Here is a 215,855-nt window from a genome sequence, read left to right on the forward strand (position 1 = left end):
CAAAATGCTATTAAAAATGATGGTGTGTTTTATAAGAGCTTCAAGTGCCTCTCATAATATTTGCAGATAATCTCAGTTTGCCAATTTGTCAAGTCATTATTCTCCATCTGTGATACCCAGTGATAACCAAATAGATTTTTAATTCATTTTTATCAACACTAGTGAGCTCATCACTAACATGTTGAAAAAGCAAAACACAAGCCTTAAAAGCACTGTGAAGACAATACATTGTTATTCTGGCATGCACTCAAACTGCACAACTGCCAATTAAAATATTAATGTATTCACTTCAGAAAGACAGAGGGGTGATCTGCCTTTGTACACTTGCATCCACACATAATTTTTGCTATTTTCTCCATAGGATTAGTGATCCTGGGCATGTTTTGTCTGGCATGAGACAATTTTGCGTATTGAGGTACACAAATTAAAAGTCAGTGGTTACAACTGGGCATTCACTCATACCAAATAAACTACCTCAAGCCACTATGAGCATGTGGCCTTAGATCCCCAAATGGCAGGCACTTTGCTGTCCCTGGAGAGCACAGTAAAAACACAATGAAAGTTTGAACCTTTATTTTGTGGCCTGGATGCTGACAGACATGCACACACATCCTTGCCCCGCAGACTAGGCAGGAGCCACTTCATCAATGCATCAGAAGTTCCTTTAAGAGGCAGGTGGAGAAAGATAGATGGGAATGAAGAACATCTCTGTGCTGTGCCTTGAAACTTTTGAATACAGTATTGGTTTGGATGACAGAGATGTTAAGTAGCACTTCTCACACTGCAGCACACAAAAGAAGAGACCCAGGCCTTCCACTGGCACATGTTTGATGAGCTTGTGTGCTCATAGCATCTTCTTCTCGAACTGCAGTATTACAGCTGGACACTAGAGAGCTCCTTTTACCAAAAACAGCTCAGCAATGCGAGAGGAGCTCCCTGAGAGGCGCCTTCCAAGTATTCACCCTCTTTTTAGGGGACTTTTACTCTTTCCTCCTTTTTTTTTTTTTGTGTTAAAAATTAATATTCTCCAGGGAAAGCTGTCTTTGTCAGAGCGATGGCTGCAGCTGTAACTCCACATCTCGTACCCTCAACAAGGCAGAGACTTTGCAATTGTAACTTGGGAACTAATTACACAATTTCTGAGATAGCCAAAAATAAATCAAATGCTGCTGGCTTGGAAATGATAATTAAGTTTACCTTGGAATAACAAACACATTCAATATGTGATTTATTATGACTACTACTGTATTAATGATAGTAATAGTCTATGTCATGCACCTATGCAGAGTACATGTTTTCGTTTAAATTGCCAGATTACAGTCACAGATGCAGGGTGAATTCTAACTAGCTCTCTGCAGTCACTCTGCTGATAACCTTAAGCCTTACAACACACAAGCTACTGCTAAATGCTACTCTATTAGCAAGCAGTAGAACAGGATGAGGACTGGGTCTACTTTATTTCATTAGCTGTATTTGACCTGTCCCCCACAGTTGCCTTCGTCCTATCAATCTTTTATTCAAAACCAAAACAAAATATCCTACACTGTCACTCTAAGGGCATATGCATTATTGCTTTGTAGACTCTGACATAAGCATGGGCTGCTGCAAGATGCTACAAAAAAGTGACAGTCCTGTCCTATTCCCCATTAGAGATTTGGCTCTAGGGTTGATTTTCTCTTAATCTTGTCCCGAGGTCAGCAGCTGGAGAGCACAAGATTTCAGTGGGATAGCTCAGGATTTTGCCTCCCAAGCAAGTCCTATCTCCTATCTCAAAATGCTGGAATGCAAATCTATAAAAAACTTCAGAAAGGTTGGGGAAAGCTTTGTTCCAGCCTCTCCTGTGCACTGTAGTGGTGCCTGGCCAGGACAGAGAAGTAGCTGGCACTGCTGGAAGATGTACCAACACCAGGTACTGAAGCTCTTACCAGAGGCACCAGCACACTGATGCCCAGTTTCATCGCTCTTGCCTCCCTTCCAGTGCAAGCCAGAATGCAAGAGCCAGTGAAATCTGGAGTGGGGAGCCTTTGTGCTGCATGCGGGTCTTCTCCCAGTCCTTGTGTGCGCTCAGGCAGAAAATGGCTTTGCAATCAGGAGATGTGGTATTTTCTCCTGCATTCCTTTCTAGCTTTGGGCACATCTCATAGCCTTCCTATATCTCTGTTGCTTCAATAACACAACTAAGGTTTGCTTTCTTCCACCATTTCTCTGCCTTATTGCCCTGCCTGGTTTGGGACACACTGAGCAGGTGTGGGGGCTTGCAGTTCCATGGGTGGTTTCAGCAAGGGCCAGGATCATACCAAGGGTGCAGGTGCCTCTCAAGTCCTGTTGCAAAGTTGGTGTCTGTGCTGCTGGTGGCACAGCCGGGAGACCAGGCTGGCACAGGTGGCAGGGTGGTCCACAAAGTTGGAGGCTTGCTGTTCAGTTGCTTAGTTACACTTTCAGCTAGATGGACCAATTCATTATGGATTAAAATGTTCCAGACCTGATTAGATTACTTGCAGGCAGCCTGACAAGGCAGAAATATTTATTGTTGCCTTTGCCTGGACGTACAAAAGGATATTCTGCAGGAATGAGTCATCTGATCAGGTTTACGTAGAAAGCCAAGGAAGCAATATTGAGTTCTGAGGAAGCCTCTCTTCCAGGACAATTTGACTGCATTAATGACAATGAACTGAATTGTGTCATGAACATCTTGTCTCTTAGTTTCCAAAACCAGCATGCGGCAATGGTAGCTGAAAGACAAACTCGAGTGTTTGTTTCTTTGTCCTTTTCAACCCACCATCCTCTGAAAATGTATAGATAGCTGGAAAGAGAGAGGATTTTCCGTGTAGGGCAGCTCCAAAGAAGGTCAGTGTGGGAGGTGAGAGGTTGCCTTTTGATCCATCTGAAATTCTCTCTTATGAACTGCACTGTATGAACTCAGACTGTGTCGTCCCACAGCCCATACACTGGCTCCCATACATGCAGAGCAAGTCCCCAGCATGGCACTCGTCAATTATCTTCCTAAATGACCTTGAGCTACCTGGAGGATTCTCTCCTACTTTTGTTAACAGAGGGCTCATAATGACAGAAAAATTTAACAAAATCCAACAGTAACTTGCTGAACTGGAGCTAACAAAGTGAAAGGGTGTGGTGAAGTCAGAGCTAGCAGCTCCTTGCAAAACCCCATTTCTCAGAAAATTGTGTTTTATTGTTTCCTGCCCTGGAAGCTCACATTACACCCCAGCTAAACCTACTAGGGCCCTGTCATTCATCAGTCAGTTTTATGACATGACAGGAGTCTGCAAAATAAGAAGTCAGTTAAACAAATTAAAAAATTCAATGGAATCCTCTGTCTGCATCTTGTGAAATAAAAAAGGAAATGCCTTGGGATATCTTTTTCTCATAGGGAGGATCATATGGGCCCCCAAAAGGCAACAACAGCAAGGTGGCCACTGGAGAGAAAGAAAATCTTGCAAAATTTTATGAAGGAAATGAAAATATGGTTCCTGTCAAGTCATCCCTCATAAGTCCGTCTTTTCTCACCAACATCGCAGACCATGTGATATTCAGAAAAAACCAAAACACTGACTGTGACTGTGAACTGCTTTTCCCCTCTAGTTTTATTTCCCTTCAGCTATCCAGAGAGCAAATCTTTTGGGAAGTATCCAAGACCTCAACGTCTAAGGAAACCTTTCTAGAATCTAAATATAATAGCTCTGCCAATTTAGCTGACACATGTGGTTATTTCAGTGACAAAGCACTCTGGGACCTTCTAATCCCCCTCTCCAAAAAAAAAAAAAAAAAAAGGCAAAATAAAAGCAAAAAAAAAAGCCCCAGTATGGCTTTAGTTATCTCCCAAAAATTCTTTGGTATGTGATCTATGGAAAAATGGCTCATTTAAAATAATTTTTATAAACCATTATTGAATGAATGGTGATCCATAGGCTACTTCTCATCAAGATGTCACCCACTGTCAGGTCTGACTAATAAGAGTTTATAGACCAGTGGTGCGTGTAAGCGGCCTCGGTGACACGAATACAAACTCAGCAGCTTAGCTTACTGCAGCTTAGCATGGATTAATTCCCCATGGCAGATGCCAGCCTAGTGCCAAAAAAGACTAACTCCATCTTTATGATTTTTCTTTTCTTCACAATTGTCAATCTGTGTAAGTACAGAGATAACTAGAAACAGGCCCAAATTACAAAGTGTGGATCTCTGCAGCACTTCTTTGAAGTTGGGCTGTGCCTGAGTTTTCCTTCAGGCTCCTCTCCAGTCCTTCCTCTTGTAAAACTATTCTGAGTTTGGCCTGTTTTTACCCTCTTTATCAATAGGTCTATTTAAGCAGCAATGATATAAATGACTCTCAGGTTATTAATATTTTTCTCTCTGTCTTTTCCCAAGGAAGGATTAAGAGTATACAGAAGTGTACTATGGTTTGGTAGAGTGGTTTTCTTGCTATTGTTATCCTTTTTGTTCATACTGGCGAGTGTTAGCCTTTTTGCACTGAGAAGATGATACTGATGAGGGTCACAAAAATCCTTAGGTCTTGTAGAGAATCACTCATTATTCTTGAAGCAGCTTCCAGGGAAGCTCTGTCTCAGTGTACATGACCTCTAATCTACAAAAAAAAAAAAAGAGGTTGCCTTGTGCCTGAGGAACAGAGCTCTGGCATGAACTTGGTAATAGTTAAAATATGCTGGGCCATGGAGCATCTCTGCAAGCCTGCAGGAAAAGCTAAGAAGGACCTAGGATATGGCAGTGAGGTCAGATGAACCTCGAGCCAGGACCCTGAATTTGATGTGATATCCCAAGGATGAAAGAAAGGCACAGGTGTCATATGCTGGGGGTGCTTTACTATAGATGACAGAAAACCCTACAGAGAGGTGTTGCCAAGCAGGCTTAGTAATAGTCAATATGCTAGATTTGCTCTCAAACTGACACTTTTTGTTTTATTTCTGGGCCTTCCGGGCTCCAAATACGATCTGGGAAGCTTCCAGACTCCTATTGAGGGATGCTAGGAGGGTTTCAGCTGAACTGCAGATGACTTTGGGCTTTGGGCTGAAGCCATGGGAAATTCTGTAAGTGCTAAACCAGGCAAAGCTCAGTAACTTTTTAGTGTTTAAACATTTAAATAATGTTTAACAATAGAAATTCAAAGGTTACAAGTTCCTATTGACTGAGAAGAAAGCTGGAGTGGAATTAGGCAGGAGAAATAAGGTGAAACACATGAAGGGAGTGAGTGGGCATAAGAAAGTATGGGAGACTCATCTCTCTGGAGAGACTCTGAAAGGAGTGAGTTCTGTGGTCATTGTTAGTAGTAGGAGCTGAAAACCCTAAGTGTGCATTCATCTAGGGGAAAACAGGGGAAAATCACATGTATTCTCCCCAGAGTATTTCAGGTGAGCCAAAATTTCATGTTCACTTGGATAAAAGGTGTGTAAGTGTTGTTGGAGCATGTGGCTCATAATTCTTCACATTTGCAGGTTTGTAGCCCCAGAACTCTGCAGTAACAATGTATCAAAGCTCAATGTGCTAAAAGAGAAGAGATGGTGAGTTTAGCCAAAACAAGGCAGGATTTGCATATGCTCTCACAGGCTCATATGTTCTTCATCCTGTTCCATTCCTGGATTAGTATTTATTTTTCTCTTTTTATCTGGATGTTTGATGGCTCTAAGCCTATTCTTTTCTTCTTCTCATCACTTCTTTAGGGCTTTGGTTTATAGTCTTCCCTCTGTTTCACTCTGTCTTCAGTTTAGGGAGGTCCTGATTATCTGCACATAGATATGCTGGCATCTTGACGCCCTATGTGCCATCTGCACATACCATTCTCACAGCACTTCTTCTACTGGTCCTTCTGGTGCTTTCACATCGAGATAATCACTTTCATTCAAAATGGACTTGATATTTTTATTAAAAATTCCTTGAGTATTGTAAGATATTTTACCTGTCTGCAGCAGACTCACAGGAGTGCAGAGGAATGCTGAAGAGCCTGATTTATCTTGCCACGAGTTTGAGGGTCACTTAGATGCATGGTCTGTGGAAACAACAGAGAGGGAGAAGAGAACATAGAGAAGCTACTCCAGTCATTCCCAGCTGTCTTCTTCTCCATGCTGCTTCTTCCTGATGCTGCCCTTCTCAACCAGGCTTTCAAATTGTTTCCTCAAAGAAGCTGTAGAAGGTTTTATTGCTTTGATTTTTGCCTGATCTATTAGCTGTCTATGAACTTCTCAACTGCCTTGGGAAAAGAGCAGAAAGAGAACCAGTCAAAACTGACTGGTGTGATGGTTTTCCAGCTACCATAGCTGGCTTAGGGGGTTGTAATTGTGCTTGAGAACTCACCAGAGCTCCTTCATGTAAGAGGACTAGAGAGAACAAGCAGAGCCCAGAGTGACTGATGCATTGTTTTATCTGGAGTGTTTGTTCAACATAAACACTAGAAAGTTAAGCATTGTAAAATAAAACGGTAGCTGTTTGCAAAAATAAAAGCCAAAGAAGTCACCTGAAAAAAAAAGTCATATTCCTTTCCCAGGAGCTTTTATGGAAACTTTCACCCTCCTCAAATTACAGTGACTCCATGTGGCTTATTCTACAATACAGATTTTTAATATTTTTACTAAAATTTATCCCAGCTGTTGCTAATCATAGAGATATGAATAATATTATTATAGAGAGTCTTGATGCAGATTTATTAATTTGTAATTTTTCCATCTTAAACCCAAATATTAAAAATAGATGAAAAGAAAGAGAGGTAATTGTAACCACTGGCTTCCACTTCACCATAATGAAATTGAGCTTCCTTGGTTATCAGAGAATAAATGTAGAGATTTCCTGATTTTATCCAAGAGTCTGATTTTATCAGACTGTTTGCAGTGACTGCAATTCAGTCGAGTCTGGGGATGCCAGAAGAACTAATGTATAAATCAGTTACTTTTAGGAGAGAACTGCTGCTGCATTTCAGCTCAGATTACAGAAAACAAACCCAACTGAATCTGAATAGGGAACAAACTTGAGGTCTTTAATCTCTGGTTTTATTTTGACATATGAACTTCCAAGAGACAATTGCATTGGGAAATGTACAGCCAAGTCTGAAGACTGAGCATGGGGTCAAATTAAATGATTCAGTATAGCCCAAGCTGAAAATATCTCCTTTATCTCACCAAAATCAGATTCATCTTCTGAATCCAATGCCTCCCTATAGGAGCAATATGAATCTCAACTACTAAATATTGATCAGAGTTTCTTACCCTGCATTTGACTCCAGTGCCCTCAGCAGCTCAGCATCCACTGTACATGGCAACTTACACATGCCCTCGCACAGCCTCATAGGAAGCATATGGTGTCCGAGTTACTAATATCTATTTCTTGGGAAAGTTATTCTTTTCAAACAACTTCTCTCTAGCAAGATCCCTGCTTTAACCAGCCTCAGATCCATTCTAATCTGCTTGTACTCAGAAATACTGTTCCAGGTAGAGGGAAAATGTCATCCAGGGCTATGCACTGTAAGTGAAAAAAATATTGGATCATTTAAGAATCCTCCATTTGCTTATCTAGAAATGGGCCTATCTTGAGTTTTCCCTTTTTAATTTTTGTGGTTCTGAGCCATTAACTGATTTCCATGAAATGCATAAAAATTAATCTTAAACTGTCTTGTACTTAATCAGCAATAAATAGATGAATGTTGCAAGTGATAACTATTATGACTCAAGCCCTATAGCCTGCTCTTTTCTCTTGTTCTGCTGCAATAAAAAAGATCTGTCAGGGAAGGGCAAGATTGAGGACTTTCTTTGGCTTTGGGAAATTTCTTTTGCAATGCTTCCAGCAGAGGAAAAGTGCAGATCTTTTCTTAGTAAGGAAAGAAAAATGCTTTTACTCCTCCACTCACCATTTCATCACAGGGTTCTGAACACCCAAATCATCCACACAAAAATGGAAAATTCTAAGTTCCTCAGACAATGAATTAATCTGCTGTAGTGAGCAACATCAGACACCTATGCCACAGTCTGTCTCTTCTCAGTAGGTGAAGAATCCAATTATTCTCATTACTGGGGTTTGTCCCACCTTTGTATTGTTCCCTGCCCCTTGAACTGTGACTACCAAACACAAGTCACTCTGTACCATTTGCTGGATGCCTCTCCCCTGTCAAATCATGGATGTTCCCTCTACTGTGGGGATTCAAAGACTCTGTACAATCCTGCCTGTAGAGTAGGGCTTCACCCGGGTTTCTTCAAAGGCAGAAAATGCATTTGTTTCATGAGCTGAAAAAGAGATTCCCTCTAATCCAGTAAAAACTATGGCAAGCTTTTTCTCAGCTTGAAATCTCTCATTTTGTGCAAGCATATGAAGCAGGTGACAAATGGATCTGGAAATGGGTCACAGAGGATTCTGTGTTACTTGCCATCTGTATCAGGGATGTGAAATGAGCATCTGTGAGGATCCACCAAGCAGTGCTTACCATGTGATACCTTCTTGTTGATATCACTTTGTAAATACTGAGGAGTTTGAATTGTCAGGGCGATATTTCGTGCACCGTGTGACTGCCATGGTGAGAAGGCTTATGAGGGGCTTGTGGGCTGAACTTCAAATACTACATCTATATTGAAAAGGAGAGGTCATCCTAAGGATATTGGATTTCTTTGTCTCCTAAGGATCACAGGACCAAGGTACTAAGAAGTTTTTCTCTCCTGCTTATATTACTTCTGGCTCTTGGCCACAGTTGCAAGTGAAAGAAAAGCCACAGGACCATTTGTTGGACTTTAGGCATAATTCACCAAAGAAAAACTTTCTGTCACCTGCATAGACCTGGAAGCAACTTGGTGACAAGGAAAAGGATCATAATTGTGGTTTTTCCAGCTTAGCCCAATCATTCGTTGTTGCAGTGCTCCCAGTGACTCTAAAGTTCAAATCCTACTTGACTAAACAGAATTATGCCTGTACTGAACCTCTTGCAGGGGCTTTGAACCACATGGGTTGCTCTCTGTCTCTCCAAAGCTCTTCTAGCACAGATGGCACATTGGATTAGAGATGCCAAACTTGGTTCCAGGTTTGTAACACTCCTTCATTTAAGATGACAATTTCCTTTAATAGCTAGCAGAAAAACCTGGTGGCTGGCTCATTCCTTTATTTATTTATTTATTTACTTATTCATTTAGCTTTTAACCATATGACCATAATCTATATCAACTGAAGATTATATGCATGGCAGATACAGAGTTTCATCTTGGGGCTACTGAAATGAATTGCAGAACCATTCAGTAACTGACTACAAGCAGAAATCAATTGGACCAGTTAACAAATTACTTAGTTTAAACGTAAAATTATTTGTTCAGACAGCAAGAAACTATTTACATGCACTACTTTTGAAATTTACCTCTAGCTATGACCATATGGTAATTTAACTTTTAAATTGTATTTACTGCATTCTTATACTTTAATCAGTCAATGCAAAGCTAAACTCTTCAGAACTCCCGCATTTAAGTTCGAAACCGAAAGCATTTGCTATTTCTCTCTGCCTTTGGGCAGTTGCCATCTTCAGATAATAACAGATCAATCAGTGCTCAACCCTTTGAAGTGTATCTGTTCAAATGTGTCTCCTGCCTTGCATATGCTGCCGTATGTTTTACTCCAAGTGGAGCCTAAACTTTCGTGCTTCAGAAGTAACGAGCTCTGCTCAATTAGCAGATCCAGGTTTTTTTGAGCATTGCACATAATTAGTTTCAAGGTCTCTAGTTTTAACAGCCATTTGTTAATCTTTTTTATATAGCTGGCACAAAACTTGTGATTCAAATACAACAAGGCAGTCAAATAGCTGGAGTGCTTCAACTACACACTATTCTAGAACTCAGATAGGCTTTTCTGAGAAGCAATTTGGCTTCATATTTCAGAAGCGATGACACGGCTACTTTAGGTAGAGAAAAAAATCAAGGCTTGCAGAAGGAAGAAATACTTCTTATTAGACCACATATTCTTGGAAGAGGCAAAGCAGCTTTGGAGCAAATCATCCCATTGCTGTATTCTCTTTGTTCTATCTTTCCTCTCCCCCTGTGAATGTATATGCCTGCATATATACATACAGACTTGACATCCAATGTACAGCCGTGTTCAGTATATGTTCTTCTGCTCTCTGAATTCTTTTTGCTGTCGGTTTGTTTATAAGTAGTAGGGACTTCTAGCAGCACGACAACTTGAATTCAATCTGTGATGGTGACTGCTGCAGGATGACTTAAAGTTTCCCTCTGGAGGAAGTAGAAGATGGTGTGTTTGTACTTCAGCAGGTCTTGGTGTGAAGAACGCGAGTTCTTCTTCCTCAGTGGGTGGCTGGAATATTGCTTTGTCTCTTTCAGATGTTTGCTTGACAGAAGAAAGGAAAGATCTTGTCTGTCTTGGAGAAGCAAGAATAGATTTTCTTCTCATATGAGAAACTTGGCAAATCAGTGTACAAAATGTACAAGGTGGATGCAAAATGTAAAATGTATGCACAAGTACACTTTACATATATAATTTCAATAAGCATATAAGAAAACAGCTTAAAAAATAGAGGTTTTCTCCCTTGCAAATTCTAGGTTTCTGTGGCAGATGAAAGCTAATGGCTAGCATTGGTGTCCTACTAAGCAGAGGGAGGGGAAGGTGTCCTGAATGGGTAAGGACTGCCATCTTTATCTTTTTGGTGTTCTCAAGCATAGTGGGTTCTAAAATCAAACAGGAAATTGTAGATCTGTATAAGAAGCAATGTTATTTATTATTTATTATAGTACAGCATGTCTGCTGTACTATGTGATGTTAGATGGCTGTGTAGGATACTGTCATAAAATATTGACAGGAAATTCCAAGATGAGAAAATTATTTTTTATAATCTCTTAATTCTTTACCATTTTAGGACTCTGCCATTTTTGTGAGCTTTATGTGAACAACTGGTGGAACAAAATGCGTGGACAGCAGGACTTGTGGCACAGCAGGAACATGTACCACAACCCTGGATAACAAATGGAGTGACCTGTCCCCTGCACTGATGTCAGGTTGCATAATGGCATCCCCAGGCCCTTCTTTGTGGCAGGAGCAGGCTATGGGTGGGCAGTCCCCAACCTGTGATGAAGGAGAAGGACAGAAGGCTGAAAGACATCGGTGAGAAAGGCTGTGTGGACCCTAATCCATGGGAGGGAGTGTTCTAGAGGTGTGGGGGTCTTGTTGGGAGGGACAGCTTGCTGAGGCCCAGCTGGGCTGCTGTGTGTATTGGGTTTGTTGAGGTCACACCAGCAGTGCTGACCCCTCTTCAGGCTGCTTGGCTCACTCACATATGCAGTACATCTGCCCCAGAGAACACTTGGACCCTCAGCTGCCCAATTCTGAACTACGGAGGGTTACAGATTTGGTTTGGTGGAGTGAATTAGAACTCCAGATATTACCTTCACTCTACTGTAAGGCAATTTCAACATTTAAATCCTACACATTGGCTTTGCTTTCATCAATATTACAGTCCTTTCTTTCCCTCGCCCCCACTTCCCAGTAACTGTCACCATTTTAATTTATGCCAACAAGAAGTCCAATTCCACCTTTAGGCATATGTGAAATAATGACTTCATTTCCAGAGCTGCTGGGCACTTGGCTTTGGTACTTCAATGCCTCAGGATACCAGGCTGTTTCTCTTCCCATGCCCATGCACAGACATTAAAGCCTAGCTTTACATGTCCAAATTTTGGTGAAAATCAAGACTAACATACCACCATGAGTGGTCTCCTATGTTAGTGAAAGCTCTGGGTAGCTGACTGCCTTAATGTTCAGCAACTTAAAGAGAAAGTTTGAACTGATGACTCCACTTCTGGTGGAGTTTCCTCCCGTCCCGGATATAAACACACTGTCCTAGTTGGAGTTAACTGTTATTTTTAGCTATGACAAAAGTGTATCTGAAAAGCCTGTTCTGTTGCACTTGGAAAATACCAGATCACTCGAAGTGCCAAATAAGCTGGGAGGAAAATCATTCCTGGAGCAGGCTTGCCTCAGACAGCCTGCATGAACTCCTCATGGCTTCCGCTCCCCTCTTTTTCCCACAGGCAGGCAGGCTCGCTCACACGCACACACGGAGAGCAGCCTGGAACTGCACAGGCTGGTGCTGAACCAGGCTCAGTGTATCTTTTCTTGAGAACAAATTCAAACTATGTCCAGTATGTTAATTCACCTAATTGAACTCAAGTTGCTTTGCCAAGTGGTGTTACTGCTTTGTTTTCTTTAAATGGTTAAAACCTCATTAACAGAGTCTTTGTTTTTCTGTTTTTTGAAAAATCCATGACTATATACCTTTTATACGTGGCTGAATAGGTGATCTGACCATGGCCTTTTCTTATAGTGAAAGTTATTGGGAGTTGTCACTAACACAAGACAGGTGATGTATGGGAGGGTATGAACATACTGCAGCTCTTGAATGATTTTGAAAGAGGGACAGGCAATGGACCAGAACAGAGAAAACAAGTTCCATGGCACCAAACTGCCTTCCCCTGCGGCAGGACACAGTGTGGGACTGTTTGACAGAGCTGATGCTGCAGCGGGGAGGGTGTGGGCCGGCACTGATGCTGTGGAGCAGCGTGAGTGTCGTGCAGCAGCATCGCTCCCGGATCAGCATGCACGCTGTGGATACTGTGGAACAGCGTGGGTGCCGTGCAGCTGGCCGGGATGTTCCCGTTCTCCAGGTGAGTGTGGCCCACAGGGAAGCTGCGACCGGCCGTGGAAGGAGATGCCCGCGGCGGGTCGGAGGAGGCTCTGGCACCAGGCGGCAGGGCAGCGTCTCCTGGGAGAGGGCGGGAGGGGCGACCCCCGCAGCGGGCTCCGCTCCGCGCCCCGCAGCGTTCCCCGCCCGCGGGCAGCGCGGCCTCCCGTGCTGCTGCTGTGCGGTGCCCGGAGAGCGGGGGGCACAGCGGGCAAAGCCCACCCCGCCGACGGGCTGGGGAGGTGGCGGCGGTGTGATAGCGCGGCAAGGAGCATGCGTGCGGGAGGGGGGCACGGGGGGAGGAGGAGGAGGAAGAGGAGGAGGAGGGATGGCGCTGGGAGGCGGCCGCTGTTTATTTGCAGCCGGGCGGGCTGCGCCTCGGCAGAGCGCGAGTGGCCGGCGGCGGTCCCGCTGCCCGCCCCGCACCATGCGGGTGCCGCTGCCTCTCCGCGCCGCGGCGGCGGCGGAGCCGGGGCAGCCCGCGCGGCGCCCCGCGCCATGGTGACGGGCTCGGTGCGGGGCTCCCGCAGCCGGGACCAAGCCGCGCTGGCCCCGGCCCCGGCCCCATTCCCATCCCCGCCGGCGGGCGGGCGGCGCGGCGGGGCAGCGGCGGCGGCGGTGCTCGCGGGGCTGTGCGCCCTCTGCTACGGCAACTCCCTGCGGGGCGAGTTCGTGCACGACGACGTCTGGGCCATCGTGAACAACCCCGACGTGCGGGCGGCCGCCCCCGTGTCCGCCGTCTTTGCCAACGACTTCTGGGGCAAGCGAATGGCCGAGAACACCAGCCACAAGTCCTACCGGCCCCTCTGCATCCTCACCTTCAAGTGAGTGCCCGGCGCGGCTCCCCCTCCGCCCGGACCCTCTCCCGACCCCAGGAGGGTGTCGGGGGCAGCCCCGCGGCACCGGTCCCGGGCCGTCGGGTTCGTGATTCAGCATTTCTGCCCGGAGCTGTGCGGGACGGGGGCGGGCGAGGGCTCAGCCGCCGGGGCGGTCCCGCGGCTCGGCCCGGTGGAAGTTTGCGGGAGATGAGGAGCGATGAGACGCCGCTGTGGGCAGCCCGCCGCTTTCCTGGCAAGTGCCCCTCTTTCCCGGCGGTTTGGGAACAGGTGGCGCGTCTTCCCCGGGCTGCTGGGGGAATAAAAGAAAAAAACCCTGGAGTTTTAGAAAGCGCTTTTGGCCGAGAAAGGTGTTCACATGAATTCCCCTTGAGTTCCTCCTCTGCTTTATCTCTAGTACTTTTTCTCCACAATTGAGTGATCGTGCCAGAAACTTCCCGGGTTTTGTTTTGAAGCAGACCTGTAGTCATCCCTGCCTTTCTTGCCGCTAAGCGAGAGGTTCAGCCTCGCGGGTACCGCGCCGTTCTGTGCATCCTTCCTGGCAGCACAAGCCTCTCGTGTGAGTCTCGGAGTTCCCCGGCAGCATCGCTGCTTCAGATGTTCCCTGTGTATCGGGCAGAGTTGTTGAGGAGGAGTTTCGGTTCTGTAGGAATAAAGAGAAGTTGAGCAGCGACAAAGTGACAGTTCCCGTCGCTAACCGTAGAAAGAAAACCCTTGCCTGCCTCTCCGAGAAGAATTTGTTGCCGATCAGCTCAGTTGCAATCCATACACTTTTTCATTCCTTCCATTAGCTTTCTCTTTGTAATTTCTTATGACGAAACATTAATGATGGTGAATACTTAGTATGTTTTAGTGTTTAAAAATGATACATGTGTTTGCAAGGAGCTGTGCATAGTTGGCTGATATTTAGCACTCCGGTCCTGGTTGCAGGTGATCACGAGATGTTCATTACAAACTGTGGCAGGCATAAGGGTTAAACTGTATGGACAATGGCAAGTATGCCAGGAGGATGTGTTACCAGATCCTGGCTGAGCCTGCTAATTAGTAAATAATTAAAACACCTGATAAAGCAATAGAATTTAATGAACTATGTGGAAATTGCATGTTTCTGTGAAGCAAGAGCGGTTTTCGGGAATGAGGCATTTCTTTGGAATTCCCACGGAGTACTTGCTGCCCTTCTATTGTAAAGGTGGGCTTGGAGCCAAGAGGATGGGCTTGGAGCCTGCCTGGGGAAGCAGGGCTGGATAGGCAAAAGGTGGCACATCCTCTATAAAGCCGAACTGAACAGCACAGACCCTTGTAGACTGGGTTGTTTAGAACAGGTTTTGTGCCTTCTTGAAGGGGGTCTCGGCATGTCTCTATAAGGAAAGATGGTGTGAGTAGCCAAGGGCAGAGCTGTCTGTGCACACAGAGTGCCTTCTCCCTCGTATGTCCAGCCAAAGTGTAGTAGCTGGAGACCTGTGTAATTGATCCATGTCCATCAGTGCATACGGGGGTAATGTGAGCTGTGAGTGAACCTGTGTGTGTTACCACTGACCACACTGCGTGCACTGTTAGTGCTGCACTTGCCTTCCTAGATCAGGTTGCAGGATTGAGGTTATGTTGTGCTAATTAACCAAAGAACTTTCAACTTTAATAACAGAATGCTTTAGTTCCCATTTGTGTGTATTTGATCTGGTTTTGCCTTTGCTATTTAAAGGTGTGTGCATGTCTCAAAAAAGAATTAAGTGCTGTCTCTGTCTAGTCCATTTTGGAAGGGAAGTGAGACTAATTTTGTGAGCAAGATTTCATCCTCAATGCTTATAATAACCATACAGCAAAGACATTGGGTCAAAGGCAGAGTCATTTGTTCACCATTTGGCATTGCATTTGGAATAGGGAAGGAATCGTTTATCTTCCCTGGCTGCAGAGGAAGATTATTTCCATCGCGTCCCAATTATCTTTTCAGCCTTCCAGTTTCCACATTCTTCCCATTTCATTTCTACCAGTAGGGTGTCAGAGGAAGATGTTAAGAACTGGGTGGAGTGGATCCTCCAAACCCAGCGCTTCCAAAGATGCCTCAGGGAGCTTTTGCCAGGCAGCACTGAGGCTGTGGTTGAGCTGTGCTCTGCCTGCCTGAGCCATCCACCCCTGCCTTGCTCAGCAGGAGGTTGCTGTCTGCTCTCTGTCCTCCTGCAGAACGAAAAAGGATTTTTACCTCGATGCTTGTAAAATGCTCAACAGAAATTGACTTCTAACCGAATGGAAACAAATGTTGCAAATACTTTTGTTAGAATTTAGTGCATCTGCTTAGGATACTTGAGAAAACTGTGTGATATGATCCTGTGCTTTGCAGGATCTTGCTGAGGAAGGGAAGAGGGGACCAAAGTATTCTGATACCATTATTTTTTATTTACTTGTTTTATTTAATTTATTTTATTGTACTAATTTAGTCAAATCCAAGAAATTTTAATAGCAGCATGAATCTTCATACCTGCCTAGTGGCTGTGTTCGCTTGCATGAAACTTTAATCTGTAAAGGTTTGTTTTGCATCTTGCTATACTAAGATTAAAGAACCTGGGAGATCTCCAAACCACATACACAGAACAGATGTGAAGGGTAGGCCGAAATTTATATCTACATGTCCATCAATCTACAGAAAACTTTGTCTCAGTCTCCTTACTGCCTTTTGTGGCTGTGAAAATAAGAGGAAGGACTCATGATGCCCTGTGGACTTTTCATTAGGCTGAACATATCCTATGTATAAGCTATGTATTCCTGAAATGATCTCAATTAAAAAAATTTATCACCCATCTATCACAAAAATCTGAAGCAGACATTGCTGAAATTGTGTAACAGTAGTTCAGCATCCCTGATGAATTGGAAATCATAAGTGACAGTCCTCATTCCAGTAGATGAAGATTCTGGAACCAAACAGTGAAAAGAGCTCAAGTATTTGACATTATTCACACCAGATCTGACAGGATGAATGATCAGAGGAAAGTAAGAGTGGCTTCTGTTAGTGGAACCATTAGGCCAAACTTAAAATATTCATAGAACTGCTGCATTGTTCCATGTGGGATAACATCAGAAGGGGAAAAAAGGCCTACACATGGATTATTGAATTAAATAATGCTTGCTTTGTGTCTTTGAACTTCTCTTACCTTTTCTCATGACTTGTATAAAGTGAAGGAGTGTTAGAACTAGTTGGTTCAGAAGCATTCCTATTACACATGGGTAACTTAGGTGACAGGTCTAGCACAACTCCTCATCTGCACAGCAGGTGAGATGGTAGGCAATGGTTTTGCTCAGTCCTTAGCAAAAACTTACTTCATGCTCTCCTCTCCAGTTGCTGTCATTCAGAGGTGTTGACCTGCAGATATTTTCTTCTCCAAGAAGCGATTCAATGTACTTCTTTCTAAAGAAAGTGACTTTTTTGGACTGAGGTTATACTATTTCTTGGTGTCTTCCTTATAAAATGTTAAGATGAAGGGCAGGAAAAAAAAGGAGGAAAAAAAAGAACTGCCAGTTCTGTAATTCACTCAGGATTTTATATTTAAACTGGTTGCTTTCTGTCTTACACCTTGTCTCCACTAACAGAAGTTCACTGAATCATTTATTCCCTCAGTAGCACTTAAGTTACTCCTTGGTTCCAGTGGTTTTGCAAAAATGTTTCTCAGCTGTTGAAGCAGAAGGTGCAATCCTTAGTGCTGTCTCACTCCCTCTTTCTTTTTTTGTCTGCCAAATCCCCATTTAGATAGATTTTTCAACCCAGAAACAAACAGGTGATGAAGATTTGGTGTAGTCAGCAGCACAGCAGACTTGGCCAGAAGGTGTGCAGTGGTAGCGAATGGTGAGAGTGAAGCCTTTTGAAGCCCCCTGGATGCCAGGATTTAAACACTTTTAGTCAGATATAACCTTTCTGGTTTGCAGGTGGTTAAGAAGTGAAGGCATTGCCTGCTCAGCCATGGTGCCAAGGCAGATGCTGCTGAGGGAGGTGCCTCAAGTTACAGTTCACCAGGGACAGAAGGAAATTGCAGTGACAGGTCTAGGACATGTAGCCATGATAAAGACTTGGGAGGATGGCACTGGGCAGAGAAGCACAGCACGTATCTGGTCTTCCTTAGAATGAGGTGGAAGTGACTGTTCACTGGGAATGTGCTTGGCTCTGTGAGAAGGGTGTAACTGTCCACTTTGGCTGCTGCTGGGTGGCTCTGGTGGCCAAGGAGGAGAGGAGCTGGTGGAGATAAGCTGCAAATGGGAATGCAGCTCTCCCACCAGAAAAGATGGAGACACACAGTTTGTGCACTGAGCCATCCTACTAGTACTCTAGCTGGAAAAAAAAATGGGGAAAAAGTTAAATTAAAAAGTCTGGTCTGTGTTCAGGTGCTGGCTGCAGAATGGATAACTCTCCAGGTCTGCCCATCAAAGCTGCTAGCAAGTGATGCCTTGGATATGTACCTTACTGGGAAGCAAATGGGACCTTTCAGCAGCAGTTCAGTATTCTGGGTGGGCACTGAGAGCCTCATGTAAGACTACCAGTGCCTTCAGATCAAAGTCTTAAGTGACTGTGAGCTTTGATTAGATGTAAATACATAGCCAAAGAGAGACCTGATTCAATAATTCACTGCCAGCCTTCTGATCCATCTAGTTGTTTACAGCTGATCCTTCTGTTTTCTCAGCTGTATCAGTGGCATGAGTTTCAAGGACAGGGAGCTTTAGAAAGCCAGAACAACCCGGGGAAGGAAAAAAGACCTTAGATTTTCTTTGTTCTTGATTTAATGCTGTATTACAGTTTGACATTGCAGGGTAATATAGTAGAGCTATAATGTGTCAGGTTAAATACACAGTGCACAAGTATTTTCTTCACTCTGTACATCACAATGTTCAAGATTGTGTCAGTATTTCTCTTGTACAGATTAGTCTACTATTTCTACCCAAGCTGTGGCAGTCGCTCTCCACACTGATGCTGTGATACCTGCCATGAAGTTGATGTAGTGCTGGTGCAGCCACATCGGGTGAGGTGGAATTTGTGGAGAAGCAGATGCTTTTTTAAGACTGGTTGTGTTATAGTTGGAATATGCAAATAAATCTCTAAGCACATAAGCTTTTCTTTTGACCCAGAGCAGAATGCCTTGCTGCCATTTTAGGTTTCTCCCAAAGTTTGGGTCTTCAAAACTTGTTGTTTTGGTGGTTTTTTTTTGTTTGGGGTTTTTTTTTCCAGGTGCACAGAAATCTCCCCCACAAGTCTATTTTTCATAGCATGTGTCTGATTCTTTTGGTTGTAGGTTTGAGCTGTGTTTCTGGAGGGTTGCTTGCACTCCCTGGAAGGAGGACAGGACTGCTGGGAGGGTCAGGGGAAGTTCCCTGCCCAGGGATGTGAGATGCAGACCTGGCTGAGGGTCTGTGCTGTCATGCTGCTTGCAGCCAAGCCCAGAGGTGAGGATCTGCCCAGTAGGAGAGGTGTATACAAAACAGGTAGGAGTTCTGCCTAGTCACATGTCCTAGTTCAGCAAGCTGGGACCAGTTTATCACTGTGTAGGTGTGACCAAAGCTGTGTATTCTACACACTCTATATCATTTCCCATGACCTGTTAACAATGGACCATCTGCAGCAGCTGCCCAGGGCACATCCAACCCCTCAGGGTGTGAGCTGGGTGTTAAAGACACCTGTGAGATAAGAGTTGTGATATCTCCCCTCCAGGGAGTCATTAGCACTTCCACACCCAGCCTGAAGGGGCGTGTCTGAAGGGGCCAGCAAGGATTCCAAATACCTCACGACTCACAGAGTCAGATCACCCATTGTGGAACTCCCTCCCTGGGGGAGGTACTGGGTGTTCCCACCGGAACCTCAGAGTATATAATCTTGGGGTTTGAAGACCTCAGGAACCACTTGTTGGATCCAGAGAAGGACCAGAACCTTGAGGAGACCACCACTCTCGACCAGACTGCGACCACTATCGGTACCAACAGGTTTTTTCACCTCCTTTACTTGTGGGTCTCAGCACAGGGGCTAGCAAACCCTGTTGTGTTTGTGCCCCAGTGTGGCTGGGTTACACTTCTGGGTTCTGTGGTTTAAAACCATTTTCTCTTTGTGCTATTGCATTTATTGTAATATTTTTATTAAATTGTAACTCTAATTTATAATCTCTCTTGTGGTGGGTTAGTTTTGTCCTGCCAGTTTACCTTTAAACCAGCACATCATATTTTCTCAGTCCTCCATAAAATTTGCCTGTCTCTTGAATTAAAAGCCTTTTATGAGGGAAAGAGTTCACTAATTCTCCTGAATGACTTGGCTGAGGTGAATCCAGCCATGGTTATTTTTGCTGCTTGCTTCAGGGGTATTTTGTCTCTATTTAACACCTGCCAATTCCTGGGGATTTTCTTTCATTGGGCATTCTATTCCTCTTGCACCAATGTCACCCTTAATTTTCTTCGGTCATCTTTTAGCTAAAAGGCTCAACTTTCGACCAGCCTTCTTACCCACAGGAGCATCCTTGTCAATAGTCTTTAGAGTCTATGAAAATAAAGTGCTCTGGCTGCTGCTGGTTAGCTAAAGGCATTTCTCTGTATTTACTCCCTGTTTTCTGACTGCTTTCCTGGCCTTTCTCATTTATTGTCTCACAGATTTAAAGAAAGAAAGGAAAAAGTGAAAAGATTGTTCTCTTTTCACTCACTATACTTGTTTTTGTTTTATTTTTCTTTCCTTCTGTGTAAATTAAAATGACATTTCCTTCATGGTCAGCAGCTTATTTCAAACTTATTTCCAATTTGGTGGAAAACTATTATACCTTGTTTGAAATACCATCTTTAGGCCTAATACCTTTATACTATATTTGTGTTAGTGTTGTTTTCTTTATGAGGGACTGTCCTAGCTTGGTTCTTGATGAGGTCTCATCTCTGCACTTGGAAGAGGATTGTCTGGTTGATGGCTGCTGAAGAGTTTCACGAGATGGTAGTTTCCATCAGTGTATTGCTCTTGCTGAGATGCTATTCAAGAACAGTTTTGAAGACAAACTGCCTTTTGTTCAATATCTAGGTAAAATGACACCTGGTCTGTCAGTTTGTAACTTGCCATCATCTGCATTTTTTTTTTTTAAGTTTTCCAGGTTTGTGGAGGCAAGTCTAAAGTCGTGTGAATGATGCTGTCATTGTTCTTAACACAGGAATGACCATCATACCACACTAGGGTTTCACTAGAAATTTCTGCCCTGACATGTTTGCTGCTTTCAAGGTGCTGCTTCTTCCCAGTCTAATTGTGATTTCTGTTTTCTTTTCCTAACCCTGCTGGAAAGCAATAACCTGCTTTGAATGCCAAAACTTAACTAGTGCTCTTGTAAGTGATGGCTGTTGTGCTCTAAGGGAATTGCTGTACCCTGGGAATTGCTATGGCCTCTGTCTTCTCACCCATTGCCATTACAGCAAATCAAGTAACAAACCATTTCAGCCTGACTGTCCATTTAGTTCTGAGGCATTGTACTATGCTATGGAAAGATTATCAGCACAAATCAGCACAAAGTGCTGTTGCACTGTGGTGGAAACTCTGCCCTGCTTGTGCTGGCTGTTGCACTAACACTTCTGCAAAGGGGCTTATTTTCTGTTTACTGCGACGTGTTTTTCATTAATCTTTAAGCTATTTCCACGCAGAGCTTTAACCATTATTGCCACTGATGCAGCTGCACCTCTTTTGGAGTGCAAATGCTCATACTCCTGGCACACAGTACATGCATCTGTGGAGTCTATAAGGAGGTTCCACCATCCATTGAAGTTGGGTATTACTTTGCATAAAGTTTGCCATATATAACACTCAATTTCAACAGGAAAAGAAGATCACAGGAAACTTAATTCATTCGTATGTTAGATTAGTTTATATAAATCTGCATGTGAGCCTTCTTTTATAAAAACTGTAGGGGTTTTATGAGATGTGGGATGCTCTGAGACTTTCCATTAAGTGTTACTTGCTAAAACAAATTACCATTATTATCCTGTGCATTTCTATTTCATAACATGTTGTGTTTCTCTGTTAGTCTTTTGAAAATAATAAAACAGATTAAACTAAACAAGAGCTGCCCAGGGATAATAACAAATTCTATAAAAAGAGAAACTTGCCAATTATAGTTTACAATATTATTAAATCATAAGAGGCCTTAAAAAGGGTTGAATAAGTCTTTGTGCCTACAAGTGGAAGAAAAGCACTCTATTAGAGCCTGGGGGTGCTGGTGATTATATACCATAACTGGATATTTAAGGGATTTGTCTGTGAACCTGTACTCTTGTGGCATAGACCCCTCTGGTTCTTGGTCTGTGAGGATGAAGTCACTGAATCCCACTCTATTTCCAGGCCCTCTCTACAGGGAATTGCTTACCCAGATGCATCCCTGTCTAATGACTTATCTAGAGGAGATGTAAATTCCTGTGGCTTGAGAGTATCATCATGCTTGGTCCCTGCTCTACAAATGCCATTTTTTGAGACATCTGTGCCAGGTGGAGGGAGGACCAGTGGTTAACTGTGGGTGCTGAGAGATGTGAACTTTTACGAGTCAGAATGATTTACATTCTGCTGGAGAGCTGTTTCACAGGCTCTACTCAGTGAACCTTCAACACTGGTGCCTGTGAAAGTCTCTTTCTGAGAGTGGAGCTGCATAATTCCTTTTCCTAGAGTGGATGATGAAGGAATGGAAAAGCTACTATAGGTGGCAAAGCAAACTATACTGCTGTTCCTGGGAAACATTCATCAGCCTTAATAAAATCAAGGGATTTCTATTTTAAACATATATTTCTTGTTCTGGTGTACCTCCTGCTTGGGCATGTGCTTTGGGCAATACTCTGCCTTGGGTGTGACATGCTGAACCACAAGTGCTATACAAAGCCTGGGCACAAAGATACGTACTGGGACAAGAGTCTTGGTTTGAACACATGTTTCAGTACAGCCTTCTCTCCCTAGTGGGCATGTGATGAGTGCTGAGATTTCTGTAATCAGTTTTTATTTTGGTTGTAGCTTGGGTGGTGCTGGTCAGCTCTTTTAGAAGTTACCTGTCAGTATCACCTAGTATTGAGAGACTGCCCTTTGGTGTATGTGGTCTTCTCCCTTTCCTCGGGTCTTTTGAGGGCCTTTGTATTTGAACTACCATTTCCCATTTCTCAGAAGGCTTAGTGCAGTCTTTGACTCCAGGGGCATTTCCAGCAGAGGTGCTGAAGCAATGGAAATCTCTTCTTAAAGTATTTAGTGGGTGGCTCCCTTGAGGAAAGACCTCCATGTCCGAGATGGTGGTTTCTCCTCTTTCAGATTTCTCTGTTCCTAGGAGCCATCCTCACTTGTTGTGTTAAGCCCCAAATCTTTAGAATGCTATTTGCAAACACATCTCTGGTTTGACAAGCAGGCAGTTAAAAAGCCTGGCCAGCCCAAAGCATCTGCTCTGCTGGCTATGTGCTCCACCAAGGCCCTAACACGTACATTACAGGCTGTGCTTTAGCTCACACAGATGTTACCATCTTCATGCAGAAGTGGCCAAGGTCTTCCAGCCCACATGATCCAATTTTTCCCATTTGTTGGCCAGTTTAAATATGGAAATACAAGGACAACACCACCCTCACCCCCATCCAGCGGAGTATGGTTGTTGCTTGCCAGAACTTCTGTTCATGAACGTTATGTTGGAGAAAGACCACTTCTTCCTTAATTTTGAGATTCATATCTCTGTTTTACTTCCTTTGTTTGCTGATCTGTATACTGTGTATAACTGCTACGTGCTGCTGCCAGTAAACAAACACAAGGGTATTAAAGTTTAAAAAGGAAGAAGTAATTTTTTATTTACCCATTTTCTCCTGCTCCCTTGCCCAGAAGTTGCTCCATAGTTCCTCTGCAGTGGAGCAAATTTGGCTTTTCATAGTAGGCTGCCTTTTTGTCCCCATGCGTGTGTGAGCATGCTGGAGAGTTCTTGTGACTTGGATTAGAGCTGTTTGGAGACCCAGATTTGCTCACCCATTTGATGTACCATAAATTCAGCCACTGCTAACGTTTCATCATCATTCTGCTGGGATTGTTTCAGGACAAAAGAATGTTTCCTTCGTTGCCATGTGGCCTAATTTCTTATGACAAAGAGCTTCAGCAGCAAAAAACCACTAGTGTGAATATAGCACCTGCACGCACTCATGCTTAGTGTTCATGGACCTTTGATGGTATTTAAAACATACACTGAGGTAAGCTTGCTGTCTAATTTTGCTGTTTAATGGAAGGCTTATCTGAATAACATGGCATTGTTATGTTTGTGTTTTGTTCTGCCTTTTTTTTTATTTATACAAAGACTACACAGGGGAACAGCTAAGCTGCTAGGCTGATGCTTTTACAGAGCTGTTTTCAATAATTTACATCAAGTAACTCAGCTTACAAGGCTCATTGGCTTAATGGTCACCCTAAGAAGGGGAGTGAGGAACAGACTTTGCTTTTGGGATAGGGGACCTGATGGGGGCAGAAAGATTCCTTCCCGATCAGGTTCTGCCTGTCCTGCCAGTAGGAACTGTTTTGCAAGATGGGAAGTGATCAGATGTGATCCATGAAGACTAAGACTAGATTTTTCAAGAGTATTGTAAGATGTTATGGGTTTAGCGATTGTTTCTCACAACTTGACCAAATAAATAAATGAGAGTCTCTCACATCTTGGTGCATGGTTCATATCACCTGGTACCCTGAGCACTTGTCCTCACTGTCCTCACCTGCCTGCATCTGCTTACTGCAGAAATCAGGTTGCTGGAGCACACTTTGGCATTTGAGAGGGCTTGATGGTTGCAACTGTGCTCCAGCTAATTTACAGCCAGAAGTGATTCATTTGTATAAAGAGCGTGTTCTGTAGGTGATCCCTGCCACTGTGCACATCTGCAGGTGTCTCTGAGCAGATCTTTGGCTCCTTTGGGACAGGGATGCACTGTGGTGCCCCTGGTTCCCCTCTGTGCACTGAAAGCAAGGTTCAGGCCTGGGGGTTCCTGCTGCTGCAGCATATTTGCAGCTGAAACTCTGGCTGGATGGATGTTACTGCCATTTGTTGTGGTTTGTCATTCAGTGCTGGTAGAAATGAAGGAAAGTGATGGATGTTGCTGCCCTGAAGTGGCTTGCAGGAGAAATGGGATATAAAAAGAAAAAGCCCCGACTCGTCATGTATTCTTGAATCACACAGACAGATGTCTTGTCAAAATGTAACTGCATCAACCCATACTTCAAAGGGAAAGGTCAAGTCATTCTAAAATCTCACTTTTTCCCAAACTTTGAGTTTCAGCTGTTGCCTCCACAAACACTCCTGTGGGAGCACAGCAGGAATGCACAAGTAAAACTCCTGGTTTCAGAAAAATTTGATTGGTCCGGAAAATGCAACTCAGGACAGCTAACGCTGTTCCTTATGGATAAGGAACATAGAGAGTTATGTACAAAAAACATACGTTGTCTGGCCCTCACAGACCTCTCCACACTTCCTCTGTCTCACAAAAAATCTAGGGTGTTTACATAGTAGCAACAGCTTAGTGGCTTTGCTGTTGCATCGTGTGTGTCATGGGAGACCTGGAGTCTCTGAGTAACAACAGGGAGGATTATTGACCCTATAGAATGTTTACAGCTGCATGTAAAATATTTAGATTGAGTCATCTTTTCACTGGGTATCTTGTATTTTTTTTAATATGCCCTTTAACATTAAAGAGCATTTTCCCAAATTTCTTGTTCATATATGGAGTTTTCCCTGGGTAGAGACACCATGTGTACATGTGTATATATGTGTGAGTATGTACATATTTGTCCAAATGTACAGATGCTGTTAATACTAGAGAGAATTATCTTCAGCCGCATGTAAGGCAAAGCTTGTCAGCAGCTGTTAAGCAAGCTGGCTGTGAAAAACACTGACCAGAAAAATGTGTTAATACATGCTGTCAAACAAATGTCATAACAGCTTGTTACATTTTATTCCGACACAAATAACGAACCCTAATTGTCTCTTTGAGTCTGGGGTGATATTAGCTATCTTATCTTTACCATCAATGGCCTTATAAAAATGAGGGGAACTATTAGACAAGCTTCTTTATGTAGTCCTGATGTCAGTAAAGTGTTTAAATAAATGCTTAACCTCCAGTATGTGAAAGTATTCTGGAAGTCAAATGGGAATAAATGCCCCTGTAATACCAAGCAGATGCTCCAGTGCCTTACGAAGTCCTTGTCCTGGCTGTTTCCAAGCAAAAACATCTAATCCATAGTAGAAAATAACTACCTGTATTGCAAAGCTGCCACGTGTCCGACAGGACTGCAGAAGGAGCCAGTGGGGAAATAGGACCAGTGCCATAGTCCTGATATTGGCTGGGGTTATTTGCTGCTAGGGAAGCACAGGCCTTGTCTCACTGCTGTAAACTGTACTGGGAGAGCACAAGCCTCTCCCATCTCCGTGTCAAGAAGGTTGCCAAATGCAATGACATATTGTAATAATTGGGGAAGTGATTTTTCTTTAATCAGATAAACCAGACGTTTAGAGTGATTTGCAGTAATTACATGAATAGCACTTCCATTAGGAGACTGCAGATTGGGCAAAAGACATAATTTAGAGTATTTGAAAAATATCCTGCTATTGCAAGACCTTTCCATTGTAGTAATGGTTCTGTTTTGTTTCCTTCCAGGTTAAACATATTGCTGGCTGGTATGAACCCCTTCTATTTCCATGCAGTGAATGTAATTTTACACTGTCTAGTGACTCTTGTGCTGATGTACACTTGTGACAAAGCTGTGTTCAAGGACTGTCGACTTGCTTTTGTCACGGCGCTGTTCTTTGCTGTGCATCCCATTCACACCGAGGCTGTAAGTATGTGGCACAAAAGCTAAAAATAAATTCATTCTTTAAAATTTTAATTTTTTTAAGGAAAACTCTGAGTCATGCAGATATGGTACTTGTGATTTTTTGCTGTGGAGGAGCAAAAGTGAGAATGTACTATATTTAAAATAATTTGCAGGAGGCATTAAGAAAAACTTGTATTCATACTTGGCAGTCTTTCTGTTCTGGCATTGAATTCTAAGTGATGGTCCTAATCAGCAGTGCTGGGAATAAATGGACAGTCATGACTCTTCTGAAACCAAAGACTTCAGTGAGGCCATGCTCTCCTGCTGGGATATTGTTGCATGTCTTCAATCCTCTTCTATAGTCATCAATTTAAGGGAGAAAAAGTGAAGGGAGCATTAGTGTGTATTCTGGAGGAGCTAACTCAGATAGAGGTGATATGACCCATGGATTAACTTACATTGATTTCAATTAAAAGCCAGGAGTATCATCTTCAGAAAAAAAACTTGTTAGCTTAATGAACATCAGGATAACTTTACAGAAACAACTCATACTGGGCATTTTTCTCCTCTTATAAGGAAATATTTAAAGGTATAGTCATTCTAAAACTGCAGTCTGTTAGCATGAGGAGACACTTCTGTAGCTAAAATGAGTCTTGCTGTCTTTAGGAAGGAAAGGCAATGTCCAACTGTGGACACTTCAAAAAAGAAATGCGCTCGTTAGCTGAGGTGCCACTGACATCACATGCTCTCATTACAGGCCTTTGTAAATGAGGGAAACTGCACTGAGAACTTTTGAGGAAAGATTACCTTAATAACAAAAAGCCACAAGCTTTACAGTTACTCCCTGTGCTGTGTTGTGTGAACTAATCAGCTAGGCTGCTTTTGATAATACAGCTTTATATTATAAGAGAGATTTCAGAAGAGGCAGCCTTTGAATTTATTTTTGTCTGGGTCAGAACTTTAAAAGGTTAAAGTAAATGCCAGAACACTGAATATAGCTTAATTATGTAATCTCAAAAGGGGTGAAATTTCAAAGGGCCTTTTATTTGCATTATGGGTGATTTTTAGATCTTTATGAAATAGGATATTTAAATAATTGTTTAAAAGTGTTTATTCATTCTTCTTCAGCATTCTCTTTTCTAGAAAAAATTTAGTTAATTAATCTGTAGAAGAAGCTTCCATAAACTCAGATTGTTCGTAAAGAGAATTAATTACATACCATTGTATCCCTTTTTGGTGATAAAGTTCCTTCAAATATTTTGAATTTATTTATTTCTATATAACAAGTCTTTTACAAAGAGTTGCTGTTTCAGTATTCTTTTTCTTTAACAAATTTCAGTTCTGGGAGTTGGATGCATTTCTCATCTCAGCCTTATTATACAAAATTAAAACAGATTCCTGAAACTGGCATTCTCTATGCAACCTTATTAATATTTTAATAAGAAAGTAAGGAATTACTTAACTCTTGGCTTACTCATTTGTTTTACCAAGTGAGAAATGCAGCAGCCAAAACTGAGCATATCCTACACCATCTAAGTAACATTTTGCTGTAGTGAGGGAGGATAACACTGAAAGATGAAAAGCCTAAAATAGCAGTTAGCATGGATTGTTGAAGCAGTCACTGAGTGTGCATGCTTTTTTACATATGTGTTTTCACACCTGTGTGTGTCTTTTCTTTCAGGTAACAGGTATAGTAGGCAGAGCAGATGTCCTGGCCTGTCTACTCTTTCTGTTGGCTTTTCTCTCCTATAATAGGTATGTGATAATATCCTGAGGTTCTCTAGTCTGGGGAGGGGACCAAAGGGAAACCCATATGTTTTTGGTTGTTGTTGGCAGAGGTGCTTCCTCCAGCACTGCTGCATGGAAGTGTCCTGGTCCCTGCTTTCAGCCACAGTGATGCTTGTGGGAACAAACATAAAGCCAGAAGTCAACATTTATGGTTCCCTTTTCCATTGACGTTACAGCTGATCATGCATCAGAGGAGGGGTTGTAGAGATAAAAATTTTAACAAAATGTTTTCAGCAGAAGACAAATTATCTGTATGTAGAGTGAAGAACAGACAGACATCTGCCTGCCTTTGAAATACATGCTATGGCAGTAGGACTGAAATATCTGGTCTGGGAGAGTTCAGGATTGTGTCTAGACCATTAGTCACCCTTTTCAGATGAAAACTTGGCACTGTTTGCTGGTTTGTGTTCTAAAACTATGACTGAACAAGTATAGATACAGAAATAGCTTTCTTGGATGGGGTTTCGGTGCCTTTTGCATTATTGGCATTTAGAAATAACATTGTTTGCATTTAGAAATAGCATTGTGTCATCACAGCCATGGGGAAAAGCTGCCTGTATCCCTACATCCCTCTTGGTTTGTTACAAACCAACAATGCTGTTTTCATCAGAAGTTTTCAGTGGTGTAGAACTGGTAGTGACCCTGCAGAATCTGCCTGTTGATGTCTGTTCTTTCTTACCTTCTTCCCTCTGACATGGACTTGCTGCCCGCTCTGTTAATGATTAGGACACATTTTTGATTCAGGGGAGCGTGGGTGGGATGGAGGAATTTTTGCTTGCATAGTGCTTTTTGTCACATGAGGAGAATTAAGCATGTGTGTTCTAGATGACAGAAAGCAGGTGTTTTTCTGCTCTCTCTGTATTTACTCTGTGCTCCTCTGTGCTCCTCTAACTGTTTCAAGTCCACTTTATTTTTCTGCTTGCTTTTTTTTCCCCCTCTTGTGCACCAAGAATTCGAGCAGCTCTCAATATTTGTGTTTTCCCTTCCTGTCCTGTGTCTAAAACTTTTCTGATTTATCAGCAGTGTAGATTGTTCATGTCTTAACATGTTCTTGTTAACATCTCAAGCAATTAAGGAAGTGTCTCAGTATTTGTGTGAATGTAGTCAACATGAAAGTAACAGAGAAGTTATTTTATGTTAATTCTGTTTTTTCAGGAGTGTGGATCAGCTTTATGTTGGGGAACATTTCCCTCCCACTGCCTCCCCATTCTTTTTGCTGCTTAGTTTATTCCTTGGGACGTGTGCAATGCTGGTGAAAGAAACTGGAGTCACTGTGTTTGGTGTGTGCTTGGTTTATGACTTCTTTTCCCTCTCATACAACGGATTCAAACCGTAAGTAACTTGTTGTGCTTGCTGTGCTTTTCAAGCATTTGCACCTGTGTGTCCAAAATAAATATTATTATATAAAGTACTGGGGAAGATGGACTTGCCCTGCTGAATTAGATGACACACATTTGATGAATTTGGAAGCACCAAGGTTTCATTCTATGGGTTTTTTTCCGAGGGGAAGGATGTTTTTTTCTTTTTTCATTTGTTGCTCTCTTGCTGCCTGAATAACTTCTGCTGGATAGATAGACCAGATGTTAAGAACTGATCTATAAAATGCTCAATTCACTCTGGCAAGACTAACATTTTTGTTTCTCTGTGGAAGTTTTGAATGAAACATCATCATCTTTAGATTTCTCTGGCTTAACTCCTTCTATTAGCAATGCCTGTGTGATTATTCAATCACAATGTCATGGGTTTAGAAATATTGCATGATGATTAGTAGTAAAATCAGATTCGATTTTTTTTCTGTCCTTGCAGAACAGAAAAAGGGGGAAATATCCATCCATTTCTGCAATGGCTGGAATAATTAGCAGCCCTCAGCAATTACTGGAAAAAAATTAAATACTTTGAAATTTGTTCCCCTCACCCACTTAGTGTCACAAATAACTGCTATTCTCTCTCTCCATCAAAAGCCAGAAATGCTTTGATTTATAGAAGCTGTTTTTTTATCTTTTTCTCCCCAAACGTCTCTGGAGCAGGTCTATCAAGGAGTGAGTGTAAGACCTTACTGCTACTGAGAATGGGAGGTCTTTTTCCTGCTATCATTTCTTTGTTCCCACTGGTGCTGCCCCACCAGCTCTGGAACCTGTCACACCCCTGCGTGAGCTTGTGTATCTAGTTCATAAAAAACCTAGGACACTATAAAAAAGGGTAGTGAATTCATGTTTCTGCAGCAGTGAATTGAATCAGCTCCTAGAGGTGTTTGGGGAGTGCTGGAGTTGATACCGTGACAGAGCAGCAAATGTAGGGAGGAGAAGAGGGACCCTCCTCTTTCAGGACCATCTGGCTTCCTTCCCATTTCAGCCCTTGCTGTAGGTCCTAATGAGGGATAGACAAAGTTTAGGCTCCCCTGCCCTTCCTCCAGCCCCTGATTGCTACTGCTGATTGCTCCAGCAGTAGCACTCAGAGGGCAGGTATGATGGATCAGCAAAGGATTTCTTCTCTTTTGACTGGATAAGTAATTCACAGTGGTGGGCATGTAGCCAGGGAGATTTCTGGGGGCTGACAGCCGGCACACTTGTCAACACTTGCATTTACAGTCTGACAGGCTTGTTCCAGGAGCTGCCTGCTTAAAGGGAACACAACTGTTAATTAATTGGTGGAAAATCTATGCCTTACCCCTTCCCTCAGTCTTCCCCTTTCCATAGGTTCGCTTTTCAGTGCCCTCTTCAAGTTATTTCTGTGCTTTAGTGGCATCCAATTGGCCAGATGTGGCACTTACTTAGCTTGTAGGAATGAAGTTCTGTAGTCCAGATGTGCTGCCTCTCTGTATCTGCTCTGGTTGCATGTATTGTGCACTGATCTGTCTGTGGTGCTCAGGACTTTATTTCTGCATTTGACTATAAGGGACAGCAGAAAACAAACAGCCTCCTATGTGCTGCTGAAACTCATCTCCTGCTCCTTCCTACAACCTGTCCAGATTTGTTTTCTGTTTAAAAGAGGTGAATCATCAACTTTTCTGAAGCAAAACATTAGGAATGGCACTATATTCTTCCTCACAGTGCTTCCCATCTTACCGGAGGTCTAGAGAACAGCTTGATACAGGAGTGCTTGTCTTCTGTTGCTGTTAAGTCTCTTTCTCTAGATCTGTTTAGGAACTAATAAATCCTGTCCTCCCAGCATGAAAAGACTTTGTATTTTGGATTAAATAAAATGTTGCCTGTTGTAGTTAGATATCTTGTGCTGATTTCATAATGTTCAACCTTTTGATAAGTAAAAGTGGAGAAAGAAAAATCCTTAAATCCTTTTCCTTCCCCTTCCCCTTCTTTTTTCCTTTTTCTCTGCATGTGTAATCAGGAGAAATGGAGGGATCCACCAGAGACCTGCCTGGCAGCCCATGGCTTCTCCCTCTGCCTCGCTGCAGGTGCCCCCGGCCAGCAGGGAGAACGGGAAGCATCGCTTTGCTCACCGAGGCGCATGGAGCTCCTGCCACCCGTCAGCATCTGAGGAGCATCCAAGTGGTGGCCTTTCTGTGCCCAGCAAAGCCATGTGGGCCATTCGGAGGTACTGCTGGCTGCCTGCAGCTGATTCTACCTTAAAATGTCAAGTCACTCACATTGTTTTAGACATTTTTATTCTGAAATATGTTGTAATTTTTGTTATGCTCCTGGAGAGAGAAGAGAGGAGAAGGTGAAAGGAAGGTTAAGGGAAGAAAGAGGAGAATATCTGAGGATTGTCTCTGTCCTAATATGGTACTAGCAGGCAATGTTTTTCTTCCCAGCTTCTCCATGGAGAAAGCAGGAACTGTCATGTTGTTTTGAATGTGGAGAGGGAGGAGTATGCACATGTGTACAATAATGACTGAAGTCAGATGAGCACTGTGGGATATTGCTGTCTGTCTGTCTGTCTATCTATCTATCTTTGTGGGTATAATTTCTGCACATGTATACACATACATGTAGGTGTGTGTGTGCACATATTTTTATATATATATATGAAATGAGAGGTGATGCCTACTTCTGTGTTATGACCTGGAATGTGTGTGTAACAGTGAGATCCAGGCTCAGGCAGTAACAATGATTTTCATCAGTCATGTCCAGCAGTTCTTGGCACCTTCACTGGGGAGGAAGGACTCCAGGGTCATGTTCTGGTACAGGACTAGTGCTTGATTCCCTGATTCCTGTGGAACAAAACTTAGTAAGAGCGTTTCAGGGGATGTGACTCAGCAGCCACCCCATGGATCTGTGCCAGCGTGTGTGGGGTTTTTTGACCTTTGTACAATCTCTCTGGTAGCACTTGCTCAGCTTGCCCTTTGTTGCTGACTTTTGGTTCCAACTACAAAACACTCATAGTGTGATATAATTTGGAGATCTGTAATAATGTGTTGCCCTGCACTGCCTATTCTTTGGAGAAAGTGGTTTTTTCCTTATACAGATCAGGAATTACCTGCTTCAGTTCTCCCCACCTAGAACTCCTAAAGGGAAAGGGAGTGCTTTATTCCCATGTAGCATTCCTCAGTAATCATTTCAGTAGAAGCTGTTTGTTGGTGGGTTTGGTTTTGTTTTAAGTAATCTTGTTGCTGCATCAGTACTAATGGCTTATAGGGTGTTACCTGAGATCCGTAACTTCTCACATCAGGGTCTGTTTCCTCTATCCATATTTCAGATGTTTAACCCACTTAAAAGCTTCTGTCCTGCAGGTGTTTTCCCTGATTGGTGTGACATGGGGATGGTTGGGTTTTTTGATTTTGTTTTTAACAAGGAAGGGAGTGGGTTTGCTTGAGTTGCCTCTCCCTGTGGGAATCTGTGACACAATAATGGTAAGGATGTCAAGACTTTTCAGAGTGGGTAAGTGGTAGCTGCTCTGGCACAGAGACTCCTCTGGATTGTTGGAACAGCTTTTAAGTTGTTTGAGTTTATTTCTTCTGCTGTACCCACAAATGAGTAGCAAAATTTGAAAGTGTGAGTGACCCTGATGCTTTCTAATGTGCCAGACCAGAGTGGGTTGTCCAAAAGTCTCATCTTGCCTCTGAAGTTTAGGATCTGGTGGGGAGGAGTAACCTGAGCACAATAGTGATGCAGCTGCTGTTCCTGGCCTTTGCTTTCTCTATGTTTCTCTTGATTATTTTTTTCTCTTTGATACTTGTATTTGTGTCTGTTTTCCCTGGTGGATACTGTGATAGTATTTTTTAGGTTGGAAAAAACCTCTAGAACTATTGAGTCCAACCATTACCCCAGCATTGCCAAGGCAGCCACTAAACCATGTCCCCAAGTGCCACATCTACACGTCTTTTAAATACCTGCAGTGATGGTGACTCCACTGCTTCCCTGTGCAGCCTGTTGTTGACAACCCTTTCAGTGAAGTATTTTTTCCTAATATGCAATTTAAAACTTCCCTGGCACAACTTTGAGGCCATTTCTTCTTGTCCTATCACTTGTTACTTGGGAGAATAGACTGACACCCACAATGGAGGGAGATATCAATATAAAAAGCGTCTCTTGTCTTGCTTCATCTTGTTCCTTGTCTCTTTTAATCCTGTTTCTTCCTTTCTTTCTACTGTTTTATTTCTTTTCTCCTTCGCTTTGTACTTTTTCTAAATTCTCTCCCTCTGCTTTTGGGAACATCCTTTTCTTACACCAAGGGGAAAGCCTCTGGTTTCCAGCCTCTTCAGGAGAGGCTGCAGGAGTTGTGTTGGAGAGACTGTGCACATGGGGTGGCTTCAGAGAGCACTCATCCAGGGTGCCAGTTGGCATTTGCTTTTCGGCAGCTGCCTCTTCAAGTGTTGTGAAGGATTTCTGCACATGACAAATCAAGCTTGGCATGTACATAGCTGCTTTCTTTTTAAAAAGGGACTCTCATGGTGTAAGCTGCTCAGCTTCTTTTCTCAAGTGACTGACTGTGTACAACACACTTGCAACAACTTGTGTGATGCTTCATTGTGGAATGCCCAAAGTAGAGCTGGCTTGGTCCCAAGCTGAGGGAATCCTCCTGCCACACGTGTGTGAGTGGTGCCTGAGAGCCCTGTGAGAAAGCCTGGGATGGGTTAATGGATGCTGCTTTGGAAGAAACGTCCCTAAAACACTTGGCAACTGTGTTAGCTGCTTTTCCCTTTGCTCTGAATTCCTGCTTATTTTGAAGACAGAGTAATGCTGGATAACTTGTATGGAATGACAGCCTCATAGAGCCTAGGCAATCTGACTGGTGCCAGCTTGTCTAATGTCAGTGTTTGCTGGTCACTATAAAATAAATGTGCTGCTACAGCATTTGTAATTTCAAGTGATCTCTCAATTCTCACCACATGCACTGTGCTTTTAGTCATATGGAACCGCAAGATTAAGTGTATTGCTGCTCACTGACTCTCAAAATGATGTCCATGTCTTGTAGAGTCTGTGGGCCACTAATTGAGCATGTGACTGTGGTCTTCTTTCTGACTTCTTTGTTGTCTCCTCATAGGACAGATTAAAATGTTTTCTGTACACAGTCTGTCTTTAGTGCTGTTGGCATATTATATGATATGAAGTAGGAAGCACCCTTGCTATAAATGAAAAAATAATGAAATCACTGTCAAGTCTATAAGATTAATTACACAATTTCCCCTTATAATTCACATTCATCTGACTTGTGTAGGTCTTTTTCCATGGCAAAAGGGAGGGGGAAAAAGTTTTAAATGTTTCAAAAGCTTCAAAGCTGGAGAGCAGATTTGGCACAGTGAAGTAGCTTCAGGTACCTTATTTAGTGCACCAGATTACTAATTGTAAGGCCTTAATTAGAATAAAATGCACTGATTAATCTATATTTTTAAGTACTTACAAAGTGATCAACTAGGTTTCTATTTATTACGTATCTTTTTACTAGAGCTAACTGAAAAATGCAGAAAGATGCAATGGAGGAGTTAAGGGAATCAGTCTAATTAGCAGTAACTGGAGCTGGTTATGTAAATTCTTGGTGCAGAGAGATTTTTGTCCTTTATTGTCACTTACTCTTATCTTCAGCTATCCAGTGAATGTGTGAGTTGCAGTCCTGGTTCCCTTCAGGAGTAAGGAATGAGTTAGTCTGGATGAAATTGTACATTTTATCGCCACAATTTATTGCAATTTTGGGGAATGCTGGCATGTGCTACTGAAAAAAGGTAACTAGAATCTCTTTTGGGCTTGATCCATTTCCCTGAATGTGCCCTCCCATATCACATAAATGATGAAGGGCAGATGAGAATTTTCATGTCTGGCTTGTACTTCTGTTTGGGATAAGGCATCAGTGCTTTCACTGTGATGGTGCAGTATAAATATATGGGCTCCATTAAAAAGCAGTATCAGTGCCAACACCTCATCACTCACCACAGCAATACTCTTGTCAGATCAATCACATTTAATAAGGATTAAATATATATACACAAAAAACAAGCTGTCACAGTCCCTTGTGCGAGTTGTGTCCATTGTCACTATCATGTTCTCTTTTTCATGAGTTGTTGAACCCACTGAAAACTGAGATCTGTTTGCTGACCTTTTTAATTTTTTTAGTTAGTTGTAGTCATGCTGTGTCATATGTGCCTCACACTCAGCATTGCTAAATGATGTCCAACCTGTGAACACCCTCACAGCACCTAATCATTCTGATGGTTTTGAGCTTGTAAATCAGCATGTGGTGGGCCCACAGTCTAAGCTTCTTGAAAAATAAGATTCCACAGGAGCTTGAATACTTTTGAAGCCAAAATCTGTTTCTCTTTGGTGTCCTAGAAGCTCGTTTTTATTGGATCTGCTGTTGGTGACTTAGCTGGAAAGACTTTCCTTATAATGGACAATGGACTGTTGTTTAATGTTTTCGATGTATATGAACTATTACATTAGTTTTTTGAGGGTTATTTTTATGTCTTTACTACTTTTTTACTTTTACTTCAGTATTTTTTGCTACAGAACAAGCAAGTGTACTTGGAGATGTTCTCAACACTTTGCATCTCTCTGTGTGCGTGCAAAAGAGAGGGAGCTCACTGCTCACTAGCTCTGTGGGATGCAGGCACAAAACCCCATTGATCCAAAATTCAATGAAGTCCTTAAGGCTATGGCAGGGATAAATATTATCTGATGACTAAACCGGCAGCGCTGTTGTTTCCTTTTACAGTAGCAAGGGAAAGAACATGGAAATGCTGTGCAGAACGTGGTGCATCCCAGGGATGGCTGTGCTGGCCCTAAGATTGATAGACTATGAGGAAAAATATGTTGAGGTCATAATGTACCTTCCCTGAGTCCCTGCACAGCATGAACGGTTAGTGCTTGAGCTGAAACAGATGCTGTTCTTTAGATGAAGGAAGAGTAAAGAGAGAGTTGGGGGAAAGCACTGGCACACAACATAGCAGTTCCCTGGGGTTGACTTGGCTTTTCCCCACTGGGTGCTTCTGTTTCCAAGTCTTCTGTAGCAATGATTTCTTAATTTTATTTTTTGTAAACTATTTTTTTAAACTAATTTCTGCTTTAACATGAAGTTGCTGTTCAAAAAGCAGAAGTCTCAGCTGCATGTCTAGTGCTTTCCCTTGCAACCCAGTGCAATGTTATGTCCTAGACTTGTAAACAACTTGGGCAGAATGGTGTGACCAGTTTCTCAGATGTGGAATTTAATGTGTGCAAATTTTAACTTTTCTTGAATTGGTTAAAAGGTGTTGTATAGGAAGGTGTGACTCAGGATATGAAACTGTCTGGGTTATAGAAGTGCCAGGAAGATGTTTTCTGTTAAATGTGGTACAGCTTTCTTAAACTTTGGTAAGTTGCTCATAGTTGCACTTCCACACTCTGGAGTCAATGGTGGATGTGTTCAAATGCAAAGCACAGCAGTAAAAAGCATTGTGTGCCTCTGAGAAAACAGTAAGGTAACTGTTAGTTATGTTCTATGTTTGCTCCTGACCAAAATAATACAAAAGAAAAACCTGCATACTTTCTATTGGTCCAAAAGGTCCTTGCCATGCAACAGCAAAATAGCAAGGAAGTGATAAAGGTCTTTTCAAACACCACAGCAATAGTTGGTGGAGAAATTCCATGCCAGTGTGGGATTCAGCTTGTGATGGAAAAGGCCTGGGACCCTAGCAGTCAAAATTATTTTCTTCTCTAGGAAAGCAAAATGAGTGATCTGAAGTTATCAAGGGCTTTTACCTTCCTCTCTTCCTGCTGGTCTCCTGAGGGATGTGAGGTTTTGAAAATAAAGGATCAAGCTTCTAGTCTGTGATGCTCTGAGTAAAAATTGGTGTGGTATTGCCTCTGTGTGAAAGGAGAGAAAAGGAAGCACTGAAATGTCACTGGCTGTAGGCTGATTTCTTTTTTTCAACTGATATTAAAAACTGATCTGAGAATAGGGCAACACAAGTGGGTCTGAGCAATAGCTTTATCTACTGCTGTGCTGTGTCTGTTTAAGAAATGTTGAATGGATCTTCTTGAATTCTATGATTTCTCCTGCAATCCGTGATGATATTTATTGTCATGCACAGATGAAATTTGAGGCCACCAGAAGGCTGTGAAACATATGAGAGGTGGGTTCCCCTGTGCCTGCAGCCTTGGATTCAGCCAAGGATTTACAGGCTCTGGCCTGCAACTGTCATCCAGAGAACTTTGTGTAATCTTGGGAAAATAATTCCACCACTCTGTTCCCATGGGATATGCTGGAAGATGAGGTGCAGTAATACGTGTTCCTTTTCCGCTTCCATTTGTGTGATGCAGTTAAGACTGCCCTGCCCCTACCACCTGGAAAAAAAAGAAACAAAGCCAAGGACTATCTCTTATGCATGCTTGTGGCATTATGTGTCTTAATCTTTGACATCTGCAAGTGCTGTTTCAGTAAAAATAACTGAACTCATTGCTGGCTGGCTGAAGTTTACTTCAAAACAGCACTGCTTTGGTATGGTGATGACTAACATCATGTTGCATGCACACACCAAAAGACATGTTTAGACCCCATTATGCTGCAGAATTATGCACTCACCAGGTAAGAAGGACCTGATTTAACTTTGGCCTTGTTGTGTGTTTATATTGTGACAGTCATTAATTACACTATCAGATAGCAAGTTTTTGCTGCATCCTCCCTGCTTGATTCACTGCCCAGAATGGATGGTGCTCACTTAGTGAGTAACCATTCAGTATTTTGTTTCTTCCTTGTCCAAAGCATGGCCCCATGCCCTATTTACTTCGTGTTATTCAGTTTCTGCTCTGAGACAGATTTACAACTTCTAGATAATTTCTCTGTGTAGAGACTACCAAGTGGTGCTATTTCCTTGCAGTTTGTTGCGTCAGTCTGTAATCTTTCTAAGTGCTTTTGGCATAGTTTCTGTATGTGTAACTTCCTTACTATTCAGAACAAGTAAAGTGAATAGCCAGAAATTTTGTAGTGGGGAGCCACATGAGTGTTAACAGTTGGATTGAAACCTTTGGATCCACCCATCAACATCTGCCACTTGAGCAAGCAGACTAGCTGGTGGCAGCAGCAGATTGTGCTCTGTACCAGTATTAAGAGATGAGGTACTTTTTCCTTTAGATAGTTCCTTACAGATGAGGCACAATGACATGATGTTCCCTTGCAGACTTGGAGAGGAATAAACCCTGGCATGTGCAGCTGCTTCTGGCAGTCCCTTCCTCTCTCCCCAGTTTGTTGTCCTGTCTCATCTACTTCAGCCTGCCCTCACCTCTTCCCTTGCTTGCTTCTCCTTACTCATTTAGTCGCTTCCAATCTTTGGTCCTCAGGCTTTGCCTTTTGGATTCTGCTGCTTTCCTCAAAAGCTACTGTGATAAAGTCTAACTCCCAAGGTCCCTCCCATACTCCTGGCCCCTAAGTTCTTGCCCAGCCAATTCAAGGGCCCCGACCTGTGTCGCTGTACTGCCTATTGCATCCTCTATGAGCCCCCCACTGTTCCCATCTCTCCAGTTCAGTCTTCTGCCTTGGGAGCAAGATTCCTCTGGGCTTTTCCAGCTATCAGAACTTGCTGTCTTCAATGGCTGAGAGGGGCTCCAGGTCCCGGGAGTTAGCCTGTTACCTGGAGGGGATGTGCTCCCTGGTTGTCCCCCCACCATGTGGTCCCCAGGGAGCCCGAAAAGAGCCACACAGAGACCACAGGAGAGGAATGAGAGAGTTTATTGATCATGGGTAGGGATATATAAAGGTTTTGGGGGACTCAAACTACTACGAATAAGGAGCCAGTGGGGATTTGGACTATTACCAATAGGAATTCAGAGGTAACAACCAATAGAAAAGAGAAAATAGGGGCCAATAAGGAAACTTATTGAAGCTTCTTCCCCCAGGACACTACATGCATTCCTGAGTGGTGAGATAACGGTCATCTCGGGGGATTTTGGGAACGGGACAGTGACTAAGCAAAAGAGAACAAAAGAATCCATTTTGTAACATGCATTTATACAACAGTAATGGCTTCTGTTTTTAAGGCATTTGAGCTAGCTGCTTCATCTTCCTCACAAACCCATTTCTGACAAGACTTCTTCCATTCACGATACTGCAGATCCATTGCTACAGCTGTCTGTGCTTGTCTCCTCCTTCCACCCTGCATGGGTTTCTGCTCCTTGGGCTGCCTAGTTTCTTTTTGACCTCATTTCTCTAGATTTGGGGGTTTGCCTTTCCTCCACCCTATAGCTAACTCATGAGTTTTCCCTGTGCTTGCTACTTGGGTTTGAGAAGGATGGAGCTTGGAGAGCCAGGCAGAAAACCAGGAGCCTGCTCTGCTCTGGTGCTTTGGTTGGCATGGAGCCACAGTTGCTGTCACTCTTGACTTCTTTGTGGATGGAAAAGCAGGCACTTGTACATGCACTTGTTTGCGTAAAAGAGGCTCGGTTTTAAATTTGACACCCTTTGTTGGATCTGTGTTTCGGCCACTGTTCTGGATAGTGGGTTTTTTTGTCTTGCAGTACAGAAAAACACTTCTCTCTCTCTTTTCACATCCTTCCGAGAAGGAAGTGGAAAGTAAATAACATCCCCTGGACAGTGACAGTACCAAGAGGCCCTATTTATTTCAGTAAGCAGCAAATAAACTGAAGTAGTTTGGCTTCATGGAGATTGAATGTCTGAAAAAAGGCACAAGACTGAGTCTGATGTTACTTTTCTTAGCTGTTGATGTCTTAACATGCTTTAACTCTCCTTGTTGTGCTTTGCTGTTGTTGTTGTTTGCTTTTTTTTTAGTCTTTAAAGATCCTTTAGACTTTCATTTAGTTCATGAAAATTCCTTTCTGTGAATTCGTAAGTGAAAACTGTGCTTGGGACAAAGAACCATGCTGTGCAAAACAGAACTGTGAGAAAAAGTTAAGAACTGTTTTTTTTTTCTTTTTCTTTTTTCCCCCATCTTCTGAAAGATGCTGATGGCTTATTCATTCATGTGCAGGGGAAAGGGGTCTTTTTCTCTCATTAACGGGAGTTGTGTTTAAGCCCTGAAGTTGCAGTCACTTCATTGTATGTCGGCCTCTTCTGTTCCCTGTGTTGCTAATTGGAAATCCCCAATTTGTAGGTGCAGTCTGTGTGTTCCAGAGCTGACTCACAGGAGTCTCTGTTCATTCCCTTTACTTCACAGGACTGCCTTTCTATTCACAGTTCATGGCAGTCTCATTAAACCAGCGTTTGAAATAGCAGTGTGCCTGTGTTCATTGGCTTTCTCTGAAAGCCCTGTAAACCAGTGTCAAGGAATTAACAGTGGCTGAGAAACAAGAAAAAACACTAATGGCTTGCCAGGTCATTTTCCTTGCAGTAAATCTAGGTTAGTTTGACACAGAATTTCAGTCATCCAGCAAATAAAAAACCCCTCAACAACCACAACACCTGAAGATAGATGATACCCAGATTATTGCAGGTATTTCCCTGGATAGCTAATCTAATTGAACCATTTCTCTCTTGCACTTTGACTTCCAGGCACATTTTTGGACATCTAGTGGAAACTTCGAGTCTGTTCTCAGGAGATTCAGCTGTAACTACCTACCTCATTAATGACTGCTGCTTTCCAAACTGATCCATGTCTCTTCTCTGAACCTGGCAATCACAGCATGTATTAAATGAAGGACAGCAGGCTCTCAGGACTGAGTTACATGGATTTAAGTGTTCACAGGCTGATAAAAGCAGACATTTGCTTAAAACCATGAGGACACCAACCTTATCAGATGAGACATTAGTTGGATGGTTTCAGTTGTGTGATGAGTGGTACTTTGATTTTTTTAATGTGAAGTAGCTGTTGAGATTTAATATTTGGTTTAAAAAGACAAAATCTGCTAGGATGTCTGATGCTTCTCCCGTCCTCCTTGCATGCTTTCCAAGATGAACAGATTCTTCCCTGACTAGAAACTTAATCTTCAACTTAATCTAAAGAAGAGTAGTAAATCCTCTTTCACATTTCTAATGCAGTTATCCCAATATTCTTTTCCAACTAGTGCATTAGAAACCTTAATCCTCTACTTGGCTTGGAAATGCTGGAACACACGTTTCTCTTCTCACTGCACACCTTTGAAGTGCAGATTTTTTGTTTCTATTCTTTTAAGCTGTTTCCAGAAGGTGAATATCCAGGAAACTGCAGTGCTGAAGGGACTCTTGTAAATGCATTCCACGTTCCCAAACATCCGTGCTGAAATTCAGACACTGTCCAAAGTAAGCCATGAAAGACAAGGTTTGTGCTTGGGCTGTTGGAATGCTGCTGTTGAGTGTTTACTTTCCAGGTCTGATGGGTCTCACAGCACGTGGTGATACCCTGCTTTGCCTTTTGGATTCTCATTACCTGCCACAACTGGTCATGGAGTGGCTTAAATGATAATCTTCCATTGAAGTATGTTGTGGTTGTTATTTTCATTTCTTTTTAACTTCCTTTCTAAAAGTTACGCTTGGTTGTCTTAAGCAAGTATCATTCTTTTGCTGTGTGGATAATGCTGTTGATCCCTCCGTTTAAAGCTTTGGTTGGCAGCATGTTTGCTGTAGGTCCTCTGTTCAGGCTGGGGGCTGAAAGTCTGTTCAAATCTCTCCTTTTGTGACCTGTGAAATGCCTTGGTTTTGCAAATCAGCTCTAGAGTAAGGAAATATTAAATGTAAAATCAGTACTTTGAAACTAACTATGCTGGCACTTTGGTTGTAGTAGTACAAAAAGTATGGAAAAAAATACAGTTTCATTCAATCTGTGGAAGATGCCAGCAAACCTTCTGGGTGTTCATTTTAGCAGACGAAAATAAGCAGGAAAAACTTGAGAAGAAAGTTTTCCATGGATGCAAGGACTTAATTGATAATTCAAAATAAAATTCAGGGAAAGAGTAATTGTCAGTTAGGGATGGGAGAAAGAGGGAATATTACCTTTATTTCTCTGCCATAAAGTGCAGTTTTATCTCATCATACAAAACCATTACACACACTGTTCTTACAAGACTGTGCTAGGAATTTCTGTAGAAGACAGAGCTGCTGTAAAATGATGGCCTTGGGTTCTCTTGGAATATTTTAACATGAGTTAATTTAATTGCATTTGCTGTAATCTCTGCCTAATCTCATGACAGCAGCTTGTATCACTGCTGCTGTGTCTGTGAGTTATCTGTAAATGTTTGAAGCAGAGATGTTTCTTTCGTGTTCTGGTAGAAGCTCTTCATTTGCTGTTGTTGTTGTTCTCCCTCTTCCCCCTCATCCTCCCCACTGTTCATTATATCACGCGTTTATTTCAGCAGATGAATTGCTTAGACTACAAATGTTTTTGGTACAAGCATCAGGAATTCTCATTTTAGAAAGCTGTCACCTGGTCTGTAATCTAAATGGCTGCTAATGCTGATCTTTCTAATCAGTCTGTTGCAATCAGCATTCCTTTGCTGCTCTTGACTGACATACTGTGGATTCACTATCATGACCCTGCTTATGATCCTGAATGGTATCTTCATCACGGAATTACTCAGTATGGAAAACCAAATTCCTTCATTCATTGCCCATATAAGCTTTTGAAAATAATGGATAGCTTCCCACCCAGAAGGCATTTGTTCATGCATTTAGTCTAGTGCTGTGCATTAATATAAATAGAGGGAATTTTGCATGGTGTTTCTTCAGGGGAAAAAAACTCAAAGTCCTTTTACTTAAAATTAGGATTTGTCTATTGAACTCTTATTAATGTATTTAACATAACAGAACATTGTGGGAACACCGTATCAAACCCGGAGTCCATCTAGCTCTAGTATCAGCTTTTTGGCTGTGGTCATTACTAGATGCTCACAGAGAAGAAAAGAATGGGAACAGGGCCAGTACAGGGCTATCTCTCCTCGCTGTGCCTGCTGAACGTGTGCCAGTCAGTGATTTAGTCTATGGATCTCAGTGCTCTATCTGGAGCACTGTGTTTAAGACTCTCCATGAACCTGTCCTCTGTGGAGTTGCCTAATTTCCCTTTTAGAACTCTTCCCTCCTCTAACTTTGAGGGCATCTTGTTGCAATGAGTTCTGTGATTTTAATTACATACCGTATGAAGGAATCTTTTTGTTTGCTTGAAAACTGATAATTTCATTGGATGCCCTTTGACTTTGTAAGATAAGAAGTAGAAAGTAATTTTTCTAGTTCACTTCCCCAAGCCCTTCACAATTTTATAGTATTTCTATGTGTACTCCCTTTCCAGGGTGGAGAGCCTGTTCCTTTGACTGTGTCCTCACGCAAACACCATTCCAAGTGTCTGATGAGCCTTATTACCCTTCCCTGTGCCTCTTCGATCTCTGTTGGATCATTTGGGGATTGGACAGAGGAAGGGGAGGTGTCAAAATAACATGCAGTACTTTAGATGCTGGAACGTGGATTTTTATTCAGTGTATTATTGCTTATTGTTTCTGTTCTATATGTGCTATTCCAAAGTTGCATTTTTTCAGTGCTGATTTATGGCATCACAAATTTTTTTCTTTATTGTTTATTCTTTTGCTCTAACTGCAGTATGTTTAGGTAATAAGTACAGTAAAAATTTCAGTGGAAAATCTGAATATGTTTTATTACTCTGTTTTGAATTCTGTGTACTGGCTTTGGCTGAGGAGCATCCTGCAATTGCCTGGCCTGTTTCCCACTACAGGGAAATGGCTGGAACAAGATGCTGAACTAAGCTAAGAGGGGCCTGGATGATTCTGGGGGCCAGAGGTGACACCATTGAAGTCTGTAGCTGCTCTATCTGGGCCTCAGTTATCTAGATACTGGTGTACAATATATCCTCCCCTTCTTAGCTGCTCTTTGGAGATCAGCAGTATCTCAAAGTAACCTTGGGCAGAGGACCTTTGGCTTGGGCAAAGCTTGTGGGCTTCCTCAGACCCCCACTCATGAGACTGAGTCCTCTTCATTGCTCTTCCTTGGCATCCTCAGTTTTCTTTTCTCCCTTGTGGTGTTACCGTGCAGAGGGGCTGCAGCTGCTGTCTTAGCTGCCTGGGACCCAGGGTGTGCATGTCACAGAATCACAGAGTGGGTAAAGCTGGAAGGGACCTCAGGGTCATCTGGTCCAACCTCCCTGCTCAGGAAGGGTCCCCTGAAGCACATTGCTCAGGGTTGTGTCCAGAAAGCTTTTGAATACCTCCAGTGAAGAAGACTCCTGGGCAGCTTGTACCAGTGGTTGATCCACCTGCACAGTAAAGATGTTCTTCCTTGTATTCAGGTGAAACTTTCTGTGCATCAGTTCCTGCCTGTTGCCTCTTGTCCTATTACTCAACACCACCAAGCAAAGCCTGGCTCTGTCCTATTGACACCCTCCCTTCAGATACTGGCAGACATTGATGAGGTTCCATCTCAGTTGTCTCTTCTTGACGCGAGCAGGCCCAGCTCAGTCGTTCCCTGTAAGAGAGGTGCTCCAGTCCCCTCATCATCTTTGTTGCCCCCCCACTGGACCCAATCCAGGAGCTCCATGTCTCTCTTGTACTGGACTCAGAGCTGGACACACCACTCCAGATGTGGTCTCACCAGGGCAAAGCAGAGGGGCAGGATCATCTCGTGTCTATGCTGTGTCAGTCAGGAAGAAGTGTTACCTCCATAAACCAAGGGGCAGAGAGTGAGCATTTGCCCAAATTCACAAACATAAAATCTGATGTAAAGCAGAGACTTAATCCAGGATTTCCCAAATCTTAAGCAGATCTGTCTCAACAAAAGTCAGTAAATTGACAATTTTTTTCTTAAAATTTGCTAGAAGGACAGAACCTCCCTATCCTCCTTCGCTTTCCTACAAGCTGAAGTCTTCAGCATTTTGGGGTTTTTTTGAGTACAAAGGTCTAGACAGTGCAAGCCATGATAGCTACTGTCCAAGGGCTTTCATGTCACTATGTGTTGCATTATTTACTTTGATCCGATTTGGCCTCTTGACTCCATCAAAAGCACTTTTCAATGTGAATTAATTAAGAGAACTGTATTTTCTTCTTTCAGTTGCCTTTAAAAGAGAAATGCTCCCAGATGGCATGAGGGAAAGAGGGAGGTAGTTTTTTTTCTAGGTATAAGCCATGCTTTTGTCATGGACCAAAGGCTTTCTCTGCCCTTCCTTACACTTTGGGAGTCTGCAGTTTTATGAATTGAAGGTGCTTTTTCCCCCAGGAGTTTGGAAATGCCAGAACCAAATGAGACCCTCTCAGTGGCATCCCAGCCCAAATGAGCAGCTTTCTCTTAGCAAAGATGACTTTAATATTGCAGCAGAACACTCAGTTAATTATGAGGTGTGAATAAGGAATATGTTTCACAGTGCCTTGGCAATTTTCTGAGTTCACTGATCCATAAACAAGATTATTCCCTAATAGTCCTTCATCTCTGCCATTATTACACAAGGATGTTCAACTTTAAATTAAATTAAAAATTATCATCAGTAAAGTTTGTTGAGCCATGGCTAATCTTCTGAGAACATTTTCAGGATTAACTATTTTAAATTTGCTTGGATATTTGGGGAAGAGAGACTGTTGTTCTTGCTGTGCCATTTTTGTAAAGACCACACTGTAGCAACCCTTGGCTGGGAAATGCGAATTAGACCCATTTTTATTTCATTGTTTGCAAAGTCCTTGACACTTCAGGCAGGTGATGCTTTGGGGGGAAGCTGCTTCCTCAAGGTACGTGGTAGTTTTTTTACAGTTCTTTCAGCTGCTGCTAACCCAGGAGAAAGAGACTAAATTTGATTTCCGACTGCCAGCTGTCCACCCTGGTTCTGTTGCTGGTTCTCAGCCAGTGTGTATGGGATGGAAGTGACATAGGCTATTGGCACAGAACTGTCATATGTTTGTGATCTCTTGGGGTTGTGCAGAGCTACAATTCCTTGAAGACATTGTTACCATTACTTGAGTGTCCTTGTAGATTTTTAAGGTCAAGAGGGACCATTTATGGTCATCTAATCTGAGCTGGAGCATGGTACAAGAGACAGAACTTTGTCTAAGAATTACTGCATGAAGCCTGCAGTTCTCTGTGAGCTGTGTCAGACATCTGTCAGCAGCCCTGACTTTAAAGGCTTGACGTGATGGGGTATGTGAAACATCCTAAGGTGGTTGGTTGCAGCGGTATGATGTGCCTATTTCTGCTCTGATCTGTCTAACTTCAGCTTCCAAGCACTGCATCTCATTAATGTCTTTTTCCCGTAGATTAAACAGGGCTCTGCTTGCTGAAAGTGTTGCGATCTCTGATTGTTGTTTTATCCTTCTTCCAGACTAAAAGGCTGGGCTTCCTCAGGCTACATCTGCTGAGCAGTTGCTGTTGTGATGCAGTTTATGTATTTGGATCTGAACAAGTCTCAGATTAGATAGTTGGGTCCTGCTAATAATATGTCTGGCATGGAGATCACAGTGGGTGAAGCAAGCTTTCTAAGCATTTGCCAGTCTTTTCAGCTTTTTTGAATTTTTCCCTTTGGATGTCATGCTAAACTGTTTCAAAACAGTAAAATACAGTCAAGTTTGCAGTGCAAAATTGACATATTTTGAAAATCAGTGCGTTGGTGAGTAAAACCAAGTAGATCAGAGTAAAATGAATGTATCTTTGATAGTAAATCCCCATGGAGCAGGAACAAAATCTTCCCATGTGCTTGTGTTTGTAGCACAACAGAGTTTCAATCTTAATTGGAAAATTAGTCATATGAGGAGGTGCACTTGATGCTGCATCTGCACACACAGATGACATTTGGATGGTGTGCTGCTCCTGATCTTACGAGCATTGCCACGCATCAACGAACGCAAGTGCTCAGAGTCTGGAGTTGACATTTTGTCTGGAAGGGCTGTGAGTGAACACGTGGTCTTTGAAATGCTGCACTGAGCCCCCGTTCACAGTGGTAAAGTTGGAGAAAAGGGAATGGAGAAAATTTGGAATGATCATCATTTTTGACTCAAGATTTTCCCTCACAATATTGTTCCTAGCAGATTTTATATTGAATTTAGTTTTAAAAACAAGAAAATATATAGATTGATATCTTTATTTCACACTCAATATGTTTTATAATCGGGAAGGATAATTTCAGAGGGGGAAAATGCCTTCTGCTCAATTGCTGGCAGCCTTACCTAGAGTGTGTAGGAAGCTGTCAGGAAAGCAGGGTTGTCAGGTGTTGACCTACTCTGATGATGCTTCATTTGTGAGATTTAGTTAAAGCACAAAATAATATGATTAATTTGGCTTCAGGTTCAGTGTTTTAAGAATGCATAAGAGAACATCAGCATTGTGCCTTTCTATCAGCTGAGACTGTGACCTAGCTGGCAGACTACTCCGTGGGTACCGTTATCTTTTACATAACAAGTTTCATATTCTCATATTTGATTTTTTAAAGCATCTGTCATTACCTCTCCAGAAATCCCTTGCAAATTAGAGGTGCATCTTGCATAACTGAAGAGCAATTATTGTTCCATTACCAAGTAATGAAGTGCACACTTGTATAGAAAGAATGATGACTCCAAATTTGATAAAGTTCAGTAAGATTCACAAGATAATTTCCAGAAATGTTTTCTACCTTCAAAGCTTATGTTTTAATAGGTGGCAGATTTTATGTCCAATATGTTCTTAAAAAAGGCTATTAGAAAACACATGAGAGTGTGAAAAATTGAGCTATTTCCATTTCAAAGTCAAGGCAGATGTTTTGACAAAAGATGTCTCCTTGCCATGGCACAGGGGGTTACTAATGTTGATTTAGTGTGGTGGTTTGGTGTGTTATTTGCTCCCTGGTAGTTCTGCCGGGACATGAAGGCGGCTTGGAGGCTTCAGAGAAGGCAGGAGTCCTGGGGATTCAGTATGGTGTGGTCAAGTGACATTTGAAGATGACTTTAGTTTTCATAGAATCATTAAGTTGCAAAGGACATGCAAGATCATGGAGTCCAAATGTTAAACCAGCACCACTCTGTTCACCACTAAACTATATCCCCAAGTGCTACAGCTGCACATCTTTCAAACACTTCCAGGGTTGATGATTCTACCACTTCCCTGGGCAGCCTGTTCCAATGCCTGACCACACTTTCAGTGAAGAAAGTTTTCCTAATACCTAATCTAAACCTCCACTGTTGAAACTTTAGGCCATTTCCTCTTGTCTTGTTATTTGTTACCTGGGAAAAGACATCAATCACCAGCTCACCACAGCCTTTCAGTCCTGCAGGGGGTTGTTGTGACCCAAGTGCCAAAACCCACACTTTGCCTTGTTGACCCTCATACTATTGGCCTTGGTCCATCAATCCAGCCTGTCCAGATCACTCTGCAGAGCCTTCCTGCCCTCCAGCAGATCAACGCTCCCACCCACCCTGGTGGTGTTTGTGAACTGACTGAGGGAGCACTCGATCCCCTTGTTCAGATCATCATTAAAAGGTACGAAATAGGACTGGCCCGAGCCCTGGGGGACACCTCTGGTGACTGACCGCTAGCTGGATGGACCTCCATTCCCCATCACTCTCTGGACCCAGCCATCCAGCCAGTTTTTAACCCAGCAAACAGTGCACCTGTCCAAGCCATGAGCAGCCAGTTTCTGCAGAGGAATGCTCTAGGGAGACAGTATCGAAGGATTTACTAAAGCCTTTTCAACTGGATAAGATTGCAGGGCTCTTGAGCGAGTCCAGATGGTGCTCCCAGGGCCTGCTTTTGAGATGTGGGATTCCCAGTGCACGCACTTGCAGTGGTAATGCTCTCTGCCAATTAGGAATTGTCTTCTTTTGGGCTCCCCAAACATTGAGGTACTTAAGCAGGAAATTATTTTGAATGTTTAGTCCTCATGTTTAATGCCTTTTTGAGTAGAGCTTAGTGTGGTGATCATGATCTGCTAATCCCTCTAGCAGAGTCCTCCAGTAAGTGGGACACATAATCACAGTGATTACTGGGTCATTGCTGCCGAACAGCTGGTGTCCATCGCTGTGGTTCTGTTCGTGTTCAGCACACATGAGGCTTCCACATCTGTATCTTCATGGTAAGACTCGGGGCCCTGCAAGCTTAGTGGATGGGGTGGCTAACAGTGCAGATCTCACCAGCTTGCCCAGCCAGCATGTGGGATTCTTCTCGCCTTCTTAAACGAGGCTGGGTGATTTTTAGATCATTGATTTTAAGGGCCTTTTCCAGTCTGTTAATGCTTATTTTCTTAGATTGCTTCTCTGATGGGAGTTGCTGTGGCTTTAGCAAGGAGAGAGATATACTCTGATTCAGTAAAAGAAAAATACCCCAAACATAAAGAAACCAACACAATCCAGGAGATATTCTGCAAATGGTCACTTCTGTCAAGGGAACATCAGATGATAAGGGACTGCCTGGCTTATCAGACACAGAACCTCTGTTATCGTGCACAGCCAGTTATCTAATCCATTTCATAGACTAGCTCAGTGCTGCCTGTGTCCAGTTGGATTGTCTCCAAGGCTCCCCTTGGAAGGCTACTCTACAGTCTGATAGGTTTGCCTGGGAAGCTTTCTTTTCCTTGCCTAAATGCCTCAATGGCCAATTTTTGCCCACTTAACCCTTGTGTTTGTGTGGCTCTTTTGTTTTCGTTTCTTTTCTTGCCTGTGTGTTAAAATAAAGAGACTGTCAAGTGAGGTATAAAACTGGGGTTAGAGTCTGAGAATCCAGCAGCAACTCTTTATTTCCTAAGTGTTTCTGGGGAGGGGGGGGGGGGGGGACAGAGTATTGCCATGTGTTGTTACTAAGTAATATACTAACCGTCTTAGTGGAGTTGTCTAGGTAGGCTTTGTGTAGTGACAATGGCTGAGACACTCCAGAGAAGCTGCCTTTGCTTTTGCCAAGGAGAAGCGCATATTTGGAGTACTTGTTTTTATTTTTATTTATTTTCTTTGGTCAAGTGCCATGAGAATATCAACAGTTTCAGAAACTTAAGCTTTTCATTCTGACTTGCAACCATTTAGAGAGAGCGCAGAACAAAAAACATCAGCAACTGCAAATGTGAGGGATAAAAAAATACCATCAGTGTCCCCACCAGATATGTTTAAGGTCATTTTATAGGAGGGTAAGGCAGTAGAGAGACTCCTGCTTTATCTTGGCAACTGGCAAACAGCAAAAATGATGCTGAACTGTTTTAGATAGTGGGTTGTGCTTATGCTCTGTCGTACACTACTGCAAAACATGTCTAAGTGAAGTGAGAACTGAAATGTAAAACGGGACCAAAAAATTAAATATCAAGACGTTCCCAACATGTTATTGAAGAAACTTGTTGCTTCTTGCTTTCTTCTGGACTCCCAGAGGCAGTAGTTCTCATTCTGTCAGGCCTTTTGGCGATCCCAACTCCCTTTTCCTGAATGTGCTGAGTAAGCTTCCTTTGCCTTGCCAATGGGGTGCTTATTGCCCGTTATGTCAGAATCTGAATGATTGTGAAAATGATTTAGCCTGAAAGCAGAGATAGTATGAATCATAGTTTAAGAAAAGGATACTTGTCTTTCCTTTCCTGGTAGCATCCTGGGACATCTTCCCAGAGAGACATCTGGCTTTTTTGCTAACTTTGCCATGGATTTCTATCCACAAAGTCCCATAAAACAATTGTCTTTTACCAGGCAAGAGTGATTTGCTCCTTTTTGGCTGTACAGTCTAAAGGGGATGCTGAATCTCCATGAGCAGGGTGTGCATCTCTATAATGTGTCCCCCTTGGAAGATGTGTAGACATGGTTATCCCCACACCTGGCACAACTCCAGGGCTGATTGACTCTTCTTCAGCCATGAGGTGAAGTTGGGGACTTCCCTTGGCTGCATCTGGCCTCTATGGACACATGAGACAATATAGTAGCTGCTGTTTGATGGGTTGTAATTGAAGTTGCTGCTGTGTGAGGGAAGTCCTCTGTGGGCTGGTTTATTCTGACCCATCAGCTTCAGGCAGTTGGCTCTCCAGCTCTTCACTAAGCAACACCCATCACTCCGCAATGGTACCAACTCCTTTTTAGCTAAAGGGAAAAAAGCTGCAGAGGAAATAACTTGGAGCTGCACACAGTCGTGGTCTGAAGTGTTTCTGGTTCAGAGACAAAATAAACTTTCCTTATGAGCTTGGATATGTAGTGCTCGGCTCCCTCACCATTTTCTGACGGCAGTGTGATATGAAGGCATTTGACACCTTCCAGTATTGGCATCAGGAAGAGACTCATTCTTCTTAACACCTCCTAGCAGTTGGGTAACTCATTTCCTGAGAGGAGAGGAAGGAATGTTGTCCTCCCCTCTCCCCGGCAGGCTTTGGGAGGTGAATTCCTTTGTTTTGGAAACAAATTTGATATGATAACACTCTTTTCTGTAACAAAAATATACTGTGTGTTACAGTCTCTAGATCTGATGTGAAGACTGAACATTTCTGGTGCAAAGAGGTACCCTTGGTGTCAGGCAGTAGACGACTTTGCGCATGGATGCCACACTATCTGCTCAGAGTAAGAGCCATGATATCAGTTATCTCCTGGGGTCCAAAGATCTGAAAATGTGAGTGTAGTGGGTTTCAGATTTCTTCTATAGTCTTATGGGTTTCTGGTTCAGTAAAATCTATTATATGGAGCTATTTGTGTTAACAAACTAAGCCAAACAGCGCTGCTCCTGACTTACACCTGTTTACTCCTCCCTCCTGCCCACGTGCTGTCCTTGCTCAAGTGGATGGGACCTTTGCTTAGGATGTGTGACAGCCTTTTGGATAGAGACCTACTGCATGTGATGAATCGTAATGTTCTTTCTCCTGCTGCCTTTGGGAAAGCATTGTCATTCTGCTACTGAACTCTCAGTTTTCACGTTGTCCTTTCTGTTTGCAGGGGTACTAACCAGTCCCCAGTCCCCAAGAAGCTGCTTTGGTTGTTATTCTAAGGAAAATAACAATTATAAAAGTGGCAAACTCGGTCTAATGTGAACGAGCTGCCTTTTTTTTCCTTTCTTGCCCTGCCATATTGGTAGGAACATAATCAATGGCTTTCCTAACCTTAGTTCATTTCGATGGAATGGTGTTTATGTATTATAAAGTTATGAGTGTGTACAATTAAGTAGAAATTAAATTGTCCCTTTAGTTCTACTTTTCTTTTGTCTACAAATTTGTTAAGCAAATGGATGTATATTTATAGATTAGGTACCATTTTCCCAGAGACAGTAAGAAATTAATACATATAGACCATGTTGCAAATGGCATTTAAATAGCTATTGCCTGCATTTCCTCACACTTGAGTGGGAAATCATGCTGCAGAGAGAAATAATGACTGTGTGATAAATCTCAAAAGAGGTATAAGTGAGGCGTCCTTATAATGAGACGATAATTAGCAGCTGCTTTTTTTCGGATGGTGCGGATTTGTGTGGCAATTGTGTAGGTGTGGTGGGAAAGCAGAGGAGGGCCAGAATTAAAAAAACTGACTCTTGAATCTCCATTTTCAATCTCAACCAACTTAATATTATATAATAGGAGCATAGTAATGTACAAGCATTGCCAAGATGCTGGGTTTTACTTTTCCTCCCCCACCTCCCTGCTCTCCCAGCATCCCCTCTGCTGTTCTCTGCAGCATGCTTTCTCTGACATGCTTGGGATGTTGTCAGATCTCTTTGTCCTTTTTTCTGGTGGTGTTTTCCTTGCTGTGAAATAAAAGATCGTGCCTTACCTCCCTTCTTCTTGCTGAGTCAGTTTTAATTAATGTTTTTACAAAGCATGTTAAGATTCTTGGATAGCAGAGTGGTTTTGGCAGTGGTTCAGTCTCCTGGAGAAAAGCGTATACCTTTGAGTCTCAGAAAAAAAAATCTAACAGGTTTATAGTGTTAGAAATAGGTAAGAAACTCCAAAATTGGTGGTGTAAAAAAGTTGCTCTTATTTAAATCTTGTAATCTGAGGCTTTAGTCTCATAGCACTATGGGGTGGGGGTTTCTTAGTAGATGGTGTGGGGTGTCTTTCCTCCTGGAGCTGGGAGTCATCCCTGTTGAAATCTTAGGAACAATGTTCATTTTGCACTTCTCTATCTTATCACTTGTCATGATAGAAATTAAAAGGAAACTTTGAAATGTGTCAGCTGTTGTCATAACAAAGATGGAGCACATCCTTTTCTTAAGCAGTTAAAGGAATGGAAACCACAAAACCTTCTGGATTGCTCTCAGTCCATAGTGGGGTAAAGATCCTGAACCTGTCCTATATAAAGTATGCCAGGTCAGTCTGTCTGTACCAGCCCTCTTTCTCAGTCTTCAGTATTAATGCTTTGAAGCAGTCCCATTTCAGGTTGTTACTGCAGTGCTGAGATGTAAATCGGCAGTGGGATAAAACTGGTGAATTTGTCATGCATTTCTCAGTGTCGATCCAAATGTAAGAATAGTGTTTGCAGTGTGTTACAGGGGGGCTGTGGTGTCCCAGAGGCTCTTCCTGCAATGCCCCAGCAGCATGGAGCTGCTGTATAGGTGTGCATGCAGCAGGTACTGCAGGGCTGGAATACAGTCTGACAAGCTCCCTCTAACTGCACAGATAGAAAAGTATTGAAGAAACAATGATTTTCTGGTTTTTTTTCATGTTGTTTTTGAAGTTTTTTTGTTAAAGCTATCATTCTGATAAGGGTGTTGGTTTGGGGATTTTTTTGGCATGGTTGGCTAAGTGACTGCTTGCAAAATACACTTTGCAGAAACCAGTGCTGGGAATCTTAGGAGTCATATCTGCAGTTCCTGTAAAATGGTTAGCTTCATTTTTGGGAATAGTTCTACATTTTCTACATGCTTGCTCCTAAAATGGCCATGAAGCAGCTTGAGGACATCTGGAAGGCTGGATAACTGGTACCTCTGCAAAGTGCAGGGAAGCTATTTGGAATAGAAAGCTGTTTGTTTCTACATGTTTATTTGCTGGTGAAGATGTCTTGTACCAAGCACACACTCATTAGCTCCCATTTTTGAGAGCACAAGGAATTTTATGTCCTCTGTCCTCGCATTTAATTTCCAGTGGTGGTGAATTTGCCATTTTTTCTGTGCTGGGCAGTGCTGTGGATTGTTTGATTTAATTTACTCTGCTGTTCTGGAGGTGAAGTCCTTGAAACTTCTGATGGGAAGTGTGACCATGGGCTATATGTTCCTGCAGAGATTTGGATAAGTACTGTAGTAGGCTCTGGGGTGGACAGTTTGCTTACACACAGAGAGATGGAGGGGATAGTTACCAAAATATGTCTCTGAGGAGAAGCACAGCAGCATGGCCAATGGCATCCTGTATCAGGAACAGTGTGGCCAACAGATTCAGGGAAGTGATTCTTCCCCTGTACTCGGTTCTGGTGAGGCCCTCGAGTATAGTGTCCAGTTTTGGGCCCCTCAGTTAAGGAAGGATTGTTGAGGTGCTGGAGCGAGTCCAGAGAAGAGCAACAAAGCTAGTGAAGGGACTGGAGCACAAGTCTTATGAAGAGAGGCTGAGTGAGCTGGGGTTATTTAGCCTGGAAAAGAGGAGGCTCAGGGGAGATCTTAAAACTCTCTATAAATACCTGAAAGAAGGTGGTTATCGGTGGGGGTTGGTCTTTTCTCCAAGGCAACTGTCAGCAAGACAAGAGGGCATGGTCTTAAGCTCTGCCAGGGGAGGTTTAGGTTGGATATTAGGAAGAAATTCTTTACAGAGAGGGTAATCAGGCATTGGAATGGGCTGCCCAGGGAAGTGGTGGATTCTCCATCCCTGAACGTTTTTAAGATGAGACTGGATGTGGCACTTTGTGCCATGGTCTTGTAACCACAGTGGTGGTGGATCAAGGGTTGGACGTAATGATCTCAGACATATTTTTCAACCTGGCTAATTCAATGATTCTATGGCTCATGCTTGACTTGGCAGTGATTGAGGGATGCATGATCTAGTGGGATTCAGAAGCTGTGGGGCAGTCAGTTGCTCCCCTCTCAGAGCTGAGGTGTGTGATCCCAAAGAACTTGTCTCAGTTCAGCATCTTGGAAACTGTTTAATTCCTGGGTTTTGGCTGAAGTAGATAACGAGATCACATTGATATAGACAACCTGCAGGTCATAAAGCAACTATTACTACTTTGTTTGTCCAGGGTGGCCTCTGCCAAAGTGCTGTAAGACTGGTTGGCACTTGGGACTCTGGGATAAGCTCTCCTCTGGTCTTCTCATTATTGATTTTAAGCATGTGTTCCCATGTCAACTTTATTTGTAGTAATTTTATTTTTTCCCTGTCAAGAGGCAGCCTTGTCTGCGCTGGTATTATGAGATGACAGAAGCTTTTCTTTTTATGAACCTGGCTCTTTGACTGACCCACAGAGTAGCAAAGGGAAAGCCACCCCTGTGCCTTTTGAGCTCAGGAACATATTTTTCCATCAAAGCTGTCATCAGTTGCTGAAAACTCAAAGGCAGGGTTGCCAAGAAGGTGAAAGTATCCTGCCCTCTTGAGCACAAGAAATACCAGACCCTAAAGGTGTTTTTCTTCCATTAGTAGCTCTAATTATTTTTGTCAGAGCCTGCGCTGTTTTTGGACAGCGTGGGGTTTGAGGGAACAGAGTCCACAGGAGATGAGCTCTCTCTGTAGCTGATGGAGAGAAAGAGGGTCCACAGAGGGTGCCTCAGAGGGAAGGATGGCTCTGCATCCCCCTCTCCTTCCCATTCACTGTTGTTTGAAAAGGGTGCATGGGTTGCTCAAGTCTCTTAACACAGGTTACCCTTTCTGAACACCCCTCTGCTCCCACTGTTCTTGTAGGGCTTTCTATAACAGCTTTCACTAAGATTTTAGCGTGTGGTTTGGGATGCTTTGTTTAGTGAGAGTAGGTTGATCTGTTAAATGCCCAATGCACTGTTGTGTGAGGCAAAGCAAAGAGGGCAGGAGAGGAAGCAACCCCTCCTGGGTGGGGTGTGATGATCCTGAGCAGTGATGTGTTCACACAACAAGCATTGTAAATCCTGAGCAGTGGGTTGGTTAGCACCAGAAATGCTGGTAGGACACTGATGAATAGCACCCACTGGGATTGTCCCATTCTTCATCAAGTGCTGGCTCTCTACCAAAAGTTGTTCTAAAAATAATAATAAAGAAGGGGAAAGAAGTTGTGATTCCTGCTGTGAAGTCAGCAAGGGCCAGCTGTTGACAGAAGTGAAAGTGCGATGGAGTCTGTAGACTTCCTTTACCTTAACTTGGTGGATGCTGATACTATTTTTATCAGATCTGGCCTTGCAGAGTCAGGAAGATAGATCAGTAAGAGAGAAAGAGAAACTGAAATAAATGAGGTATCTGGCATGTTCGATATTTAAAGTGAGCATGTGTGTGATTGGGGGATGGTTGGCTGAGCCAAGGAGTGCCATATACGTTGCTCTGTTCCCAGAGCACGGGTGAAGGGCACAGAGAGCCTCCTTGCAGGAGTGGTCCTGTGATGTGTGCTGGGCATGGCCACTGCTGTCCAGGCAGATGAACAGGCAGTGGGGACAGCCTTGGGTTTGCAGTGCTCCAGCTGGCAAAATCAGTGTGCAGCCTGTGCCAGCAAGTAACCAAAGCAGAGTGTGACCTGCTGACCTTGGAGGAAGAAGGGAACAAGAAAGAGCTGCTGTTGACTCCCAGTAGGGTGAAAATTAGTTTATTAGGTTTGTCCTAATGAAAAAAAAACACAACCAAAACAAAAAACACCTGGACATCCTAAAAGGCTTTGCTTAAGTGAAACTCTTTTTTATTAACCATAACTATCTGTGGAAAAAAACCAACAAAATGCAAAAGGAAAAGGAAAAAAGCACTTCTCTTGTTTTGTTTCTCTTCTCATGTTTTGTTTCTATTTTGGCCATTGTCTAAATAAGAAAAGTAGAAAAAGAGCTACATTCAATAACAGTCACACTTTTCCCAGGGGTGGAATAGAAAGAGGAGGCTATTAAGATGCTGCTCCTTGTCTCCACCAGCCTGGATTGCTGAGGGCTGGTCAATGCAACTCCACCTATTTTTCTTGTGGAGCTTACAAAAGTGCAGTGTGAGTCTGGCAAAGGTATTTGCAAATCTGGCTTGAAATGACAAAGAAGTTTCAACTCAAACAAACACTCCTTTCCTCTCCAAGCATCTTAGAAATTTTACTGCTTCCCTGTGAAACTATCAGTGTGGCACACATAATAGCTACGACTGTGAAGTAAAACAGGAAAACCAAAAGAAGGAGGCAAAGATTCAGCCCCAGTTCTCTTTGGAAAGTGGTATTTCATTCAGCAGCAAAAGCCACCTTTTGAGCTGGAGCAGAGCAGGGTCAGTTCAGCACTTTCCTGGGGAACCCTGAATTTACACCTGAACACTTGTCCGCTGTGGAGCTCAAGGTGGTCAGGGAAGCTCAGGAGTTCCCCTCTGATCCCTCTCTTGATTTTGTGTATTTGTGTAAGGTACTCCTTAATCCATATTTGTCTATGGATTCAGTAACCTCTGTTCCCACTCTGTATTTCTCCTTCCGTTTCCATCTCCACATTAAATGCTTGGAATAAATGAGGAACTCCGCTTAATGTGGTACCTACAGCACTCATGACTGACCTTCATAAGTTTTCCTTTTCTTCCCCCTTCAATATGTTCATAAGGAAGCCAAATCATTTAAACCAGCTGGAAGATCCCATAACTGCTACAGTTCTATAATATTCTATAATCATTTCCCTCCCAGCTTATAAACTGGCTCTCTCCAGTTTATTGCCAGGCCCTTTCATTGCAGATTGAAAATATACAGGTCTCTGAGGGCTGGCTGCTTCTCAAGTCTGTGAGAGATCGATCAGATCAATTTGCCTCTGTGTGTTTCGATGTTTGTGTCCTAATTCTGGAGACAGCTGCTCTGGTGTGCTGTCAGGTGGCTGTTTGCAAAGGGAGGGATGCCTGGATCTACTTAGGACACTTAAACAAACTCATTGGGGTTAAAAAACCCAATTGACAAAAAAGGGAACAGTGTGTTACTGCTCTGTAATAGGTACTGGTGGATTGGGCAGAATTTTTCTTTTTCCCGGAGGTGAGCAGCCCATGGGGTAATGCAGCATATACGGTTTGGTCAAGAATTTAAACTCATGCAGATGATTTATAGTCATTTTTGTAATGTGAGTTTTATTAAGTTGCCTGAAGCACAGTATGTTCATCAAGGCTTTGCCTTGTTTCACTTCATCCATCTTGTAAAATCTCTTTCTTTCAAGCCCTTGTGAAAAGTGCCCTTTTCTGTCTTCTCAATCATAGCCCTGAGCTATCAATTCAAGGAAACAAAACTGAAGCAGACAAAATAGCTTTGCTCAAGTAAAGTGCACTTGGGTGAGCTTGTGCTTTCTGGAGAAAGCTTTGACAGGCAGCAGCCACTTAGGTAAACTCCACTCCACTCTACCACTTCCCAGCTCCTCAGGAAACTGTAGCAATCCCCTGCTCTCTCTCAAAGGTGAGAGACTCCTCACCAAGGAGGAGAAGCTCTGAGCCAGCGCTGGTGTCTGTGCCATCTGTGCCCCCCATGCTGAGCATTGCGGGAGGGGCACGGTAGCCAAATTTAGTAGCAAGCGCTGCTGTTTCAAAAGTTGCACCTTTCTTACCCATGTGGATCCACACAAGGCAGGTGTGGAAAGCTTGTGCTCTCTGAGTGGCTGTACTTTTCCAAAACACCTGGCCTCTTCCCTCTGAGGGAGATTGCAGTGCACAGGGCTCACCATTTCCTCAGTTGGGCTGTGGGGTCTCCATGGAGCGGTCCCTGGTGTCCCACCAGCATCGCTTCTGCCCCTGGCTCTTTGCTCTCGGTGAGTCTGATGACCTTTGGTGAGGGTATTGCCCTCTGTATCAGCTTCTGGCAATCCAACAGAGACTACTAAATCAGTACATTTGTTTAGTATGATTCTTACTCTTATTTTTCTCAGAATAACCTTCTTTCTTCAGAGTCTGATGGCAAGAGTTTTACATAGTTAATTCAGGAATGTTTTTCTTCCCATCCATTTTATCACTTAAAAAAACTTCAAAGTAAACCAGGAAGCTTAAGAAAAAAAGCAAGACAGTATTCTGTAATAAGTAAAGCATTACTCTTTGACAGGATTTTTCCTACTGAGACATATTTTGGAAGAGGGCCCTTTTGCCTGTGTATAAATAATACATATACATGTAACCTCCAAGTTTTTGCAATGACTTACAAGCAACAGTCTGTATTGACACTTTCCATTTTTGAATTATGTTTTAAAAATCTTGCCTTTGTTTTTGCTCCCAAGTTTAGGTTCCTGTGATTTGTTTTTGTTTGGCTTGTGGGTATATTGGATGCTTTACTTGTTTAATTGCATTTTAACCACAAGAGTGCATGTGATTTGCACTTGGAATAAGTCTTTATTTCTCTAGAAATGTTTGTGGAATAGCAATTCTGATTGCTGCTTTACGGATGTTACATTTAATCAATAACTCAAATACAGAAATAACACAGCTCTCTGTCTTCAGTCTTGGTTGGCAATATTGCCCATGCTGGCTGGTACTTCTGATTATTCAACAAGGGCTATTTATTGTGTTTAATAATAGGATCAGACATGCAGTGCAAATACTAAAGGGCCACAGGAAAAGAAAAAGAATTGGTTAGTTTGATGCAAATACCTGTTTCCTGTGAGTAAATCTGTGCAAGAGTCTCTAGATCAATTTTGTTGCAGTATTGCATATCCTGGGGCTTCTTTACAAGTGATTTTGGGAGAAAAGGTTCTCCTGCTTTGGCTGCAATGGGGCTGCTACCATGCTGTGGAACAGAGGCTGTGCCATAAGGACTCTTCTGCTGGCCTTCGAGGTCCTGGCTATGTCCACTGTGCCACAGGTGGTCCTGCAAGAGCCACCACCATCCCTCAGGAATAAGAAGAGCTTGTTCAAGTGATCTTGGTTATGGTCTGCTATAATGAGCCAGAACGTGGCTGCATTGGAGGGCAACAAAGCCTGGAACAAGGGTCCCAATGTGTTTTCATGGGTTTCCCTCTAGCCAAGTGGGTGAGGTACTTCAGGTGTGGGGTGCCTGGGGCAGAGAGGCTCTCACTTAGGTGGGAAGATGTGGTTGTTCAGTGTCAGCTCCAGCCCCACCCTGTAAAAGTTTGGTCTGTTTGGGAGTGTGTTACAGGCTGCGGGAAAAGCCACAAGGCAGAAGCTGCTCATAGTTTTGGCTGAGTGCAATACCCCATAAACCTTTGTGTGAGAAACTTTGCAGGATCTTTCATGCTTGCCAGGCTTTTAAATATTGAATTTAAGCCTACTTCTGTAGAAATGGAGACTACAAAATGATGTTGTTTTCTTGCTACTGCTTATTTTTTGGAAGTTGCCAATGCAGTTGAAAGCAAATACCTTAGTGACTTTAAGAAGACTGAAACATTTGTGGCTTTATTTTTCTGGCAATAGATGAGACTGAATTGTGGTCAAAATAGGATAAAATGTAATTGTTTTTTCTAATTCTGCCAAGTTTCAGAATTATTTTTTTTTTACTGATGTGCTTTTGGCTTTTACCATTTATTATCTGTTTAGATGAGATATAGAGAATAGCTTTGTAAAGGAAATCCATTTAAAGTAAGCCACTAATCTTTACTGGCTATTGCAGATTTAAATTTTTATTTTTTACAGATGAACCCTGTCATAACTGAACCACAAGTGCCTGTGATGAAAGAGCTGGTACATTTTTAATTTGAAGAATTTAAGGATTTGTGGATGTTTGTATGGAAAAGCAACAGAGATAAAAGTTGTTGGAAGTATAGTGTTTGGTATTTCATGCCAACAGTAATAGCACAGGCACAATTTACTTACAGGGCTGCTGACAAAAGAAGTAATTTGCTGCCAATTTTTGAATTGTTTTCTTTCAGATTCTCTCTGTGTTGCAGTATAACTTTGGCACTGAGTTGCATTTGATTGCAAACATCAAAAAGTTTCTCTGAAGGGATATCAGCTCTGAAGAATGTTATTTTGATTCTTCACTATATTGCTAACAGACTCATGTCATTCATATTTAAAAAGAACAAGCTATTTTTGAGGATGTTAAAAATAACAGACTGTTTTCTAAGAGAAAAGAGTGAGGAAGGTTGGGGGTTTTTTACCATTTATTTTGTCTTTAGAGATGGCTGTGACATATTTGTGGATTGCTTTTATTTAATCTGGCAGAAGCAAAGGGATATGGTAGATCAAATGTCAGATTAAGAGTTTTCCGGAAAGGAAGTACCTTCATCCTGAAGTATTTAGCACTAACATGCAGTAAACTGTGTTTTAAGTAGGTGGAGGATGGGGTTCAGTTAGAAGGAAAAGCTTGTGGAAAAGGGACCAAGCTTTGGTTTGAGGATGAATTTAGTGTCTCTGCCACTGGTGGCTTTTGACAGAAAGTCTGGATCCAAACAGGGACCATTCCTTTTCTGTCTATCATGTGAATTTTTGGGGGATTGTACAAGAAATGATTAGGTTATAACCTCCTTTCATTTAATGGGCATCTTCAGGAGAAGCCATGCAAGCTTTTCCATCTTCATTAACGCTTCAGTAAGCAAACTTGCTATTGCAGTAGTACCTTTTTCACACTACTTGCCCTCTCTCCTGCTCTCATAAATCCTGTGCCAACGTGGTGCTTTTAATCCACTTAGACCTCACTGTCTTAAGGCAGAGGGAGAGGAACAACAATTACCAAATGCATTTCTTTGCAAATTGTGCCCATGTTTCCTTCTGAAACTAGACTTTCACTTACCACTTCTACCTGATTTACCAGAAATGCTCATAACTAAAATGTTATGCGCCTTTCCAAGCATTGCAAAAAGTGTTTTTTTTGGGCTGACCCCTAATGACGACTTATAAAATATAAGTTAGTTGAGCAAATATATTTAAGAATAAACACCAACACCACACAACTGAGCACTTGCTCTGATTGAGAGCAGGTTTGCCTGTAAAAGTTTTTCTCCCCCTCCTTCTTCAACTCAAACTCAGTACCAGCAAAATGTTTTAAATTCCTTAAAAAGTTGTTTCAGGTTTGGGACTGGGAGCAGCTGACCCTTCCCTGAGCTTCTCATCAGTACCTTTTTTAGGGCTGATGCGTGGAGGAGGAAGGAGGGTCACCAAAAACAGTGACAGTCGCACAGACAGTGATTTCCATGCCTTTTCTCTGCTATTTTTTGTCTTCATTGTTCGGGTTTTCATTGTTGGTTTTTTGTTTGGTTGGTTTTATTGTTTTATTCGGGTTTTTTAAAGTTTGCTTTAAGACAAAGACAACAGCAAAATGTTAATTCCTTAATTGCACATACATAATTTTCAAGCCACTCTGTTTCCATCTGTAAATGAGCAGGCCAGTTGAATCTGTGTGTATTTACTGACATGAAACACTTTATGGAGATCATCAAGGCAGGGCATCGTGCCTCCACATCTTTTATGGCTTGTTTGTAAATTTTTACTAGGACACTTGATTCCCAGGGACACCTCAGTAATTTACAGTCATGATAACATAACAGAGCCCTGTGCAGGAGTGGGGGATAACCTCTTCCCTTCTTCACATAAAAGCTCCAAGTAAGCTATTTTTTTGTGATTGGGGAGTGTGGTTTAGATACATTGCAGACGTCACTCCTCCTGCCTGTGCAAGCAGCCCCTTCACCAAGCTTGGCCATGCAGAGTGAGTGTGGTCCATGGTCATCGTGCTGTGTCTTGAGGATGGCTGTATTTAAGTGCTGCTGGGTCTCTTCTGTGTAGGTGAAGAGGCAGCAATCAGTCTGTAGGAATCCTGGCTATCCCCTGTGGATTTGGGCCCATCTGCTCGAGCTAGGCTGGTTCATCTAAAGCACAGGTGCTTTCACAATTGGAACTGCTCTGGGGAAAGCAGGATTTTTCCTGCCTCCTGTGCTGCAGTCCAGCTCCTCAGTGCTCACTGGGGGCACCAGTGAACGGAGCTCCAGTGGCAGCAGATTTTTTGGATACCTCCACTGGATCTCTGACAGCAGCAGAGGTCTGAATATCTGTGTATCTCTATTTTTCTCTTCCTAGCTCATCTTTCCCCCCATCCCTTTCCTCTCTGGGCCTGCCTTCCTTTCTCCTTCCTTTATATTCCTTCTCTTCCTTTTAACACATACTCACATAGCCTCCTCTTCAGACACAAATTTTCAGCCCTCTGCAGTCCAAGCAAATGGTCTCCTCCAAGCTGGATACAAGCATTGCAGGAGAGTCTCCTATCTTAATGGCTTTGCAGGAGCAATGCAAGAGAGGCTGATGCTGTTTCTTCTAGAAGGTATTTGGTGGGACTGGAGTCCCTGGGGAATTGCCACAGGTCTCTAGTGAGTGTTGCAAATGGGCATCTCTGGAAGCAGAGCCAGTTTTCACTGAAATCAACAACAGCATCTCTGCAGTCCCTCTACTAAAATCAACTCCCTGCTCCAAAGTACAGAACCATTGAAGCTTTCCCAGTGAAGTGGTTGCGCAACTTCATTGATATGGGCATATCTCTCTAATTGCTTTTTGAGGAAACAGCATAACTATTTTACCTAATCCTTTCAAAGAAGAACAGTTTCAGCTTGACACGAGCTACTGGAAGGAAAAACTTTTTGCCTGAATGAATAAAGCTTGTCAAAAGCACTATCAGCCGGAAATACAGATTTGTAGTTGAATGTGGGGAGCAGCCAAAGCTGCTATCAGTGCTGTTCATAATGCAGTTACTTGAAATACTTGCCCTTCGCTGGGCTAGGACAGGCAATAAGGAGCCTGGTGGAAGATTTCAGTGCCTCAGGTGTGTGTGATGCAGGGGAAATAAAATGGCTGAAATCGATGGAAGCTTTAAATTGCATGCACGGTGCTTTGGTTTCCTGAGATCTGGCAGGAGGAGGCCATGCTTTGATGAGGTCTTATTTTTCCCATTAGCCCTCCTCCACCTTGTCTCCTTGTCGCGTCGGTGGAATGTCTGGTATGAAAAGAAACCCTTTTTTATCTTCTTGGTCACATCTTTGATCCACTAAGTGCATTTTGCTACTTTCCTTTTTTCTCTTTCTCTTCCTGATCCCTTACTGTGCCTCTCTCTCCTCCTTTCCCTGTTCCTTCGAGTTTTCTTCCTCTGCTTTCATCCCACACAGAATGAGGTATGTATTGCCTAAGAGAATAAGGAAACACCATGAGTGGGATCACCTTCTCTGCTGTATATGCTAGTGTAGTTATGCCCTGCTCTTGCTTTCCCTGAAAATCCAGTAAACAGCAAGAACATCAAATATGGTCACAACTGAAAGTGTATGCAAAGAATACATGGCATTATCAGTGCAAATGAGTTAAAACAGTTTTGACTTTTCATAAAATCTCTCCATGGCTCCCAAAAGAGTCTGTAAAATTGCTTCTGTTTGTGTGTGTTTATACATCTGGGTCTGTGTGGGCAGTGGTAGCTGGGGTTGAAGGCTCTCTGGGGAGATAAGGAGCAAGGATGCCACACACATGCTGTGGGGAATGTCAAGACTACTCATAAAGTAGGAAACAGGAGGGCTTTTTTTATTCCTTTCAAAACCTGTAGTTATGACTGGTATTTTATTTCTCTGTATTGACAAGTATTTTAAGTGAATTAAATATCCAGACATGTCTGGAATATATTGATTTTTCTTTTTTTTTTACTTCAGTTTTTTCACTCCATGATGGATTTTCATTACTGTTTTCTCTCTGGGATATCACATACACTTTTGCCCTTCAGTGGTTGTCCTCAAGGAAGAATATAGGCTGAGCCAGGTGGAAAAGATACTTCTCCAATATAAGATGTAGCTAGCTGGACAGATGGTAGGAAAGTTCTCTTTAAGAAAAGGTAAGGTGGTCTCTATAGACAGAATACAGCTCCTGTAAAACTTGCTCATTCTCAGCAGGGAAGTCTGTAAAACTGCTTTGGAATTGGGTGTGCATCAACCCCTGACCTAAAGCTTTGACATGCACTTAAAATAGCCCCTTCCTATTTAAAAATGTCTTTATTAGGGGTATCTTACTGTTATCAATAATTAAGAATAAGAGAACAGCCTTGCTTTATACTTCTCCTTCCAATATCTTCTTTTAGTGTTACAGTTTTGGAACTGCTAGTTCAAAACTGGTGGTTGCTGGGAACTGAATCTCTTTCGTGAGAAGGATATAAATGGGAGCAATGATCCTCTCACAGTGGAACAACCTGGCCAAAACATGCTCTTGAAAAACCAAAGCTTGTTCTACTGCAGACTTACCTTGGTTTTTTAGGTGTTCCTGATTCGGAGCATCCATCACGGATCTTAATTATTTGTACACTTCCCTTGAGAAAGCCTTCAAAGAGAACACAAAGTTAATTTTGTATACCAAATCTGAGTCAGCTGCAGTGTGGGGCAAACATGTTGCCCATTGTGGTCTGCCATGGCTCACACAGCCGTGGCAACGAGCAGCAGCTGAGGAGCTGAGTTCTGTAAACTCTAGATGCCTCCAAAGATACAGGCAAATTAAAAAAGCTGCCTGCTTCTTGGAGAAGTTTGTTTTGATTAACACAGAGTCCATCTGGTACCAGCAAAGTTTATGTTCCTGTAAAATGCATGGTATTGAATTTTACTAGGCCACCTACCCTGCTGTCTTCAATTATAAAACCTCAGAGTGCCCTAATGATGTAACTGATTTCAGGATGAGCTGTGCTTTTCAGGAGGCTGTAGCTGCCAAATATCTGTCTTGGCCTCTGCTCAAACTGCTCAAGAGAAGTCCCTGCATTATTAAGCTTTTCTTGGATTTATTGTTTGTTGTGATTTGGGTTGCTTCGGGGAGTATTCCTGAAAGGCTTTTAAAAGATAGCAAGTAGGCAATTACATGCTGGTTTGCTTTGTGGGAAAGCTGGCACAAAGCAGAAGTGGAACCTCTGCCCAAATGGGCTCTTTTTGCACTCGTTTAAATGAACCCAGCGATCTGGATTTCCTCCTCTAATTTTATAATTTTCTTAGGAAAATCTGGAAGAACTACACCTTGAAATATTCCCCTACTCTTGAGGTAGCATTTTGCTGTGTGGTGCTACCATCAATACACCTTCCCTACCTACATCCCACGCCCACTCTCATGTGGGAGTGAATGCATGTGTGTGTCCTGGCATGGGGAGCCACACTGCACTGGTCAGGGTGGAGCAGGTGATAGGGAGTGGGTCCCATGAACAGAGGGATGTTTGGCAGCCTAGAGAGGTTGGCAAATGCATGAGAGTCTGACCTGTAAATGACTTTTTACAAGGCAGCTGTTTAAAAAGGACATAAACCAGTTTAACTGTTACAATAGTGATTTCTTTGCTTCTCCAGGCTAAAGGCAAAATTAAGAGCTTTGGCTGATCTCAAGGTTGTCTGAGCAAAGTTCAGTGTAACCTTAGATGTGTTTGCAAGCTACAATTTTACATGTAAAAACTGCTGCATTTTACATGCTGTGTGTCACTTACATTTAGCCCACTTCCTTATGCAGTTCATTTTGTTTTAATACACACTGAGTCTTGTTCTTTGCCTGCACCAGATGTGAGTTACATTCCCTGACACAAGTAGTACCTCCAGTAAGGTGCTCTGGAAAACCATGTGGTTCTTGTAAAGCTTTGAGGCACTGAGCATAACCTGTCCATTTATGCCACTCCCACATGTTTATCTGATGGGTGGAGAGCAGGATTACTGAGCAGTGAACCATGTTATCTTTTGTGGTTTCCAGATAGACTTCAGGACAGCAGCTTTCTCAAAATGGAAAAGCTTCACTTCTAAATTGAACTATTGTGGAAAAAAACCCATTTCTTAACTGAAGCTACAAAGTAGCAAAAGCATCTGGAGGAAGGACCAGAAAGCTCAGAGCTCTCTGAACTCTTGCTTCACCCATTCCCAGTTACCCATTGCTTTCATTCTGGATCCTTCTTGCTTGCTGTCCATCTCCTCTCTCTAGCACAGAGTGGTGATTTGCAGTTAGTGTCAATGCAGGGGTTTCTTTTTTCCTGGAGATGTTACTGCTCCACAATATAAATTGTGAGGGGCCTCTCAGAGTTTTCTGAAATGCTCTCAGAAGGTCTGCTCTGCAGTGGCCAGGGCTACCCCGCAGCCTGACTGAGCACTTCAAATTAACTTTGAGTTGCAAGTAAGGGCTTGGACCTGTTGAGTCGAGTGCAGAGGAAGGCCATGAAGATGGTCAGAGGGCTGGAGCACCTCTGCTATGAAGACAGCCTGAGAGTTCAGGTTCTTCAAGCTGGAGAACAGAAGACTCTGGGAGACCTTAGAGCACCTTCCAGTACCTAAAGGGGATCTACAAAAAAGTTGGAGAAGTGTTTCTCTCTCTGTAATTCAAGCCCTGGAGAAAGAGTTGAACTATTCTAATTGATCTTTTCCAGAATAATTCCACCTAGAGCAAGTATTTGTAATGGAAAATTCCTGCCTATAGTGTTGCAGTGAGATAAAAGTATGAGTGAGTACAAACAGGCCCTTGAAAAGAGTCAGACAGTGTGATAAATAGAGAGCTCTCTTCTCTCTACACATAAAAATGTAAACAAAGTGCAACCAAACACTTCTGTTCCTGCTGCAAATCATGAGGGGGTTGAGTTTCATAAAAGGTTCCAGTAGGGAACAAAAGACTGGGGTTTGGTCCAAATGCTATTAAAGTCAGTGAGAGGCTTTCCCTTGGTTCCGGTGGGCTTTGGAGTAGGGCCTGGTGAACACTTGAAGGCCAACCTGACCTTTCATGGGGAGAGAAAGCTGAAGGCTCAGTTTCATCTCACTTGTACTTGCTGGAGCCTGATTAAAATCAGTGGGAGCTCAAGAAACTTTGCACTTTGAGGCGTTCAGCCCTTGAAGACTAGTCTGACATTTAAGTCAGGTTTGGTGCTTAAATGTCAACATTTGACAATAAGTAGACACCAAGGAATGAAAGTCATCTGGCTTGCTTTACATTGTATGGTTTAGTTCCTTAGTTTTAAGCATGACACTTAGGGAAAGTTTTCTGAAGAGCAGTTACTTTGTAGAGAGCACCCAGATGTATTTGTTTCTTCTTTTTAAATGTTGCCTCTGTTTCTTTCTGGCTTTGCCCTGGTGCTTTTTTTTCTGCAGTATAATCTTTTCTTCATCTCACCATGGTGACCAGGCTCGCAAACTTCCTACTATAGAAAATTTGAACAAAAAGCTGGATATTAAAGACTCTTGGCTGCATCAGGAAGTGCTTCAATCGTGTTTTTCCAAAAACTTGAAGGGTGGAAGCAATCAGAAGATACACTGTCTTGAGGAATTTGGAGAGGAAATAAGATATGTTTTATATGCTAGATGTTCACGGGAGAAACATATGATGATTTCATGCTTGGAAAAGTAACTTGCTTGAAGGTGTTGCAATGCAAACTGCAGTTTTTGTAAATCATTTAGATAGAGTATCCTGATACTGATTGTGTATTACACAGAAGAATATGCACATGTCTTCCTTCTGAATTTATTTTGTTTACTTGACATTTATAACTTAAAATAACTTGTCATTTTTTCAATAGTTTTCTAAGTCCTATATGCTTAAAATATTCTTGTCGTCTCTTCTGTAATTCTTTCTGGCATTGTTTTATTACAATGATGAAGGATCTGTAAGGTTCAATAGAAATGGAATTACCATGGAATTAATGTCATGGGTATGGCACTGTTTGTTATATTAAGAAAGCTCCTTAGACTTTGGCAAGTGCTCCTACTCTGAATTAAAATAAATGTGTAGTTTTGGCTCCAGATACAGTTTAATTTCACTTACTGAGAAACGGGAAGGGTGTTATGAACATGCCTGCAACAGTAAACCACCTGTGTGTTTGTCTCAGTGCAATTAATTATCATAGCACTTTGTCAGCAGACTTGTAATGAAACTTAAGCATGCAGAATACCCTCCAAAAATGCTTAAAATCAGTTCTCCCAGATAGTTATTCTCATCTCTAGGGGCTGAGCAGAGAGCTGGGAACAAGGAGTTTTTGCATTTTAATCACGGTCTAAAATTGAATTGCTCTGTTTGGGTGACCTTTTAAAAATGTGTCTCGGTATAGTCTGTGCGTCTGAAGACAGCAATCTTACCGAGACACACGTGGGATTTTTCTGAGGATTAAGGAGTTAATTGAAGATTTTAAAAAAACGCCCAAACCAACAAACAGACCAAAACCAGATTTTGATGGGGAAACTGTGGTGTATAATAGTCTTTATTACTTGAATTAGTCTCAATATTTTACTTGTTATGTGGCAAGGTCTTTGAAGAGTTGGTGTCCTTACTGCATCATTAGTTTAGGGTGGTTAAAACAATGTATGGATTTTTCTGCTTTTGTAAAACGAGTTATGGTTTCAAAGTATTTCAACAAGTATTTGTTTCCTTATATTTCAGCTACCTGACTGCAAATAACAACCAGAATTTCTTGTATACCGCCAGGCCTTTTTTGAAGAGAGCTGCTTTGGTGATAAGCTATGTAAGTATGACTGGACTTGACCATGTATTTCTGTGTATTTGATGAGAATGAACAATGCGTGAGGGTATCCCAAAAGACTCAGAAAGCTCAGGTGGTAGATCTTAATACAAATTTAGTCTTGGAAATTAGTCTAGAAAACTTCAGCTGGGTAGAAACAAGAATATTACTGCATTTTTAGTTCAAAATTTCTTTTGATTTACAGTGGTTGCCCTTACAACCATGTAATCATCTGCAAGTATTTCCTGTCCTAAATACAGGGGACTCTCTGGTGCTGTGCTGCCTTGTTAGTGGCATGTCTGTAATGCCAGTGCAGGGCTCAATAACAGTAACAGGAAAAACTTTTCCCACAAATACCTGCTGCGTGATGTGCTCCAGGCAGCACTTGGCATGTTGCAGGGAAGAAAACAAGCCTCTCTCTGGGGGTGTGCTGGGTGTGCAGCTCCCTGTGGTGCTCTAGGAGCTGGATACCCTTGCTTGTCCTTTGACAAGTGGTTACCAGAAAGGTGGAGGAGTGCCAGCTCACAGAAGTCCTTCCAGGAATTGGGATTACACATCATGAGAAGCGCCAGTGGAGCTTGTCCTTACACCTGTGCCAGGGTGAATGAACAATGAGAGCTTTTAAGACATCAGCCATGATTTTCCCCTCTGTATTTAGGTAGAGGTCAATAGCAAAACTCTGCAGTCTACACTGCAGCAGGGTGACAGATTTGTCCTTCAAAATGCTGACTTTGTGGTGGGTAGCCGAGATGTGCCAGTTGCTGTCAGTACTGCAGGCATGGAAGAGGGACACACAACATCACAGTGTGCTGTCTGTGCTGAAGGTTTGTAGGTTTGTCACCATACATAGGGGGACAACCCTGAATTTTGGCTAAACTGCTGAGCTGGCTCTCTTTGCAGAGCATGAAGAGCTATCAAAAGAAAGTATTTCTGGAGGCCTTAGTTCTTCTTACTAGTGCACTGCTAACACAGATACTCTTCTTTGAAGGTGATTCTCGTGTTGTATTTCCGCCTCTGGATAATGGGAGGATCCATGCCGATGTTCTCGGAGCAGGACAATCCAGCTTCATTCTCGCCATATTTTCTGACGAGGTACAATGCCTGTGATCAAACAAAAGTTTACAAAAATGTAGTCTTGACATAATTTTTTTTCTGCACTAAAATGGTTTACAAATGGCAATTGAGAAGGCTTGTTTTGTTTTCTTAATTACTTCTCTGTATTGCTCTGTCTAGAATAGAAAGCAATCACTATTATTTGAACCCCAAGGCACACTCTTGGTCCTGTAGAGTTATACTACAGATGCTTTCTTACTGAAAAATATATGTTTATTTTTATGCAAAGCTCAAAGAATACAATTTAATTGCCCACTGGCTGAAGCCTAATCCTAAACTTTAAAACTGGATGCTTCTGAAATATGGGATGCAAGCATTCAGAGGTTTGGCTTCAGCTGAAGTTTGCATAAAAAAGGGATGACCGTGGTTGTTGCTGGAATATCAGTGACTGACCAGTGAAGATGAAAGGGCTGTGCCCGTGTTTGCTCTGGTTAGCTACTGGATCCTTCTGGAGGAATTTCCTGATGCTTCAAATGAAAATGGGAGCAGTCCTCCTCCGTGTCACTTTCTGGCCTTGCTGGCTTCTCATTCCAGCAGTGGAATTCCAGCTGAGACACAGGTTAAGATCAATCCTTATTCAACATCTGCTGCATAATTGGGCTGGATCTCATTTGGGGGACCTTTATGATAATGTGGCAGCACTCCTATTACCATCAAGGCTAAAAGTGCTTTCAGGAAGCACTTTGTCTGATTTGGAAAGCTCTGGTGTGTTTGTAGCATTTCTGCTGGAGTCATTAATACCAGACTCTGTGCAGCACAGTGTGAAGGATTTGCTGCTGTGCCTTTTTCATATATTTATGCTGAGATGGAGATCATCAAGTCATAAATGATCCTGGCCTGATTTCAATTACCTGTTCTGTGCTGCACATGTCTTTTGCATGTTTTTGTCTGTACACCTTGTAATGACAGGGGAAGGTTTTTTAAATCCAAGAGCTAAATCATTCTTGGGGTATGAAATGACTATTTTTACCCCTGGCACTGTGGATTTTATTAACAGCCTTAGGAAAAACAAGTCAGAGGCTGCTGACTGAGGTCCTCTCTTGGCCCCAAGAACAGCCCTGATTTCATTACAGTCCGGCAACACCTACCTGCTCCAAACGTAATTAAGGAAATCCATGCCAGTAAAAAACAGTATTACTATTCTGAAGGGATTGTAAAACCCTGTAGGTATCCCAGTTCCTCCATTTTAGCCAATTTACCCAAAGCCTGTATCTTCCATTCAGGAAACCCATCCTTCCAGCAGGCCTTGATATTAGTCCTGCAGGTAGACAGAGATGCAGTGACTGTCTCTGAACTGGCAGCCCATGATGCACCCACTGACCATAGCCCTTACCTTCTCTTTCAGACTCAAACTGTAACTCTCACCTGAGACTTTACCTTGCCATGGTCAGAGCTGAAGCTATTGCTGCAAAACTGACATTGTGCGAGTCATGTTAAGTGCAGGACTGGGATGCCAGAGGGAACTAGCAAGGTTGAGGTGGCACAGGTGTTGTTTCCAGGAAGGTCAAGAAAGGTGATTCTACCCCTCTACTCTGCTCTCCTGAGACCCCTCCTGCCATCCTGCCTCCAGTTCTGGAGTCCTCAGCACAGGAAAGAAATGGACTTCTTGGAGTGAGTCCAGAGGAGGGTCATGAAGATGATTAACGTGAGGGAAAACCTCTGCCATGAGGAAAGGCTGAAGGGATTGGGGTTGTTCATCCTGGAGAAGTGAAGGCTCTGGGGGGACATTCAAGGACCTTCCAGTACCTAAAGGGACCTTAAACGAAAGGCAGAGACAAATTTTTGAGCATGGCCTGTTGCAATAGGACAAGGGGTAATGGTTTTAAACTGAAGGAGGATTGATTTAGAGTAGCTTTAAGAAAGAAATTCTTTACAATGAGTGTGGTGAGACTCTGGAACAGGTTGCACAGAGAGGTGGTAGATGCCTCATCCCTGGAAACATACAAGGTCGGGTTGGATGGGGCTTTAAGCAACCTAATGTAGCTGGAGATGTCCCTGCTTATTGCAAAGGTTTTGGGCTGGATGGCCTTTACGGTCCTTTGCATCCCAAACTATTAGATCATTCTGTGATCTGTGTGTCTGGCCAGCAGGCTGGTGAGGCTGAAATGCAGGGCTGGTGTTTATGGTTCAGCCTCAGAGAAGCTCCTAAGCGGTGGGTTCTTCAACTGCGGACACCTACAGTAGCAGCAGCATATGAGAAGCTGTTCTGGGAAGCTCTTAACGAGGTTTGGAAGGTAGTAATTAGGGTACAGCACTAAATTTAAAGCTAGGATGTTATTTGCAATTTGGGTTGAATTCAGAAGAAGGGAGTGGAGGAGCTAAGTTTTGTGCCAAGACCAGAAGGGAGAAGCCGCATGAAACTAAAAGGAAGATCAGTTTTGGGTGGCAATGTTGAGGTGGTTACTAGTTAAAACCATAATTGTGGTTGAAGCAAGGGTTACTGCTCAGGCAGCAGGCAAGTTGTTTTCTATCTCTGAAGATCATGCAGGTCACAAATAGGAGTTTCTGTTTTCAAGGAGCTGTCTTTATTTGCACTGAGCTGGAATTCTGGTTTTTGTGCATGTCTCATCAGGGTAAATGTTATGGTTTTCAACAGAGTTGAAAGTTATTGTATGACTTGACCAGTTCTGTAGGACTAGAAGGAAGGCTAATAACAGTGGAATAAAAAGGGAAACAGTAGTCTGGAAATGTGTGGCAGTTCTTTGTGAAATGCATGAAGTTAGATCTGGAGTTGGGGGTCTGTCTTACACAGGCTGAACTCAAAGGAGTATTGTTAACTCTTGCAAGATTTATGTGTCAGCTGGTGAGGAATCCCAAGGCTCACAAGGGTTATTGGAACCAACATTAGGGGTAGGTGTAAGTTGTGGGTTTGAAAAAGTAGTGAGTTATGAAGTCAGTATTCGTCAGCCCTCAAGTTGCTTATGATGTCAGTTACATGACTGGGGGTGTGAGAGAGGTCTGTGTATCCATGATTGTGTGGAGGAGGAGAACATGTAGAACTTGAGGTGTATCAAGTGAATCTAAAAGGAGACAGGTTCAAAGCAAGCCAAGGAAGTACCTTGCAACAGGTGGTTGAGTTGGTGACCTTCTTCCTGTAGGGCACTGGGAGTGTGCTGAAAGTTCATGCAGGCTCAAAGAGAGATTTGCCAAATTGTAAAAAGAACTCCAGGCTACTGAATGTGCAGAAACCACATCCAACTCGGAGACGTCTTGCTAGCTAGAAACTGAAGAAAAAAATTATCATCTTATATACTTTGTTGGGCATTAAATTTTGGTCAGTGCTGGAGAGAGGATCCTGGTCTGGATAGGTCTTTGGTATGGTTCAGTTTGGCCTTAGAACATGCCTGTCTCCAATCTTGGATAACACAAATGTACAAATCAAAGTAGACAGATAATGATTTATTTAACTGTTAAAAGGCTAAATATGCTGAAATGGTGACAGTTTATCAATCTTTAAAAACAGTCATCTGTCCAGCATATTTCATGTTCACTAAATTATTGTCCTTAAAATTACAAGTGATATTCCCAAATACCTTAAAACATAGTGACAAATGAAAGCCACATTTCCATGGCCTTCAGTGTGTTGCTTGGCAAAAGTGGTCTGAGAAGATGAGATGTGTCCACCATTCCCTTTCTCAGTGGAGACAGAAATGAAGGTCTTGGGAATCCTGCTATTCATAAGCCCTGCCATTAAAGCCAGTCCATACAGGTTGTTGCACACTGCAGGAAGGATGTACCTTCTCCAGTGGCCTACCTTAAAGAACACAGGATTTCATCTGAAAATCTGCTATGGGTAAGCAATATTTGAAACAGAAAAACCAATCCCAAACCTCTGTTCAAGCATTCTTGCTTGTATTAGAGGGAAGCTGGAGAAGAATGCAATTAGGAAGGTTTTGAGAGCTACACAGCTTTAGGTAAACAGGGTATTGAAGTGCAGCTCAAGAGTTAGGAGGGCGTTGGGCAGTGGGCTGACATGCTTGAGATGTTTTGCACAATGTTTCTTTCTTCTGTCATTCTTGAGGGGAAAGAAGTAGGAGGCCTCTGGATAAACAGATTGTATTACTAATGCTGTGGTGTGACTAAGGGGAAAGTCCATTGTGCAGCACATCTCCAGGTGTGTGAAACAGAATAAATCATACCTGTAATTTCAAACTAAAAGCATGTTTTTTAAAAAACTAAATCTTTGAGAGTCAAGGTATATTAATCTTAGCTGGCATTTGCCTTGTGACCTCTGTAGGCTGATCACTCTGAACATGAAGCAGGTTATTTGTGGTGTTTCCTTAAATAGATAATGCATTTCTGCTAGGACTGCCTTGAGACAGAATTGTCCTGTGGTTGAACTGCTCTCGCTGTAAGCTGGCTTTCCATATTTCTTTGCTGTTTCAATCAGGTAAATGAGAATTCAGTGCTGCAGAAAGCTGAAGAAGTGCTTATACATAAGAACTGGCACATAATCCTTTTCACAGAGATTTGTGACTGTTTTCTGAGCAATGCATTTAATCATGCCAGTTGTAACTTCAAAGGGAATGAACTACTGAGAGACACACTGTGGACCTGTGCTGGAAAAAAATGGGTCCCTGTGCCAGCCAGTTCTGCCAAGGTAACAGAAGTCAAGCATAGCAACTACTCTGGTATGTAGTTTTCACTGACCTTAGGCTAGGAGCTGGCATTATAATAGACCTCTGTGACAAATCAACTCTTAATCAGCCAGGCTTGCGCAGCTACCTGAGTGGTGGTAAAGTTCTGTCTGTTATGCCAGTGCTTTCTGTTGTGTGCCCAAAAATGCTTAACTTCAGCCCTGCATGTCATCTCTGCAGGCACACAGCATTCAGGAATCACTTCTAGAGAAAAGGGAGAACAACAGTGTTGGTAAAAATTGCTCTCATGCCTACCCAGGTACCAGACAGGCCATACATTAAGTCTAAATATTTCAAGGGGTCTGGGGATAGGGGAAAGCCTGTCTGGAAGATGGTGCTCCAAAGCAAAGGCCACCCTACAGAGCAAACACCTTTCCCAGAGCCACGTGAAAGATTTGAGCATCTCTCTCAGTTGTTTTCTTTGCTTGATGAATAGACCCTGATAGGTTGTGCTGCTCTGGAAATCAGTTTGATGGGCATTTTAATGAGTCATGGTGCTTGCTGCAAGTGCTGGTGACACAAAAAGCCTTTCCTGCCAAAAAGTCAGCATATGGAGTAGGGGGGTGCAGCCAAAGCTGGGGCCATTGACTCCTATAGGCCACGCATTTTGCTTTCTGAAATGCTTCCACGCAGAAGGGGTAGACTCTGAGGCAAAGCAGTGTGCCCAGGACATCCCTTTGGGTCTCACCAGCATGGGGTAGGTAATGCCCGGGGATACAACGGTCCATTTCCATAAAGACTGTCACAATGGGTTTATGAGGTCTGGCTTTTATTTTCCTGAGGATCAGCCACCAGTATCTCAGCAGGTGTCCAGAGCACCCTCCATCTACTTCTGCCTCTGTGAGCCTCTTCTGAAGCAGTTGCCCACCAGTGGCTGGGGACTTTGGGCTGTGTGACTTCTGGACTGTGCTGCTGTCTGTGACGAGTGGAGGATCAGGTCTGATCACAAGGCATGCCCTCACCTGCAGTGCATGGGGGTTTGTGGAGGGAAAATCTTATGAGATCAATCACAGGTTTTCCAGCACTGAGACCTTGACAGCAGGCTGGAATTTCACAGGCTCTTTGAAAGTCTTTACTGTTCAAGAATTTGATATTTTTCTGATTCTCAGCCACAGAGTGGAAACAACTGAGAGTGAGGCTTTAACCAGATTAAAGCTCTTCAGGCTGTGTAGCTAAAGAGGACAACGTAGTTTGCTTTTCTTCCTGTGCCCCTGATGCGCACAAACCCACCACCCAGAGGAGATACCTTGCTATTTATCAAGCTGCCAGCTCTCTGTTTATCCCCATCTTTGTCTTTCTTATTCCTGTCCTCTACTGACTGGCAGCTCCTTTCACCTTAAATGCAAAAGGTTTGATGAAAGGGAATACACAGGTACTTTTTTCCAGTTATAAGTATTTCTTGTCTGGCTTATACTTGCATTTGGATGTTCAGTGGAAGTAGTCTGTCTGTTGCTTGTTTGTGTAGTCTTACTCCACCATCATCAAATGAGGTGGATAGACAGAGTGGGAAGCTTTTTCTTCTAAGGCTCTGAAAAGAAAATGTTTAAGTTGACAATATACAGAGCAGGAAAATAAACTCATGTAGGAAGGCATGACTGGACTCACAGTTCCCTGGGGGAAGTGCAAATATATACAGTTTTAAGACAATATCCTTAAATACCACCACCTGGTTGTAATTGCAGCCACGTGTGCCCTAGGAGGACATTATTGTGAAGTGACTCGTTAAACACACTTGGGTTTAGGGCTTTGTAGAGGATCAAGAGAGCCTTGAGTTGAAATCAGTTCAGCTGTTAATACAAATGAGAAGCTCTTTTCCCTAATAAGAAAGTGCTTCTTACCCTTATAGTGAACTGAAACCTCTCAGAGTGCTTGGCATGTGAAGATCTTCTCAGAAGAGCATAACCGAGGTCTGTGACTTCAGAAAGGGCAACAGCTATCTTCCTGCTGCTGTTTCAGATCCCCACCTGCTTTTCCCAAATACTAGTTAAGTGCACTGTTATCACCTGTCTTTTAGATAGGTCCATTTTTTTTCACGAAAGGGAGAATACTTTGCCTTTGCCTTGATAAAATCCCCAATGCTGGAAAATCTTCCACTTGCAGGTGGGTACCCTGCTGGGTCTTGGGGGGTATGGTTGTCTGTCAGGAATAGGATGGGTTGTCCCAGAACTGGGTAGGTGGTAGGTTGCACTATTATATACACCTATAAAAAAGTAGGATCACTGCCCCCTACTTTTCTATGCAGGTTCAGTGGGATGTGATCACCTTTGTGATCACTTGTGTAGCAGTTTTGGAAAGAAATCTGTAATCTCAGTTCTTGGAAGCTGGGGTGGAGGGGTGGGGAGGGGGGGAAGCCTTAAATGCTCCAAGATCAGAAAACAAATGAAATGCTTCATAAATTTCTATAAATCTTGTGGGTTTTTACCTAGTCTCATAGTCCTTGTGCTCTGATTGCCTGGGTTTGGCAGTGGAGAGATGAGGGCTTTTCCAAGCTTATTGATCTCTATTACAGCAAAAGGTCTGTTAGACAATTCTTCAGGTATTTTCCTGTCATATCATTTATGGCTTTAAGTAGTACCCCTTGCTTTCATTTTTGCAGCAGAAATAATCAGTTCAGATAGTTTTGCAACAGATTCTAGGTATGAGTCATCCTGTATTTATCTCAAAGCATGCAACAGTACATTTAAACTAAAGAATTTAAAACTAAACAAACTGGATTGCCATGACAACACTGGCTACCTACAGGAGGAGCTGTGCTTTTCTGAGCATGCCAGAGAGAGAGAAGTGGAAAGAAACACTTGATACACACTCAAACTTGGATTTCTGTGTTGAATTTGCAAATAAAAAATTTGCTGCAATGCAAATGCTGTTACCCAGCCTGGGGGAAAACTGTTTACCAGATAAGAGGCAGATCCTTCAGTCACCTCACCAATTATACTCTGTTTTGCATGGAATTAACTGAGAGAGCAGGACACGTTATAGGCAGGGATTTTTCTCCCTTGAAATTCCAGCAGACACAAGCAGCAATATAGAGAAGATCATTAATTTAAAATGTAATTCACTCAGTCAACTAATTAAAAGAAAACACTTTTGTTGCCATTTGCAGGTAGGCTGCTGAAATGTAATTAGCTCCTGGAATGATTTAATGAATCTTCAAGTCTTTTCAAAATTTGCAAATTATTTCCTAGAGGTGTCAGCTTTGGTGAGAAGTTTTTTCCCAAAGTTTCTCTTGTCTTTAGCTTTCTCCCTAGTTAGCCTTGTCATATGAGAGCCACATAGATGTAAAGGAATATCATGTGTTTTTGAGATCCATAAATAAAAGGCATCACTGAATTGTCAGTAACTATTACTAGCATCATGTTATTTTTCTGCTCTAGTGCCTAGAATAGCAGTAGTTTGTGGTGCTGTATTTAATACAGCCATCCATCACGTTCAAGGACAGGTTACCAATGCTGGAAGCATATCCAAACTTTTGTTTGAATCAGAGCTTGCTCAAGGCTTTCTTGCAGCTTACAAATGCCTCCTAAAATCAAGTGGTGCCCTCATGGGTCTTGCTACTATGTGGGCTAATGGTACATGTGTGTTCAGTGAGGGTGCTCAGGCTTGGCAAGGAGATGTTGCCAAGGGTTCTCCACCAGGGTGTTTGGAGAGGTGAACCACTTGACCGTACCTAGCTGGTAATGACTGTCACAGACTTTAAAATATTTCACTGCAGTTGGAGGAGCATATTTAAAGAGGAATCATTGCCATAGTGGAAGAGAGCAATTATCTATCTCTTCTGGGGCCGACCACCTTGCTCCTTTGGCAGCAAGTTGTGCATGTGGCTCCCAAGGAAGGCTGAAACCCCACAAGCACTTGAAAATAGACTATCACTTGTTTACAAAACTCCCCTGATCAGTGTGTGTCCTGGAACGTGTCTTCTCATCTTCACCAGCAGTTTGTCCTAACCTTCCAGCAGCAATGCATTAATGCACACTGGTCTGGCTACCCCAAATTCCTCTGAAATTGTTAAACTGACTCGATTCATTATGGCAGCAAAATGTGTTTATTTATTCTGTGCTGTGTAAGGATTTATCAGCTCCTGCCTTATCAGTGAAGATGCAGGAAAGCAACTAGTCTGTCTTTAACTGCAATGCTGCAGTTTGCAGAGATCCCAAATGTTGTCTCTTTCCTTCCTATCCTACAGCCCAGTACGAATAAGTAGGGGAGGGTTTCTGGTGTGTGCTGTGGTTTGCATACAAACTTCCATGAATATTGTCAAGCTTATTGAAAATACTGATATACCTGGGCTTAAAAAGACACTACCTGCAAAAACTGGGCTCTTCTAAAGCATCAAGTGCAAAACTAACTGAAAGGTTCTGAAAATCCTGTTTGATATACACACTTGTAATAACAATATGGTATGCCATGATATTATTCAGATTGATCTAAATGGTCATGCTTTTTCTTTTAAAAGTAGAGCTAGAAATGGATCTCAGTTTGCCTTTTAAGTAAGTAGTTGTAAATAAATGCTGGCAGCCTTTTTTGAGCTGATGTTGTGTTGAGGCTGATAGAGAAGTCTGTTTTATTGTGGCTGAGCAGAGATGGGTCAGGCCACACATAACGTAATGAGTGCCTTGGTGTGATTAAACCTCACCAGATTTTGTGTTGCTGTGTTTCATTGTAACACGGGCCAGAAGAGATTGGGTTGGTGACTAGAAAACATATTTGTTTCTTTGGAAAGAGTGAACAATCAAAATTGTAAGAAGAGTTTGAGTAAACTTATTTTTTTGAGGAATGCTTTCTTAAATGGAAACTGGCTTTTTAATTACTGCTTCTGTTTACAGAGAAAATGGATTTTTTTTCTCCCTTTTTCCCTTGTGTAGTACCTCAGGATGGGGAAGATGAGGAAAAAAAGGAGGGATGGAAGAGAAATGTACCACATGGCTGAAGACCATAAAAATGTGGGAGGGAATATTCTGCTTTCCATCCGACTTGGGAGCTTAGAAAGATTTGTGGGAAAATAAGAATGTGCTTCTTTGATGGTTTGCAGTGAAACATTTTTCCAGCTCTGTAAGCCTCCCTGCTTTTGGGTTGCTGTGCTGCTGAAGTTGTTTGTTTTTCAGATGAGAAGAGAAACTGATATACTAACTGTTTGTAGTTATTTAAAAATGTTTTCACAGAAATTTAAGGCCCAACATCCGCTTGGGAACTTCTATCCTGCCTGCCTGCACATTCTGCCACAAATATAATATAATATAATGTTACAAGTGCTGTTGTAAGGGGCTACATTTTGACCCCAAAGAAGCCTGTTTGTAAGTGGCAAGTGAAACAATCCTCTGTCTACATGGCCTGACATCTGTGCCATCCTTTGTTATCATTATAATAAAGTTGCTAAGGTACCATAGCAACTGGGTGGGATAACAACTGCCAAAGCAGGCTCAGATGGAAAAAATCCTGTGCAGGATAGAATATAATATATTTTTTTTTAGTAGTTGCCATTTTTGGTGCTGTGTACAATGTGGATTTTTCCATTTGTCAGCCAAAGAAGAGTTTGTCTGCTCAGAGGCTGTTGCAATTTTTGCTTAGTTGACTTCGAGATTGCTGGAAAAATCTCAAGTCTCTTGCACTCAAAAGTATTTCAACTTTAGATGCACTTTTTGGCAAGCAAATGTGACAAAGCAAAAGCTTGGGGGGGGGGGGAGAGGGATGTGGGTTGGATTTTATTTTTTTCTCTTCTTTAGCCCAGTCACACACATGTTATTCTGATTCTTTTGAAAGCCCTGCATACTTCCCAGAGGCCAGCATGCTCTCTATTTCCATTGCCCATTAATTTCCTCTCTATTGAGAATAAAAATTATTGAAGATTACAACAATTTGAAAGGCTCCCTACTTCTTCATATCTCTGTGGCACATCTCATGCAATCTGTCCCTAGCCCTAATAACCTATGATGGGATCAGCCAAGAATCAACCTGTGCCTCCTTTCCTCCTTATTTTCTCCCTGTGTCTTGGTTTGTGAAAAGGGACAAGGGTCTTTCTTTAATTACTCAATGTTGTACACCTAAAAAAAAATCCTAAAATTTAAGTCAGACCCAGCTAGAGGGGCATTTTGTATTGCAGCAATGATGTAGTGAACAGTGTAAAAGTCCAATACCTGTATGTACCTGCTTAGTTAGTATTCATTTATCTTTGCAGCTGGTAGAAAGCCATTTGAAAAGTTTAACATTCAAATGGCAGATGAAGATCTGTTAGTTTTCCAAAGGCTAGTGCGTAGAAACCATGCAAATATTACTGATCTTTATTTCTTTAAACAACCAGCTGAAGTGCCCCTTGCCTCTGTTAGTACTTCTTTATTGACAGAAAGGTGGGGTATCATCTGTGTGTGCAAAGTCTTGTTGGTTGCTTGCTTTGTTTTTCCTCCTCCCATGTAGTACGTGGTCATTGCCAAAGGAAAATGTTCCCTGTGTTGGCAGTCATTCCATGTATTACATTACCTGTTTTCATTTGCAGGTTTTTAACTTATTCCTACCTTCTGGCCTTCAATGTGTGGCTTCTGCTGGCACCAATCACCCTGTGCTATGACTGGCAGGTTGGCAGCATCCCTCTGGTCGAGTCCATCTGGGATGCAAGGAACTTAGCCACAGTGTTCCTGGTGCTGGTGATGGCGTTACTCAGCCTACACTGCATCGCTGCATTCAAGGTAACACTAAAAGATGTACAATACAATGTTAAAAAAAAAAAGCCTTTTGTTTCTCAGTCTTCAGATGAAATGGTCAGTAAGCACAAGTTTTCCCCTGGAATGCATTGGCTTGAGGTGAAAAAAACCAATACCATTAATAACTGATGCAGGCAAGCTTAATAGATGAAAATATCTCTCCAGTTCAATGTTTCAGTCTTTAATTGATCTCATTTGAGGGCAAAATTTGGCCCGGAGTCCCGCATTCAATTACTCTTAATGATCCAAACCCCACTGAAGTTGTTAAGTATCTCTGCCTCTCCCATAGTCGTTAGGCTTTTTGTCACTTGCTTCAAACAGGACTGGGAACTGTCATCTGCAGAGCCATTTGAAAATAAAATCAATTTTCGTATTCACACTTCTGCTATGCTTCTAAAACCTAAACGTTGGATACATCTTGATGAGAAGATTTTTTTTTGTCAGCGGGGTAATGGAACGTGGGAAATCCGAAATGATCTGGAAATTGTTCTTCAGCGTAAATAATGTAGTTGGTAAGCCATACTTCACAATTCAGCATCTCAGAGGCACCATTAATCGTATTGCAGAAATGGAAGTGAGGTGGTACTAGCCTTGTCAGAGGTCAGATACGCACTTACATGCAAATGGGGTTTTTTGAGGACCATAGGAAGTTACAAACTATTTCTCCTTCAGCTGTGTTGTGGAAGCTTCTTTGAGAAAGGTTTTGGTAGTCATTTTGAAAATAGTACAAAAGTTTCTCATCCTTAAATATATGTATCACTGAAAAGCATAGTAGAGGAGTGACAGGTTTTTAATACCTACGTTATGCTAAAATGTGCAGGTCATGTACATGTTTCAGCCTACCCTGGCAGTCTTTCTGCGCTCCTGATAAGAGATAGAAAATGAACCAAACAGTTTGAGGAGGCAGAGTTATTAATTTAGATAATAGACTGGGAAATGCTTTGTGGGATATATGGGAAAATACCCTATTAGGTATTCACTAGTTCTCCCTGCGGGTTGTACATCATCTCGTATTCCTCCTGCTTTCATTACTCACTGCTAGAGATGTTCAGAACTGTTTATATTGTACCTAATCCTCTTCTCAGAAAAGTTAATGATAAAATTCTCACTAGCCCAGTACTGAAGGCTTCTGAAAAATCTTATTCCGTATTCTTTGAAGTTTCATTTGCTTTTTATTTCTTCTCCTGTTGTCAGATCTAACTATGTGTTAGATTAAAATTGTTGGTTTGCTTGGAAAAAAATATTTCAGAATTATTTGAAGATATTTTGTAGTTTGGGTAAATTAATTACTTATCTTCTGTCAAACTGCAAAACAAATTATTTCAAAATATTTTGTGTATTAAATGTCTAGATTGTATAATATTTTTATTTCTTAAAAGCAAAACAAATCAGTCATACTGCTGTTTGATTTGAAACTGCAACTTCTAATTTTTTGTGAGAAGTTCAGTTTTGCTCCTGATCACTGTTAATGTTGTGTTAAGCAACATGAATTTCACTTTTTGGGCATTTACTTACTGGATGTTTTAAAATTAATCTTGCAGATTCCTTTGTCTTTATCCTTGAAAACCCCAAACACAGAATAAATTAGATTTGAAGTGATCTGCTTTTGTATCTAATCCAGTAAAACTAGAACCATCTTGACAAAGGACTGTAATCAGCCTCTGGTTGCAGCCTCCAACAAAACCCCACTGTGAACATGGAGCTGGTAACGATTCCTAGGGATCATTTCGGATATGCCAGCCCTAGGTATAGAATCATAGAATGGTTTGGCTGGGAGGGACCTTAAAGATCATCTCATTCTAACCTCCCTGCCATGGGCAGGGACACCTTCCCCTAGACCAGGCTGCTCAAAGCCCATCCACCCTGGCCCTGAACAATTCCAGGGGTAGAGCATATGTGTGTATATATAAGTAGAAGTATAATTGGAGGGACCTGAAGTATTTTGCTTCTCATGAAATTCTGAGTTCCTGAAGCTGTTTTCTCTTTTATTTTTAACAACTCACATAGCCACCTAGTTGTGACACTGCCTTTAAGTGGTATGAAGATTGTGTTGTGCTGAGTAGTATGAATTACCGAGGAAAGCAAACAGTAGGAAATGCCACTTTTTCTGGAAATAAATTATCCCATTGGGCTTCAAACACTCCGTTTTACAATGGGGAGAGGGAAGTTCAGGACACACGAACTGCAGGCACAGTTCATTATATTAGGCTCTTAAGAAAACATCACTCCAGATGGAACAGCAGTGGCCTTTTATACAGCATTGCTCCCCTCCAAGAAGGACCATCCTTCAGTCAAGCCTCAGAAAGGCTTTTTCTCAGTATTTTACAGCTTGTAGGCAGCATGAGACACATCACTTGATTTTTCACACTTCATAAAGTGTAATATGTTCTGATTTCTTTTAAAGCAAACACACAGAACTTTCTTAGCAGCCATTTTTTTCCCCTTTTTCATTGTAAACTCTAATCTGAAGAGATAGCTTGCAATTTTCTGCAGAATTATTTTAGAGTGAACCAGCATGCAGTTTGTGTGCTTTTTGCTTGAGAGTGTAGGTGTGCAGGGGTAAGAGAGGACAAAACCTCATATTCAATCTTATTGGCACTATCAGTTTCCTTTCTGTGGTGTGGAGAATGGAAATGCTGCTAGAAATTGTTTTGGCAGCAGTGGAGACATTTGTCCAGTGAATGCTGAACTGGTTTTCAGTGGCAAGAGGCGATGCGTGTGCGTGCACAACACAAGCTCACAGGAGACTCACAGAATATATTGTGTGGACTGTAATTAGGGAATGCACGGATTGGATTTCTGCCTTTGTTGCCGTTGAATTTTAAACAGGGCTAATTTGTTGTTGACATTTGTGATTAGGGTAATAACTCTATTGGCGTGTATGTGTAGTGCTGATAAAGGACATCTTAAGGCATGAAGCTTTCTTGTTCCTTTTCGTTCTGGGAGTGTTGTTATACCTTGAAAGGGGAAGAAACAGTGCAAGATTTCTACCCATAGGTGCTTTTCTTGGAACTTGTCTATTATTAGATGGGGGTTTAATGCTGAAAACTGCAGAAACAGAGAAGGCAGCTCACCAGTTTGTTTGGAGAGAGAAGCCTCCTTTCCCATCCTCCTTGTGCATTTTCAGTGTTGTTTTCCTCCTTAGTTAATGAGGAAGTCACTTCCAAAATTGATTTTTTAATGCCTTGTGTAGAATATCCATTCTCTGGGTCATTTCTTTTGTGTAGTATGAATCCTTCTTGCTTGTCGGCCGATGAGTTCCCCGTGAGAAACTCCCCAAGTAGGACTTGTTGCTCTGTGCAGGGCTGAGGTGCACAGCCATTGCTGCAGGCATCCCTATCACATGTCACATTTAATGCCTGTCTTCAGGAGGTCTGGCCCAAGTAAAGGAAAGGCCAGCTCCTTGTTGCCCCTCTCACTGGGGGAAGGAAAGGACTTTGCTGTGGTCTCTGGCCAAGGCTCCTCCATAGTGACTAATGTGTCAAAGTTGCAGTCCATCCTTAAGCAGCTCTTTGAAGCCTTTTGGGACTTGATTTTTCACCTTGCAGATGCCCAGTATGCTCTACAAATTGGCCTCTCTGGGGCTGTTTTAGCCAAGGCACCAGGAATCACTGATGTGTCTCAAAATCCTCAGGTCTCTCTCAGCACTTTGCAGTGAAGTTCCTCACACAGGCTTCAAGTAGTGTTGTGCTTGATGGGGATGTGACAAAGGCTGGGGATGCTATCGCAAACACCTGCACTCCAGAGATATATTAATAGCTGGGAAAAGAAGATGAATTTATTTATTGTTCATTTTCGAAGACAGCCTCAGCTGTGCGGAATGGATGTGGTCTGACTTCCAGCTTTGGGACTAGATGGATTACAAAGGCATCAGGAAATGGATGAAGCACTCTCTTACTGGGTGTCAAGCATGCCAGTTACAAGGTCAGAGAAGTAATCTGGTGCCTCAAATGGCCATTGGCATATCCAGGGGCCCACAGTGCTGCCTTTCTATCCTGGAAGAAGCAGCGAGCACCTGGTGAACTGGAGGGAGGACAACAATTCCTGACATTATCATCAGGACGACAGTTATTTCTTTGACGTGTCATAATAATTCAATGAGCATGAAAGGAAGACCCTTCAGATGTTTGACATGATGCTCTGCATGGCATTTTTAGGTTGCTGCTTAATTAGCAGTGTGATTAAAATGCAATTTGTCCTGTAGTTGTAGCTGTGAATATGTGTGTGCAGATCACATGATGGATCAGATTCCACTTTCCGTATGGTACTTGATACATGGAGAGCTGATAGTGGGAATACTCCCATGTGGGCAATGGGCTAATTCAGAGCCAGGTGATCTGGAAAACTAATTTGAAACAGTAGCTTTTGTACCTGACCTCTCTGGGGGAATGTATTGTGCCACATACTGCTTGGCCCTCATGCATTTATACTCATGACCAGCACTATGGAAGGACCTTATGGTGATTCACAGCACCTTCTGCTTGTTTAGCAGCAACATACAATGATGTGCAGCAGTTTGCTCATGTCTGAGGAGGGAGTGCTACTTATGTTTCACATCAATTAAAAAGTATGTCTAGTGTCCTCTGGGATATACCTTTTTAAAGCACATACTTTGCTGCTCTGTGTGATGTCACTACATAAGGTACAGAATATTGTGATGGTTTTCAGGTTGCATTAATTAAATGCAACTGAGATACATATTATCCTGCCTTTCATATTGTACAGTTGGTCATTTTCCATTTCCAACTCTAATTTTAAAGATAATGCTGCCTCTTTAAATTTCCCTACATAGCCCTCCTTAGCCCAGACAGGGCATGTTATACCAAATTACGATGACTTTAATTTGAGCTCTAATTGGCGTCATATTGCCATTTATCTGGTGGATTATATGTATGAATATTATCTGAGTATACTTTTCAGTCACTTGCAGACTAAATTTCTTGGCTGACAATGTTCACTACCATCAAGAAGCAGAATTCATTTGTATCTTCTCTTTGCATGTTTCTGTTGTTTTTGTTAGCACTCACTATGTCTATTCTGTCATGCTGTTTACTTTACCCTGCACTCTTGAGACCTTTGCCTGGTTTCCCAGGTTGGCATTTCATTTATAAATCACAGCCTATGGACCTTTCTGGGGAACAATTACCTTTTATAATATTCTACAGTAGTACCAGCATAGTTAAAACGTATGCCTAGCAAAATTTATATGCCACAACACTTGCAGAACAATACCTGCTTCAAAGGCACAGCAAGGTGAATAAGGCTATTTATTGATGGAGTCTATCTGACGAGCTGGAAACCACAGTCATTTTCATAAAAGGTCCATTTAAAATAAATCCTGCATTCATTTTCCTGAGGGCCACTTGAATTCCTTCCACAGAGAGAGAGAAGGTCAGGACTGATGTTCTTAATCCTTAGCAGTGAGTCTTTTCTATGCTGCTTCTGTTGTTAATATTTGCTGCAGGGAGAGAGTAATAAGCCAGAAAGACTCTGTTTAGTTGAAGCTGGAGGAAGGGGGTGAGCCCCTTGCGGACACCCTGAGTGCCTCGCTGGCTGCATTTCTGCTCTGTTGAGTTCTGCAAATGGAGCAGCTGTGTGTGGATCCCTGGTGGGGCTGGAAGAGACAGCAAAGCCTTCCCAGGGTGCTTGTTGTGCCAGCTGACAGACCCAAGTGAAAGGGAAAACCTTCCTTGGTCTCTGTGTGACTGCTGTTCTGGAGTAAAAAAGCAAACACAAGAACTATCAAAATACCTTGCTCTTTTTCTCAGTAGATGTTTGGAATAACAGTTTTGGAGTGTGATACACTCTGAGTAATTATAACCATAGCTGTAGTAGTCCTGATTTGGCTCACCATGAATATATTCAGCATCTCTCCAAACTGGCTCTTAATGCAGGAGTTTGTCATGCTAGGAAGGTAATTTTCATAGAGCCAGGTAGTTCTGCCATTTTCAGTATACTAACACTGAATTACTCTGTTTATTCTACCATTTTCTTCCTCTGATTTAATATTTCAAGGCCCACTTGGAGCTGGAAGGTTTGGAGTGGCACAGTAATAGGGGTGAAAAGGAGAGGGCTGGTGAAATGAGGACCAAGAAATTTACAGCTGGGGGAGGTAATGATGCTCATCGTGGCTACTTGGCCTTGGTAACACTTTAGGGTGCCAAGCTATTGTGGTATTTTTGTTAGAATCCTCTTGTTCCTTGTTACTTTCTTAAGAGCAGACTCACCATGAACTGAATTGCTTTTCCAAAGATCATGCTTTTATGTACTGCAAGGAGTGTGCATTTAATTTTACCTGTTTTGTTTTCTCCTCCTGGTGAAGCAGTTTACAGTTACAGAATGAAAGGGAAGACGGAAAAACAACCGGAAAGTCAAAAGCATTATTCTAATTCCTGGAGCAATTTGTCAGTTTTCCTATTTTCTTTTGGAATGTTTCACTTCTCTTTCAAAGATGTGTGTGCTCCTTCATCCTTCTCAAATTGGCTTGTCAAGTGGAATTAGAGGTTGCAGAGATTAAGAATTGGGAAAATGAGCTTATATCTTCATGGAATTTTAGAAACCTGGGTGAGAAAGACCATAAACAGCTGAGTGGATGGGTAGCTGATGTCTACAGGGGAAAAGAAAATAGTAGATACAAAAATTTTACTGTAAGACACCAAAATAAATAGTGAAATATTGTAGAATATACTTCAGTGCCCTGCTGTGGGTTATGGGTGTGGGAAAGGCCTATTTTCTGCTTTCATTCCATAATTTGAAGACCGATTTCCAAAGCCGTTGAGCATCCACAGTTTCCATTGATGGAAAGTTTTCAGGCACTTTCAGCATTTCTGAAAAATATGTTTTTTCACCTAGTGGTACAGACCAAGACTTGATTCCTTCTGGAAATGAGAAGTTCTTAGGGTGGTCTGAGAAATGTGCCAAAGATTTCTCTTCAGATAATCCTGGGTTAGGAAGCCAATGCTGCTTTCAAGGGTTTTGATTTAGATTCTGACTGGTGTATGCTTGCATGTACAACCAGTTCCTGAAGAGGTGCTGCTGCTGGTGAATGGGAAAGTAGTTTCTGTTGTTGCCAAATACTTGAAATAGTATCAGCATATCAGGTAGTTAATAAGCAGATAGAAGTGATGGTCAAAATAGCATTGGAAATCTCCATGGCTCTGGACTATCTGTGAAGTATCAAAATTACTTAATTCTAGTCACTAGTAACTGGGGGTGATTTCTAGCAAAACTAAATGATCACCAAGGAAAACTGAGTTATTTCAGGAAGTCAGTGAGTTGATAAGCCTGGCATCGAAGCAGCTGGTGCTACTGAAGATGCTGATTTTTTAATTTTTTTAAATGAGATGAAAGAATAAAACTCCTGATAAATTGTAGTAATTACAGAATTTGTGGCTCTTTCTTTAGGACCAAGCTGATTAAGCCAGATGTCTGAGCCAGATTTGAAGCTGGGAAGTTACCTTTGCCTTACCAAATATTTGACTTTTTTCAGAGCATCTGTTGACACCTGACTTTTTGCATCATTCACTTGGAAATAGTGGCACAGGCAGCAGAGTGAAACAACCACAGCTCCTCTGTGCCCTCCTGTTTGGCCACAGAAGATAAAGATGTGCATGTTCCATCCTGATGTCTGCCAGTGACCTAAAGGAGACCATGCTGATGGTACATGTAGCATGGTACAGCCCTGCCATGACCCGTCTGTGCCTGCACCAGTGCGACAGGACTTGGGAGCACCTAGTGCTGGCTTCTGGGAGCTTTACAACCACAGGGTTTTTTTGGTTGTTTTTATTTGTTGTTTTGGTTTTTTTTTATGTGAAGGGATGAATCCTTGGAGTTCATGAACTACAAGGATTCATCCCTTATTAACTTATGCTTTCTTTTTATCATCTCATGCATGAATGCAGGCAGAGTGAATTTGACACGCTTCTACACCATCCCTTTTATCTTTAATACTGTATATGTGGAAAGTGCAAGAGTAGATGTTTGCAGATCCTGACCTCTTGCCCAGATGAGATGCTACCAGTGGTTTGATGCAGGCAGCAGAGGAGTCATGTTGCTGAGCTACTTGTGTCTTCACAAGGGAGTGGTACGGCAGGAATACGAGTGCCCTGTCTGCACTAAGGGCTTGCACAAATGGGTGTTGGGAATATACTGAAGAATGTCATCCTCTGTCTGTGGTCTGCAGACCATCATGTAACATCTTTATTGATGATTTAGATGAGGGGATTGAGTCCATCATCAGCAAATTTGCTGATGACACCAAGCTGGGAGGGAGTGTCGACCTGCTGGAAGGCAGGAGGGCTCTGCAGAGGGATCTGGATAGACTTGAGAGATGGGCTGATTCCAATGGGATGAAGTTCAATAAGGCCAAGTGCCGGGTCCTGCACTTTGGCCACAACAACCCCCTGCAGCGCTACAGGCTGGGCACAGAGTGGCTGGAGAGCAGCCAGGCAGAAAGGGACCTTGGAGAACTAATTGACAGGAAGCTCAACATGAGCCAACAGTGTGCCCAGGTGGCCAAGAAGGCCAATGGGATCCTGTCCTGTATCAAAAATAGCGTGACCAGCAGGACCAGGGAAGTGACCCTTCCCCTGTACTCTGCGTTGGTGAGGCCACACCTTGAGTGTTGTGTTCAGTTCTGGGCCCCTCAGTTCAGAAAGGATATTGAGGTGCTGGAGCAGGTCCAGAGAAGAGCAACAAGGCTGGTGAAGGGACTGGAGCACAAGTCCTATGGGGAGAGGCTGAGGGAGGTGGGGGTGTTCAGCTTGGAAAAGAGGCTCTGAGGTGACCTCATCACTGTCTACAACTACCTGAAGGGAAGTTCTAGCCAGGTTGGGGCTGGTCTCTTCTCCCAGACACTCAGCAAGAGGACAAGGGGGCACAGGCTCAAGCTCTGCCAGGGGAAATTTAAGTTGGAGATCAGAAAAAAAATCTTTCCAGAGAGAGTAATCAGGCAATGGAATGGCCTGCCCAGAGAGGTGGTGGATTCACCACCCCTAGAGATTTTTAAATGCAGATTGGACGTGGTGCTGAGTGCCATGATCTAGTAAATGAACTAGAGTTGGACCAAGGGTTGGACTCGATGATCTCCGAGGTCTTTTCCAACCCAATCGATTCTATGATTCTATGTAGCTTCTTTGAATCTCTGTGTCTCTTTTGATGGATAATGCACTTACCTCCTAGGCCTGCAAGCATTTCAAAGTGAGTAATAGCAACCATTGCTTTTATACAGCTGTGCACTACCAACTTTCCTGGATGGCAGATTTTCTGTGCATGCAGTCAGGCGTTCCAAGCATAACATCTCACTGGCTGCAATGGGCCATCCAGAGCTCACCATCAGAGTGTCATGGATGTGTTTGGTAGGAAGGAAGTCTTTACTCCATGGAGCTGTTTGTTCCAAATGGTGGAGAGGTGACACTTGCCTCATTCTCAAAATAAACAGTTAGAGGAAGAAATTAAACCCATTTGATTGCCACCTTCCCAAAAAACAGGCAAACATGTATAAACATGTTTGGAAACATTCAGAGGTAGAACAGAATGGAATTTGCTTGGATTTGTTTGCCCAGCTGCTGTCTTCCCTGAGGTGCAACTTACTCCAGCCAGGAGGAATGCCGTCCTCACAGCTCTGCTTTCCAATGCCTCAGCCCTTGGAGGTGCCAGGGGATGTGAACATCAGTCCTGTCATCGCAGTGTAAACTTAGTGTATTTGGCACCTCAGACAATGCTTTCTCAAGGGGAAAAATAAGGAATTTATAGTGGGCTTATGCAGTTAGGACAGATATGTTGAAGTAATCTGCACCTCCTGCACTCATACTTTGAGGGTTCAGGCTTGTAGAAGACCTTGTGATTTAGCAGTAACCAACAAATACTTATTTAAGGCTCAGAAATATGTCTTACCTGTACCATGGAAAGACCTCTTTCAGTTGTAAATTCAAGAGTCTCTTCCTTTTCCCCCAAGTTGCCAAGAAAGCAATTTTTGAGATTTACTGCTATATTGATGATATTTGACCTTGGAGTGATTCTTTGACATTTTGTTTGAGATATTGTGACACTTTACTTGAGAGAAGTAGTGTTCTTTTGTTCTTTGATAGGTCTATGAAAAGTAAGCTAAAACCCTCTTTTTTTAATTGGTTTTGGTTTGGTTTGTTGTTGGGGTTGTTTTTCTGTTACAATATAATGAAGGCTTGATTGTAATGAGTTGAATGTGAATTTGAAAACTCCTCCCTCCCACCAAACTATTTACTATAAAAAATGCTATTTTGATTTGAAGTTGGCTTTACTTTAACAAGACCAGTCATTCTAAGGTTAATTCAAAGGTGTTCATTGATTTATTTTTTTCCCTTCCAAAAAGACCTTTGTGACAGAAATACAAGTTTTGTATTTCCAAAAACCCCCACTTCCATTAAGATGAAAAGAATTGTCTCTCTGTAAAAGGAATTAAGTGATCTATAATTTCTAGTCCTAGCTTTTTTTATTCAAAGGAAAAATGAAGACAAACAAATTGCCTATTACTTTTTAAAAGCTTTTACCACTGCTCTGGGCACCTGGAAGGTGCTGATTCTAACACTTTTAGCAGAGCTGTTTCAGGTGGGCTCATATGACCGAAGTAGTTAAACCAAACAAATGGTCCTAATGTTTCTTTTATTTCTTTTCCTGGAAAATACAACAGGCTACATATAGGTTGGGTTTGTTTTATTTAAAAGAATGTGAAGGACATCTCCTATGGCTTGTGTTGAATAGGAGATGCTGCTGCCCTCTGTTCCTGCAATGCTACAATACCAGTGCCTGAGGTTCTTGTGCCCTTCTGTCCTGCTTGCTTACTTACAAATCTGTCAGTTCCTCCAGGGAAAAGGGGAATAGAATGTGAATCCTAAGTGAATTTTGTTAGGGAAAAAGGATAAAGGAGAATATGGTATCTTATGAGACTTGTGCTGTTAGCTTTCAGCTGTCTTCAGTTATCACCTGTGGCATGTAGAATCTTTTCAACACAGGGTTAGGGTTTGCGTTTCTGTCCTTTCTTCTGTTTCCTCTGAGCTGCTCAGGTTGGCAGATGTCAGCCCTTGCTGGAAAGGCAGGGATGGATAGCTCTGCTGTGCCCTGGAAAGGCAGGGAGAGAAGAACGTGCAGCTCTCGGTTCCAGGCAAAGGCTGGTTTTGTCAGTATCTAATTGGACAGTAGAAACTGTTTAGTGAAGCGAGAGGTAAGATCTGGCCCTGAATAGGGGAGCTTTGTCCTCCAGTATGAATTCCAAACTATGGGCAGCCACTAATTTAGAAATTGCTTGAGCCAGAAGCTGCACCCACACTGTGTCGCTGATGGCCATGGATGAGTTTGAGATGCCCAGCAACTGCACCTATTTGTTCTGCCCTGCCTGGGGGCTCTCTCCAGCCTCTTCCTCCCAGGCAGGATCCAGCCACAGGGCCAAGGTGTCATTCATGAGAAGTGCCTGAAGAAATTTTGGAGAGATTGATGGCTGGGCAGGGGAGACCAACCCAGACTGAGCTCTGGGATGACCACAGCGGTTTGACCTGCAGGCTCATAGGCAGGACCACTTGTAGCACAAAACCAGCTGCAGCCTGGCCTTCAAGGACCAGCTATTCACAAAAGCCTCTGCCTCAACGGAAAGCCAAAAATAACTGCCAGTTATTTTTTGTTTCAGAAATCAGTAGCACCGTGGAGGGTTCTGCTGCTTCGTGAGGCTGGTTTGTGAGTGGTGGTCTTCCATCTCTGAGCGCTGCCCAAGGGACTGAGCTGGCAGCCCTCAGTGGCATTAACCTAGAGGTGTGACTTGTTGTGGAGAGAAAAAGGGCACGCAGTACCATTTTCTCCTTCAGCTGAGCTAATTCCCACATTTTCCTCTTTCCCATCTGAGGTACAAGTTTTGTCTTTCTCTAGCATTCAGTTTCCTTTGCTTATCTGTAATGCTGCAGCCTTGAGTAACACCATGTTCTTCCTAGAGATGTTTAATTAGAGGTTGTATTCCCAGTTATTGATTTAATGAATAACTGGAGAGTTTATTTGAAAGCAAGTGCATATCTGGGGGCAGGGAACACTTTATGCTTTACCAGTGCACTCTGGCCCAACATACCTGCCTGTGCCTCCAGGTCTTTGTTCTTAAGCGGCTGGGGTAGAGTGGTGGCAGAAAATGGGCACCATAATTAGGTCAGACAAAGTGGGGAGTGTCAAATGGCAGGAGAAAATGGAGTATATTTCCAAAGCTGGGAGGGAGGGAAGCTGGAGTTGAGCTAGGACTGATAGTTTGCCTACAGATTTGAGAAATAATTTTTAATCCTTTTTTTTCCTATTCAATTTTCTGTTGTAATTACAAGCCAAATGACCATTACCAGGCACCTCTGCTCATCAGCTTTATGGATTGGTGTCAACTTCAGTTCTGAGAACAATGTATTTTTGGTGCTCTCGTGACTGCATGTAGGCACTAGTAACTGTGATTCAAAATCACTGAAAAAGTGGGTAATAGCAGCACCACAGATAACTGTGGTGCTGTTTAAAGCAGAAGTTGATTAAAAAGTCTGGAGACATGAATTCTACTCCTCTCTGTCATGTTTCCTCTTTGAGTTGGGGAAAACCAGTGCATTTTTTTGTGATCCTAAGGTTCAGCTTCTCTGAAGTGACATCAGGGCATCCTGACTTGTAGCCATGCATTTGGCAACCATAGAAAACATTCATTGTCTTTCTCATAGAATAGAATGAATATATTATAATTGCAAGACTTCTGAATTTCAGCCACTGTCTAGACCAGTGGTAACTGGTGTTGCAGTCTGTAGCTTTGCAAAAGCAAGACAGGTTGTACTGCTTGGCCCTGCATCATTGCTCCTTTCTCTGCTCAAAAATCGTGTTCAACATTCCTAAATTTAGTTCCCTCCAGCAGAAAAGTCAATTTGCTCTCCAAAGCTGAGAAATTGGCCACAACAATTAGAAAGTGTTGCAACCATTAAGTGATTGTGGTTGCATCTGTTTCTAAGCGTGACAAAGCTTCTCCTGGTGGCTGCAGAAGGGCTCTGTGGCGGCTGATGAGGAGCAGTATGGCGGGGCAGGAAAGCACAAATGTCTGCCTGGGTGATTGAACAGGCATAAAGTTAACCTGATGTCATTCTTTGAGATCATCAGAAGAAAGCACAAGCTGATTCACCCTCTTGGCATGAGGCTAAATCTGAAGCTCAGCTTGCTCGAGGAGTCTTGAGTCTCTCCATGGCAGAATCAGTGGCCACTGCTGTCACAGCATCCTGAGACACTTGTGTTGGCCACACAGGTCACAGGTCAGCTGTTTTGAATTGCATGTGGTAATTCGATTTCTCCTCAAAGAGTGAGCTAACATTAAAGTGAGCACAAGTGAAGGGCATTAACTAAGCTCAAGTGAAAAACATTAATTTTAACATACAGCGTGTCTCAGATTTCTGGCTCTGTATGAGTATGGAGAGCTTGTGTGCAAAAGTATCATTTCAAGTTTAGATATTTTCTCAAAAGGGATAAAATTACTTCATTAATGTGCCATTTGGGGCTAGTTTTCTTTACACAGAATGTGACTGACTGAACAGTTTTTATTCTGTTATAAACATTTAGGATTGAACACAGCAGTGTGTGTGTGTATGTGATATGCATTTGTGTATTTACATACAGTCATGCTGCCATAGACATGCTAATGTACACATTCATGCTGTTCTATACTTATATATTACCAGTGTGGGTTATATCTTAAATACTAGCTGTGCCATGCATATGATAGAATTGACCTTGGAAAAGACACCAAGGGTAATAATAATAGACACTGTGAGTAGTGTTTGTGCACTTTCTGGGCATATTAGAAGCACCAATAGTGCATGAATGTCAAAGAACAGTGTCTTGGAATAATTTCTTTTAAGTGCAAAACATATAAAACACTAGTCTAACTTGCTTTTTTATGACTCTCAAAAGGAAAGGGGAAAGTTAGTGGTGAATTAAGTTGGATTTTTTTCAGTTGATACTTGTTTCATTTTGTATTATTGCAGAAACTGGAACACAAAGAAGTTTTGGTTGGCTTGTTGTTCCTGGTTTTCCCATTCATCCCAGCCAGCAACCTCTTCTTCAGGGTGGGATTTGTTGTGGCAGAGCGAGTCCTTTACATGCCAAGGTAACTATTGTAATTGAATTTGTTTCCAATGAGACCACCATCTCATTTTCTAAAAGCAGGCATGATTCCTTCTTCCCTTTTAAATACTTCAAACAACACACTGCCTTTTAGTTTTGCTGTGATAGCATGAGAGATTTTACAGGCAGCTGAGAGCAGATTGCTTGGCAGGAGCAAAGCTGCACAAAGTCCCTGCTTTCTTATATTTTTTAAAAACAGATTTTTGGTGTGCTTGTCACAACTCAATACAGAGATGAGGTGGTGTTTCTTGAGGATTGTCCTCCAAGACCCTCTTTTTTGGTAGCATTATCAAAATAATTTTTTCAATGTCTTTACTTAAGGATGGCAGCTGAAAAGTTAACGTGTGATATTTTTATTGTGGTATTGTTCAGCTTTTCCCACTGCATTAGGTGGTCAGTAAACACAAAGGAGACTGTCTTAAAAGGCTGCTGGCTTCAGTTCTGAACATGAGCATGAACTCCTGCCTGTAAGCTATTGACTGTATATCTGAGTGGAGAGTGTGCAGTTGTTGAACAGAGTGAGGAGAATCCAACCACTTCTCTATTCCTCAGCCAGTGCCCTGAAGTTTCCCCTCAGCTTTCAGCCTCTAACAATTATCACTTTAGCAGTCTGGGTGCTTCCATTTGCATTTACTCAAGGACAGCTTTGAGGTGTTACTTCTGCAATCTCCACAGTATCCAGACCACAGGCTGCAGTGGCAGTCAGGGGCCCTTCATCCACGATGCACTAGACCATTGCCCATTTCACAGAAACACAGGCTGGTTGAGGCTGAAAAGGACTTTGGGATCTGGTACAGATACCCTGCACAAGCAGAGCCAGTTGCCTGAGACCATGTACAAACAGCTTTTTAATATGTCCAAAGAGGGAGACCTCACAGCCTTTCTGGGCAACTTGTGCCAGTGTGGTTTGTTCCACCCACGAGGGTAAATGGATTCTGCATCTTGGATGCTGCAAGTCAGAAGTCCCAGTTCTGCCCTTGGATGCAGGGATCAGCATCTGTTATGTCTAATGGGAACGGCCATGGACAGCTGTTGACAAAGCACAAGTCCTATGTTGCATTCTCAGTTACTTTATGACAACTGAAACATTTTTATTCCACAAAATGTTTAAATTGTATTCCTCAGAAATTGTGGCTCCAAACATCCTAAAGATGCTTATAGATAGTCTTTTTCAAAACTGTGTATATTCAGATAGTCATTTATGTAAGCACTACCACAAAAGGGCTGCTCATTGGTGTAAAACTCAGGCTGTGTAGGGGCTGTTGCATTTGTTACAAGATTATTTTGCAGGTAGGCTGCATCCCTGTGCCTCCATACACTTGCAAGCTTTTTAGGTCAAATCCTGCTGACTTTATTCACATCACTACCCCTGCCTTTGTTTGCAGAGAGTATACCTGAAAGCATAGTGAGTGAAAGTTGTCCCTCAGAGTTATTTTGCAAATGATACCCTCAACTAATGGATCTTGCATCATTTCAAATTAACTTGGAAATCAGATTGCTTTAAATTCATGTAACAGAAAATGAGGAACCACATGAAAGCGCAAGGCTATTAAGGAAACAGTCAGCTGAGCACAGGGCTGTGTTGAGTGGTTCCATTTCTGAATCTCAAAAGAACAACTGCGGAAAATACTTCAGCTGTCAGCAGTTCCTTGTCCTCCTCCAGATGAGACTGCTGATATAATGAGAGGAGGGGCAATGAAGAAGAAAAAAGGGTATGTTTGCACAGAGAAAATTAATCAGCATTAACATGTGTGCATATAGTTTGTATAATGCTTTTCATCTCCCTGAGGGCTTTGCAAATATATGACCTACAAAGTAGGTAATTGATAGTTGCTACTTTTTTTTTTCAGTTAGGAAAACTGAGGCAGAAGGATTAAATTATTACTTTGGAGTAAGTCTGTGTCAGTCCCTGGATCTCATACTTCTCGCAGATCACTCCTGTGCTGCTTTGCAATATTTGGGTTTTGCTCTTAGCCCAGTCTGGCAGGTAGCTGGCATGAAAAGGAAAGGCAAACTCTAGCAGTGAGTGGGAAAGGTGGTCAGTTTCCAGCCAAAGGATCTGGAGAGAGCTGAGCATCACTTGCATCCTTGAGGTGCAAAATGGCATGAGAGGGAAGGGAGACTTCTGTGAACATCCATGACTATGGCAGCACAAAAATAATGTGATTTTGTTTTGTTTTCCCCTTGGGAACATGACAGTTTAGTAACAATGTCTTTGGGAAGCATTTGTGTTCTTTATTTAGAACAGCCTTTAGCATCTTTCTCATGTTACATCTTGAAAAGGGGTTTTCCGGTCCTTTGCCATTCCTTCTCTAGAACTCAGCAAATCAGAGGTTGTCATTCAGCTTTATTTAGACAAAAGTCCTCGATCACATGTAGAGAACTAGGTGATTTATGTTTTTGGGTTTATGCTGGAAGACGCTTTCCTATCTCTGTTTCAAGTAATAGCCTCTTATTAATATTTATGGTGCAACACTTGCGTATTATGGATGTGACAGTTGTCTGTGTGTCACAGCCTGAAGTCCTGGTTCAGTGTTGCTCAGTAGTTACCTGGGTAAAATGTCAATCAAAGTTAAGTAAGGACCTAAGAATTTATGTAAAAGATATTGTAAATGGAAAGAAGCAAGGAATAAGCCTTTTACTTGATGTCTAATTATATGGCTGGCCCTTCTTATGTGGAGATTGATGGCTATTTGAAACAATTCCTCTTCTGTATGCAGCCCTGCCTCAGGGAAAAGACATATAAGCTATGTCAAAATGGTCAAATGTTTTCTTTAATTGGCTTTAGCTAAACAAATATTTGGAGAAAATATTTCTTGTATTTATTTTTTATTTGAGGGTTACATGCACTTACTTGTTTAAATCAGGAATTTTTAATAATAGTATTACTTTAGTCTGAAAAATTTCATTGAAAAAAATTCGGTGCCTTTTAAGTTTGAAATTCTTTTGTTGTTGTTTTCTTGCCCATATGAGGGAAAAACTTGTTTTCAAGAGGGCAGGGGGTGTAAAATACTTGTCTTCAGAGTGGTGGACAGAATACAACTCTCTAGGCCTCTTTTTCAAAGAGGCATCACAATAAATAGCTGGATCAGTGAAACTCTTAAACTAGAGGTTTGTCTCTTTTCAAAATGTCACTGCTAACGCTGCTCAGAACACCACAGGCAGCCTAGTTGTTTGAAAATCCAGAACAACTGTGCATCCAGTTATTCTGAGTTGTGGGCAATTTGTCTGTGCTTACACAAGAATACCAGCTCTTCCTCTGGGTAGCCCTTCATGCAGAAACAGAGAGGCAAAGCAAGCTCTTGGCCCATCTAGGAGCTGCCTGCCCTCCTGATGTCCCCGCAGAGCCAGGGTTGCTCTCACGTCGTGGGATCAGACCTTGCCTACCACAGCAATTTCTATGTTTTCTTCATCTTTCACTGCTACCCTGATAGCAGTGGCTCCTGTATCGTAGCTGGACAACTTAAACTGTTTTCACAACCTCATAGGAACCAACAAATCAAGCCAAACATCGCTACATGGGTTATTTCCAATTTGCTGAAAGCAATAGGCAATCCAGTAGTACCTGCACCATTTTTATGGCAACTCGTTTGTGGTGGATAATGCAGTGAGTGGGTTGCAGAGTGCACAGTCACTCTTTCCTAGCACAGGCAATTATGGGTTGCTGTCATTTTTTTTTACCAGCTCCTCACTATATCAAGAGTTGATGTTGCAACCTAATTGCTGATACAAGAAGATGAGATCACTGCTATATACAGGATGGCATTTGCTTCACCATCTATCTCAAAATCTGCAAGGAAGCCAGGATCCAGAATAAAAAGCACTTATATTTTTCAGGAACCTAACACATCATGATAAAGCTTTCTCCATGCCACAGCAAAGCAGGGACCATATGAATTTTTGGCTTTGCATAGCGCATGTTTTTAATTCTTTGTGCTAATGCATTTTTCCCAATTAGTGTAATTATATACGTTATTAACTTTTGTGATTGCAGATAAAAAAAGAATCTGGTGGGCAGTGGAATTGTCTGTAGCTTTTATGAACCAAATAATTCCTGAGCAAAATGCCCCACTGCTTGCAAGGCAGCCAGATGAGGACAGCAGTCACTGCTGCTTCTCTTTTCTGGGAGCATGTTAATGTTCTCCAAGTTATCTTCATTCTCTTCAAGGCCAGCTGTGCAATGGAGTGATGGTGTATTTTCAATTTCCTTTGCCACTCCTTCTGAGCGGCTTTCTCGTTGCCAGTCTTTATTATTATTTTAAGCTACAAGTTCACCAGGACCTGAATTTCTACTTGCCTTTCAGAATTCTCTCAGTATTAGATCAGATCCTGTAAGGGATCATCTCATTTACAGAAGAAGCTTCTCTTTTCAGTTGGAGTCAAACACTGACCCCGGCGAAGTCAGCAAAGTCCCATTGGCTCCACGGAGCTTGTTTATCTTTTCCCTGATCTCAATTCAGCAACATAATTAAGCATTTTGCCAGTTTTCAAGTTAAGTCCACAATTCATTTGGGATTTGGATGTGGAATGTAAGCTACACCTGTTCCATTTACTTAAAACAAACACGATGTCATCGCAGTACTCTGTTCCTGCTGTTCTTGCAAGGGCCCTGGAGCAGCTAAAGTTCAAAAGAAGCAAACTGAATTATATTCCCTGTAATTCAGCTGTGTACCTGAGGGCATTGGGAGGGAAATGGGAGGGCATAATGTGATGGCAGTGGATCAGACCCAGACCCAGCTGAGTTCCTCTTTACTGTGAGGGATGCCTGTCCCTGTGCCATGGTGTCAATTTGAGCAGCAGTACGAAAAATGGCTCGTGGCTGGTGGTGAGGTGGTCAGGACTTCAGCAAATGATTCTGGTTCTGCTTCCACATCTATGAAACAGGGATAACTCCACTCAGCCCTTCAGAAGGGGGCAGAGTTCGTTCTTATTAAGTAATTAGAAATAACTCCCTGTAGGAAGGCTAAATGCTGTGAACAGCTACCTTTGGATGTGTATCTAAACTTTTCTTCTAGCTTTAGAAGGCTTGCCCCATCCCTGTTAAACACCTTAAGGGGAAGTCAAAGCAGGCATCCTCTGTTAATGCAGGCAAGAAATGCTGAGATGGTAGTGCCGTATATTTTGGCAAAAAGGTAGTAAAGACGTAGGGATAAAACCTGAAATGATTCTGCAAACCTGAAAAAGATTAGCTCATGGCACATTTGGTCTAGACTGCAGTATGGCATTATTTTAACTAAATTTGAAACACACTTTTGAGAAATGTGTTACATTTTGAACAGGTACAATCAATTCAGGGGAAAGCTAAATTTGTGTGGAATCGTGGATATTAATGGCTATACTGGAAAGATTTCTGGTTTTGTTGTGATAGATTAAGTTAAAGGAAAACCTTCAAATGCATTTATTCTGCTACTGAAAATTATCCACATAGGTAAAGATATTTGTTTTAAAAACAATAAATTAAACCAGTGTCACATTGTAGAAGTAGTCTACTTGGTCATGTTGCTTGAAGGAGGAGTTGTTATTTACAAGGGAATACACTGGCCTTAACAAGATGCCTTGTGAAACTTAATGGGAAATACTTTTATATGGAGTTTTTGGAGATTCGCAGCGGAATTGATTGGGAAATTATGTCCCTACTATAGACTTACAGAAGTTATTACAATATTTAAATTTAAACTGTAGCATACAGACCCTCCCCCACTATAGTATATAAGATTTAGGGAAATTTCTGTGGAATTCCCATGGAATGATACCATATTTTTCATTTAAAATATGTTTTCTTTCCATAATTCATATAGTAGTGGAAAACCTCAAAGATTCTTGTGTCACCTGTAAATAGAAGTCTGTAACTGAAATTTTGGACTCGAAGACTAATGAAGGAGGCTTGTTTATCACGTAATTTTTTGGAAAGAAAGGAAGAGAAATGTGTCCAAGTGTTGAATAGCAATTTAAGGGTTAGCAAAATCATTCATTTCTAGTCCATGTTTTCTCTCTAATAAGGAGAAGAGTTCCTGCATTTTCTCTAATTACATCAGGTTTTGCCTGGAAGACCACATTGCTTGTGGAGGTAAATCATTTTGATGACTTAGCTGATCATGTCTAAGTGTCTTTAATACAGGCCTGCATAGCTTTTAATTTAGAGCCAATGACACAGTCTTAACACTAACTCAAAAGGTATCTTTCTAAATTAGATGTATTCTGCCAGTGCTTATGGTTCTCTATGTTTTCGTATTACAACCTGCAGACTATTCCAGGAAAAGCTTGCTTAATTACAGTGAAAATTTGTCTTTCTGTTCAGGAGACTCAGTAGCAAGTTAAGTATTCTGCCAATTCCTTGGTGTGTGTCACTGATATTTCTGTAAGGCTTTTTTTTTTTGCAGTGGGATTTTTTTTGTATGTTAAATATTATACCTTGATGGTATTCCTGAAGCTTTTTAAAACCTCTAGTAACTAAGAAAAGCTTTATCAATTCCATGTCATCATTACGAAGAGACAGGCAATTTAAGCAATGCTTTTCCTGTTGTCCCCAAAACTCAGTACCAGTGAATGCTGCTAGTTGTCTGCATGTGGCAGAGATACATCCCACATCCTCCTTACCTTTGGACACTTAGTCCAAAACATTACTATTACAACAGGTGTTTCCCTTGTAGTACCATCTGGTTGAGAAAGTTTGGGTACAACATTTTCCCATGAAAAATAAGACATCTTAGTTAACCCAAAATTTTTGGCCAAGGGGTGCTGACTATATCGAAACTTAAATGAAAAGGTTGGACACAAGACTTCTCCAACCCAAGATAGAGTTTACAGTTGAAAGAAGAGGAACAACAGAAATGGACAGTTGGGTGGAGTGGCCCAGAATTGCTTCTTTGGGGGGACACACACACTCATCTGAGGGTTGGGACATCAAGGTTCATCTGCCACACACTAGCATTTCTTCAGAACCATTGGTGCTGATCTACACTCTGCTGGATCACTCTGTGGTAGCAGTTTGATCTAGACCTGATCTAGGCCCATGCTTGCATTCTTGCCCAGTTAGTCAGCCTGTAACTTGCTGAATTTAGGCTAACATTGTACCAGCTGCGAGGGAAAGTCTCATCCAGCAGTAAGTTTGGCCATGCAAAGTAAACTCAAAATTTCTGGAAAACATTTGCACCAGTGGAGTGTGGTTATTCCAGATCAGCACATGGGCTTTCTTGGCTGGGGAATTTTGGGGACTCCAGATTCAAAACTCTGCACATGCACCCACTGCACCCCCAGCTCTGGGTCTCAACTGGCACAGTGTTGTAAACCCAAGTAGTGTACTTTGCAGGGAGGGCCCAAACTTCTGAATTTTTGCCTTTTTTGGGTGACTCAGGAAATGCTTTTGTTTGTTGAAAGGTTGGACTTTATGATCTAGGAGGACCTTTCCAACTGTAATGATTCTCTGATTTTATGACTCAAGCACAAGCTAGCAAGCACATACAAATACACTCTTTTTCCAGATGGAAACTTTTTTTTTGAAACGTCCAGATTTTATCCTGGCCCAAACAGCTTCAGCCTTGAAAAACTTACCATTTTTCATAAAGCAGGATCTTTTGCTTCTCTTCCAGCACAGCTCATTGCTGCAGCTGCATGCCCGAGAGTGTTTTTGGGGGCAGAAAGAACCGCCCTGGCCATGCTTATTTTTGCCAGCACTCCTTTCCACATCTTACTGCTGTGATGAGGCAGGAGCAGCCCACAGGGCTTGCCAAGTGTGCTTTTTGCAATCAATTACTCTCCATTAGAGAAGTGTGAGCAGAGCCGATGAGTTTAACAGGGATGAACTGCCCTTTCCCCTGCAGCAACAGCCCTGCCTGCGAGCTGCATTTCAGCTGACTTTGGCTCTTGTTCTCAATGTGTTTCCTCTGCTCAGGCTGCAGCGCTGGAATTGCTGGGACTAGGAGCATGTAAAACATGTTGTGCCAGATAATATATGTGCAGGACTGGAGCTAGGAAGCTTGTGGGGAACTATAAAACTGAGAGAATCAATGTTAGTATTCAGCATTTGGACCTTCCTCAAGGCTGTGCTCTCTGCTCTCTGAAAGGCAGCAGCAGGGTGGGTATTTAATCACGGACACAAGGGTTAAATTTGCTTCAGAGCAGCTTGACAGTGAGGGTTGGGTTTCATGGAGGGAAAGGGAATCATCTTAAATAAGTCCTGGAAATCAAGAAGGACTTTTGCAGCCCAAAAGAGCCTCCAGGCTGAAGCGTGAAGCCAAGTGCATTTTCTAGTCTCAGTATAATTTTAAAATAATCCCTTTTGTTGCATTAGCAGCCCCTGAACTGGGGAGTGTTTCTTCCATACATTGACAGGCTGCTTATAGGCAACTCTTTTCCAGACTGATAGGTATGCATGCATGCATCTAGATTCTTATCTGGGCTGAGCTCTGAAACCTGCAGTAACTGCGCTGATGAAATCAGTGGATTTACTCTGAGTTTACGTCGGTAGTTGAGATTAAATCAGTTTAAAAAAAATCCAAAAAAACTACTTCAGAGCTGTGACATCCACAAAGTTACCATAAAAAAGTGTGAGGAAGGCATCTTTTTGGCACAGTTTCTCCCACCTTTTTCTGCTCCTGAGTTTGCAGCCCCTCCCTGTGTGAGTGAGAAAAGGCTGGAGCTGCACTGCTGGTTTCCAAGCCCCTTTCCTCAGAACTGCAGCTCTCAGCCTGTCTGCCCAGGCACTCCTCCATGCAATGGAAATCTGTGCTGTGCAGCCACAGCTTGGAAAATACAGTAGAATGCCTGGCTAGAACATGCCTTGGTCTTCAGGAGCTTTCTGCAGCAGATCTCCAAGTCATTTCGGTAGGAGCTAGGATGGTTTCTGATGCAGGCAGATTGCTGTTGCAGAGCATCCTGATAATCTTGAGCTGCACCACTAGCAACACGTGTCTTGGATTAGATGCCATCACCAAGAGCCAAATGCACTGAAAACTGTTCCTGACTTTCACTGAAAAGTAAGAGAAACATGATCCATAGAGGGAGAGCAAAACTGTGTATAAGCATTTGTCAGTAACAGCCTTGCCTCAGGAAAGGAGCCATAATGGCCAAGGGAAAGGTTGAATTTGTAATCTAATTACCCAAGAAGTGTTTGCAAATATTGAGTATCTGCTGTTTTGGCTCTAGTTTTAATTGGGCGATACATGCAGAGCCCCATGGAAAATGGGGTCTTTGTGCCACCTCATTCCCATCTGCTCGTGCCTCCTTGCAGGTGGAATAATATTAGCAAACCCAAGAAATTATAGACAAAAATCTGTCATTGCACAGCCCCCTTTGTGCAATCTGCCAGAAACATATGGCAGTGGCACAGAGGTTTTCCCTGCTGGGTGCAGCCCTGCCCTCACTACAATTCAGGGCATTCCTGAGGTACCACTTTAGTACTGCAGGAGTCTGAAACACAAGGAAGAATGAAACCATTGGCCTGCTGGCCCATTTGCACAGTTTTTCTGCTGCATCACTGAATTTCTGAAGTCACAGGTTCTCCTGTAATAAGTGTGCTCATTTTGAGCTCAGAAAAAACATTATCATGTTAACCTGGTGGGCTGTTCCTGAGGTCCTGCATTGCTGCATTCCTGAGGTCCTGGGGACCAAACTGGACCATGAACTTTTCACAGTGGGGAACAGTTGCTGTAGCAGGTTGTTGCTTATCCTATGGAAGAAAAAAAAAAGCAGAGCATTTTTACAGTAATCCAGTGGAAAATGGACTTAAAAGCAGAAAAGTGGTTTGGGGATTTTGCTTGTTTCCCATTGTTTTGGTTTTGCTACAGAGTATTTCAGGAAAGCGTTTGCATGACAAAGTCAAGACAAAAACCCTTAAGGAGAAATGGTTTCCTCCCTAGGAAATGCTGGAGTTAACTAAAAAACCAAACAAACCCCAAACCCACAACCCTGCAGCCTCAATACTTACGCAGAGAGCTATGGAAATGTCTGGAATGTAGGTACTTAAGGGTGAGTTTTTCAAGTGGCAAACAGGTCTTTGATGAAAGAACCTTTTGAGACGCTTTCCTTTTTTTTTTCTGTAAATGTGTGTGAGTAAAAACTGGTTTCCTGACTAGCCAGTGGTAAGGTGTGATATGGAGTTGTGTCGCTATCGCTCTGCCGGAAAAAAAGCTAATGTATTTGAAATCTTCTTTATGTAGGTGATGGCAGGGTCATGGCAGAATTAATTACATAGGAGAGGTTACCCGGCAAGTTACCTTCTTTAACTAAGTGCAGCCTCACCTGTATGGCTCTTTCCACCAGAGTATCACTGTTTGGGCTGCTGCTGACTTGCTGAAACTCAGAGCAGCTTCCAGAGGCTTTATCTGTGGCCTGGTGAGGTCGGGATCAAGGAAGGTGGGATAAACTTGTGGAGGCTCTCCAGATCCAGTGACTGTCACAGCATGTTGCTGCTGCAGTGAGTCCATCGTCACAAGCTTGGTGCTTCACTGGTTCAAAACCACGTGGTTGCTGTACTAAAGCTAATTTCTGTACTGGGACTGTTGAGTCCAGTGTGAAACAAGTTGGTGTAAGGTATGAGGGATTACGTGGTTTTGGAACTAGGAAACGATAGTAACATAACTATGGGGGGTTTTGACAGAAGCTACAATCTATTGCTGTGGACACTTCTGTTTTGTTTAGAGCAGACCACGAGATCTGGAGGAGGAGTCTGGATTTGCCCTGATTTTACCGAAGTTATTTGGCCTTAAGGTAGAAATGTAAAAAGAGATTAAAAAATTCTAAGGGTAACGTCTTTGTGGATGTTGTAGAGAACTGTTTTGCAAACTATTTGTGACATGGAATCACAAATGCACATGATTTCCTGGCAGCAAAGGACACGTGAGTACTTTCTGTGTGTCTGGAAGTCCTTGGCCTGCAAAAGACCTGCAGCCAGGAATGTAACATCTGCCCTCAGGCAGGGGATGGGCTTGAACTGACAGTCATTAAAAGAACCATACAAAAAGATGGGCTCCACCTGACATCTGCACTGAAAGGTTCTAACATGAGTGTGTCCTCCCCACCCTTTCCTTGATGATTTGTGGCAGGAAATGGTCTGAAGTTCTAAGCCAAACTCACCAGGTTCTGAAAAATACTCAATTCATGCTGTCTGATCCTTTCCCTTCTTTTCCTGCATGGGTTCCCATGCACTTTACAGTGCAGGCACATTGACTGTAGGATAGTGAGATTCTAATTGTGGCACAATTCAGTCCTAACGTCATCAAAGTTATCTCTCTTTTATTGAATTGTAAATCATACTTCAACCCTGCTCCTTAACCTTGCCCTTGGCAGCTTTGTGGTTTGGAATGCTGGGATGTCATGAGCTACACAATCCCCATCCAGCAGCCATTTGGGGACCCATTCCCCTCTGTGTTCAGACTTACTGCTGAACCCCATGGTCTTGTTGCCTTGCTGAGTGCAGAACCTGCTTTTGGGTTACTTACCTATTTATCTCTTGGAGAGTCCTGTGCTCTGTTGAGCAGGATACCTTGGTTTCCACTGTGTATCCCCATGCTGTGGGTAGAGTCCTGGACTGCAGCTTTGCTGTCGTGTTTGCCAGTCCCCTGTCAGCAGAGGAAAATCACTTTATTGCCATGTTTCAAGTTCCTGCTCTGTAAGAGGAAGATTACAGCAGACCTGCCTTACAAAGTTCTTTAGGAGGCCCTGCTGGACGGTGCTGTGTGGAGCTGGGCACTGCTGTGTACCTGCACTGTGTCACTGCCAGTGCAGCTGGGATGGGACTTGCTGTCTGAGCTGAATTTTTACTCTTCTGTAACTGTTGTGGCAATGCAGTGCAGATGTTGGAGAACAACCCCTGGAAGCAGCACCTTTCCCAGTGGCTGTGTAAGGTGTAATGTGATGCAGGCTGTGCCTCACACAAGCAGGCTGAGTGCTGCTGCTAAGGCAGAAATTCCCAACAGCTGGGACAGGATTTGACATAAATACCAAGACATTGACGTTTGCATTTTTTGTTTTCTGGACACATTCACGATTCTGTATAAAGGGCCTGTTCTTAAATATGTGAAGGTGTAGGGAAATTACTTTGAAAACGGCCTTGTGCTAAAGCAATTAAATAATATTTATGTTGGATAATTAATTCCAGGGGAAGGATAAAATTGCAAAAAGGCAAAATAACAGAGTGAAAACCGTCTGCAGGCTTTTGAGGCATTTCTTGTTGGAAAGGGAGGGATTATTACAGAGATTAGCTTTTCAGAGGTTTTAAAGTAGGATTCAATAGCTATAAAGGTTGGAATGTTTGGCACCAGCATCTCTGTTTGTAGCTCTAAATACTTGCAGTTAATGTAGGTGCAATAAACATATATTTGCTAAAGACTTAATGGAAAAAAGCAGTATAAGCACCACAGAAATTTGTTGCAGCAAAGTGCACGCATAGTTAAGATAACCACTTCTGAAAAATGGAACTCAAAAACAATAAAGAAGTTTTGAATGATCACCAGATTCAATGATGTCTCTGGATTTGCCCCTTTTGTCTATACTTCTCTCAGTGTTCTATAGGGCACCTGTACAGTGCCAGAGACAACACAGTGATTTAAATTAATATGTGCAACAGAGGCACTTTTTTCCTCAGTAAAATGAAGAATTCTTGTCTCTCTCCGCCCTTATGAAGACTAAGCAATAGAACGTGCCCAGTTCTCCTAGAGAGCGGAGGAACTATGCTAAGAAGCCTGCACACAGCTCCTCAAATATGGAACATTTTTCTGATTTCCACATCGACTTTCACCATGTCATGTACTTGCTTGCAAGGTCACCTCTGATGGGGGAATTGCGTTCTCAGTTTTTTCTTACCTTGTAGCAGTCTCACAGGGAAATTACTCAGAAGTCTAGGTACAGACCAGGAAAGCCTGTGGATCTCTAGCTGGAGTGTGGGTGGGTGTAATTATCTATCTGGCTTCTGTCTGCCTTCATTCAACTGTAGGATTCAGCTGCAACTCAAGTTGTTTGTGGAGGGATGTTCTTTTAACCCTGTATATTAATCATCCTCAAGTGTTATTTCAGAGTCTTCTGCTCCCTTTTTTCATCAGGGGGAGCTGTGGGGACTAAGATAGGTTTTAAGTCTAACACTAAAATAGGTGCTAAGTAACCTAAAGAGTTGCAGATAAGCTAATGAAATTCGTTGAGCAATAGAAATTGAAATTCCTTTTTAAAAATGCCAAGTAGAATTAGCGGATTACTAAGTATGGCAACCAAAAGTACTGGATTTCCAACTCAGAGGGGCATCATTGGAAGCATTAACATAACCCTTGAACTAAAGTAAATAATTACTGAATTCATTTAAAGTTACAGAGGAATAAGACTTCAGTCCAAATGTGGTTTGAAAAAACGCTACAGTAGTTATTCACAGAGAGCCATGGAAGTACCCAGGGGCTGGGTGCTGGAAAAGACCCAGTGTTGGTTCATGGAAGGGCAGCAAGAAAGCTCTGCTAGAGCATCTCAGCTGTTCTGGGCTGGGCACTAGGAGGGATGGGCTGGCCCTAATGTAGATGTGCAAGACCCAAACTCGGACTCCTGCCTTTTGACGTGGTCTCTGTCACGCGCTCCCGCTGCGGCGTTGACTACGATACTTGCTCCCCTGCCTCAGCGCTGCAATCTGTAAACTGGAATTAAAAGCTGCCACCACTGGTATTGTTTAGAGACTTCCCTCTGTTAAAATGCTTTTCATTTCCATGCTGCTCCAGTAGTGCTGGGTATTACTGTTATTACGTGATGCTTTCTTAGCTTGCTGTTCAGAAAAGCAGCTGCCTTCTGCGGGCTGGTGTAAGCTACCATTATGCTAGGTGGTATTATATACTTCTGGCATCCAGGTCTATGATTTAGATTAATTTGGAAATTGGGTAGTGACTTGAGGAGAACTGCTGCTGAATTGAAATTTGTTAGCCCAGAAAATATCATTAATCCAAGCCCCCATGAAGTGGCGTAATAAACGCGATACTGAATGAAGTTGCATATAAACCAGACTCCTGAAATATAACTTTTGGTACATTTTCCCTTTCCTTTCTTTTTTTTTTCTTTTTTTTGCCAGTATGGGGTACTGCATCCTTTTTGTCCACGGTCTAAAAAAGCTGTCTACATGGTTAAATAAATGGAGAATTACTGTTCTGACCCTCTTTGCTTTACTGCTGCTGCTCTTCTCTTGGAAGACGGTGAAACAGAACGAAATCTGGCTGTCACGAGAATCCCTTTTCAGGTATGAGTGATCATGGGAGAATACTTGCATTTTTATACTGTTTAAATAGGTTTGTGACATGGAATAGTTTTCTTTAGCACAAGTCCTTCTATTAATGCATCAATGTAATTAATATTTTCATTATCATAAGATAATACCTACTTTCTGTTTTTTGATAACTGTACAAAAAGTGGTGTCAGGACTTCATATGCATATGCACAAACTTCGGTTCTGACAACCACATTTTTAAGACATGCTGTTTTTAAATAATTTAGATTATATAGATTTAACAATACTGTAACACTTCCCTTTTTAAAGACATAGCAAAAGTTTCTTCCAACCCTCCAGAACACCATAGTAATGCTACTGAATATATTGAATTTTCTTTAGCAATGTTCTAATGTCAAAAATGAAATGCCATGAAGTGCTGAACTTAATGTACCATATTTCATTGTATTTGATTACTCTTTGCCAAACAGCTCTCTTTACAACCTCATTTATGTATTTTCTTGCACTGAAACAGACTGTTTCATTTTGTGTTTTGCTAGAAAATGTATTGCGTTTGCCTCCAGCTGCTTTCAGCAGTTGTCTAATTGTGGAGTAATTGCAGAAACGCAGGTGATCTGCACATGGCTTGCTTAGCTTTATTTTCTAACTTTGGCCAGGGCAAAGTTTAATGTATGCAGAACTGAAAATAAGATTTTTTTTTTTTATATGTAACCTTTGGTCTTCAGGAAACACTACTGAAGTTGTTGCAGCTCTGTAAGTGGGACATTTAAAAAAAAATCTGGAATAGAGGTTCCTTCCCTCTGCTACGATTCATTGCCTGTCTCCCTGAAACACTGTTTGCTTTTCAAACAGTGGTCATGGTGACCATAGCAATCCACATGGGATGCACCTCCAGCCCAAACCTTCTGGCTAATGATGGCCTCTCAGAGGAAAGTAGGATGATTTCCAAGTTGGACAACTCCCTTACTGAATGGGAAATGGGAATATGACAGTTTCATGTGCTGACTTCGAGGCATCATATGGTATTGTGTTGCATACAGTTGTGGTCACCCATATTTAAGAACGATGAAGTCAAACTGGAGCAGATGACAGGAAGACATTTCCTCCTCCTAAGGAGCACTCTCGGAATGAGATGGGGTGCCAGGGGGTCTCTTGCAGAAGGGAAGGATAAGATTATGTTTGCTTAGTTGAATGCAAATGAACTTCTATCCTTCCTACTTTCATTCAAACAGTGTGACCATCCAGCTCAAATTCCAAAGCCATGCCATTGCTTCTGTGCAGCACTGAGATGGAGCTAATACACCTCACCTCAAGGAAGGGATTTGGTGTAGCCCAGGGCAGTATGCAGGGCTCAGTGGCTTGGGTTGAGCAGGCTCACTCTCCAAGTCTTTTGGGAAGCACTTGCAGGAGAGAGGTCTGCCCTGGTCTTTTGAGAAGATGGCAAAACTGTAAATGTGTTCCTGCTGTGTCACCTCGTATTGTGGCCTGCCCCTGAGAGCAATCGGCAGCAGCTTCTGAGAAAAGCAATGTAAGGCCAGGGCCAGCAACAATGATGCTTCTCTCCAGTTCTTTCCCAGCTTGCAGTAATCTGCAGTTTAAAGACTTCCTGAGTCAGGAGTTACTTGCTATTTTTGCTTTTAACAGCCACTGATGGACTTTTCTTCCATAATGTCTCTTACTGCTTTTTCAAATCTATTTATAGTTTTGGCTTCTACAGCATCCTGTGCGTTGGGCTCTGTCATTAAATTACACAGTGTGTGCACTAAGATTTCCCTCCTGTGTGCTGTGAGCCTTCTGCTGATTATCTGCCTTGATGTCCCCTAGTTCTGGTGTGCTGAATGAGTAGTGGGTAACTATCAGCTTGTCACTTAGGATAAAGGCACTTCCATGCCCTCACTGTGGGCTGTCTCCTTTTCACAGTAGAATCTGCTGGTTTTGAACTCTCCTCATATGGAAGCTGTTTTGCATTTCTGATCCCCCTTGTCATTCTTCCCTGGATACTTTCAAACTCTAATCCATCCTTTTGAGGAGGAGACCAGAATCACCTTTCAAGAGATATGTGAAGCACAGTAACGTGGGACTTCTTTCTGGGTTTTGCTCTCTTCTTCTAATTCCTGATCTTTTGCTTGCCTTTTGTGACCTCTCCTGAACAGTGAGTGATAATTTCACAGTGTTGTCCACACAAACCCTTAGACACATTGTGTTTGGAAATATCTGATTTATAGATATCAGTCTGTGTGCAGATTTATGCAGATTTAGAGTATGTGTCGGGGCGGTCCCGTGACGTAAAGGAGAGCACTCCGGATTCTGAATCCCCAGGTCCTGAATTTGAGTCTCAGTGGGGACTGTCCCCTGGCAGTTCAATGGCTCCCTGCCATCCGATCCTGTCAGATCTTGGATGCTGAGCAGGGTCAGCCCTGGTTAGTACCGGGTGCTGTGACAGTCCTGAGGACTTCACTGTCACTGTCCAAGCTCGCTCGGCCATGGCAAGTGGACTTTAGGACTTAAACAGTGGGGCCAGTTCTGTGCATGCTGTGCCTCACCTAAAAATCCACTGTGCAGGCTGGAAGGGCACACCCACGTGGGGAGAACCCTTCCCAAAGCTTCATTCATGAAGTCTGGCCTTACATACATACATACATACAGTATGTGTGTACAGACTCTCTGATACTTGTGCCTCTACCGGAATTGCATTCATGTGCCATCTTCTTGCCCAGCTTTCCATACCATGAGATCCTTCTGTGACAAAGTGTAGTTAGCTGCAGTGTGATTCATATCAGTATCATCAGCAAATGTGTTGCCTCCCTATTTGCTCCCTTTTCAGGATCCTTCATGAACATGAGAAGCAGCTGAGATGCCATCCCGTGTCTCTGGGGAACCCTGCTTGCAGTCTTCTCCAGTTGTAAAAACTATTTTCATACTCATGCTCTTTCCTTGCTGTCTTCAGTTAGGTATTGATTTGTGAGAGGACCTTCCCTCTTACTCCATGATGCCTTGAAGAAATTGGAAGTCTTCAGTGAGAGATTTTATCAAAAAAAAACATTTTTGAGCATATGAGTGCACAGCATTGATGTGTTTTCGATTGACTGGGATCTATTTAGATATTCATAAAAACTTTCCATAGTTTCAGTACCATGTACCTATTGACCCTATCAAAGAACAACTAATTTGCCCAGCTAACTTTCTCCAATATACGGGGCTAATTATTGTCTGTTGGACTGTAGTTACCCAGAAATTTGCTAGAACTAGGCTTAATTATGGTTTCCTCCAAACAACCTGAAGTGAAAATTAGACTTGCTGGTCTGTTTCCTCCACGAGAACCCTTCCCTGGAGCCAAATTATGTCATGTTCATCACCTCCCATTTCTCTAGTGCCAACCTCATTTAAATTATAGGCTACCTACCACAGCTAGTAGCTCCTAGTTTGATTTCCTTTGGATGCATGCTGCCAGGCCCAAGGGATTTATAGCTGTTCTTGGTATTGGTTTGTTTAAAAGCCTCTTTTACTGCCATTTCAGTTAGAGACAGTGCTTCAGTCCTGCTCCTGGGAGGAAAGGCTCCTGTGTGGCAACCTTCTTTGGTTTCCCTGTAGTGAACACTGGTGCAGAGAACCCATTTAGCTTTTCTGCTCTGGTCTTTTCTTCTTCAAGCACTTTTAGACCTCCATCATCTATTTACCTTTGGGGATCTTTGGCAGGTTTCCTCTATCTTCTGTATTCCATTATTAGTTTTGATGGCTTTAGCCAGTTTTTCTTTAAATCTCTTTTGGTTTGCCTAATTATGGTTTTTGTTTAACTGACTTTTTCATTCTGTAGCTGTGTATTCACTTTTTAAAGGATGTATTTAATTTGTCATTGCTTTCTTTAGTGTGCTATTTACTCGTGTTGGTCTTTTTGTTGTCCTTTTAAGATCCTCTTTGGTAGATGTTACATATCTATAGTAAGTCTGTAATGTGGTAGGACCCTTCTTGTTGATGGGAAGGAAATGCGAAAGAATAGTATAGCAAGAAGATAATGTCATCCCAGGAGTGAGAGATCTCCTCTTTGGGGCAGAAGGAAGAGGCTGTATGTAGCTTATGAGGAGAGGAGGGAGAAATGGATGCAGGCATATGAAACAACAATAAATTTAAATGGACAGGACAGGAAGAGGAGATAAAGAACGGTAAAGAAGTATGACGGAAAATAATAAGGAAACAGAGCAAATCTATAGATGTGGGAAAGGAGACATAAATCAACAGACTTGGTAGTTTGTGTGTGTAATTTTTTTTTTTTGAGAAGTATGTGCTGAGACACTCTTTACTCACATTCCTAGTTCTTTCCTCTTTCTGTTGCTACTTTAATTAATTACTGCTCCTTTCTCCTCTGCTTGTTTTTTTTTCCCCTTCAACTGTACTTTTCTTTCCTTCATTTGCTTGGATGTGTTTCTTCAGGGTTGATCTGTCTTGATTTCCTTGGCTGAGGCCTGTTCTGTTAAATATGCTTTTTCTGTGCTGGTCCAGGAGATGCTTTTGTATTCAGTGTGTTACTACTTTTGTGTTTGTATCCCATTCTGTCCCTTTCTCCAGACTTGCCCTTATTTGACGTTGTGTGGCAGCACTGTTGCCATCTCTGGGTCACTGTTGCCACTCTGTGTCCAGCTCAGGGATTGAGTTTTCTGGATACAGAAGTCCTGCCAGGTCCTGTCTGAAAGCAGCAGTGTGGGGAAGGATGCTGCTGCCTGGGGAAAGGATGCATCTCCACATAGTTGCACAGGCATATGTGCAAGGGCTAAATGAGAAGCAAGTAAACCACAAATAGAAGAAGCGGCTAAATATGTAGAGATCTAAATATTTGAGGCATATTATTCTAAGACATCTCCAGAAATCTCAAGCAGTTTGTCTTACTCTATTGGCAAGTGGGCAGGGAGGATTTATTTGTTAATTATTTAAGGAACTATGCTATTAAGTGAATGCACAGGCCAGAATGTCAGTCTCCATGGATTCCAGCTGTGGTCAGTGTTAATGTCTGAAGCCAGGGAAAGGGAGGTGAAGGCTGTGGGCTAATCTCTGCATCCGCTGTACTGACCTTTGCAAGGTTTGTCAAGCTACCATGTTTCCTGTTGCTCCTGGAAAGCATCTGCACATGCTACCCACCTTTGTGACAGAGCCTGGAAACACACCAGGCTCGTTGGTTGTAACCAGCAAAGGAACTGTATAAAAGTGACACTTTTATAGTCACCAGTTCTCCTTCCCAAGCCAGGTCTGCTGACTTGTAATTTACACAAACTGCCCCAAATGCAGCATTGACTGCTGTGTTATTTTGTTAACTCTGAAAGCTCACTCAGCTGAGGAGAGCAAATCCCACTGCATTTTGAACATCTTCTATGGAACAGTTTAATGTGGCCCAATGTTGATATCTGTGAAATCAATACAAGGGTAGGAGGCCAAGGAAGGAGAGAGGGTTTATGTCATCCTGAGAATAATGTGCTGTAGAGAACCTTTATTGACGATAATGATTCCCAAAACAGAGAAGATCCCATCGGTTTCCCAGGGCTCCCGCTGAGGCAGGAGTGGCCTCATTTCCTCGTAAAATGAGCACGTTTCATATGGAAATCACAGAAAGTCAATGAAGCCTCTGCCAGCACCCAGTCACTTTGTATAGCAGAACATGCACTTAGGAAAACAGAGGGGTCACAAGAGACTTTTCCCAACTGAAATGGGATTTGAATAATGCTGGTATTTGAGGTTGGAACATATCAGTGGTATTTTATTTCTCTGATTTATGGTCAATAGGTTTTTGCCTTTCCACAGAGAGGAAGTGTTACGTAAAAAGGTTTGCCTATTGTTTATTTTCCATTTACTGTCACTTCTGTCATAGAAGTCAAAAGTGAAGGAAATCTTCTGGAGAAGTGACGTCTGATCTCAGTGGGCTTGTTTCTGGCTGGAGCCAGATTGGTGCCATAGGTTTCCAAAGGGGCACATGTGTGCTGGGCTGAGGAACAAGGAAATAGAGTTTAGAAAAGCACATTGGAAAATTATATTGAAATTGTGAGAGACTGGGGTCTTGTGGGAAACAGAAATGGAAAAAACATTGTGTTCTGCTTTGTTATTTATACTCCACCCTTTCCTTCTTGGCTTTCACTATGGACATTATTGTTTCCTTTGTCAACGGGCAAACAGTGTTCTTAACTGGTAAGAATCAGTTAGCAGGAGTGTTTGCCTAAACTCTCCTGAAAATTCCCCTCTGTGTCCAGTGCTGTATTTGCTACTACCTCCCACAGTGCAGAGACTCCAAGCAGCCTCAGTCATTGCTGTGTGCATCTGCAAAATGAAGCACCCCCCTCCCCGCCTGTGCAAAGAGAATAAATAGGTCAGGCAGTGTAAGCAGTATGATGCAGAAGAGAGCATCTTAAGAACCCAAACCCACTTCTACCTTTCCTGCGTCACCCCCACCACCAGCAGAAGCACGCAGATGAAAGAAGCTTTATTAGTGATGTTTTAATAAAGGGGACCAGCAGAATTAATAATAAATTCTACTTAAAGGGAACCAGTTCAGAATTAAAATATTTAAACATATGCATCTTACTGTTAGAACTGTATCTCATTAGAACTGAAGTGCTTGTGCATATGCAATATACTCCTCACTGTTAACTCAGTCTGCTCTATTTCAGCAGGGGCAGTAGCAGAGCCAGCAGCTCATTTCATGTAGCTCTGAGAAGAGCAGCAGTTTTGAGTGCCGTGTCTCTGCCTGTAATGCTGGCGCTGATGTAATGAAACCCTCTTTGTATAAGAATTAATATTCCAGTAATGCCCAGAGGTTGTAAGTGTGTAGTTAATAGCTCCCAAGGCCAATGGAAATTAACACAGCCATTGCAGTCACACATTACTTGCTGCTGGTGCAGTATATCTTTGTGAAAACTAATATAGAAAATCATTCTCTTAAGAATAGCATCAATTAACTGATTTAATTCAGCGATTAGTCACAAAATGTCTTATTCCTGTAGTGCTCCCAGTAAGTAATTTGGAAATACCTGATGATTAGGAGGCCAAATGCAAGGTGTATTTTTAATTTCACTAGGCAAACCGTGGCTGTGTTGGGTGGAACTCTGTAAGGCAGCTGTGGGTGAAGCTTTGGAAGCTCTCACAAGCAAGCCTTAGTGATGCTTGATACCACTGGCTGCTGATAACCAAAAGGATTTGCCACAGCAATTCCTCAGTACCATTTTACAGTGAAATCCCTGACAAAGGGTTTCTGCAGCTCTGGGTGCATTCTACCCAAGGGAGAGGTTGTGCACCCCAGTGTAGGGGCTGTGTGTAACCCTGCCTTATTATGATTAACTTCCATACTCATTGAAGTTAAACAGGAGAGACAGACAAGACAAAGCAACAAGACTTGGGAATTTCCTAGTCCTCACTTTGCCTACCTGAACTAGCAGGCTTAGAGATGCTGAAGGTAGAAAAGAAAGCAGCTGGCAGGAATCTACTTGTGAGCAAGAAACAGCACTTTGTCTGCTTTTACATGAGCAGATTTATCTGTCCTTATTTCCTGTTACCTCAGAGAGCCCCTACTTATGTGCTGGAAAGGATTCCCCCATTAAACAGAGTACTGACTTTTCTGGATTCGAGCAGGGGAAATGTTTCCATGGTCTACGTGCTCCTGTGATTTCTTTCTCTCTTTAACCTTGAAACAGCATTTCCTCTAGCTTTGCAAGATATACCTTGCTTTCTGTGCACTCAATTAAGTAAATAAGCATAAGCTTGCTCTTCTCCTTTTGTCTTTGTGCTCTAATTATTAATTCCAAATGTTGAGTTCAGTCTACACATAGCAGGGGAGATGAAGGGGAGTGTGCAGCCAGATATCCTCAGTTGTGCATTATAATACCAGAGTGTTATGACTTGCCACATAAGAGTGAGGGTCCCATTAGCCCTCATCTCCCAGCCATACTCTGCCCAGTGCTAAGCAGTGCATACATGCTGGCTCAGTACTGGAGTATGCCATGCATCCCCTCTAGTGGCTGATGGGTATGGAAAAGATACCTTCTTTTTGGTAGCTGCAGCTGGCAGGTTTAAATCAAGATTTTCATAAGGTGCTTCATGACACTCAAATTTTAGCAGGGACCCTGTTATGAGAAAGTACTACATGCTTTCCCTCTAAGCATTAGCCTTTTTTTTTGTCTTTCAATTTAATAATTCAGATTTTAAAATACAGCAGCATCTGGCCACAGGGAGTGTTGCAGTGTTGGTGCTAGAAGTGCCTGTGGTGACAGCAGCCAGGAGGAGTTGAATTGCTGCCACGTAGTTATGTCTGCCCGGGGCACTTGGTGTACCAGTGCGTGGGACAAGCTTGGGGTTACAACATGGGTTGTGTTAACTGAAGTGCACAGGAGGTGACAAGGTGCTTAAATTATGAGCGGGCTTTCAGAAAAAGGGGCCATGAGAATAAGGTGGACCTAGGGGGAGGTGGGGTAACCTGGCTGCTAACACTGTGCTGCTTCTGCTCCTCTCCGCAGCTCAGGAGTGAAGACCTTGCCCCACAACGCCAAGGTGCACTACAACTACGCCAATTTTCTGAAAGACCAGGGCCGTAACATTGAGGCGATTTACCACTACAAAACTGCTCTCAAGTAAGTCCCTTGAGGGCCTGGTGGGGCTCTGACTGTGCAGTGCAGCCTGCTGTTAACCCATCCCTTTCTTGACAGGCACGGGGCAAGTTGCCTGCTCCTCATCCCCAGCTCTGGGGAGCAGCTTGGCTTTCAGAGCCTGGGAAAGTTCTCTGGCTTGGTGTTTGTGTGTTATTAAATGAGGTAGCCTGGCTTCCCTCCAGCTCCATGTGTGTGTATATGTGTGTGTGTATGTGCACTTCAATATATGAGACAGAAATGTTACCATAGCTACACATTGAGCAGTGAGGTGTCATTTACGCAGCTGAAGGTATGCTGGTAAGCAGGAGGTAGTTGTCCTAAATGCATTTTCAGGTTCCTGGGCCATTTATCTCAGTAAATTGTTAATGGTGCATGCCTGGAAAATGTCAGTGCAGTAGCCATCTGAAGTGCAGTAACAATAATAGTGCTTACTACTTCTATTGAGGCTCCTGTCCACAGAGCTTTGCATGAACACTAAACTAATTGATCCTGAAAATGCTCCTGCACAGTCACTGGACAAATATCATTGCTGTGGTTCTGTACAGGGAGAAGCTGAAGCAGGAGGATGAATTGCCTGGCCTACAGGTGAATGGTAAATCAGGGACCAGGTCTGGACTAGTAATATGGGACACCTCCTGTGGTATCTCTGAAGGACCTCTTCCGTCACACACAGATGGGTCACTCCCTGTGAGCAGCTTCCCCCTGCTTGTCACTCCTGCCAGTGCTGTTTGTGCAGCTCAGCTGGGGCCTCAGCTGCTCCTTGCTGCCCAGGCAGTGCTCACTGCACCAAACAGGTCACCACAGTTCCCCTTTGCTTCTTGGGGCTTGGGAGAAGGGACAAGCCCCTCTGGGGAATGAGTACAGGGAAAACAACATGTGGTGGTGGCGGCAAGCAAAATAGAGTGCAGATAATGTTTACAGGAATAAAAGCATATTTAGAAGGGCAGACAAGGTGAGGAGTGGCTCTAATTGATAGCAAGGGCAAACCTCAGGTTCAGTAGGGCATGTCATGAGGTGCAAGAAATGTTCTTTCCCAACATGTGGTATGACAGAAAACTCCAGAAATTGCATATATATTTTATCTTTTGGCCAGATGACAGGATTGTAATAAAGGCTCTCTAAGGTCTCCTAACCCACCCAGGTTAAGATGGGAGGATAGGAGTTCATTGTCACTGAGGAGGGCCTGAACCTGGGTGAAGGTGATTTTTAGTTTGTTTGAGCAGCATTCTGTTCTGTTTTACCATGCAGGGCATTTAGGAAGTCATTTAGAAAAAAACCCTATTTTTCTAATGTTTCCAGGAATGGAAAATCCAGCACAACCATCAATAAACTGTACTGAAGGTTAATTACCTTGGCTGTTGAAAATGTCCTCCTTTATTTTTAGACTGATTTGTGTAACACCAGCTTCCAGTCATTGAAGTTGTTTACACCTTTCAATGCCACACTGAATATCCCATTACTAAAAGTCCATTTTCCATAAAGTGATCCCTTAACATCCCTTAACCTGCTGCTTGAGAGCTGCTTGTGTTTTCAGTGTTATACAAGGTTTTGCAGTCCTCCAGTCCTACTCTAGCTAGCCTCTGAGCTTTCTCCAAGATAACAGAAAAGTCCACTGCAAGTTAAAAAGAGGGACTAATAAAAATTGTCCAGTCCCTGTGGTGAACATGCTAGTACACGGAGTAATGTAACTGCTCCTGCCAACATTGCCTCTGCTTGTGTAAATGGGATTTGCTGACAAAAGATTTTGCTCTTCTCTAACTCAGCAGCACCCATTTATTATAGTTATAATGCTGTTTTCTGCTCTGCAGTATTTCAATTATGAGTTTGTTTTGAGAACTGATTGCAAACATTTTCTCAACTGTATTACATAGCAGGGTTTGTGCTGATGGTATTGTTTAGGGAGCATGTGAAGCCTGGCTGGGGCTTGGAGCCACACAGAACAACCCTGCTCTTCTCTAGGTGCTCAGTGTCTCAGTGACACCAGTGCTAGTGCTGCACTTGCTTTGGTAATTTCAGGATTAGTTGGCACTTTTGAAAAGCAAAACTCTGCCTCTACCTGGCACATTTGCTTTCTGACCCAATGGTGCAGACCATGAGCTGGGAGTCTCCTGCTGGATCCATCATCTGGAAGCTGCACTACTTGTTCCTATCACCTTGTATCTCTGTACTTACACTTTCCTCATTCTTAGCACTCCTTCCTACCTCTGTCATAGGGAAATTATTTGGGGCCTGTGTCATAAGCAATAGAACAGTGTAAGTAAAAAGTGTAGCAAGTTCTGTTGAGAATTACATTCTGTGTTTTCCCCTGAGGCAGACGCAGCTGAAATGCCTGGGGTTGTGTGTGGGCCTTGCAGCCTCTGCTGGGTCCTACTTGTGATGGCTGTATTGAAGCGCTGGAGAAGGTGCTGGGTGTGGGACAGGTAGCATGATGATGGATGTAGTGAGAGATGCTAGACAGGTATCACAGACAACAGATGTCATCTCCAAGCTGTTTGCCCATCCTCACAGGCACTAGCTCTTCAATTGCTGCTCAGATTGTAGACCAATGTATACAATAAGAGGGAAAGAAGTAGTAGCTGTAACACCCTGACCAGATTTTGATGGTTCAGGATATTTTTGGCCACTGGCTTGATCTGGGAAGCTGAACTACTACTCTGTAAATTTCTTCATCAGTTAGTAGGCAGACCAGCAGCTGAGGTAGTGGCACAACAAGCTTCCATGATTTCCCCCGGGTACCACTCACTGAGTGTCTGCTCTACAAGTGAGTCCAGAGGGTTCCATACTCCCCAGTTTACAGAAAACTCAAGCTACTCAAGGGGATTAATATTCCAGTGTCTGAAAGCACAGAAGATAAAAATATTGTATCTGCCTAGTGCTCAGTGAGCAGATCAATAGGGAATTAATAAGGAAATGGAGTCGATAAGGACATGGGCTCTTGCCACCCAGGAGCTCCTGGAAGGTAGGAAAGGGAGAGCAGTATCACCTCATATGAGCTCCATCTGAAGTATATGGGTGATGGCTCATCCGCTATTCCAGCTTGCTTCTAAACCTTGTGCCAGATGACAATGCAGTCCTGCTTGATCTCTGGTGTATGAGTTTAATTGTTTGCTAAACAAAAGTGATCTTGTCAGTTGGCACTCGGCTGCTTGAACTGAACCACGTGCAATTACCATTCCACCAACGTAAGGATGTGCTCCTATGTGCTCCAGCTCCGCCAGAAGTACTGGTTGTCGTGTGGCTGTTTAGCAAAGCAACTCATTGCTCCTGTGAAATTGTAGCTGTATCTGTGGGAAAAGATATTGAAGTGATCACAGGCTACCTAAGGATATAATAGCAACTATATTGCTAAATCCTGGGAAAGTTGATCTCCTGTGCTTTAATTGCTTTCTCCCCTTCCTACTTTAAAAGGCAGGTGGGATCCTGTGCTGACACAGGATCTGTTAGTTTCTCTGTTAGTTTCAGGGCAGATAAGTGGTGGGGAAGAAGAATGTGTTTTCTCTGACAGTGAAGCTACAGGGCTGGTTTCCAAGGCAAACTTGGCAATCAATCCCAACAACCACCTGTTGATACCATTGCAGGTGGCCCATCAGAAAACTCATTTCTCACCCCAGCCAAGGGGCCAGTGACACAATATCCTGACTTAGCCAGGCTTAGGTAATTAGTGCAGTCTAGTTATGCTCTCCAGGAGTGTAGTAGTTTTGGCTTTAGTCAGCATAGGTCCCCATTTAGGCCTCAGTTTTTAGCAGGCCTCAAAGGTTGTGACACAGATTAGAGGGGACAGGCATCATCTGACTTAAGCAGCCATAGAGGTATTTCATATCATCTGACATCATCAGGAAGTGTCGGGGAGTATAACAAGCAAGGTGGGAGGAGTCTCGGCTCTCTTTGGTCCCTGCTTCTGACCAGGACGGTTCCCGCTCCCTGACTGCTGATATCAGGCCCTCCTGCCGGTCGGCACGTCTGCTTAGCCGGGGACGTGAGCATATTCCTGTTAATTCCTCTTTCCCTCTTGCTGGGAGGTTTCCTTTGGGGAGGGGGTTTGGTTGGTTCGGAGTTTCACCTGTTAGCTGGGGCGACCTCGGTGAGCCTGTTGTTGTTTCCTGTCACCATGTGCTATTTCATATTCTGTGTTAAGCTCTCCTCTTCTCTGTATAAATATAAAAACCTCACTGTGTTTAAAGCCTTGTTTCTGCTGTTTTCCCTCACTCTCCTGCTCTGGGAGTGGACTTTTTGACTGGGTACCAGGCAGTTGGCATTTTGCCAGCCCAAACTATAACAAGGAGTAAGGGAATTGAAAAGTGAAATGAAATGCAAAAATGGAGAATGACATTTGGATTGGAGATGGGAAGAATTAAAAGAAAAAAATATCTGTGTACATAGGTAAAGCTGCTCCTATACCTGTAGTTCCTAAAAGGGGAATTGGAGTGGAGCCCTTCAGAGGTGTAAGATGAGTTACCCTTAAAACAGATCTGATGAACAGCTGGCATTCTGCAGTTGTAGAATGGCTTATGAACCTTCCAGCTTACGTACAGTAAAACAAGAAAAACACTGCTGGATAAGACTGCTTCACTGTTTTGCCTGACATATGGTAGTGACCCCAGGAGATACTTGTTGTAGTTCTTTTCCTGCAGAAAGTAAAGGCCAGAAGTACTTCATATGAGATGTGACTTGATCATGGCTACTCTGAAAGCTGGTCCTAACATGCTTGCTGCTGCTTCTGCTGCAGATTTGTGGCTTCTGTTAGAAATTTTGGAAAACCCCTGCTCCAGGAGATCAAACAATGATGATCTTATCTGAAATGAAACTTGTCTTGTCACTCTACCATTCGATTGAGAATATGAGGTTGTGCAACCTCACACAAGTATGAAGAACAACTCTGATGTGCTAATGAAGACGTTTTTGCTGTTGTTGATAGTTACCAAGCTTTCGTCTGCATCTTCCCAGCTTTGTGTACTTGACATTACTGTTGAGACTGTTTTATCTCTCCTTAGGAAGGCACATGGGGTGACAGGGAGACGGAGAAAAACAGCAGAGCCTTACAACCAGTTTCATAAACATTCATTATCAATCAAGTCAATCTTCTTTTAACAATAGAGAGGGGGAAAATAATTCACCTTCCCTCCTACAACTGCACTCATTCAACATTTTAATTCCCAAAGCAGTTGTGTCTTACCATCCCTCTCCATGTTTGTTGCCAGGGCTGTGCTTCCCATGGATGGCAGATCAATGTGAGCAACAGCAGGTGGGACTGAAGGAGGTTGCTGAGTTTCTTGCTGGAATTGGGTGAATAAACATGCTATTAATAGTTCTGTGCTATTCAAGCTACATTTCTGTGTCTGCAAAAAGGTCAACAACTAAAAATTCATGTTTACTTTTCTGGACATTCAGATTTTCCCTTAATTAAAACATGGCCACAAAGTATTATGCTTAGGTTAATAGTGGGAGACAAGGAGTTATCTTGCCAGATACAAAATGGTGGAATCACAACTGAATTATTTCTTCATAGCGGATTTTTTCTTGATGAAATTCACAGAAATGAAGTCAGATTGGGGGACTAAAAAAAGGAAAAGTACCAGAAAGAAAGAAACACAGACAGTAAGGCTGTAGGTGGGAGAGAGATAGACACCCAACCTGGCCTTGCAAGCATTAGGCACATTGGGGTGAACCAGACCTGCTCCCTGGGATGCTGGTTTTTCCCAAAGGAGGCACAGGCAAGTGTAATACCTGATAGTACAGAGTCCTGCAGGAAGTGTCCACCATGTATGTAGTGCTGTGAGTTCATGGACATAAATGCATTGGAGTGTGCAGCTGAGAGTGCACACACTTCTGCAGTGTGCCTGGGTGTGTATACACATCTATCAAGAGGTTCATAGCCACAGGCTCCCCTTAAGACTTCCCTGCCAAACACTGCTGACCAAACAGAGTGGGAAGGGGACCAGCATGCTATGTAGAAACCTTAGTTTTCCCTTGCAATATCTGCAAGGAGAAGGGAGCCTCTGGACAGCAAGTATCTTTGCAGCTCAGGGAGCTGTCCCATTGCTCAGCCTTGAGAGAGGGGCGAGAGTGGGCCAAGAGGCAAAGGAACCGGTATGAAAACACCTGGTGCTGCAACATGTGTGGTCTGGCTCTTGCAAGTTATACATCTTACAGCATTGCTCACAGCATGGAAATTGGGAATGCTGGTATGTAGCATCAATAATTATGAGGAAATCATGGTTAAATATCTTTGGTACTCAAACACAGGTTAGGTGGAGGATAAGGGAGGAGAAAACAGTGTGAGTAGCTTATCTGTGTCCCTCACTGAGGGAATAAAATTGTTTCATAGCATCACTGGAATGGGTAGAAAAGAAACAAGCAAGGCTACTCTTTCTCCTCACTCCACTTTAGAAATAAAGCCCTGATGGTGTATAAGGGAGACTCAGGTTTCTTCCTAAGCTTTCCCACATACCTTCCTGCTGGGTTTTTATAAATCTTAAATCAACAGTATCTGGGGTGTTTAAATTCAGTTAAATTGCACTATCCATGCAGTAAAAAAATTGCGTTCTTACAGTCCTTTATGTGTGTGTGCCTGTGTGTGTGCCTTGAAAATCCCTCTCAGCATGGACTGCAGGTGGCCTTGGATACCATCTGTGATTTATTTCTGGGAAGAATTAAAATACCAGCACCATTTGTTAGCCTGTTTTTACAGTGAGTAAAAAACCGTGCAGTGCTGCTTTGCTGTGACTGCCAGGGCTGCATTTGCTTCTGAAACCAAGAGTGCCCTTCTGACACTTAATGTTACTCAGGTCAGGCCCTTGGAGCAAGCCCTCTGGTAAGGCATTTGATGAAACATCTTCATAGAGACTTCACATAATACCCTGTGTTAGTGGATGCTACAGGCTTGAGGCAGATCACGTCCAAGTGGTACGAAATGTCTTTGTGTGGTGTTCTTCTGAATCTACTGAATTGACGGTAGGCTTAAGGGGTAATTGGAGCTCTTGTGTAGGTGTATGGTGGCTGTCCTGAAACTGGACAGAATTGTTGAATAATTTAATGGTAATTGATGGATGAAAAGGCTGCCTGATAATCTGAATCAGAGACTTAATGGCCTTTACAACACATTGCTTGGGACAAGGGCCAGATTACTTCAGCCAATGTAATTTATTACTGAACCTGTTCTCTGTAAAGCGCTAATTCCTGCCTGTTTTGGGGTGTGCTCCACTTTTGCTCAGTTTTTTTGCTTTTTAGTGATCAAATAACAATCAATCAAGGCACAGGCTTTTATTTACTCGAGAACCAAACTGGTATAAGTACAACCATGAGCTCTGATGCAGAGACAGTGTGTGTACAGTGTAACTGCATTGACAGCAATGGAAGCTGGATGTGCCTGCTGGGATGGACAGATGTATGTATAATGCAGCCCTGGTCACTGCTAGTTACAGGTAGGGTCCATTCCTACATCGTGATGTCTGTTGTGGGTGCAGGTCCTTCTACACTGTCCTTCAGGGACTTGCTGGCTTTTCAAAGACATCTTCTTAGAGCAAAGTCCCCATCAGCTATGAGAATGATGGCTCTATAGCTGTATCTGCCTACTTACATATTGGGAACTGACACAAAAAGTCTGAGGAATGGAGAATGCTTCCCTTCTTATTAGGACAAGACATCTATGTTGATTTTTATGTTGGCTATGCAGAGAGAAAGATAGCTATATTTTACATGTGTTCAAGTCTTACCTTCCACTTTTCACTAATGATAACATCAAATCAAGAGTCAGTTACTCATTCCCACAGCCATTTCTTTTTTCCTAGTCTGCTGTCCTTGTCTTTTGAAAACTTTGCTCACAAAATGACCAGGTAGCACTGATTATTGTTGTGATAAATCATCAGAAGTGATTTCACTGGTCCGTACCAAGGCTTAGCTGAAAAGTTGGTGCCCAATGCATGTCTGTCAAGGATAACCCTGAGACTTTCTGTGAAGGCTTGACAGGAGTAGTTGAGGCACTCTGCTTATCCCCAGACTTTCGATTGGCCCCTTTGAAGAGTTTGGTCAGTTCTGGAATGGAGCTGCTCTGATTTGCACTGAAGTCTGAGGCAACCCCCAGCCATCTCGGAGACAGCCGTGATCACAATGGCAGAACGGGGCTGTGCAGCTTCCCCCGGCACCTGTGAGCCTTGGGAGATGACAGGCGTGATTTCACCCCCATCTGCTTAGGTGAGAGTATGTTGTTATTTTATCCCCTCATGTAATGTTTGATAGAACTCACTTGATGGTCTCTTGTTTGCTGTGGGGTCCCTCAAGATTCTGTGAGCTCTGTGGAGGCGCCTGCACTGTTCATGCTGTCTATAAGTCAGGCATGTTCTGAATTATTAGTCCTTTGTTGGACTTGAGTGGTTTCTGGGGTTTTCAGGACTTATGTGGATCCTGCATAAATTCTTTATGTAAAAGAGAAAGCAGACAGCACAGTTTGATAACCTCATGTTGCCTCTACACTGCAGGGAACATGCAGGTTTAGCATGAAAGATTTTATTTATTTGTATTTAGCTGTGACATTGTTTGACTTAAAATCCTGTTTTTCTCTTCAACTCTAAGTCTTAGGCTTCTACCCCTGTTGAAGTCTGAAGATTTAAAGAAAATGTGTAAATTGTAATATTGTTTAAGGTGCTATATGTTGGTTACTTAAATGGCATGTTTCTGGGTATTGGTGTGGGTTGTTTGGTTTCTTTCTTGATGGACATCAAGCTCAAAGAATTAATGAGGCTTTTGTCAATTTACAGATGAAATCTATTCAGCTTCTCTGTTTTTTTTCTGAATTTCTGTCCTGGAGAGGTTTCCCTTGATACCAGGGTACAGTGTGGCTGCCATTCTGTGTGCTCTGCCCTTCAGCCCTGGAGGCTCACCCTGGTGGGAAGGGCACCTGTGGGCTGCTGTTTCTGCTGTCTGGGCTGCTGGGCAGGGGGAGAAGCCATACAGCCAGGATCTTTCTTCCTTCCACTGATCCCTGGCTGCAATTCAGCATCTGCTATTTATACTGAATTGCCCTCTGGAGATCCCAGGTTGGGCCAAAATCCTGCTGGGCTGGCCACTGACTCTAGTTGGAGGTTTTCATTGACACAGAGGGCTTGTAGTATCGGGAGGGGCAACAGTACAGAGCACGGAGGTTTAGTTGTTGTACTTTGGTGACAGGATATGGAGCCCGTGAGAGACAGAGTTGTCCTCGGCCACAGGGGAAGCATGGCAGAGATGACCACTACCCAGTGTCCACATTGCAGGTGCTCAGTGCCATAATGTGGGTGACTTCTGTCTGCTGGAAGGTAGAAGACATTTGAGATGGGTTGGGGTACCCAGTGCATCGACACGGGACTTCCCCACTCTTCAGCAGCAGCAGGGGAAAGATACCCTGGGTGAGTGTCCCTGAAATAGTTGTAGACACTGTTGATCAGGAATGCCCTCATGCTGACTCCTTGAGCAAGACCTCCCAGCAGGACCTGAGCCAGCCCAGGAGGACCCTAATGGGGCACACAGAGTTCCTCAGGGATGCTCTGACAGCCCCCAGCACCAGACTGGAATGGGATCACTCTCTGTCTTATTCCTAGCATTGTGTCAGGCTGTGATCTGGATCCCCTCACAGCTGAGTGTATGGTGATGTCATGCCCAGCTCCGGGCTGTGCTGTGTGTGCAGCCAGGAGTCTTGACTGCTTTGTCACGCTTTCCCTGAAGAGGATTATGCCTGAGGCTTTCAAAGGAACCTAAAAGCATTAGATCTCTCACTTGCCTGACTTTCAACAGGATTTCCAGGTGCCTTTTTTTTAAATACAAAAGACCCCAGCCTGCCACAAACCTTCAGCCAAGCTGTGAAGGGTGTTACCTTTTAGGAAATACTGATGCAAATACTAAAACTCTTCAAGAGAAAACCAGTTGCTGCTTGATATTGCAGAATCATCTCTCCCTCTCTAAAAGGAATTGAAATGTTGCAAATTGAGAAAGACATAGGATCAGTTTCCATGGCCTACACATCTCCATATCATGTAGAGCAGCTTTTGGAACAAGATGCCATGCTATCATGGAACCATGACCCAAGTTGTTGCCAGTGCAGGATTGCATCCCTGAAGGATGACTGGTCTCGGACCTACATCAGATCACATTTTAATTCAACCTGACATAAAGCTTTATTGAGAACTTACATGAATACATGAAAATGAGTGTGATGTAATATTAAAATTGGAAAATTGGCTTGAAATAGTATACTGGAGTAAATATAAAATGGGCAGTATTAAAACTTGGCACAGAAAGAAACATTATTCATGTAACACGCTTACTTTTGTTGGCAAAATCATGCCAATAATTACAGTATGTGTTGGAATGGGGCAAAATGTGCCTTAAAAACAAGTTGCCATGCTGCCAGCAAGTAATTGGGCTTGGGTAATTAAGGCCTGACTCCATGTGATTAATTTGGCTGAAATGAGTCTTGTGCATTCTGAACATTGCAGTAGAGTTGCTCAGGCACCAGGAAAGCAAAAAATGGGTATCAGGGAGGTATCCTGGATACCTGGAGGTCTGTGAGAGGAGGGCTATCCCGGGACTCTTCAGACTGTCTTTCCCTCTTGCCACAGAGAGGTTACACAACCTGTTTTGTCAGGGCAGTGCACAGGGGTAATCTATCACAGCTGCTTCAAAGGTGGAGCGGTCTCTGTGAGTGCTAAGTTTAAATGCATTAATCAAAAGATACATTAACATAAAAACAGGCACACTAGGTGTCCCCAGCTGAATCAGTGGCTGATTTTAATTTCTGGAAGAAATTAATATGCTTAAACCCCCCTTGAATATTATGCAAGAGGACGTGGGCAGATTTTTTCTTTCTGCTGCTGCTGCCATGGCATAGCTGTGAGGTTAATGATGGCTCGTTTTGCTTGCAGCTTTTATAATGGCTTTAAGAACTCATATTTTAAGTCACTGGGAATGTGCTTTTGGAAAGCTTATCATCAACACTCGGAGAGTGGTGAAGGGCTGGTCATCATGGAGAGCCACCCTCATGCATGACATCTCGGGGCTGTCCCAGCTCTGAGAAGCTGGGCTGCTTTCAGTAACCTCTCTTATCATGGAGTGGCTGCTGGAGGCTGCCCGGACCCCTGTATGATATTACAGCCTCTCCCATGCTGTCTGTGGTAGTTTCCCGGGCTAACTGCATGTTAGTCTGGCCCCATCCCCTGCTGCTCCCTGCCCACACAGCGATGGCTGTGCAGAAACCACTAAACGCTCTTAAGAGCAAGTGGGGAGTTGTCACTCTAATGCCTTTCTCCCCCTGAATAGCTCTGGCACCAGACCAAGGGCCGTTTAAAGGCAGGACTGCGGGCAGAGCTTGCTGGTTGTTTAAGTGGTGTCTCTCAATCTGAATTAAAAGAATTAAAATTCCTGGTGGATTTTAGGTTGCAGTCATGACAACAAATTTCCTCCCTTTCTCTTCTTTCTGGAATTGTCTTGTAGTTGGAGATGGTGCCAAACAAAGCACCTCAAAAATTTTTTAACAATATTTCAGGTAATAGTGGCATTAAATTAAAAAGCACAATAAACTGTCAGCATTTTGATGACTGTATGTGTTTTATACCTGGCATCTTCTTGTGAAACTGGAAATCTCTTGACTGTGCAGGTCTAAGTTTTTGTTCAGTGGTATTAGAGGGAATTTTGCTAGCCTGAAAGAAATGGAATAATTACTAACAGGAGTTCTTGTGCAGTGCATACCTGTAATAGTTAAAGGAAAAGCTGCTGAAATTTATTCTGACAATTACAGATACAGCACTGGAGGAGTCATTTGAATTATTCATTCTGCAACAAGGAAACATCCCACTTGTCTTCTCTTCAGAAATGAAATCTCAGTCTGATTTAAAATATACTTTTATGGGTTGCTTTCCTTTAATTTAAAGTAATTTTGCCATTTCAAGACTTCTATTATAATTATCCTTGAATATAGATTTTTAAAGAAAATTATTCTGATTTTTTAAAGAAAGGATAAACTGATTTTTTCACATGAACTGCTACTTGTAGAATAAGTTTAATGAAATTCAGCTTGCTTTCATAAATAATGCAGTACTTGCATTTGATTAGGTGAAGCCTAGAGGAATTTCTACCTAATCAGATGCATAGCAAGAAGGATATTGCCTGAAGACTGTTACTGTTATCAGTGGTGGTGGCAAGGAAAATACAGCTCCATGTGTGCCCAGATAGAAAGCTTTGTTTCTCAAGAGAAGTTGGAAAACAAGATATATATTTTCTAACAGCTGATTCCTTGCACCTCAGATTGTCCTGACAGTTTGTAAAACAAAGTCTGAATTCTCACTATAACATTATTATGGCATGAAGGGACTCCAAATTAATTGGAGACCTCCTTGCCCTGGTAATGTGTTTTTAACCCTTCTAGGAAATAAATACATATGGGGAAGAGACAGTGTTTGCATTAGAGAGCTTACGATCAAAATAATTAAAGCAAGTATCAGGAGTCATTGAGGGCAATTCCACAAGTCTTGAAAAAGAGCACAAGCTCCTGATAGCTTAAAAATGTTTAGAAAAATACATGTGACTCTATTTCAACAACAGACTGCATACAGCAAACAGGTTTGCAAATTATGTATCTGCCAATTTTGTAGCAACATTTTGAGTAAATGTTGCTTTAGTTAGTAACTTGTGGTCGAGTTTTATGCTTTTCTTTAAATCCAACCACAAGACTTTGTTCTGCTCTTTTTAATGCCAGGGAGCTGATATTAATAGCAGTGGGTGTGTCTGAACAGAGGGTAGTTTGAATAGGACCCATAGTCCTTTATTCAACGTCCTTATTAATAAACAGGAAAATGGTCTGGTCCCCCCATTCTCTAGCCCTAAGGCCAACTGTCATAAACTGACCTTGCAGTATTCAGTACATATTTGTATCCTCTGAGAGACAGTGGCCAAGTCCAAAATGGCTTTTGGGTCCAAATCCTGATGTGGGCTCAGGTCTGAACGACTCCTGGGAACTATTTGAGGGTGATGTGAAACTGCTAGGGATCATTTCAACAGTATAAACTGAAAGAGGGCAGATTTAGATTAGCTATTAGGGAGAAATTCTTTACTCTGAGAGTGGTGAGGCACCAGAACAGGTTGCTCATGGAAGTTGTGGATGCCCCATTCCTGGAAGTATTCAAGGTCAGGTTGGATGGTGCTTTGAACAACCTGGCCTAATGAAAGGTGTCCTTACCCATAGTGGGTGGGGGTGGAATAGATGGTCTTAAAGATCCCTTAAATCCCGAATCACTCTCTTGATTCAGTGACTCTCAGACTCTGGCTCTGGTTACTTTACCAGAGGTGATGCTCTCTTAAGGCCTGGTTATGCTTTCTGCTGAACTCAGTTGAGTGGCAGCTTGCTCTACCACCATAATAAAGTAATAGTCCAAATAAAATATTTGGACAGGAAAAAAAGAATTCAACCCTAATGGCAAAGCCCAATACCACTGCCTTATCTCGATGTGTTCAGAATTTTCTCTTAATGTTGGTTCAGATGTGTAAAATTGCAAATGTCTTGGGTTCTTCAGGCCAAAAACTAAGTAGGTTTAATCTGACAATTTGTGCTAGCTGAGGTTCTGGCTTTTCACTTATATTTCTTGGAATTGGCAATGAGATATAATGAATAAATGTAAAACACAAGAAATAAAGCCCAGGATACATGGGAGACATGTTTGCATCCTGTGATTAGGTGAGAGGTTTTAGTGCTGAACTCAGAGGTGTATTTATGGAGCTGCTGGTCAGAACTGTGCAATTTAAAGGTGAAATCAGTTCTCTTTTTTAATCTTCAGTTTTCATTCCACTCCAAATTGGTGCAAGCATATCTCCTGGGTCTAAAATGCCATGGGAGCACTGAAGGCCAAGAACAGAATTAATTTCTGAAAGTTTGAGAGGAAAACCACCAGGTTTAGGGCTGTAAAATGTTAAATCTGTTTCTGATTTTCCCAAGGATTGTCTGAAATACTTTTGCCTACTCATAACTCAAGCAACTTCATGTCAGATATCAGAGTTGTTTTATGTGTGAGTACTGACAGAAGTAGTGCACTTCAAAACCTCAAAAATGTAACTCCCAGACCTTTTTCTTGGTCCAAAACAATGTCAATATCCCATGGAAAAAATGGGAAACAAGACTGAGCCCTTGGTCATTTGCTGTAAGATGTTCTTTGCTCAAGATGATGATCAAGGTATCACACAGAGCTACATCCCAAGTGCTGAAGAGCAGGCAAGCTTGGTCCTTTCCATTCCTCCTCCCCTGCTGTTGCTATGGAAAGCATTTCTTCCAGCCTGCTTCAGCTGGGGAGACTTAGCCTTTATGGCCAATGGATTTTGGAGCCAAGGTTAAGACTCAACATTACACTCTCATCACTGACTTGTCTTTTGCTGCTGCTTTTCCAAGGGCAGGAAGCCTCTCATGTCTCTGAACTCATCAGGTTCCCCAGGTAGCTTCAGTGAGAGAAAGTCATGCCATGTCTATGTCAACTGCAGTTTCACCATGAATTTCCCCCTCTTTGCTACTCTGTGACAAGGTCAACCCCGGGTCTCTTCAATAGTAACCTGAGCAGCAAACGCAGGTAGAGTGGGTGAACGGGACACTGGACAGTGCACCAAGGGCTTGCACTATGAGCAGTGGTTACTTCAGAGGGACGGGATGCTTGTCTGTGGGGGAGGAGTGTTGACAGTCTGCAGTCCTTACGTGCTATGAGTGGTGGTCACTATGTTTGTCTTTAGTTACTATAACAGGCCAAGTTATAAAAAGCACATGTGGTGCATCCCCAAAACATCTTTCCTCAGATATGTGGCTTTGCAGTTCCTGTCTGCCTGGCTTGGTGCTGTGTGGAAAAAGGACTTGGGCTCTTCTTCTACTTAATTGTAGGAAGCATCCTGGGTTTGTTACTGGTGGACATAATTTCTCCCGGAGTTCCCTGGAATGTTCCCAGTTTCACCCCTAAGTAAGACCTTGCCAAAATCACTTATGTGCTGCGGAGTGAAAATGCGATGGATACAAATGTTGCAGCAGTGTATAAAATGCTAAATTATTCATGGCATTTAAGCACAGAAAATCCCAGGACTGAACTGACATAGTGAAAAACTCCAGGCAAAAAAAAAATACAACTCACCGCAAAAAGTCTGGGATTAAAAACAGTTGCAAATTTTAGAGTCAGGCTATATTATAGTCTTAATCCCCTTTTGCTTTAAATGCCACTGTCTTGCTGTACCCTGTGCTATCATAGCCAACTACTTTTAATGTCAATATTCACATCACTTTCCCATGAACAGCAACCAAAGGCAAAGAAATGTCAGACGATTTGTCCTCATCAGAATTAAAAATCCTACAGTGGCAGCAGGATTTGTGACCAGGTCATCTTGAATTCAAGGTTTGACCACCTTAACCTGCTTTCTCCCTCTCACAAATGAAGTGAACATCTGTGGGAGTTCTGTGGGATTTCACATCAGAGCATCAGACCTTCTCACACAGCTGAGAAGGCGCCTCTGGGTGCTATTGTCAGATTTATTTCTTTATTATAATGAGTCTCAGTTTTCACCTATCTGTCACCCAAAGAGTCCAGGATATTTAAATCTTGCCCTGGATCACTTTCACCTTTGGAGTTTTCTGATGAAAGACCTGCAAACTAAAATATTCATGTAGGAGCATAACTGTGAGAACTGAAGCTGCTGAATGGACCATGACACGCTGCTTAATTCATGGAGAATTGTAACAGAGATGCATTGGGCCCAATATGTAATCTTACAACTTAAACAGGCAGATGTGAAGATCAACAGGTCAGATAAAAGGAGAACTGAACTGAACCAAATGTTACAAGAAGCTTAGGGAATTCATATTGCTAAGCAGTCTGTTTCCATATTTTTTGCTTGGTCCTGAAAGCATTGTTCAACAGCTGATTGCAGGTTTCCTTTCCTTTATTATCACTTTTATTGTGAAAAAAATTATTAAACCCCCCCCCAACAAATCAATTTCAACAGAGTTGTGTTGGCTTCCGTATATGTGAAAACATATTTCCATTGGAAATATTTTTTTGACAAAGCAGTTCTTGCTTGTTTGAGAAACATTTTGAATAAAAACATTGAGGCTGCTTCAGTTACTTTGCCTTTTACTTAGAGGGTAAAATAGGCTTTCAAAGCTGTTCAATGTTCCCCTTTGCCCTGGAGGCATATGGAGCTGTAGGAGAAGATCTGATTTGCAATCTCTTTGGGAGTTGAAAAGGTTCCTTGGGATCCTATCCAACATGCAGCAAATGAAGGGAAAACAGGGTTTTCTTGCAGGCATCCTTCTCCTTACTGAGTGCTGAACAGTAGTGGTGGCAGCATTAGTGACTTCAGCTTTATTTGTCAATTAATGAACATCTGTAATTTGATATTTCATTTTTCCTAGACTGTACCCTCGTCATGCAAGTGCTCTGAACAACTTGGGGACATTGACCAAAGATGTGGTGGAAGCAAAGGACTACTACAGACGAGCCCTTCAATTAAACCCTCAGCACAATCGAGCTCTCTTCAATCTTGGCAACCTACTCAAGTAAGTTGACTGCAGAACTGGCACCAAGGAAATTCACATTCCCTCTACACACATCACCAAAGTAGTTTTTTCTGCCAGCTGGTGAAGAAATGGTGTTTTTTCTTATTGATGTCCAAGAGTGCCAGGACAAAGGTGAGGCTTAGTTTGGATATCTGTTACATTACTTCAGGTCCTGTTCACAAGTGTATTTCAATTTTAGGGAATTCACTTTTTGCAAATAAGGCATCAAAAATGAGTTGCCTAAACCCAGCTAGTCACCTGAGATTCCCATGTCAGTCAAGACATGTAAGCCTTCCCACTGGAGGAAGTTATATTGTTCAAAGACAGGCATCAGATGCAGTTAATAAATAACATAGATCCATCAAATCCCTCTCTGCAAGTTCCCACTTCTCCTCATAAGCTGCGTGGAAGGTTGTTGTGTAGTTTAGGCCTACGCACCTAAACACTGAGATGCTCAGAGCTGCTGAAGGTTCATTCTGTTGCAGAGTGTGTGGGTCTGTATTTGAAGGGAAAGCTGGTTTGCATCCCTCTGCAGTTACTCTACTGAGCAAGAAAACAAGTTAATCAGATCATTATTTCATTTGTCAGCCATTAGCAAGGAGAATAGCAGACAATCATGATCATGTAAATTAATGTGACTAACCATATCTAAAGATTGATCAGTACAAGAAGCCAGTATGATAAGATCTGCTAAGACTTCAATTAAAAAAAAGCAAAATATCTCTATTTAGCACCAGCAAAAAGGTCCTTGTTTTGTGAGGATATTGTGTTATTTTCTGTCAGAACTGCATAAACTACAGCAGTAAAAGTACATTTTTGCTGATATAAACTGCCCTTATTTTGCTGATAATAGGTCTCTAGTAGATCTTTGAGAGCAGACTGGGCTTTGTGCTGGTTAAACCATGACAGGCTTTAGTGCCGGACTAGTTTTAAAGTGGCACTATGTCATTAAAACTTACTTGGTCTTTCTGGTTCTAAAACATTATTCTGAGTGTGAGTTAGTATAACAGATATTAAACGGGTTGCTGAAGTTCTACCTGGTCTGTTAGGTAGCAGAGAAATCTTCAGAGTAATATTACAAGTAAACAATCTTCAATAGAAAGTAGAAAAGTGCTTTATTGGAAATAGAAGAAAGGAAAATAGTACAGTCTTATTACAAGAGAAATGAAAGGTCTTTGTATTATTCATCAGATTTATTTGATTGAAATTAATCTTAGGTGGCAGTGGTGTTTAAAAATACATGTTGTCCTTTTAATCCATCATGTTTGCCTTAGTTATTATTCTCTGTTATGTTTTTTTAATATAAAATATTAATACAAAAGGATGTAAGACAGAAGAAGCACCAGCACATCCCATGTCAATTATGCTTTAATCTGGCCTGCCAGTGGGCTCTATGACCCAGCAGATGGGTAAAAACTGGATTTGTTGCACTGGAAAAGCACAAAGGAGACATGTGGGGAAAATCTCTTAGAACTGCTGTTTGTTTTCTCTGCAATATGTCATGTGTTTTTCCCAATGTGATAGTTAAGATATTGTGTGTCCTGTTGTATTGTATGTACCTTGCATCCTTCTGTGGTGCCATATTTTGCAGTATGTTAAATGTGTATGATGCTTGTGCTAAACTTGTCAAAGGAAACTGTTCAGGTTCTACCTGCCCTTTTCCCACATACATTTGCTCCCATTTTCTGAACTTTCTTAGTGTTTCAAAACAACCTGGTGCATCTGCACACAGCAATAGTATTAATTATAATGGAAACTGGGTGCCCTCATCTCCCTATTCAGCTTTAAAAAGCACACAGAGAATAGGTAGTGTTCTTGGTGGAGGGATTAGCACATATGTAAAGCAGATGGTGCATGGGCAGATATTATGTGAATGTCTCCCCTAAAATGCTAGCCCAGATCCCTTTGCCAGCACCTTTCTAAGATTATCCATCAGCTTACCAGAGAGTATCAGCTATGCTGGAGCATAAAGTGACTTGAGATGACTAGACAGGTACAAGGTAGAGATTTCATGTTCCCCCGTCCTACAAGTTCATCTTTATTTGTGTTTTCAACCTGGGTCTCCAAATTATCCTTTTATAAATGTGTGTGTGTGTGTATATATATGTGTGTGTATGTGTATATATGTATATGTGTATATATATGTGTGTGTGTATATACATATATATATGTGTATATATATATATATATATGGCAACCAGTATTCTGCAGACACTAAATGCTGGTATACTCTAGGTAATAAATGAAATAAAATGAATATCTGCAGAATATTACAGACAGATACTACTTTCTGGCTGTGTTATGAGACATTATGAAGAATGTTTCGATTTTTAAACAAGATAAATAGTAAAGCCATAAAAGCATTTTTTACCCTCTTTGGAGAGGCTTCTTTGGAGAGGATTTTAGTAGAAATCAGGAAGAGCCGGATCTGTAACACTTAAGACGTGTCCAGTAACAGCACTGCTTGTGCTGGGACATGTAATGAAACTTCTGGCATGGGGAATTCCCACTTGAATTCTGCTGAGTTCCTTTTACCTGGCCCTGTTCATGCTGTGGAAATCTGATGGCAGATAGAAGATTTAATCTCCTGTGGAGTACTGAGAAAGGGGAACTCCAGGATTTTGGAATGACGGGTATGTTATTCCGATAGGGGAATCTGCCTCTCATTATTCCATGTAAATAAGCTATTCAAGTATCCATTGCTTGTGATTTAAACTTAATGGAAAAACTGTTTTGGCAACAACAGGGAGAAATTTTTCAGTTCTTTTCAGTGGAAGTCCTAGCTGAAAAAGGATGTTTCCCTTTTCTGTTTGCACATAATGAAGACAGCTATGTGCCAGAAGATGAATGTTCTCAGGAAGCATTGCAGGGTAATGGCTGAATAAGCCTCTGGTTTTGTTTACATATCCTAAAATAAAGTTGTGTGTCATCATTTTCTTGCCTAATACTTAGAGAGTAGATAATTAAACAGTGACAATAGATTTCTTACTTAAAATAGACCCTCATGATGGTCTGCCTAAAAGTGAGAAATCCCTTTGCTTCCTGGTCTGTGACCAGTGACACAGAGCAGTCTGATGCTGCCTTGTGTTTGACTGCTCCATATAAATTCAGTTTTGTTGGGATACAGATAATTATCATTCAAAATACCTCACAAAATTTATAGCCTGTGGATTATTCTGTAAAGAGACAAATAAAATATCATGAACATTTTAAGTAAATATTTATCTCAGTTTTATGTTGCAGAAAAAACGGACAGGAAATTATTTGTGATACTGTATTAATCCATACCTTAAACACTGCAATATCCAGTACACAGTTTCTTATGAAGAAAAGCCTCAGAATTCTTATTTACTTTGAGAGTGTTATGGATTCATTTTCAATGAGAAAATGAAATGCCTAGAAACAATCTCCACTGAATCTTCAGTTTACTCAAGGACTGATTCTCTTCTGAATATAGAGTAACACACGACTTATCCTGAGTGTGTGTTGTAATTTAATCCAAGTTTAGAAAGCCCTTCTATTCAGAGGAAGGAGGACTGTGTGCCCCCTCTGACAGAGGCTTCTGAGTGTATGTGAATGTGCTGACACAGACCTGTGTAACTGTCTGAAGATGCTGAAAAACATCAGATAGATATTACATGTATTGAGATTTAAGATATTTTAGCTAGTGAAATTTTCTTTTCATTCAGAGAGGCAAACTGAGCGACAATGTTCAGTTATACTGCATCTGACTTTCTGGATGGTCTCTGTTTGGGGTAGTCTGTGTTGCATGAAATGCTGTAGTTTTCTGTCAGCATCACATACACATTAGAGTTTGTTGTTTTAAAAGCCCCACAAACTCTGGCAGTCAAATTTACAGCAGATTAAAAAACTAATTTAGGGTGGAACAACTCTTTGGGGATCATTTGGAGATGAAGCCAGCTGCTCTGAGCAAGTCTAATTGGATCAGGTTGCTCAGGGCTGTGTCCAACTGAATCTTTAACACCTCCAAGGACTGAAATGCTACAATCCCTCTCTTGCAACCTGTTCTAGTGTTTGACCGTCCTTGGGGTTAAAAATGTTTCCTTATATCTAATCAGAACGTCCCATGTTCCTGCTCATGTCTTTTGCCTCTTGTCCTGTCACTGTGTACCTCTGAGAAGAGTTTGGCTCTGGCTTCTCTGGATCCTCTCACCAGGGAGTTGCTGGCAGCACTGAAGTCACCTCTGTGCCTCCTCTGGGCTGCACAGACATGGCTTGCTCAGTGTCTCCTCAACACAACGGTGCTCTAGCTCTGACCTTTTTAATTGCACTCTGACAGGCTTCCTCCAATAACTCCATGCCTGCCTTGCACTGAGTAGCCCAACTCTGGACAGACATTGCTTGAGATGTGGTCCCATAAGTATCATATAAAGTGGAACGATTACTTTCCTGGACTCACTGTTGGCCATCTTGGCCATATAGAGTATGTTGCTGGCCCATGGTCAACTTGTTTTCCACCAGGACCGCATGGGCAGGGACACTTTCTGCTAGACCAGGTTGCTCTGGCCCCCATCCATCATGGCCTTGAACTTTTTCAGGGATGGGGCATCCTCAGCTTGTCTGGGAAACCTGGTCCAGTGCTTCACCACTCTCACAGTAAGAAATTTCTTTCTAATACCCAACCTAAACCTACTCTCTTTCCGATCAAAGCCATTCCCCTTGTTGTGTCACTACATGCCCTTGTAAAAATTTGTTCAGAATGGCTGTGTTTGTTGAGGTCTGTGTTTCTGGCTTTAATACAGTCTAACTAACTGCACAAAGTAAACCAAATTTTGAAAGTTAAGAAGTCCTCTAGAGCAACTAACTCCTGTTGTTCTCTGTTGCAAATGAAATTTGCTCCAGTGCTAACAGCCCTGGACATCACTACCTGAAGGGAAGTTCTAGCCAAGAGGGGGTTGGTCTCTTCTCCCAGGCACTCAGCAATAGGACAAGGGGCACAGGCTCAAGCTCTGACGGGGGAAATTTAAGTTGGAGATTAGAAAAAAATTCTTTCCAGAGAGAGTAATCAGTTATTGGAATGGGCTGCCCAGAGAGGTGGTGGATTCCCCATCCCTGGAGGTTTTTAAACTGAGATTGGATGTGGCACTGAGTGCCATGATCTGGTAAATGAACTGGAGTTGGACCAAGGTTTGGACTTGATGATCTTGGAGGTCTTTTCCAACCCAATCGATTTTATGATTCTATGATTACCAGACTTTGCCAGGGTGGTTCAACCTGGTAGTTCTACAACTGCAGGGCACTTGTAAAAGTATGGAAGAGTACCAGTGGAAAGAGCTGTTCCTTGCTCTCAGCTTGATCATGCTGATTGTAGAGGGGAGGCTGGGAACTTGGGTAGAAGAGGGAGTCTGGAGAGGGCATTATAAAGCAAAGTAATTTGGGTAAAGATTGGATTAAGTGATCACAGACTCCTCATGTCAGCTGAATGTTTTCTTCTTTCTGGCATGGTGAAGGTATACATTACCTAGGTATTCCTGCTCCAGATCCCCAGTTTATGGTAAACTAATGTGTTGGACTGTTCTTCCAATACTTTGTGCTCTCCCAAATTGCAAGAGATTTATATAAGCAACGGCCTTGATCCTGCAAAGTCTTGGCCTTGGTCCAGGAAAGCACTTCAACTAGTAATTAATTTTCAACTTGCATACATAAAAGTTAAGTACACGTTTAAGTGCTTGGCCAGAACACTTGGTATTTTGCAGGCCTAAGCCCTTTGAGAAACTACTAGATCTGCTTTTTTTAATGTAATTCAGTCTGTCACATAAAAAGATGCCATAATCTTTCTCTCTTTACCCCCACTTTTAGAGGACAAACATTGTTCTTGGATCAAATGGAGAAAAAAAAAAGAGGCCATTTGATAAAAAAAGAGTAATTAAGAGGGCTACCCCATGTTCAGAGTGCAGGCTTGTGGTTAATGGGAACTTCTACTGCTGCTGAGTGGATCACTTAATCCTTTTATTTCTGTAGCTGGCATTTCCTACATTTTTTGTCAAACATCAGTACCTTTATAAAGCAGTCATCTGGTTTTGATTTATAAAAATGTGCCATGAGACTCCAGCCAAGGGATCCAAAAGTTTTATAAATTGACAAGCTAGCTAGTCTTTAATTAGTGTAGGAGAAAAGTAGTTCTTTATTTGTTTTTGCTTCATTTGTGTAATTTATATGGAACACTGCTGGAAGAAGAGAAAGACTAGCACAACTGGTTTTACTTATCTTAATGCACAAGCAAAATATTCCTCCAGTTACACAACTAGAAAAGGAAAAAATCTGCAAAGCCACATATGTTATCAGCTGAAATTTGCACCTTATAAACAAGATCTGGTTACCTGACCATGTCATTCAGATGAAATCTAAGGCCAAAGCAGCAAGGTGTTCACATATTTTCTGTTTCCCCAGAGCCCTTTGTTTCTTTTTGTAAGTCCTGGTATTCATATTCTTTGTCCACCCAGCACAAGGAAAATGTTGTTTCAGTTTAGCTAAACATCCTTAGATGTTTGTTCAGAAAACCTTCTCATTTTTCAAAGGAGAGAAATACAGAGTGATACTGGAGAAATTGTACCTCAAATAAATAAACATTTCAAGATTTTTGTTAGGGAAACCTTTTCCATTTTCCATGGCAATAAATGCAGAGCAATGTTGGGAAAGAAAAACTAGCTCATCAGTTTCTCTCAGTTATCTCTGTTCATAATCCTTAGACTCCTCTAGCCTAATGATCAACTTACTAAGGAATTATGTAGACGTTCCAGGCAGATTTAACTTAGAGGTATTTTAATTTCAAAGTTTTAATTTAATGAAGTCACAAATGGGTCTATAGCAGTACTTGTTGGCTAGGGACATGCAGAGACTCTGCAGGGGTTTTTTTTGGAGGAAACAAAGTGTTACAGTATCTCCAACATACTGATGCAGAGCAGAGTTGTTGAGAGAGAATGTCCTGTTTCCAGGTCATAGTACCTCCATCCTCTTGGCATCCTCTCTTCAGATCGTTATAGATATTGATTCATTAAAGCCTATATCCTCCCAGTTCATAAGAATAATATATGGAAACAGCAATGGTCTGAGGAGGTGCTGGGTATGCACACTGAGGAGAGGAGGCATGATTGAATCATTTAGTCTTTGTTGAAAAGGTCAAGCTGGGGACTTCCACATCTCTTTAAAGTAGTTGATCAATGGGATAACCTAAACAAGTGCTTACAGGAATATTTCTTTCTGGTTTTTCCCTCCTTCTCTGTCCTGCAGGTCCCAAGGGAAGAAGGAGGAAGCTGTAATCTTACTGCGGGACTCCATTAAGTATGGCCCAGAGTTTGCAGATGCTTACTCAAGCTTGGCCTCACTGCTGGCTGAACAGGTAACAGGCATCACTCGAGCTCTTGTGCCTTCTGTGCATGTTTGTGCCTTGCACACCTGTGGTGGCAGTCATGGGTCTGGAGCTGTCTGCAGAGAGCTCTTGGACTGCTTTACAGATGGCTTTTTCAGGCTGGGAGGCAACTCATTCACAGTGAGTAATTACACCCACACAGTGTGGCTCTGAATTAAATCACAGCTGAAGTTGTGAGTAAATCCCCTCTCTCCAGCTGCCCACGTCTATGGGTGAAGCCTTAATCCATTGCACCTTGAATATTGTGACAGTGGGATAAGCGAGCACTTCCCCCTCAGACACACACACCTACACAGATAACCTGGAGATTGCATAATAAATCACTTGAAAGCTAGGGAATGTCAGAAACCAGGTGGCCCCTGCAGCCCCAATGCTACCCTTTGCATGCGCCCGCCAGGATATGGTCCTTGATTACCATGGTAGATGATCACATGTAGGGAGTGGGAAGGCTCTCTGGCTTTATGTTGCTCTTAATGAGTGACTGTTCAATATTTCATTTAACCTCATTGTTCATGTGCCTCCAGGCTTTATTTACTGTGCATGGCCCAGGCTGTGCTCTGCGGGCAGGATTACTCATTTCCTCTCAGGCTTGTTCCCCACGCTCATTACTTGCGCCCTCCTACTCTGTAGTTAGTTAATTTATTTCTACAACATCCCTGTGAAATACTGTCCCCACAGAGGAAAAGAGAAATTGAGGCACAAAATCCTAGAGTTCAGAAGAAGCCATGAAGTGTGGGTGCCCACCTGGAAACCACAAACTCCTACTTTTCTCCACACCAGCAGATGAGGAATGCTGTGCTTTGGGCATTGCTCCCATGGACTGTGGCCACAACTAGTGGGTGCTACGAGGGTGAATGACAAGATCCCCATAACTGCACAGTTCAGCACACCTCTGCAAACCTTTTGGAAACTGATTTTTTTTTTCTTCTTCAGTTTTCAGATCTAACTCTTCCATAGCATGGGGTGCTAAAGCTTTCTTAAAAGGCTGCCAAGTGTAAATACAGACAAAGCAAAACAGTATCATCTTTTGCTGTTTTCCATTTATCTGGTTAGTGAAATCTTCTCTCTGTAAGGCAAGTGGATAAGATACATTTCAGCAGTGATCTTGTTCTGGTTTAGTCTTTTTCAGTTTTGGTAGGCACTCTGCAAAACTCACCTATGATATATTTGGATTGCTGAAAGATATTCTATTTTATTTTCCCTTTTAAGTGAATTCCAAATATCAGTATTATTTGCATGGATCTAGAAATATAGTGTATGAATTGAAAAATGAGCCTCATTGAATGGGAACCGTGTTTTGAATAAGCCCATCAATGAAGAGTCTCCTGCAAGTATAGGAAATGAGTCCTCTGCAGTAATACCTGATATTAATATTAATTGGAATTATTAATTAAAACCATCGATTTTAAGGTCAGCAGAGCAATAAAACCATGATTGAGTCCTGAGACCTTCTGCCCAAAGCAAATGCCATTAGTAAGTCCAGCAATAATTCATCTCTCTTACATATAGATTGTTCATCCTCTTGTGACTTGAGTAAGTGGTGGGGAAAAAAGATAGTACAATTTCCTGAAAAGACAGCAATTTTCTCAGACTTTTTACACCTTCTCGTGTTCAACCACACCAAATGAATACCTGATTGTGCACCTTCTGCCTCTCACACCCATCTTAGTGACCCCAGTAGGTTCTGCCCTACAAATACATACTGCTGCCTGTGGCTGTGAGCTGCACAGTCACATCCCCCAGTGGCACAGGCAGACGTTTTGCTATTTCCAGTCCAAAGGATGATGACAGGAGCCCATTTTTCATTTTTGGGTCTTTGCTCAAACAGTAGTGTTCAAAGTGGCTGAAAGTTACAAATATCTTTCTTACCTACTTGTAGCCCAGAGCCTGTCTCACATCTGTAGGGGTATCTGTGATGCCAGGCAGCATTCAGTTTGCTGCATGGATGGCATCACTGTGGAGCTTTGGGGCAGGAAGCACAAAAGGGGTTCCTCTTGCTGGGATGTGATAGAAAGGGGATGAAGTGCCACATAAAAAACACTTGCAGGAGGTGACCATGCCCATGGCAAACAGCTGTTCCTCCAGCTTTGCACTGAGGCTAAGGAGGCAAATGTGGACACAGCTCAGCTCAGTGAAATATTGTTAGGATTGCCTTGGCTGATACCACACAGCACATTCCCCCATCTTAAAGGAGATGAATCCAAAATAGGGGTTTATGGTTTGATTCCCTTCTACACCTGTTAAAAATGCTGCAAAAGAGGAATGTCTTGTGTGCCAGAGAATTAACCTGTAACTTGATGTAATTGCCCTCTTCTCTCCTTGGTAGCTGATTCTGAAGGTAGAGCTGACATGAAAAAACCACCTCTACGTTGTATTAAACAGTTTGGCTTGTTTGTACCTTTTACAAATGCTTGCCCTTCTGGCTGCACTTTCTGCTGGGAATCGTAACTCAGTTGCAACGTATTGTGGTTTTCCTTGTTTTCCATGATCACTGCAGTGGTACTGATAACAGAAATCAAACATTTTTGCTGGTTGTTTTCACAATGCTCCTGTAACACTGGTTCTACAGGACTTACTCTGACACACTTGAGCAGCACCTCGGTCCCAGCTCTTGCAGTTTCACCACCCTTTTGTTCTACTTGGTGGTTCTTTTCAGAGTTTCAACTGATTTTGTGTGTGTGTATGTGTTTCTTAGAAAAAGAAACTTTTTAATCCAGAGGAGAGCCGACTTGGGCATAACCAGACTGAGAAACCAAGCTATATGAAAACCAAACTTAAAACCCTGGAGTTCAACTGAAAGATTCTCATATGCATAATTTTCTTAATAACATAAAAATCTCATACATTTTTTAAGCCAGTCTTGTGAGTTTTGTGAGGTTGATGAATGTTTCATGAAGGTCTGGGAGTGGCATTATTAAGTGTTAATGTGAATCAAGCCTTGATGAACTTAGACCATTTCTCCTAAGAGAAGAGGTTGTGAGAGGGGAAAGCTCTGGCACAAGAAGCTGGTTCCATCCTTCCCACTTTCTGACTGTTCTTAATGCAAACACTTTGTGAGAGAAATCATCCCAGACTGGGCACTGAGCCTGAGGCATGCAGGGTCAGGATGTTAGGTGCCAAAAAAGCAATGCAGCAGTGATAGAAGTGCTAAAAGCACTCAACATTGGTGAATGTGAGTGTTTTGACATGGAACACTGCTAATCCAGTTCAACGCTGCCCTTCCTTGTGGGTTTATGATCAGTAAATAAAATGAACAAACTGACATACATGCACACAAAGGCACATTCCTTGGCTGCAAGTTAAAATCAGAGGAAAAGAAACTAATACTTAAACCTTGGAAAATATGCTGAAAAAATTGGTCTTTGTTTTATTCAGTTCTGATGATCATTACACTTTTCCTGTCTCCACAGGGCAATATTGTCAAAGTCATGTCAGTATATCCAAAATGTCCAAACTTAAGCACTTTTTAAAAACATTAGTCCATATTTTATTGCACACTGTCTTTTTTTGCTGTCTGACCTTTATCATGTCAATGTGAAAGGACTTAACTGTGACAAACTGTGATTCAGTGACCAAGTCATACTTTTTCAATGCAATTAATTTCAGCTCTCCAGTTCTGAAATAAGAGGTGAGAAAATAGTCCTCAGATTAAGCAGCTATGGAACCAAAGGCTCCTGTCAGGTACAGCCTTTAAATCCAGAGAAAGCCCAGGAGCTTCCACTGTTTGCAGGACTTGAGGAGAGTCTATAGCTGGGAATAGAATAACCTCATATTTCAGTGTGGATTCAGCTCCTGAGGAGGAATTATGCACTGGAGGCTCCAGGCCCTCCGCAGTGGAGATTCGGTTGGCTGGTTTTGCTTGGGAGCATCATCAGGAGTTTGTTGCTGTGGGGCTGTGCTGCTCCATGGAAGAAGAATTGAAAAAAACATCTTTGGTGCTGGAGGCTTGCCCGACACCCCTCTGCACTGTGCTTGTCTCTGCTGTTCACAGCCTGCTTCCATAAATACACCTGACAGCAAGGCTCTGAGGTTAGGGGGAAAGGAAGACTGCAATAACCCGTTCTGGAGAGTGCACAGACGGTGGGCATGCACTGTCTGACTGGAGGGAAGTGGAAACTATTAAGTTTGTATTTGATCCAAACAAAACACCTTATTTTTGTTTCAGGGCCAGGCTGCCCGTAGCTCAGCCTAAATGGAGCCCAGCCAGTGGGATGCTTTCTATAGATGAGGTGTCCCCAAAGGAAAGATCTGTGTTTTCTAGAAATGCTCAGCACCAACAAACCTCCTTGAAATCTAGGCAAAATGTAAGGGTTCAGTGCATCTGGGAGTCAGCATGGTGGCATGGCCCATCAATCCCAGTGAGCTACACCTCACACATTGACAAGCCTTCATTTTAACTGAATCTGTCAGATTTTCCCCACTCTTTCATTGCTCTCCATCTTTCTCCAGCTTCCTTTATCCCCCTGAACTTGCTCCCTGTCACCCAGCCATCACACACACACTCCAAGTTTTCATTCCTTGTATCTTCCCCACTGCTTAGGGAATGAACAGCAAAATTCCAAAGGGGAAAAGTTAGCCAGCAAGATGCTCATTAAACAAATAAATTAAAATATATCATCTTCTGGATGACAGATATTCCTCAACAGAACCAGTACAACCCTGTTGCTGTGTTTTTCCTGGCTGGGTGTGTGCCCAGCTGTGGGCTCACTAATGTTGCACAGGAGCCACCTTTTCCTGGTGTTTCACAGGTAGGGGGGAAAGGTGTCCGAATTGCTCTGGGGCACCAGATGACAGCTATATCACATCCATGCCATAGGGTAAAATTTTGGCCTCCTGGTAGGTGGGCTGGGCTGAGCTGGTGTCCCAGGCAACCTGTGCAGTGAGGGAGTTGTCACAGAACACAGGTATGCAGCAAATGGTGCTGACAGCTACTCTGCCATGGCTAAGAAATCTGCTTCTCTTTTAAGGAACGGCTCAAGGAAGCAGAGGAGGTCTATAAGGCTGGCATAGAGAATTGTCCAGAGAGCTCTGATCTGCATAACAACTACGGTGTTTTCTTGGTTGATACGGGTAAGTGAGAAGGAGCAAGGGATATTTTCCTCTCTGCCTTCTTTGCTTTGATTTATTTTATTCAGCAGTATGCATCTAAAAGGGTGTCAAAAGCTTCCAAAGCAATAGATGTGCCTCCATGGCAGCTTGGAAATAAATATCCTGGTGCTGCTGAGATGGCACGGTGTAATGAAATTTGTAATCAGAGCAGGCACTGTGTGGCAGTGACATCCAGCCTGGCTGTTTCCTTCAGTGTTTCTTACCATCTTTGCACAGGCACTTGTCCTCTTCAGGGAGAGCTGGGCAGCACCCTGACAGTACTGCCATTTCTCCAGGAAGGCATGGCCACATCAAACCAAATCACAGGCATGCAAATGGATCATTACAGTCTTCTCACCACATGCAGATGTACTTGGTGACTATGCAGCTCTTTGGCTGTAAGGGTTGAGTGCCACCACTATAAAAACTAACATGGCTTTTAAACCACAATCATCTGTGAAAACAAAACCTTATATATAGTGTGAGGTAAATTGATTTTTCAGGAGCTCTGTAATGGCATCCTTTATTTTCTGGGCTCCTGTTTCCCATCCAACTTCCTTGTCACTTTATGGCATTCACATAACAACAAAAACATCACTGTAATTGCCACCTTTTATTGACAGCTTTATAAGCAAGGGCAAGTTTGACAAATGACTGGTGGAAACAGACTACTGTCTCACTCTGGTCTCTCCAGAACAGAGCCAAGACTCAGTGAAGAAATAGTGTAGACTTACAGTGTGAGATTGCTACCCATTCTGCCCATTTTGCTCTGTGCCCAGCTCCAACTGGGCACCCTCAAGAAAGGATGTGGGTGTCTTTCAGTCTTCAGCTAGCCGTTCTACCTCCGAGCTGATGCTTAGCCATCACTCTTCTGTAGCACCAGTGTGAAACAAATACACAACCGAAATGAGTATTCGTGATCAAAAGAGGCATCATGGCATTAGCAACAGAGGTTGAGGTTCTGAATCTGTGCCCTGGCAAAATTCAAGCTTGCAAATAATAAAAATCCCTAAGTAATTTCACTCTGGTATTGTACTCATCTTTGCTTGCCAACCCTGATAAACTGTCCTATTCCTGCCAAAAATTGTGGTTCAAATGTAGTGCAGAGCACTTTCTGTTTTTTGCACTCGTGTACTCTGCCAAAGTCAAAACTAACATTTCCTTGTTTACTCCTATGCTTCCCTACACACCAACAAGAGGAAGAAAATTCCACTGCCTTTTGATACTTCAGGCATGATGTGTCAATAACCCTCCTAGAGACATGACAAGGCGTGAAGGAAGTGGCTGGTAGTGAGCCTGTCACAGGCTGTGCTCTTCCCCAGAGGCACGGGGGGATGCTGTGAAGCACCACACCAATTAACTTGCAGGATTTTGTGCAACAAGCCTCCAGCAAGTGTCAGCTCTGGGGAGCCACAGCTCCAGACTGCTCTGCAGTGGTCATAGAACACTCAATATGTCTCTCCTAATGATGCACATTACCCCTGTGTATTAAGCAAACTGAGGTGTGTGCCCAGCTGCTTCCCAGGATGTTTTGTAGATAGAATTTTCAGAAACATCTGCCTGCTCAGTGGTGGGGAAAGATTGAGGCTGTTGCTGGATGTTTTGAAGAAGTCATACCTTAAATGATACATCGTCAGCCTTGGGTGAATCTTAAGCACTTCTAAATCTCCCCGCAGATGCTCCTCTGGTCTCCTGTAAAGAAGATGCTGAGAAGTGTCCATGTGACTTTCAAGCTGCATAGATGGTCTCAGAAAAAAACTAACTAGATCTGAAAAGCTATGAAAATAAAATACCCACTGCAGCATATGTTCAGTGCCCCAACATGCACTGTTTTTTCAGATAGAAATGGAATGGAATTAAATACATTGTGATTTGTTTAAAAAATGCCAACACTCAAAAGCTTTGTTTGCGGATAAAGCTCCATGAGTATTGGTTTCCATCAGGAGATTATCTGGTCTGGAGTTTGCAAACCAAATGAGCGCTAGGGTTAAATGTATTGCTGAAATACTGGAACTTTATACATTTACCATTATTTAGCTAAATACAAGTATATTAAACCAGAACTTTGGGCTTTGGGCTACTATTGGTCTCTCACCTTTCTTTTTGCATTGTATTTTGTTGTGATGCTCAGTGATGTCATGGGCTGCAGGACCTTGCACTGGCAGACATTTTTGCACAGCGAAGCAGTGCCACCCAATGGCTCCTCTGGAGCACAGAGATGGTGCCTACATGCTCCAAAATAGGCACCTGGGCACCTTTGATCTGGGATTTATTGCCCTGAGGTGGGACTTAGCTGCTCACTGGCAGCTAATCCCAGTCCTGTTGAGCAATACACAGAAACCGATCTGGAGCTCAGAGCAGCACAGCAGAGGTGGATGCAGTAGTCTCTGGAGAGAGCTGAAACCATTTGCAGCTGTGGTGGTGGTGTGGGAAATACTGGGTGGCTTGTTCTCTGTTCTCTGTTGCTTGTCCCTCCAGTGGGCCAGGGTGGAAAAATGCTGTACCAGGAGATGGGACAAATGCTCCAGCCCCTTCTCTGGAGTGGGCTCTGTCCTTAGCACAGTGGGTGCATGCCCCCTGCAGCATGTTTGGAGGGTGCTTTTGGTCAGGAGTTGTCTTCTGGTGACTGTAGTCTGGACTTCCAAAAACCCACCCTTAGAAAATCTATTTCTCAGGACCATCTCTTACACTTAGTTTCAAAAGGATGAGGCAGGATTTCTTTCTCAAAATGTTTCCCATGCATAGAGCGATAGCTGAAAGAAAACCTAGAGCATAACTGCTTGCCAAACTAGTGACCGGATTTTTCTGATGCACCAGTTTAATTGCTTTCCTCTCCAGGGTCTCCCGAGAGAGCCATGTCCCACTACAGGGAGGCCATCCACCTGAGCCCTGCTCACCACGTGGCCATGGTGAACCTGGGCAGGCTTCACCGCTCCCTGGGGCAGAACAAAGAGGCTGAAGTGTGGTATAAGCGGTAAGAATTTAGGATGGGGAGGCAGAGGTTTTCCTTCTCCACCTGAGGCTGTCTCTGCTAAAGAGTTTCTGATAGATGAAATCTGTCAGTGCACATTTGGGATTTCCTCCCTTCATTCTTTATTTGCTTGAAACTATATATGGCTATTTTTGGGGAGTTGCTTGGAGAGGAAACATGGACTCAGGCAGTATGGACTTTCCTGGACCATTCCCAAGCCCCAGGATGGACACTACTGCTTTTGGCTGGGGGATGTTCTAACAATAAAGTCAGTGGCATGAGCACGATTAGCTGGAAGGTAGTCTGTGGGTGTAACAGCCATAACTGCTGCTCAGCCCGGCACGAAACCCTTGGCACCATCAGGAACTCTGGCCCTTCCCAGCAATGTTCCATCAGGCAGGCTCCAACTCACAGTATGCAGGAGGGTGGACTGGGTGGGGTGTTTTTGCCTCCTTTTTGTCATATTATAGGTTTATGCTCACACTCCCCAGGTTCCATCCCCATCAGCCATCCCCACCCCTGGTGCTGCATGTTCCTGTGCACTTTGGAGGTGGCCCTTCCCATTTCCAGGTGGTCAGAGGGATTGCTGCTGTGGGCATGCTCATTCCTTCCTGGGACCTTAGATTTGTGCTTCCCAGATTGGGATGAGCAGCGTGCAGAGCTTCACTGCTCCATCCCACCACAAGCCATTCCTTGCTCTTCTGCTTTGATCCCCACACCACCTGGAATCATCTCTTTTTCCCAAATTCCAGGGCACTGAAGGTAGCCCGGAAGACTGAGATCCTGTCCCCCCTGGGAGCTCTGTATTACAACACGGGGCGCTATGAGGAAGCGTTGCAGGTTTACAGAGAGGCAGCATCGCTGCAGCCTTCGAACAAAGAGATCCGACTGGCGCTGGTGAGTGTGGAGCCAGGGCAGGGCCACAGAGGTGGAGCACCAGCCACTGGGTGCAGTGTCATGCATTACAGAGGGCTGAGCTTTTTAAGGTCATAATCTTTTGTAATGTGGCTCTGTTCCAGGCTCAGGTTTTAGCAATGATGGGGCGGACGAAGGAAGCTGAAAAGATGACGAACCATATACTCAGCGAGGACGTGGAGTGTCTGGAGTGCTACCGCCTTCTGTCAGCCATCTACAGCAAGCAGGAGCACTATGCCAAGGTACCATAGCCATGGGGTCCCTTGTCCCAAGGGCTTGCGCTCAGAGCTCAGGTTGAATTTTACACTCCATCTCTCCAGAGACATGTGACATGTCTTAGTGCACATCCAGTATAGATTATTTTTTCACTAAACCCTTCTGTATATCTATGTACTGGCACTGAGGCTAAGCAGGGTAGTTTTCTTATCACTTACAGCTCCTGCTGCTGTCAGGCCCACTGCCCATCGGCCCCAGGTGTAGAAAAAGCTCATTTCCACATGTGTTAATGATGTGGGGCAAAGAAGGGAAGGAGGAAGAAGACTCTTGTGCTGGGAGTCCTTAGTGGTGAGAAGAAAACAAGAAGTGGGAGGGCACTGACTACAGTAACACAATGTCCTCTTGCTTTTTCACAGGCACTTGAAGCTATAGAAAAAGCGCTTCAGCTAAAACCAAAGGATCCAAAAGTCATTTCAGAGCTCTTTTTCACGAAAGGAAACCAACTAAGAGAACAGAATCTCCTGGACAAGGCTTTCGAGGTATGACTGCTCTAAGACCTATGGATAGTTTTTTTAAAAATACTGTTAGCTCATTGCATTTAATATTCACTGGTGCATACACCCTGGCTATTGGCCTTAGGAGCTCAGAGTTCATCACTGGTACAGGGAAAGCTATGGGGCAGCCAACTCTACCAGCTTCATTTGCAACTTTTTTACTCATTCCTGTATGGAAATACAGCTCCCTGCTCTAGGCGGTTAAGTATGGAGTTGTGATGGGGTTATGGAGGGGCCTAGGCATTTCTGATTGACCAGACCCTTGCTCCATCCAGCCCCAGCCCCTCTTGCTGTCTATGGCCAAGTCCAGGTGGCTCAGCTGAAAGCCTGGGGACCTGTGGGAGCTCACCATGTTGTTGTATCTCACCTCAGTAACCAATAGCTGAGAGATTGGCTTATCCTGTGGAGCAGAAGGCTGGATAGCTCAGAAATTATGTTACCATTAAATAATAGTACAGAAGCAAGCTGGTCTAGTGGAAGGTGTTCCTGCCCCATAGCCGGGGAGCTGGAGCTAGATGATCTTTAAGATCCCCTCCAATCCAAACCATTCTATTATTCTCTGATTCAGTTAATATTACTGGGACAGTTCTGAATATTCTCAGTATCCCTAGAGATGTTTAATCCTGATTTGAAACCTGCTGTGACACTGTAAAAACAGTGCTGTTTGACAGAGTCCAGAAGGTCCTTATTGCTTCTTCCCCCATAACGGCAGAAGGAGTGGGGAGGGACAGCACTGCCCTCGGGTCCTTGTGAAACCTCCACACAAGCAGTCACTCTATAGCCTGCTGCCAGCTCCGAATTAAAGCCTTGCAGATAAAAAGCAACCACGTGGCTTGAGGTTGGCAGGCATTGTGGTTGGCATTACGGCCCAAGGAAATGACCCTGATGTGCAGGAAACCCCAGTGGTGCTGGAGGCAGGGAGAGGGTCACAGGAATAGCTCCTTCACGGTGCTGTTGGCAGGAAAAACCTGTGAGATGAACTCAGTCATGAAGCGGTAAATTATACTGCCTGTGCTGTAAAGAATCTGAAATTCAGTTTGTGCATTGTATATGAGAAGAATTTGAAATTACATTTTAAATGGCTTCAGGAGAGGAAGCTTTTTTCTCTTTCCCATCCAGCACTGGTTTTGTTTGTAGAGTCAGACTCTTAACCTAGAAATGTTTCATGTTTATGTAGAGCTATAAACGGGCTGTGGAGCTGAACCCAGACCAAGCGCAAGCGTGGATGAATATGGGAGGCATTGAGCACATCAAGGTATGAGTGACAATTTTGCTTTTCCTAAAGCTGTCAAGTGCAGAGGCTACTACTAAGGACAGAAAGCTAAATTGGTTTCAGATTGCCAAGAGCTGCATGTTTGTAAACTGCAAGTGTTCCTGACATATTTTATCCAAAAAGGAGGAAAGTCTTTCCACCCCAGCTAGGATTTCCCAAACAGATTGCCTGGTAATAAGTGTCCTGTAATGTAAGTCTCAAATTTTAGAAGGGCAGGCTGCAAGGAACAACCTGCCCATTTCTAAGCTTTCTTGCTTCAGTTGTTGACCTACCTTGGAAAAATGTCACCATGACTTGACTTTTAAGGTTTCTCTCTCCCTAATTAATTTAATAAAGATGTCTAATGCAGAGTGCTGGCATGAAATTATGGAAATAGCCTGCCCTGTGGTTGCTTATTTTTTTGAATACTTTAACATATCTTTATAATTTGGGTCTTAAGGAGTCACATTGTGTGATGTCCTTAAGCTATCCTGTTGCTGAGCAAAATTAACTCTTCTGGTACAACATAACAGAAAAATGTAAATCTACTTCTTGCCATGTGTGTTTCGTCAAATTTAAGCTAACAGCAGTCAGTGAACTACTTCATAATGAAGTATTCTCATAACCTAAAGTGCCAAGTTTTATGAACTCTCTTATCCCTGTATTATGGTCTTCACCTTTCCCTAGAAATGAACTTTCTATGTGAGGGAATGTGAATGAGAACTGCCACGCATTTTCTTTGTAGGGAAGCTACATCACCGCCCGTGACTACTACGAGAAAGCCTTACAGCTGGTTCCAAACAGCAGGTTGCTGAAGGAGAATCTGGCAAAATTGGATCGCTTGGAGAAACGGTTTCAGGAAGTCCAGGAGAAAGACCAGACATAGCATTCAGTCACCAGTGGAAAGACACTCATGCCCTTTGGAGAAGGTTATGGTGGAAGTCTGTTGCTCGAAGTGATACTGAAGGAACTTTGATAGGACTCTGAATTATGGAAGGCCAATTTTGAGTGCATGCTTATGTTTCACCAAAGGTACAGGAGATGTTCAACTCCTGTGGGACATGCTGGAGAATTAATGAAAATCTTCCTTTAATCAAGATCTATGTTTAGTCTGAACCATTTTAATCACACCAGGAGTGTGGGTGGGACATGTACCTTCAATATCTTGGTTGTTACTGGGGAAACCATGGAGGCCAAGCACTCATCCATTGCAGCAGGGGTGAAGTAGCACCTGCTGTTACCCAGCACAGTCTCACCATGTCCATGTAGGGTACCCCTGATGGGCTTCATTGCAAGTGCTGCCAGGTCCTGCTGCAGACAAGGAAGATGGTCATAATGGTCACATAAAAAGGTTCTAAGGGGTTAATGCTGAGAAAACTGTGGCCACTTTTACAGCTTTAAATGTGACTTGAGAAATGTTCTAAAGAAAGGGGAAACTATTAAATATCACCCTGGAAGGATGATTCTACAAGTAGGACAAATGATCCTTTGAGGGGAAATCTAACCTGAATGTTTTACTCATTAGATAGTAGTTTTGCAGTAATTCAGGTTCACAATGTCAGTTTCGTCAAATATCATATGGATTTACCCTTTGCCCTCTCCCTCCAGGCCAAATAGTTATTACTGTGAAAAAAAGTGAAGCATCCAAAGGCAGTGGGAAGCTCTAGGATTACTTGTCCTCTTGCTCAGTCCCCAGCATGAAAAACAAACAACCTATCTGATAAATATAGGAGGTAAAGCCACAGAGAGATTAGGGAAGATTTCCTAGCCTGGCAAGGTACTAAGGAGGCTCTTCTATGGCTGTGCAGGGACAAAGCCCGTTTATCATGGTGATAGCACTGACAAAACACGTTGTCAAAGTGTTCTCCCCCCCTCACCCAAGAGATGTAGAAAATGACCTATAGCTGATCAGTCATAAATCTATATTTTTAAATACTGAAGTGGGAAAACAAAATTCTTTTCAGAATCAGGGCTTTTATTTTTGAGCTTTATTTATTTAACTTATAATAGTCATATAATTAATATATTTTCTCTGTTTTATATAAATTGGGCAATATCCTTCATAGCTGGCCAAATGGTTGGGCATTGTGACTTGTATTGTATGAAGTTTTAAAATGCAGCACCACCGAGGCGTGCTCAAATAATTTCCTGTAATGATTCTAAGATAAATGGCTGCAGAGCACATTGGACCACACTGTCCCTGCAATAAGAGCACTTCTGCTGCTTCCACCAGGGTTTGTACCAGTTCACAGAGAGCGTTAGTGGGATTGTGCTTGGTGCCTTGGCATTTGGACATCAGGGTAGGTCATCAGTTTGTTTCTCTTGCGGCAAGAAACTGCTATAAAAGTTGTTTTATTTGAGCTTGACTGTGGCCAGTCCCTGTAGAACAGCAGCCTAGGGTTTGGCATTATTAGTAAAGGACAGTTCAGATAAGGTATATGATACCTTAAAACATATCTGTCAGGAAAAGCCTGTGTGGCAGGTACCCATGTGGTGCCCGGAGTTAATAGGTGCTAGCCTTGGCACCTCAGCAAGCCCCAGATTCACTGAGTGTCATGGAAAGCCATGTGCTGGTGGCTTCACTGGTTTAATGTTAACAGCTTGGTGTCTAGCTGCTGCTGGTGGTCAAATTACTGACAAACTGTTGATGTGACTCCAACGGTGTTTGAAGATCAGAGGGCATCTAGACTGGTGCAGATGTCTGCCCTGCTGGGGCTTGTGGACCTGCTAGAGCCAAGGAGACCAGCCAGGGCCTACAGCTGGGAGGAGGTGGGAGGGAGAGACCACTGGGGGGGGGGGAAGAGGCAATAATATGTATTTCTGGGCTCTCTCCCACCAAACCAGCTTCCCAGGAGATCAGTTGTGACCAGAATAAGCAAGTCCTTTGCTGGTGAATTTTCTCTTCCATCCCAGCCCAAGCAGCCTACTTTGCTTTGCATGGCCAAGGGCAGATTTGAGCTCCTGGGACTGGGTCAGCAACCCTTCTTTGTCTTTTCACCCGATTTTTATGGCCATGGACTTGCTGAACTGACATTTCTGCAGGTCCCCAGCGCAGGTGCTCCGCTGGATGTCATGCACAGAATAGCTTTGCACAGCCCTAGGCTGCCAGGATGGCCAGGAGGAGATGGGGTTATGCATTGCAAGGTTGTAGTGGGTTTATTACTGGGATGTTCAGAGATACCTGCACCATAAAGCTTTCTGCCTCTCCCCAAGGTGAGCCTGCAGCTTCCCCAGAGCCCTGTGATCCCAGGTTGGCCGGCTGCCTACAGTTCCACCTCACAGCAGTGAGTTTGGGGCTGGCAGAGCAGTGTTTGGGGCAGCCCCAACAGCGGTACCGTGCAAAGCCCCCATGGAGGAGGCATCTGCAGAGTCCTCCAGCAGCCAGCCAAAGCCTGGGGAATGGGGTGGTAAGCAGAGATGCATCTCCTTTAAAAACGTGTATCAACTATAAACTTTGCCTCATAAAGATATATTAAATAAATACTATATATTCTACAAGCCTCACTTCAGTGGATGGCTTTAATTTGTGGCCAATGAAACATATTTTTTCACATACAGAAGTTGTATTTTTTATAGCAATGTTTTGTGAGAAGGAAGACTTAGTTTTATGGGTTTAACTTCACCTTAAATATTAGTTTGTCTTTCCTGAGAGACCTGGTAGAAATTGTTGTCTACTTCTTGTCGTATAAAACCTGATCAAAGCCATCTTGACCTCTTAAAACTGGTACATGTGTAGAAGTAGCTTTGGGTGCTCTTCTCCCAGATCTTGGAGAAGGATTACCATTTGTGCAACACTGTCTTACTTGCAGAATAATAATGAAAAATGAGAGCATGCTCCCAGTAAGGGAGGTGGTTTGGTTGGAAGGCATGGCATGTGTTCATCCTCTTGCCTGAATTAGGCAGATAACTTATCCACAGACTTTAATTCCAGTTGAACCAGTTTACATTTATATGCCGAAGGGATGGTTCTCCATGTTTTGGAGCTGGGTTTGTGATAGTTATGGAGGGAGGAGGGCTCACTAATGAACCCCGCTTTCCTGAACCAGCACTTTATACCCCATCTATGCAGGATGACAGTCTGCAAACTGGCAGCATATTTGGAGAATGGCACAGACCGTGAGCTACCAAAGCAGTTAAACCCTTGTGAAGTTCTGAGCTGACTCCCTGTTTTGTTGGTGCCTGTGCTGAAATGCTGTGTTTGTTCAGGGCATTAATCATGTGAAAGGTTTATTACAGGGGAAGAAGAAGAATGGAGTATGATATGAAATGGGTTACCTCCACCAAAATGGAATGCTGTTGTGAAAGATAAATGGAGCGACTTACCTTGTGATAAACTGTATGTTATCTTAATTAATCATAGGAAATGTCCTCTTCTAGCATTGCACAGCTTCTAAAATAATGAGTTATAAATACCTTGTTTTCTGCCAAGTCCAGTGCTCAGCATGGTTAGCAGAGATTGCAAATTAATAAATGGCTGCCTGGTGGGGGAGAGTTCATGCTCTATGCGAGTTGCATTGGCTAAACCTCAGTGCTCACCAATATTAAAGCAGAGAATTAATGGAAAGCTGGTTAGACAGGACTCTCATGTACTCACTGTGCATTTTAATCCTAAATGAGAAACATAATAATTGTGTTGCTTTTTTCTTACCCTATGAATAATATTTGCAACTGATAGATTTTGTTTTATTTTATTTCTCATTTAAATTCCAACCTTCTTCGCTTCCATCCCTTTTCTGTCCCCCGGGATAAATGATGCAGTGGAGGGTATTTTCTCTCTACCATAGAATCCTTGGACTAGATTTTCCAACAAATGTACAGGCAATTTGTTTTGGCCAAACAGTAAGTGAATGCAGCAGTGCAAATGGCCTTCATTCCAGAGATCTTGATGAGGACGGGAGGCTGTGCATGCATGTGGGTGGAAAGAAGTGTAAGTGAAAGAACAAAAAATTCAAAATAAAAAGCCTAACTATCAGAGGAGGCTGGATGCCCCTAAAATGATCTAAAAAGGGTGAAAGCTCCTCAGCAGTTACAGAAACCAGGCCAGATATGGTGTACAATATCTGGTGAAAGAAGATAATTGTCATTTTAATTTAATAATTAGGCAGTTCAGAATATCATTATATGGTCTTTTGCCCCACTTGTCCTCCAACTCAGTGAAACAGTTGGTGTATGCTTAAATCTCCTCAATCTTTATGTGATTAAGTTGACCAAGTGCTCAATTTCTATCTTTCATATATGCAATTATGAACAATCTTTGGAAAAAATTAGCCCTTAGAGAGTTTTTTCCCCAACCTTCAGTCTCTTGTAGCAATTTCAAAATGCACCATTTTGCTTTCATTTGCATTTAAACCCAGCAGCAAAAAAAAAAAAAGGAAAAAAAAGAAAAAAAAAAGAAAAGAAAAAAAGCGCTTGGCATTCACTAGTGTTCTAATGTGGCAAAATTGCTTCAGGTAACCTTGATAACTTTGTGCAAAAGTTCATTGCCATGTTTCTACTAACTTGCTAAAATTTTTTTCTTCTGGAAAATAACTCTGTAAAAGTTATGGCTTCTACCACTGTATTACTGTAGAAATCTCTGCCTGAAGTGGATGTCACACTCTGTGTTCCTCTCATGCAGGAGTTGTTTGCATTGCCTGTTGTTCATATGGTTCTTATTTCTGTATCTATTTTTTTAATTAAATGTGCATATCTTAAAAAAAAAAGGAAAACAAAGAAAAGAAAGCAGCCCATGGAATAGAAATCTTTTAAAAACAAATTCACACTTAGCAGCAGCTGGATGTATGTCAGTGATACAGGAATTTTCAAAGTCTTTGTTTTTTTCACCGTGGGATTTATGGCTAGATTTCACATAAAGGAGTTATGCTCTAAGTCTTTGCAAAAGAAAATGTATGTAAATGTCTATTTTATATAAACAGCAAGAAAAGTGAGTGTTGTCCCTGGTTTTGTTCTCTTCCTTTAGGACCAACCATGAACAAGTTCTTCTGGAATTGGAAAGGCCAGGGTTTCTTCCTCCACTTGACTTATATTTTACTGCCCCTGGAGTCTTGGTTATTGGTCATGTAGGAGCAACTGTGCAGCACATGTGTTTGAGTGTGGGCATATAAAAACATTGGATCGGGCAGCTTTTGAAACCTGAGAAAAGATGTGGGCTGGTGCTTACATGGTCTTGATGACTGGGCACGTTACACTGACATAAGCTCTTCATGTCAGGCTTTATGCCTCTGTCAGGAATGTGTCAAGTCTGCAGAGTGTGAAGAGAAAAAAAATAGAAATTTAAAAGAAACTAATTTTGTTGTAAATCCTTTCTGCCTGGCAGACATTCCCAGATGCTCCTTCATGCTTCTAGGGTTTGAGGTCACTCAGGGAATCCTGATGGTTATGAACACCCCTATTAAAAATGGACCTGAAAGAGAATCCAAAGCCCTGAACACATGACATAGTGTCTCCTGTCATCCTGGGGTGTCCAAAATGTAGCATGAAGGAGAGTTGCATGCTCACTCTGAAGTCAGGCCATACAACCTGAAGTTCTCCCAGATCCCAACAGTGCAGTTTCTTAATGGAGCTTCTACCCAGCGCCCACCTACCCAGGTCCTCATTAGTACTGGTGGAGAAATGAGATGTACATCCAGGTCATAGCCTGGATGCTGCCCTGTGGATCAGTGTGCAGATCTCGCCCTCTCAGCAGAACAAGGAATACATCATGGATGGGCAGTGGAGACAGGCTGGACAGTGCTTGTGCAGACCCCTGGCTGCTCAATGGCTCCTGAGGTGGGGTGGGGATGGCTCCTCTTCTCCAGGGCCCTTTGTGTGCCTGGAGGGATTGCAGCACCAGGAGGCCTCTGTGGTTCCTGGTCCAAAAAGGAAAGGCAGCCCCATGCTTTAGTTGCTCTTGCAGCATGGGGATGACAGCTCTCCTGTCAAAAAAGGTCGAATAATTTCATCTTTATGGCAGCTACCTGAGTCTCTCTGTAAACCCCATGTATTGCTTCACAGATAAAAAGCTGCTGGAGGCATCCAGCTCTCTTGGTGTCCTCTGGGAAGGAAGAGGCAAACACAACATTGTGCCTTATAAATGTGCCCCTCCTGGCCAGCCTGGGCAAACAGAGACCACAGGGCGAGGAACTCTGCAGGACTTGCCTTTGGCTGTGCTAACCCTCCTCTGCAAGACCTGAGGCAGTTCTGAGCTCATGGCAATGGTGAGGGGGGACATTTTTTCCTGCTGCTTTCCAGGGAAGCAGGCAGCAAACTACAAACAGGACAGCCCAAGGAGCTGGAAACCTGCAGCGAGACATGGATGGAGAGCATCCAAACCCACCTGTGTTGCAGCCCTGCAGCCTTACCTGCTAATATTGATTGACTCCTCATCTACTAAGGGGGCTGGTTAGCTGGGACCAAAGTTGTTTGTCCTGTGTGGAGCAGAGCATAGGCTGGACTCCAGCACTGGGTACTTTTCTGGACTGTGGTGAGAGCAGGGCTCTTGCTGCTGGTGTCCCTTCTTGCTCTATGTAGTGAGTCCTGTGCATGGTCTGTGGGGAGATGTGCCCCAGGGTGGGGGCTACAGCAGGGAGCACTGGTATCATCTGTTCTTTTGAGGTACCAAACAAGTGATTGTAACCACTTGGTTTTCACAAGTCATGTTTGGTTGTGCTTGCCGCTGATGAGTGATTTTTGGGCTGCCCTTGCTCTAGCTCTGGTGGTACTGGAAGCGTTTCATTCCCTCTTCATCCAGGTGTTCCTCACCACAGCCCTCTCCTTGGCTCCTGTAGCAAGTGAGCTGTTCCCTGTGCAGCCTTCTGAGCTGCCATGTGGTCCCTTGGTTGCTTAAGAAAGAGAAATAGCTTGGTCCCACTGTGTTTGCTCCCTGGTTTCTCTAGGGCACCAGGCCAGAGTAGTGTCTAGGAGAGCAATGGCTGGCAGCATGATCTCAAATCCTTCTTGCACATCCTCCTGCAGTGGCTAATGTATTTATAAATCCCTGTCTGGCCTGCTCCCACATTCATGTGAAAATTTATGTCCTACGGATTTTTTTAGGTAAAAGAGGGAAGCAAGCACAAGGCAGCCTGTGAAGTGGGTGGAGCTGGAAAGAAGAGTGGTGATCTTCAGAGCACTGGTAATGAAGCCAGTGCTAAAAACATCAGATGTACTGCAGCCAGAAAGGGGATAACCAACTAACTGCCATCACTCCCACCCTGCTCTGATATGATGCTGGTCCTTCTGCTGTTGCTAATGTTATTTCTCTCACCACCTAAGGGAATGGTGTTTTCTCCATCATTTATCACCCTGATAAAGTCTATTTATTTTCTACTTCACTAGTGGACTTGCTGCTATAGCAATAATCACCACAGTCTCTTGGAAAAGTTAGTCAGCACCAAGGACTAGGGAGAGCTTGGTCCAGGTCAGTGGCTTAGAAAATTGTGCCTGAGCTTTGCAGTAATCAAGTGCTTTGAGGCCAGAGTGTGAACTGGGAATATGATAAAATTCTATTAAAAAAGGGAAAGAGAGAGGGAGATGGAGGTTGGGCTGAACAGGGCAGCAAGTAGCTGAGCTCTCTCTACAGCCTGGAGTGCTGCAGGAGTTGTGCAAGGATCCCCCACAAGGAACTTGTGGGATGAGTCTCACTTGTTACTGCTGAGGTCTTGGGGTGGTTGGCCGTCTGGGTAGAGGAGGAAGGTGTGGGCTCCTCAGTGCACTGGCACATAAGGTGGTGTGAGAAATTGGTGGGCTTCCTAATGCCAGTAAACCTTAATCAAGTAGCAACACCTTCAAGCCTACACAGAGGACATCAGACCCAAAGTTAGAGAGGTGCAGTGGTGTCATTTTGGATCCAGTCTCAGTCTCCTGGTGACTCCAGTGAATTGTTCCAGGCTCTTACCAGGACAAGCACAGTGTGAGTACCTCCTACATCATGAGCATTATCTTGCTTATGTTTGCATGGCTGGGAACTGAGCTCTTATCCCAGCATTGGCTTGGGAGAGGCAGAGAAACACGTTGGACAGGAGTGATTAACAGAGTGATTTTTAGCTGGTGCAGACACAAGCCACCTGAAAGGAATGGAGGAAGAGCTCTTGTCCTCTTCTCAACAACAGGAACAGAGGCCTGATGCTACCCCTCTCCCACAGCTACCCAGTCTGGAGCAGCAGACTTCCAGCTGATATGAGAAGTTGCAGTCAATTCCTTTTCTTTTAGTCCCAGGCATTTGAGATGGCTCCTCCTGTGTGATCTTCGCTGTGATGGTTGTGTTTTGGAGCTGGCTCAGAGGAGCAGCACACCCCTTCCTCCTCCACCTAGCATGGGGTCTGGCAGGCCTGCCACTGCACATCACTCCCTGCTGGGTGAGGACTGGTGAGCTTTTCCCTAGAAAACACAAATAGGATCACCATGGATTTATCTCAAACTGTCCAGTTCAATGAAGTATCTAAGACTTAATCAAACCCAACCATCCCCAAGTCAAACTGTCCCTGTGCTCATTGTCCACATTCCTAAGCCACAACTGGTGCCAGAAGAAATGTAAGAAAGCTGTGTCTCTGGTGTGTTTGAGACCAAATTACAGACTGAGCGAAGGGCTAGAGACAACATCTTTTATGATGACGTTACTGGCACAGTTTAAGTGTCCCAGGGCACTTAAGGTATGGAAGCTTTTAAAAATAAACTTTGAGTAGTCTAGTAGTAGTATCATTACAACCTGTTGTGTTGTTACTTAATTTTGAAAGTCCCAGTTGATTTCGTTAAGAATAATTAGGCTACTGGAGAAAATCTAAATTTGCTTTTTATGGCTGTGCACACACATCATGAAAGCACCTCACAGGAGACCTCAGCTTTGCACACATCAACTTTTATTAAAAAAAAAAAAAAAAGAAAGGCAATATAATTGCCTTCACCTTGGAGCTCAGGAAAACTATGGCACCTGGGATTTGTCCCATTAATTCACTACCTGTCAGAATAGCCAGAGGTGATACATTTGAGCATATGGGTCTTCTCTCTCTGACTTGTTTCACACTTTTTTCACGTCTTCTATTATAGGCCTGAAGTGTGGAGTTTGTCCCATTGACCTGAAGAGCCCAGAGTATACTCTGCAGCTGAGATTAGTTGTTGGGAGACAGCTGGAGCCTGGAGGGCAGCCTGGCAGGTTTGTGTTGCAGTGTGCTGCCCTCCTCTCTGGGAAGGGGGAGGAAGAGGCGGAAGCCATCTTTCCTTCATCTTCAAGTCATTGAATGCTGATCACTCAGGAATGGAAGTTGGACTAAAAGCCCTTCTTGCCCAGCTTTCCAGGTCTGGTCCATGAAGATGAGGCTGTTACTACTGCCCACTGCATGGCCACCTGGAGCAGTAAGCCATCCTCACCTCCTCACTCACGAATGAGTTTCCTTAGGACTCAGGTTGCTCCCATGGCCAGGTGTGTGCTCTTAGTTAAGGGTGAGAATGGCCCTTGTGATGCTGAGGCCAGTGCTCTGCCACAGTCAGGTCCATGGGAAGTGTCATTGCAGAGCCACAGCTCTGAAGTGCACCCCAGCACCCTGCCTGCTCCTGTTGTGTGTCTGCACGTTTCTCTGCAAAGCCTGGGAAGCTCTGTGTGGTGTGGACAGCTCTAGAGCAGAGATCAAGGTGTGGAAATTTCCATACTACCATAGTTCTTCTAAGTGCCTAAATCACTACTTCTATATGGTTTTGTCTTTGAAAACAAGATGCAAACCTAAACAAGCATCAAGAGAAGTATTTCTGAGGCAGGAGGAGAAGTGCTGCAGCTTCCTGGTAAAAACAGCCCTGGCAACTATCACTCCTAACAGTCACGTTGGCTTCTGTACTTCTAATGCAAGACCAGTTTCACAGGCCATGCTAAAGACCTCTTAATGGGCAGGGACAATGATAAAAGCGTCCTCTTTGCCAGCCCTTTTATAATTCATTACAGTGTAATTGCAGACCAGTCATCTTCACATCTGTTTCTTGCTCAATTCAAGTATCATTTTTGAGGACTAATGTTGAATAATGAGAAAGTTGCCTAGGTATAAAAATTTCAATGTGCAAGATTAACCTTGATAATGAGGCACCTCCTTGTTTCTCTAATCTGTGTAAAACCAGTTGTGCTTTTCCTCTCCACTGTTATGCTGCAAGTGCTGTTCCTATGTCCCCATTACTGCAGCATTTGCATTGCCAGGCAATCGTGGTGCCAGACTTTGCTGGGAAGTATGGGAACTTTGCATTTCCAGTAAATAGCCTCTTGGGGATTAAGGCTGAGCTGTGCCATTAGTGGGTCTGTTACTTAGGGCTGCAAGTGATTACAAAATGAAAGTAAGGGCTTCCCTGAGTGGGAAGGAAAAATAAATCTTAATTTACTAGAAAGCATTGAAGCAAAGGATCACTTTGAACCCTTGATATCTTGATGCAAAATGCTTGGGGCCACACTTCAGGGACAGACAGCCATAATAAAGAGTGTGCCTGCCAGGCTGTCTGGACTTGCCATCTCCAAAGGCTTCATGGGTTAAATAGTGTGGTGGTAATTCATACCAGCTGGACTTTCCTGAAGGGGTGTAATCCCATGGAGGTTAGAGAAGAGATTGAGGGGAGGGGTTAAAAAAAAACAAACCAAACCCCTATAAATCTGCTACAAATAGGTGATAAATAGGTTTCAAAGCTCTTGTTTGAGTACTGGGGTTTCTTGGACTCTCAACGGAATGTAGTCTGGAGAGAAAGGGCAGCTGCTTCAGGTCTGGGTTTTGTCCTGGTTAGGCAATAGTTCAGGCAGACCTTTCACCAGCCCTAATTGCAAAGATCTCAAAACCTGGTCACTGCTGTGCTTTGTGCTGTGCTGTGAGACGTGGTGATAAGAAACACTGACAGATGAAACTCAGACAAGTTTCCACTGCTGTGAGTATTTCTCACAATGCCAAGTACCAGATCAATGGACCCAGTGCATGTCTCTCATTGAGAGCAAAACTGTCCCACCGTGCACCCTAGAGCATTTGCTGCATCCCTAGAGGACAGGAAACACCTTTGCTAAAGATCTGGTTTGCTAAAGATGGAATCTACTGCTCATCTATTTATTGGGTAACTGCTCTGATAGTGGCTCTATGTCCCCTAATTGCTAAAAGAAATACTTAATGATGTCTTGACTCTACTGGAGCTGAGAAAAACCATAGTGGGCATATGCTTGTCTAGTGTTAATTCAAACTACATGAAGCTGCCTAAGAACATCACAATGCTCTCAGATCGAGGCTTCTGCTCATCTCCTTAAATGCACTGATAAAAAATTAGAAAAGAGGATTTATGGGGCCAAAATGACTTGGCAATCAGTTCCCATTGCTTTTAAGGCTTTTCATATACCTTTCAGGATTCCAGATTGCAAGTAACAAGGGCTGAGCTTGATGTTTCAAGGTCAAAAATGGCATGGGGACTCTGTGAGTCCCAAGGTCAAGGATAAATTATCCTTTTCCCTGTACCGAGGTGGCTGCCATGAAATCTGCTGGCACCTCTCCTGTCAGCTCTGTGCTTCCCAAGAATGAACAGTAGCTTGATGGATAACAGATGAAACAGGAAACCTATTTATCTCTTTAAAAGAAAGTCCAGTTTTTCCAGCTGGAGGTTGGGGAACCGTCTGCATTGCTGCTAATGTGAAATCAAGCCTGGCTAAAAGTCCTGTTACTGAAGGCCAGCCCCAGATCCCAGGGCAGGACCACACTGCAGGGTTGCAGACTCAGTGTCGCCTCAATTATGCCTTTGCTTCTTATCAAAGTAACACAATTGGGTTAATTCTTGTCCTAGGCTTTGATTAATTGCCCCTGAACTTATGCCTGAGTCTGTGTTCTGGTTATGCCTGTGCTTGCTTTGTGAGATTCCTGTGTGCCCTTGTGTTCCCCTTGTACAAGGTGTACCACCGTTGTTTCCTTCCCGGCTGGCTGCTGGAGAGCCATCGGCTTCCCCTTGGCATAGCCCTGGGCTAATACCCAGCAGTGAGCTGCGAGGGTCCTGCCCACCAAGAAGCATTAACACCCGAATTAGCACCTGCTTGCTCTGAGTGCTTCTACAGGCAAAAGCAAAGCCTCTGAAGGTAGTTTGAGGGTGTCAGAGTTAGGGAAGTGGCACAAGTCTCTAACTTCCTAATATTTTCAAATGCAATTCCTTATGTTGTATAGATACACTGGTTTATAGCCAACTGGCCATGACTGCCTGTGACCATCAGATGGCAGATCAGCCAACATAAAATAACCTTCTCTCACTGTCGTGTCTCAAAACACCAACTGGGATGGTGGTAGCCTTACAGTTTGCCCATAATGGAAGGAGTAAGGGACATAAGACCAAATACATGGTCATTTCTGGGCTCAGGTATTCTGGCAGGCAGCACGAGAAAGGCTGCTTGAGGGCTGCCCATGTGCCTGTACTTGGTGGTTAAACAGTTATATCTCTAAATGTGAACTGGGCTTGACAACATCTGAGCAAACTTCAGGGGTCCCTGCTTTGCTCCTCTGAAGGCTGAGCACTTGCAAGTGCCCCATCAAAGCTGCCAAGGAAAACTGGTCTATTTTTCTCCCAATATCAAGGAAAAGCAAACCAATATGACTCTGGATTGAAGTGAATGGAATTTTTTGAGTTTTGCATGTCCTACATAACTTCTTTGATCTGAATCAGCACTGGTCTTTGGGCAGAAAGATGTAAAGATTTCTAACAGGCACCCAGCCATAGTATAATGAGACTGATAGAAGCAATCCAGTCTCCTTGTCTCTGCTAGGCTGTTCCAGCTCTGTTGTCCTCTTCCTAAGTATCCATATGCTTACATCAGCATTCAGTCTTCCTGATCTCTGCCCTCAATTTGGCATGTATATATCCAATGACATGTGGCTAACTTCAGTCGGTATTCTCACTTTATAATTACCCACATGCGACTATGATGTTTTGGGAATAGAATTATTGGAACAGTACGACTTGAAAGAAGTTTGTGCCTGTAATTCAGAAAGGTTTATGGAAGCATGTGGTTCATGCACTCGTTTGTGCACCTTTTCCTCTGCAGAGGATGAGGTTCAACCTATCTACCATCCCCACAGGGATGAAGACTTCTATGCTGGGACACTGTGTGTGGCTAGTGGCTGGGGCAAGGTGTCTGAGGGTCAAATGGCAGAGTCTTCTGCTCACAGCCACAGGAACAGAGTAATGGAAAAGGAAAGGAGACTCTTTCAGAAACAGAAATGCAAGAGCAGGTGACTCCTGCTAGATGGACTATTCAAGTAGCCCTTGCTCATTGGGTCCCCTTTGCTTGTCAGAGAGCCAGTCCCTGTAGGGATGTGCAGGTCAGCATTTTCCTGCAGCATTGGATGTTGGAGCACATTAGGGAAGGTTGCACTTTGCTGCTGTGCATATTCACGTGTGCATACTGGAGCCTGTCACAAGCGGAGCCATCCTGACCAGGTGGGGGCACTGGCTCCTGTCCTGCAGGAGGTGGAGCTGTCCCTCATCGACAACGAGACCCGCAGCGTGATGTGAGGGGCGTGAACCTGCCGCGGGTTGGGGCTGCCTGTTGTGCGCTGGCTTCGCTGGCGGTGTGCAAGGTGACAGCTCATCTGCCCTGGCTCCTGCTGGGCAGCAGGCTGGTTCTGTCCTCCCGCAAACCTACCTTCTGTCCTGGTGGGGAGAAAGGGAAGCAACAGCACTGAAAGCGCTGTCAGCACTTTTCTGAGCAAGGGCTTTACAAGGAGCTTCAGGATAACGAAGGCAGGAGCAGTCTTTTAGAGGTGAGAGTATGGATGTGACAGGAGAGAGGAGCGTGATTGGTCCCTTGCCTAAACCTGCCCTGGGCATTGCTAACAGCAGGACCACCATCTCTGCTGAAACCAGGGATGACCTTCAGAGGTGGGATTCCAGGCATGGGCAGTGCTACCAGGAGGTTGGATAGAAGGCACTTCCCACCTCCCACTTCATCTCACATAATCACACAATATCACAACAATCACCGAATCCAGCTGCACAGGACCATCCCCAAGAGTCACACCATGTGCCTGAGAGTATTGTCCAAATGCTACTTGAACTCTGTCAGACTTGATGCTGTGACCACTTCCCCTTAGACACACTCAAGCCTTCTGATATCCTCACTCACAGTCTCACCGGGCAATGGGCTGCAATAGAGGAGTTTGTTCAGTGCCAAACTCTTCTCTACTGGTCCTACCACCATGGACAGGGCCAGACTTGCCCTGTCCTAGGGCAGGCTGCTGGCCAGAATGTCACTAATCTCCTTGGGATGTACTTGCATGAATGATTTTTTTCAACCAAGCAGTAGCTAGGGAAGCTCCCTGTTCTCTGTCCTGCCTTGAGCATTTTCAAAGCATTGCTGTAACAGATGTTTGTGAAATGGCTTCAATTTTACATTCTTCATGGAAAAGAAAAATGAAGATTGTGTATGGGAAAGGACAGGTTGCCAGACTACAAGTCAGATAAGGGAAATATAACAACAGAGTTTAGGTTTGTGGGGTTTAGAGTAAACAAGAACTGCTGAATGAGCAGGGGTGGTACCAAGTCCTCATGACGGGGAAGAAGTGAGCAAGGTTGTGTTGGCTTCTGTGGGAAAGCTGGCATATCATGGAACAGCATCAAAGGTTGGAGCTGCTGGTGCAGGAATAAATGCCACCATTCTCCCCCATCAGAGTTTGGACAGGGTGACTCTGGAGGCCCCTTTTGTGTCTGAGGACTGGTGCCACCTGAACTCTGACCAGTGTGGTTGCCTGGGGGGGATTGGTTGTGCCAAAAACAGGATACCCCCATGAAAAGCATCAAGGCCCAGAGCTCACCAGGCATCTTTTCACAGGTGGTTGTGTTTGTGATTTCATTGCCCAGCACATGACACAGTACAGGTGTGAGTACTGGAAGGGGTTTTTTTCCACTCCTGTCTGTTTAGCACCACAGGGATCCAAATTGCTGCCTCCCTCCTTTCCACCCACAGCAGTCCTGCTCAGCTTCCAGACACTGTATCAGCAGCAAGGTATATTATCTTTTAATTTGGGATGGCAAAACCAAAGGTTTAAACATATAAGTTCCCCTTTAGAGACTATGTTGTAATAGCTAATCTGACCCCTGCATCCCCTGAAGGAGAAGCAGAAGGCTACTCAAGCTGCCCTTTTTCTGGCTGAATGCAGCCTTTCCAGCTCAGTGAGGTGTCCCTTGAGTGCTGCATACCAACCCTGCTCTCTTAAAAGTCTGCTTTGAATTCTCGGTAGCTTGAACTCTGAATTGCTATTGTGCTCCTGAAGCAGCTTGCAGGATCGATCAGGGGTTATCTCCTCATCAAATGCAACTTGGAACATGAAAGGGAAGAGGGGGGCATGGAATTAAGTGCTGCAGTTTTCGTGGCTTATTGAAAGTGCCTTTTACAGCTTGGCACAGGTCTAGTGACTCCCCACTGGCCACTTCTATTTCTCTGTACAGATAATTACAGGGCTAATACAAGTTATTAAAGAGATAGTGTTATTTCTGTCATAGCCATCAAAGTTGAGGTGTTGGTATTAACTAATACCCAACCTATTATGGATTTGCTAGGGATCCTTAGTGATTATGCTTTCAAAGGGGAACTGTTTGCAGACAAGAAGGTGCCTCTTATGCAAGGAGCAGAAGGCATGTGGCTACAAAGTTGGTGGGTGACCCCCTGCAAAGCAGAGCTATTGGGATTCACACTGACCCAAAGCCCCCAGGAGATGAAGGGGAGGCTGACATAGAAGTGGTGTTTCATTAAAAATGAGCTTGGAGTAGCCATGTCAGCTCTTATGAGGTAGGAAAAATGCAAGCCCACTGTGTCTAGGACAACTGGAAGTTAGGGGATTTTTAAGTAGGACTCTGGGAAGGAAATTGTGTGTTCTGATGCGAGGTGTCTCTCAGCTGCATGTCAAGAATTTTGTGTTTGAAACACCTGCAGTACCATGGCCTATCCCTTGATCAGTTGTGTCTGTACTGCAATAACTCTTTTCTCTCTCTAGCTGCTGTGTCAAGCCCTCTCCCTACACCATCAGAGTGCAGTTCCCAAGGCATCCTGCTCTTTGGAGAAAGTGGTCTCATTCTCTTCCCTCACAACAGGTAACTGGAGTTTGGCTGTAGTAGCCAAACACTAATTTTTCCTCATGGCACCCACCAAAGTGTTTCCCAGAACTTGGAAGCCCCAGCCACCACCAGTGCAGGCACCACTCTCAGCAGTGTCTGGATGACAGAGGTTGTGTGTTCCCTGCAATGCAAATTCCCAGCTATGTTTGCTGGGCAGGATAGTGCTGCAGGGCAAGGCAGTAAGACACAAAGTCGGTTTGTATTACAGATTCTGTACAAACCTCTCTCACTGGCTAGGAATCTCTTGCACCCTTTTTTCTATGGTCTGACCATATCAATGTCAGCTCACACAAAGGAGTTTTCGGTTCCTGTAGGAGGCAGGCGAATGAGATGGACTGGGTGACTGGCAGTGCATTAGTTGCATGGCACAAAGCTATTGCTGCTGTAAGGAAATGTCAGTCCCCACCTGGTGCTGATCAAATTCACGGCAGTCCTCTGCTGTTGGTAACTCCCCAGATGGCTTATGCCGAGAGGGAAGATGATAAAATTTAACAGGTAGAGCTGGTGACATCAGTTTTCAGCTTCTGGTGAGACTCCCAGCCCATGGTGGGACTGACAAGGGCAAAGCTCAACCATGCAGAAACATGCCTTTGCTATTGCTTGCTTCCAGCCTGTGCACCTGGAATACAGCAGTGCTAGAGGACAAAATCATCTTGATATGCTTCACTAAATTAGATGTAGATACCAACTTGGATGTGACCCTGACTATGTGTCTCTATTTGAATGGAAGAGAGCTGATCAGTAAATCTTGGTGGAGACTTGAATGTGCAAGGGTTAATGGGTATAATGTCTTGTCATTCATTGTCGTGAGGAACAGCAAATCTTTCTGGCCTTTGCAAGCAATTTAATTTTTCCACTATGATTCTAAAGAGCTAGAGAAAACACCCAAAGGAGCAGGGCAGGTAGGACTGCAGATCATGTTCATATTTGTGCTGGCACCTAGTGCACTGTGAGGGGTGTCCCGAAAATCTCTTTCAGGTGTGCATAATTCTGTGCCCTCTCTGCCTTTTCTCCAATATACCTGTTTTACTACTACAGACCATGGGTAGCAGAAGAAATGAAGAACTTAGCCTTGCTTAGCTGGTGTCTGTCCAGATGAGCTTCTGATGTGTTAATATAGCCAGTAATGTGTTGGAGACACAGCTCAAAGGCAGGCTCTTGGTTCAAAATTATGTTATATGGTACAACAAGCACACAGGTAACTGGGTAACAATGCAGATGAGACAAAGAAATGTGGCCCTCTGAACCAATACTAAATGTTTCCTGCAAATACTGACCGCTTATGCACTTTAATTTAGTAATAGTGATGTGTTGGTAATAATGTTGATCCTCAGTAATGCAATTCATCCACTGGAGATATCTGGTTGTTCATGTGGTTGTTCTGGATGAAGTCTAATCTCCTCCTTTGTACTACCTCTAAATATTTTGCAGGTTATGAAAGTCAAATAGTCTCTCCACTTGGTCTGAGATAAGACCTTCCTGATGACCTACTGAACCACTCTGAAATCTGCCTGAGTAAATATATATTCAGCCCAACCTTACAACTCCTTGTCTCCCTCAGGTAAATCCTGCAGGGATGTCTTCCCAGCCCCTCTGCTGGCAGAGTCAGACCAGGCCATGGTTACATTTGTTTCTGACGGGAGCAATGCTGGCTGTGGCTATGGGCTCACCTTCATGGACATCCATAAGGACTCTGAAGCAAATGATCTTGCTGATGTTGTAGAAACTCCTTTCCTCTCCTTTCTGACCCCTTTAAAATAACAACTACCCTTAGTGTGCCTGGTTTCCTTAAAAATGAAGTTGTTGATTTGTGTTTATTGAAAGTACTGCCTAATCCCATGTGCTAAATTGTCTCCTTTCCTGTCTGAGTACTGTGGCAGTGTCACAGTGTTAGTGGAAGAGTGGAAGATTGATACTGCTAATTAGCCTGGCTTGTATCCCAGGGACATGAAGTGCCACTGGCTCATTGAAGGGCCAGCAGAGTATGTCGTAAAGGTAATAGAAGAAAAACTGCTCTTAAACCTCTGCACTAAGAACTGTTCAGGGGAGTGATTCAATAAAATCCTGCCAGAAACATCTGTGACGCATGAGACTGTAAATTGTAAAGTTTCCAGGTCACTGATTCTTTGCAGGGCATATTTTGTCAATTAGACATCACCTCTGAACTCCTGTATGGAGGGGCTGTGACCATTTTAAGTGCTTGAAATCTGTAGGTACCAGCCTCATCTCAGGATAGCTTGAAGTCCAGCACAGATTTGAGGATAAAGGGAAGGTAGAGAAGGTTGCAAACAAGAGTCAGCCTTTTTCTCAAGTGTGTGTCAATACCCCCTACAAGCTACTCCTTAGTCCATACCAAAGTGTCGTCTTCTCATTGTGCATGGGCTGTCTCATAACAGTTCCCACGCCTTGTACCAGCTTCTCTTTTATTTTTTATTGCCTGTTGCATCTTGTGTGCAGCAAGCATCTCACTAAGCTTAGGATGAGTCCTGTTGCCATTTACATTGTTTAAAGCAAAAACATCTCTCCTGCCCTGTTGCCTTGGCTAAGGGGTAGAAAACAGTGTGCCTTTGTTTTGTCTAGGACAGAGCTAATTTTTTTCCTGGAAGCTGGTGCTGTGTTTTGGGCTTCGTATGCAAATAGTGTTGATAACACACTGATGTTTTAGTTGTTGCTAAGTAATGCTTACCCTGAGTCAAGGGTGTGCTCTGCCATTGAGGATAGGCACAAGAAGCTGGGAGACAGTTTGGCCAGGACAGCTGAGCTGAACTGTCCAAACGGATATTCCATACTGTGGAATGTGGAGCTCTGTATATAAACCTGGGGGAGTTGGTTGGAAGCTGCTGATCACTGCTGGGGAATGGGCTGGGCATTGGGCAGTGGGTGGTGGGCCATTGCATTGGGCAACACTTGTCTGTCTTGGGATTTATTCCTCTCTATCTCTTATTGCTGTCTCCCTTTTCATTGCAATTACTACTGTTATTATTATCCTAAAATTTTATTTCAACTGTTAAACTGTTCTTAACTCAAACCTACAGTTTTTATCTATATTTTTACTGACTCTCTTCATCATCCCACCAGAGTGGGGAGGGGTGGAGGTGTGACCAAGCAGCTCTGTGGTGTTTAGTCACCAACTGTGATAAAACCATGATATAGTCTTAAACCTGGGGATACTTGAGGATGTGCAAACCTGTTGCTTGGTTTGCTGCTGCTTTGTTGGATGAAAAACAAAACAAACAAGCAAAAAATCACCCAGTTCCCATGCCTGAAGGAAAAGCTCTTGAAAGGCCACTCCATATGGGGCACTGACCTTTCAGAAGTACAAGGCATTGAATGCTGCAGTAAAGATGACAGCTGACATATGCCTTAAGATGAAACTTAGGCCAGCTTCCTCCTCTGCAGACCTGTCAGCAGCCCTGCACAGAAAGGAGCAGTCAGGCCAAGATTGCCAGCAAACTGTTTTGATGTAAAATGTGACACAATCACCAAGGGGAGTCATGCCCAAATTATCCCAAAATCTAGCTTTTCTCCAGAGGCTCAGAAGTTTAAGTGTTCCAGTCTTGATAACTCCCTCTTGCTTGTCCACTTTGCATCTGGAGTTTGAAGACTTTGCCATGGAACTTAGCCTGGGCTGCATTTATGACACAGTCATTATTTATGGTGATGAAGAAGAAAACCAGCTGTGTGAGCACTAATTCTTTCAGACTTAAACTAGAAATTCTGTGGAAACAGGCATGTTTTATCAGCCAAATATCCTCTGGCTGGTAACTTGGTACTTCTGGAAGAGCTTCTGCAGCAGCCTTGAGGCTTGCACATCTGTCTTGCCCATCATGGTGGCCAAGTGTGCCATTGGCACAGGAGATCCCACATCCAGGTCCAAGGTCTCACTGCTGTTGCAGGGCTGAATACAGGCCCATGGCTCCTATTCTGCTGCAGAGACAGTGGAGTGCACAGGTGTGTGCTCCTGGACCTGGCCTCTGCTCTGCATCACTGTCCCAAAGAAGAGAGCAAAGCAACTTTGCTCTAAGTGTCATTGAAAAAGACAAATGTTCAAAGTAATGCAGAGTGAAAAAACAGTTGCTTGTGTGTGTTTAACTCTACTGAAATGGATGTGAATTCTTAATAAATAGAACTAATCCTGTTGGAAATTCATTAATGAAAAGTTGCTAAACTGATACATCTCTTGCCCACACTCTCAGAAGCAAATATTTTTAAATTTCTCGCTTTAAATCTGCTTGTTTTATCAATATAAAATCTTTAACTTTGGTGAAAGGAATGTTCTTAACCTTCCTTTTTTTAATTTTATTTTTTATGTCTTTATTTCTGGATGTTCTTCCTACTTGGATGAAAACAAAGAATGTTGTAACAGCCTGTCTTTTTCTTTTTTAAAACAGCTTCCAGACACCATGCCCACTCTTGCAGAGCTGGATATTTATTCTTAGAGTGAAAAGCAGTCTGGTGCTCAGAAGTGAAGCTATTTGAATGGAATTCTGCTTGCCTCTTTACAGACCTCTATGCCAACCAAAAGACTGAGTAGAGTGATCCGGGGCTGGATCCCTTTTCTTTGCACCAAGTAATCTGAGTAAGGGTCTTGAATTGTCCAAGGCTTGGGGTTGACAAGTGATCTTTGGCACATGCTTCTATTTTTTTCCCATCTAGTTTGTGGTTGTAATTTAGTTGCATGTGTTTACCAAATGCTGCATAAGTATCAACACTACAGTTCTTGAAAAGAAATCTGGTTTTCATTGGAAAGGAGTATTTAAGTTGGGGGGAGAAGGCTGACAAATTTGGTCCTGGAATCTTTCAGGGCAGAGCTTTCAGCATCCTGCAGCATTTCACTCAATGCTTTCCAACACAGCTTTGCCATCAAAAATTCCTGTTCTTACAGGAAAGCTCCTCTGGAATAAAGTTCAAGCTTCTTATCCACCTGCAATTATGGGCCTTCCAGATGTTATGTAAACTGAATGCTCTCAATATGAAGAAAAGTTTAGCAGCTACTCTCTAGGTCCTCACTCTGTACATGTAAACCATTCAAGAGAGACTTTTCTTGCACCCCTTGGTGGTGGCAGATGCAATTCTCAAGTATGATTTGTTGGTTTGTAGGGGGTTTTTGTGCAATGGAAGGAAGGCATTCAGACTGTCTGTTGAAGATTACTTGCAATTCCACTATGAGAAAATTAGGATTGCTTTTGTGCCCATGTAGCATAAATATAGTAGATTAATTCTGGCTGCTACTGCTTGCTATTGTACTAATATCACTGATTATAATTTCTTTGCAAGCACCTTGTTTTAGATCAAAAGTTCATCAGAAAGTCACCAAGTCTCTATGGTTTGGCTTTTTTTTTTTTAAAACCTGAATTAGCTAAAGCCACAAGTGCTTACAAAATTACATTTCTCATCTTCTTGTTCATTCCCACAGTTAATCTCTGTGGATTCTCAGCTCCCAAACCAGTTCTGAGTTCAGGAAATACCATGCTGGTACATTTTGAAAGGGATGGGAAGAACAGCTTCAGAGGGTTTAGAGTCCAGCTCAGTTTTGTTCATTCTGGTTAGTAGAGAGATGCTTGCTGTGTCTAACAATTTCCACACCATCTGCTGCTATTCTTAGATACCTGAGCTGATTTTTAGGCTAATCCTGCTGCATTCTGTCAAGGTAACTTTAAAACAGAATAGCTACTTGTAGCGGAGCTGCCTTTGCTGAATAAGGGAGATGAATCAAGAGCGCTCTTTTATTCTCACTGAGAAATGAGATGACTAACTTCTGCTACCCGAAACAAGCAGCCTTGTTAATTCTGTCAGTCTGTTATTTCCCTTGAAAACCCCATTATAGAGAAAAGTCTTGATCCTGGGGACTAGTCTGCTATTGTTGCTTTCTATTTCCATGAGTGTGTGCCAGCTGCTGCTTGAGGGGATGAATAACTTTTCCCTTCCCGAGTGGAGACTTTGAGGGAACACAAACCAGAGCTATTGACCCAAGTCAGAGCTAACTCTTATTTTCTTCCTCTTGTCAGAGGAAAGCTCCTCTTGCAGAGGAGGCAGGAAGAGAAGATTTGGGATTAACAGCACCGATGTTTCCTCAGCCCCTTAGGTAAAGAAATTAAATTCTGTTCAGTTGATTTGATCTGAGGAGCTTTCCTCTAACATATAAGAGGATTATGCAGTGATGCAGATGCTTTCTAACCTCAAGTCCCTTTCTGTGCACTTGTGTGGATGCAAAGTAATAGGCAGGTGCCCCTTCACTCACTGTCCATACCTGTGGTACATCATCTCCATTCCAGTTGCATGCACTTCCTATTGGAAGCAGAGACAAAGCAGAGTATGGGAGAGACATGCTTTCAATGCCTGAGCCTCACTTGCTCCCTGAAGTGCTCACCTCCTTAGCATTCAAGGTTTCATGTATCTGTCTTTCCTCCTCCCACAACTTCCAGATAGAGAGGAAGCATTTTCTCTCTCCTGCATCTTTGGCCTTGCTGTATCCATGGTATGAGGTTATCTGGGAAAATAAGGAACTTGCCTGTGAAAGTATGGCTGGTGTTCTGGCTCTAGCAGACACCTGTGGGCTTTCCCCAGTTACTCCCCAGTGGCAGTTCAAGCAAGTTAGTGGGGCTGAGTAGGCTTGTCCTCACTGTTGGCCATGGCATGCCTTCCTGAAGCTCCTTGGAGAAGTTCCCAGTGTGATGGGGCTGTCATCAACCCTACATGGCTGCTGACAGCCACCCACTGTGTTGCTGTGAGTGTGACCAGCATGTTCCCAGGCACCCTCTCCTCCTCTCTCCATGCTGTGAACTCCTCCTGCTTCTCCAGACTGGGTGCACAGCCATAAATTTTATTCACACCTTCTTGTCCTCTACAGAATCTTTCTTCTGTCCTTCCTCCATGAATACTGATTTTTAAAGGTGGGAACAATCTGGTCTTCCTTGTAGGAGATCCATTAAAGTTAATTGGACTATCTGCTATCAGAGCCAGAACTGATGCAACACACTTCTTGTGGTGAGAAGCTCTTGCTCAGCAGTCCTGGGAATAAGTGACTAATTAGAGAAGAGCCAGAACGGATGTATTACTGCTGAATTAGGAAGCTGTATGACTGTAAGTAGTTCCAATATGTTTGTTTTTATTCTACAGAACAAATAAACCCTTGCACTGGACTGTGACAGTGGGAGACTGTGATAGAACCTAAGAAAGTCAACACAACAGATAAAACCCAAGCAACACCATTAACTATTGACTTTGGTGTATCTGACCCTACAATATTTCTGAAAACAGATTTATATGCACAGATAAAACAGAGTTGGCAGCAAGGCAAAATGAATCATATGTAGCCCAAGCTGAAGAATGAGAAAGGAAATCCATTAACTCGGTCTCATTCCGCTAACTTGCAGTGTAACAAGTATGTTTTATACCTAGTTCTTACTAGCAGCAGTAAAAAGTCTTAAAATCTAACAGAGATGACTGAGTGTCCTCAGCATCCTACTCTCTTGGTGCCGAGCAATATATCTGTCTATAAAAAGCTTGGTGGCTCTTTCTTCCTAATGGGACAAATGGAAAAGAAGCTCAAGTGACTCACGCTAGTCTTCTGCAAAACCTTAAAAGCTTATATTTGCAGAGTGAAGCAGTCAGCCTTCACTCTAAGACTCAGGAGGTCCATGTAATCTGTCCCAGCAATCTTCTCAAATGAGTGGCAAGGTAGGGAACCTGCTTTTATTTCTTTTCATGACCTATTTTGAGCTTGGTGATAATTTGTGGGATTTTTGCCCTCTTCCTCTACAAGTATACTTTCAGGATGAACTTAAAAAGTCAGCTTGTTCCTTCTCTGCCCTGGCCACAGATGACAGGTGAAGCCCATCACTTTGGCATGTTGAGCTATGACTCCAACATTGCCCTGATGCATCTCGATGTCCCTCTGGAGTACAGTGCTGCTGTGAGGCCAGTGTGCCTGCCCAACAGCATAGAGACATTATCTTCCTCTTCTCTCTATGCTGTGTCTGGATGGGGATCATCAGAGAAGGTGGATCTTCTGATTTTGCATGTTTGCCCATTATGAGCAGGACTTACATTTCCATCAGAAGGATTTTATTCTTCTGGCCAGACCTAACGTCAAATTTATTTCCCAGCCAGATGGGAGCCAAACAGACATGAGTACCTGTACTTGAGAATGAAATCTGTGAGATAAATTACTGCTTCAGCTACCCTGGAGGGATCACTGCCAGAATGCTTTGTGCTGGCTTTGTTTCTCTGGGAGGCCAGAACTCTTGTAAGGTGAAGTAAAATTAAAGACAAGCACTCTTGAAAGTGTTTGCATATGGATGTCTGTGGATCACTTAGGGAAAGGGCCTGAATAAGACAGAAGGGAGAACAGCAGGTGACAATTCCAATAACGTGCTGTCTCTGGAGTGGATGTACTTGTAAGAGTCAGCACAGTTGATCTGTATGGGAGATAGAAGCAACGTGCAGCGTTACTTGAAGTGGGACCATGGAGTTAGTTTAGTGAGCTTTCTCTGAATGGTAATTCTCATGAAACCTGTGGAGGAGAGGATGTTCTTCCCTTGCACTTCTTGAGACCCATTTATGATCCCATCAAAACACTTCCCATTGTAGCTTGCTAGGAACTCTTTTTCATGGCACTCTTTCATCAAGATAAAGTATGACTTCTATTGTTTTTATAAAACTTTTGCAATCAGAGCACTGTTCAAGAACTGACTAATCTCCTTGAAATCATAGGCCAAGCAGGTAAGAACAGCTGAGTAAACACAAGGCAAAGTAATTCTGACTGAGGCATTGTCAAGCTGCTCAATACCCCAATCTCATGGCAGACTAATAAATTATGTGTAACACTAAAGAGCACTATTTAGCCATATTTTGTCTGCAGCCTGTGCTCAGTCTTCATGCTGATAAGCAAGCCTTTAAATCTGTCTCTCCTTGCAGACTGGTCTTGAGTCGCACCAATGGCTGCATTCCCAGTTCCTGCAGAAGGACTTTTCTGGGCAAACCTGATTCCAACAGCTCTATTCTTAGCTGCAGCAGTGCAGAGGCCAAACTAGATCCCTGTGAGCCCTCTCTCTCTTGGTTTCTGGTGGCCTCTTGGTTTGCAACATTGAAAATGGACCATTTATGTTTTACAGCATTGTCAGCTGGGCTGTTTGCTGTGCCAGCCCAAAGAAACCAGGGTTCTATTCCAGGACGAGGAATCTCCTGAACTGGACAGGACTGCTGATGAAAGGTGAGTTTCCTTTGTCTAAGACTTTTTAGGGCAGCATAAGATGAAGGAAAATAATCCATGTGACTTCCTGCAGAACGTCTGCACTTCCTCCTCTTCCTCATGTCTTCCACCTAAATAAAGCTTACTGAAAATTAGAATGGGAGTTCCAGAAGCATAAGACATGTATTTAACGCTTCTAACTCTCAAATTGATCATAATATTTGGACAGATACTTTTATCAGTAAAAAGCAGCTGCTTGTGAAAATGCCTACCAGCCCCATGCTTTGATGGGCAGAACAGTTTGAGAAATGCTGTAAACTAAACTTGTGCATCTATGGATCTAGATATAATTAGCACTGCATTCAGAAGCCTGCAGGATAAATTTTGCCAGAGAAAGAGTAGCATATGCTAGTGAATAAGGACTGATTGCATGAAAGGGATGGCATCTTACAAAAAGAAGAGGCCCCTGTACTTAAACTGAAGGAGATCTCATGCAGAGAAATGAGGGGAGAAAACCTGTTTGAAGTGCTCCATGTGAACCCAGCATCGTCGTACTGCTTCCATGCACCATCTCTCTCCCTTTCTTTCCCAGAAGTTTCTTTCTGTTGAGGATCCTCAGGTCAAGGTGAATTTGGCTTTATAGTTTCATTGGCAAATGGAGGAATCCACCACTTCATCTTGTTTAATCTGATTGGATTTGAGAGATTTCAGAGAGACATCAGATAGCTTCAAGTCTTTTTTTTCCCCCATTCTAAATAAATAGATTCGTCATTCTACAGAAATGTTTCACTTTGGCTCGAAGTAGTTGCACTAGGAAACTGCTGATGCAAAACCTTTGTATTCCAGAGCTTTAGCACTCCTCCTTCCCTGCATGCGCATACATAGAGCCAAGTATGTTAGTGAATAGCTGTGATTGTACCACAGCATTTCTTAAGAGGAAAAACCTCATCTTGGATAGAGTTTTTGTGTTTCTGCCCATCCTACAGTTTATCCTATTGCTGCCAGCAGAAAATGGAGGACTTCTGCTCACAGGAATAAATTTAATCTCCTTTCTGTGCGTGCTGAATAAAGTGTGCTGCACTTAGGAGCTGGAAATTAAAGTATATATTAAAGAAAAGGAGGTGTTGTTGATAATGCTTTACTCTCAGGTCAGATGAGCATTTGGACTCTCCTGTTTTGTGCTGCAGCTGCCAGTCTTTCTTCCTTGGAGCACCATTCATAGTCCCACACTGACCTAACAGAAATGTTAGTACAGGTGCTGACTAAGGGAGAACTTTCTTCCAAACTAAAACCAGGTAACAAAACAAGTCATTGTTTGTATGGTACCAGACCATCCCCACAGATAATCTGGGAGATTGCTGGACATCTTCCATACCCTTAGATCTGACACAACTGGCTGGTGACCACTGACTCTCTGAAGGCAACAATGGCTTTCATGGCCAGGCAGTTGATGCAGGGAATTGCTCAGCTCTGTAGTGTAAATCTTTCTCAGAGGTGGAGCCTGTACCATTGCATACAGCTCTAACTTATGCCTTCATACAAAAAGTTCAAGGCCCTGAGGGCTCTTTGAGCCAGATACTGACTCAAAGTATCAGTATACTGGTACTTGGCTCCCTTATCTGACCCTCATATGATTGCCTTCCTATTGTGGGAAGTGCTTGGCCATGCTGACTGTTCAGAGTTCTCTGTTAAACTGTCTCTGAGCATGCTGTGCCTCTCCTCAGATGCTGAGCAGAGTGTGCTGCAGGAAAGTGACAGTGAACCAGAGCCCTCAAAGCCAAGGGGAGAGGAGTGCAGGCAGGGAGACTGCAGGGCTCTGTGGAGCTCCTGTGTGACAGGGGCTGCAGCACTTGGTTTGCAGAAAGTGATGGAGCTGGTTCAGTTCAGGATCAGCTCTGGGTAGTGACTGGTAACAAGTTTGAGTTTCTCAACACCTCTGTGCAAGTGGATACTACTCTCTGGATTTTGCCTCAGAAAGAGCAGGTCTGTGTACACAGGGAGAGAGAAGGCAGGGAGGTTGGTGAGCAGAGTCAAGGGAAGGAAGATCCTCTTGTAGCTAGAAGCAATAGGCTTGTACAGGGGAGCATGAATCCACTGCTACTGATGCTGCAGAATTCCTGTGTGCTTGGATATGTTGCTTAATCTGGTCTCTTGCTCCCTTACCATCCCCTCACCTGGAATAAGGTATTCCTTTTTTATCTTTCATGTTTTAGACTGAATTTCTCAGGGCAGAGAGAATTACTTAATTTCTTATGCATGTACTTGGCTTAAACAGAGCTGTGGTCTTGGGTAAGACACTCTCAGCTTGCTGCTATTTCTGAAGCACAATGACCAGCCCTGTTGTGCCTCCTCCTGCCTAGTAAGCATTTAAATGTTTCTTCACATCCAACACTGTGTTGGAGGAAGAATGATGAAAAGGTTAAAGTACCCCTGAGTGACTGGGTGCCACTAGCTTTGGCAACAAATTGCAGAACGCAGTTGCTCACGAATTTAAAAAGCAATCTGTTCAGGAGGGGACATGCTACCAGAGCTGCTCGTAGACTTGTGCAGTAGCCAGGCTGTTGGCATGCAGTGTGTGCATTTCTCTTCCTCCCATTGGCATCCTTGCTGGTGCTCCACAACATCACACCACTGAGATAAAAATAGGTCCCCCAGAGTGGTAAGTGACAGGAGGTGGGGATGGTTTCTCTCCACCAGAAAGTGCAGTACAGCCAACACCTGTGGGGGTGTCATTAGCACAGCAGCTCCAGGACTGGTTAGGAGAGGCTGGAAACACACATAAGGATCTTGCTATCCTGCAGCAGGCTTGTCTCAGCTGAGCTCAAAGCCATGGCAAGCACATGGTGCTGTGATGACCTGAATTGGGTGTCGACCTGAATGCAAAAACAACTTTTAAAATGGACCTAAAGACAAGCCCTTGCAGCTCAGCCTGTTGGGCTTTACCCTCTTCCAGGCTGCAGCACCCACAATACACTGGCATTCCCTGCTCTCCCCTGATGCCAGCACAGAACCATTGTCCTCTAACAGAGCTGGCTATGTGCAGGAGCTCTTGTGCAAAGCTGTGTGATTAACTCATTGCTTTTAACTTAGATTGTGGTGGAAGAGGTTTGGATTTCTTTACAGCCAGCTCTGCTGGGGGAAGGGTACCCTCCCTGTGCTCTCTTCCACCGGGGGTTAAGGCAAGTCACTCTTCCCTGCATGTGCCCTCTCATAAGCACTACTGTGCACAGCTGTGCACACCACAGCACCTTCCCCAGGAGGCAAATGTTCTTCATCTCCCTTTTGGATTGGAAGAATTTCTCCTCCGTAGGAGGGCTCAGCTTCTCCTCTCTGTGCTCTCCATCCCCCGTGTAGGTATGCAGGGACACAGCACAGTGTCAACGTCCTACCTGAGCAGAAAACTCATAAAGCGTTGGTGTGAGAGGAAGCACACTCAAACAGGCTGCTCTACAGAGGGTATGACTTTAAAAATTGCTGCCTTGGGAGGCAAACAACTCTATTATATGCTTGGTACTAAAGGGACATGCAGTTCTCATTAGTGATCTTGTTTTCCTCCTCCTGCTCTGTTACAAGCACTGAGATGCTTCCAAATATTTCCCTGTTGATTTGGTCTCTTATTTAACGAGTGCTGAATCTGACTGCACTATGTGTGCCTGCAGCTCCAGGCTAGGCCTGCTCTCCTCCTGTGTTTCTGGAAAGCAGGGATTTCACAGACAAATGCATAATCTTTCATAACTCTTGTAAAAAGCTGGTCACAAGGTCAATAAAAAAAAGAAATTGCATTTCTTCCTCAGTAGTTGGTGAGCATTTGATGTTGGTAGGTGTGTTAGCCCAGCTATGCAATCAACCTGGTATTTGTTTATCTCTTTTCCAGGCATTGATTCAAAGCACATCTCAGAGCAAATCTGCAAGCAAGTCTGCTTTCCTCTAGGGCCTGGATGCTCACTCCTTTGTGCTGCCCAGCCTGTGCCTCTGCCTGGGTCTTTGAGGTTAAGGTAAGAGGGCTGCCTTGTGATCATGTGCACTCTGAGAGACCCTGCAGGCTTGTATGAACTTGAATGCTGGACCCTAAGAAATGATCCAACTGATGGGAATGGGTCTTAAATATTTATACATATTATAGAGAGATGATCTATGTAGGTTAAGCTTTTATCATTTTGGCCTTTCCAGTGACTGCAATAGCTGTGCCCTTGCTAGTGATATCAGAATCTTCAGACTTTCAAAAAGTCCAGTAATACTGGGGCAGGGGAGGAATGCATCTAAAAGAATTAGGAAACTAAATATTGGAAAACCATTTCCCACTTACTTTATTGACCTGCTAGACTCTCTTTGATCACAGGCAGGACTGCCAGGTTTTGTGAAAAGCTCTTACTGTCTTGTCTTAATGCTTTTATCACTGAAGTGTGCATTTATCCGCACAAGGTGCATCAGAAGTGGAGTTAGAAGAGCCCTGGGGATTTATATCTTCTCCTTCCTCATCATGTTACATGGGAAGCACAGAGTGCTCTTGGATACTCTGACTGTCTCTGAAGGGCAAGGTAAAGATTATAGTAAAGTTTCTGTCAATAACATCATCACTGAACTGCCAAGAGGAGTTTCTTGGGATTTATGAAGAGAATCAGAGAGGAAGAAAAGTGCTAGGTAGTAACAAACAGTCCAGCTGAGGACACTCAGTCCTAGAAATTTCACACTCTCACTTGGGCTAGTTTCAGAAAGCCCCAGCTGCTTGGCTCCGACTGTTGGCAGCCTGAAGTTAAGCTTCAGAGCCAGGCTGTAAGGTTGGCTGAAGACCTTAATCCTCATGTCAGTGTGTCAGAGTGCTGCACTGATCCAGGAGGAGAACAGCCCTTGTAGTACCTTAGAGAACAGTAAAAGGAACTGCATAGAAATAAGCTGTGATGTTTGAGCAAACCCTCAGGAATAATTGTCTGTGTAAGTGACTTGTGCTTCCTGTACTGTCAACTTCATTTTCAAAGTCAAGCTCCCTTCCTCCATGCCTGAGACAGTGATGTGAGATGTAGTGATGGTACATATGATTTGCCTCTTGGAGGTGGAGCAAATGACACTGAGATATTAGGGTCTGGGAAAGGGGTGTGACTCTTCATACCAGAAAATGTTTTAACTTCTATGTAGAAGGCTATAGTCTTCCTAACCTTGACCTTGCTGAGGTGCAGTCCCATCACTGAGATAGCAGTCTACATGAACACAATCCACAGAATTAAGAGGAAAGCTAAATTAAATAGAAAGTGAGAGCTGTAATGTTGTTTACTGTAAAGTTTAAGTTCCCAGAGGCCTCTCTGTCTGCATGTGCACAACACTTTGTGCAGTAAAGTAAAATCTTGTTGGAAGTGCAGCGTGGCAGGGAGCTGAAGCACTTGACGGGAATTCCCTTTGAAAATGCATGGAGGAAATGCTTTTTGGTTCCTGTTTTCAAGAGTCTGTACACAGAGCAGGGGAAAAGGAGAAAGGGGAGAAAGTGCTCTATAAGGCAGCAACTTGGACTCAAAAGGAATTAGTTGGAAATTGTTGGCACAAAATGTAAATGCAGAGGGGAAGAAGTAATAGGAAAGGAGTGAGAGAAAACTCAAGAAACTAGATCTTGCAGAGGTTTTGTTGAGTATGCGGAAGACTCTCTGACCTGTGAAGATGTTCCTTCTCCCAGCATTTCACTCTGGGTTTTTTTTCTTCCCCTCTCTCATCCTTCTTCATTCTGCTTCCATATAGGTTGAATTTATTGTGATTGCAGATCTTATATGGAAAAACTTCTTCTTGGTAGGTATCTGCAGTGATTTACTGGTACACAAAATGTAGCGGAAAAATCCACCTTCAGCTTTTAGGAGGCTTGTGGGTGAATTTATGTGTTCTCTAAATATTTTCAAAATTAAGTGATGCCTTGGAGAAAGTTTTTGGATAACAGCTGTGTAGACCTTCATCCTCTTAACATCACACCAGTGGTGGTGGCTAATGCTCTAGAGAAGAGCATTATCTAACTTCTCTGTGGGTGTAGATGAGGGCTATGTGCATGATCATCATAGAATCGATTAGGTTGGAAAAGACCTCCAAGATCATCGAGTCCAACCCTTGGTCCAACTCTAGTCCATTTACCAGATCATGGCACTCAGCGCCACGTCCAATCTGTGTTTAAAAATCTCTAGGGATGGTGAATCCACCACCTCTCTGGGCAGCCCATTCCAATGTCTGATTACTCTCTCTGGAAAGAATTTTTTTCTGATCTCCAACTTAAATTTCCCCTGGCAGAGCTTAAGCCTGTGCCCCCTTGTCCTATTGCTGAGTGCCTGGGAGAAGAGACCAACCCTCTCATATAAGGGAAATAAGCTGCTTTTTCCCTTACACTTTAATAAGAACACTCTTTTGTTGCCAAGTACAGTAGTGATGCTTCCAGATTTAGGTGATGGAACATGCTAGGAATATTTTTTTCATTAAGGAAAAAACCAACACCCACCAAATCTACAGTTTAGCATGTCAGTTAACTCTGAATTGAGAGTGAAAGAAGCAGAGAAAGATAAAGGATATGCTGCAGAGCTCTTGAAGCACTCCACAGGTATCTTCTTCTAAGAACTAATTTATAAAAGCACACAAAAAATTCTAAAAGTATCTCTATTACAACTGAGAATAGCAGTTTAACTATCATAACTATTTACATGGAGGACAGAGGAAAATACTATCAGAAATGGGGCCATCAGTCAAACTTTTCCCTGAACAGGAGTCTCACAGATAGCTCCCTGGAGCATCCTCCAGTGCACAGACTCACTGCTATGTAATAGCATTTGTTATGGCTGGCAGTATTTCAAGGCTGGGTATATTAAACTAGATTCCTATGTCTATTTATATGCCAACATATTGAAACAGCCCGTTTTCTTTTTTTTTTTCCTCCTCCTTCTCTAGAGCTGGTGAACAACAGAAGTTTGTAGGTGCCTGTTTCTAAATCAAATTATCTTTACTAAGGAACTAAAACATAGCATTAGGCTTTAATGTCAGTATGAGCTAGAACTTTAAGATGATGTTGTGACAGGGGAGAAAGAGGCTGGAAAATTCAGAAAGCCAGTAAATAACCAGAAAACAATTTAGTGTTCTTAACAACAGAAAGTGCCTATCAGTGGAGATGGAGTAATGGCAAAAATTCTCTGTCTCATCCAGTTTCCAATTTAAGCCCAAGAACAAACCCATATGTAGTCTAGCAATTTTTCAGGACAGATAAAGAAAACAAAATGCCTGGACTAGTAGGTAGACATGAGGCAGCTGATCCTGTGCAATGAACTGAGCAAACCCTTGCTGGCCAGCAGTAAGTCACTCAGTGAAGGACAGGGAATGGAGGTGCTGCCTCATCAGGAGGTGACTGCCATGTTACTGGAGCTGAACATCTTTTAAATGTGAATAGTTCCTCCTTTTTCTTCCTTTCCACAGAGTAACTTGTATGACTTTTGCCTACATTTCTCAAGAGGTGCTTTTTCAGGGGTGGTGCTGTGCTTGGATTTGCTTCTAGCTGTGCTCAGCAGTACTGTGCAGTCTCTTCTTGTTCTCCAAATTCCCAGGCCCGTGGTGAAGATGGTGCTCTGCTCCACTGGCCCTGTTGCTTTCGGTATTGAATGCTTGATGCTCAGGGTCCAAGGTATGGTCATGCTGTATTTCTCTCTAAACTGACCTGTTTGACTGAAGCTTCAGGAATATACTTGTTTACAAGATGCCTTTGTGGGCTTTCCAGAGACTTTACATACAGATATTCTCCAAACATGAAAAAACTGAGCTCTGAAACTCCAGCCTGAATAAAACTCTCTGATATGCAAAATGCTGAAACTTGAATTCAGGCTAAAGTGAGTTTGAGTTCTGTAGGATTATAATGAACAAGGTCTGGTCTAGTAGAATAGGAATGTAATAATTTTTCTAATTGGCTTGACCTCTACTTTAACACATTTTTTTTTCCAGATAAACTTTTAAAAGGAGTCTTTCGAGGTTTTGTTCTTCAGATTATTTCTCCACTGTGATCCATGCTTTTCCATGAGGGTCACTTAGGAATTGTTCTAGTTGCTGGTGAAAGTCCTTTTACAACTTAATGTTAAAGCTGAAATTAATGCTCTGTGTTCTTATTCTTTCCAGGAGAAAAATCTGTCAGTGCTCCAAAAATTGCCAAGGAGGGGAGCTCCGAGTTGTCACAAGGCATGGATGTGACTCTTAAAGATTGGGAAGGAATGATGCAGTCACTAAGATACCCCATGAGATACACAAGTGCCAGGTGAGCACCCAAGTTCTGGCTTTTGTAACTTCCATATGAAAATTTGCAACCATTTGGGATGTGTTTTTTAATGAATCCATGGGTGCTTCAGTGCAGGTTAGAAAACTGGCAAGTTCCACAAAGAGAGTTGGGAAAGCTGGTAGTGCCAGTATCTTGTTTCCAGCAAACAGCAGACAAGCCTGACACCTCTGGGCAAAGCTCTGACCATAAAGCATGTCAGAGGCCTGAACGTGGCATAACTGAGAGGCTAAAACTGGCAATGCTAAACTATGCCATTAAAAATCTTGTGGCTCTTTCATCTGTTCCCTTTTCTTCCTCCGTTGCTTTCCCCTTGCTTAGTTTGGGCAAGAGATAACTTTCCATTCAGGTGGTGTTACCAGACTTCTGAAGTGTTTGAAAGGTTAACTTCAGAAGTAATGAATCATATGACCAAAATAGATTTGGACCAATATCCCCCCTTTGATTTTTTTCTTTTATCTTTTTAATAGGCATTACAATCCCTTTTGACTTTGCTCACATTTTGATCACTATCCCTAGGAAATCAGAGCCGATTGTTAAATATGTCAGCATTGTGACTTTGTTCTTTGCTTTGTGCTGTAGCTGCCACAGGAGAATTGTAGCCCCGTTAAAATCCATTATCCGCCTTGAAGTCCTGGACTTTCTGGACTGAAAGAAATCTGTCTGATTGTCATGGCCAACTGATGGTGTGTGAAGGATTGGGACTAATGAAAGAGTTACTCAGTGAAAAAGATCTCATCTTAATTCTAGGGTGAGAAAAATGGAGGAGCTTAAGCAAGTTTCTTTCGCAGACAGATGAGGGATTTTTGCATGGCACACTTCCATGTTCCAGGAGGGATTTCTGATACTTGGAGTTACTTCAGCTAGCCCAGTACCTTTGTCTTCCCATAAGTACTTTTGCAATCAAACTTGTTGGATACAAGGTCCTAATCATGGCATGACTGTGCCTTGGAACTATGTGAGTCTGTGTAGGATGCTCTTTCCCAGAGTAGCTGGAAGCATGACAAGTTGCTGTTGTGTCTGAAGCTGTGTGCCAAAGACAAGGCAGCAGGTCAAAGAGATGGGGCCAAGGAGAGGGAAGGTTTTCCTACAGCCCTGCTAAGAGGGGGAAGGTCCCTACCTGACAGAGGAGCTATTGGCTTGATTATGTAGAACAGGTAAAGATATGTCAGGAAAGTGAAGCTATGCAAGTACCTCCTGTGCATGGAAGAAGCAGCATAGCCTCAAAATCTGCACTGTTAAAGCAGTTATGGATACCATGTTCTTCAGTGCCAGCTCTCAGTTACGTGACACATTCTAAATGGCTTATTCCCCAGAGGATATGGATGTCCTGCAGCCTTGTGAGCATTGCACAGTGTCTTGCACAAAAGAATGTGAGGTAGGGGTTGCCTGTCAGGGCAGGGATTTCTTCTGACCAGAGTAGTCCAGGCAGTGGGCATTTGCCACTAGTGATTTGCAGGGGTTACAATGAGTATCTTTAACTATCTGTCTGTTTGAAGGTGGCCACCATTCTGGTTATAAATATAGCAAGTTATCTTCTGGCCATGTTTGTAGTCTAATGCATGAACTCAAAGCTGAATGACATCAGGATTTTGTGTTAAGAAGCTTTTAGAATGGGAAATCTTTTCTGACACTGGATTTTGAAAGACTATGTCTTGCAGCCCTCAGGAGAAAAAGGCTTATATTCCATTCTCATCCTCCATTGCAGGCAACTTCAATGGTAACACTTTCATCTACCCCACAAAGTCTTGAGGTTCAGTAGCAACAGCAAACTTTCCTTCTGGGGCTCTGGCAGCCATAAAACACTTTCTTCTCAACTTAATCTACTCAGGAAACATCATTTGGTAAGTCTGTTATGATTTTGGGGTGAGGATGGATAATTAAAACATAAAGTATGGCTGTTACATTAAAAAACAATCTATCTGTTCTGAAGGGAAATGGTGGTTAATAATAAGAGATTTGTTAGAGATCTTCAGTGTTGATTGCATGTGTAACTAGTGATGTAATTACCATGCTTATTTCCCAGTAGAAACCTGTAAAATGAGATGCTATCTTAGCTGTTGCCTTCTACCTGCCCCTTTCCATTCTGCTCTACAAAACCAGAATCCTCTGCCCTGTGGTCAGTCTTTTATTCCTTCTATAGTCTCTCTTCTGTTTTTCCACACAGCAGGCACTAATGCTGTTGGCTGCTGCTGTTACCGCTGCTCACCTCCCCAGACTTTCCCTCTGCCACAGGCCCAGGGACCTACACAGTTAATTGGGCTCTAAGCTGAAAGACCAAAGGAAACCTCCCTCCCTTTCTTGTTTCCCCGGCAGGGGCAGAGCTGGTGACAGCGGTGGACAGTTTCCTCTGTGAATAGCACAGCCCTGGCACCATTAAGCAAATTAGTGCTTTCATCCCTCAGATCAGAGAAACTTGGAGCTGGAAAGATGTGTCCAGTCTGACTTTTCGGTTTTGTGGAAGAAAACTGTTTTGCCTTTCCAGCAACTTGAGCCACATCTAATCTTCCCCCTTGAGCCTTTCTTCTGTTCTACCTGTGCTTCTCACTGCTGTGTGAAAGAGCACATCTCCTTGGGCAAGTGTCTTGGGCTTCAGAAGGCAATAGCAGCAATTAAATGTCTTCTATTAAAATGCATTAGCCTTACAGCAGCCTCAGCAGAGATCTATTTGCTTTTTCCTGTACACATGTGCATTTTCAGGATGAACTTCAAGCCCTAGCTCTGAAAGTGAAGAGGCGCCTTTTCCATTCACCTGCAGCCTGGCTAAAAACTCCTCTTGGCTCAGGCTTCCCTCCTCAGAATAGCCCATAATCTCTGTATTTGTGTACCTCAGACAAGACAGCATTTTCAGTTCAGGGACCTGGAAACATAAAGGCTGCTGACAAAGGTGAGACTGGTTTTAACTTTCCATAAAGCTGGTGAGAGAGAAGTAGTAAAAAGCCTATTAAAAACCCCCATTCCTCTCTCCTTTTTATGCACATTCTGTGTTTGTGGTTTGGGAGTTAATCTTTGTCATGGGTATGTGTGAATATTTGGTTATGAAATGGTCACCAGCAACATTAGCTATGTCAGTAATAGATGTACTTTCTTAATTCATTACATCCCTATTTTATCATATTCACTTTCAAGTCCTGCTGCCAGGGCTGCTATGTATGTTTGGAGAAATGCATGAATACTTGAAGGAAAAAAACTCCCAAACAACAAAATAAAACCTCACCAGAAAAGTTCAACACCTTAGCTAATTCCAAAAACTTCAGACGTGTTGGATCCAAGATCCTTGAATCTGTCTCTGCACTTTGTGTGAAGACTTGAACTTTAGCAAGGTTGACCAGCCTTCCTGAAACATGTTCCCAGCTGTTCAGTCAGAGGGATCCTCAAGGCGGAAGTTTAAAAGCCTCATGAAGCTTCTACAGCTTTCATGTTTTCTGCAACCTCAGTCTCCTTTCCTTGATCACCTCAAAAAGTATGCTGGCAGCCCCATTCTCCTTTCACCCCAGTAAACCAGGGTGTGATGATGGTCAGTTTTATTTATGAAATTCCTGATAACAATGCAGGCAATTCTAAAAAATCATACAATAAAATGCTAACATCACTACAAGATGGCATTTTGCATTTTAATCACCTCTGTGGCAACTATAAACGCAAGGCAAAAGCATCATAGAAGCACAGAATGGTTTGGGTTGGAAGCACCTTAAAGATGACATAGTTCCAAACGCCCTGCCATAGGCAGGGACACTTCCACTAGACCAGGCTGCTCAAAGCCCCATCCAACCTGGCCTTGAATACAACAAATTTATTTGGTCAGAAAAATCTTTTAGCATGTTCTCTATGCTAAAGTAGATTGCTGATGGCATTTCAAAACTGATGAATCTGTAGGATTCTACTCCTGTAGAGTTGTATGAGCAGCCAACTCAAAGTGAGCTGGAAGGCAGCAGCCAGTGTTCAGTGAAACTGTGGGTCTTTCCCTGCACATGCCACTGTGCTGGTTTTGGCTGGGATAGAATTAATTTTCCAGAAAGTAGCTGGTGTGGGGCTGTGTTTTGGATTTGTGCTGAAAAGGGTGTTGGGTAATAGAGATGTTTTTATTACTGCTGAGCAGTGCTTATACAGACTCAAGGCCTTTTCTGCTTCTCATACTGCCCTGCCAGTGAGGCAGCTGGGGGTACACAAGGAGTTGTGAGGGGACACAGCCAGGACAGCTGACCAAAGGGATATCCCATACCATATGGCATCATGCTCAGCCTGTAAAGCTGATGGAAGAAGCAGGAAATGGGGGGAATGTTTGGGATGATGGTGCTTGTCTTCTCAAGTAACTGTTACCCATGATGGAGTCCTGCTTTCCTGGGGATGGCTGAACATCTGCCTGCCAATGGGAAGTGGTGAAGGGATTCCTTGTTTTGCTTTGCTTGTATGTATGTATGGGTATTTGCTTTACCCATTGAACTGTCTTTATCTCAACCCACAAGTTTTCTCACTTTTCCAATTCTCTCCCTGATCCTGCTGGTGGGGAAGTGAGTGAGCGGCTGCAGGGGGCTTTACTTGCCAGCTGGGGTTAAACCATGACAGCCACAAAGCAGTGCTGCTGTTATCAAAATGTTTATTTGCTGAATGTGCTTTCCCTTAAGCTACTGTCTGAGATAATTTCAAGATACTCTTCCACGCTGTAATGTATTCAGAACTGCAGAAGTTAATCCAGAGCTCACCCCAGGCACTCCACACTAGGTGGGAGTCCCTATATTTCTGCAATTCTCACTGCCACTGAACCAAGTACAGAAGCATCCCTGAGGAATGACTGATTATTTAAACTGGTTTTTGGATGGGCTTGCTTTTGTTTAAAACAGATGCTTATGGCGAGGAACGATTGGTCTCAGCATGTAACTGACCTCTGATTAATTAATACCCACTGTCTGGAACTCAACACTATAAACAGGAAGCAGAAAAACAAACAGTTTAAGCCATCTGTGCTAACTTTTGCTTGAGAGCTTGGCTGCTCTTACTAGAGGGTTGTGCTTTTTCCTGCAGCACACAGGGATAGATGGAGTACATTATAAAAAGGGTAGTTTCTATGGCATGACCCACCAAAAGAGGGGAAATAGGGGGATGTGTGGTATCTCAGCCCTCAAAATTCTCAGCAGGTTTCTCTGAACCAGTTCATAGAATCATAGAATCGATTGGGTTGGAAAAGACCTCTGAGATCATCAAGTCCAACCCTTGGTCCAACTCCAGTCCCTTTACCAGATCATGGCACTCAGTGCCACGGTCAATCTCTGTTTAAAAACCTCCAGGGAAGGTGAATCCACCACCTCTCTGGGCAGGCCATTCCAATGTCTGATTACTCTCTCTGGAAAGAATTTTTTTCTGATATCCAACTTAAATTTCCCCTGGCAGACCTTGAGCCTGTGCCCCCTTGTCCTATTGCTGAGTGCCTGGGAGAAGAGACCAACCCCCACCTGGCTGGAACTTCCCTTCAGGTAGTTCTAGACAGTGATGAGGTCACCTCTGAGCCTCCTCTTCTCCAGGCTAAACACCCCCAGCTCCCTCAGCCTCTCCACATAGGACTTGTGCTCCAGTCCCTTCTCCAGCCTTGTTGCTCTTCTCTGGACTCGCTCCAGCCCCTCAATCTCTTTCCTGAACTGAGGGGCCCAGAACTGAACACAACACTCAAGGTGTGGCCTCACCAACACAGAGTACAGGGGAAGTTCTACCAATGACAAACTTCTAATGGATTTATTTTCTCTTTCCTCTTAGATTAATCCTCTGCTTTACGAGTTTCGAAGGAAAGTAAATACTCTTCACTTCCAGTTTTGTTCCTCTCTTTTCTCATCCTAACATCTCTTGTGATCAGTGGAAGCTGGTGGTGGTGGGTACAGGTTGTTTATGCACTGTTTAATTTGCTGTTACTGGAGATGCTTGGGAACACTGTAGCAAATTAATTATGGAAAATGCCTACTTACTGTAGTGGAAACAATAAATACTATTTTGACTAAAAAAGGTCAAGAAATTATTCTCACCTGCAGAATGTGGTTTCCTGAGAAATCTGTGGAAAGCTGCTTATCCAGGACATGTGGCCAGACTGTATACATCTTGCTACCTTCCATACAGGGACATTTCTACTGCCATCTTGTCAGTCCTGGAAAATAGAGATGTGCTTGCTGTTTCCTACATGTCTACATACATCCAGAGCTGCCCTCCTGTGTAGCATCCTGTGCTGCTAACAATAGTGGCAATAGAGATGGAGTGTGGACTTTGTTCTGTAACTGGTAATTAATGTATGCACTCCTGGGATAGAGTTAATTTTCTAGAATGTAGCTGGTGTGGGGCTATGTTTTGGATTTGTGCTGAAAAGGCTGTTGGGTAATAGAGATGTTTTTATGCCCACTGAGCAGTGCTTAAACAAAGTCAAAGCCTTTTCTGCTGGGACTAGCATTCCTGGGAGAGCTCGTGCTCTCTCCCCCAAAATCTGCTGATTGCCTGTATTAGGTACTTCCTGGCCTCAGTTAGGCCAAGGTACCACACACCACTGCTGAACCTTCATCTCTGTTTTATTTGGATACCTATGATGGTGGCATAAGTCTTAGATGTTTCATCAAAATCTGTAACTTCAATGTAAGCTCCATCTGTGTTGAGTTCTGCTTCCTGAAAAGGTGACTGACTTTCCTCAGGACTCCCTGTGTTAGTTGTAGCAGCAGCAAAACTTTGGAGGTGCAAGTCAAGGTTCTCTGTCAGCAGAGCAGAAAAAACACTGAGGCCTCAATGTTGATTCCCAAAATTGTCCCTATGAGGTAAGGTTATTCATGTTGCAGCATGAGGGTTTTTTGGCAGCAGATGTTACAAATGAACTGTGGATTCTTCCTGTTGCCCAACCTATGGGGTGTTTTAGACTGAAAAATCATTTGCTTTCCTTCTTCCTTGTCCAATGCTCAGACAGAACAGTTCTAGGGAAGCAAAGATTTGTTGCCAAATGTGAATGATGTCACCCTTCTTCTTGTGAAAACCTTGTGTACACATTGTGGTTTTGGTGGGTTTCCTCTCGGAAGTAACCTGGCACTCCTGGGGCTGCAGAAACCCATGGAACCAGGTACCACTTGTAGTCCCACCATGTTCAGCTGTGCCAGGGTTAATGATTACAAGTCTTAGACATGGGGTACAATGTTTAATATATGTGTGGGGAGCAGGGTGGAGGGGCATCTGTGTATCTTGCACAGTGAAGGATGGTAAAAGAGAAATCAACAGAAAGCCTTCAGGCAGGTTTCCTTCCTCTTATCTGGTTAAAATACAGTATGAGAACTAGGAATGTGACTTTAAGGTATAAAGAGTAGGCTAGCTATGATCTAGAGAACAGAAAAAATCACCTGTCTTCCCAACCTGTCACAGCTGTACTATGACCATTAAAGTTAATGAGCCAAAAATAAGTAGGCGTGTCCCAAGGGAGCTGTTCTTATTTTTTTCTCCATAAAGGCTGGTATGCACAGCACTAACATAATATGCACTTCTGTGCTGGTGGCAAAGTAATGTTTGAGATAGCTGGAGCTGAAATTTAAAACAGAGCTTTTAAGTTGCATGTACCCTTTGTCTAACCCCCAGAATATTCTTGTTAGAGGAATATTTTGCTGCAGTATATAATTTAGATTGTTATACAAAAAAGTGCAAAGCTTGGACAGAGCTGAGAGAAGTTACTCCTTCCAGTTGTTATGTACAGCTTGGGGCAGGACTTGGGGGAAGGAAAGGAGGAAAACTGAAGACAAAGGTTAAGCACTAGGGAAATGAGATCGAAACAGAGCGGGTGCACAAGCTCAGAGCATGTGAATAAGGAGGCTGTATAGGCACATGAATCTTGCCATGTCCTGTTAACAGCATCCACAAAGAAAATGCCACAATTCTTCAAACAGTCTAACTATGTGCACTGATGATGAGAGGCTTCTGCACTGAAGGAGTGAAGTTCTGGGTCAAACTGGCCTGAGGAGAGTGTCTTGCTTCAAGTCCCTGGATCCATGTCTCTTTGGAGGGCCTCCTCTCTCATCTTCTTAGAAATAGCCTTCAAAATATGTTCAGTTTGACTGTGCTGTGGCCTCAAACAGTGGTATTAGGAGAAAGCTTGATCTGATTCATTAAAACAGTGCTCTTGGGTATCCAGTGAGTACAGCAAGGGAACATATACATTATTAAAGCTCTGTCTCATCTGCTCTGCAGTCTTGTTGTGGGATATTTGCGAGGAGGGAGAGATGAGGTAGGGAGTTATAAAGCAGGAAGAACAGAGGTCTGACAGAAGTAAGAGCAGGAAAGGTGTACCTGGTGTTGATGGGAATTTGCTGTCTAACACAGAGAGTTTTATGGCAATAATCTGCTGGCACTCAGTGGAGGAAACAAACACTGCTGCAAGATGCTTAACAGCAGGATGGGGAGAGACAGGAGCTGGAAGTAAGTACAGGTTACTCTGACATGAAAGAGCACCAGTGATCCATTGAGGGCAGTGACAGCTCAGACTGGGGCCAATGCCAGGAGAGATTTCCTATGCTCCCTAAATGCTGCCAGCAGCGTGTGAAACATTTTCCACCTAGGAGCCAGGCTGTCTCTCATGTTGGAAAGCTGGGAGACTTTGGGAAAGGCAAAGCCATGGTGGAAGCTAAGTAAAGGTGAATGAACTCAAAGGAGATGAAATCACTCTCATGGTGTCTCAGTGCCCAAGGTTTCTGGCCAATGTCACCCCCACTGCTTGGCATCATGGTCAGATACCTCGTGTCTCCTTGGGACATCTTAGTATATGGGGAGCAGAAACTGCTCCCCCACCTGCAAATTGAAGAGAGCTGTACCACCCCTTCATTCAAAACAGCCACTGACCCTCTGCCAGATGATGTGGGATACACATGCCAGAGTGCAGATGGCACAGAGCTGGTCCGTGTCCTGTCTGGCCAGTCCTTGTACCAAAGTCTGGCACAGATAGCAGCAAGGAAACACCCTACTACCTGGCGGAGGTAAACCTGGGACAGCTGGTGGGGTGATGACAGGCTTGAGGATGCTGCCACCAGCTTTGTGTGTGCTCATCTGTGTGCTACCTTTGCTCTCTGTTAGGGGCTTGTCCCAACACTTATGGTCTTTTGGTAACCCATGGAAGAGACAAGGATGAGTTATGGGTACTACAGGCCTTAACATATCATGCACACTTTCCACTGGTGACAGAGACCCTGGTTCCCGGCTGATGGGCTTGGTTCCCCCTGCTCCAAGCAGCACAACAACAAAAGCCAAGGTGGCTCCACACAACTGTCTGGAGAGCGACTCCTTCTCCTGAAGCACGTGAAATATGGTTTTGTGTAATACTGAATAACATACATGCCAAGGGATGTAATCCCCCAGCTATGGTCTGCCCCCAAATGTCTGTTCATTGGCTTCCAGAGCAGTTAAGGGGCTGTGACTCCTACCCCAGCAAACTCTGATGCTGATGGGTTTTCCAGAGAAAAAACTGGTTGCCAGACTCCAAAAAGGTGAGGTCCCTCTCCTCTTCCATGAGATCTGTGCTATGGGATACTCCTGGAGACAAAATAGTGAAGAGATCAACATCTATGGGAGAGCTACAGGAGCAACATTTTGCAGTGTGTAACTGAGAGTGTGCGAATGCTGTGCTGCAAATAACAAGGACACAAAGCCACGTCCCTCCTTGGCTTCCTGGACATGGAAGATTTTGACACTGCTGACAGGTGCTAACCTCTTGCTTTGTCCTTCTCTCTCCTTCCCCTTTTCCTTCTTTCAGGGAGACTCCAGGTGGCCAAGGATCTGTTTGTTTGACAGGCATGACAAGCTGGTCAGTATTGCAATCTGGGGCAGTGACAAGTGCCATCCAGTATCCCTGACAGTTTGCACCAGGGCTTCTGCCTCCCAACACCGGATTTCATCAGTCACAAACCAAATCATTTGATTAACTAGAACAGGAGCTTTTCAGGCTTTTGTGCATTTTTCCTCAATAAAGAGGTTGTCACATATACAAGTTTGTGACTTGGGTCACTTTTTTTAAATCCTTCCTCTATGGAAGTTCAGACTCGAGTGTTCTCTTTCAGAAATCCTCCTTTTACTGCAGTAAGCCTTGTGATGCTGTAGCACTGATATCAACTCAGATTGTGAAATGTGCCGAAGAAATATTACCCTTCAGTGTCTGGGTGCATGGCTAGTGTCGAATCCTTTACACAGCTGGTATTCATCTGACAAAGCAGAATTGGTATCCCTGTTTCTCTTGGATAACCTGATTTACCAGAGGGAAGTAGCTGCTGCAGCAGCATGTATAGCTAAGATGGACTGCTTGGGCTGCAGTGTTACTTTGCTGGAAAGGAAGTGATCTGGAACTTGGTGTGATGGCTCATCCATTGTAAATGTGCCTTCAGGTTTCAGAGAGATTTATCTATGCCAAGCTTTTAGTCTTGTCTCTGCTATTAGGCAGGCCATACTGACATGCTTCTGTTTGCTAGAAGGTTGTTTTTTCTTTTAAATATGCTTTCTTAGGGGAGGGAAAGGTAGTGTCTGACTTACCTAAAGCTTCCTGTGAGCTGGTATCTAAAAACTCGACTCGGAGGTGAAATGTGTTTGTTAAGAAGGATTTTACTGCTCAGGCCTATGACATGTATTAATGAATTACAAGGCAGGAAACCTCTGCCTGCATCCATCTTCTCTGGTTTCAGCACCACTGTGCACTATATGCACATCCATTCTTTAAACAGAAGATAGCAAGCTCTTTTCCATCACTTTGCTATATATCATAGTCCACTTAAATATGGAAATAAAAACATAGGAGTTTTTGTGATGAAGCAACAGGATGTCACGTAACCAAATGAGCTTGGCAACTTATCTACTGCTAAGTGGCTGAAGAACAGCAGCCTGCCCTACACCAGGTCATTCAGGTACAATAGTTAAAAGATCATGTGTGTAACTTTTGATTTATTAGGCTTGCCAAATACCAGTGCCTATTGCTTAAAAGAAAACCTTTTTTCTCTTATCCCCATCCCATGCTGCTTCTGGAAAGAAAACCTCATATTCTAGCACATTTCAGAAAACACACCAGTCAATCTGTAAAAAAATAATAGTTCTCCTGAACTAGCAGAGCTGTAAATTGCAGTATTTTGTCAGGCTGCTGCTGATGATGATGACTGACTTGTTGTGTTATAACTAACTTTAAAAAACTGCTCTGCCATCATGACAGCAAATGTGTTGTGGTTTTGGCTTAAATATGTGATTTCCCCTATGTGTCTTCAGCTGTGCAAATAGAACAGCTTAGGGCTTGTAATTTAGTGTTGTATCACGGACCAGGGAGGCTTCCTATTGTGAAAATGTGTGTGGTATTAGAGGAATAACAAACTGACTGAAACCTTCAGAGATGGGGCAAGATGGGTCACTATGCCTGCTCCTGCTGGCAGGGAGCTGGGCAGAAGGAACCTGTTTCCAGGGTTCCTGATGTGCCAATCACCACTTCTTACATCTGGAAAGAGGTTGTGCTTCCCAGTGAAGTGATAGCCTCATCCTAGTAAAGGTCCTGTCCGCGCCTTGGGAGTTGCAGGGTGAAACCAGGCTCTGGGACGTGTTTGTGGTGGCAACAGGACCCCTTGCCTGCCATATGGGACTTTATACCTTAGATTTCACTGGGAGAAGGATGTGAAAGCTTCTGGCACAGCTGAGGGACAGAAATTAATACTCCTCTGAACATTTTTTTTTCTGACCTAGAAATGGGCAGACAGGTGACAAGGGATGTAACTGCTGACCTGCTATGGAAAGTGTCACCATGTAAAATAATTTGAACTTCCAGTGCAGAGCCCAAACTGAAATGAATATGTAGAGTACCTGCTATTTGTGTTGTCCCTCAACATCTGCTGCATGGTCTCCATTTGGATCATCTGTTTGATGCAGAGGCATTTGGTAAGACAAGAGACACAATCCAGAAGTGCAGCACTTTGCACAGAAAAGTTTTCCCTCTCCAGCTTTCCACAAGCAAGTCTAGCTCTTATATTATAAATTTACCCCTAAGGGAAAGGAACAGCAGAACCGAGAATTATTTGCATCTTTTGAAGGAAGAGGCACTGCAATACTGAAAAAGGAGGCATAGAAGTTTGGGGAAAGAAGAGTTGCATAATTAAACCGTGACAAGTAATTCCCTTAAGTGTGGACCCTAATGAGCTCATTTCTCTAGTTCTAGACTTGTTTGAAGCAAGGGTAGATCATAAATTAATCTTCACAGAATTGTGGGGGCTTTTTTTGCAGAATAGCTCCTCACAGCAGCTTTACCACACTGCAAATGTTATTCCTGATTCATCCCTTCAGAAATATCTCATGCACAAATCCCACAGCACTGATGTTTTTCTGCTTAAAGAGGGCACAGTAAGTGTTTACTGCACCAGTTTTAACTCCTCCATGTCATTTGACTATAGTGTCAGCATAGGGATTCAAAATCAGAAGGTTCTCTTGACCATCAGCCCAAGATGCAGTTCAAGCTAACCTGGCTTTCTGGTTCCATGGGATCTGGGGCTTGTATATTAGTCTGGAGAGAGAAGGAGGGCTTCTGCCTGGCATTAGCTGGATGTGCTTAAATGCTGTGTGTAAGCTTTTTATGGCACAAGGAATGGGTCTATGAAATCCCAAATAGACTTCTCATTACAATTTCTCAAGTAGCCAGGAATGTAGCACGTCCTGATGCTGCAGTAAATGTCCTTCTCTTTGCAGTCACTGCACGAAGCTGATTGTCCTATCAAAGAGGGATGTTCTACTTAATTGCAATGGAGATGTTCTCCTGATTCATTGCTCTCACTTTGTAGATCATTTTCTCTTTGCTTAAAAGTAGCTTAACAAGAAACTACAAGCTGCTGGTTTTATAAGCAGAGGTTTTTAAAATTTTAGCAAGTGCTGGATTAAGATGAGTGGCGTGAAATTTTGATTACTTTTTTTCCCAAAATAGCTTGTGCTTAATGTTGGGGCTCAGATATCTTCCTTTTCATGCTCTAAGTAGCCTGTCACATTTGTATATGGACTGAGGGGCCTCCAAGAAGAATCTGTAACATTTGGCATAACTAAACCATTACAAACTCAAAAGCAGATCCATATATCCTTGAAGCGAAATAGCCTGAACTGGCTGGAAGCCATATTTTAGCATCTACATTTCCTTGCAAGAGCCAGTTCTTTGTATGTATATTTTCTTTGGATGCAGAATGAATGCACTCACATACTAATAAGGATCAGTTGCTATTTTCTTCTCAAGATACATACAGAATTTGATCCATGCTTGCTGTACTCTCTGCTCTCCCTCAATTTAGTGGCACTGTTTGTGTAATTGCTGCTTTTCTGATTAAAGTGCAAGCTGAAGGTTTGACACAAGGCAGCCAAAGCTTTTTAATTGCCTTTAGCTCAACTGTAGCTGTGGCACATCTCTTTGAATGCAGCTGACTTGAAAGTCTGTGAGAGAAACGATGCACTTTTTATTTATGCTTTTTCTCTGGCAAAATTGGTCTGTGAATTTTTACCACCTAATGGTTTCTCTGACACCTTTTAAAAATTGTTCAGCTTCTCACCGAGAGACTATTTAATAAGAGACTTGGGCCAGTAAACCATTTCTGTGATCTGGGAAGTGCTATGCTTCCTTCACAGAGCAATTCATTTTGAAATTAGCTGGGCCTGCCTGCTCAAGAGGAACTCACAATTGCTTGGCTGCTAGTCCTGAATGGACCTATTAAATGCCGTATTTCTGTTCAAAAACACTGCAAAAATCTATTGCTGACTAGCAGGTCCTGAAATTCACGCATATCAAGGGTAGCATAAATAGTTTCAGTGTGTGGTTTTGGAGAGAATAGTGGTCTCTGGCTTCATAAATACTAACTCCTATCCAGTCTATCAAAAAAGGTGGTTATATAAGGTAGAAATCAGCCGGGGCTTCAGCAGAGCTGTGAGGAACTGGCTTCTCTTCCATTAAAAATGTCTTAAAATTCAGAGACTTTAGTGATATGGTTGTTAATTGATTTGTCCTGTACTAAGCTATGTCCAGCCTTGTTGTGCTTCTCCTGTATGGTTTCAAAACACAGTCTGAAGCTCCAGGTCCTTTCTCTCCCTTGTCCAAGGCATATTACAGAAATGCTATCACCCTATATCACCCCCATTTATGCGCAAAGGAGGTCTGGTCCAACAGCAGTTTAGACGCATCATTGCTGCTGCCTCTGACCAGCAAGGTGGAATTGTGCCAGATTCAAGCACTTTGAATTTGGGTGTGGGAAAATCAGTGTGTTATGGGTAGGTGACTGCTCACTACAGCCAATTGTAATGGCAGGCTCATAGCAAGAGATGTGCTGCTTTCCACTGTTTTCAGATAAAAGTTTCCAGCACAAACCCTAAATTGTATTTAACTTGCATTTGCATATGAGATTTAGTACTTAGAAGGAGACAGGAGATCTGGAACCCTACAAGATACAGTGAATAGAAGAGGCATAAGGAATGTGTACCATAGGCAGAGGATGGGGACTCGTAGATACAGGCATGGCAGGAGGAGCACTCCATGCTCTAAAATCATGACAGTCTCTATGTTGAGACTTGCAAGAAAGAGAACAGGTTCCAGAAGGAGAGGAAACAGATGTTTTATTTGGGAGTGAGAGCTCTTTAGTCCCAGCAGTAAGCTGGAGAGTAAAACTAGGTCCTGAAGACTTGCAGTTGGTCATCAGTGAAGACAGTCAATGACAAGTTTCCTATGGTCCCAAACCACTGCTATTTGCCTCCTTTCTTTCCCCTGACCATGGAGAGGAATTCTAGTTCAGGGAAACTGCAGACAATGCTCAAACTGGGGTATGGATCTTTGTGATACAGAGCTACCCAAAACATTAATGTCAGCACTCATCCCCAATCCTTATGGAGAAATATATTTATCTTGTCCTGGGGACACATTCTGCATGAGTGAATTTTCTTTGGATGCAGAATGAATGCACTCACACACTAATAAGGATTAGATACTCTGTGTTTCCCTGTTGTATATGAAGGTACCACCAAGAGACGCTATTTTTTGAGGAACTCACAATGCTCAAACTGATGCTGGGACCTTTTCTTTATTGTTTTTCTATTGCTGGCATAGTGCGGATTGGAAAAAGAGCTTACTCTGCTGTGAGCACAGCATTGCTTGGGATATCTGGTAATGAAACCAGTTGGGAGGGAGCTATTCTCACTTTCTGATCAAGAAATTAAAACACTTCAATGGGGGCAGTTTGAGTGGAGTTCCTTAGTAATTGTCCCTCTCCCAGAAGTTGCTCAGGAAACACAGTTCCTGTGAAAAGCTTCAGGAGCATCTTACTCTATCACTCCCTTCTTTAGCTCAGCTGGAATTCAGTAATTTTTTTCCCCCAAAGTGGAAGCATGAAATTCAGCAAAAGTGTGTGCTGTATCCTGCTCCTTCCTTGTACTCCCTGGGAGATCTGCTGAGAGGTGATCTAGTTGTAAATATTCACGTGGTCTAGAACCAGTTAGGAGTCTGGAGGCTGTTGTGAGCCTTGTCCAGCTATGGGAGCATTTCAAAGTGGTGAGGCAGAAGGAAGAATGAACTCACCTGGCTTTCAAGAGGCAAAACAGAGCTACCTTTTAAAAAGATAGAACAGACTCAATTATACCACATATTTCTCAGAACAGAAAGCCATGATTTAGTTGCTTGAGGGTTTTTCTTGTCCCTCTCTCATTTTATTAAGCTCATTTTTCTTTATTCCTGATCTGTGATAGCTGGAACAGTTTTCTTGTGAGAAAGAAGATGACTGTGAGCATGCACATGATGAGGAGCTGGGCAATAGCTGCTGGACCAGCTTCTTGTGTGAAGGATGCTGCACAGTTTGGGTTCAACATGGACCACTCTTGTCTTGTGGTTCCCACATGAGGCTTAGAGTCCAGCTAGTCCCCACGCAGTTTTTTTCCCCTCAGCTGTTCCATCCCGCTTGACCAAAGGCAAGTGAGCTGCAGGTTTCCTCAAAGCTGAGATTTTTAGTTCCCAGAGTTACATGCAATCATGGGAGGCTCCTTACAGGCTCATTGATAATGTACGTGACAGGCTGCACACCCCACTGTGCCTGTACCCCAGAGTCACAGAGGGAAATCCTGTCAGTCCTTGCTGCCCTTTGCCTATCCTTGCTGCTCAGTTTTCAGCTGAAATCTGTGCCTTGTTCCCAGGTGCTGCTGGGTGTTGGGAAAATCTGGGAGGCACAGGAAGGAGAATTGTAGAGACATAAAATGGTTTGGGTGGGAAGGGACCTTAAAGATCATCTTGTTCCACCCCTTCCGCCATGAGCAGGGAATCCTTCCACTGGACCAGGTTTCTCAAAGCCCCATTCAGCCTGGCCTGGAACACTTCAAGAGACAGGGCATCCACAAGTTCCCCGGGCAACTGGTTGCTGTGCTCCACTACCCTCACTGTGAATACGTTTTTATTGTTTGTGGGATGGTGTGCCATAAACTTAGACATCTGCTTTTCCTCTTTAGGGCATCCTCACTCCTAAATAGTGTCAGGTGACTGTTTGTTCTAATGGTGTGTAGACTTCAGTCTTCCAGCTGGATTTGGGTAGTCACAGGTGCTCAGCATACTGAATCACAGTCCTAATTTTGAAGACACGTGCTTTTAAGTGTGCACTTAACTAAGAAATGCTTCAGCTCAGGTTTCTCATGTTTATCTTTGGGCTTCCTGTACATATTTTATCACTTCCCTCCTCTGCTGCCACCACGTGGACACATCTCAGTGTTCATTTAAGGTTTATATTAATCTTTGAGAAGAATATCCTCCATCCTTGACCGTACTGCAGTTTTTATCTGTACACAACATGTTTCTTCCTTTGCCATCAAATTCAGCCAGGAGGAATCTGACACGTTAAAATAACAAAACAAGGAGCGAGAATCTCCATCATGTTTTTCTTTCCCATTTTTTCTACAAAGGGACTTCCAGAAGGTGTGTATTTTTCACTCTCTAGAAAAGGTTACGTAGAGTAACTGAGTGTGCATAGCAAGTTAGAAACATCAGACAGAAGTTTCACAGGCATCTCAATCAAAAGCCAGGCTCAAGCCTGAGCACAATTTTTCCAAAGGGCTGTTCATGAGGCAATTATATGCAGAAGACTCTGTGTCACTGAGGGCTGATTGACTGGCTTTTATGTGCCTTACATTCAGCTCTGAAAATGGCACCTGGGACTCGACACCATTTATACACTCCGAGCAATACTATTTTGAGAGCAGAACTCCATTAAAATTGCCAGCATGGAGTTCTTGAGAAGAAGAGGGAAAGATGAAGATGTCTGGTGTGGCTCACAGAGTTTAGTTGCAGAACAGCATGGGAACAGCAGTGCCACCTGGATCCTGTTCACCTGGGGGCGTCCTCAGACCAAAGGCAAGTGGGTAACCATATTTGAAACAGATAAAGATGATCTAATTTTAAATTGAACTATAACTTATTTTCCTATATTTCTTCATCAACAATTTTGCTCATTAAATATGTAATTTATCATCTGCTGCTATAAAAAAGCAACATACAGATGTGACTCTGTTAGAAGGGGTGGCATGCTGGGGCAGGTCCTGCAACCTTATTTTTTATGAGGCTAACTTGTTTCAGTATTACACATGAGTAAACCACTCATCAGGTATTACTTTGCTTAGTGATAGGGCATTAGAAAGAACTGCACTCTTTCCCTCTGCAATGAAATGTTGAAAGCAATGAAAGGTTGGGGTGGGGGACTGATCTGCCCTGTCCCCTTTCAGTCCAGGATTCAGTTCATGGGTAGCTGCTGAAAGTAAACACCTGAGAGTGCTTTCTCCTCACATTGTATCTGAGAACACCCTTCTGAATGGCCGGAGAGGAGCAGTCTCATTTGACCACTTTACAGCCTTGTTAAGGAAAAAAAGTTTAAATGAAACACAGACTTTAATACATGAAATGCTGCTCTAGGTGTATGGAAAACACCCTGTTGTTCAGGGTGATAAGTCAGCTACTAGGACAGATTACAGCTGGGTTCAGTCCTTTATATTATCCACACAGCAGGATGTTCAGTGTGGTTACAACATCTAAAAGAATAACTAAATCTCATGCACTTTTATCCATTACAATAGCTCTTGCAGAGGAAGTTTGGCCCTGGGGCTGTGAAGTTCTGGTGCCAGTATGATGGAGAATTGTTATTCAGCCTCAGAGAATCAAGAATGGCTTTCCATTTTCTCTCTCTTTTCTCCCTCTACTGGCCAACAGAGTAAGATCCTTATCTAGAATTGAGCAAAACTTCCAGCTTTGGCTAATCTTGAAGGTAGAATTAAATAGGCTGAAACAGGTGCATCAAATATGTACACAGGGTTGCTGTATTGTTTGGGGGCTATCTTTGATTTCAGCCTTGGGTTAGCATCTGTCACAGGAATGTTCTAAAAAGGCTGATGCCCACGACAGAAAACCCCCTGAGAGAGAGCCTGGTACATCCAGCTACCTGGGTCCAGGCTGACCATTATCATCCCAGAACTGCAGCATGGCCGAGGGGTGAAGGTACCTCTGGAATTCTCCAGTTCAAACTTTGCTCAGAGCAAGGTCACCTCGAGTGCATTGCAAAGGGCTGTTTCTACTGAGTTTTAGAATATCTCCAAGGATGGAGAGTCTACAATTCTGGGCAGCCTATTCCACTGTCTGTCCACTCTCATGGAAAAAAAGCTTTTTCTTACATTTCCTTGAAATCTCCTATATTTCACTTTGTCCTCATTGCTTCTCATTCTTCCAGTGGGCATCACTGAGAAGTGCCTGACCCTGTCTTTACTCCTTCCTATCAGGTACTTATACATATGGATAAAATCCTGCTGAGTCTTCTCTTCTCCAACCTGTAGCAGCGTGTGGAGTTGTTTCTCCTCAGATGCAGGACTTTGAAACTTCCCTTTGTTAAGCTTCATGAGGTTCCTGTCAGTCCATTTTCTATTGCCTGCTGAGGTCTCTCTGGCTGACAAGATGACCTTCTGGCCTATCAGCCACTCCTCTTAATTCTGGACCATCTGAGGGTGCACTCTGCCTCCTGCTGGGGATTTATGAAGATGTTAAGAAGTATTGGTCCCACTATTAACCAATAGTGGGGTCTGCTGCTGTGGGCTGGCCTCCAGCTGGAGGGGAAAAAGAAAACATCTCTCTCAGAAGCTTTGCATTGCCCATGCGGTGCACAGATCTAGGACAATGGAAATTAGTTTGCTGTTCGTTTCTGTACATGCGATGAGGTCCATTTATTGATCTGTGCAACAGGAATGAAGCCTGCTGAGTGATAAACAGCCCCAGTGCTTGTTGTTGGAGAGGAAAATTTGGCCAGGGGATAATGCGTCTAACCTGGCTATTGTGGAAGATCCTGATGAACTTTTTCACTCTCTCTTTTCCTCCGATCTTGAGATCTCACTATTGACAACACTGTTTGGAAGCACACCACAGCCTTTACTAGATATTTCCACCTCTGCAATCTGTATCATACCTGTTCCTTTGATAAGACAACTTTTGGACTAGAAGAGTCAGTGTTCATGGGAACACAACCTGCATCATGCTATTCCATCGAGAAGCTCTTGAGGATGCTAATGGAAATCTTGCAAATATCCACTATTAGTGTTAAATGCTTTTGCACCCTGGAGTTTTAGACTTTTCCTTCTGGATTACCTACTGCTTTATACTTTTTGAAAAGCAAACTCTGAGCATAAAATGAGATGATATAGCAAGAAGCACTTTTTAAAGTCTTCTTTTCCTGAAAGAAAGCCTGTCCAGCTGCATTAAGAGAAATATGAGCCTCTTAAAGCTGCTCACCCCTCCAACAGAAGAAAATTACATTCTGTTCTGCCTTAGAGAATTTAGTAGCAGCCATTTCAGAGACAGCCTTCAGCATCTTAAAAGCAAACATGCTTTTGACAAGACTTCTAAAAAAAAAAAGGACCCCCATAAAAAGCATGAGTAATAAAAGGTATTCTCTTAAAACAGCTGGTGAAATAATGGGAGATATACTGAACTAAAGTTAAATTTTGCTGTCTTTTTGACTACCCACACCTCAATGTATGGGTTTTTCTCTCTCTCCTGGTCTGTATCAGAGTTATTTGAAACAGACCTACTTTAGATTTAGTACACTTTTTTAGACTGACAGAGAGAAAGGCCATTTTTAACCATCTCTTTCGCCCTCAGGAGAACTCTTCATCTTTCTTCCCGGTTTCTTCCAAGTTTTTCATCTATGGCAGACTAAATGTTTCACAGCTTTTCTTCTGAGACTCTCAGAAGTATCCTGTGTGTTATGTTAAGATGCATTTCTTATAAGACTTTTTGAAATTCTTCATCTTGCAGGTTCACCCTCCTACTGAAAGCACTTCTGAAGATGTAACCTACAATACCTGTGGGCAATGTTTTACATGGTGATTCAAATATAGCACTTAGTGGTCTTTACCTCTCCTTCTCCCCAAAATGCAGTTTTTCAAAGGACAATAGCCCTACCTGCATAGATCACAGGCAGTACTGCATACTAGGGAGGAATATCCCATCCAGGTTATATAACTCTGGAATTGTCATACTTTCCACCATCACAATACTTGTTGCTCTGAGATATTTTTAAAATTTCTGCAGAGGTTTGGGGGGACACAGTACAGTCATCACCTTGCCAAGATAAAAAATAAATATCTCCATTCTGATCTGAAAATTTTGCAGTGAAGTGGTGCCAGTAGTGTGTTTACTCAGAGGAATAAAATGTAGATAGTCATAAGCAATGGTAACAAATTTGTTGGCCTTTTTTTCCTAGATAAGTATGTAACATAACAGCAATGCAGAGGGCCCCTGAAACGCTGGTATCCTGCAGTGCTTGTTGTGGCTTCAGAAGGTTGATTTCTTTGGAAACTTTCTGCAGAAAAAGGAACACAAAGAATTTTGAGATGCAGTGGTGTCTGTGGGATGACATGTGATGAAAAATGCCCAAGTTCTATCCAAAACTTTCAGGTTTGTTTCTCTCCAAGCACATCATCCATTAGGTGATGAGCTCAGAAGTTATGGCCTGCCACATTAAACACTGGAGAAGTAATCCCTGCAGGACTAAACAAAAGGCATGACAATTTCTTACTCATACAGGAGAATTGTAGGGCTGGTGTGTTTCCATTACTTACTTCCCAGGAGATGAAAGGGTGTAATGAATTTTACTGGAAGAGCAGATTTGGCATTTTATTGGAATACCTAAGTGCAAAGTCTGGAATACCAAATTTTGTCAGGAAGAGTGAAGGAAACCTCCCTGTTTCTGGAAAGCATTGTGTCTGAGTGTTGCAGCCATGGGAAATACCCTCCCATGTATGGAATTTAGGAAGTCATTCCAATCTGCTCAGCAATAACCCTTGCCTTCTCCCCTTTCTCTTTATAGAGGTACAGCTCTTTCAGTTGAGCAAACACATTGTTTGGAATGAGTGATTTGTACTTCTTCAGGGTAAAAACTCTGCTTCCCCAGTTCCCATCCTGCTGTCCACCCACTTGAGAGGTGTGAGAAAGAAGCTGCCATTGAAGACAGGCACAAAAGCTGTTGAGCACCCCATCTATGTACCTCAGACTTCTCTTCTTCCATTGTTACCAGTTTTCCAGCACTGTTTATAGGTGGGGGTGCAGTGTGTGAGAGCAGTAAACAATTGCCCATGAACTTAATGATTTCTTTGGATTTATATGCTTCCATATGATACCTTTTGTTTAAAAGCACCTCTTTTTCATAAAAAAAATCACAAAACAAACAAATCAAAACACCCAAATTCCCAGAAACAGTTTTCTAAGCACTCTGGGAGTACGAGGGAGTTGCTTCCTCAAGGCTGCTGCATACACGTCTGTGAGGGCTGCAGTTATCTCTGGTACCTAAACACTGCTAACACATCCATGTAGCAAGAAGTATTGTGGCTTGTAAAATACCTCTGCATACTATGTTTTCAACTGCTGTTACATTGCTCTACAGCATTAGCTTTGACTTAGTTACTAGTAGCAAAAGGGTGAATGAGGCGTTTGAGCATTTTGTCTGAAGGCTTGTTTTCAATTCTTTTAATCCTAATGGCACCATAATTCTGAAACTTGCAAAAAAGGGGCCTGCCTAGGTAGTGGCAACTCAGTCTTCCATCTTTGCATTTATATGAAGAGCTTGGCTTTGGGAAGCTTGGGAATAGTTAGACAGAGCTGCTACTACTATGATGGTCTGAGAACTGGTCAACTCAGCCCACCATTGTGCATCCTCATCTGAAATAGTATTTCTGTTTCTCTTCAAAATTATTTGGGCCATGTAGGGACAAAACTGTGAGAGCCCTGCTCCTGTCTGTCATTTTAAAAAACCTTATGGCTTCTTGCAAAAAAAGCATTTTTTCTTCCATCAATATCAGCTTTGTAATGCATTTTCTTTAGCAGTGACACATTTAACCTTTCTCATAGCCATTGCTGTTATAAATATTTGGTGCTTTTTAGATACACAGAAAAATCACCTTATAAAACATAATTTATTCACTATGTGTGGAGGCCCAATATTTTACAATAGTATATTACTCTCTGGCTGTCCAGAACTCTTCTCATCTGGGCAAGAACAGCACTCGGATGTGTTTGACACACTTCAGAGCATGAGGGTCAACACTTGGCTCTCAGCAATTCAGAGGCCAAAAACCTGCTGGCCACAGGAACAGAAACTTATGCCCTCCCAAGAAAGCAAGAGCTGAGACCTTCTGAGGTTTATTATTTTGAAGAACAAAAGAAGAGTGCCAGCTGGATGGACTCTGGTAGGTGATGTTAATGGGGACAGATGTGACCTAAAACAGGATGAGCAGCTTGAGTGTGCACCAGATGTGGTGTGCACACCTGTAGGGTGAACAGTGTTCTGGGTAAACACATGGACATGGGCACTGGGCATCCTGCCTGCATGGTCCACCAGACCCTGCCCAAATGGGGATTTCTCAGAGAGAAGGAAGAGCATTCAATGCTGAGTGGGTTTAAATCTGGTTTCCAAAGGAAACAGAGCTTGTCCAAGCATGACTTTTTTTTCTGCCTGTCTGCTGTCACATTCCCAGATATTCCCTTCTCACTTGTCAACTCATTTACCAATTTGAGTAGATTTGACTGGGGGAGGGTGGTGCAGAGGATATGAAGTCACAGCTGGTTTTGGTGGCTGGGTCACTGGATGGCATAACTCCAGTACTTCTGATCGGTTCAAATGAGCGCCACAGCTGAGGGAAAGGTTTACATTTTGCTACTAGTCATTAACTATTGATACATCAGCTGTACAGCCCACCTTAAATCACTCCCAGCACATGTGGGTTTTAGCCCTGTAATGAAGGAAGGAAAAGCAAGAATAGCAGGAAAGAGAAGGAAGCAAAGGGTGCCGTGAGGGACCATTAGGAGGTATGACAAGTTTTGAAAGTACAGTGGCCCAAATGATTTTCCATTCAATTTAGGTTCTGATTATCAAGGTAGGATATGTGTTGTCGACCAGGCGCTAGTGAGACCGCACACACCAATATGATGTTCAAGCAAGACCTAAAGTTTATTCAAATTACAGGTATATATGACCTTAAGTGACCCCGCCCCATGTAGAAAGGTCTGACTCCAATAGGCTGAGGCTGTTAACATGTCCTTTTAAGGTGAAAATGAAACTTGTAGGCTGGTCCTTCGGACCTACCTGATTAGGGGCGGCAACAGATATGTCTCACCAGTTTTAGGTCAAGGCTGCTGTAGAGGACCATGTTTAAAGCATTACTACAGACAAGAAAACAGCATCAACCACACTGCATCCACAGATCACTGTGTCATCACCAGCAATAACAGGTATGGCCAGGTTGTGGTAAGGCCATGCTGGCTGTTTCTAATCATCCTGTTATTCATGTGCTGGGATTTGCTTTGTAACCTTCCCAGGGAGAGAGGTTGGTTGACTGATCTGTCTGTCCCTGGATCATCCTTCCTGCCCATGTTGGCAAGGAGTGTGATATTTTTCCAGTCACCAGGAACCTCCCGAGTCTCCAAGACCTTTGATGGTGATCAAGTGGCCTCGTAAAGATGCTGGGCACCTCCCTCTTCATTCTGGGAAGCACATCTTCCTTTTCTCCTCTTTTACTCATTTTCTGCCTCCATTTGTTTTCCTATGTAAAATACTCTTCTGGATTTTTTAATCCAGAATTTCCCTCTCTAATTGCCCTTTTTAAAAATTTATTATTATTTTCTATTTTCTTTGTCCTTTCCTCAGGTGTAAGTTAACATCCAGTCATGTAAAAAAGAACTCCAACAGAGAAGTCAGAATTAAGGCTTTTATAAAGGATTTATCCTCACACTGGGCACTACACTCAAATAGTTGTCCTTATTCTTAAATATGACTCCTCTCCAAAGAACCATAACATGAGAAGATGCTTAAACAAACAGGCAGTCACCTAAGCACCACTAACCTGGACTTATCTCCCCATATCATACTTCTTTTTTAATGAAAACCTGCTGGCTCCTGCAAAACATACTGTCTAAACAAGCACAGAACAGCTCCTTAGAGAGATGATCTCTCCAGTTTTATACACTCAAATTTATTACTGCATCATACTCCTAAGAAAATAGTTTTTCTTATGTTTTTCTCTCCTGCGAAGCACTCTTCCCATAGATTATTTTTAAACTTTCATTACAAAAATGAAAAAATCTATAAAACTTCAGCAGTAAAATGAAATGATCCTGATTTAGTAATGTTGAGGGGTGTATTCAAACTAAGTGGAATGTTATCTGCAAAGTCTACCTGTGGTGTGAACACTTAAGCAGATCACATAAAGATAGAAGAAGCAAAACAAAAAGTTGAGAGAAGGTAAGTGCTCAAAAGACTGGGGAAAAGCCATCTCAGGGAGACATGGCTGAGCCAGCTGAGTGCTCACACATTCCTGCTGGTTTGAATGGATGACTGAGTTTTTCTAAAGAGTGGCTGCTCAGGGTAAGTTGTAGGGACTCACACCCACCCACAGTATTTTTGTAGTATCATCCCCCACCTCTGCTAGTGCACTGCACCCAGAATCTGCCTGTAACCCTGGGAGAGGAATTTGCCCGGTCTCTAGGAGCATTTTACACCCTTATGCGGGCAGATGTCCACCAAAGCCAATCACAAAGATCTCTACTCTCCCATCTCTGGAAGGCGTTAATTATGCAAGCATTCAGACAGGCCCCCCTGCAAAACCCACCTGGTGTTCTTATCTCAGTACGAAACACGTTGCTCATGAGAGGTGAGGAAAGGAGAGGGGCAGGACACGTGAACACCTGACTCTTTCCTCACAGTCACAGCTCCTTAGGTGGAAAGTCAGAATTAAATCTTTCCTCACCTTTAAACCAGTTCATCTTTTCATTGTCTCCAGATACAGACAGCTTTCTGCCTAGCCAGGAAAAAGAACTGGGGATATCAAGTATCTGCACTTTTAAATGTTATCAGCCACTTCCCCTAATTTATTGCAATAGATTGCTGACAGAGGAAAAAACCAGGATTTACATACATACACATGAAAAAATACTTCAGCTACTACTTTTTTCTTCCCTCTCTCTCCTTTTGTCCTTTATCTGAAATCTGCCTTATTTCTCCCTGCTTTGGTGTCTAGACTCTCTCTTCCATTTTTCATTACGACAGTATTGTTTTTGCTCACCTGCTGGTTATTTCTTTTAACTTCCCTACTGCAGAGAAGAAAGTGGCTTTCATTTGGAACTATCTCCAGTGCTGAGATATCCAGGAGCTCCTAATTGTTAGGATCTAAAAGCCAGGTTTTTAGGTTTTTCTCCCACTTCATCTAAAGACTTGCACCTTCAAAAAAAAAAAAGCTGCTTTTATATGGGAATGCAACTCACTCAAATGTCATACTTCATCATGCCACACCACTGAGAGTCCCTAGCTAAATTAGAGACTGAATTAGTGCATGTCTACTACCTTGTACTGAGAGAGCCATAAATACAAGAGGTAAAGTGTTGAGACACATTATGTTTAGGAAGTACTGTCTTGGGTATGAAGAAGTCTTTAATAATGTTTCTTTTCTTTTTTTTTTTTTTGGGGGGGGGAGGGGAGAAATTAGACTTTTCTTGTTGACACAAAAATGTGCCCACCTTGTGGGAGCTTCAGGCACCCACAACCCCTTAACTTCTTGTGCTCCAGAAGGAGGAATGGATCCTGGCAGTGAATAAGAGAAGCCTCTTTGCCATGCAGTAGTGGTTGTGTCTGCAGGAGGTAACTGCTGCAAATGAGTCTGCTGTGGTCCCCCCTCCTCACTGGGAGGAGAGAGAGTACTGGGGGGAAAAGAAAGGATAATGATACTGAACTGCGGAGTTCCTGTGAAGATATCACATATGCTCTTCTGCTGGGTGTATTTCCTTACTATAATCTCTTGACCTGCTTTTCCACACCATCATGGTCTGTGAGCTGCCATGGTAATCTTTGCTCAAAGAGACCTCAGTTCCAGTTCCTCAGACTCCCTCACTTCTGCAGCACTGTGGGAATGTACATTCCCCCATGCTGACTCCTTTCCATAGCCTGTATTTTGTTTTGCTCATCTGTCCTGTGGCTCATCTTCATTTTGGGTGTCTTTGTACAGGACACATCTTGGGAGAGCACATCACTCCATGACATCACCACAGAGCATTGGGGAGCAAAACATGACAGGTTTGGGATTGCTCCATCCTTTCTGAGTAAATTCCTCTTCTTATTCAGCAGTTGTCAGTATATATGCATCCATCCTCTTGCTCTGTCCTCCAAAAGGACCCATGTCCTCTCCTTCCTCCTGAGACTCACTGTTTTTGATGTGCTCCAGGTGATCCATATCACTTTAGGGATGCAAGGGCAGTAGAGTGAGTCCTGCCACCTGCAGTCACATGGCAAAAACACCTGTATACCTTTGTTGTACCAGAGCACAGACCATAGTCAGCAAGTTGGTGGAATATGACCATCAATCAGGAGGTTAACTAAGGATGCACAGCAGGAAATTGCCCAGAGAGGTTATGGCTGCTCCATCCCTGGAAATGTTCAAGGCCAGGCTGGATGGGGCCCTGAGCAACTTGATCTAGTGAGTGGCATCCTTGCCCATAGCAGGAGTCTAGAACTAGTTCATCTTTAAGGTCCCTTACAACCCAAACTGTTTTATGATACTATGAAGGACATTGTTCTTTCACTACTTTCTTTCCATGTAGGAAGTGCCAGCCACAAGAAATCTGGATGTAGCTCTTTTTCAAGGGTAGATAAAACTGTGTTTTGGGCATCATAAGATACTGCCATACAGCAGTGCTTTGCATGGCACTGCACATGTTAACTGGGTACAGAGCTGCTGTTAGCACTGGAACAGCACCTGGGGATGGGCTTATTGTGTTGAGTGTGAATGCACATTTAAGATGCTTGCAGCATAAAGCTGTG

The 215,855-nt window shown here is 43.0% G+C and overlaps 2 protein-coding genes across 2 annotated transcripts; both read left to right on the top strand.

The window, feature by feature from the left end:
- The first annotated feature begins 13,029 nt into the window (after positions 1 to 13,029).
- Positions 13,030 to 159,910, top strand: TMTC1 (transmembrane O-mannosyltransferase targeting cadherins 1). Its single transcript, XM_071551208.1, has 20 exons — positions 13,030 to 13,500; positions 26,134 to 26,311; positions 27,972 to 28,045; positions 29,234 to 29,410; positions 31,424 to 31,630; positions 69,591 to 69,672; positions 70,658 to 70,761; positions 81,907 to 82,096; positions 96,115 to 96,236; positions 110,289 to 110,453; positions 118,928 to 119,041; positions 135,456 to 135,599; positions 142,851 to 142,959; positions 147,957 to 148,059; positions 150,916 to 151,051; positions 151,801 to 151,945; positions 152,068 to 152,205; positions 152,596 to 152,718; positions 153,911 to 153,988; positions 154,731 to 159,910. Exons 1-20 carry the CDS (start codon positions 13,175 to 13,177, stop codon positions 154,869 to 154,871), a joined length of 2,856 nt encoding a protein of 951 aa, XP_071407309.1. The 5' UTR covers positions 13,030 to 13,174; the 3' UTR covers positions 154,872 to 159,910.
- On the top strand, positions 157,335 to 189,166 carry OVCH1 (ovochymase 1). Its single transcript, XM_071550059.1, is given in 15 exon segments — positions 157,335 to 157,392; positions 170,932 to 171,028; positions 171,663 to 171,733; positions 171,736 to 171,793; positions 172,627 to 172,771; positions 172,979 to 173,047; positions 174,649 to 174,733; positions 177,596 to 177,717; positions 177,720 to 177,779; positions 178,875 to 179,054; positions 179,165 to 179,300; positions 180,099 to 180,266; positions 187,750 to 187,875; positions 188,361 to 188,496; positions 189,097 to 189,166. Coding segments are annotated over 15 exon segments (1,581 nt in total).
- The last annotated feature ends 26,689 nt before the right edge of the window (positions 189,167 to 215,855 follow it).

The sequence above is a fragment of the Pithys albifrons genome, chromosome 3 (genome assembly GCF_047495875.1).
Source record: "Pithys albifrons albifrons isolate INPA30051 chromosome 3, PitAlb_v1, whole genome shotgun sequence".
Taxonomy (NCBI): Eukaryota; Metazoa; Chordata; class Aves; order Passeriformes; family Thamnophilidae; genus Pithys; species Pithys albifrons.

What these genes read in the sequence shown, in the direction of transcription:
- TMTC1 (XM_071551208.1), top strand. Translation starts at nt 13,175, where the DNA reads ATGGTGACGGGCTCGGTGCGGGGCTCCCGCAGCCGGGACCAAGCCGCG. An exon ending in GCCATGTGGGCCATTCGGAG is followed by an intron (nt 31,631 to 69,590) that starts GTACTGCTGGCT and finishes CTTATATTTCAG; the next exon opens with CTACCTGACTGCAAATAACA. An exon ending in GAGGCATTGAGCACATCAAG is followed by an intron (nt 153,989 to 154,730) that starts GTATGAGTGACA and finishes TTTTCTTTGTAG; the next exon opens with GGAAGCTACATCACCGCCCG.